We start from the raw sequence: 280,697 nt of genomic DNA on the forward strand, positions 1-280,697 counted from the left end.
CAATGTTCTCGTGAGAAACTGGTTTGCCTGGGGCCAAGGAAACAACGTGTCTGCCCCCAAGGTTAATCCATGAGCTACTAACTAGATGGTCATTAAAAGGTCAGGGCTTTGCAGATCAGCAGCTTTTCAAGGAAAGAGGTCCGAGACAGTGTCAAGATAAGCTCTCTCAGTTAAGGGAAAATGCATTATTATGTAAAGGCACTGGCATCCTCAGAAATTATTAGTTGTGATCCTTCTTTCAACTCTGACTGATTCAATTAAATTGTAAGACTCTCCGTTAAAGTATTTGGCCTTCAGTGAGTTTTTAAAAACGAAATCAAACATTAGACGCTTTACAATGAAAAATGCACTGAGATTGTAACCAAGCGATGTCTTAGGAATGTTGGAAAACGGCAAACACTTTATTAGAAAGCAGCATCTTTGTAACGAATTAAAATAGCTTATTATGGATGGGATGAACATTAACCACTTGAGATGTGTAGGTGACGCCAACATTAGTGGCAGGAAATGGTGAAGACTTGAAACAACTATCAATGGAGGTTAAGGCAAAAAGGCCAAAGCTGGATTATAGCTGAACGTCAAGGAGACAAAAGTAACGTCTGCAGAGAAATTGCACAATTTTAAGACTGATGACACTAATCGAACGCTATGGCTGTCTGGAGTACCCAGGTCGGACCTACGTCGAACTAAGGTCGAATCCTACAGTGCGGAGGGGCCCTTGCTTGTGTCTTAACTCATATGAAATGTGACAGTTCAGACACAAAATAGCAGGGCTAGATGAAAGGCCTGGGGTGCAAAACTGAGCCCCAGCTCTCTAACTTTTATTTAAAAGTGAGCCAGAGTGGTTTAATAGTCAGAGTGTCAGACTAGAATCTGGGAGATTCAGGTTTGACTCCCTGATCTGCCATGGAAGTTTGATGGGTGACCCTAAAGGAGTCACACATGCTCAACCTGACTACCTCATAGGGTGGTTATGGGGATAAAATGGAGAACAAGAGAAAGAAGCTGCCAGTCACTTTGGGACCCCAATGTGGGCAAAAGCAGGGTATAAGTACCAAAATAAATTTTATTTTATTTAAAAACACCAATGACCTTTGGACGGGAGTGGTGGCCGTACCTGTATGCAGTAGGGTATAATTTACAAATGCAGAAACAAGAAATACAGAAAGTCCATCTCATTATAAATGGGAAGTACTAGCAGGAGTCCAAGACTTCATTGAGGGATTATGTTAAATGCTAGCAAAAACAGCAAGGCAACATTTCCCACCAGTAACATATAGCAATGCTCTTTTGAAATAACAAATGAATCACCATTTAAAAGGTCATGCTATGTGTGGAGTGTCTCCCAGTAACTGGTCTTCTTCAAACTTGGTTGGCTTCCTTTTAATCAGAATGAATTAGATAACAGGCCCTGTCAGACAGGGACTAATCCCATTCAGAGTAGGGACATGCTAATAATAGGTTAATACAGATCAAGACACTGTTGCCGCAACATCAGCCACCAGAGTCCAGTTCACAAAAGAGAGGTGGCTCTCTGGTATTGCTAAAGCCCTGCCGCTCTTCCCTGCATCCCACTCCTAGTATTTCTGAATGCTCTTATCAGTTAAAACTGGCAGGTGTCTCCCAAGCAGTGAGAAGAAACACTCCTACATTTTTGACATTCATATTGTGTGACTTCTCTTGAGTCACAACAGAGAAGGTTGGTGCAAAGTAAATGAATAAATGCGCCAACCCTCTCTGTTTCATCCTGTCAAGTTTGTAATCACCCAACGGCTCCAGTAGTGAAGAGCTACTCTGCTTCTACACCAGTAGTATAAGAAGCCGCCTACAACTGACCATTTGACAAGCGACTACTATGTGTTTCCAACAAAGGGTGTTTTGACTCTTAAAAGCTCATACCCCCCAAAAAATTCTTGGCCTACAAGGCTTCTAAAGTCCTACTGAACTCAAATCTAGCATGTCCATCCCACTAGTCCTGTTCCCAAGTTATAGTGAATGTGTGTTTAATACATGAAGAGAGTGCACTTGCTTTTTCTCTATGTGTGTTGAGTAATTTTCATATTATGTTCAATGCATGCAAAGCCAAAGGTATCATTCAAACCCACATTTACCCAGGTAGTAGTCATTGGTAAAGTGAGCATGTGTTGTCTCTTTTTTTTTTACAATGTATGCACATACGTTATCTATTATCATTTATTTCATTTATACTTCGTCTTTTTTCCCAAAGGGGGCCCAAAGCGCCTTATATTATTGTTCTCCTCTCCTCCATTTTATCTTCACACTCACCCTGTGAGGTAGGTTAGGCTGAGATCACACCCAGCAAGCTTCCATGGCAGAGTGGAGATTTGAACATGGGTCTCCCACATCCTAGTCTGACACCTTTAGAGACCAAAGCACTGCAAAGATTATGGCATCTCCCCCACCCACCCATACACTGTATATGTAATAAAATAAAAACAATAGAAAACTGTAAAATTTACTATGAATAAATATCATTATTTGCACAAAACAAAACACCATTTTTAGCCTGAAACATTGCAAACAGTCCAGTTATTCACCAAGTCAGCAGTGTTAAAAACAAGTAGGGCAGAGGTGGGATCCAGCAGGTTCTCACAGGTTCCCGAGAGTAGGTTACTAATTATTTGTGTGTGCCGAGAGGGGGTTACTAATTGGTGATTTTGCCACGTGATTTTTGCCTTAGTTATGCTCCTCCTCTCAGCAGTAGCACACAGAACTTGAAGCAGTCTAGTAGGAGGTGCACCTACGTGGCAGCTTGCACCAACGTGCATTCGTTTCCCGCCCAAGGACCGGTGCAGTGGCTGCGTCCTTGCCACAGCCCCGCCCAGGAATACCCTGCCCCCGGAATGCCCGGCCACGCCCCCAGAATGCCCCGCCCAGCCCCATTGGCGCTATGCCACAGTTTGAATCCCACCACCATGGGAACCTGTTACTAAAATTTTTGGATCCCACCACTGAAGTAGGGCATGAAAAGTTTATTGCAGCTATGGTATAGGAGACAGATACTTCCTTAATGTGACATGAAAGATATAGAATGCATAGTAATAAAAGAACATTGGTCAATTCAGTCCATTAAAACTGATCTATAGGATTGTGATAAATAAAGAAATATTGCTTTTTCAATATATATCATTGGGAATGAAATATGGGTTTATATGTATCCCTATAACCTAGTGTGTTAGAGGTAAATTGTATTTTACTTTCTTGCTTGCCTTATAGAAGAAGCTAAATAGACTAATGTTGAGAGGTCAAACGGGCAAAGAGTGGGTTGTGCAGTAGGAAACGCCAAACCGCATAGCCAGCTTATCTAGAAGGTATATTGGAAAAATGAACAAAGAAGTCGCAAGACATATTAACCACAAAAGTATAGAAAAACAAGTCTTAGACTAGTAGAGGCAGAAGCTGTGCGCTGGGGAAGGGGTGTGAAAGGGAGTTTTTTTGAGTGGGTGCTAGAAAAGAACAAAGGTGACCTTTCCAACAGGCAGATAGAAGAGGTAATAAGTGGAAAGTTGAGAACAATTCTTGGAAGTGGAAGGCCAAATCTGGTATCAGGAGGGGACAGAGACAGTAATGTCTTAAACAAAAGGGAATGTAGTGGACCATGCCTTAGTCTGTAAACCCTTGGCCCTCCCAGTGAGAGTCAAGGGGAGGGAGAACGCCCACTCATCTGAAGGGAATATATGCATGATGTTTGTGACTGTTAGGTGCGCCTCTCTCTGTTGACAGACGCCCGTTGCTTGCAAGAAACGTATCTTAAATAAACTTTGCTGATTCTTCACCAAGCTTTGCCCAAATTCTTTAAAGGTCTTAGACAAATTCTTTAAAGTGTAAGACATGTGTTTCTGTCAGGACATTCATTAAAAGCTAGCTGATATCCACCAGAATGCTGTTTCTTAGGAGAAACAATTAAATGGGGGCAAAATTTGAGCAACCTTTGTCTGTAACACACGTAAAAGCTCCCAAAAGGTGAAACAGTGTCAGGTGAAACAGTGTCAGGCCTGGCTTCTGCCTTGCTTGGCATTGGCTGGCCAGGTCACACCTGAACTTGCTGTTATCTGTCTATGTTAATTTGCCTTTTCTATTCTAATCACTGTGGTTAGTAACACAGTGAATCAGGCTTCCTCACCCCTGCCCCCATCCGGGCCTGGAGTGAAGTCTATGGCATGTCCTTGAGATTCTCCAGTCCCATAACAAAGCTGTTCCCACCTCGTTATTCTGTTGTTCTGTTAAACAGATGGGTGGGGAGGGGGGGGGGGTAGGGCAAGCGGGAAAATATTTGAGATAAATGAGGCTGCAGAAACCAGGTTCTGTAGCTCTGGCTTTCTGCAGCGATGGTAACTGACATGGTTCAATAAAAGCTACTGAATTATTCCAGAGTCTCAAATATTGACTGTTGTCAAGACAAGAACCTTACAAACAGTCCCTAAACACCATGAAAGGTTAGCAACTCTGGACTGGTGATTTCCTTCTGAAGAGAAACCAGAGTAAATTTTTGAACGTCTTCCTCTCCCAAAGGAAAGGGCAACTTGACAAAACTAGGGTATTAGTTCTTTTGGCTGCAAAAGAATTGGTTGCCAAGTTCCGAAATCATGCTATGAGGCTTCATCAAGCTAGCCTTGGGGTGAGCTGACTTAGATGCTAAGTCCTTACAGGAGCCAGACTAAAGTAAGCCAGCTGCAAGAGGGAATTACACTAGTGAAAGGGAGGCTGGATTAAACAGAGAGGTTGCAGCTGAGCTAGCTTGTGGCAGCAACATTGTGGTTCAGAGTAGCCACCTGCTGCTTTAAATCTAAAAATATACGGTTAGTTTCAACAGGCAAGCAGGTACAGAATAAAGGCACCTATCTAACTTTTGCCCAGGATCTTGCAAATAGAGTGTTTCTTGCAAAAAGCACAGGACATCTCAGGTTGCCTCTTGTCTGTCCCGCAACAAAGTTCCTGCAGTTAGTGTGAATTATGTCCTCAGGAAGATCATCATATTTACCTTTCCACCTGAGCATACTCATTGCCACAGGTACAGTAGCTTCTTTAGATTGCAATCACTGTGCTATGGCGCCACCTAACGGCATACAGTAAGAAGTGAAATCATGCCCCAGGGCACACATGAGGACAAAGTTTTGTTTTGTTTTTTTAAAAAACCTTTTAAAAATTATTTTACCAACCAAAAAAATACAGAAGAAGAAAAGGATTAAAAAGCAAAACAAACATAACAATCGTAACAGTCTTCACAGATGTAAGATAATTATCAACACATAATCTTATATAGGTCAAACTATATCAAAATAATCTATGTTATTAATAAGTATAAATGGATCTGCATTCAAGATCTTATGAATAAAAGAATAAGCTAACATTAACTGGTATACTGAATAAAAGTTGCCTTAACGGTCAGTCGAACTAATTCTATCTGTAATTTTGTTTGTTTTTTTAAAAAATAATAACAAATGCATATAGTTACACATACAAAAAATTGCAATAATCCAAACAGTCTGTATTCTAGTTTGGTTCTTAGAGTGGTACATATACTTGAATTACAATTGGTATACATACATGAAAACTGTGGACGATCTCCCATCTTATGTGCTAACCTGCCCCTCATATGCAGAACCCAAGAATAAATATACTGAACAGATTGTAATGACTTCCAGCTAAATGCAGCTAATTTAACTTTAATAAATATCCTCTTTACTTCAGGCCTTCAGTGTATGACCTCCATGGTCTCAGCATCAATACCACATCTGGCCATGCTAGAGAACTCTTACATTTTATCTTCCCAATTCTCCTTGTCAGGAAATTTTTCCATTTTCCAACTGGTTGCAACTGAAAATCTGGCTGAGGTTAATGAGTACAAAAAAAGTTCTTGTAATTTTGTCAGCAACTTTTTGGAGAATGTCATTGAGGCTGTGTTTGTGTGTAAATCTGAGTGTCAGCGTGGAAAAAATGCAGGGATAAAACATTTTTAAGTTGACTATCCACTAACCTATGCTAACCTGAGCAAGGCTGTAATTGATAGGTTGTTTTGGAGGACATGATTCATAAGACCACCATGAGTCAGAAGTAACTTGATGGCTGCCTTTAAAGTTACAGGAACAATGCTAGGACAACAAAAGTAACCAGCCAAGCCTGTGGAAATTGAGATGTTGAGACTTCATTTTTAGAACCTCCTACAATTCATTCACAAGAAGAGAGCCCTGTAAAGCAGACCCTACACACTCTTCACTGACTTGTAATGGTCTTTTCACGGGGAAAAATCCCATAATTAGACACTTTTTGAGGGTTGGAGTTGGTCCATATTTGAATTTGACTGGGTAACTTGAAGGTAACCGCTTTAAAAACCTGGCTGGAAGATTACAAGGGAAATACCTAACGTTCCGAGTTGGGCCAATCCTCACACAGTTTACGATTTGAATAAAGGACCAGGAGTGAGTAAAAGAAATGGCTTGGTGGTGTCCATGGCTTTAATAGTTTTCTTCTAGTCTGCCATTTTGTGCCTTTCTCTGGTGCTTCTCTCACACTTTCAGTGAGTACTTGAATTACCTCATTTCTCTATTCTAAGCCACTCCTTAAACTGACTTATGTTTTGTTCAAGCATCTTACTTATCTAGATATCTATGACCCACTTTTCATACAAATGAGGACCTGGGAAGTGGCTTACAACGTAATTCTCCCCTCTTCCATTTGATCCCAGCAATAATTCTGTGAAGCAGGTTACACGGACTGACTGGGTCAAGTTTCCATGGAAGAGTGGCAATTTGGAGTCTCCCAAATCAGCTACTGCAGGGTTACTGCTACTGCAATTGGCCATGCTGGCAAGGGCTGATGGGAATTGTAGTCCATGAACATCTGGAGAGCCACAGGTTGCAGACCCCTGAGCTACTGCCACCAAGCTGGGTCTTCTGCTTGCATGTTGATTTCCTGCAGTCTCTCATTCTTTTTACCGTTTCCTTTTGTTTCTTCTTTGGTCTGCTACCAACTGTCCTCTGCCTTCTCCTCCTGCCTTTCATCCACCTCCCTTCCCTGTTGCTTAGAACAACTTCTATATCACTCGCTTCATCCTGTGTAAATCTCTAAAGATTTATACTCCTGGCTCAAGCTTTCTGCATGCAGTTTGCTTCCTGAATCCCGTCCACTTCTCAGCTTTATTCATTGTCCACCATGTCTCCTCTTTGACAGTAAGCATCTGGACAGAGACCAATTATACGTGTCGAAGCCACACACCAATTTTCTAGCTAAACAACTGTGACCTGGGATGGTAAGACTCAGGTCAGGTAATCCACCAACTTCTGTTTTGCTGCTCAAGTCTGACACGATTTCTTGGCAGGTCTGTGTGTAATATGGATACTAGCAATTTGAGAAGTGTACAGGATATGGTGCTTTATCCATGGAAATGCGAGAAGCATGAAATGCAAGCAATCCTGGTAGGCTTGGGAAAACTTTTGTTTATTTAGCATTTCTGACTTTCAGCAACAGCTCTCTTTGCATCTGTAGGAACAGCGCTCAATCCAATTTTCTGTCTATCACCCACCATTTCAAGGGACCGCATTTAACAACCTATTCCCCTTCTTTCAAAGACTGGGAGCAGAACCAGAGAATTGTATATAACTTTATTGTAAAAGTGGATTAAAGTAACATTTTATTACATTTCATCTAATTATGAATGCTTAAGCAGAGCAGCTTTTGGCTAGCGCTACTACCATTGACCCCTTGTTCCCACTCCAAGTGCTACAGGGTATTTTTTTTAGTTTTTATGAATAAATACAAGGCAAGACTAACTTCATTTTTCTAAATGGTGGTCTTATTTGGCTGGCAGTCTTATGGGGCATACATGTAAATTTGCACTTTACACAAGAAATCTGAAAGGTCTAGTTCACAAAGAGTTTATTGAAACAAATGGTTTGGTGAAGACCACAGATTATCTTCTTCAGAAGTTCCAGACAAAGTTGAAATGGATGATCAAGTTAGATTTATTTCAGTATTGTATCTTCATTAGCTGAAAAGGAAAGAAAGGGACAACTGAGTTCACCATCCAGTGATTCACTCTGGATACACTGAAATGGCTTTAAAAAGCCCATTTAACCAAGGTTGTACCAAGCATATTGCTGAAAGCCATTTCCACAGTTTACTAACTGATAGTACCGAGTACATCAGAACTCCTTTCCCCCATCAAAGACACCCACATCCTGTGTTTTAGTAATATATGGCTCACGGAGATGTCAGTCTCCAGCCAGCAAGCCATTCTGTTTCATCAGGAGTGACTAGGGCATTTGATCACTCCCGGTGCACATTTATGTATGTTTCAATTTATATCCACTGCCCCCCACTACAATGAGGTTCGCAGCAGGTAATATTTGAAACCAAGATGCAGCAGAATTAACCAGAATGACTGTTAGGAATGAGAGCTAGAGGAGATCATGCAGCTATATAGCAGGCAGTCTTCTATTTGGATGGAAGTTGGGTCTCTCAGGGATTTTAATTTATTTCTTAAAGTATATGAGTGGTTCTTTCATGACACAGAGTTCAAAAACTGCTTCCACAACAGTATTATCATCTAATTCGAAGTTCAAAGAATGCCTCTGGAATTCTGAGGCTACCGATCGTCAGGACAGTTCCAACCATTTAACAATTACTTAATTTAAGACATCAATATGCCCACCTTTCTCTTCAGCATCTTAAGACCCAAAATGGGTCAAAATGTACATCGCTACAAGGAGACTCAACTTACCTACATACTGATGCAAAATAGACTCTTTCTTGGAGTAAGCCCCATTGAATAATATGAGATGTACTTCTAAATATACTTGCTTAGGATTGCTTCCTGAGAAATCCTGGAATGTGCGTTGAGGGATACTGTGCTTTGAGGAAAAAATGAACTGCGTTTTCAAAATAAGAATGAGTACATAAGAAAAATACCTTCTGCCAGTGCTTTTGCGATGCGCTCCAATTCTTCACGCTTTTTCTTCTCTTGCTCTTCTATTCTTCTTTCCTCTGCAGCAATAGGTTTCAAGTAATCTGCCATTAAAGCAATTCACAAATGTTTGGTCAATAGAAGGTTTCCTTGCTAAAGCAGGATGTGGGTGTCTTTGATGCAGAGTTATCTCAGCCAAGGACTGGAGTAATTATACAATGGATTCTTCTGCCAGTCTTGAAGAAGCTGCATCACACACTAGTCAACTACAGAATCCTTCACTTCCAACTCATTAAAGACTAAAACGTCTTACAGAACATACAGAGATACATCAGATGGAGTCTTGGAAGAGCAGCAGCTATTTAGACAGGCTCATAGTTTACAACCAGAGTTTTTGAGCTACATTTTAGAATACTTGGCAGTTATGCTAGAGCCCAGTTAAAGTTACAAGAAGAATATCAAATCACTAGGTTCCAGCATGGTGTAGTCATTAGGAGCAGTGGACTCTAATCTGGAGAACCAGGTTTGTTTCCACACTCCTCCACATGAGCGGCAGACTCATATCTCGTAGACCAGATTTGTTTCCCTGCTCCTGCACATGAAGCACGCTGGGTGACCTTGGGCTAGTCACAGTTCTTTAGAACTCTCCCAGCTCCACCTAACTCACAAAGTGTGTGCTGTGGAGAGAAAAAGGGAAATTAGTTTGTAAGATGCCTTGAGTCTCCTTACAGGAGAGAAAGGTGGGGTATAAATTAAAACCCCTCTTCCAGGGGCTGAGATACCACAAGCCCTCAGAACGCATAACCAAGCAAAAGATACATTGAAATGAACACTGCCAAAACTTATTTATATACATACTGCAATGTAAAGTAATGTTGTCAGAACTGCATTTTATTTTGCTTGTGCAAAAACTCATTAGAGATGCACACCATAGAGACACATACCATCATGAAAAATTCAAATTCATATGCTTACGCGTATTTCAAATCAGAAAACAAGCTAATAGACATCCAGCAGCCAAGAACTTTTGGCAGTGACTTGTGCCAAAAAATGAATGGGCTAATTGTCACCCAATGCAGTATTTCCTTCCCCCCAAAAGTGGTCATGAACACTTCACATCAGATTCTTCACAAGCCAAACCTGGATGTGAATACCTGCTGCAAGGTGACAAGAGGGAAAATGTGGCTGTATCTGCATGTCTGGAGATTCAGAAATTCCAACACATTACAGCTATTACATGAAAGACAACTATACAGTTGAAAGACAGTTAAGGCAAAGGCTAAGGATCTGAAGATGAGCAAAAGCTCACTCAGAAGATGTTTACATAAGACTTGTCTTTAGTCACTTACCATATCTTGCCTTTCCATAGATCATTCCAAGTAGCAATGCCGAGTACCTGGTGAACTGAAAAATAGAGTGCAGGCATATTAAACTCCTATATAGCCAAGTCCACAAAGTATTCTGTTTTCTAGTACACAGAATTTAGAGAGGGCCCTGTACCTCCAAAAAAAAATATTCAGATTTAAGTTTTTAAAATTGAAAATCAAACTTTGAAGTCTAGGAACGATCCACAACTGAAGACCAAGTAGAAGTATCATTCCATATGAGTTTAGAATCTGCACCCTAGAATGCAGAGTCCCTATTAGGAAAGCCACTTAGGAACAAGAAGTTATCTTACACATAATTCTCAGGCAGCAGCCATGGAACGAAGACCTGTAGTTTAGCAGGGTCCACACTCAGGCCGTTTCCGCACGGCCCAAATATGACGCCTTAGGGACGGGCAAAAATGCCATCCCTAAGGCGCCGTTCGCACAGGCGGAGCTGCTGAAATGCAGCAGCGCTGACCTGGGTTCCCTCCACCTCCCCCAGGGTGGCGTCAGGCCGCCCCAAAAAACCTCCCTCCTGGAGGGAGGTTTTTGAAAAACAGCGTGTTCCTGCTGGCGCGGTGCGAACGGCACACGCTGTTTTCCCCGTCGTCCCCACCTCACCTCGTTGTCCTGCGTCGCTCTGCCGGACTCCTGAGACCCTCCCTCGCTGTCCTCCAACCCCTGGAGGTCAGAGGGCAGCGTGGGCGGGTTTTAGCAGTCCAGCAGGGCGTAAGGGCTGGCTGAAACAGTGAAAGAGGGGGGGGGGACAGGGAAAGAGGCAACTCAATAATGGAGCAACCTCTCCCAGCGCCGGTAACCTCACGGAGGGCTTCGCGGCGCTCCTGTGCGAAGCGGCCCCCACCCCTGCCAGATTCCTGCGGTTTTAGAGCCGCGCTTTCCGCTGGTGGCGGAAGAGACCTCAGATCTGCACTTGTAGCTGACAGCGCTGCAGGAATAACAACACAATGTAGGCCTCTCATACCCTTGTCACAAGGGGGAATGTTCCACTGGCTTGGTTTCATAAGAAAAAGAACTGGGGAACATGCTGCTCATGCACCTATTTTATGCGGCTTACACTTGCTTAGCTTCAAAGATTCCAGCTAAGCCAGAAGCATTAAAGGAATACACACACAGAGCTGATTACTGTTTTTAAATCACAGAAAAATCTAACAGGACCAGCATAATCAAATCAAACCTTTCTGGCATCTGATCTTACATTTAAAACCTCTGCCTAGTCAAAGGATACCTGTACTGGAGGATGGTCCAAATATCACCGATGGTTGACACTCTACAGTACATTTATTGTAAGATAGGAAGCAAATTTAAACAATTGAAATTACCAACCATTTAACAAGCTCATTATCTAGTCCAGATTTACATTTTCACAAATTATAACCTGTGCTGATATTTTTAATATAGCTTAGTGACAGTCCTGTGTACAGACAATTCAACAGGGGAAAGCATACATTCCTGGTAACTCTTATCCAGTTTTACCAAGGTATGGAAAACATTTAAATTGACATGTGGATGGTAAAAAAAACCCTTATCATTTAAATATTTACATTCCTAGTTATCCACCCTTAACTTGAACAATAAAATATGCAAAAATAAACTGAATTTGCCACACATTTCTTGCAGCATGAGTCTCCACAAGCCCACTTCATAAGCTATATTCAGCAGCTACAGAGGGATTTAGACCCACAGCTGCAACCAGCAAGCTAAAATAACGAAAACAGTTCGAAAGAAAATCCACAAGGCCCAATTCCACAGGACAAGGTCAGTTCCTAGCTCTATTGCGTTGGTTAACAGGTCTCTCATCCTACTGGTTGCATTCATGCCCAGTGTGCAATCCGCCTTCAGTCTCAGGCCTCTTCCACAAGTGCAGAATGATGCACTTTCAATTCACTTTCAATGCACTTTGAAGCTGGATTGTACTGCGCAGAATAGCAAAATCCACTTGCAAACAATTGTGGATGGAAAGTGCATTATTCTGCATGTGCGGAAGGGCCCTCAGTAACAGGTTATTCATTACATGAATAAAAATTACACATCAGAGCACACGTGGAAACAAGATGCAGTGAAAAAGCAGAGATGTCACCATCCCCCGACCTCCACCCATTTGGACAAAGAGACTAGCCAGCTGCAATGTAACCAAAGGATGCATTAGGTGGGTCGGACACTGGGAGCAGCAGCAGCCCTGCAGAACGAGCCTCTCCAAGCCCTGAAAGGCACCGACGGAGCCAGCCAGCCAGGCCGCCGCTTCCGCTTGACCTCCTCCGCGGTCACCTTGCGGGAATGGAGCAGAGTCCCGGGCCCGCCTCGGTGGCGTTTCTCCAGGAGGCGGGAAAAAAACCCCCACGAAGTCCCAACGAGATCACGCGGGGGATCCCCTCACCTTGATCAACGGGGAGACCTCCACCGGGGGAATCATCCTGCCTCTCTCGGTGCTTTTCCGGCGCACGGATGTGACGCAAAACAAGAGGAAGGCGGAATTACAAGCGAAGACCTGCGGGGCTCGGTGGAAGCTCTGTGACGTTTTGCTTTAGAGGACGAGTCTTTCTGCGCATGCGCGGAAAAGGGATTACCCGTAGGACTGGCTTAAAGGTGATAGGGGCAAGACTGGTGCCATGGGGCATGTCGCTCCCAGGTGTGCTGTTCCAAAACTAAGATTTTTTTTTTTGCTGATGAATTTTAAAAAGCAGAGAACACAATTCAGACAATTGCTTTTATTAGGACTGGCGCATTAAAGTGTGCAAACTTCTGAATTCCGCAGCATCCTTCTTCATAGATGGAGGGTGGGGAAGAAGGTTCTTCAGGTCATCATGAATCGCAGACTCTCCTCTCATTCTAGGATGTCGTGGGATTTCTGTGAGGCGAAGGAGGTTCAGGTTTTAGGTGCTGCTGACCTGGGAGCACAAAAGGAAGAGGGTGTAAAATAAACTCAGCCTGGAGTAACTTTGCATTTGAGTGCACCGTGTCTGCTGGTCGTAACTGCAAAGCATACATATCTATAGCTACGGGGCTGTCAAGATGTCTTCAAACCTCTTTCTTGGTTCTTGAAAAGGAAAAAAGACACACACATACACCGGAGACCTCTGTGAGAAATCTTTTGATTGCTTTTATTTCAGGTTTGTAATTGTGTACTCTTTCCCATGGTCAGTTTTGATATTCAGTCTTTACATCCTTAATCTTGCACCTACGCTCTAGTACAGTGATGGCAAACCTATGGCACGGGTGCCAGAGGTGGCACTCAGAGCCCTCTCTGGGGGCACGCACAGAGTTCATCATGTGGGGGGGGGGGGGAATTGCCCCACACACACACACACACACACACACATCTAGGCTGGCCTGGGCCGCTGGGCTCGATTATTAGCATTAAATCTAAGACCTAGTTTTGGGGAAGCTGCATAGGTAACCCTGTTAAACACTGATTTTCATGCAAAGAACTAAAGCGCGATCCTTTACCTGGGAGTAAGCTCAGTTGCTGGCAATGTGGCTTGCTTCTGAGTAAACCCTCCTAGGGTCATGAGTCCCCCATTCGAAGAGTTGCCTGGTTGCTTCAATGCAAAGCCACCGACTACCACCAAGCTTACTCCCGAGTAACGCACGCCTCAGAGCCAACCATTTTTCCTAAACTAAAACCTCAGTATTCAGGTTACATTGCCGTGTTGGCACTTTGCGATAAATATGTTGGTTTTGGGTTGCAGTTTGGGCACTCGGTCTCAAAAAGGTTCGCCATCGCCGCTCTAGTAGTTCCTGCCTTTCAAGTGATTTAGAACCATGGTGAAACAATACAGTCAGTCAATAACTTAATGGCTTCAGCACAGCCATCGCAAATAACACGAGAAGGAAAACACAATAAATTACAGTATCAGCGTCAGCAGAAACTGTCATATAATTTGACCAAAAATACGAATTATCATACCCCCCCAGTAGATCTAAATTCATAAAATCCATAAACTCATATGAAATATAATTACTCATATCAAAGATCTTATTAGATTAATTCAGTTAACTTAACTGCTTCAGGCAGCCCAGTCCACAGGGTGGGGAGCTTCACAGTAGTCTGGGATGGCCTAGCTGTGCTGCCTCCAAAGAGGAATGGAAGGCACAGAGAAGACGGGAAAAGCCAGAAATTCAGCAAAAGTCCCCAACTCACCACTGTTTTTAACTGGGCTACACACAGGCTGATTCCGCATGGGCCAAAAACAGCGGTGTGAAAACAGTGTGAAAACAGTATAAACCCTTTTACACCGTTTTAAACCTTTTTACACCATTTTCACACTGCTGTTTTTGGCCCATGTGGAATCAGCCATAGTCTTTTGCTGGCATAAGTTGACTGCAGCTGAAGGGCCATTCCCAGGCTGAAAGCCCTCAGGAAGCTGCTTAAAGTTGGCTTTGCCCTGGGGATGCCCTCAGAACACGATCAGAACTGGCTCCTGCAGTGGAAAAGCACCAGTGCAGCAGCAGCTTCCATGTTCAGGCATTGCAAAGCGGTGGTGCTCCCCTGCCAGCATTAGTATGCCTCTCAGTGGTGTAGGTGCCACTTACACTGTTGGACTGGCAACAACGGCAGTATCAGGGTCACGCCAGCTCTATATCCCTTTTGCTTCCCCCCACCCCCATGTGGATTGCACCATTTATGACTGATGCTACAAACGTTACCATTTTGCAGTGTTGTCCATATGTCATTATCTGCCAATAACACAACTAATTTTGGTCTGATCTCCCTGGTAAATTGTAAAATATTGCTAAGAAATTTCTCTCGAAAAGTTACAAATCTTGGGTAATGAAATATAACATGAGCCAAGTCTTCAATAGATTTGTGATCACAACAACGTACTCGATCTTCAAATGAGATCTTATTGTAATGACTCTTCACTATTGCTAATTGTAGATTAACCATCCTAGCTCTAGCATATTTACTAGGTGATATAGTAAAATAATGTGTGTGTTTTTCTGTCTGCACATGCATATTATTATTTTTCTTAACCGATAGTGTTTATTTTGAGAACCCCAGGCCAATATTAGTAGAATACTACTGACTCAACTGTTCCCCAAAAATTTGGATAATAAGAGTGCATTCAATATACAATTCATCCTTTGTATTTATTATAAATGTGTGACTGTCATTCATTATGGGCATTATGTTTGGAACTGTTACCCGAATTAGTCTGGTCTGTTACCTTTTAGTTTGGAGAATTAGTGGGGAACAGACCTTGCAATGCAAGGAGTCAGGCAGGGATCTTACACCAATTCATTCAGAATCCAGATCCTTTTAGAAATCCACATAAAAACCAGAATTAAGGAGAAGGTTTACAATTTTATTAAAGAAACAAAAACTAATAAAACTACAAACACAGTTTCATTAAACATACACACACAGAGTTTCAAGGAGCCTTGGATGTAGAGAGAGGTGAAAGATAAATGGGAATAGAAGAGGGCATTGAAGGGAGGATGATATGGTATTTACTATTCCAGAAGTAAAAAGGAGAATGAGAGACAGCGGTCAGCACATTCACGACATCCAAGTACACAGCGCCAAGGATTTTTTTTTGTTGTGGGAGGGTCTGCTTATAGGAAAAATGTAAGTCTCTGGCTGTCATAAGAGGGGCTACTTTCCAGAAGCAAAGCAAAGTTTCATTCCCAGGCAGGAACAATGCTATGGAAAAAAGCTTTATTGGGTTGAAATCTGAAATCTGATTTGATCTGAGCTGCACTGGTGATATTGGAACCAGAGGCATTCTAAGTCAGAATGAGCCTGGAAGGCTAAACACAGATACTTTGGAAGGCTGATGATTCTTTGATAGTTGGACAGGAGGTTTAAGATTAAATTAATGCTTGGGGAGGAGGGTCCAGGATATGCTAGCTGGAATCAGGGTGTGGTGCATTTGCATGTCCTTTCTGAAGTCAAGGACAGGTGTGCCTACTGACGGCTGAGCAGTTGTTATTCAACTCCTGGCTGCTGAGCCTTCTTGGAGGGCACGGTGTACTGCTATGTTTGTGAAGGAGAAAGTGTATTCAGACAAACCCTTCTTAATATCAAAAATTAAGATGGCATCCGTCAAAGTTAGGCTGACCAGACGTCCCGCTTTTGGCGGGACAGTCCCGCCTTAAAACAATTTGTCCCGCATCCCACGGGTTTTTTCAAGTGTCCCAATTTTTGGAAGGCTGCCGCACTGCCTTCTGGGACGCAAGGCAGTGCGGCAGCCTCCCATGCGCGCGGCCGCAGGAGTGCACGGCCTTCTGGGGCGCTCTCGTTTCCCGCCCTGTGACAGGGCGGGAAACGGGAGCGCCCCAGAAGGCAGTGCGCTCCTGCGGCTGCGCGTGCATGCGCACGCATGTGCATGCAGCCACCCGTCTACTCGCCCGTCCCTGTTTACAAAGGTGACCATCTGGTCACCTTAGTCAAAGTCTGAATTGTCTGTGACATTTTAGGAAATGCTCTCCCTGTCTTGCTGTGGGCTGGCATGCCAACAGAAGAAATCAGTATATGCATATCCTTCTGATACACGCAATGGCAATTTTGTCTGAAATGGGCATCATGAATATGTTCTAACATCAGAACATGATCCAGATTTTCTAGTATATGTGTACTAAGGCTGAAAATTTGCACATTGTCCATTTCGGACAAAACGGTGATTGATCATACCACGAAGATGTTCTCTCTACGTGTGATCAAACATAACCCCAGTGGTGGGATCCAAAAATTTTAATAACAGGTTCCGATGGTGGTGGGATTCAAACAGTGGCACCGCCGCACATACACACCTCTAGTCCCTATTGGGCAGAAGGGTGCTTTAGTAACCCCTTTTTGGCACTCAGAAAAAATTAGTAACCACTTCTAGAGAAGTGAAGAGAACTGGTTGGATCCCACCTCTGCATAACCCCCTACCAGATTTTTAACTTCATAAACTACATCCCCAGAGAAAATAAAGACATTTTCTGAAGGGTTACTGAGTTACTGCTTGCAAGTTTTGCTGTAGATCATGGTACACTGTGGCCCTAATTCAGTGAAATGTACAGTGCAATCCAATGCAGAATTAATGGGATGAGAACTGGAGCAGTTTTGTATGGCTACACTGTTAGTCATTCTGAGGGCCAGTGTGGTATAGCGGTTAAGAGCAGGTGCACTCTAATCTGGAGAACCGGGTTTGATTCCCCACTCTGCCACTTGAGCTGTGGAGGATTAGCTGGTGAACCAGATTAGCTTGAGCACTCCAACACATGTGCCAGCTGGGTGACCTTGGGCTAGTCACAGTTCTTCGGAGCTCTCTCAGTCCCACCCACCTCACAGGGTGTTTGTTGTGGGAGCGGGGGGGGGGGGAGAGAAAGGAGATTGTCAGCCCCTTTGAGTCTCCTTACAGGAGAGAAAGGGGGAATATAAATCCAAACTCTTTTTCTTCTTCTTACGCCCTCTTGAGCGTTAATAGCCAGTGTGTGGTCATTATTATGGTTTTGGACTGAGCTCCTTGAGGGAAAGATGAGATTAAAAATGTAAGAATAAATAATGTTAAAAATAGCTTATAAAACCTACAGTAAACTAATACAGGTGCTTCAAATTGTAGGTGGAATCCTGAAGAGGTATAGACAGGATGATTTGCAATGAATTCTTATAGCCACTGGATCCTCTGCAGTGAAGTCTGGAAAGCTTATTGCTATGACAACTCATTGAGGAGCAAACCGGATTGAGGCAGTACTATCAGAATAATTTATCTGTAGTTTGAAAGGCTTTCTGAGAACTGTGTAATACACATTTCTAGTTGAATGGAACCTCTTTGCTAAACTGGATCCCAAAGCGCCACAGCATAGCAGATGCTAAAGATATACACCCTGCCTAGCAAAAGCCCAGAGAGAATATTAAAATACAGAATAATGAGTGAATATTACGAGCAGGAACAGCTGCAGGCAAAAGATATAAATAACAAGAAGCAACTGCCCAGGAATGTGTGAAGGGTGCTAACGAACATGTCTGAGAGTGCATAATTATTTGACCCAGGGTGCCGCTGTGTTCCCTTCAGAATAAATGAGTCCTGGAAATGAACATTGACAGTTTGGTTTGGTACCTAACGAAAACAGATCTACTCAGAAGTCAGGCAGTATGGTTTTGTGGTGTACATTTGTCTGCAACCGCCCTGAGAATAGATAATAGTTCCCGTCTTTTTGAATTGCAAGATGTTCCATACGCGTATTAAAACGAGGGGTTGTCTCCTGCAACCCCCTTCTGCTAAGCAAGAGGATTTCCTTCCACCAGATCATGGTGTGTTACCTAATGGAACCAAATCCAACACAACAATTCTACGTCAGGGAAAAATAAGAGCAACCTCAGATCAAACATTTTAAAACACGCCGTGTGATGTTATTATGCTAGTACGAGGAAAAATATCCCCATGTTCACTCATACATGTCGGTTTTAAGCTCAGTCAACAGTTTTAAGCGTAAGCAACTGTTGTTTAGCCCCTGGGGAACAGAAGGTATCTTGCAGTGCTGACCATGTAAGGAGGAGATCTTGTGAGTTCAGAGTTCTCAAGAAGTTTGAGATCTCCTTTGAGACATGCCAGCTGTAAAGACAAGACCCTCCCCTTTGTATAAGAGGCTCTTCATAAGGACAGAGTTCCACAGAGACAGAGAGGCAAGGTAGCATTTTCCAGGAAAGATGGTGAGTTCAACCCATACGGAAAGACAATCTAGGTGATTTTCATCATCACATTCTGGTCTGGGGGGGTTTCGATTTGATCAATTTCCTTCAAACAATCACTGTGTGCCTTGAAGACTCCTCAAAAGAGGAGCAATGGACCCTCCATGAAATGCCATATGTATTACCTAAACTCAGAATATCATCGACTGAGCTAGTTGTTGTGGGTATAGGAGACTTGCCTGATAGTTCACATTGTCTTCATTTCAGGCCAGCAGAAAAACCAAGAAGAAGGAAGGCGGAGCTAAACGTGCCGCAAGAGCCTCCTCCAACGTTTTCTCCAACTTTGAACAGACGCAGATCCAAGAATTTAAGGAAGTAAGAAAATATCTCCTTTTCCAAAAAATATAGGTTGGAAATTTTAGATTAGGAGCTGTTTCAGGTGGGTAACCGTATTAGTCTGTAGTGGAAGAAGAAAATTCGAATCCAATAGCCCCTGAAAGACCAACAAAATGTTCCAGGGTATTAGTTTTTGTCACTCAAAAGTGCCTTTTGTTAGATACAGATCTGTTTCAGATAAAAACTTGATTGTGTATGCATAGCTGAAGAAAGGCAGGAGCTTATAATGGTCTGTAAATGTTTTGTTGCAGAACTGAAGACTGTTCAATGATAGATGGCCTTTGACAACTTCTATAAAATAGACAGACCCCCTTTCCCCACTTACCCTTTTCCGAGGGTTGCTGCGCGCAATTCCCAGCGCGTGGCATTCCTGGCGCGCGCCCGGGTGTCCCCACAACCCCGCGCTCTGCGCGGGGTCATCAAAAGGCGCCCTTTGAAAGAGCGGCAGGAATGCCTCGCGCTGAGGGGCGCGACAGCAGCAGCGTTGGGGCGGCTGCGCTGTCGCCGCCCCTCTCAGTGGGGAGTGCCGAGGGACCCCGCGCTACTCTCCTCGAGTAGCGCGGGTCTTAAGGTAAGTGGGGAAAGGGCCTAAATCTCAGAGTTGTCCAGAGATACTTGTTTTGTACATTTATTTGAAACTAGAACTTCAAAATGGTTAACTTTGCCTGGAGTGTGCTATTGCCCTGGCATATTTGTACTGCAGCTTAGAGAATCACGAGAGAAGCATAAACTACACTGAAGTCAAATTGATTATATAAAATGTGCAGCAATGTGCTAGTAGCCCATTACTCAGTGGGGCTTATTCCCAGGAAAGCGTCCTTAAAATTGCAGTCAAAACTTTATAAGTTTGAAGTCCTACACATTTTTATTTAGAAGTGCCATTAAAATTAAGTGAATGAGGTCAGCGGAGGGATACAAATATTGTTGTAATCAGTGGTGTTTTTTTAATGTTAAGATTTTTATATAAACTTTTCTTTAGGCTTTCACACTGATTGACCAGAACAGAGATGGCTTCATTGACAAAGAAGACTTAAAAGATACCTATGCTTCTCTAGGTGAGTATTGTGAAATAATCATCTTTAAACACATTTGTTATTTCTCTGCATTATTCTTGTGCCTTTTTCATTATGAATCATTTAAATTCTGGTTCTGGTGGGTTTTCCGGGCTGTGTGGCCGTGGTCTGGTGGATTTTGTTCCTAATGTTTCGCCTGCATCTGTGGCTGGCATCTTCAGAGGTGTATCACAGAGAAAAGTCTGTTTCACACTGTGTCTAGGTGAGAAGGGAAATATACCACACTATATACCACAATATACCACACTAAACTTTCCCTTCTCACCTAGACACAGTGTGATACAGACTTCCCTCTGTGATACACCTCTGAAGATGCCAGCCACAGATGCAGGCAAAACGTTAGGAACAAAATCCACCAGACCATGGCCACACAGCCCGGAAAACCCACCAGAGCCTGTTGAATCCGGCCGTGAAAGCCTTCGACAATACATTTAAATTCTGTTTGTTATAAAACATCAATTATGCCTATCCCTGGTGTTTGTATCCCATTAATTCACACAGCAAGACGGAATTGAGTCTGAAGTTTAATTTCACATTATACTATTGTTAATTCAGATAGTTTAATCTCCTTATAATTTTGGCAAATAAGATGCCATTGCAAAGGAAATAAGAAAGCATAGGAAACATTTATATGCTACGCTGTTAAATTTTGCTTCTGTTTAAGGAATAAGTTTTGGAGAATGTACCTACTTAGCAAATACAGATACAAATGTTAATTTTATATACATATTAGATATAACAGATAATTTATTTTTGCTCTTAGGTAAAACAAATGTCAAAGATGATGAGTTAGAATCCATGCTTAAAGAAGCCACTGGGCCAATTAATTTTACAATGTTTTTGAACCTATTTGGGGAAAAGTTAAGTGGTAAGTCAACCTATATCTTTTCATTTGTATCTTCGCAATGAAACATGTTAGAGTCTTCCTTTTCTTTAAAAAAATTGAAGGTTGAGAATTTAGAACCAGTAGATTATGGCTGTCAATTGTAGTAAAGTTATTTTACCACAGCAAAATAGCAATTACTGACTTTTTCTTTGAACATTCTCAAAAAGGCCACTAACGATTAGAGAGAAAATAGTGACTTTTCTACACCTCCACTACTGGCTCTTGTTAGTTTAATGGCCACCAGTCTAGCGCAGTATCATAGACAATGCTGAAGTGTTCTGGACTCTGGAACTAGTGTTTTCTCTCTCTCTTTTTTCACACACACATATTTTTATGTTGCCATCTATACAAGCCTGTGGCTTCTTCATGCTTTTCAATGTCAGTTTGGGGATGTAGTTTTGTTGTAGCCTATAACAATGTTGACACACACTATTTTGCTGTGGTTTCACTGCGCTCCTTGCATGGAAATATGGCAGGATATATTTAAAATAAAATATATAGCTGAGTAGTGACCTGTTTGCTTACCCCAGCGTTCATCCCAAGTCCACATGATGCAGTGATGAAAAGTGGTGGACTTTAATCCGGAGAACCTTGGTTCCCTACTCCTTCACATAAGCAGCTGATTCTAATCTGGAGAACCAGGCTTGATTCCCCACTCCTTCACATAAGCAGTGGACTCTTACCTGGTGAACTGGATTTGTTTCCCTGCTGCTTCACATGAAGCCTGCTGGGTGACCTTGGACTAGTCACAGTTCTCTCAGAACTCTTCCAGCCCCACATACCCGAAAACCTTATTAACTTTAACATTCCAGGTGTCACGTTAAACATTAAATAACAATAACAGGGATGAATAATCAAGGGATAAGAAGAGAAAGGGCTAGGAAGGTACAGAAACAGAAAACGGTACCAAAGGAATGAGGGCAGGGACAGGGAGGCCAGCTAAGATGAAAATTGTCGCTGTCCTCAACTACCTCAGTCTTAGAGGCCATGCAGAATTGGGTCAGATCCTCCAAACCCCAAGTCTCACTCGATAAAGAGTTCCACCAGGTTGGGGCCAGAGCTGAGAAGGCCTTTTTGGAAAGGCCTTGCTTCTAAGATATGTAATCCTGCTAGGTAGCTCAGTCTACAGAAGCCCTCGAAGGGAACAGCAATTATTAAAAACAAATGATGCATCTTCCCGCAGATAAATGGGAGGTTTGCACAGAGAGCAGCATTACTGATCCAACATCACTTCTCCCCCGTTTTTTTCCACAGGTACGGATGGTGAAGAAACCATATTAAATGCATTTAAAATGTTTGACCCAGACGCTAAAGGAAATCTTAACAAGGATTAGTAAGTATGAACTACCCAAGCACAATCTCAAATTTGGCTCGCCAGCTTGTACTCACTAAGCTGTCTTGACCTGGAAAGACTTAGGCTGGCTTGATCTTCTCAAACCTCAGAAGCTAAGCAGGGTTGGCCAAGGAACACCAGGCTGTGCAAAGGAGGGCAATGGAAAAACACCTCCAAATGTCTTTTACCTTGAAAACCTCACCAGGGGTTGCCCTTAGTTCTGCAGCGGATTGGCTAGAAGTGGTGAACTCCCCATCTCCATCAGTCTTCAGGCTACAGCTGGACGAGTAGTTGTCAGAGATCTTCTGGACTTATCCTGCACTGAGCAGGGGGTTGAACTAGATAGCCTGTATGGCCCCTTCTTACGGCCCCTTCCAACTCTTCAGGCAGCAAAAAAACCCTCCCTGCTGCTGAGAAACCCCCATGGGGCTTCATAGACTTATGCCACCTGTCTGACTTCCTGGTCGCTGGCATAAGACAGCTAATGGCCGGGAGGAAGCTAACATTGGCTCTTCCCCTGGCCATGCCCCCATTATGCTGGCGGTGGTAGCAGTGGTGCTGGGATGCAAGTGCCCCGGGGAGGGGACATCTGCTGGGGCAGTGTTCACTGCTCCCACAGGTAGATTCGCCCCCTCCCCTTTGGATGGGGATCTTAATCTTCCAAGTCAGCTGTGACTTGGTGACAATAATAATAATAATAATAATTGGCTTCTGAGAAACCTGAGAGTTAAAAACCTGTGACCTTAAATGTGCATGTGTGCCAAACATACCCATGGTAGATAAGGAAAGGGGTGCAATTGATGTCATATTTAAAGGTAGCCGGGACTCAGATTAATTCCTCAACTGATGAGAATATATGCCTGATTTCTCTTCTCCAGTTCTGTCTGATTGATACTCATGAGGCAGAAGAGACTCAAATACATTTTTTCATCATGTTGCATTCAAAACTAAGCCTCAGGGCACTTTTACACAAGCAGAATAATGCACTTTTAGTCCACTTTGCAGCTGGATTTTACTGTGCAAAATAGCAAAATCCACTTTCAAACAATTGTGAAAGTGCATTATTCTTAAGGTATTTCAGATGGTCTGCTGATGCTGACCGGGACAGGGTGTAGGTGGCGGCAGCGCACCTGCGGCGCAGCCACAAGAGCTTACTGCCTGTGACAGAGGCGGGGAAGCGGCGAAGCGTGAAGGCCATGCTCCTGAGGCGGCAGCGCGTACTTGAAAGCAAGCCCCAGAAGGCCATGCGCTCCTGCGCGCGCGGCCGCAGGAGCACACGGCCTTCTGGGGCGCTGCCGTTTCCCGCCCTGTCACAGGGCAGGAAACGGCAAGCCCCAGAAAGCCGTGCTCTTGCGGCCGCGTGCGTGGGATGCTGCCCCAGAAGGCAGTGCGGCAGCCTCCCAAAAATTGGGACAACTTAAATAACCCGCGGGACGCGGGACAAGTTGTTTGAAGGTGGGACTGTCCCGCCAAAAGTGGGACGTCTGGTCAGCCTGATTATTCTGCATGTGCGAAAGTGCCCTTAGGGTCATAGGCCCAATGTATAGGTTACTAGTTGCAATATGGGAGCAGATACCAAGTCTCTGGTGCATGATCAGTACTTTCATCAAAATGGCCAATGATAAAAGCAGCACTCACACTGGCTTTCCACTCCGCAGTCTTATGCTCTTCCCTGCTGGCTTCCCATGTGATCCCCCAAATCCCTGAGAATGCCATTTATATAAACTGCACACTTGCTTTTTTAATGTTATGTTATAACCTGTTGTTTTGATGTTATGTTATAACCTGTTGCTTTCCTGTCCTTACATTACAGGATTTAGCACTCAAATCAGGTCACAGAGTCTAATGACGATGTGGGAATTTGACTCACATAAAAGGGGGGCAGAAATTGCTCTGCCCTGAATTGGGACTGCTTTTCATATGCCTTTTTAAAATAGCTCTTGTTCTAGTCATTAATCATCCCTTTCTCTCTGTTCCTCAAACAGTATCAAACGCTTAATGATGTCACAAGGTGACAAGTTTACTGCTGAAGAGGTTGGTATCCTCACTACCATGGTTTAGGAGTGTATTTCTTTTAAGATGAGCGTGGACCAAAACAATCCAAAGCTTTCTTTAAGTCGTCACAAGGGTTACGTTGCTCCGAAAATGCCTGCAACTTCTGGTGGTGGTAGAGGGAAGGGTGTACATTCGTGTTGCAGTTAATGGTTCTCCTCCAATTCGAACTCTGTGATTAAACTAGAGAAAACCTTTTTTTTCCCAATTGTAGATAAACAGACTTGCATTTCTTTTCAAGCCAACCCCTTTATGCCCAAAGAATCCTTTCCCCACAATATCCCAGGTGTGAGACATACGCATAGGAAACTGCCTTGTACCAAGTAAAATGCCAGCTGTTTAGCAGATGGAAATGAGGGACTGAACTTTAGATCTACCTGGCAAAGCACGTGCTCTGCCACGGAATTATAGTCCCTCCCTGTTCAAGGGGCCAGGAGCATCCACAGTTTAACCTGAAGACCAGTGTGCTGTATTTAGATATTGAAATCTGTAGAAAGTGCTAGTGTCTTGCCGGATAATTATTTACAGGCTGACCTTTACCCAGTCGACTGTTTAAACACTAAATTATTGGCACATGAAGGAACAGAGCCCCGTTCCTCACAGACGGTTACTTCTGTTAAACCGGATTTCTGTCCTTTAGGGGTAAACGATTTACGTCAGAACACTGGACACATGAAGGTGCCTTCTATTGAGGCAGACCACTGGTCTATCCACGTTCAGCACTCAGACTGGCAGCTGCCGTCCTCTGTCTCAGGTCCAGGACTTTCACACCACCTATTTAGATATTACCTGATCCTTTAATTGCTGATGGCAGTGGTTGAATGTGGCGCCTTTGACAGGCAAAGCGATTGTTGTGCCCGAGGCAGCACCCTTTCCAAGTGATCTTTATGAGGCGCCTCCGAGAAATAAACTATCAAATAACTTTTTTAAAAATGTCTCTTTTGGAGCTGCTAGGGGTTCTGCAGCTGATTATATTGCTGTCTCAGACTGATGACATTGGCTTTTTATTTGACAAGCTACAAACTCATTTCCAGCCTTCAGAAACCTTTTGCCGTTGTCTTTTGGCCCTTTCCCCACTCACCTTTGCCCGAGGGTTGCTGCGGGCAATTCCTGGCGCGCGCCCCGGCTTCCCCACAATGAAAGGCGAAAGGCGCCATTTGAAAAGGCGCCAGAAATTCCGCTCGTCGAGGGGGCGCGAGAGAAGCAGCGTCGGGGCGGCTGCGTTCTCGCTGCCCCTGAAGTGGGGAGGGCAGCTGAATCCCGCGCTACTTTAGGAGAGTAGCGCGGGGCTTAAGGAAAGTGGGGAAAGGGCCAGCGTCATCTTCTGAAGCCCAGCTGTTAAACCTTTCCCTTCTCTATGTTTTTTTATATACAGATGGAACAGATGTTCCAAAGCTCTCCTATCGATGCAGCCGGGAACCTGGATTACAAAGCTCTCTGCTATACCATCACACACGGAGAGGAAAAAGAATAAATGTGACAGGCTGTTGCATCAACATCTCTCTGTCCACGCATAAGGAACCAAAATAAAACAGGAGTTCATTTTTCTGCCTTTTCAAGAGGCGCGAGCATCATGCGTCTTATTGTGATCACACACGGAAAGAGGAAATATTGAGGTTAAAGTTAAGAGCGCTGGCAATCGACTGCACTTATAAAATAGGTTGTTACCGCTTCCTTCGTGTCTAGTTGAAAAATTACAAACATAAAACAGTGATGTCGAAAGAAACATCTCACTTAAATTGAAGGGGCACTGTACTTCCGTTCTGCAGCTGCTTCCCAATAATCTTTTGGGAGGCGAAAATGAAGCACTTTTGTTTTGTTGACTGGCTGTGGAATTAGTTTCCTCCACTGATGAGAATTCAGGTGGATGAGTGTGATCAGTGTGGCCAACCTATATAAAGCTTGTGGTAACAGATACTTGGTTTTTTCTTCCTGAGGATGGGTTTGTGTGACATTTCTGCATTTTTCCTGCCTACTCCTCCCCCGTGGCCATTTCCATTGGCCCAGAGGGCTTAAAAATCAGCAGTTTACATTTTATTATAGCAGCCTATCTACAATGTTCTCTGAATTCCTATGGATCTTTTTTCAACATCTTTAGCCCTTTCCATGTGAAAGTCTAAGGAGAAAATTTGGGCCCTTCCGCACATGCAGAAATAATGCACTTCTAATCCACTTTCAATGCGCTTTGCAGCTGGATTTTACTGTGAGAATTAGCAAAATCCACTTGAATGTGCATTATTCTGCATGTGCGGAAGGGGCCTCTGTGCAGCAAAAGGGGACAGCGTCTTATTTTTCAACCGAAAGGTGCGAATTCAGAGAACATCACAGATAGATTGTTATAATGTTATATTGATATGCCTATTTGCTGATTTTAAGAAGCTCCCTGGGAGCAGGTAGAGAAATGGCTATGGCAGAGGATTGGGTCAGGGAAAATGGCACTGAGATGGGCAAGACTGGGAACACCTGGACTTCTCTGTCCATATGGAAGCTAGCTTGGTTTTGCTGCAGTAGTCTTTCCCTAAACGTCACCACAACACAGATTTGGGAAAGGCCGCAGAAAATATGGAGAAAACGTGGGAAGTGAACTGAAGCGCCATGATGATGCAAGGAAGCTGGAGGAAAAAACCTTCCCAATAGCATGCAGGATGGGCCAAACAACTTGTGCAGGGATCTTTAACCTGCAGCTCTCCAGATGTTCATGGGCTACAATTCCCACCAGCCCCTGCCACCATGGCCAATTGGCCATGGTGGCAGAGGCTGATGGGAATTGTAGTCCATGAACATCTGGAGAGCCGCAGGTTGCTTGTGTATAAATGACCCTGGACTCTACAGGAGCTTTTCTGTGAGCCCCTTTTCCCTCTGTGTTCCATGTTCAACTATATTAAGCCAAAGTGAACAGACACCTGGCCATGAATATGTGAAAGAATTAGGCTGAGAACATACCATCAATTGCCACTGAGGTCTAAGTGGAGGCGTACTGCCCACAGGGACATGTGGTGTCACATGTCCCCAGGCACACGCCATCTAATTGTGGGGGGGGGGGCACTGGGTGCTGGCCAGGTCCTTGTGCCTGGCCTCTCTTGTGGTGTGGTGCCCAGCGGCTCCCTCTGTGCCCGGGCTGCACTTGCTGGCTTCAGGCGGTAGACCTGTGTGCCATTGCTGGCTTCAGGCAGTAGACCTGGGTGCCTCACAGGGTTTCGGGCGGTATACTTGGATGCCAGCTTTTGGTTGGTAGACCTGGGCGCTGTTGCCAACCTGGCGCTCCGTGAGATTGGCAGACAGAACAATCCCCCCGCTCCCCCCCGTATCTAGGGAAAATGGAGCCGGGAGGGGGCGTGGAACACTCAGATTTTGTCCCATGCTTTATTTCCCCTAGATACGCCTCTGGGACTGAAAACTATTTTTTCCATTCAAGAGACTCAAATAAAAATAAATCTATTACTCCACCTTCCAAGGGAGTGCTTTGAAGCTGCTGGGTCTACTCTTTTGATTCCTTTGTAGGTAGTGTCCTGGCTCCCTCTCAAGTCTTTTATCAGCTTTGTCTCTCTTTGCTCACATTCATTTTCCACATTTCGTACAAACCAATTTCCTCAGTCTCTTTGTTCAGCAACGATGCCCATTTCCCAGGTTTCCATTTCCATTCACAGAAACAGTTTCTAAAATTGTACAGCCTCTGTATATATTCATTAAAGAAGTGAAATCAGCTAGTTCTGGAGAGAGGATTGAAAGAAACGAAAACCAAAGTCTTGACAGTACAACCCACCCACAACTTAATTTTTAAAAAGTTTAATCAAAAAGTACTCAGTTCATTTTAAACAAGCAAAGATCATTAAAGAAACACCTATTGGATTTGAGGGTGAATTTTAATATGCAACACAATGATTTCCACACCTGAAAAATTATTCCATATAACAACACGGGTAGCATCGTAAGTCACTCAAAACACAAACATCATTTTACGTCCATAATAAAGTGCAGTGAACAGGAAAGCAGAGAAACTTTGTAAACTAGCTCATGTAGGGCTTTTCAAGGGGAATCTCTGCACCATTTTTTTAAAGATACAGAATCTGAACTTTTCCTGGGGAAGTGGTGTCAAACTTTTAGGCCCCGCTCTTGCTTCAAGCTAATGAAAATATCCATAAAAAAGAGGCAGCTTTACAGCTTAAGCAAGGCCTGGATGACTGCACCTCCCAACTGGACAGAAAAACTTTGGGAGAAAAAACACTATAACGATAAGAGGGAAAACGAGCAAATTATTAGACAGTTGACTAACACGCCTACTGGAATGCACTTCCTTTCTTTTATCTGGGCTGACCTACGTTTACTATCCAGCTGGGTCTTGTATGGGTCTTGTATGAAGCCCTGCTTGGAAAACACTGAACATCCCAATGGCGCCAGCTTCAATTCTGGATTGAAGCCAGCATGAGATCTGGATGAGGCTGATTTAAATCTTAAAATTTCTAGGCACCTGGGAAACCCAAGTATTTTCAGTTTTTCTAGTCGTGAATGAACTGTTTTCTTGGCAGCACCGGCTTCACAATCCAATAGTCACTTTTTTAGTCTCAGTTCAAGCGCCAGACAGCCCCTTACCGTACAGGTCGACTTCTTGTGGCAGGTGTACATCTATCAGCACTGATGCATCCTATAGTACATGCTCACTTTATTTTCTAATACCTGTCATCCTGGTCACAGTGAGCCAATGAATTTCTGCCTATCAGCACATGGCTTTTATAGAGGATAACTAGTACCTGACTTTATTTGAACCCCTCACAAACAAAGAGATAAAGCCACAATATTCTCTCAAACCTCCTGCTCTTCCTCCACAACTATTCCCAGCAAGAAGACCGAGACTGTCAAATAGAGAAGATCCTGTTAACCTCACCCACCAATCCACATGCTAATCTGTACGTAATGCATGGGGACAGGGGCTTGGGTAGGTATCCATTTAAAACAGGACAAGCTTAACTTGTTCCCAGAAATATGTGATCCAAGTTGAGTTAAAAAAAACCCACAGAATTAAAATTAGAACTTGCAGCAAATGTCAGCTACTTTGCCATCTAAACATTCCACACGGCTGCCTTGCTGTGAGGCCTTGAATGCCCTTCTAAAAAATTCAGCCTCTTCAGAAAACATGAAGGCCTTCCTGCCTGTTCAGGAGGTTGCTCCAAAAAACAGAGGCAACCAAAAATGCCACTGAGCCATGACTGATCATGCCCAGCTACAAGAGGGACAGACAGAAAGCAGCAGTGTGATGATGTTCAGTTTCTGGGAGTTTGCATCAGTGATCTGGTTATACTGCAAGCATTTGTGTTGCTTGAACACAGGGACCGAAGTTATAAGTTGAATATACCCAGCTGACGAAGTCAGATGAGTTCGAGGCATAGCAATCCCACCGTTACCATGGTAAAAGTACAGCAAAGTTCCTACGACAACGTTTCGGGAGGAGACAAACACGCTTCCTCTTCTTCCGAGACATTCTCCCGTGGCCTGGACAGGGACATGATGTGCTTGATTGCCATCAGAGCTATTCTGACAAAGATACGCAGCACGAGGAAGGCAAATGGGACAATTATCTGCATGAGATGAAAGATGGTGGCGCTCAGTTCACCGAGGATACAAGTCAGGAAGAAGGCAAACAGGCTGACGCAGGGGTAAAGAGCAAGCTTGGCAAACATAAAGGCATGTTCTTTGCCGCCGTACCTAGCATAAGGATGCAACGTTTCCCTTTCGTAGAACAGAGCGGCGGTCCATATGGCGAACTGGAAGATGCTACCGAAAAAAATAGTCACGCAGCTGACCTGGATGGTTTCTATTTCGTTGTGAGACTTCTTTGCAAACTTACTGGTCAGCTGGTAAGCGAGAGGGAGCCCTCCAATGAAAGCCAAGGAGAGGGTGTTCAGGAGGCCCATCAGTCGAGTTGCTTTCGTCACATGAAGGAAGAGTGAATGGTGGACAAACCAGAGAAGGCCAACGGTTACGAATGAGCCGAAGTAGGCAAGGAAATTTGGACCGTACTCGCTCAGAGCGTTGATGAGATGTCCTTGGTATTTCTCTCGCACTTCTTTAGCATCAGGAACATTATCTTCACTGTGGGGGGTGGGGGAGGGGGATAGCGTTAGGCTCTATACACAGGCATCAAGCCAAATCTTACAATGACACTTTCAATTTCTACATTACGTTTTTAATGTTTATAAATATTTGCTCAGCAATTTTGAATTCTGTATCCAGTACAATCCAATATACAGTGCCGTCCTAAACAGTCACACGCGTCTAAGCCTCTTGATATCAATGGGCTAAGAAGGGTGTGACTCTTGCAAATTATATTTATGTAAAAACAACATTTAAAAGCAAAAGACAGGGAATCTCATTCTTTTAGAACCAACCAAAATATCAGAAAACAATGAGAAAGCTTTTGAGCTCTACAGAACTCTTCATCAGGATGCTTTAAAAAAAGTGGAGATAGAGGAAAAATGGCATTTCATATCATAATATTATGGCCTCTGGTCTTCCTCTTGTGCAGAATGTGTTGTAGGCTAAGTGTGATCCTAGGCAAAATTACACCCTTTCAATGCCATTGAAGGATATAATTGCTTAGGACTGCTCAGTATATTAAGTTGTGTAGGACCGAAAATTTAAAATTGCTTTGCAGGCAGTATCAATGGGCCTGGCTATGAACTACAAATGCAAAGCAAAGTGGAAATTGTTTTTGAGTGCATTAGGCAGAGAGATCTTCCTCCTGTGCAGGCTAGTACAACTGTCATCTATGTTCAAGACAGCAGAAATGGATTTTTAGACAGTCACATACAGAAGCGCTATTTTCCCATGTAAAGTAACAGTTAAGTGCAACAGTGGATGTACATTTCATACGGCTGATGAAAACTTACCATATATCCAGAATCAATAAGGTTGCTACAATAGCATAAACTCCATCAGTGAAGGCTTCCACTCTTTCCTTGCTCAGAGGTTCGTTGAGATAAAAAGTAAATGACTCTAAAGGCAGCTCCTGTTCCCGCCCTGCAAACCACAAGTAAGAACATAAAAAAGAGCCTGCTGGATCAGACCAGTGTCCATCTAGTCCAGCACTCTGCTACTCTCAGTGGCCCACCAGAACCCTTTGGGAGCTCACGTGCAGGATGTGAAAGCAATGGCCTTCTGCGGCTGCTGCTGCTCCCGAGAACCTGGTCTGTTAAGGCATTTGCAATCTCAGATCAAGGAGGATCAAGATTGGTAGCCATAGATCGACTTCTCCTCCATAAATCTGTCCAAGCCCCTTTTAAAGCTATCCAGGTTAGTAGCCATCACCACCTTCTGTGGCAGCATATTCCAAACATTAATCATACGTTTCGTGAAGAAATGTTTCCTTTTATTAGTCCTAATTCTTCCCCCCAGCATTTTCAATGGATGCCCCCTGGTTCTAGTATTGTGAGAAAGAGAGAAAAAATTCTCTCTGTCGACATTTTCTACTCCACGCATAATTTTATAGACTTCAATCATATTCCCCCTCAGACATCTCCTCTCCAAACTAAAGAGTCCCAAACGCTGCAGCCTCTCCTCATAAGGAAGGTGCTCCAATCCCTCAATCATCCTCGTTGCCCTTCTCTGCACTTTTTCTATCTCTTCGATATCCTTTTTGAGATGTGGCAACCAGAACTGAACTCGGTACTCCAAGTGCATTCGCACCACTGCTTTATATAAGGGCATGACAATCTTTGCAGTTTTATTATCAATTCCTTTCCTAATTATCCCCAGCATAGAGTTTGCCTTTTTCACAGCTGCCATGCATTGAGTTGACATTCCCATGGAACTATCAACTGCTGAAGCATGCTGAAATGAACCTGCACAGGCAATTATACTGCTCTGGAGGAAAACATTGTTTTAATTTATTTACAGTTCTTTGGGTTTGTATACACTGGATCTCCACTACAACAGTTTTGCTCACCAGAGCAAAGCCCTCTAAAGGTGCCAAGCTGTGTATTCATAAAATCGGCAACTGTTTGTTCACGGACATTATGGAACCGTCTGACTGAGGCCAGTGTGAAGGCCTCCACGCGTCTATGATTTCACAGAATGTGCAAAACAGAGTTGCTAAGAAGGGCAATTTTGTGGAGACAGGAGAACTGTGACACAACGTCCTTTTCTCCCAATTCTTCAATCGCAGCCCTTCTGCATTATGTTTTACCTTGGTGGTTACAATTAAACATTACATTTTATAAATCACTTGCTTACTGACTGATTAGCTTTATTACAAATTTTATCAGATTTTGTAATTAGCTTCCTAACTGTCTTGAGCAGTTCCGCTGTAATTTGCCTTGACTCCTGTGAGAACGGCAGACTATATGTGAAAATAAGAATTAAAAAAAAAAGATATGTAGCTCTATCCTAACTGGAACAAAGCTCGAGAATGACCCCTTGTACATTTAGCCATCTATAGAATGAACACTGTGTTGTAAACAAAAAGACTGACAAAAAACCTAATAAAGAACGGAATAACGATGGGTTATTCCATCCACTAATAGGTTTTTGTCAACATTTTTGGTAACCTGTTGTTTCTGGGTTGAGGTTTTTTCCTCCCCTCCCTGAGTGTTTTGCACTCCGTAGATAGAACATCTGTCCCTTTTCCATCACCATAGCAAGAATGTGTCTGAATATCTGGAAAGAACTGGATATAGCACGCCCTTCCCATTTGGATGTTCATTCTATTACTGAAGTAATTTAAAGTGCAGGATGCACATAACCAGACTCTTTTCTCTAGAACAACAACATGACTTGTAAAATTTAGAGGGGAGCGAATCATGGACTGCAGTCAAATGTTGCCAATATTCCAGGAACCCAGAGGCGTAGCAAGGGGGGAAAACGCCCGGTGCACCAATGCGTCCTCTGCCCCCGTCCTGTCTGTAACGCCCTCGCCACACCCCCACAGGGGTCTGCACCCGGTGCGCCACGCACCCCCCCTGCCCCCTTGGAGCTACTCCTCTGCAGGAACCACTGGTGAGTGACACCCAGGGAACAGAATTTCAGGTTACTTTGGGAATGGGTACATTGCACTTCATGGATGAAAATCCTTGTACTATAACTGTGCCACTCATAAAGGATAGGGTGTTGGGTTTTGTCCGCAGCCTTGATTTGCAACTTGAGTGATCATAAGACTGTTGTTTTTTTCTCAGAGTTTCAGTCCTCAGCACAAAACTATTGTCTCCCATGTACCATCCTCTTACTCACCATCTATCCGGCTCGTAAACCAGTTGGTCAGGTGACGGATATGCGGGAAGAATATAATAAGTCCCAGGAACACGTAAGACTGCAAGGAAAGAGCACATTAATCCTTTAAGGCTTGGAATTGTTCTGTTTGTAGTATGAAACAGGATTAATATTTTCCTATATTAACAATATACCTTGGGTGGCATAAAGCTAAGAAGTGCCAATGTCTAATTCAACAAGAGCAGCTGTCAGATGAACAACCGCACTGCAGAGGTGAAATTTTCCAGTTGGTGCTCTATAATGATAGAGATGCAAAAATGGAAGTTAATGGGTGACCTGACTGGTACTGAAAAATCTATGTACCGGTAATACGGTAGGAACATCTAGGAAGGGCTATTCATTACACAAGCTGTGTGTATGTGTGTGAAGTGCTGCCAAGTTACTTCTGACTTATGGTGATCCTATGAATTATTGACTTCCAAAACGCCCTATTGTTAACAGTCTTGGCTTCCTTAATTGAGTCAAGCCATCTCATGTTGGGTCATCCTCTTTTCCTGCTGCCTTCAATTTTCCTTCCATTATTGTCTTTTTCAGTGGCTCTGGCCCTCTCAAAATGTGACTGTAGCCTCCATGTAGTCACTTTAGCTTCCAGAAATAGTTCAGGTTTGATTTGATCTAGAACGCACATATTTGCCTTTTGGCGGTCCATTGTATCTGTACCACTCTCCTCCAACACCACATTCAAAGGAATCCATTTTCTTCCTGCCAGCTTTCTTCGGACCTAAGATTTCTTGTCTCAATGGGTTTTCTCTTGTCTCACCTGTGGAAAGCTAGAGCTGGGGAAGGGCAGGGCAGAACCGGCCGTGGGTAATTGGCTTCAGTTTGTCTCTTTCCAGGAAGGATGGAAATAGGCAGTGATGTTGCAGCCAATGGATTTTTAAAAAAATTCATCCAAGCTACCAAAACAAACTTTTTTACTTGCGAAAGTAATGAAAAAACATCATTGATATGTTTTTTGTTCAGTGATTCAGAACCTGGTGAGTGTTCTGTAAAGAATTCCCCAACATTGTTGCTTTCCTAAGTCAGTGCAGTAATTCAGTGTTAGTTGGTGCAGTTCTAAAGAGAATTACTCCAATCTAAGCCCAATGAATGGCTTAGACTGGAGTAACTCTCCTTAGCCCTTTCCCCACTTACCTTAAGACCCGCGCTACTCGAGGAGAGTAGCGCGGGGTCCCTCGGCACTCCCCACTGAGAGGGACAGCGACAGCGCAGCCGCCCCGACGCTGCTTCTGTCGCGCCCCTCAGCGCGAGGCATTCCTGGCGCTCTTTCAAAGGGCGCCTTTTGATGACCCCGCGCAGAGCACGGGGTTGTGGGGACGCCCGGGTGCACGCCAGGGATGCCGGGCGCTGGGAATTGCGCGCAGCAACCCTCGGAAAAGGGTAAGTGGGGAAAGGGCCCTTGATTGCACTGTGCATACCATAACGGTTGAGCCCTAATGATGCTTTGGACGGGGGCTTCTACTCTCAAGAATGCCCGTCTTTAACCAGCCATGCACAATACTTACTGACTCCATCCATCCACCTTTATCCTTTCCTCCAAAAGGAAGGACTGCTTCCAGGGGAGAATATTTCATTATCTTTATTTTTCTTTCTTTCTCAGTGTAGAATCTACCCTGAAGCTACAGAACTCAGAACAGGGCTGTGAACTCATTACACAAAGACACCTGCTCAACCACCACCATCACTGTCAGTCTTGTCAGGCATTTTAGGAGATTATAAAAATTATGTGTTTGATATAGTCAGGTACAAACTGCAGGTATATGACCCACAAACAGAATTCACATTAGCAACTTAAGTCAACCGTACTATGTACTGTTAAATTACTGTTCACGGTTTGTGCAGCAATGTCACATGAAATGAAAGGGAGTCCAATTTATTTGGTTGCTGGGCAACAGTGATATTCCTGGAATTCCTGGGATTCCCTCCCCCAACCCCCATCAGGTAAATCCCATGACTGTCTAGACACTCCAGTATCACAAGCGGCATCTTCATGCACAGAAGAATTCTTATAAACAAACACAAAATCCTGCACTCTGGAATCACTTTTCAGAAAATGTTGCTGCTTACATACCAGGAGAAAGAAAGAAAGAAAGAAAGAAAGAAAGAAAGAAAGAAAGAAAGAAAGAAAGAAAGAAAGACAGACAGACAGACAGACAGACAGACAGACAGACAGACAGACAGACAGACAGACCAGTAAAGTACAGGACTTTGTCCTCTTCAACCACTTTCTCTTCTTCTTCAACTCCCCTGTCCCTCCCACCCCCCGAAGCAGTATTCATAGGGAAAGAGCTCCAGGAGCAATATCAGTGAGAAACTGGGAATCTGCTGTATGAAGGCGAATTTCCCCTTCCTTTGCACATGTGGATCTTTTAGGTGGGATCCACAGAACGGTTGTTGTATTTAGCAGACTGGCTTAATGGTTCAAGGCACAGGCCGGCACCTTTAGTGGCAAACAGTTTGGGAAGCCCCACTTAACTTACCATTGGAATGAAGAAGAATGAAAAGATGGCAGCAAAAAAGCTAAGGGTTGGTCCTCGCAGGATAATCTTCAAGATGTGGTACTTGTAAAATGCTTGGTTTTCAGACACTTGAATTTGATGATTAAGCAGATACGGGTGGTGGAATGCGTACATGACAATGACTGCCTGCAGAATGAAGAAAACTTTATATCAGTACAACACCTTACAGGTTATTTATTTATTTATTTTATTTATAATTGATTTTATATACCGCCCCTCCCCCGAAGGGCTCTGGGCGGTGAACAACATAATAAAGCAACAATCACATTAAAACCCCATTAAACAGCATTAAAACCCCATTAAAACAGCAAATTAACAAAATTACATTAACAAAATTACATTGGTGTCCAGTATAAAACTTCATAAACCCACCCTGGAAGGAAACAAAATCAGAGAGCGGAGGGCCCCCATCAATATTAAAGGCCCAGAGTGTAAAGGGGGGCAGAAAGGGGGGGAAAGGGGTGCTCATCAGTGGCCGGCCCCCCCAAAAGCCCGGTGGAACAATTCGGTCTTACAGGCTAGCTGTAACAGTCTAGCTGGCCTGCCCTACCATCCAAGAGGCAATGATTAAACGTAGACAAGCTGAGGCCTGTTCCGCACATGCAGAATAATGCGCTTTCAATCCACTTTCAATGCACTTTGCAGCTGGATTTTGCTCTGCGGAATAGCAAAATCCACTTGCAAACAATCGTGAAAGTGGACTGAAAGTGCATTATTCTGCATGTGCGGAAGGGGCCTGAAGCCTGCTGCAAGGGCAAGAGGGAGACAGATCTGTGAAGCATGCATGTGGCTTCAATCCGCAACAGTTTCCATTGCAATTTTTCCATGTGAATGCAGGGATTGTTAAGTTGCATTTGAGTCTATGCAGATATAAGATTTGAGACTTGGGCAGCCCCATCCAAAGCCCAAGGTGATGGTATAGGGCACCACTATTGCACCTCCCTGCCACCTCCGGAGGGCTTTCAGCTGGCATGGGGAGGTGGGAACAACAACAAACTTCCCCAGCTGGTCAACAGCCCTCCATGGGACTGAATGGACTTAACGTCAGCTTTCTGGATGACCTTGAACCAGTCACACAATTTCAGTCTAACCTACCTCACAGGGTTGCTGTGAGGATAAAATAGAATGGTGCACAGCATTTTGGTTCCCCCCACTGGGAGAAAGGTGCGGTGTAAATGTATTTATTTATTATCAGATTTATATTCTGCCCCATCTTGACCAACGTTGGACTCAATGAGATAACTAATTAAATACTGAGGTGAGCGACAACTGTACCTGGACAAAGCCAATTACAACAGCACAGCTACTGAACAGGAAAATGCCAAATGGAACTTCTGGAAAAGAGGCCATTAAGGAAAACTGCAAGGAAAAATGTGAGACCAGACACGTTATTCATAAGTAATTCATTTGCACACTGCTTTTTAAAAGTTATACTCCCACCCACCCTTTCATCTTTAGTTGTACCAAGAATATAATCTTCTAAACTTTGCATGTAAAGTCTGAAACAGATGATGAAGTACTCTGAAATCTGACATATATTGAAGAGAATGGAATTTTGTTAAAAAAAGAGCTGAATTTCCTATGATTCTTTACATAAGCAAATGCCTGTGTACAGCATTCTGCCAGAAACCAAATGGATCAGTAGCTTGATTCATGAAACAGCCTTTTTATACGGGAAAACTATTACAAGTCATTAGCACAAGACCATTTGAAAACTGATGAAAATTTCCTTAAATTATCTGGCAGAACACCATTTGAGCCTGAGCAGGAAGAGGCGGATGGCTCTGTGGTGTGGAAAAGCAAGAAAAAAACCTTACTTCCCAACAACTCTGAACCTGGGGCAGCCAAACTCTGTGGAAAGGGCCTTCCTTGAGTACAGACATAGCATGGTCCTGGGTGGCCCATTCCTTTTAGCAATATTAGCTTGACTGAGAGGAACAGGTTCAAGAGAGCTGGCAAGGACACACAAGCCAACAGTGTCCTGGATGCTAGCTTGGGGGTTGCTGGGACTGGTCTGCAGAATGCTCTGACTTGGAACAGAAAACTCTGGAGTTTGCTCTAATGCTATCTATACTTTCTAGCTTCCACATATACAAGTAGCATGGCAGGGTCCTAGGAGAGGTGAACTAGCACAGCATATTGGCGTGGGATGGGATAATGAATTAGAAATCCTGCACCATGTCTCTGCTGCATAATTTATTTTAGAGCATTGTTGAAGGCTTTCACGGCCGGAATCACTGGGGTGCTGTGTGGTTTCCGGGCTGTATGGCTGTGTTCTAGCAGCATTCTCTCTTGACATTTCGCCTGCATCTGTGGTTGGCATCTTCATCTTCTGAAGATCCTTTGAAGATGCCAGCCACAGATGCAGGCGAAACGTCAGGAGAGAATGCTGCTAGAACACGGCCATACGGCCCAGAAACCACACAGCACCCCACAAATTTAGAGCATGTTTAATATTACAGAACAAAGAGGTCATAAACATTTCAAGGAAACAATAACTTCATCTTAGCAACTGTAGCTTTCACATGGATTGAAATGTGGCTGGTTTTCTGTTTTCAGTTTGTGAAGCGTGAGCGATATTGAGTAATATTTGCAGCTGATGTGCACAGTCCATGAATATGTAGGGTAATTATGAGTAGATTATTGCATATATATTAAACTAGGTTTATACCTTTTATACCTTGTATTTGTTTCAAACCAGTTGGCTATTTTTTTGTCTTTATATCTTTTTATTACAATTCATCATGACTTCTATTTATTTATATGTTAGTTTTGATATACCACCCCATCCCCTAAGGGGTCTACCAGTGGTGGGATTCAAATAATTTAACAACTGGTTGTTTACAAGCACCATTTTAACAACCAGTTCTGCCGAACTGGTGCGAACCGGCTGAATCTCACCACTGGCTCTACCCTTTGTATACTTCTGTCTTTACAATGTTCTACAGTATCCCCTCCCCACTAGGTGCTAATAATCAAACAAAGCAGTAATAACAAATGTTAAAAAACACAGTAGTTGCTTACCGTGTATGGCAAAAAAGTAATCAGCATCATACAGGCCTAGGAGGAGGAAAGTGGGATTTAACATATGAAGTCACTTGTGAGGAATATTAATACAACGTATTTATTGATTGATTTGATTTATCCCCTGATTTCCCCCCCCCAATGGGTATATATTATTCTTCACCCAAGATGGTGCCCACCCCTTCCTCCCAGAGCAAGTGGGTCTATCCCTTCTGCTGTGGTGTGCTTGCCGCTTGCCAAGGCCAAGGGACATGGGACCAGGGGCAGGGGCGTACACCCGCACTTCCTCAGCCTCATTTTATCCTCACTGAAACCATGTGATGTAGGTTAGGCTAAGAATGTGTGACTGGCCCAGTGTCAACCAGTAAGCTTCCATGGCAGAACTCGGGGTTGACCAACTTCTTTGAGCCTGCAGCCACCTTTGGAATTTTTAGAGCGGGAGGTGAACACAACTCCAAAATGGCTGCCCCAGGTGATGGAACCAAAAATCAAAATATATGGGAGACGGAGCAAAATGCAATACATTCCTCCTTGTTTTGCAGTTGTGGAAAACCCTTTTATTTGAATGAGGACAACCAGTAAAAAAAACCTGACACCAAACACTAATATAATTTGATGGGCACCAAGGGAAGTACTGGCAGACACCATGGTCCTCATGGGTACTATGTTAGTTAACCTGTGCTGGCTGAACTGTCTAACATCTACATTGCACTGGCTCTCAAAAAGGGCCTCTTCACATTACTGTCTTGGCAATGCTGATACTCATTTCTGCACTGCAAAGCCCTAGGACTCGCTGAAGAAGCCTGTGCTGCAGTTTCTCTCCACATCAATATTGCCACAATTTTGGGAAGGAACATATGAGGCATATGAGAAAGCCACAGTATATTCTGGGCTTGCAGACCTTGTCTTTGTGGTGCGACAATGATTACCACTGGGCATGGCAACGTAAAAAGGAATCTCAAATAAATTATACTGTGTCGAATGATGAAGACTCTTGCTCCTGGGTTCTTCCCAAACCTAATCAGCACAGTCATGAAGTACACTGACAGTATGAAGAAACACTATCTCAGACATTCACAATCCTACATAGGAATCATTCCTAAAAGCTATTTAAGTCAATCGATTTTCCAGTTAGTCATGTAACAGGCTTTGTTCGGGGGTGGGTGGTTTAAAAATTAGATAGATAGATAGATAGATAGATAGATAGAGAGAGAGAGAGAGAGAGAGAGAGAGAGAGAGAGAGAGAGAAAGAGAGAGAGAGAGAGAGAGAGAGAGAGAGAGAGTATGAACTGCGCTGCATTATTAAAAGTAAGCTGTTTGAGCAAGAGCACCAGAACTTGAGTTTCTGGGGTGAGGAAATTTTGCTCTCCAATTTCTCGAGGCATTCCAGTAAGAACTTTCAGCATAGCCAAATGTTTATATCTAATACCTGAGCCTAAACTATGCCGTGCTCTTACACTTGCAAGATGCAACATCCTTCCTTCTTCTTTGAGGCAGGGGAGGGAACTGAAACTCCCTCACCATGAAAGACTGTGCATCTGCAAGATGAAAAGTCAAGAAACAGTTGATCCTCATTGCCCTCTGTACAGCATTGCCTGGTCTAGGTTGCTAGAACCTCTATTACTGGGCAGCAATGAACTTACTGAGCAAGAAAAGACTGTATTTCTTCTAAATGAGTAAGTTACAGATGTTCTTGAACAGACAGCTAAATTTCTTTGCTTTTATAATTTTTAATTACAATTGTAATTTAATTACAATTATTAATTACAATTGTAATTATAGGTTCTTAACTATATAACATTAGCACTGTGGTTATTTTAATGTTGATAGTTTTATATCTGTTGTGCTTACATTTTTTAAAGAATAACCTTGCTTAAATTTATATGCCATAAAGGTTCCATACCAACTGAAGTAGTCATGTGTTATCCTCAGACCACTTTCCTATTTCTTGCATTAGACCACACAGCTAATCCCATGAAAAGTTCTCTTACGCTAGCCTCACTAAAATGAATGCCTGTTTTGCAAGAGCAGAGTTCTTCAGCAACTCCCGTTCAATTCATTATACTGAAAAGGAGAGCTTCCTGCGAGGCTGTGCTTTAGCGTGCACTGTGCTCTGGAACACAGAATCATAAAGTTGGAAGAGACCCCCAAGGGCCATCAAGTCCAACCCCCTACAATGCAGGAACCCACAATCAAAGCACTCCTGATAGATGGCCATTCAGCCCCTCTTTAAAAACCTCCAAAGAAGGAGACTCCACCACACTCTAAGGTGGTGCATTCCGCTGTCAAACAGCCCTCACTGTCAGGAAGTTTACAACTTTCAATTTCGTAATACTTTTTTGCAATGTTTAATTCAAATACTTTTGTTGCACTGACTCAAAGTCACAGCAAACCACAAACTGTTTAATGATTGGGGACCAGAACACCTGAAGGACCATCTCCTCCTGGATTTATCCAGTGCACCAGTTAAGATCTGCCCCTCAAAGCCTGCTCTCCGTGCCCCTACTTTCAGAGGTAGTAACTAGATGCAGGGCTTTTTCTGTGGTGGTTCCTTGCCTTTGAAATGTTCACCTCCTTGAGGTTCGCCTGGTGGGTTATCGCTTAGGAACCAGGTCAGAATTTATCCTTTTCCCCAGGCTTTTAATTAGGGGCTTTATATTTCCAGGTTTTTTTTAATGGTTTGCTTCTGGTCTGAGGCTTGTTTGATGGATAATTTCATGCTATTTATGCCTCTCCGTTTGTTTTAATGGTGTTTTTTGATTGATGCTTTATTATTTCAGGTGTAACCTGCCTCATGCAGGAGTCTGAAGCGGTGATATAGAAATATCCTATACAAATAAATGAACTTTCTTTTAATAATTGTTGCAGATTAAGACTCACCAAGTTTAGAAGTGCAAGAACATCATCTATGAGTTCAATCACTTGAAAAAGTCTGCAAAGAGAGACAGAGAGAGGAAGCCATTGATGATCCTCTGTGATGAAAGAAACATAGGCTCAACCCACACACGCAGAATAATGCACTTTCAAACTGCTTTCAGTGCTCTTTGAAGCTGTGCGGAATAGCAAAATCCACTTGCAAACAGTTGTGAAAGTGGTTTAAAAACGCATTATTTTGCGTGTGTGGAAGGGGCCATAGAAACACTGACAGGCATATTTTCAAAAAGTACAGGCTTTAAGATCCATAACTGTCAAATGGATATTCAGGACTTTTACACAAATGTGGTCTTTTTCTCATTCAGTATACACTCCCTTTGGGTGTGATTCTTGGATATGTACATGATTTCCCTTCTTCGGCAGTCACCCTTTGCCCTTAGATCAGAAAATTGCTGCAGTTCCCAAAATCTGTTTAAGTGTGACTTTTTCCTCTTCCTTTGCAGGGAAAGTGAAGGAGATCCGTCTGTTAGCTTTCTTTGGGTTTTCTCGCTCCTCCCCACCCATACCACAGTAGTTCTTCCTACTATTTGGGTCACCATTTCAAAATGATCAGAAGGGCTCTTTAAAAAATATTAATGCTGTGAAATTGACATGGTTTAGTGATGCAATGCTAGACCAAGAATCACACCTGGAAGACTCAGACTTAAACCTCTTCTTGACCATGAAACTCAATATGTCACTCCGGACCAGTTGTTCTTTCTCAGCCTAACCAACCTCACAGGGTCGGTATGAGGATAGAAAGGGAGGTGGGAGAACCATATATACTATCCTGAGCATGTACAAGATAGACAGAGGCAAACAGAGGGAAGTATTTCTGCATCCAGTAGTAACCATCTTCTGGAATACACTGCCACAAGATGATGTCATGGTCACTGCTTCAGAGAGCTTTCAGAGCAGATTAGACACAGAGAATAGGTCTATCCTCCACTTTTAGCTAGGAGGTCTAGACAGTGCTTTCAGGCTGAAAGATGATACAGCACTGAGTAACACTTCCCTGATCATTAACAGTAACGTTACTTTGATGCCCTGCCTGTAAACCCCGCCGCCGCCACCGTGCACTGCCACCCACCCCCAGCAATCTTACTGGCCCTAGTGGCAAACAGAATATTTTTTGAAGGACATTTGGTCTAATTCAGCAAACCAACTTCAATTCTCATGATCATTTGCACTTAACTCGTAAACCATTTTATAGGATTGGGGGAGGAAGGCAGCTAGGAAGGAGAGAAAGAAACAAAAAGAGGTGGGGATATGGGGTCTGCCAGGAACGAGGGAAAATAGAAATAGTGTGATAGTGTGGGGAAATGGATTCAGTGGAAAATAAGGTGCCCTCTGCAGGTACTTGCAGGTTCCCCACTGTGCAACTGGGCTCATGTACCATGCAACTAGGACATAGTTCTCCTAGGTAGAGGCTGCCAGAGGGAAGGAGGGAGGGAAAACTGAAAAGATAAAAGGCAAAGGTAAATCTGCTAGTAAACAAGAAAGAGAGAAGGAAGCAGGAAAAAGACAGAGCCATGGGGGCCTTTAGAGAAGGGAAAGAAGAAATTGTGGGAAAGGGGAAATGCTCCCTGAAAGTCTTGCTTGTGCACTCCTAATTCCATACCTGACATGAGCTGCCCAAGCCACTGTTACTATTAAAAATGTCATCAGATAAACAGCAATTCTGGTGGCCAGCAGCTGCTGAACACTTTCATTGAGTTCCTGAAACAAAGAACAACATTTGTCAAATAGACACATCATTTATCAAAGAAATGACTGAGACATCACCTTGTGCATTTGCTTCTGAGAACAAAGAAAATATGCACTACGAGACAATTTCCATAAACGGGAGACTTTTCTACTGAAATAAACCTTCTATCAATACATTCTCTATTCATCTTTTCCCAGGCATCTCAACCAAGCTGGCACACAAAGCCCCCATGAAAGTTATGCAACAGTAAACCTGGGAGTCTTCAAAATGCTCTAGGTCTCCTCTGTGTTTTCAACCACAGTCTTTTTCTGAACCACAGTCTTCATCTTCAGGGTGACAGGTAAAACAGTGGAAGAACCTCAACCCAAGATTTAATGTTTTGCTTAATCCTGACTCTTTACTGAGCATCACAAAATGTACCCCTTCACACTGTACATCTTATGGGGAACTGTTATCAAATATACATTCCATTTCCTAACTCAAATGCCTTCTATGCCACAGATCTGACGCAGGGTACTTTCTAAGCTCAGTTTTCTCTCTGCTAAGAAACTGCTCCGGGGGTATTACGCAATAGCTTGGAAGTCATTCCGCAGTGAGCGGGAGCAAAGATGCGAGGCTATCTGTTATTTCCGACTGGATCTTTTATATGCCGGGCACAACAGTGGTGAACATTGAGCAGGAAAAAAAAATATGACCAGGGAACTGATGTGACTTTGGATCATTGGTAAACAATAAGTTGATCCTAAGCTTGAACTAAGCAGGATGGTACCCCGGCCAAGCCTGATCTTGTCAGAGCTTGGAAGCGAGCAGGGATGGCCAAGGTTAGTACTTGAATGGGAGATCATGAAGGGAGACGGGGGTTGCTGTGCAGAGGAAGGCAATAGTAAACCCCCTTTGCTCCTCTGTCACCCTCAAACCCCACACTCCTGAGGTTCCCATGAGTCAGTCGCAATTGATGGCAAACACTTGAATTTGACATAATTAGTGCTACTACATGCCATTTACCCTGATACTGGAACAACTGTCTATCTGCCATATACAAGTTATTAAACTGAGTATATTATCAATAGGAAATGCACAGTACCTGATCAGGATGTATTTTTGTATGAGCCACAGGTAAAATCTGCAACAGAAAAGTCACATAAACTAAAATTATATATACAGTTTCTCTTCTTTAGGAGAGTTAAGGGTTTTTTTGGAAAACAGCTGGGTGTCTACATGTGAGGTGCTAGAAAAAAAGTTCAAAGAGCAGGGTACTTCAGAATGAGAACCTGAAAATATTTTGATTAAATCTACTGGATTTTTAAAACTAGCACAAAAGTTAACCTGAGATTACACATAATTCTGGCTTAAGAAAACGTTAGAAAGGCAGATCTTCAACTTTTATCTCTTCTAAATTACCATCCTAGAGATTTGAGGTTCTGATAAGGAATGCATTAAAATTTTACTGGCAAATGCACTCCGTCATGTTACTTTTCAAATGACTATTGTTAAGTTTTTGTCTATTAAAATTATGAAAAAGTTCATATCCTCCACTTAATAGGAGGCATTTAAACCATAGCTTTAAAAGCTGTGTTGAGTACTGGGCATATTTTAATTAGTGATTGGATGGGATTTATAGTTTATATTTGTATTTTGATACATTTTAATATTATTTATTTATGGAATGTGTGTGTGTGTGTGTGTGTGTGTGTGTCTATATCTGACGTTTACATTATGTTACGGCCTATGGTTAAAACATTAAAAATTTCATTTATTCAATCAACCTAGAGATCTTCATCCAAAACTCTAAATGTAATTAAGCAAACCCCAATAGCGTAGAGAGGATTCTGACCCATCAGTAAAATTATAAGTGTATTACCCTAAAACAACATAAGGAAAAGAATGTTTGAGGCAAGTGAAAGCCATCTGAAAGGTTTTTAGGGATGTTTGAACAGATTCATAATGCTGTTTTCACATGCTTTAGCCACCCTGCCCTAACTTATAACAAGAGCAGTTAAAGGGTGGCAGCAAATTGTTTTCAAAATGGGGTGCTGTGTGGTTTCCAGGCTGTATGGCCGTGTTCTAGCAGCATTCTCTCCTGACGTTTCGCATGCATCTGCGGCTGGCATCTTCAGAGGATTCTGGATTCTGTCTATCTGTCTATCTGTCTGTCTGTCTACCTGTCTACCTACCTACCTACCTACCTACCTACCTACCTACCTACCTACCTACCTACCTACCTACCTACCTACCTACCTACCCCACCCTATCCCCAAGGGGCTCCGGGCAGAAACTCTTCATGGCCTCTCTATTTTTTCACATTGCAAGCCTCCCCTCACCTCTGGGAAGCCTCTATGGGAATGGCTGGCCAGCACCGCATTGGTGCCTTAGCCCACAGCCTCCGGCCTGCTAAGTTCTACTAATGACAACCTAACTATTCTGATGGCAAAAAGAAGCACAATTGAGAGACAGGTTTTGAACCATGAGCTAAGAACATTCACTTTAATAATGAAGAAAGCCTCAGCAACCATTTAGGATAATTGTTTAAAAATGTCACAGATACAGGCGAAAAGTCAGTAGAGAATGCTGCTAGAACATGGCCATACAGCCCGGAAACCACACAGCACCCCAGTGATTCCGGCCGTGAAAGCCTTCGACAATACATGTTTTCAAAGTGTTCAATGGCTTTAGTATTAATAATTGGCCCCATCAACAGAGTAGGCATGTTATATTGTGAATAAAATCCTAAACTTGGACCAATGAGGTCCAATTCGAGTATCAATGCATCATAATTCTCAAAGGATGATCTCAAAGCAGTTGCGCTCTTGTAGCCTAATCTACTTTACAGGACTGTTGTGCATATGCAACGTCACTCTGCAAGGCCAGGATACAAAACCAACTGAAAAAGCAGTATTTTGGCAGCACATTGTATGCAAAAGTATAATGTCTACGCCCCAAGGAGGTTAAAATCAAAGATATGTCCACAGATTGTGTACACTGCGATACCAAAAGGAGTAAAAGGAAATCATGTTTCTAGATGAAGTAGGGATCCTAATTGGCTTTAGGGAGTGTAAATACAGCACCAAGATTAATGAATGTTGACTTGAACAAACGTGATCATGTGCAAAGCTGCGGCTGGTACAAAGCAAGGGAACTAGTGAGTAATATCCTTATTCTACAATAATGTTTAATTTCTTCAGAAGAGAGGGTCTGGGACCGCATCTTTTTATTTAAGTCTTCAAGTTTAATGGTGGTGCCACAGGATGAGATTACTGGTGTAAACTTTGTTGTGTTCAAAACAAGCAGGAATCCAGCAGCTCAGTATCAACATGTTCTTCCAGTTCATGCTTTCATGTTTGAAGAGGAGAGTCCTAGGACACAAAAGCTTCCACTGGAATAAAACGTTTTTAGTCTTTAAGGCGCCACCAGGCTGTTGTTTATTTTTATGCAGCAATTTTAATACAATCTGAAGTAGGAGGCTCCAGCCCGCAATCTTTGTTGTGTTAAAAACAAGCAGGAATCCAGCAGCACTTCAAAGAGTATCAACATGTTCTTCCAGTTCATGTTTTCCTATTTGAAGAGGAGAGTCCTAGGACACCAAAGCTTGCACTGGAATAAAAAGTTGTTAGTCTTTCAGGTGCAACCAGGCTGCCATTTATTTTTATTCAGCAGTCTAAATTAAATCTGAAGTAGGAGATTTCAGCCCACTCGAGTATGAACTGGAATAAAACATTGTTAGTCTTTCAGGTGCCACCAGGCTGCTGTTTATTTTTATTCAGCAGTCTAAATTAAATCTGAAGTAGGAGATTTCAGCCCACTCGAGTATGAACTGGAATAAAACATTGTTAGTCTTTCAGGTGCCACCAGGCTGCTGTTTATTTTTATTCAGCAATTTTAATGCAATCTGAAGCAGGAGGCTTCAGCCCAGTGGTGGGATCCAAAAATTTTAGTAACAGGTTCCCATGGGGGTGGGATTCAAACAGTGGCGTAGCGCCAATGGGGCTGGGTGGGGCATGATGGGGGCGTGGCCAGGCATTCTGGGGCGGGGCATTGCTGGGCGGGGCTGTGGCAAGGACGCAGCTGATGCTCTGGTCCTTGGGCAGGAAACGAATGGACGTGGCGCGGAAGGGCTACCGCGCATTGCACCTCCTGCTAGACTGCTTCAAGTTCACAATGTGCAGCTGCCTGCCAGCAGGGGAGGAGAGTAGCTTCAAAGGCAAAAATCACGTGGCAAAATCACCAATTAGTAACCCCCTCTCGGCACACACAAACAATTAGTAACCTACTCTCGGGAACCTGTGAGAACCTGCTGGATCCCACCTCTGCTTCAGCCGGCTCAAGGAGGAACTGGAATAAAACACTGTCACCTTTCAAGGCTCTACAGGTCTCCCACGTTGCTGCCACCACGGCCACTCAGTGGCAAACAAAAGCACTCTGCATATGCTCAGAAAAGCAGCAACACGTTTCTGTCATTTTTAAGAGCTCTGGACAGTGGACAACCAGCTGGGTAGCTGCCTGACAGAAAATGCCAAGCAGTTTAGATCCCCTCACGCCTGCTGCATTTGGCCGGGGAGAGGGCGGGATCCCAACTGCCCTACATGCGAATGTGGTGACTTTGGCTTTTGAGTGTTAAAACCCCAGCTGTGCCAGCAGCTTCCCGGTTCCGCCGCTGTTTGGACGGACTGAGCGCCGCCCCTCAAGCCGGGAAGGCAGCCCCCAGCCCGGCTCCGGCGCGGCCCACTCACCATGACGGTGGCGATGATGGAGAGCAGCGCGTCGCTGTAGGCCAGGAGCCGTTGCGACGAGGCCTGAGTGCCGCCGCCCAGCTCGCCCACGGGCCTGCCGCGGCCCAGGAGTAGCGGCGGCGGCGGGGCCGGGCCGGCCACGGGATCGCCGGCTTCAGCCATCTTCTGGCAGGCATGTGGCGAAAGACAGCCGACTGCGCCTCCCCGGCAAGGAGGAGGAGGAGGAGGAGGAGGAGGGCGAGCTCCGCCTTCGCCCCATCGAGGCCGCCTTTCTTTGGGCCTCGGGGCTGGTCGGAGCTTATTCTGAGCGCTCTTGGGCGGTTGAGGGAAAGAAACGGGGGGTGCCAAGCGAAAGAGGGGCAGGACCAGCTGAGGTGAGAGAGAAGAAGCCATCGGGATGGTCCAAAGAACGGAAGACGATGCCTTATGACCTTCATTAAAATGTGCGTGTGGTGCATAAAGTGCCGTCGAGTCGCTTGCAGCTCATGGCGAGCCTGTGAATCAGTGTCCTCCAAAACATCCTGTGGCTCATTCCGCACAGCATATTTATAACGAGTTGCAATCGTCATAAAAGAACTTGTTTTCCCTTTTCATTTATGGGAAACAAATTCATTTATAACGATATAAACTCGTTGGGTTGACCTGCCCTCCATGAACCAACTTCCTGACATTGACATCATATCTCCCATAGAGAAGCATTGGGTACACCTGCGCTCCATGGACCAACTTCCTGACATTGACAGCATATCTCCCATAGAGAAGCACTGGGTACACCTGCGCTCCATGGACCAACTTCCTGACATTGACAGCATATCTCCCATAGAGAAGCACTGGGTACACCTGCGCTCCATGGACCAACTTCCTGACATTGACAGCATATTTCCCATAGAGAAGCACTGGGTACACCTGCGCTCCATGGACCAACTTCCTGACATTGACAGCATATCTCCCATAGAGAAGCACTGGGTACGCCTACGCTCCATGGACCAACTTCCTGACATTGACAGCATATCTCCCATAGAGAAGCACTGGGTACACCTGCGCTCCATGGACCAACTTCCTGACATTGACAGCATATCTCCCATAGAGAAGCACTGGGTACACCTGCGCTCCATGGACCAACTTCCTGACATTGACAGCATATCTCCCATAGAGAAGCACTGGGTACACCTGCGCTCCATGGACCAACTTCCTGACATTGACAGCATATTTCCCATAGAGAAGCACTGGGTACACCTGCGCTCCATGGACCAACTTCCTGACATTGACAGCATATCTCCCATAGAGAAGCACTGGGTACACCTACGCTCCATGGACCAACTTCCTGACATTGACAGCATATCTCCCATAGAGAAGCACTGGGTACACCTGCGCTCCATGGACCAACTTCCTGACATTGACAGCATATCTCCCATAGAGAAGCACTGGGTACACCTGCGCTCCATGGACCAACTTCCTGACATTGACAGCATATCTCCCATAGAGAAGCATTGGGTACACCTGCGCTCCATGGACCAACTTCCTGACATTGACAGCATATCTCCCATAGAGAAGCACTGGGTACACCTACGCTCCATGGACCAACTTCCTGACATTGACAGCATATCTCCCATAGAGAAGCACTGGGTACACCTGCGCTCCATGGACCAACTTCCTGACATTGACAGCATATCTCCCATAGAGAAGCACTGGGTACACCTGCGCTCCATGGACCAACTTCCTGACATTGACAGCATATCTCCCATAGAGAAGCACTGGGTACACCTACGCTCCATGGACCAACTTCCTGACATTGACAGCATATCTCCCATAGAGAAGCACTGGGTACACCTGCGCTCCATGGACCAACTTCGGCTTCCCGGATCAGTGCCTGTGCCTGTGATCCGGCTTCCCGGATCAGTGCCTGTGAAGCAAACGTCCTGGGACAACCTTCAGCAAATGGCAGCAGGGAGAATCCCTTCAGCTGCACACAAAATGTTGGGCACAAGCTGAGGGTGAAACTGACTAGGGGGCAAAATGGTTGGGTGGGAAACGTAAGATGTCTCCTGAGCTCTGCATTCTGCACAGCCAGGCAGGAGATGTGTTGCAGGCACCTTAGGGGGGAAAGTGCTCTTTGAGTTGTTCTCCAAAAAAGATACCTTGAGCTAAAATTAGGCATCCTGAGGATGTCTTGGGAAGGAAGCTGTGTGGAATCCCTTCCCATTACATTTTATTTAGATTGTGTGGAACAAACCAGTTACAGTTCTAATTTCTGGATGGGTTTGCTGACCCTGTGAAAATGATCCAGCCCAAGGGGTCAAAAATGCAGCATAAACACAAATTCTTCCCTTTTCTGTAAAAGATTGTTAGCTTGAAGCCTTCCCATTAACAGCAGAGTACAGAAGGCATCAGTGATAGCGCCATAACTTTCCCAAATAGCTTGGCTTCTGTGACTTTTGCATGTATCTCCCACCTAGTGTCTGACAAATATTTAGGCAATTTTGATTGAAGTTGCAAAAATAACTTTAGATAACTTTTGAACTGCCCATTTATTAGAAAGGAAAACATGAAGGGGCATTCTTACAAAATGGGGTCCACTTCAGTGAAGTCCTGGAAGGACAAAATCAACACAGAAATCAGTGGTAGTGTTGAGTTATTGGTTTAAGAAAGTATTATTCTGAAATGGAGTGCAAGGGAAATTACTGAAGGGTTGTTTAGAGACTACAGTGTGTTATGACAGCATGTGTAAGGAAGGCCTATGACACTATCAAAAATATTATACACCTTGGCTGGAGGCCTCCTAGATTTTGAGGCCATAGGCTTCAACCTTCCAAGTCTATAAGTAAATCCAGCACGGGACCAGAGCTCGAAGCAGCTGAGCTCAAGAGAGAAGGGGTTACCTTGGTCCAAATCAACTTCCTCACTACCACCCAACAAAAGCCACGAAAGCAATATTCTTTATTAAGGCTATTCAAACATGCTTTCACATACCCTAGAACTCCTGTTCAGGTTGTTAAAAAATAAAAATGGAACAGATATTTTATTTATTTATAAAATGTAAATCCCACCTTGCCGCCCTTACAAGGGCTGCCCAGGCAGCTAACAATTTAAGACATTATAAAACCATTAAAACAAACCCTGCTCCAAACATCCCTTATTAAAACAACTTTAAAAAGAATTCTAAAACACAGTTAAACATACAAAACATAAAATATTGGTTAGGAAGGAGGGATTGGTGAGTGAGTGCCGAATGGAACAAAAAAAAATCTTCACCTGGTGGTAGAAGGTGAAGATACAAATCTCACAATAAAAAGAACTATCTGTCTTATATGCCATTAAAGGTTAAAATGAAATGAAATTAAATGAACAATCTGTCTAATCAACATCTGCATAACTGGTGCAAAAAAGGAAGGAAAAATATAAATAGTGCTAGCTGCGGAATAATACTGGCTACTTTCGGCATGTCCTTTATCAGTTTCCACCTTGTTCAAATCCACATCAGTTTATGAGAATTAATTCCTCTTATCAATATCTCCAGGAAAAAAAACAGTAAAAAGGCCCAATCTTGACAACACATAGGCAAATACTCATAATACATTGCATACTAAGCAACAGGATGTATTGCACACTGATTTTGGATATTAAGCAAAGGCCAATCCAAATTTGCTATGGAGCCTCCCAAATTCTACTTGTCTTCCTATTTCAGTGATAGCTAACCTTTTCGAGACCGAGTGCCCAAACTGCAACCCAAAACCCACTTATTTATTGCAAAGTGCCAACATAGCAATTTAACCTGAATACTGAGGTTTTAGTTTAGAAAAAATGGTTGGCTCCGCTCTGCACCTCTCTAGTATCTCAACCTCCTCTGCTCTGCCCCCACTTTGGGTAGCAGCCACCCAGAGCACAGGTACCAGGTCCGCCAGTCGAGTCCTCCCTGCTCACTGCCGTGCGCGCACTTTGTGCCCAGAGGCCCAGACAAGCCTAGATGTGTGTGTGTGGCAGGGGCTGATTTTCTGCCCCCCACATGATGAACTCTGTGCATGCATGCCCACAGAGAGCGCTCTGAGCGCCACCTCTGGCACACGTGCCTTAGGTTTGCCACCACTGTCCTATTTGTTTGCTCTATCTGTTGTCGTCTTGTCTGGCTTCACAATTCATTTTGGGTTCTGACTCAGAGCTTGAGAACTCCTGGGTTTCTGTAATCTGGACAGCTGTGAGACCTGATTCTACTGGAAACCATTGTGCTTGAGGGAAGGAGAAGAGGGATACTGTCTGTGACACTGGATCTGCCATGGCCCATTCACACATGCATCACTTGGAGTAATCAAATCTCTCCACTTTTATACAAGGGCCAACCATCTGGAGCTCAAAAACATATCCTGAAACATATTCTTTCAACAATCCTCTGTTAATAACTGTGTAACAGTTCTCTTAGAACTCTCTCAGTCCATGTAGAGTCAGGCAATGGCAAACCACCTCCAAATGTATCTTGCTTTGAAAACCCTAGGGTTGGCATAAGTCAACTGTGACTTACCGGTTCTTTCCACTGCCAATATAGTATTGCTGTCCTTTTTGGTTGGATCCGGTGATGGGTCACCAGAGGGCGCTGAGTGAGGCAGGACTTTCCCATTGAGCTCTCTCTAGCAGCCTGTCACTCTCTTTCTGGGAATGCTGATTCCAAGAGTCAGTGTGGGAATTAGGCAAAATTGAACTTCCTGCCTCATTGGACAGAGCGTGTGTTAACAAAAGAGAGTAGGGAATGCTTTTTTTCTTCTCTCTCCTTATTGCAGTCTGCTAGCCCATATGACTGTAACTTAGTAGGACATTTTCCTCAACCCCCACAGTGCTTCACAGGTTGGAAAATGGGCAAAACTTGGGAGGGGTGGTGTTGGTATCATGTCAGTGCATAACCACAACATTATTTCCAAGTGCCAAACCAAAAGGGACAACATAATTGCCTAGAACTGAAGGGAGGCATGGCATTTTTTCTTGCAAGTATATAACTTTTTTTTCCAGCTATATACGGCAGCAGATGCTGATTACAAAGCTTGTCTTGGATAGATGCCAAAGAGGCATGGAGCACCGAGAATGTCGAGAGGGGTGATATTCAGAGCAGTTTTAAATCTTAGACTTTGACCCTGAAAGAGTTAAGTCAGCAGTTCACATAGCGGAGCCAAACATTGTTTCCCTGACATATTTCTTTTCATTTCCCCGCATGCGTTCTGAATCTACTTGCTGAAAATCTTTCCTTACATCAGTTCTCTTTCTAGGAAGATTTTCTTCGTGTTGTTCTTGTTATCGAGGAACATGTCGTCCAGCACAACAAAGAAAGAGAAGAGATTTCTATTCACATCTGAATCTGTTGCTGAAGGACATTCTGGTGAGTAGCCCTCGGCAGCACATTTCCTCTTTGATATACAACATGTAACTTAATCAGAGGCATAGCTCGGGAAAATGGAGTCCAGTGCAAAATCTGAGTTTTGCTGCCTCCCTATGTGTTTTTTGTATTTTTTAGTGTTCTTTCAGTTTTCAGGTGCAGTTTTTAGGATAGCAGCACCAAAATTTCAAGGTATCTTTAGGAGGCTCTCCTGATGATACCAGCCAGGTTTGGTGAAGTTTGGTTCAGGGGGTCCAATGTTACGGACTCTCAAAGGTATAGCCCCCATCTCCTATTAGCTCCTATTGGAAACAATGGGGAACGAGGCACCCCCTTTGGGAGTCCATAACTTTGGACCCCCTGAACCAAAACTTACCTAACTTGGGTGGTATCATCTGGACGGTCCCCCAAAAACTCCCTGAAATTTTGGTGCTGCTAGCCTAAAAACTGCGCCCCCTGCAGGCCAAAAACTGAGAAACACTAAAAATACAAAAAACAAACCTAAAATTTTTGTTGCCCTCCCCAGACGCGTGCCCGGTGCAATGCGCATTCCCCGGCCCCCTTGTATCTATGCCTTTCACAGGCTCCAGTTTCTGACAGACTGAAAAGCATTCCAACCATTAAGATGTTTGTCTCTCTTCCTCTCTAATAATTCAGATAGCTTTGGTTATTTTTAATATCAGTGTTGCAGTTCGTAGGGTGGGGATCAGTCCTGCTGCCCCTGATCTGTCTGCTCAGATGTGAATCTCTGAATGAAGTAGAGATGCCAGCATCTAGGCAGGACTTGGCAATCTCCCAAAATTGCAGCTCATCCACACACTACACGGATCAATCGGCCATGCTGACAGGGGCTGATGGGAATTGTAGTCCATGAACATCTGGAGAGCCGCAAGTTGCAGACCTCTGCGGCCTGGAGAAAACAGGTGCTTTGGAGAGTGGACTCTGTGGGATTATACCCCACTGAGGTCCCTGTCCTCCCCAAATCTCCATGAGTTTCCCAACCTGGAGCTAGCAAACCTACCCCCACCCTACACCCGTGCCAGTAACCAGAGGAGACCTGGCAACTCTAGCAGAAGGCTGATTTTCCACCCTGTGTTCTTATCAGCCCAGTAAATCAAACATCTGTAGGGGTAGGATTTTATGGTATGATTTCAGACGGGCAAGTTGAAACATGTCTACACTGAAAAAGGGCAACCTGACTCATGCTAGAATACAGTTGGTTAAAAATTTCAGACCTTGCCACTTAATGTCTCGTATCTGTGCTGCAACACTGGGAAAAGAGATGCTACTTGGAATGGTCAGTGGTAAATGGAAACGGGGTAGGCCAATGACTCGTTGATTGGAAACCATTAAGAGGGGTATGGGCATGAACATCAACCAATTGAAAGAAGTTGTGGCAAACAGGGAAGCATGGAGGGGACTGGTTTGCAGAGTATCCAAGAGTCGGACAGGTCTAAATGGATAAAGAAGAAGAAGTGTTGCAACAAATATAGCTAACCTTTGGTAATTATGTCAGAGTTCACTATGTCATCTGGTCCTTTATAATGCTTTCTGTGACCATTGTTCTGTGGATAATACTTCCAGATTGGTTTTGAAACTAGGACAAGAAGGGAAAGTTGTGTATACACATTTGCAGTTGTGATTTGAAAAACAACAACATTAGTTCCATGGAGCTGAATTTTCCTTTTAGTAGGGAATAGGCTATATGTGAACTCAGCCAATTCCTTTCTGAGAGGGTGTTATATGGACAATAAATAGAACTAAAGTCCTTTACAAAGGAAAACATTTGTACATAATAAGAGGGAAATTCAAATCTGTCTGCTTCAGAACATGTTACCACCCAAGAAAATGGCCAAAATATTTTCTTGAGTCAAGTTACATGACTACACCAGCTCCATGTCAGGGCCTTGAGAGACCTGTGTGGTTCAGAAGCCTCCATAAGGCTTGCAAAGGACGTAAACATGTGATTGTGCTAATGTTATATGGTTTCCTTCTTGCCTTTGTCCCTTTTAAGATGTAATGTAAGCCCCTCAGTGTTTGGTTTGTGTTTTACTTAAAAAAAATGTTTAAAAAAAAAAAAAGGATTACTTATACTTTTAGAAAATAGGAGTTCTCCAGGGTTGGGTTTAAAGGTTTTGTTACACGACTGTTAATTTAGGGATGCTCTTGCTTATATGTTTCTATGGGCTTGTCCTGTATTGGAGGTTCTTTACGATCTCCTCTGATGTTTAAGTTTACAAATGTTATTTTAGATATCTGGCGAATCATTTCGGAAAAAAAAGCAGTTTGCAAAAGCTGATGTGAAAGGCTCAAGGAAGTTAGTCCTGGAATTCAGTTTGGACCAGCACCCAAGTGTCCGTATTTGTAGCAACAAAAGGGCCTTTTGACTAACAAAGGATGGACTCAGGGTGTGGACTGACTGTTGGAAGATGTCACCCTGTTTTGCTATTGAACTGTTTGAAGTTTTACTCTCAGGATCCAGAAGCTCATTGGACTGTTCACATCCTTACTTTCAGGATCCAAGAATTCATTGGATCATTTAAACTGGTCTCTGTCTAACACTCGGGAGCCTTTTCGGGTGAAGTTGCAACCTTTTCCTCTGGGATCTGATCCCATCAGCATGTGCAAAAGGATTGTTTTCTCCCTTTGGCGTTCTATGATATTTTCTCTGTATTAGATGGAAGGAGACCGCCCCCTTCCTGGTTTTTGCACTATGTGGGTGGGACTGCCCTATACCCCCTTACTGGGTTACTGGGGAAATGTATAAAAGGGGCTGATGCACAGCCATGTGGGGGTCCATTTTGCTGAGCTGTGCCAAGAAATCACTTGTCAATAAAGAACCTCCCTGCTTTTGAAGTAACTCTGGTCTCCTGCACCTTTCCTTCTTGCCTTGCTGTCACAAGCTGAAATCACTTGAAATCACTCCTAGAAATCACTTTATGTTACCAGGGCAGCGGTAACAAACAGATGTTAAAAGGGCCAATATAAAGAATAAAGCCTCATCTAAATATAGAAGATGAATTCATATTGGGAAGAAGATTTTTTAAAAGTAATTTCTACTAAAATAAATCTCAGTTTGTGCTAATCCGAAGGAGGTTAACTTTTTTGCATCAATAATATTGTACGTAAACACTAGCAAATAAAATCTATTGCTTTTCTAACTTTTTCTCCAGGGTACAGTGCAAATATGACTGTACTCAAACATGACAGACAACTCCGGCTTGTTGTGGGGTTCAAGCTCTTCTTTCCTTTAAATGGTGCCTGACTTGGGACACTTTTAGTCAGTTCAACCAACCATGGGATATTTGAACCAGTTGCCATGCAGTACACTCTTTGTGCATAGATACATTTTCATGTAATGCTGGTGAGTTGAATTCAGTGCAATGTTTCCTCAGGTAGAGGATTGAAATGCCTCTTGAAATTATGCTTTTGGGGGAAAGGGGTTTCTCCCAGAATAGGATTTCAGGAGGCATTTGTTGCTGCCACAGTGGGGGGGGGGGGGGGGCTGAGAAAGTTTCATGCTGAGGTGGAAGTCCTTCTGCCCATGAAAATACTGCACTGGATCCAATCCTTTGTTATCGTTATGGCAAAAGCAATAAAGTTTTGCATAAGCCTCCACAACTCAAGCGGCAGAGCTGGGAATCAAACCCGGTTGCTACAGATCAGAGTGCACCTGTTCTTAGCCACTGCTCTTAGCCACTACACCACTGCTGCTCCCTGAACTGTACTAAGGTTCAGTCCTGTAAATAAAAAGTAATAGATAATATTCAGTTTATTATTGGGTTACAGAAGCCCTTTGTTGCCTAAAGATTTGTTAGAAGGTCAAGTGAACCATGTGAAACATATGATGGTATGCTGTTATACCAACTAGAGTAATTTACTGTTGTCCCTAGGTAAGTGGACATTCTAAGCTAGTCTTTTATATGTGCTAAACAATTAGCCATTTGTAGATGCATGGCATCTGTTTTGTGGCATTTGGGAGTCACAGACTCTTTGGATTAGTCCAACCACCGGTGTAATGCGCATTCCCTGGTGTAAGTAGGAGCATTGAGAGATTATGCTGTTGTCATTAGCCATCCCAGGGCATTCTTTCAGACAGCTCAAGGAGAGCTAAGAGATCAGAGCCAGGACTTTCCTGTAAGTGTCAACTGCAATACTCCAGGATCTCCTGGGGAGAAGTAGCATCCGGCCATTTTGGTACTTCATTAGTGCTAGTTGTGTGCTACCAGACCTGGATCAGTTTCGTGGGTGAAAGTCTGCCACATTTGTGTACCCCTTTAGTCAAGTGACACAGGTGGAGGGAGATGCAGGACATCCTAAAAGGACGTCTACTCATTGGTATAACCTTAGCCTAACATACTGAACTTTAAATTTATCGTAGTGCACATTTTTCTGTGTGGAGGAGTGGGGAAACAAACCCAGTTCACCAGATTACAGTCCACCACTTGTGTGGAAGAGTGGGGATTCAAACCTGGTTCTCCAGATTAGCATCCACCGTTCTTAACTACTACACCATGTGACATCATAGTACTTGAACTGTGCCCTATTTTTTCTCAGTCTAGTGGGGTTGTTCTTGAATTTGTTGATCTACAAAACGCCTCACTCTTTGATGCTCTCCCTCCAGATAAAATGTGCGACCAGATCAGCGATGCTGTGCTTGATGCTCATCTAAAAATTGATCCAGATGCCAAGGTTGCTTGTGGTAAGTCTGAGTTGGGATCAGCATGTAGTAAGTGGAACAGGGAAGAGAAGATGGGTTGCTCCTTGGAAGGGAGACCGCCAAGGCAGGCTCTGCAGAGGAAGGCAATGGCAAACCACCACTGCTTCTCAACTGCCTCGAAAGCCCCTTGCTGGGGTCACCAGGGGTTGCCTGCAACTTGACAGCACATACATACATACAAGAACAGAATGGTATAGTGTTAGGGTTTCCAGCATCTGGTGGCTGTCATTCCCCCACAGAGGCTTTTGTTATTTCCCCATTGAGCTTTAGTTTCCCCATAGTTAGGATGGTTTTAGTTATCTGATAAGTCTTCTCTGGGTATTTTAGTTAGCCCCTGCCCCTTCAAGACATTTCCCAATAGGCAGTTTCCTTTCTTTACCCAACCATCCCCTGTTTTAGTTCTAGTGAATCTAGTCAGTCAGTCTGAAAGAGGTGTTAAGGGTAGTTGGAAACCGGAATATTCGTGACGTCCATATGTTTATATGGTGGTCCAAAGAGTACAAGTCAAGCTTAGCAGCAGTTAGAACTGGAAAAAGACTGGAAGAGCTGAAAGGAAGCAAGACACAGTGGACTTTCCTAAAGCAACCAAGAGAAGACACAGTCTACACTACAGCTTCAAACCTGCTCAAGACAAGCAAGTACTCTGACTTAGATAGACCCAAGGGAGGAGTTAGGGTCTTGCTTCTCTCCAGTAATAAATCCATTGTAAGAACTGTTGAACCTGGCTTGTGTCTCCCCCATTCTGTCCTAGCCAAGTACAGGCCACCTCTAACAGATTCACTTGGGGGGCAGAACAGTGGCTGTAGCCCTTAGGACACTTTCTGTGGAGTAGACCTCCTTGACCAACAAAGGACTTCCTTTAAATAGAGCTCTTGAGGATTTGCCCGCTCTGTTAGGATGCAGCATGAGCACAGTGATTGTGGGAGAGACTGCTATTTCCCCAAAATGAACTGCCATTTTTAATTACAGGAAAAACAATATTTAATCAGTCTCAGCTGTTTGGGAGAAAGACAGGTTTATAAATATTTGAAATGAGTACAATTTAAACTAAATAACAGCGCTCGAGCAAATATTGCTGTCATAAATTGGCCAATGACTGTGTTACAACCGGTTTCTTGATTCAGTTCTTCCGTCCGCCATCCAACTCCTGCACCAATCTGAAAACCTTTTTAAAGGTCTAAATGTATTTTCCAGGCTGCTTTAAAAGCTGCATATTGTTATGAGAGCTTCTGAAAAGCTCAGAAGAAGAAAAAACCCTTCAACTGATCATCTGCTATTATGTTATATTTCCCTTTTTCATCTTTAATTTTTGTCTGTGCTTTTTTCTGCATTGAAGCACACATTGATCCAGTTCAGCAGTTGTTAACCCCCCCCCCCCAGTGCATTGCTTCTCCATAGCTTCTGCAAGGAAGGTGATATTTAAAATCTTTGATCCCTACATGTAGTAAAAGACATCAGTGGGTCCAACAATCTTGAAGCTGGGGCCTCAATGCTGCTGGCAAATAAGACAGTGGCAACAGTTCACATGTACTGACAAACCCCATGCATTGTAGTATGGGAATGAGGGTGATCATTGAGACTGTGAGATCAGTTTCCCTCCCCTCCCCTCCTCCCCAATGCACAGCTTGAAAATGAATACTTTCAGCTTTGCAGTGAACTATGCTTGTTTATTCATGTTGTCTCCACCACAAACTGTATCTTGCGTGGTGTAGTGGTTAAGAGCAGGTGCACTCTAATGTGGAGAACCGGATTTGATTCCCCACTCTGATACTTGAGCTGTGGAGGCTGATCTGGTGAACTAGGTTAGCTTGTGCACTCCAAGACATGCCAGCTGGGTGACCTTGGGCTAGTCATAGTTCTTTGGAGCTCTCTCAGCCCCACCCACCTCACAGGGTGTTTATTGGGGAGGGGAAGGGAAAGGAGATTGTAAGCCCCTTTGAGTCTCTTTACAGGAGAGAAAGGGGGGATGCAAATCCAGACTACTACTCCTCTTTTTCTTCTTTTTCTTCTTTTTCTTCTTCTTCTTCTTTTTCTTCTTCTTCTTCTTCTTCTTCTAAATCAAGATCACAAATTCTGGTTAGTACTGGAATATTTTACCAGTGTCAGAGGTGGAGTTAAAAGCAGAAAGGCTATATATTCAAGTTAATCAACTAAAATGTAGTTGATTAGCTATGGAAATGTAGTTGATTAACTATGGAGTAATCAAATGTAGTTGATTAACAAAATGTAGTTGATTAACTATGGAACCTATTGAATTCTGCATTAATAACAGTAAACCATCCCACAGAATCCATCCCACAGAATCCTACTAAAGTCTTCGTGAATGATCCATACAGAATGTAACATGCGCCAATGAAAGGATCGAAGGAGGCTTACGCAGTCTTTGATATGTAACATTTTAGAGTTGACTCAGTCCCTCTATCTGTTTCCTGCAGAATGTGTGGCCAAAACGGGGATGATCTTGCTGTGTGGAGAAATTACATCTAAAGCGGTTGTGGACTACCAGCAAATTGTAAGGGAGACCTTAAAGAAGATTGGTTATGATGACTCTTCCAAAGGTGAGTGGTGTTCCGCTTGCCAACTCTCCTGCCCATACAACTTGTGGGAAGTGGAAGAGCATGAATAGAAGGCTCTGCAAGAGAGAAAAAGCTAAATAGTCTCAGCACTGACTGATACTTTGGGCCACTCCCCACTTACCTCTTTTGAGTGCAACCCCGCAGCGACCCCGTGTAGAAAAGCCTCCGCGGCTTTTGACCACGGAGACATTTGTTCCCCACTCATTTACCTTTCAGGAAATAGCACGGGGTTCTACAGCAAGACTCCCGTGGCAATCAAGCTTTCTGATTGAAGCAGCGCACGCGTGTGCGTCATGTATTCCGCGTGGAGGTTAGCGGCCGGCCGAGAGGCGGGCCTTCATTTTGGCTGGTCAACTGAGATGATAGAAGTTGGTTTTGATAAGGCTGGAGGCATTGTTTTTTTGAGGCGTCGGCACATGCTGGCGTCAGTGATTAAATCGCTTGGCGGGTGATTGTGTAGGAAAAGCGAAAGTTAAAATCAGTTTCGGTTTCCACCGCTGACAACCCCGTGCTCAGCAGCACTTTGCTGTGAATGGGCGCTGCCAAGCCGCGAAGCCGTGTAGCTCGAGCAAAAAAGAGCAATGTTGGCAAGTCTCGTTGTGCACACGTCTCAATTTCCACGAGCATGCAATGAAACGTAGAATGTAAGCCTCCGTGTCTACGTCATCGCGTAAGCGCACTTTCTGGCAATTACACCCTCCCTAAACAAAATGGCGATTCCTTTTTCCTTATTGGCCGGAAAGCTGTGTGTCACAGCGAATCAACCACGCTAAAACAGCCGAGGTTCCCCACCACCCCGCGGCACCCGCGAGGTTTTTGAAAAAGTTGCTCTTTGAAGAGGACCTAATTTGACGCGCGCCAAGGAGGTGAGAGAGCGGCAAATTCTGGGCAGCTGCGCAGTGGCCGCTGGTGATGTGGGGAACGTCCAGGATCCCCGTGTCTTATAAAGAGGTGACCCCACAGCTTATGGTGAGTGGGGAGCGGGCCTTTGTCTTCCTCTAAAATTGTTTGACCCAGATGGAATCTCTAAGGCTGCAATCCTAAGGGGACTTTGCTGGGAGAGAGCCCATTACTTCTGAGTAGACCTATCCAGGATTCCTTCCTATGATGTGCTCTGAAAGTACTGCCAGAAGAACTGCATCCCTGGACTGGTTGGAAAATGCACATTTTAACCCCTTTCCTTTTGTAGCCTGGTCAGACATCCATGAATGATGTCTAGGGGTGCCCGTGGGTGTGAAATATTGGGTATCATTTCAAAGAACAAAATGCCTTCCCTGTACTTACAGTGCAGTCCTAAGAACTCCTTCCAGGAAATAAGCCCCACTGGGTGGAACTGGGTCAACTTGCTTAGGATTATTCTGTTAGAAACATAGTAAAGACTGTTCAGAAGTTCCAGCTGGTAGGAAATGCAGCAGCAGCTTATTTACAGGGTTAAAGTACAGCGGAGGTATGTCACCAGTTCTAAAAGAGCACCACCGGCTATAGATTTCTACTGGGCATAGTGCAAACTGCCTTTTGGTCAGGAATCGGACACTTAAAGGATCATCTCCTCATCTGTGTACTTGCCCAGCAACTTAAGATCATTGGTGGGTAGGGTTGCCAGATCTCCCCTGACACCGACTGGGGCGGGAACAGAATATTGCCAGATCCAGGTTGGGAAATTCCTGGAGATTTGGGGATGGAGGAGGAAAGAGACCTCAGTGGGGTACAATGCCGTAGAGGTCACCCTTCAAAGCACCCCTTTTCTCCGGGAGAAGTGATCTCTGTAGTCTGGAGATCAGTTGTAATTCTGGATCCCCAGTTCCTACCAGGGCTTGTTTCCCTATTGGCAGAGGTCCCAGAGAGAGAGAGAGAGAGAGAGAGAGAGAGAGAGAGAGAGAGAGAGAGAGAGAGAGATTTATGCCCTGCTTTTCTCACCAGTGGAGACCCACAACCGCTTGCAGACTCATTCTCCTCCCCTCTGTTTTATCTTCTAACAATCCTGTGAGGTGGATTAAGCTAAGTGTGTGTGCCTAGTCCAAGGTCACCCACCAAGCTTTCTTAGAAGATTGAGTATTCAAGCCTGGATGTTCTGCATCATACTCTAACCCAGTGATTCCCAACCAGGGTTCCGTGGTACCCTGGGGTACCACGACAATGCTACCGCCTTCCCCCCCCCGGAATCAAATGGATTTTGAAGAGGGGGGGGCGTTGGAAGCCTCATGAGCTCCCTTTAAACAACATTGAAAAACAGCGTTGTTTTATTTGCCTAAATTCAGTATGGATGGGGGGGGTAGATTTAAAGGGAGCTCTCCTTTTAAATCCCCCCAATCCATGCTGAATTTAGGCAAACAAACAACGAGGCTGTCAACACTGCTTTCCCTCCCCTCCCCTCCCCCTGCTTGTCACTCCCCCCCACCTACAGGCCAAAAACGGGAAAAAACCCCTAAAAATGCAAAAAAAATCAAATGAACCTCAAGGGTATCCCGAGATATGAAGAGCAAGGCCAAGGGTACCGCGACGTCGAAAAGGTTGGGAAACACTCTCTTGGGAAGTTGGAAGCCAGCATGGTGTAGTGGTTAGAGTCTCATGGTGTAGTGGTTAGAGTCTAACCACTACACTACACCATGCTGGCTTCCAACTTCCCAAGAGAGGCAAATGAGTGCAAGGGATAGGCCAGGGCCTTCTGTTATGGTAGCTCAGTTACGGTTCCCTCCCCACATCAGTTGGCCCAATCTTTGCAGTTTTAGGCCCCAGCCAAAAACGTTTATCATTTCCCATGCTTTTAATGGATTATTACTGTGGGATTTTTTAGTTCTGAAACCCCCATTAAAGAGCTTCTATTGGTTGAATCCTACCAGCTTTTGGAACAAGATGGAGGAGGGGCACTGTAGATTTGTCCCATGTGGCTTTTTGTCCCCAAAATGGTCTTTTGGTGATAGCATTGCCAGCCTCCAGATGGTACCTGGAGATCTCCCAGTATTACTGATATTCAGACCACAGAGGTTACTTTCCCTGGAGAAAAGGCTAGTTGGGAAGGTGGCCTCTGTGGCATTAGAAACTGCTCAGGTCCCTCCCCTTTCCAAGCTCCAGCGTCCGCAAGCTCCACCCCAAAATCTTGAGGAATTTCCCAACTCGGAGCTGGCAAATCTATGGGGTCAGAAGGGATTCCCCTTCCCTCTTGTGCTATGAAAAAAGATGGTCGCATCCAACTTATTATCTTCACCAGGGAAAAAAATTGGCATTTTATTTTTGGTTCTAACTGAAAATGCTTTTGCCTTGAAACACAAGGACAAATGGGCAATCAATCAATCAATCAAACAAGCAAGCAAGCAAGCAAGCAAGCAAGCAAGCAAGCAAGCCTGTTGTGGTCTTCCTTAAAAAAACACTTTTTAAAAATTGTAGCATTGCTCGTACAATGTTATTATTAAATTATCTTAGGGTTTCCTTTGTTTTTTGCAGGCCTTGTAATTTGTCTTTTGTGCGTAAGTTTTACTGGCAATTATGTGCAATTTGCAGCTTTTGCGGGGTGTCGGTCTTTTTTAATGAATATTTAGCAAAGCCTCTGGAGAGAAAGAGGGTTGTCGAGACATGTCTGTACTTTCTGTGAATGCCGCTTTTTATTGTGCTTTATTACGAACATTTCATTTTGCTTGTTAGCTGCCTTGGGAGTCTTCCTTTCAGGCTAGAAAGCCGGATGTCTGAATGTTATAAATGTGTTCTGGAAGTTGCTGAAATACAAAGTCAAGGCTTGTCCTGACCCCAGCCACTTCAGACTGCTTGTTTCAGTGTTCCTCCCCACATAGAAACCTCTCTGAATGTAGGAAAATAGCACCAAGGAGGAAGCAAGATCTCTTACATAACCTGTCGTTTTCTAAGTGTGGAATGTCTTATTTGGGAGAACATTCAACCTTGGAATTCTCCCACCTGCAGTCTGACCTAGCCCAGTCCAATTGTGGTGCTTGATCTGCTGTGCTACATACTATTCAATATTTCTCCCAAGTGCTGTGTAATAATTCAGACTTAATCTGTCCATATGGGAGACTCCAGCTGCCAATGATTGCTTGGGTGCAATGGTTGGGCAATATCCAATGCTACACCGGTCACATTTAAGTGTTTTCGTTTCATGAATTTCAGTGGGATTTTGTTTCCAAATATGTCATACAAGCAAATGGTTTATTACAGTGGTGGCAAGCTTATGGCACAGGGTGCCAGAGGTGGCACTCAGAGCCCTCTGTGGGCACACGTGCACAGAGTTCGTCATGTGTGTGTGTGTGGGGGGGGGGGGGGGTTTTTCACATCTAGGCTGGCCTGGGCTGCAGGGCACGAGGTGTAAGTAACCCTGTTAAGTGCTGTTAAACCCCACTGATTTTAATGGGAAGAACTAAACCCTTTACCTGGGAGTAAACTCGGTTGCTGGCAAAGGGGGTAGCTTCTAAACCCTCCTAGGGTCGTGATTCACCCATTTGAAGCATTGCACGATTGCTTCAAAGCAAAGCCACCGACTACCCCCAAGCTTACTCCCAAGTAATGCGTGCCTTGGAGCCAACCATTTTTTCTAAACTAAAACCTCAGTATTCAGGTTAAATTGCCGTGTTGGCACTTTGCGATAAATAAGTGGGTTTTGGGTTGCAGTTTGGGCACTTGGTCTCGAAAAGGTTCACTGTCATTGGCTTATTAGGATGGTTTATTATTAATTTCACAGGACTGGATTACAAGACTTGTACTGTGCTGATAGCCCTGGAACAGCAATGTTATGAAATTAAAGAGGCCATCTCCTCCGGAAAGACAGATGAGGATATTGGAGCTGGAGATCAAGTAAAGCATGTCTTGTTTCCCCCTAAAGCATTTGAGGCCCCATTAAATCTCCTTCAGTTTCTCCCAAAGCAAACTGAGAGGTGATTTGGGGAGGGTGTTTGACCCGTGTCTGCCAGCCCCCTTGCTGGCCTTCAGAAGACAGGGCCCCAGTCTCAGAAAACTTGCTTGCTGGATCCACACTCTCCTCTGGTGATGTATCCCATTGTTTTCCCGATTTCCCTCTCAAAGATGAATCAGTCTGATTGCAGCAGGTGTCCATACTCCCTCCCACCATGGCACCCAGTAGGCATAGCCTGATAACACAGGATTTGTGTTCAATCATTTGCCCCCCGACCCCAGACCCGGGCTTAGAGTTGGGTTTGAGGATCCCTACTCAGTCTGGCTCTTTGTTGCAGAGCCCCAGAGACCCACTCAGCCAGCTGCCCCTTAGAGCCAAGGGCAGGGGCTCACCAAGCTCACCAGCATCATGGTGTCATCCTGTGGTCCCTTTGCTGACATCACTTCCACTCCCCTGGGATTCGCTTCCAGAGAAGGAAGAAGCCTCGGCCAGACTTAGATAGGATGGTGTCCTCAAGACCACCACAAAGATCACCCTGATGTCTCGGTGTCATTTTTACATGCTGTGAGGCCCCAATCCTGAACGACCTGCATTTTTGTTTCCCCCGTGTAGGCCTTTTCAAGTGCAGGAACAGGTGCTGTTTTGCTGCTGTTTTTGCACGTCATGAAATGTGGGAAGCGGAGCAAGAGAATCCCAGCCCACTGCTCTGTGGACTTGGTCAGGTCTGATCCTCACAGCTTTTTTAAAATGGTAGAACTGTGACATCCACAAAGATGCTGTCCTGTCTAGTTTGGTCCCAAAGTGGTTGTGTCAGGCTGTCGGTCACTGAGTCACAGCGTCCTGCAGTTAGAAGGAATTGATGCGGGGGACATGTTTGCCAAACAACATTTTTGCAATAGTTCTAATGCAGTGGAAATGCAAATTTGTCTAAAGAACTGAGGAACGTGGTCCTTTCTGTTTGCATCCTGATGCAGGGCTTGATGTTTGGTTATGCCACGGATGAAAGCGAGGAGTGCATGCCCTTAACTATCCTGTTAGCGCACAAACTGAATGCCAAGGTGAAATCTCTGGAGAGGGACGGCACTTTGCCCTGGCTTAGACCAGATGGGAAAACACAGGTTGGTAAATAGCATGAAGAATCAAATGAACAAGCATGGCAGCAGGCAGGACGAGATGCGTCCCCTGGGGAATAACGGACAGCTAGAAAGCCGGGAACCGTTGAAAGGCTACGACTCCCAAATGAGCACTATCCACACCGTGCAGATGCTGTCGCACTGTCAACAACTCCATGTGTACTTGAGTCTAGTCACAGGCCAGTTGAAGCAATTTGGCAGGTTATAGTGGTTACGTTTTCCTGGAACGCTGCCATTTCAAGTGGGCTTAGCTGTTTGAATGTTCAGCTGTTTAAAAATAAACTCCCTTTGCCTCAGGGAGATGGCTAGATCAGATGGAAGTTCATTTATTTACTTCATCCAAGCAGGTGACCAGACCTAAAGTGGCTAACATGGTTCTCCCTTCCCCCATTTTATTTTCACAACATCCCAGTGAGGTAGGTTAGGTTGAGAACGTGTGACTGACCCAAGGTCACCTGGCAGCCTTCTTTCATGGTACAGTAGGGATTCAAACCTGAATCTCCCAGATCCGGTCTCACATTCTAACCTCTACACCACACTGGCAGTCTTTGTCTACATGCAATTTTTTCCCCTCTGGACCTGCAAACACCCTCTTCTTGTGTGCACCCTAAATTGCTATAGTCTGTACTCTGTTCCATAGAAAAATGGTAGTATGGTCAGTTGATGTGCAGTTGAGAAAATTGTATGTTTCTGCATTAGAGTATAGTCCCAAAGAAATGTGAGAATTATCATTCATTTTTATGCACTGCCTTTGTGAAAACCATTATTTTGTGCATTACTGAACATGGTACTTTGATACAAAAGTATTTATAACTCATTGAACAACTTTCAAACAAATGGGGGGGGGGCAGGGCTAGGTAGGCACTAGGACCAAGGGAGAGTGTTGCACGACAAAGATGATCTGGTATGCTTTGTTCTGTGGCGAAGGAATATACAACCCTACTACCATCTTTCTGTGGAACAGAGAACAGTCGAGTGTCTAAATTGATGACTAGTGAAACTTCTGCTGCTTCCACAAAGGGGTGGGAAAGTCACCCCTGCTAAAGAAGAAGTGGTGAGTAGTGAAAACGGCATCCTCCCCTCCCTACCCTGCAAAATCCTTGTTCTTTAGATTTGAAATCCAGTTATGTTACATTGGTAGTTGCATGTTACATTCTTATTGCATTTTTTAAATTGTGTGATTTGTCTTGGGCTCCTCAAGAAAGGCGGGCTATGAAGGTAGTAAATACATCCGTGCACACATGTAAATAGTTCTGAAAAATCTGATCTGTGGCCAATTTCTCAGGTTACAATGGAATACAGAGAAGTTGGTGGTGCAGTAGAGCCGATCCGTGTGCACACCTTGGTCCTTTCGGTTCACCATGCTCCTGGGGTGCCGTTGAAGCAAATGCAGAAAGAGCTGATGGACAGAGTAGTGAAAGAAGTGATTCCATTAAAATACCTGGATGAAAGGACAGTCTACCATCTCTTGCCAAGTAAAGCGTTCCTGGAAGGTGGTCCTAAGGTAAATATCTGGTATTATTCCAACAGCCAGTAAGGAAACCAGGCTCAGAAAATAGGAAGAAGAGCTCAGCAGGATTGGCGAGAGACAAGATGTGGGTTTGTTGTGGGACGGAAACAGACCACCATGGAATTGAAAGCTGGCATCTGATTTAGAAAATGGACTCCATTTGCGTAATTATTAGGAGTTGGACTACATCAGTCATTTGCAATGGGGTCGGTTTAACCCTCAATAGGAAGATCCAGCTGCAAACAACTGGTGTAGTGCGACAGTAGGGCTGTATGCTACCACGTATGTATGCCCACTCATTGCCATTAAGCTAAAAAACAGCTATCATCATTAACAGAGCAATCCTGCATGTGATTACTAGAAGTACATACAAATATAATCGGTGGGACTTACTCCCAGCTTAGTGTGCTGAGGAGTACACTGTTTGTTACATTCCAGCGTGACCAAAAATAGATCTATGCAGGCTTGAAATTTTTTTTAGTGACTGGTGTCACCATGGGAGGGAGCAAGCTTAGCGCCTCCCCCTTTCCTGTATACTTTCACTGTCACCTACCTTTGGCGAAGACTAAAATACTACATAGTTTCAGGCAGGTATGTTGGTCTGCAGTAGAAGAGCAAAATTTGAGTGCAGTAGCGCCTTAAAAGATGTAGGGGGGGGGGCGTTGAGCTCCCTTCGTCAGACACATTATCTTGTTGTTGACCACCAGGTGGCAGCATCTCGTTACAAACACTGTTGTAAAAATACCGCCCCACAGTTGAGTCCCCGAGTTCATTGAAGCCATCAGGTTTAAAAGTGTGTCGTTCTGCTTAGGAATGCACTACTAATCTTTGTGTCCTCATGGTTCTTTGGGGAAAGGAAGAACTCACAGAGGGCTTTTTCACACGAAGCACAAGCTGAGCTTTTTAACTGCACTGGTTTTTCTCCTCCATTAAACACCGTATAGTTTGTCAGTAATTGCCCACCCAGTTTTTCCTGAGTTTTACCTTGAGACTCTTTAGCATTTCAAGACCTGTTATCAACTCCATCTGCAATAGAGAGCAGAGCTCCCATTCAGTTTTTTTTTTAAATGAGAGAGGATGAATTTCATATTGAGGGAACCTAAGCTCTGTGAGCACTGAGGACTACCTGGGAAGGATCATTTGTGAACCGTGCACAAAAATATCTGTATGATTCACCCATTATCCTTGATTGATTAATCCCTTTTGTAGAGGAAGATACTGGGCAAATCATGCATACAGTTGTACATGCAAGTGTCTTCCCTCACATTTGACACTATTTGATGCTTCTGGGTCTCTCCTAGGCCCCTTCTGCACATGTAGAATAATGCACTTTCAATCAATCTTCAGTGCACTTTGCGGCTGGTTTTTACTGTGCAAAATCAACTTGCAAACAATTGTGACAGTGGATTGAATGTGCATTATTCTACATGTGTGGAAGGGGCCCTAGTCTTGTGCCTCACTACACGAAGGGCTTTTATCTCTAGCCCCAATATGTGGCAGGTGAGTGTGGTAGTTCTCTCAGACTCTCTGTCTTTATTTTGTCTAACAGTTTATTGAGGCCCCTACTTTCTCTGTGTACCCTATGACACACTGATTAATTCTTTCAACACCGGGTCTTTTCACTCAGAAGCTCTAACACATTCTGCCTATGCTCACACAGAGCTTTAACTCTCTCTGATGAGAGTTTTGACACTCCCAATCCTTTCACTCTGGAATCCTGTCTCCTTCTGCCCTCTTTGGCTCTCTGACAGCTTTTGCTCATCCAGCAAAGCTCTCTCACATGCCCACTCTAGAATCAACCAATCATAACGTTTTCTCATCTCCCACACTCCCTTTCTCTCTCCAACTCAGCTCTTGCAAACACACACTAAAATTATTAGCACTCCCTTCTTGCTATCTATTTTTCCTGCTGACCCTCACCCTGCCTCATAAGTGGCTGCCAATGCCACCACCTGTTTTTATACACCAGTTTTCAAATAAGGTGTTCAGAAACTATCATTTTGCCCATTCACATACATCACTTTTAGCTTCCTGTCCTTTTCCTGACTCACAGTGTTGCTGCCGAGAGCCACCGATGCCCAGGACTAGTAACAGACCTCATGTTCGATCTGTGGGGAGCCCAGTTGGGGGGAGGCTGGTGGCAGGTCTTCCCCCCAATGGTCTGAGCAGTGGGGAACTAGTGGCAGGAGCTTTACTGAGGCAGCAGTGCCCTTCACGGCGGCGGATACGAGGAGCTGGCAGTAATAGCTTTATTAGTGAGTGGAATGGGAGGGGATCGGTGGCAGAAACCCCCCTGCAACGGCGAGAGTGAGCCCCACCGAAATGGTACAAGCAGGTGCAAGTTGGTGAGAGGTACATCTTGTCACATCAAGGAGTAAGGGGCCAATTAAAGGAGAACTGGTGGCAGAGGTTTTCCCATAGTGATGGATTTGGATTTCCCATGGTGGCAATGGTGGACGTTTTTTAACTTGCCTGTACTGTTTGTGGTTGGGAGGTTCTTTGGGGCACTATACTGACTGTGATTCCCAACAGCTTGCCAACAACAGATTAAACAACAGAGTTGGCGGCAGAAATACCAGAAGAACTGCTGGTCTCCCTGTACTGAACCTTTACATCACCACTTTCGCTGGCCCTGCCAAAGTGTAGTTTATTATTAGGTGTATAGGCTACCAGGAGTTGTTAGTCTGTATTTGTGACTTAGTTCTCTTGTATTTAGCTAGGGGTTGAAGTTTCTCTTATATGTTGTCAGGAGTAGAGTAGGAACTAGGTAGCGCTACTAGGTTATTCTTGCAGCAGTTATAGTGAAGGGTAGTTTTAGTTTATTGGTAATGTTTTATAGTGTATACTGTACTGTTATTATTTTGCCTTGTTGCTTAAATTAGTTTATTGGTTATGTATTGTCATGAAGTTTATATATTGATGCGTTGAAAACATTTGGTTGGAAATGTATCAATATATTTCTATTTGATTGTTGTGTATTGCTACTCTGATGTTGCTAATGTATTGATTTATATTGATGTATTAGATATTGTATGGATGTAGTTGATACCTGAATTGTCTGTTAATGCTGCTGTTTTTGTTCTTATAATTTGTATAGCCTGAAATGCTTAGTCGCCATCTGAAATTGGTTCTATTTAGTCTTATGTATTTTATTACTGTTACTGTTTGTTATTGCTGTATTGTTGAAATGTATTGTTTTTCATGTTGTTAGCCGCTCTGAGCCCTTCGGGGATAGGGCGGGGTACAAATATAATTGAAATGAAATGAAATGAAAAAAATTATGTTAAATTTTTCCACAAATCTGGAGGTGCCTCCGAGTTTGTAGCAGTACCTTGAATGAAAATAGGAGTCCTTTGCTATCAGATACTGTCATGCATGCCTGAATTTCATCTTCTTTTTGGATGTGTTAGGGATGTTTTTACAGTCCTGAGAGATGCAGGTAACATCACCTGTGACTGCAAACGAAGATACCTGGAATAATTATGGTTTTTTTCCCCTCCTTAGAGCGATGCTGGCCTGACTGGCAGAAAGATCATTGTTGACACCTATGGGGGCTGGGGGGCCCATGGCGGAGGTGCTTTCTCAGGGAAAGACCCCTCTAAAGTTGATCGCTCAGCAGCATACGCGGCTCGATGGGTGGCAAAGTCCTTGGTGAAAGCAGGCCTCTGTAGAAGAGCATTGGTCCAGGTAAGAGAATGAGCCGGCATTATTTGTCAGTTGGTATACTACAAAAACAGGAGCTGTAGCAACTGAGTTCAAAGTTTAGGGCATTATTAAGGAGGAGGAGGAGGATATCTCCCTTTTCTCTCCTGTAAGAAGACTCAAAGGGGCTTACAATCTCCTTTCCCTCCCTCCCCCACAGTAAACACCCTGTGAGGTGGGTGGGGCTGAGACAGCTCCAAAGAGCTGTTGTGTTGTGACTTTTGACAACACACGATTGCCATGTCTGTAGCCATTCCTGTGCCCGATCCTGTGCATGTTTGCTTACTGATTGAATTCATTGGGGCTTACTCACAAGTAAATGGGCATAGGATTGCAGCCTAGAAACAGTGAGTTTCTTTAATGCCTACTTGCTACCCTATAGACTTGGACTGATTATGAACAAGGTGGACTGATTATGAACAAGGTGACCGATGGGGTGTGTGTGTGAATGTCTGTTGTGGCAATGTCTCTTGTACATAGATATTTCGTTGAGACCTGCTTTCACTTTCCATTCTCTCTGCGGCAAGCAACACCATTTCTAGTGTGATTTTGAATTTGCTTTGGGACCAAAGTGGGCAGATTTGCCAGTGTACACAGTTTTGCCCCGGATGTCTTGCCCCACAGTCAGTCTACCTAGCTCCACCCTTCCCACTCCCTCACACTCTCATCCACTCCTTCCTCCTCATCTCCCTTCCATATTGCTGGCTCCTTCCTGCTACTCTAAATAGATATCGATATCTCGATATAGTAACAACAGAGTTGGTTTTTGCAAGGAACAGTACAAGCAGAGTCTCTTTTTGGCTCCAACCCACCTCTCCCACTCTACTTCGGCCCTCCCAGATGATTGAGAGGGCTTCTTAAAACTTTATTTCAAACAAACCTCTATGTTAAAACAAGCCTCTCTCTTCCCCTGAGGGAGCAGCAATGGCAGGACAAGAGAGAGAGTGTGTGAGAGATTCTCTGTGTGTGGAGAGAACGGAGGGAAGGGGGAGATAATACAAGCTCTAAGATATGGCCCCCTTCTTGAGAAGCATGTGGTCCAGGGAATTGTTTTGCCTCTTTCATCGGTGGGGGGATTAACTTTGGGAAGAAGTTCAATATTGATATAACTGCAATGATGGAAATATTGATATAACAGTAATCTTAAAGCTTTTACAAAGCCAGTAATCTTGTGTACTGGACAGAGCCTTCACGGCTCTGGCCCCGGCCTGGTGGAACACTCTTCCTCCAACTGTCCGGGCCCTGTGGGACCTTGGTGAGTTCAGCAGGGCCTGTAAGATGGAGCTGTTCCGCCGGGCCTTTGGAGGAACCGGCCGCTGATGGTGCCCCCTCCCCGCCTTTCATGGCCCCTTTCATGGCCCTCTACATCTGGGACCTGCCATTCCTCCCTCTTGGGGAGAGGATTTTGAATATGGTGCTGCTGGACGTCACTTATTGTATTTTATTGTATTGTATTTATAAGATTTAGCTTTTACTGTTTTATCGCTGCTTTTAAAGAGGTAACCATTTTATGTTATTTTATGTTTATTGTTGTACACCACCCGGAGCCCCTCGGGGATAGGGCGGTATAAAAATCTAATAAATAAATAAATAAAATAAATGTACTGGATGTGATGAGATCTGTGCCTTTAAGGCTCAGTCAATGGGTCGAGTTAAGGAAAAGCAGAGGCCCAGCAAAGTTCAGCAAAGTGCACAGTGAGGAGAGGGTGCCTCCTCGTGTGCAAATGGAGAAACATTAAAAGACCTCACTACAAGCCCACTGTGCAGTGTAGAGCCCCAAAGAAAAGTGTTCTATGCAAAATGGGCATAGAAGTCCGGAAGTAGATTAGGTTTGATTTTTGGGAAAAAAATTAAATACATTCCTTAGATCAGGCAAGAGTAGAGCTCCTGTTTTTCCAAGTATGTAAAGTATCATCCCTCTGAGTAAACTAGTTGTTTGCCCTTCACCACTTCACCTTTAACAGGAGGCTATGGCATAGTAGGAGGAAAGCGACAGACCTTATTGCATAGCGGCATAACCAAGTTATTGGCTAACAGCATGTCCTTCTCATAAATCACCCACAAGGGATACCAAGCTGTTCTGGGTCGCTATCGAGCTATATATTCTCATTGACAAAAAGGCTCTTCGTTTGCTGGGTACCTGAATTTGCTTTATCCTCACAGCTGTCATATGCCATTGGGCTGAGTCACCCTCTGGCCATCTCTGTTTTCCACTACGGCACATCAAACAGATCTGAGGAGGAGCTCCTCGAAATAATTCAGAAAAACTTTGACCTTCGCCTTGGCCCTATCATCAGGTGCGTCAGTCCTGAATGGATCTTGGGATCGCTAGCTTTTTGCTGTGCTCTGATGAAACGTTTTCAAGTGTTAAGTGGGGGTGGGGGGATAGGCAGGGGAAATCTCCCAAGTCACTTTGCTCTAGAGTTGCCAACTGGCCTGGAGAATGTCCTGTCCCTTTAATAATGGCTTAATGTATGGAAACAGGCAGTGGAAGCTTTCCAAGGCACAGAACTCAATAACAGGGGCCCATTCCGCACATGCAGAATAATGCACTTTCAAACTGCTTTCAGTGCTCTTTGAAGCTGTGCGGAATAGCAAAATCCACTTGCAAACAGTTGTGAAAGTGGTTTGAAAACGCATTATTTTGCGTGTGCAGAAGGGGCCAGAGAGCAGCAGTGGCGTAGTGGATAAGAGCAGGAGTACTCTAATCTGGACGAACCAGGTTTGATTCCCCGCTCTGCCACTTGAGCTGTGGAGGCTTATCTGGGGAATTCAGATTAGCCTGTGCCCTCCAAAACATGCCAGCTGAGTGACCTTGGGCTAGTTTAATTCCTATTAAACCTGAGTGACCTTGCCCCCCCCCCTCTCCCTCCTTTTCATCTTATAGGTAGGGTCCATTCCATCTGTAGGACCCACTCTTTTTCTTTCCCCCTCGGGAGGGTCTAAGAGGGACTTTGTGGGCATTGCTGTATCATGTATTAATTTGCTGCATTTTAAATATGTTATTTAGTGATTAACTTATATATTGATTTTATGCTCATTGTATTTGAATTTTATGTTGTCCACCGCCCAGAGCCCTTCGGGGGTTGGGCGGGATATAAGTTTGAAAAATAAATAAAAAATAAATAAATAGTCACAGTTTTTCTGAGTTCTCTCAGCCCCACCTACCTTACAGGGTGTTTGTTGTGAGGGGGGGGGGAAGGGAAATGAGTTTGTAAGCCCCTTTGAGTCTCCTTGCAGGAGAGAAAGGGGGGATATAAATTCCTCCTCCTCCTTCTAATAAGCAAATTCCTATTAAACCTGTGAAGAGTGTAATTCTGCTCAGGATTGCACTGTAAGGCAGGTTACACTTTAAAAAATGTTCCTTGCTGGCCATTCTGTTGCTTATTTTGGTAGGTGGAACTACAATGCCTATTGCATCATTTCAGATGTTGTACCCGATACTCCAAACCACACATTTCCTGCTGCTTGTCATCTTTTGGTTAAGGCTTTTCTATTCAGACTTCAATGGTGCTCTTGTACGCAATTGTTTGCAAATCTATTTAAATGAACTAGATGGGCATGCTGCCCATGTTTTCAAAAAGTCCATGCCTACTATTCTGGTATAATGGACTTGCAGTGGGAACTAGACAGAATCCTTCAGAATATTATGAGTTTTAATTTTTTATTTTGCTTGTTTTTAGTGTTTGGAGCATTCAGGTAAAAGTGCATGTGATGTATTATGCAAACAGTCACACAAATACTTCGATCTTCAGCGACAGCAATTATTTTGTCTTTGCTTATAGGGAGCTGGACTTGAAGAGGCCCATTTATCAACGGACTGCATGTTATGGACATTTTGGAAGAGAAGAATTTACATGGGAGCAACCTAAAAAGCTGGTGTATTAGAGCTGTTTTGGTAGTGGGGTTTCAAAAATGCCAAAATTGTCATAAGATCAAAACTGTCATAAGAAAGATGTTTTGTAAACAACAAAAAACGTTGCAGTGCCAAAACCTAATAAAGTAGCAATGGTGTAAAATATAATGAAATAGTTGTGGATATGTATTGTTGAAGGCTTTCACGGCTGGAATCACTGGGGTGCTGTGTGGTTTCCGGGCTGTATGGCCGTGTTCTAGCAGCATTCTCTCCTGACCTTTTGCCTGCATCTGTGGCTGGCATCTTCAGAGGATCTGAATAGATCCTCTATTCAGCTCCTCTGAAGATGCCAGCCACAGATGCAGGCAAAAGGTCAGGAGAGAATGCTGCTGGAACATGGCCATACAGCCTGGAAACCACACAGCACCCCAGTTGTGGATATGTCTGTATGCTGGTAAAAGCAGTGTGTGTGGTATGATAGTACATCAACCACCTGTAGTACATAGATCCCCTATGTCCATTCTACTGTGACCTCCAGACAAACCAATTCTATTATTTTCTGGTAAAGAGATTATACTTGGAGGAAACCTAATCCCCCCCCACCCCCCAAGGAGATCAGTTTCCCTAAATGAGTGCATAGCTGTTGAGGGTAGTTCAGGATGAGTTTCCAGTTTGGGGGGGTCCTGGGCAGGAGTGGGTGGGGGGCCTTTTGTACCCACAACCATATGCCTCCATTCACACCTCCCTTCCTGTCCACTTCTGCTTGTGAATTTCCTATCACTGGCACTCACAGCTACCTGTATGACCCACACTTATTTTCCTCTACAGGACCAAATGGTGCTTGCGGCTAGGGGTCCTTCACCTTGGCTGCTTGGCTGCCATGCTTCTGTGCATTACTGGGGCTGTCGGGCAGCATGGACAGCCAGGAATACAGGTGGTAGAGATCAAACTGAGCTTTTTTGTTTTTAAAAAAAATCATATTACATTTAGCAATATATCACCAGATTAGATATTTGGTCATTGACCGTAAATAAAGTATTCTAGTCACTGGATTAGAGGGCTCACTGTTCCAGAGATGTAACGATAGTCCACCACTTCCTTGTTTCAGCCTTGGGACGGGACTGTCTCCCCCACCTCCTTCATGTGCAACAACTCCTCCATAGCCAGAGAGAGAGAAGGAGAGGGAGGATGGAATCTGCAACACCTCCACCAAAGCACATCTCTCTCTCTCTCTCTCTCTCTCTCTCTCTCTCTGGCCAGCCTTCTGTCTACATTGAACAATATGCACGTGGGCTGTCATTCCCCAGCTGTTGAATGACTTTGTGAAACTTTCACAACGGCCCCTTATCTTGTAATTCTCCAGACAATCCTTTTCCAAAAAGTCTACAAAAAATCCTTAAGGTTCTTTTTTTTGCTTTGTCATATAAGAGCTGACTATTTGGTTTATGTTTCTTTGTGTAAATTATCACACAGTAATAAGCCTGCACAGATTTTGTTTATGTTACAAGGAATAAAAGCTTATTTATAATTGTTTTAATGCATGTATATTGAATATTACATTGGTACATTAATAGCATTAGCAATACAGGTGGTTGCTTGGACTGTTAGCCTTTGAGCAACCTACCCCACTTTCATTATGGTTGAGCCACCTGGAGGGTGGCATCCCTACTCTACTCTACTGGTTTTAAAAGGTACTAGAGAAATTGCTCGAAGAGCAGCCTTTGAGTACAATACCTGAAAAACACCTTCACATTCAGAGGCAGTCTACCTCTGAACTCCAAGTATTGGAGATTAACGGGTTAACTGTCCAATTTCTCCCCCGCTTATGAACTTTCAGGGGCTCCATCTAGCCACTGGTGGAAAAACAAAACGGGCGCTCCTTAGGTTGGCCTGCATGCCTAACTTGACTGCAAGGACCATTGAACTGAGGTCGGACTTGCTTTTGAGTAATGCAAGCTTTGCATTGGGCTTTGCCTAAGAAGCGGTCAACTTTTACACTGGATGGCAGTTAAAGGCACAGTCTGAACGTCAACTGCGTGTGTCATCAGTTATGATGTTCCCCAAAGGAATTTACACCTACAGACACATGTCTTGCATAGCACAGATCGCACGTTTCTTGCATCCGGCGGATACCCAAACCCTGAAGGTAGGCGTGGCTTGCATGCCAGAAGGCACTTGAACTCCTGGCGGAAAAGGTGGGGTGATCATTCTGGAGCACTGAAATCTTGTCAGCCTTCTGCACCAATTAAATAAAACTGTGATGTTTTGCAGACTAATAATAAACCTGTTAGTCTTCAAGGTGCCACAAGATTCCTTTTCTTTTCTGGGGCATGGAGTTTTCTTTATGCCTAGATATAATAGGAAATATGGGAGACCATTGTAGAAATGTCCTAAATCACAAACTACCCCCCCCCCTCCGCACTATAGAACATTGACAGTGAAATGAAATGGTGAAAATGAAATAAACACGAATAGGACTCTTGCGATATCTTAGAGGCTAAAAATATTTTATTCCAGCATGAGCCTTCCTGGACTAGAGTCTATTCTTCAGATGTCATGAATGGATCCCCACCATGCAGTTATTTTATGTACAAGATTAGGAAAAGAGATAAAGCAATAGCAGCATCAAGGAGGGAACGTGAAATGCAAAAAAGCGCAGGTTGAAATGTAATTTACACAGCCAGCGTAGTGCAGCACAGTGTCAGATTAGGATCTGGAAGATCCAGGTTTTAATCCCCCCCTTCTGTCAATGGAAACTTGCTGGGTGACCTTGGGTCAGTCACACACTCTCAGCCTGGTCCCAAGTAGGTAGTTGAAGGGTTGTGAAGTGGAACCAGGCAATGGCAAACAACCTCTGAACGTCTCTTGCCCTGAAAACCCTATGGGGTCCCCATAAGTCAGTTGTGACGATGGGAAAAACAACCAAGATGTACCCACCACCCTTCAGAGCTAATCAAGAAAAAATAGCTAGGTAAAGGCAGACAACGCCTGCAATAGCTGGGAAGTCTGAGGTTTAGTTAAAATAACTAAGAAGTCTCGAGTCTAAAAAACCGGGCTTCACTCTGGAGTAAAATCTCACCAATCTTCAAATTGCCACAAGGTTCCGGTTTCCTTCTGCTACAAAAGACCACTTCTGGAATGTTTACTTGGTCGTGTCAATAACCTCTCCCCGGCGTGCAATATGTTGCTAACCCTGGACTATCTTGCAAAGGTATTGTCAGCTGTTTGCAGGAGCAGCGCAATTTAAAACAAAAGCAAAGCCAGAATGAAAAGAAACAGGACTTGGACAGGGGTGTCCAACTCTGCCCCTTCAGATGTTCGTGGACTACAATTCCCAACAGCCTCTACCAATTGGACAGAGACGACACAAATTGGGAAAAGGCCGACTCTTCTTGGTGGGGGGAATCTCTAATCACAGAGAAAACAAATCCTAGATCTCCCCATCCGTTTCCGCCGGACGCCCTTTTGCGAAAGAATAATGACGTAAAAACAACCGGGAAAGGCCTCATTCACGCAGAGTGGGCGGAGCCCAAGGAGGCGTGGGCGGGGCGCCACCTCTCGGCTTTTGACGCACGACGTTGGCGGAAAGGGCTGCGGTGCGGCTCCGAAGGGAGGGGAGCGGAGGGTACGGTGGCCGGCGAGGGTCACAATTGGTGGGCTCGGCGGCAGGCGGAACCGGCCCGTGGGCTCCCGTCTCTCCGCCGCCGCCGCCGTCCACCCAGCCCCGGCCATGTCGCTGCTGCAGTCGGCGCTGGACTTCCTGGCCGGGCCGGGCTCCTTGGGGGCCGCCAGCCGGGACCAGAATGACTTCGTGGGACAGGTGGTGGAGATGGGCGAGGTGAAGCTGCGGATCAAGAAGGTCATCGCCGAAGGTGGGTGTCGTGGGTGTGGCGGCTGGGGAGAGGGGCAAGGAAGCGCTGTGGCCCGAGCCCCCCTCTCGAGATCCTGGCCCACCATCTTCCCCTTCCAGCCACTACACCTGCTGTGCCCTCCTTCCTCATACCTTGGCTCGCTGAGGTCTCCCAGTTTCGTACCTGAAACGTAGTAAGGAAATCTTAACCTGCTGGGGAAATTTGGGGCAGGAAAAAGGGATCTTCGCCTGCTGGACTTCCGAAGCTTCAGTTGAAATGACCAGCGCTGGGGCAGAAAGACAACTGAACCTTTATTTCGTGTGTCCTGTTATTATTCTGTTTTTCCTTGCGGGAGCTCAAGGTGGCATTCATGACTTTCCTCAATTCCCTTTTTTAAAATCCCAAAACCAACCCTGAATCTTTTCCCTTTCCCCGTTTTTCGACTCACAACAACCCTGTGAAGTAGGTTAGACTGAGAGGGAAAGAGTCCCTTGAGATGACCCAGGTTGTTTTATGGCAAGCGGGGAGTCGAACTCGGGTCTCTCTGGTCTAGTTAGTTTTTATCTTCCCTCGTCTGCTGAGGAGCTCAGAGAATGGAACAGATTAGTTTTTTCCTGTGTTGGAAGGACAATAGCCCTGTGAGGTGGAGAAGCCCATGGTTGCTCATCTGTCTTCAGGGCAAAGCAGGGGGTTGAAAGCAGGGCACCCAGATTCCAGTCCAAAGTGCTATCAGCGGACTGTTGTGCATGAAAGTTTTCCACTGGTGTGGGGGGCAGGGGGAGCTTCAATTTACAGGATTGTGTTTTTCCAGAGTTAGGTAGGGGTATCCAGTCCTTGGTTATGAGGTGGGGAGCTGCTTCCTGTTCCTTTCTTTATTAAAAGTATTTATTTAACAGCACGCAGAGCCTGTCATGAAGAGTCCCCGTTTTGGTCAGCCCCTTGGATCATCAGAGTGTTGACACCTTTAACAACAGGAAATGATTAAAATATAATCGCTTATTGTGAAAGATGGAGAAGGAAAACAATTAAAAGGGGAAAGTGGTTGTCCAAGGCAGTACTACTCAATGTACTTATCAGTATGGATGTCCAAGGCAGTAAGCATGAGATGTCAGTAGCACGATTTCATGCTGCTTTCTATGTGATCTGTTTGTAACATGGACATGAGAAGAAAGCATGAACTTTCTGCAGTCTGTTTCTGCAGTTTGTTTGCATGTTGAAAAACATTTCACAACTGATAGCGAGGAGCACAGGTGTGTGTCCCTACCTGCCTTTAGGGACACATGGTGTGCATGAAGTACCCCCTTGACATGCCTTTTTGTAATCCTACCAACCACAGAGAGCCACTGTGGTGTAGTGGTTAAGAGCAGGTGGATTGTAATCTGGAGAACTGGGCTTGATTCCTCACTCTTCCACCTGAGTGGCAGAGGCTTATCTGGTGAACCAGATGGGTTTCCGCACTCTCTCAGCCCCACCTACCTCACAAGGTGTGTGTTGTGGGGAGAGGAAGGGAAAGGAGCTTGTAAACCACCTTGAGTCTCCTTACAGGAAAGAAAAGTGGGGTATAAATCCAAACTCTTCTCTTCTTACAGTTTGTGGATAGTTACTGCCTGCCCTCTCTTCTCTGGTGGACTCCTTAATAGTTTGCTTGCTTTCTTGCTGCTGTTAACACTTATTACATTTGTTGGTGGTTCTGGGAGCTGTGATCGTCACTGAAGAGCATGTTAGTTCCAGGGATATTTTCTTATTTGCTCATATAGTACTAATATGTTGCTGGGAAAACGGGACTAATTTTCCTGTTGTCTGGCATGTCAGTTATGTTAATGAATATTCAGGGCTGCGTGTGTGTATCTTACTCAGCCTGTAACATCATCGGCACTGAGAGATGTAGCTTTTCTCTCCATCTCGTTCTCTGCAAGTTTTTAATGCATGTACTTTATTTTAAGTGCTTGACTTTCATTAACTAAATGCAGCACTACTTATTGTTTAAATAATAATAGGGAAATGTATCAATTAGACCAACTGAAGAAATTTGCAGTTTTACTAAGTTTAGTAAGGAGCAGAGTACTTCATCTTTTCTGTGCCAGCAGAGAAATCCTAAATGGTTACACTCATCTAAGCCTGTTTACTTCTGTTGGCTTAGGAGGGTGCTACTCTGTTCAGGATTTCACTGGTAATTGCAGATACTTCTGAGGGCTGCTTTAAAAAAACGAAGAAGAAGCTGCAAGTGGAATCTCATTATGCCTAAAAAAATATTGTGCTCGGTGGTTTCTTATTTTAAGCACTTAAAATATATCCTTCACTGTCAAGCAGCTCAATTCTCAAGACAGCTATTGCTTGTTTTACCAATGTATTTGGGACAGCTTTGCAAATGCTTCAGCGTAGTTGGAGCAAGTTAGGTCAGCTGACTGTAATGGTGCCATTCATTGCGGAGTTATTCCAGTCTGAGATCATGCATTTTGATGAAGTAGGGCTGGAGTGACTCTGTGTAGGATTGTACAGTAAGTCCCATGACTTAATTGTCTGCTTGAGTGTGAAGGCGTAAGTTGGCTAGATCTTGGAGACACTTCTGTGAAACCAGAAGAAGCACATGGTGAGTTTAAGCTTCCGCATAAAGCTAATGAAGGCTTCCTATTTGACCATTACAATCTATTGTGTATCTTGCAGTTTTTATCCTACCTTTCCCCTGAGGAGCTCAAGGAAGCAGTCATGATATTTTCTTTGTCCATTATATCTTCACAAGCAACCTCATGAGGTAGATTACACTGGAAGAGAGCAATTGTGCTAAGCAGTGAGCGTAACCATCGCAGATCTGAATCTGGCTCTCTGCAATAGTAGCTCCAATCACGATTGACTTCCACCACTTGGCAGATGATTAGAAAAGCCAGACTCTGTACCCCCCAACCCAGATGCATCCACACTCCAAATTGTCCCAGATTGAAGTCTAAATACGAGCTGCCAAGTGGTGTGTGGATTCACATTCACTTCAAGGGATTCATCCAGTCTGTTCAGCAGGAGTTGGATGAACGTTGGTGTGCAGATGCACATTCAGCAATTCATTTGAATCTACATAAGAACATAAGAACAAGCCTGCTGGATCAGACCAGAGTCCATCTAGTCCAGCACTCTGCTACTTGCAGTGGCCCACCAGGTGCCTTCGGGAGCTCACGTGCAGGATGTGAAAGCAGTGGCCTGCTGCTGCTCCTGAGCACCTGGTCTGCTAAGGCATTTTCAATCTGAGATCAAGGAGGATCAAGATTGGTAGCCATAGATCGACTTCTCCTCCATAAATCTGTCCAAGCCCTTTTTAAAGCTATCCAGGTTAGTGGCCATCACCACCTCCTGTGGCAGCATATTCCAAACACCAATCACACGTTGCATGAAAAAGTGTTTCCTTTTATTAGTTCTAAAACATGCTCAGAGGCTGTTTGCACACATAGACTTTTGGGTCTGCTAGATTAGCCTGGTCAATGACAATCTAGAGCAGTGGTTCTCAACCTGTAGGGTCGGGACCCCTTTGGGGGTCGAACGATCCTTTCACAGGGGTTGCCTAAGACTCTCTGCATCAGTGTTCTCCATCTGTAAAATGGATAAATGTTAGGGTTGAGTCACCACAACATGAGGAACTGTATTAAAGGGTCGCGGCATTAGGAAGATTGAAAACCACTGATCTAGAGTTTCAGCTATGCGTCCACTTTTCAATTATATGTTTGTTACTAGCCTGATACCTGACTAATTTAAAGCCAAAGAGAATAAATCTGTCTGGTATAGAATTGCATGTCCTGCCCTGTAGATTCTGGAATGGTCTTTTGGTTGTGTTTTTGACATTCAGATATGACTCACAACTTTTATTTCTAGCATCATGTTTTTGATGGACACCTTTAGAACAGATCAAAGAATCGTGAAGTGTTTAAATGTGCATAATGTTAGTTTGTATGAAAAGTGTACCCTGTCCCATAAGCGAACAGACTGCATGGACGAAAAGAAGTGGATATTAACCCACAAAACGAGCAAGAAACACTAGTGGCTGGTGGCTTTTACATGGAATGATTTATATTTATTCCATTTATATTTATGCACCCATTCATTTATAAACTTTTCCATGCATGCATCGAGCACTTGAGATTAAGAGCCCCTTCCAAAGGGGGAACGTGACTCTGCTGGTGGAAAGGGGAACATGACCACACCGACAGATTTGCCCTCCCTGGGGCACCCTGGTGGAGGGGTGATTTTGCTGACATGTGGCTGCTGTGCCCCTCACCCCAGTTCTGAGATATGGTGCTGGACGGGGCTCCAGTGTCCCAGTGCCCTTGCCACTGCAGGCATAGTGGGGGCGTGGCCAGGGAGGAGTTGGCTCCCTCCAGCCCATTTGTGGCATGATGCTGGTGGCCAGGAATTCAAACTTACACCCCAGAGCAGTGGTGGCTAACCTATGGCATGGGTGCCAGAGGTGGCACTCAGAGCCCTCTCTGTGGGCACGTGCAAACAGAATCCCCCCCACACATCTAGGCTGGCCTGGGCTGCTGGGCTCGATTATTAGCATTAAACCTAAGACCTAGTTTTGGGGAAGCAGTGGAGGAGGAGGAGGAGTTTGGATTTATATCCCCCCTTTCTCTCCTGCAGGAGACTCAAAGGGGCTTACAATCTCCTTGCCCTTCCCCCCTCACAACAAACACCCTGTGAGGTAGGTGGGGCTGAGAGAGCTCCGAGAAGCTGTGACTAGCCCAAGGTCACCAACTGGCGTGTGTGGGAGTGTACAGGCTAATCTGAATTCCCCAGATAAACCTCCACAGCTCAGGTGGCAGAGCTGGGAATCAAACCCGGTTCCTCCAGATTAGATACACGAGCTCTTAACCTCCTACGCCACTGCTGCTCCTACGCCTCTGCTGTAGGTAACCCTGTTAAATGCTGTTAAACCCCACTGATTTTCATGCAAAGAACTAAGGTGTGATCCTTTACCCGGGAGTAAGCTCAATTGCTGGCAATAAGCCTTGCTTCTGAGTAAACACTCCTAGGGTTGTGATTCACCCGTGGGAAGAATTGCACGGTTGATTCAAAGCAAAGCCACTGACTACCACCAAGCTTACTCCTGAGTAACGCATCACTGCCCCAGAGGCTTCTCGGCGGTGGGGAGGCTTTTTCACTTTTCGAGCCCCCCCATGCTGCCAGGAAGCCTCTTAGGAGGTGGTAACCGCAGCACCACAGCCGGGCATGCAGCTTTTGAATGGGGCTGTCCGTGCTTAAATATTTATGCTCTCAGGAAAATCTTTTGGGCTTGCGTAGGCATTTTGATTGCATGGTTCTGGCCTTTGGTGGACCTGCTGTCTGTTTTGGTTATCGTGAAAGGAGCCTGCTTCTGTTCAACTAGCATTTGGAGGTTAAAAGCCTTCCTCGTAATTTGCTGATGCATGTAAGGAATGCTTGTGGGTAATGTAGTTTTAAAAAAATAAACAAACCAAAAACCCGAGGCATAAAATGATACCGTCCAAAAGGCTACCACCTCATAAAGTGTCTGCGAGTCTCCAAGCGGTTTAAACAGTAATGAGTCGTTTCACCTCAAAGGTATAAATGTTGAGCTTGTTTCTCCTTGTTGTGCTGTGGGGTACCAGGTGACAGAACTTCATGACCAGAAGGAGATTTACCTGTGCGACCTGCCATTTCAGCTTCTCAGCAGTCACAGCCAGCGGAATCACACCTGTCTCTTGACAAATGGCTTATCTAAACATGTGGCGTAATATAATTCTATTAAAATTTGAGTGTGAAGGTTCTTGATCTGTAAGAAAATGTTTTTAAAAAAGCTCCACTTAACTGCTCCAGGGCAGGCAAAACTTAGTTGTGTTCTTGAAGCTACTGAGGCTTTATATTAGAACTAAGGTATTTGCAAATTTGATATGAGGCTGATGTTTTTAAAATCAGTGTAGGCCTGGTTCCAGATTTTGTGGGCTCTGGGCAGAGAGTTCCTGGCCCCCTTTCTCACCCACATGTCTTGCTACCTGCCTGTGCATCCTTTCCCTGTTCTGCTCACAACAAGAAGAAGAGTTTGGATTTATATCCCCCCTTTCTCTCCTGTAGGAGACTCAAAGGGGCTTACAATCTCCTTGCCCCTGGAGAGAGCTCCAAGAAGCTGTGACTAGCCCAAGGTCACCCAGCTGGCGTGTGTGGGAGTGTACAGGCTAATCTGAATCCCCCAGATAAGCCTCCACAGCTCAGGTGGCAGAGCAGGGAATCAAACCCGGTTCCTCCAGTTTAGATACACAAGCTCTTAACTTCCTACGCCACTGCTGCTCTCTGCTTCCTATGCTCACAGCCACCTTCGCTGCCTATGGCCCTTTCACTGTTAGCACTGGGCAAGAGGGGTGGTGATATGTACGGCCACAACTGAGCAGGCAGATTAATGGCTGGCAGCATTGGGCCCTGCCAGAAGCCCTGGGCCCCAGCAGCTGCCACACCTGAGGTGATGCTGATGCCAGTCCTGAGAGGACCTCAGAATGTTCATACCTCCCCTACTACAGTCGGCCTTTGGAAGATGTAGTTGTGCAGAACGGACCTGAAGTGAATGTTCAGAAGGGTTACTAGGTCAGAAGCAGGCTTCTTCCTCAGCACCCTAAATACACGTTTTGCCCATTCGTCTCAATAGTTTGGCCAAGAGGGAACCTGGTTCATCATGGTTTTGCATCTTACCTCAGCAGGTTCTGCAAGCCAGCTCCAAATACGTCATGTGGGAATGGGGGTTGATGTTAACCATGGTTAGAACACATGCCTTCCTTAACTATAATATCTATTGAGGGTGGAATTCATGAGTGGGAAGGGGTCTCGTGAGATCCTACTGCCTGCATTACATTTGCCGAGGGTGTGACATACTGTAAAGCATAATCGTTCCCCAGTTAAAAACATACTTGATGTGACGTTTGGAGTAGGATCAGGGAGAGCCAGGCTCAAATCCCCACTCAGCCGTGAGGTTTGCAAGGTGATCCTAGGCTGGTCATTTTCTCTTCCTTGTTTACCTTGCAGTGTTATTGTGATTATAAAATGGTGGGGAAAGGAAAAAGCATACCCCTCCCTGAGCTTTTTGGAGGAAGAACAGGATAAAAGTGTACTTCATCAAGAGTAGCTTGCTGAGCTTAACGTCATGCGGTGCTTGAGTTCTGTTTATTAACAATACACCTCCTGTGTTTGGGCTAGCTGTCATACTGATAACATCAGAAAGGAGCTCAGTCATTTTCTAGACCTCACTTTCCCCTCAGGATTGCACGGCACTAAAAATATCTTCCATTAAATTTGAGAGAGGGAGAGAAAACCCTAAAGGTAGACAGTTGGGGGGTGGATGGAAAATGTATTTTAAAAGTCCTATATTTGAGACGTTTACGAGCTTCAGATGCTACCGTTGCAAATATATTGTTCTCGGGTCCTCAAGGATGGTAGAATGCAGCTTTTAAGAGCACATTTGTATAAAATTTCTTCTTCCCAGTGAATTCTGGCAGTTTTATTGGGGGAGGCACGGAGTTGGGGAAGGATAGTACGCCTCTGCAAAATTCTCAGCCGCTCGCCAAGCTTGGTTAGTATAAAACTTTATTTTATTCCAATCCTCTTTCAGGGATCTCAACTACAGATCTCAGGGATCTGTAGTTTCTCCTTCCTCTTTTATTTATTTGTTATTTTTATTTATGTCACTTATAGTCTGCCTTGACCTCTTGGACTCCAGGCGGATTACACAGATTGAGTCAATACAATTAACACGATGGGGTATTTAATAAGCAATGTAATAAGATTATCATGTAAGGTAGGTTGAGAAATGACTAGCAGCTTATATACTCATTCACTCGCGTGTAAGTCTACTTTTTCAGCACATTTTTTTGTGCTGAAAAAAGCGCCTCTCGACTTATACGCGAGTGAACGACTGAGCTGGCAGACCTGCAAAAAAGACTTGCTTTGGAGCAGCGGCTGCCATCACCACGCAAGTATCTTCGCTGTGTCATGATAAGCTATCTGTGTTGAAGGAGAACCTGTAGGGACTTTTTAAAAGGGAGATCTTGTTGAGCATCTTCCCTATGAAACTCTGAAGAGATGCTGTCTGTGAGAGTTATATATTCCACTTCAGAACTTTTAAAGTTATTGTTGATATCATACTGTTTTTCTTTGAAATAAATATCCAAAAACATTTTTAATTGGTATCTATTTTTATTTTTGAAATTTACCAGTAGCTGCTGCATTTCCTAGTCTTATACCCAAGTCAATAAGTTTTCCCAGTTTTTTGTGGTAAAATTACCCTTACCTTAGTACAGCCTGGAAAAGCGGCCTATTCCCTTCAGACTGAAAACGACCTGGTGGGAACTACACTTCCCTTGGGGCTCGCAAGGTCTCCTGGGAAGTGTAGCTCCCACCAGGCCATTTTCAACCTGAACAGGCTGCTTCTGCAGCCTCCACTGTTTCAATAAGATAAGTGTGGCAGCAGGGGGGGAGTGGGGTGCCATGGGGGGGCAATTTTCCACCCCCCGGCATGTGCCCGGTGCAATGTGCACCCCTGTCCCCTGGTAGCTCCACCTCTGCCCCAGATGTTATTAGATTACGATTTCCACCAGCCCCTGCCAGCAGGGGATGATAGGAATCGTAGTCCATAAACATCTCAAGAGCCAGAATTGGCAACCCTACTGTGGGATGAGGCAGTCCTTCAAGTCCCCTGGACCCAAAGCTCTTTAGGGCCTTATCTTAAAGATAAGAACCAGCCTAGAAGCACACATAGTAAGAATTTGAGCTTGTGTCTCCCTGGTCCAGCAATCTAACCACTGGTGGCCATTGCTAGTAGGAAAAGCAGTGCATTGCTAGTAGGAAAAGCTCCCTCAGATACCACAACTTTATAGGGCAGCAAGTGTTACTCATCATATACACTAGTAGCCTGTGTGAGCATTGCCAATGGCATCTTTTGCAATTATGAGAAAGAAGAAACAGGAAGCTTGTTGGCTGTGATTTTTTATCACAGCTGAGGAAAAGGGACTTGATGCTTTTAGCAAACCTTGCAGCGGCTCATCCTGTAAAGGATGTGAACGACATCTAGTAGTGTCAGTCATAGTTGGGACCACTACATCAGTTAGCGCATGGATGCCTCATTTATAGATATTCAACCTGCCTGTGATGTTGAAGGCATCTGAAACCACAGTGGATGGTGTAGCAGAGTGGTTGGCAATAGCTTGGAATCTCGGAACTGAATCTAATATCTGAATGCTGCCATCACATGTAGCGTGCAAGCTTTATTTTTGGTCGATTGACACCAGAGCCCTTTCAGGTGAGCATCCTTCCCAAATGGCATGGGGATGCACTGCAGACCTAGGCACAGGGTTCCACAAAAGCATTCTCCTGGTCACTGGTGGGGAAGAATGTTGTCCTTCTGACAACTACCTCCTTAAGGCAATGGAATTTGGCGTGCTTTTAAGATAATTTCAGTTGGGTCAGTGTGTTAGTCTGTAGCAATAGCAGAATAAAGTAGGACCTTAATGACCAAGTCTATCCCAATCTAAGTGTTTTTGAGTCAGAACTTGCTTCATCAGAGTAACACATTTTGTAAGGAATAAATTTTGGTCGTCCACTTGAAGACTGCTGGGTGACCTTGGACCAGTCACAGTTCTCTCCAAACTCTCTCAGCCCCACCTGCCTCACAAGGTGCGTGTTGTGGGGAGAGGAGAGGATGGAGTTTGTAAACCACTTCTAAACTTCTTACAGTTGAGAAAAGCGGGGTATAAATCCAAACTCTCATTCTCTTCTTCTTAGCGTTTAGACTCTGGGCTCATGTTTTGTTCAGCCTAGTTTACATCTGCAGCCACTTAGACTTCCAGTCGTGTTTTGTGCTTCAGAGCAACTCCAGTGTTTTTTGGGCCCTTTTCTGCCCTGATACCTTCTCAGCCAGAAGGAAACTGGAGAGAGAGGAAGCCCAGGACTGTCAGAGATGCAGGGCAGAAGATTCGATTTCTAAAGACGAACTGTTTTTTAATCAAGCAACGGTGAATGGATGGCGATGCAGTGTTTAGGCAGGCAACATGAGATGGATTGACTCTATAAAGCAGGGGTGGCCAACCTATGGCACTCCAGATGTTCATGGACTACAATTCCCCTCTGCCCCTGCCAGCATAGCCAATGGCCATGCTGGCAGGGGCTGATGGGAATTGCAGTCCATGAACGTCTGGAGTGCCATAGGTTGGCCACCCCTGCTATAAAGGAAGCCTCAGCTCCCAGTTTGCAAGTTTGCAAGATCCCAGTTGATCCAGTCTGTTAATGAAAGGACATTTTGGAGGTCATTAATTCGTAGGTTGCCCTGAGTTGGAAGTGACTAAGTGGCCCTTAACACACACAGTTTCAAAATGGTTATGTTTGTAAGGGTTGTGCGAGGGGTAATTACGTTTTATGTACTTCTTAGACCAGTGGTTCTCAACCTGTGGGTTGCGACCCTTTTGGGGGCCGAATGACCCTTTCACAGGGGTCGCCTAAGACTCTCTGCATCAGTGTTTTCCCCCGTCCTCCACATGAAGCTGCTAGGCAACTTTCTAGTCCCGGTTCTCTCAGAACTCTCTCAACCCCACCTACCTCACAAGGTTTCTGTTGGGGGAGGGAGGCAGTTGTAAACCACTTTGAGACTCCTTAAAGGTACAGAAAAGCAGGGTATAAAAACTACTCTTATTTCCCTGTATATCTTGGCAACAAAAAGGGGCTAGATTCCTGTATAAAAATGAAAGCTGTCAAATCTGAAGACATGATAGATCAGTTGTTATAATATTCAGTGACTTATTTATTTAAAAAAAAACACTGGAAAAAGCCCCAGTGGCTACTGATGGAGAATTATGGCTACTGATGGAGAATTGGGGCAGTGTAATATGTGGGAACCCAATTACTGCAGCCCTATATGAGAAACTTTAGAAAAGCCACACCAGCCTATCCCTATGTGAGAAACACAGTATTTCTATTGAAATATTAGTCTTGGGGCAGAAAAGTACACGGAGTGCTCTTTAAAATGTGTTTACTAAATACAATTCAAAATAAACGCTAAATGGGTCAGAGCCCTTCGGGGGTTGGGCGGTATAGCAAAATTAATAAACAGTAATAATAAATCGTGCTCCATTCGGAGCTCGGGAAATGATTTCTGTTCAAAAAGATAGTACTGTGCAGCCGCCAAGAGCATTTGCCCCTTTTGCCCCTGCTGTCGAACAGGTGAGAAGAAAGCTATTGTTTTTTTTAAAAAAACACCAAACTATTTGTTAAGCATTTCTACAAAGCATTTCTGGAGTTGGTGGCCAGGGGATTTCAGTCTGATTACAGACAAGCTTACTCGAAAATAAGTCCCGCTGGGTTTATTGCGTGTGTTGCCAGGTAACTCTGCAGGGGATTGCGGACTTGAAGGTATGAAACTTCTTGTACTGAGTTGCACCTGTGAAGCTGCCTTATGCTGAATTAGATCATTGGTCCGTTAAGGTCAATATTGTCCAGTCAGCCTGTCAGGGGCTCTCCGAGGTTTCGGGCTGAGGGTCTGGCAAATCCCCTACCATCTGATTCTTTGCCAAGGTGCCTGACTCTTACAGAAAGCTCATAATATCTTTTACGTGATAGGGGTAACTCAGCCCCACGACTGTTACGTTTTGTTTTCCAAAATGAGAAATCGTTCAGGTCTCTTCATAGTTGAGACATTGTTAAGAAATATGCTGATTAATTGTGGCGATAGTTTTGTCAGGCTTTTTTTGTTCAGGATACATGTATTTTTTTTTCTTTACTTGATTTAGCACTGCTTCCTCCTGAACACGGCTTGCAATATTTCAGCTGCCCTGCATTCTCAGCATGTTTCCTTTTTAAAATTGGTATAATTCTGTACGTCCAACCAGCTGGTTCCTTGAAAGCCCCTGAAATAATCTTATCTAGTATGTTTTCCTGGAAGGAATTGAGTTCATATGGTTCTCCTCTCCTCACAACAACCCTGCAAGGTTGGTTAGGTGGCAAGTGAACAAGTGGCCCCATGACCAACTGATGAGGTTGTTGGTAGGGGAATAGAACCTGGATCTTTTGAATCCTAGCTGAGTATTTGAATCACTCCTCCACATTGGCTGTGGAAGATAAATCATTTATAAACCATTGTTGTTTATATTGTGTAAGTGTAATATACTGAAAAAGCGTCCTGTCTTAAGAATAATGGATTGATTTTATTTGTAGGATTTTTACCCCGCCTATCTGCCATCACGCGGCCACCAAAGTGACTAATTAAAACACACAAATTAAAATCTCATCTCATCTTCAAAGCCAACATACAAATACATCATTAAAACAAGTTAAAACTGGAGCTTAAATGAGTACAAAAGATAAAAACGATGTTAAAACCTTAGGGAGGAAGAAGGGAACACAGAGGGAAGTGCCAAGCCAAGCAAAAAAGGCTTTATGTGCAGCGGACAGGGAGAGACAAATCTCCCTGGGGAGAGAATTCCAAAATTTTGGTTCCGTGACTGAGAAGACCCTGAGAAGGCTTATCTCATAAGGTTGGGGCATCTGAAGCAAGCCCCTCTGAACATGACCACAGTGTTGGCTTGGTCCTTAAGGGAGCAGGCGGATAATTCGTTTGGAGAGCATTTTCTACTTTTTCGCTGAAAGCTATACTACAAATCCCCACATTCCCCAGTTTGAAGTCTCTTGGTTTAAAGGTGCTGAGTGTTCTGAAGTGCCTTTTGAGCCGCCGTTGAGGAACGGTTGCCGTTGGCATATTGAGTTGCTGGGTGAAGTTCCTGGAGTCGCCATCCTGTAAATATTTCATGGTTTCTCAGGTGGAGCTTTTTTCCTCTCTGAAGCTTGCTGCAATTGTCATCTTACAGGCCACTGCCAGGGCGTGGTTTCCTCACAGCTTCGGGTTCCCTCTGCAAGAGGAAACCCCCATAAGATGAGAAAGACAAGAGATTGAACAGTTGTGTGATTTTATGGTTGGGGTGTCATGAGCTTTTCATTCAAGGCCTGAGCAGTCAAGTGGACTTTTGGCAGGTGGAGAAATATGCCCAACCTCAGTTCTAGTTTTTAAAATATATATTGGTGCAGGCACGTGAATCTCTTTGTCTTCTAAACCAGGCCTTGCTGCCAGCATAAGAAAAAGGAATGTGAAAAGTGGCTACAGCATTGAGTGCTCTTTGGCATTTCATGCCTCAGAGTTTATACTTCAGTTTGATTTAGTTTTGAGGACATCGTTTGCAAATTTGGTTGCCAGTTTTAGTCACATCCTGAATTTCTAGACCACTGTTGACCTTCCCTCAGCTTTCTCACCCACATAAGTCTTTCTGGTTTTACTTTTCAGGGTGTGGTATTCTACCTGTGTAAACTGGATTGCAGTACAATACCTCTCAGACCTTGAACAATCAGAATTAAATTGCTGAATGTTGTGTTTGAATGACATTGCCATCTTTGAAGTTTGCGTGTCAGCCTGACCCCTACACCTGTGTGCTTTTTTTGGCTAAGCAACTGTATATTGTTATATAGTTTGCACCTTGAAGATTGAAATGACAGAGTGTGCCGGTGATGTTTCTCTGGAATTTCTAAGTCCTCTGTATCTATGGCACCTGGTTGGAGGAGGGGAGGAGGGAAATAAAAGAAAAGGGAGAGAGGAAGGAGCCATTTCTCCACACAGAGTAAAAGTTAGTGTGGACATTTCTGTTCTTCAGTCCAAATGCTGGCCTGACCTTTCCACCTGTTTTGCGAGTGCCAGGAATGATGTCATTTCAGCTATTTCCTTGAGTACGGAGAGACAGGAAAAAAACTTGGTATGGAGTTTCTGGCAATTCTCTACTTGGAAATTCATCTTGACCTCTGAACTCATTTTTAAAGTTGTGTGTAAAAAAAAAATCAAATGTGTAGTTGGTGTGTTTGGGAGCCAGTTTGGTTTTGTAGTTGGACTAAACTTGGGCAGAGCCAGGTTTAAATCCTGACTGCCCCTTGAAGCTCACTGGGTTTCCATGGACTAGCTATTTTTTCACAATCTAATCTAACTTTCAACTTTACAACAACCTTTATTAGGCATATGAAAGAGCGTTACCAGACATTTGTAAAGTTCAAATCAAGAATACCTTCAAAACACAGACATAGAAACTGTATCTAGCATTGGACCCATTTCTGGTAGAGGGCGGTGAGGTGCACATTTCTGAAGGTACGGTCACAAAACTTGCAGGGTATCTTCAGGAGAGTCTCTGGATGACACCATCCAGGTTTGGGGAACTTTCTTCAGGGGTTCAATTCTATGTGGGACCCAAAGAAGAATTAGGAGCCAGTGGTGGGATCCAAAAATTTTAATAACAGGTTCTGATGGTGGTGGGATTCAAACAGTGGCGCTGCCACACACACGCACCTCCATTCCCTATTGGGCAGGGAGGTTGCTTTAGTAACCCCTTCTCGGCACTCAGAAAAAATTAGTAACCACTTCTAGAGAAGTGGTGAGAACTGGTTGGATCCCACCTCTGGGTAGGGCCCATCTCCCACTGCCCCCTGAAGCAAAGGTCCCCAAACCTGGATTAGCCCTCCATCAGAAATTTCCCATTGACAGGAATGCAGCTAAGTCACTGCAGAACAAAGAATCTTGGGCAAATTTCTGGGGTGCCTGTAGGGGGTGCATTTTTAGACATATCAGCATGTATCAGCAGCAAAATTTCAGGATATCATCAGGAGACTGTCCTGATGATACCCCTAAGTTTGAAGTGCAGTTTATTCAGGGGGCTGTTATGGACCCTCAAAAGGGAATTTCAGCCCCCATCTCCCTTAGCTCCCATTGGAAAGAATGGGGGGATAAGGCACTACAGGGGTTCTATAACTTTGGCCCCCCTGAACCAAACTGCACCAATCTTGGGTGGTATCATCAGGACAGTCCTCCTGTGCTGGCGTAAAATGTGAGTATGGGAGGGAGAAGTACAGCAGGGTAATCCTGTGGGAGAGCAGTGCCTCTTCCAGCAGAAAGAGACCTCACCTGTAGAGGCACTTAGCTCCAAAGGGAGCTGGGGGGGCACTGCGAAGTGCACCCGGGCGCCTCCCCCTGTGGGGGTGTGGTGAGGGCAGGACGAGGCCGGAGGGTGCACCGGTGCACCAGGCACTTTCCCCCCTTGCTACACCTCTGCTCACCTGCAAGTGGAATCATAAGTTGCAGATATTCTATGTTATATGAGACGGATGACTGCAGAAATGCTACCTAAAGGACAGGGCTGACCCCAGACTTTGAGATTCATCTCTCCTCCCCCAGAGGCAATTGCAACTTAACTTTGCTTGCAAAGTAACAGAGAAATTTTTAGAGGCTGTATGAAAGATGGAATTTCCAACCTGGACATGAAGCATAACATGAGGCCAAAGGAATCTGGGATATGTTACACATTTAAAGGCTGAGTCGGGTGCTTTTAGGAGATGCACCTGAGCTGTACTATTGAGTTTTGTGTTTGTTTTAGCTCCCGGCTAGAAGATATCTGGTAAATATTTCATGCCATGTTGGATTATCTATTTTTTAATTAGAGATCTGGTCGCTGACCGTTTTCCTTCTTTCCCCTTTGTTTGGGGAGGAGCTAAGAGGAGGACCCTCAGTTCCATGGTGCCTTAACATGCAGAAGGTCCTGGGTTCAATTTCTGGTCTGAAAAGCGGTTCTCTGCCAGTCAGGATAGGTAGTTCTGGACTTGATGAGCTAGTACAGTGACGGCGAACCTTTTTGAGACCAAGTGCCCAAATTGCAACCCAGAGCCCACTTATTTATCGCAAAGTGCCAACACAGCAATTGAACCTGAATACTGAGGACTTAGTTTAGAAAAAACGGTTGGCTCAGAGGCATGCGTTACTCAGGAGTAAGCTTGGTGGTAGTCGGTGGCTTTGCTTTGAAGCAACACATGCAACTCTTCCAACAGGTGAATCATCATGACCCTAAGAGAGTTTTACTCTAGAAGCAAGCCCCCATTGCCAGCAACCAAAGCTTCTACTCCCAGGTAAAGGTGATCACACTTTTAGTCCTTTACATTGAAAATCAGTGGGGAGTTTAACAGCTTAACAGGGTTACCTACACTGGGCTTCCCCAAAACTAGGGCTTCTCCTAGGTTTAATGTTAATAATCCAAGCCCAGTGGCCCAGGCCAGCCCTAGGATGTGTGCTTGGGAGGGGGAGGGTGACTGTTTGCTACTCAGGCTCCACAGAGAGGCTTTCTTCCTGAAGGTGCGCCACCTCTGGCACCCATGCCATAGGTTCGCCATCCCTGAGCTAGTACATGACAGAAATTACTCTGTAGATATTGAAACCAACTGGTGGTTCAAGTTGAAAGTGCCACGCTGCGATCTGTAACTTGGTTGCTTTAATATGTGACTATTTCAGTGTATTGCAACTGGTGAGTCTGTGTGAATCCTCTTTCTCATCATCTGTACTAAAGCCTTACTTGCTGTTGATGGACGTGAGCTGTGGAGTTGTTCACCAGCGACATGGATGTGGTGAGCCATCAAAGCAGGCAGGAGGACTTCAATATCAAGGGTGACTCAAACGGGTAATGCTGTCTGTCCCCAGGCTTCAAGGAGCCCTGATTTCAAATGCGTTAAGTTGTCAGTTGCTGCAGCTTAGCCGTTGGGCTCTCTTAATGAAACTTATCAAAGCTCTCTGGCAAAGCTTCTCCCCAAGTTTTTAAATTATTCCTTAATAAGGCAGTGGAAGGAACAAAAAGATGGACTGTTTTAAAGAAATGATTTATTGCTGTGGCATGGCTGCTTCTCAGCTTTATTGCTAAGTTAGGGTCTCCTTAAAGAGTTCCCAGGGGCATTATAGGCTTCTACTGGGTAAATGTTCTTGTAGGAGTTTCTGTTCATGATCCTCTTGCCCTATTGGAAGTTGTCTTTAACAAATACAGGCATTTGTAAGAAAAAGGTGTGTGTATTGAAGCCTCTGCCAGGTGTAGGACTTGCATCCATTTTCCTGCCTTGATCTCTCTTGCCATCCTTTCTGATTCTTTTATTAAAAGTTCACCCTAACTTGACATTTGTCTTGACTATAGCAACTGGATTTTGCTGTGTGAATAAGACAGTTCAGTTGTGAATGATTGCTGCATTTCAAGGGTAGCACAATGTCCAGCAACATGTAGTTCTACTCTATTGGTATCATAGTGGCCCTTCAGGAGTCTGTGATACCTATTTCTTGGATATTTCCCTTCTGTTCCATACACTGAGACAAAGTTTGGGACTCTATCTTCAAAAATGTGCAGCCTGCTTAGAAATTCCCAATTGGGTACAATGGAGCCACTGCAGAACACAGAATTCAGCAAGTTCTATGGTGGGAAACATTAATTAACTTTTCCCACCATAGACTTCAGTGGGGCTTGCTGTTATGCCCAGCTGGCTCTGTGCTGGAGATTTGAGGAGGGCTCTGGGGGGGGGGGGCGTGTTCTGGGTAAGGGTGTCTAATTTCCTGCAGGGCTGCTGTTGTGAGTCTCCTGAAAGGAATCAGCCAACTTTGCTAAAATTTGCTTGGGAGGGGCAAATGCTGTGGGCACCCAGTTGAAGGTGAACCTGTTGCCCACAGAACCAGTGCCCAGCCATCCAAACTATAGCAAAGTTGGCTGGTTCCTTTCTGGAGACTCCCACCAGCAGCCCTGCAGGAAATTAGATGCCTATACCCAAAACACCTCCCCCAGAATGCTCCCCCCAAATCTCCCACACAGAGCCTGCTGGGCATAACAGCAGGCTGCACATTTTTAAAGATAGAGGCACCAGACTTTCAAGGTGGCTCCAGGAGGCCCTCCTGGTAATAGCACCCAGGCTTGGTGAACTTTGCTTCTGGGGGCAGTGTGGGGGCGGGTTCTGAGAGAACTCAGCCGGCAAGCTTCATGTGTAGGAGCAGGGAAACAAAATAAGCCTTTTTGGGACCCATAAAATTGAACCCCCAGAAGCAAGCTTGCATGCTATTACCAGAAGGGCCTCCTGGAGCCACCTTGAAAGTCTGGTGCCTCTATCTTAAAAAAAGCGCAGCCAGCACAGAAATTCCCCATTGGGTACAATGGTGCCAAGGCACTGCAGAGCAGAGAATCTTGGGCAATTTCTTGGGGCGCCTGCCAGGGGAGCATTTTTAAAGCTAGTGGCACTGAAATTTCAGGGTATTATCCAGAGACTGTCTTGATGATACCACCAGAGCTTGGCAAAGTTTGGTTCAGGGGGTCCAAAGTTATGGACTCTCAAAGGGATAGCCTGTATCCCCTGCTAGCTCCCATTGGAAACAATGGGGGATGGGGCACACACTTTGGGGGTCCATAACTTTGGACTGAGCCAAACTTCACCAAACTTGGTTGGTATCATCAGGAGAGTCTCTGGATGATACCCTGAAATTTTGATGCTGCCAGTTTTAAAATGCACCCCCTGTAGGCCAAAACGCACTCCCCATAAAATACAAAAAAAATCAGACTGACTCGAATTTTTCAGGTATACCCGAATATTCGGGTATATCCGAATATGTTATTTGTCTTATTCGGGCATATAGATAATTTTATGCCCAAATAAATACAAATCTGAATTTTACCGAATTTCTAGGGCAGGGGTAGGGAACCTGCGGCTCTCCAGATGTTCAGGAACTACAATTCCCATCAGCCTCTGTCAGCATGGCCAATTGGCCATGCTGGTAGGGGCTGATGGGAATTGTAGTTCCTGAACATCTGGAGAGCCGCAGGTTCCCTACCCCTGTTCTAGGGTATTGATGAAGCCTCATTCACCCTCAGAAGAGCTGTGAGACTTGGGGAGATTTTCTCTTACGGTTTTGGACCTCTAGGCGGTCAACAGGTTCAAAACATGGCAATTCTGGAAGCAGACTGTTGCTGCTTCTTATGACTTATGAGCCATTGCAATGTGGTGTTTCAGGAACAAGAGGCAATTTGCCGGTTCCACCTATGACTCACTCACAATGGGTTTCCTGTTAAGAGGAAACATATTTGTTCCTAGGGTACTGTCTGTTTTGCAACCAGCCATTAAACAGTCTGCAAGGTTGCTGCGGGTGTGCAGTCTTTGTACCAGCAATGACAAATTATACCTTGTCTGTGCACAGTTAAATCTCATCTTCCATTAATATGAGCGCGCGTCTAATTTTTATCTCAAATCACAGCTCCCCCGAGGATGTGCCAAACTGGCGGCATATCTTTCTCAAGCAACGGCGTCCTACCATTTTTTTGGCCAAATGTGCTACAAATAAAGGCCTGGCTGTATTGTTCTAGTGCTCACTGAAGTACATGTACAAGTAGGCTTGCCATCCTCTAGGTACGACCTGGAGATCTCACAGAAGTACAGCGGACCTTCAGACTACAGATACCAGATCTGGAGAAAATGGTTGCTTGGCGGGTGGGGGGGATCTATGGTATTATAACTCCCCAAATCCTGTCCTCCCCAGGCTTTACCCCAACTCTCCATGGATTTCCTAATCCTGAGGTGGTAATCCTATATGCAGGTCACTGTGTTCAGGAGTGCATGGCTTCTGTAAGGATCAAGTGGTAATGCAGCACAAGAGTTTCATGGATAATGGTGTTTGTTGGCACATCTATGGCTTTACTGCTAGGTCAGGGTGGTTAGTTGATTCATATATTGACTTGTTGAGTTGGGTTCTTGTTTTGCTCGCACTTAACTTGCCTGCATTGTTTCGATGTCTACTACACGGTTAACGGGAGCTGTTCTTAAGTTGCGTTTAGATTATTTTTGTGGTGGGTTTTGGTGGAGTCTTTCCTCTTACTGCTCCTTGGATTGTGAGCTTCCCTGAGAACCTTTGAGCTGAGGGTGGGGTATAGATTTTAAAATAAGGTTTTACAAGCAAGGTTTTACAAGCCCAGGACAAATTCCCTCTTCTCCCCACCCTTCCCGCCGCTTCTTGTCACTTTCAGCAGTGTTTCCTAGGGTTGCTAGACTTTCTGCAAATGGTGACAGAGATGTTTCAAATGCAAGAAGAAGAAGTTTGGATTTATATCCCCCCTTTCTCTCCTGCAGGAGACTCAAAGGGACTTACAATCTCCTTGCCCTTCCCCCCTCACACCCTGTGAGGTAGGTGGGGCTGAGAGAGCTCCGAGAAGCTGTGACTAGCTGTGACAGCTGGCTTCTGTGAGAGTGCACAGGCTAATCTGAATTCCCCAGATAAGCCTCCACAGCTCAGGCGGCAGAGCAGGGAATCAAACCCGGTTCCTCCAGATTAGATACACAAGCTCTTAACCTCCTACGCCACTGCTGCTCCCCCAAGGGAGGGGAGGGAAGGATGCCATGCAAAGGAAGGGGGAATGAGGAAAGGGAGGAAGTGAGGGTGGCATGCAAGGGAAGGAGATGGGGAGGGGAAGGAGTGAGGGGTGGCATGCCAGGGACGGGAGGGAGCGGGAGGGGACCCAGCATCTGGACATGGCCCACCCACCCTGGCGGAGGGGAGGGAGAGGGAGGGTGGCATGCAAGGGAAGGGGAGTGAGGGAGGGGAAGGAGTGAGGGGTGCCATGCAAGGGAGGGGTTGAGATCTTTTAAAAAAAATTAATGGGGTTGGTTTTTTTAAACACACCCACGTATACCTTTTTTCATTGTCTGATTATTCTGCCAATCCTGCTTGAACCCAGTTCAGGATTTTTCATCACACAGAGTTTGAATGGGGGTTGAGTTCAGAACTAGAAACGTAGGTGCTAAAACTGGGTCCAAGCCCTTCTACTTCCGTCCGGTGTTGCCTCATGCTCTTGTGGTTTGTGGCACCTGAGTCACAGGTTGGTCATCTGCACTTTTAAAGAATGTGGCCTTCTGATGCTTAGGCGCATCCTAGGCCTGTATCCTCCTTCAGTTTTGAACAGCCTGAGGGACTTTTACTGAATTTATTCATGATGGTTCTCCTTAACTCCCCACACATCTTGAAAAAAGTGACTGGATTAAATAACATTTGCTGTTTATCCGAGAAAGACCGTATTCATGGAACTAATACAAAGATACCACACAAGGGGTTTTTTGTTTTCTTCTTTTTGATGCTGCAGTGCAGGTAGTCTGAGAAGGTGAGTTCATGTGCTTACAGTGTTTCCACAGCAATAATACAGTAGTTAGGTGTTACTGTTCTGAACAAAGCAATCTGTACTTCTGTTTTTCACTCTTTAATACACTAGAAATTTCACAATAGAAAAACTAGTATTTGTGACCTCAAGCACCTTTTGTTGAAAGAACTGTGTTTTAATCGTGATTAAATCTGAGTTCTGCGGTGCACGCTTTTCTTTTGAGTCATTTTATTTTTGCAGCTAACTGGTTGCGTCGTGAGAAGAGTTTAGATTTCACTGTTGTCTTTCTCTTCAGGTGGTTTTGCTTTTGTATATGAAGCTCTGGATGTTGGCAGCAGCAAAGAATACGCTTTAAAGGTAAGCTCCCCCCCCCCCCCCCGGCCCCCATCCCCAGTCATTATTTGTATTGGAGCATCAGCAGAATCTTTTGTTGTTAAGTTGTGTTATGTAGTGAATACAAAAATGGCAGTAGGTTAATACCTCTGCATTTGGCTCAGCCAAAACATCACCATGCAGAGAGCAAGCTTTTGAGTCCATCAAAACTCTTATTCAAGCAGAATGCTGAGCCAAACCAGGAGGTGGGTAATAAATTGTTTATTATTTATTTTATTTTATTGAACCTATGCCTTGGCCTTCCCCAGCCATACCAGGCTCAGAGTGGCTTATAATAGTAATAGTAATAGTAATAGTAATAGTAATAGTAATAGTAATAGTAATAGTAATAGTAATAGTAATAGTAATAGTAATAGTACAATTTATTATTATTATTATTATTATTATTATTATTATTATTATTATTATTATTATTATTATTATTATTATTATTATTATTATTATTGCAGAGCTGGAGATATGAAGAAGGTGTACAGAGTCAATTTGAGTTCTATTGCCTAGGAGTTGGAAGGAAATATTCCCCATAAGTTGATCCATTACATTGGTAAAAGATTGTTCTGTTCCAGGTCTGAGATCCTGTTCCTGGATGGCTAAACTTGCTTTTCTTCAAAACCGGAAAGGCTGTTAGCTACGTTGCTCTCTTCAGCTCTGTTAACATAAGCACTGTTGTGTCTTTCTTCACTGCAAATGCCTGGGGGCTGTATTTTCCTTTCCCTTTTCCTCCTCCATTCTTCCTTGGATCAGAACTTGAAGCCAGAATTTTTTTCTTGTAATGACTTGGCTTCTGTATTTGGCTGTTTTCCTTTCAAAAGTTAACATGCCTGTGCCAACCGCAACATATTTAAAAGCTCACGAATTTGCCAGTCACTGATTGAACTGACTAGTGCAGAAATGCACAGAAGCTCATAGCCAACAACTTTGTATGAGCCCTGCCTGCCAGCATCTACATTAATTAATTCTGGCCTAAAATAAGCCAGGTTGCTCAGTTGCTGTCAGGGGGATTGTATCTAGGTGATTGAGATACATTCCTACCTCATTTTAACTGCTTAACTCTACAAACCAAATGCTGCTAAAAGATATATGTAATCAGCCTGCTATATGTTACCACTGCCATCTGGGGCATTTTTTCCTTGATCTTTACTTTATGGCTTCACACATTTTATAGATAACTATGCTTTCCCCTGACACCCTGGTCCCATGAGAAATGGAGTCGTATCCGTTATCTCGTGAGGCAGGAAGCCAGGTGGTTTTTCTCTGACTATCTGCCGGCGACCTTGGGGCGCCTCAGCTCTGGGGACCGTATTTCACAATTTCTTGGGAATTCAGGAGGGGGGACTTGCCGGGGATAAAGGGGGTGGCAAAAGCCAGGTTTGCCAGAACTGGCTTGGTGCTCTGACACTTCTCAATAAACGCTACTGATCAACCATACAGAGTCCGTTTATTGGCTTAATGTTCGAGACCTAACAGTTGCCTGGAGGAGACCTTTGGTCATCACAGGTGACCAGGCTGATTTCTCAACAAACCTGAGCTGTAATATCGATTCCATTATGACATAACAGTCAGCCTGGATGAAACAGCGACTATATCTTAAAGCTTTTGTCAATTCACTGTGCTCTGCCTGTCTTTTGAGTGTGCCCAGAAAGAACAAGCGCAATCTCAGATGCAGGCCTCTCCTGCTTATTTTTCTGGCCCTGGGACATTTTCCCTTGGTTCTGCGCTCATACTGCACCCATTGTGATCGTGCCATTTGATTCTGTATGGGGTTTTGTTTTTGGCAAACTGATCTGAAATGATAGATGAGTAGCGATTGAAAGAAATGGGGGAGGCCCCCAAACAGGCCTTCAGTATTATGGCTTTTGTGTTACAACAGTCCAGAACAGGTTTCAGTGTTGGCGGCTTCGTCAGAGGCATTGTGCAGATGGCTTTTGATGAACTGCAGGCGGGTGGTCCTTTAACCAGTGGGTTCTAGAGCTTTTAACAATCACGTGCTCAGAAATGTGTATTTGTGTGGCGATGGGAGTCACAGATCCTGCTGCTAGACAAACATCCTTTTGAAAAACAATGGCTAAAATAGTATCTTGGCAGCGTTCTCCTGAGGCTTCCGTGAGGTGTTCACAGAGAGGGGGTGACTTTAAGGTAATTGGGTCACAGTTACCAAAAAGAAGAGGAGTTTGGTTTTATACCCTGTCTTCCTCTCCTGTAAGGAGAGTCAGGGTGGCTTACAAATTCCTTTCCCTTCTTCTCCTTACAACAGACACCTTGTGAGGTAGGTGGGGCTGACAGAGTTCGAACTGTGACTAGTCCAAAGTCACCCAGCGGGCTTCATATCTAGGGGCAGGGTAACAAATCCAGTTCATTGGATAAGAGTCTGTGGAGGAGTGGGGAATCAAACCCTGTTCTCCAGATCATAGTGTACCTCTCTTAACCACTACACCACACTATTCACAAAACTTTGTGGAAAACATGTTAAATCTATATAAACCAAGAATCCAGTGGCACTTACAGCATCTATATCAATATAAGCGTTCCTTAATCCTGAAAATAGTCATGACTCAATAATGAAATAGTTGTTGAAGGCATCAGTGGACTATTTTGCTATGACAGACCAACATAGCTACTTCATTAAATGTAGGTGTCATTCTTCCTATGAGCTGTTTTGACCCTGTATTTAAAATATAGGCTATAAAAAAGGTCCTATGAAAGTGGTGCTTTGAACCAGTAATCTGCGGCTTTTGCTGAGCTGTGACATTGCTGTTAATTCCCAGACTGTAGTATAAGGCCCACTGAGCTGCAAGCATCTGACATCATGGTCACGTGACAGGAAGAGCCAGAGTTAAGATCTTGCCAATGCCATGGACAGCAGATCAAGAGAGCCTGGGACAGGAAATTCAAGCCACAGTAGTACTGCAAGGTGTAACACTGAGGAACAAACTAAAGGTCAAAACACTGGAAGAGTCATCATTACTGCTGAGTGACCTCCCCTCACAATTGTTCTGATTTTCCCAATATATGTGCAGAGAGAGAGAGTCGGTGGTGTGGCCCCCTCGTTCTCTATATGTGTGCGCTAGCAGCAGAGCCTTCCGAACGGAGCTAAAACAAAATGGCCGCTCCATGGAGGCTCAGATCCAAGCCCTACCTGATGGTCCTAACCAGAGGTTGGATCCAACCAGTTCTCACCACTTCTCTAGAAGTGGTTACTAATTTTTTCTGAGCGCCGAGAAGGGGTTACTAAAGCAACCTCCCTGCCCAATAGGGACTGGAGGCGCGTGTGTGCGGCGGCGCCACTGTTTGAATCCCACCACCATCGGAACCTGTTATTAAAATTTTTGGATCCCACCACTGGTCCTAACCCATACAGTTTGAAGACCACTTCTTTTGCAGGGTGGTTTAGTGCGAGGTTGGGAAGAATCAAGCTCTATTTCTGTTAATGAATTAATTTTATTCAATTTGTCCACTATCCTCCCCACAAGGGCTCAGAACAGTAGACATTTAAACAGACGTTTCTTGAGTTAACTTCTCATATTTGATTGCTGGACTAATGGGAATTGCATCTGTTTAGAGGGGAAAGTGTTTCCAGTCTTCATATTAGCTTTTGTGGGGTCCTCCTTAGCAGCCAAAGGCAATGGTGCCAGTCAAATATTGTGCAGAAAGGAAATGATTGCAAAGGCGAGTGGTGATCAGCCGTTTGCACTCCTACATCCCTGAGGTAGGAACGGCAGGAAATTAAGTATTCTGGAATGGCATGCTAGCAAATGAATACCTGCGAATGTCCAATTCTGTATCTGTGACTGCAACCTTAAGATGCTATTTTTGCTTTCATTTTTAAAAAGTGAAAATTGGGCATTTATGACATTTGACCAAACATTTGTTTAAAAATGCATTTGCTTGCCGGTGCCAAACACAATTCCTTTCATGTGGAATTGTACAAACTTTAAAGCTGGTTTTGATGCTATATTTAGTCAGATTTTTAAAATTGTGACAGTAGTTCTTGCACCTGGCCCCCGGGAGGGTGATAGGCAGAGGTGGGATCCAGCAGGTTCTCACAGGTTCCTGAGAGTAGGTTACTAATTGTTTGTGTGTGCCAAGAGGGGGTTACTAATTGGTGATTTTGCCATGTAATTTTTGCCTTAGTTACGCCCCTCCTCTCAGCAGTAGCACGCAGAACTTGAAGCAGTCTAGCAGGAGGTGCACCGGCGTGCATGGCAGCCTGCGCCTGCGTGCATTTGTTTCCTGCCCAAGGACTGGCGCAGCGGCTGCGTCCTTGTCACAGCCCCGCCCAGGAATGCCCTGCCCCCAGAATGCCCAACCACGCCCCCGTCGTGCCCCACCCAGCCCCATTGGCGCTACTCCACAGTTTGAATCCCACCACCATGGGAACCTGTTACTAAAATGTTTGGATCCCACCACTGGTGATAGGGTTGGTTAAATTGGTACCTAAGTCCTATTTGCATCAACATCTATTACCTCTGTTGCTCCAAATGGAAAGTTACAGAAGCTGCAGCAGCTAAGATCCCCCAAATTGTCAGGTGAAGAATGGTATTGCTGCATAGACCCAGACTAGGTCCTCCCATTTGCACACTAGTGTTTCAAGGTATGTGATAACCCCAGCTCTTTGGGGGGCAGTAATAGGCATCCCCAGCAAAAAAGTCACAATGTCAGTACTGTAAGATGCTCCCTGTATTTTAACCTTTTAGAGGCCTGTCCCAGCACTGTGCTCTTGTTGAAGTTTCCAGACAACTTTCAGAGCCAGCCCTGTGTAACAACCTCTGTGCCATTTGATTAAGAAAACTGCAAATACATAATATGAGATCATATACCCAAACTTCATTAGTTCTGGACCTTTAATGCATATTCCTGTTAGACTGAAACAAAACTCTTTTTTTCCTGCCATTTTGTTTTATAACAGAGATTACTGTCTAACGAAGAAGAAAAGAACAAAGCCATCATTCAGGAAGTTTGCTTCATGGTATCCTTTTTAAAGAAGGCAGTCACTTTTGGATAATTAAAGCAGTCTTTAAGGAATAATAAAATCTGGGATTGTTCTTCAGCATTTCATCCTGTCACTTTATAACACTGGTTTCTGAAGGACCAGGTTTGCTGTAGTTATAAGTAATTTTTAAAAATATTTTCTTGCAAATCTTGACTTTTGAGTAATTTCTATTTTTTTATGCTATGTTCTGTTCTGGAAATCAGATTTTTTTCTTTGGGCATGGCTTCATTTTCATGATTTTGTGGCAAGGTAGGATTTTTTGAACCCAGGCACAGTGAAACCAAGTATGCTGTGTGACTTTTTCAGTTACTTGATATTTGTCAAGGATAGTCGGTGCCCTTTTAGTGCGTTTAGGGTGCCAGTTAAACCATGGCTCAATTAATCATGGTGACTGTGATGTTCCGTATTCAGGCTGCAGTGCCAAGTATGAGCAGTTAGGTTCTGTGGAACCAGAATAAAAAATCATGGCTTGAAGATGGTTTTTAACTACAGTTTGTCTCAGCTATGATGTGTGAATACAGATATCCCAGGCTTGGTTCCTGGCAACACTTTTTCCAGCTATATTTACTTTATTAGATTTTTATCCCAACCTTTCCTGACTGTAGTCAAGCTCAGGGTAGTTAACATCAAGTTTATACAGTCAAATTGAAAATACATATTAAAATTAACTAACACCTTATTAACATTAAGATACCAGTTTGAAAATTCCATTTGGCGCCCTTAACAATTTAATACTGTGATGGGAATACTGGTCAGGGAGGGGAAGCAGAAAAAGGGAAGGGAAAGTAAAACCAAAACAAACAAATAAGCAGCTAAGAAAATAAAGACAAGGGAGACCAGCCACAATATAACTGTTGCCACATCTCAAAAAGGATATCGAAGAGATAGAAAAAGGGCAGAGAAGGGCAACGAGGATGCTTGAGGGATGGGAGCACCTTCCTTATGAGGAGAGGCTGCAGCGTTTGGGACTCTTTAGTTTGGAGAGGAGACGTCTGAGGGGGGATATGATTGAAGTCTATAAAATTATGCTTGGGGTAGAAAATGTTGACAGAGAGAAATTTCTCTCTCTCACAATACTAGAACCAGGGGGCATACATTGAAAATGCTGGGGGGAAGAATTAGGACTAATAAAAGGAAACATTTTCTCACGCAACATGTGATTGGTGTTTGGAATGTGCTGCCACAGGAGGTGGTGATGGCCACTAACCTGGATAGCTTTAAAAGGGGCTTGGACAGATTTATGGAGGAGGAGTTGATGTATGGCTACCAATCTTGATCCTCCTTGATCTGAGATTGCAAATGCCTTAGCAGACCAGGTGCTCGGGAGCAGCAGCAGAAGGCCATTGCTTTCACATCCTGCATGTGAACTCCCGAAGGCACCTGGTAGGCCACTGCGAGTAGCAGAGTGCTGGACTAGATGGACTCTGGTCTGATCCAGCAGGCTCTTTCTTATGTTCTTATGCTGCCTCAACCTTAGACCTGGTGAACATCTCAGTCTTACAAGATGAAATCAGCATTTGTTGAGGCAGCATCTGAGTGAAGTCCTGCTAGCCAAATCCTGGCTTCATTAACACAGTGAAGTTAAAATAAACTGTGGTTTCATGTTATGTCTGAACTGAGCTTTTGTCTTCGAAACGCTATAGAATGCTGTCACATACAGAGCTCTTGAAAGCTCGGCCTAGACATGACCAGTCTAAATCCAGTCATACCTTATTAAGAGGACTATAGTGCTTTTTGGATGGTGAACTGAACTTTGACTTCCTCTTCTTGAACCAAACCACCACACACTGTTGCTGGTCCATTTCCTGCTCCCCAAGCAAGTTGAGTTTTACTGGCCTTGCACATGTGACAGCTGAAGGAAACCAATCGCGTTTTGTTGTGTAACAAGGTTTCATAAATATGTTCTGAAAATAGAAAGCTTTGAAACTTTAACTAATGGAAAATTCTAGAAAAAGCTCTCTGGTCACCCAAATATTGTCCAGTTCTGCTCCGCTGCCTCGATAGGCAAAGAACAGTCTGATACCGGGCAAGGGGAGTTTCTTCTGCTGACAGAGCTATGTAGAGGTAAGATCCTGCTTGCATGCAATTGTAATGGTCACCTTTGCTAGAAGTTCAGCTGAACAGGTACTCTCTTGAGACACGACTATAATCCAGTCTGCAAAAACAGAATCTCTGATGGTCGGACAGCAATTAAAGGCTGCAGTGGCTATTTTCACAGGCTCTAACATAGAAGAAGAAGAAAAGTTTGGATTTATATCCCCCCTTTCTCTCCTGCAGGAGACTCAAAGGGGCTTACAATCTCCTTGCCCTTCCCCCCTCACAACAAACACCCGGTGAGGTAGGTGGGGCTGAGGGAGCTCAGAAGAGCTTTGACTAGCCCAAGGTCACCCAGCTGGCGTGTGTGGGAGTGCACAGGCTAATCTGAATTCCCCAGATAAGCCTCCACAGCTCAGGCGGCAGAGCGGGGATTCAAACCCGGTTCCTCCAGATTAGATACACGAGCTCTTAACCTCCTACGCCACTGCATGCTCCATAGCTGCATGCCCCAGGCCCCTTCCGCACATGCAGAATAATGCACTTTCAGTCCACTTTCACAATTGTTTGCAAGTGGATTTTACTATTCCACACAGCAGCAAAGTGGATTGAAAGTGGATTGAAAGGGCATTATTCCGCATGTGCAGAAGGAACCCCTGTTTTCTGTTTTGGTTATATTTCTGACACTGGTATTGGAAGCAGTGTAAAGGCATGATAAACATGACAAAGGAATGTCTGAGTGCAGTTTTCTTTCCCTTCTGATGGTTTCACATGTTTCTCAGGGGAAAATAAAAGGGTATTAATTAGAGCAGCAAGCTTTAATCACAGCTTTAATTGCAGATTGAAATTTGCCTTCTAATTAACCAGCGTGGCTGAGACTGAAGGGCATACTGCTGTGTGGGCCCTGCAGACATATCTTTCCCTTGTTCCAGTGCCAAATTGGAAGAGAAAGAACTTAAAAATGGGATTTTCCTTCTGTTTTGTCTTTAATACTAGCAGATACTTGACATTCAAAGATGCTGTCTGCACAGTACAGCTTCTGTTTTCTTCTATCAGTAAGGACCACAGTCAGCTTAAAATGCTGGAGTGGTGAGTAATCTTTTTCCAGTGGCCCCATCTCTACGGCCCCTTCTGCACATACAGAATAATACACTTTCAATCCGCTTTCAATGTTCTTCGAAGCTGTGCGGAATAGCAAAATCCACTTGCAAACCGTTGTGAAACTGGATTGAAAACACATTATTCTGCGTGTGCAGAAGAGGCCTCTATATTTTAATGCTTTAGAATATTTCTCAGTCATCCATCCACATAAAGTGCTCAAAGATGGTGTACAGGAGAAAATTGGATGAAGCAATTTGATGAAGAACCACCATAAAATCATTTAAAACAATCACAGGGGCCAATGATCTTGGCAATGGGTTGTTATGGGTTTTCTGGGCTATGTGACCGTGGTCTGTTAGATCTGGTTCCTAATGTTTCACCTGCATCTGTGGCTGGCATCTTCACAGAGAGAAGTGTGGTACTGGACCAGTAACACACTTCTCTCTGTGATACACCTCTGAAGATGCCAGCTGCAGATGCAGGCGAAACATTAGGAACAAGATCTACCAGACCACAGCCACACAGCCTGGAAAACCCACCACAACCAGTTGAGTCCGGCCATGAAAGCCTTCAGTAAGATCTCGGCAATCTTTCCTTATGGAAGAAGGTTTATCAGCAAGGTGAGCTATGAAGGGATAGGAGTCACTGGCATGTAAGCAGTGGAATCATGACTCGGGGATTTTTCACATTCCAGGCCAAACTGTGCATTATCCTTTGAATAACATGGGGAGAAGAACCCTGGGAAATTGGAGAGATGATATGGGGAGCATAAGGCTCCAATATTAGTAGGACTGCCACCTTTTTTCCATCCGAAACGTAACAAGTACAACTTTTCCCAAAATGGGTTCTGGCGGGAAAGCACCACTAGTTAGATTTCTGCTTTTCAGTTTAAGGTTGCCAGCCTCCAGGTGGGGGCTGGAAATCTCCCAGAATGACAGCTGCTTTCCAGATGGCATGCTTTGCCAGTGGTGGGATCCAAAAAATTTAGTAACAGGTTCCCATGGTGGTGGGATTTAAACTGTGGCGTAGCGCCAATGGGGCTGGGCGGGGCACGGCGGGGGCGTGGCCGGGCATTCTGGGGGCGGGGCATTCCTGGGCTGGGCTGTGGCAAGGACGCAGCCGCTGCACCGGTCCTTGGGCGGGAAACGAATGCACGCAGGTGCAGGCTGCCACGCATGCTGATGCACCTCCTGCTAGACTGCTTCAAGTTCTGCGCGCTGCTGCTGCTGAGAGGAGGGGCATAACTAAGGCAAAAATCACGTGGCAAAATCACCAATTAGTAACCCCCTCTCGGCACACACAAATAATGAGTAACCTACTCTCGGGAACCTGTGAGAACCTGCTGGATCCCACATCTGTACGTTGCCCATTTAATATTTATTTATTTGAAACATTTATTCCACTTCTCCTGGAGAAAATGGCAGCTTTGGAGGGTGGGCTGTATGTCATTATTTGCCACTGATGTCCCTCCCCTCACTAAGCACGATGCTCCCAGGCTCTTCCCTCAATGTTCAGGTCTTTCTGCATAGGGCTGCCAGTGTTGGCATCCCTACTTGTCATTTGGTGGCACAAAACATTAAAGCTCTCGATAGGGGAACTGGAGCTGCCTCCCACTTTATTTGTAGGAGGAGTCTCTTGCCTGCCTAAAAATGAGGGTTGATAGCATCCACACATCGATCTTCCTGAGTCAGACCTTTGTTCTGTTAATGCCCGTATTGCCCACTGTGACTGGCCGTCGCTTCCCATGGTTTCATTACTACTTTGCTTTTTTTTAAAAAAACCTGGAGATGTTGGAAATTGAACCTGGGACCTTGTGTGTGTAGAACAGATCCTTCACCATTGAGCCAAGGCCTCTCCCTGGGAGGTAAATGTTTAATATGTGCGGAAGTCACTAGGAATCAGAGGCGTAAGCTTCAAGGGGGTGGCGACGCACCATTTGTGCACCCCTGTGGGGGCGTGGCAGGGCCGTGGCATGGCGTTCTGGGGTGGTGCAGGGGTGGAGGATGCACCGATGCACCAGGCGCTTTCCCTCCTTGCTAGGCCTCTGCTAGGAATAAGATTGAAAGAACAACAAGGGTTGGATGTGTTATAATGAGAAGTCATAAGGCATCCCAGAGGGTCGATTGGGGCCAGCCATCAATCTGGGTGAATCTGGCATGGGAGTGGGACTTGAGCACCCTTTTGCATTACCCATGGGCCAAGAAAGGAAAGAGGAAAGCAGGAAGGAGGTGGCATTGTTTCTGTTTGTGTAGCGAACAGTCTGGGCCTCATCTGTCCTGGAATGTTCTGTGGTGCCCGGTGGGCGAGAGCGAGTCTCCGTGCTCTCTCTGTGAGAGCACCATCTATGGAATTTCCTCCCTTCCTTGGGCAGGGCCTGTTGTGAATGTTTAATGTAAGCTCTGCCTCTTTTAGCCCCGAGAGGCATGAACAACACATCGCAGACAAGCAGTTCTTGTTTAGATAAACCAATAGGAAGCCTGATGCTAGCGTTAAGAGTTTTGTACAGCTGGTATTGCCCGGAGCAAGAGTTTAACATCAGTTATGTTATGTCAACAGGGCAAGTGGTAGAATTTTTGAAGAGAGCTGAATCCAAAGGGCCCCTCTCGTGTGATACGATTCTGAAGATATTTTATCAGACGTGCCGGGCCGTGCAGCATATGCATAAACAGAAGCCTGCGATTATTCATAGAGATCTTAAGGTAAGATATGCTAAGCCTGGTTTGTGCAAAGGAAGTACGTTTCCAGCTTCATTGCAAAGCTGAAGTGAGAGCAATAGTTTGGGGCCTTTTTGCTTACATAGTAACTTGAGCGTATTGCATAGTCTCATGGAAGTTACTAAATAAGTCAGCTGAGAACCAAATGTGGACCTATCTTGGGAAGTGACACTGCGCAATGTTATAATTCGCTCTGTCTAGGACTGCCTTTGGAGACAACCTGGAAACAGCAGTGGGTTCAGAAATCACCCAAGCAGAGTATTCCAGTCATGCTGAAATAATCTTATACATGCTGTTTTCTGGAACGCGAGAGTTGCTTGAATTCTGCAGCAGAGGTGTCTATGATTTGGTGGTCTTGTTATAACCGTGTATATGATGTGCGCACTCAAATTCCTCCATTCTTTATTTCTTCAGATTGAAAACATGCTGATGAGTAACCAAGGAACAATTAAGCTGTGTGACTTTGGCAGCGCTACAACAATGGTACACTACCCAAACTATAGCTGGTCTGCACAGAAAAGAGCAATGGTGGAGGAAGAGGTGAGGAATCTAATTAGTTTCAGCAGTTGGCGGCTTGGCTTTTTTCCCTACCCCTTTGAGTATGTTGACCTAATTGCTAGCCCAGTGGGAGTGGTCAGTTGGTTTTCCTCAAGGATTACTTGCTTTCCCGGGTCATTTGTCTGGCATTCCCAAACTGACATCATAAGAACATAAGAATTAGCCTGCTGGATCAGACCAGAGTCCATCTAGTTGCAGTGGCCCACCAGGTGCCTTTGGGAGCTCACATGCAGGAAGTGAAAGCAATGGCCTGCTGCTGCTGCTCCTGAGCACCTGGTCTGCTAAGGCATTTGCAATCTCAGATCAAGGAGGATCAAGATTGATAGCCGTACATCGACTTCTCCTCCATAAATCTGTCCAAGCCCTTCTTAAAGCTATCCAGGTTAGTGGCGATCACCACCTCCTGTGGCAGCATATTCCAAACACCAATCACACTGGTGGGCCACTGCGAGTAGCAGAGAGCTGGACTAGATGGACTCTGGTCTGATCCAGCAGGCTAGTTCTTATGTTCTTATGATGTCAGCTTGGGAATGCCAGGTAAATGACCCGGGAAAGCAAGTAATCCTTGAGGAAAACTAATCACCAATCATAACCAAACAGATTATTGTACAGACCTTTGCTAAGCGAAGAGACTTTTGGCGTTCTGGCCCAAAATGTTCTGTCCCTGGTGTGCTTTCCAGCAGAGAGGGCTTCGTGTGCCCTGTGCTGCAAACAGCAAAGGTGTGTGCTGAGGGAAACCAAGCTGCGCAGTCACAATGCTTTCTTGGCGACAGGACCAAGTTATTTAGCCTGTTTAGTGTAATCCGAGAATAGCTTTTCCAAAGAACTTTGGGCATTTCTAGCAAGGAAGGTTCTTTCCTTAACTGTTAGAGAGGATCGTACTTGCCAGCAGTTGAAGTTTCTGAACCCTAAAAGGCATCTCCCCCCACACCTGTAAAGTAGCTTGCAGTGGTCAGTCCGTGTATATGGATGGTGCAGTCCTTGTACATAGATGGTACTGGCTAGTGAGAAGAAACACTGCCAGTGGCTACTCTGTTATGGACAGCAGGTAAAGACAAAATTGCCTTGGGTGGATGCCTCGGAGGAGGTTATGACTCCAGCCCATTTCCACAACCTCCCCCTCAGCTGTCTGTCACTGCCAGTGTTCCAAATCTTGTCCTACCCTTGCTCCGCCCCTACTAAACAGGGCATCCTGCTCCCAAAGAAGAAAGCTCTCAGTCTAGTAGCTGCATAGTTAGCATATGGAAGGTGAGGAAAGAGGAAATCTGAGCTTCTGAAAATGAAACTGCATACCCCTGTGCTGGGTCTTATAGGTCACGTGACAGAACGTTAGGACGGCATTTAACAGTGACCACGAGCTCTTAACTTGCTCTCATCAAACGTGGAAAGCTATATATAAAAGAGAAGAAGGGTGTGGATTTATACCCCACTTTTCTCAACCTTAAGGAATCTCAAAGCCGCTTACCAACTCCTTTCCCTTCCTCTCCCCACAGTAGGCACCTTGTGGGTTAGGTGGGGCTGAGAGAGTTCTGAGAGAACTGTGACTGGGCCAAGGTCACTTAGCAGGCTTCATGCGGAAGAACAGAGAAACAAATCCGGTTCACCCAATCAGTCCACCGTTCTTAACCTCAACCCCTCACTAGGGCTTAACTCTGTCTCTGTACGTGACTATCTGCTTGCTCCCAGTTTTCATCCTGCCAATTTCCCCTGCTTTGCTTCTCAACTTTAAAAAAAAATTAGTTACCCGTTAAACTGCCTTACACCGAATCAGACCTCTTAGATCCATCAAGACCAATATTGCCTACTCAGGCTGGCAGCTGCTCTCCAAGGACTCACGAGGAAGTCTTCCTTATTTTATTTATTTATTTATTCGATTTATATACCGCCCTCCCCCAAGGGGCTCAGGGCGGTTCACATCAATAAATACATTAAGACATCAACAGCTACCAACTACTCAAAACATCCCACCTGCACAAAAGTTAAAAACATATTTTCATGGATGGTGTCAGCATTATCTATATATATATATATAAAGCTAACAGTGTTTTTGTTGATGATAGTATAGCTCAGTAACTGCTGGGCCAATTCCTCTGAAAATTCCCAGCCACTATAGTCAGCCAGGCGAGAGTGTTCTTAGATGTTCACATACCTGAAATTTCACACCTGGCCCAGGTAAAACGCCTTTTTCCTGGTGCTCCATGGTGAAGGACATGCAGCTGCCTGTGTGTAACTGTCACCCTTAGAATGTTCGTGCTGCTTAGAATGTTGGCTCAGATGGCCAAATATGAGCAGTGGAAACAGTACATAGGCAGTAACTCCAGTGGAAGTGAAACACATACACACACATACACATGAGGGAGAGGGAAGGGAGGGAGAGGGAGGGGTGGCATGCAAGGGAAGAGAGGGAGGGAGAGCAAAGGGACAGAGTGGGAGGCATGCAAGGGAAGAGAAGTGAGAGAGGGGAGAGAGTGAGGGGTGGCATGCAAGGGAGGGGAGGCAGGGGGCCCAGCATCTTGATATGACCCACCCACCCTAGCGGAGGGAAAGGGAAGGGCACGCATTACTCAGGCATGCATTACTCAGGAGTAAGCTTGGTACAGCAACTGTGACATACTTTGAATGGCTGCGTCGCGCCCCTCAGAGGGTTTCCTCAGAAGCGACACCCATTGCCACCAACCAAACTTACTCCCAGGTAAAGGATCATGACCATCCAGCCTAGATGTGTGGGAGGGGTGCCTTTCCATTCCCCCCCCCCCCCAAGGAATGCAGGCACACACATCAATGAAATCGCACAGTATCAGGCTGCGTGTTTGCATGAGCACGTACTGCTGGCCTCTGCAATTGATTTGCTGCTACTGTTCCTTTCCCATTTCACCACAATAAGCCACAGCAACGCGTAGCCGGGCCCCGCTAGTCCTTTATAAGATACACAAACACGCGTGGCACATAGGCGCTGGCTCATCCAATTTATATTACCTATTAGTTACTTGTAAAGTATGCCAAATTGTTGGCTAATAGATTTATCAAACTATTATATATATATTATATATATAGATTTATCAAACTATTATATAAGATGATATAAGAATTGTGATGTACAGAATCACCTGTTGAGGGTTCCTTATCAAGTGCGTGAACACTTCCCTTGAAGAAGGAAGACGAAAACACGGTAATCAGCGCGAAGCGTTTGGGAAGTATAACGGAGTGGATTGAAATATATACAACTGAAAATGATGAAAAATTTGACTGCCCTTGAATTGGGACGGTATTTATAAGTAATTCAAGCCACCAAACTAGGATTTTCATTAATTGTTATGAACTTGTATCACAGTCACAGCGGGTGAGATTGACATAATAATATTTACAAGATTATGGACATTGTTGGTTTAACAAATACATGATTATGGACTTGAGAGAAGGCTGTCTTGTAATAAATTGTTGCATGAATTTGATTTAAAGTGGAGATATATATGTGTTATGGAGATATAATAGTTTGATAAATCGATTAGCCAACAATTTGGCAGACTTTTCAAGTAACTAATAGGTAACATAATTGCTTGAGCCAGCGCCTATGTGCCACGCGTGTTTGTGTATCTTATATTGTTTTGAACGTAGCACATTAATTTCATAGATTGTCATCATTATCCTTTACAATTTTTCCCTTCCCTCTCTTTCCTGTTCCCACGGGAGGCCAGATGTTATTTATAGCGATGAGCCGATGCGATGTTACCCCGGCTGGCCAAATGCCTGGCGGAACAGGTCCATTTTACAGGCCCTGCGGAAACTCTGTATGTCCCGCAGGGCCCAGATCACTTTTTTCAAATTATTTTTTTCAACTGGATTTGCCAGGGATTGAAACTGGGCGTGCCAACCAAGATGACCTGCTATTTGAACCATAGCCCCTGCTCATAGCTTGTTTTTCGTTGTTTATTGGCACTTTTTTATCTTGCTGTTTTTCCAAGGAGCTTTCTCCTTCTAGCAGCAACCCTGTGAGGTAGGCTAGGCAGCATCTCCCAGATCCCAGTATGAAGCTTTGCTTGTACGTGGATCTTGGGAGGGGATGGAAGATGTCAGCTGGTAGGTAAACTTGCTCCTTTTAAAATGTTTTGGGAGGCTGCAGGCTACTCCCAAAGAGAAGAATCAGCTGGCTAAGTGAATCAGAACAGAATGACAAAATGTGCCGGCTGCTCAACTTCACGATAGTTCATTAATCTGTTCGCTGCAGTAATTAAACTGGGTTCCTTTTTTCTTGCTTGCTGCACTGAACCTTTTATAGCGATTTCTAATGATGATCTCACCAATGTTTTATTTGCAGTGTCGCAAAATGTGTGTGTGTTGGTTAATGCTGCTATTGGGTTAAAGTGCTCGTTTATTCGTAAGGCAGTGCCGCTCAGCGGCTTTTAAGGAAATTTGCTGTGCTGGTCTGTTGCTGTTATATTTAGGGATGTTTTATTGCTTTATGAAAGCAGTTGGCTGTCTCAGTCAATAGACTGAGAGTGCAGGGTATAAATATTTGTGGGGGATTTAATGCAGTGCTTCAGGGAAGCAAAAACAGGCAAGTTACTACTTTAAAGAGAAAAGGATTTTTATATTGGTTCATTTCACGTTTTTTACTCTGCAGCTATACAAACATAACGGTGGGTTTCATATTGTCTCTGCAGATCACAAGGAACACAACCCCAATGTATAGGACTCCAGAAATAGTAGATCTGTACTCAAATTTCCCAATTGATGAAAAACAGGATATCTGGGTATGTATTTCGCCTCCTTTTGTAAGTGGATTGGACCTTGTGTTTGTAACTGCTGTGGACCCCTATTAGGGGGAGTTTGGTAACTTTTTAAAAATGTGCCTCTTCTGCTTATTGTGAACTTTAAGGCAAAAGATGTGGCTGTACAAGAAATGGGCGAAGGCTCACTTGACCACCAAATCGTGCTCGCCATGTCTTCCCAAGTGGCCATTTTATATTCTGAAGTCTCTCAAGTGCCTGCAAAAGATGCCAGTGGAAAGTTAAATGCGGAATCTGAACTTAAAAAACCCCCACCAAAATATAGCAAGTTGGTTGAAGATTAGTAGTGTGTCTTCAGACCACTGTTACTTTATGAACAACCATACTGATATATGTAATACTTTGGCCTGCGCATGCAAAATAATGCACATTCAATCCACTTTCACAATTGTTTGCAAGCGGATGTTGCTATTCCGCACAGCTTCCAAGTGGATTGAAAGTGCATTATTCTGCCTGTGCGGAAGGGGCCTTCGTGAGATGTCAGAACAGTAGATTTCTATAGACCATATTAATTCCCAAGCAGGCATTATGTTAGTCTGTAGCAGCAAAATGAAGTAGAAGTCCAGTGGCATCTTAAAGGCTAACAAAACATACTCCAGAATAAGCTTTCCAAAGTCGGATACTTGAAGTGTTCATCTGTTACAGGGATAGCTCTGAGTACAAATGTATCTGGCTTAACAGATTAGGGCTTCATGCATTCATTCCTCTGTGGAAGGGAGCACTGGCTTGCAAAAGCTTATGTGGAAATACATTTTGACACCCATTTTCACGACTTGGTTAGGGGAAGCGAATCAGCAAAAATTAAAAAGACACATATGGTTACAAGAAAATAGATTAGACCGAAAAGGGCTGAAGAGCACACACAGTGACTGGAAAAACAAGGTGACTAGGTGCAGAATAATACAGCAAATAAATCCAAATAAGTATAAAGTCCTCCAGAGATTTTTTAGAATCTTCAAAAACAGTAAGAAAAGCAACAACCAAAAACTGGTAAATCCCCCAAACACTGTGTAGAGTATTGTCGAAGGCTTTCACAGCCGGATTCAACTGGTTCTGGTGGCTTTTCCATGCTGTGTGGCTGTGGTCTGGTGGATCTTGTTCCTAACGTTTCGCCTGCATCTGTGGCTGGCATCTTCAGAGGTGTATCACAGAGGGAAGTCTGTTACACACTGTGTCCACTGGACCAACTGTGTAGAGTCTTCCAAACAGACAGAATTTTCTGGGTCTTCCCTGCTTGGCAGACTCCAAACTGCTTCATCAGCTGTCATATGTGCCAGCCTCTAGAATCTGGGATTCGGAACTAGCCCTCTAAATGTTTAGACTATATACTCCCATTTTGGGGAGGTGCTATATTTAATGCCAGCTGTTGAAGCAGTTTTGGATTCTGTGACCCAGAATGTCCTGTCGGTTTGGAAGACTCTACACAGTGTTTGGGGCATTTGCCAGTATTTACTTGTTGCATTACTTTCTGCTTTTGAGGATTCTACAAAATCTCTGGAAGACTTTAAATTTACTTGGTTTTGTCTGTTGTATTATTCCGTACCTTCTCGTCTTCTTTCTCCACTCACTGTGTGTTCTCTTCAGCTCTTCCCAGCTCATATTTGCTTTCTTTTTGTTGTTTCTGGTTGTTGCCTTCTTCTTGATCCATGTGTTTGATCTAATCTGTTTTCTTGTAGCCTTTTGTGTGGTAGGTCTTTTTATTTTTTTGCTGATTCCTCTGTTCCACCACATTTTGTATATATTTTGTTTACCACAGGTTAGGGCAGGGGTCTGCAACCTGTTGGCCATGGTGGCAGGGGCTGATGGGAATTGTAGTTCATGAACATCTGGAGAGCCACAGGTTGCAGAACCCTGGGGTAGGGTAAGGACAGCAAATCCTGTTATCACTAATCAGGGTTAAATGCTATATCTGCTTGGTTGTTGTGTGCTGTGACTTGCCTTGTTTCTTCGGCGGTGACAGGGTCTCCAGAGAAATGAAATACCCAAGAAATAATTTTAATTGAATATTAAGTAGCTTAACCAATTGAATCCGGCCGTGGAAGCCTTCTGTACATCTCCTCATTCTTTCACTGCAGGCATTGGGCTGCATCCTCTACTTGCTGTGTTTTAGACAGCACCCGTTTGAAGATGGAGCAAAGCTTCGGATAGTCAATGGGAAATATTCCATCCCCCAAAATGACACGAGATACACAGTGTTCCATGATCTTATTCGTAAGTTTAAGGCAAAGGGGGTTGGTGGGGAATTAATAATGTCTGTAAGAATACAGGGACATTTTTTACAAATCATTCATATATTTGTAATTAGTGCGAAATTAGTATACACTGCACTGCACTGAGAACCAACATGGTGCAGTGTCTAGAGTGTCTAACTAGGACCGTGGTGGCGAACCTATGGCACTCCAGATGTTCATGGACTACAATTCCCATCAGCCAATTGACCATGCTGGCAGGGGCTGGTGGGAATTGTAGTCCATGAGCATCTGGAGTGCCATAGGTTTGCCACCACAGAACTAGGGCCACTTTCACACAGGCAGAATAATGCACTTTCAATACACTTTCAATGCACTTTGCAGCTGGATTTTACTGTGCAGAATAGCAAAATACACTTGCGTTGTGAAAGTGGGTTGAAAGTGCATTATTCTGTATGTGCGGAAGGGGCCTAGGAGACTCCAGTTTGAATGCCCACTCTGCCATAAGAGCTCGCTGGTTGACTTTGGGCCCGTTGCTTTCCCTCAGGCTAACCTGGTTCACAGGATGGTTGTTAAAATAGAGAAAAGGATGTTGTAATCTGCTTTGGGTCTCCATTGGGAGAGGAAATCGCAGTGTACATATCTAAATGAATAACTATCCAAGTATCTAGAAAGAAGAACCATGGATGCAAGCCAGAAGTGGCTTAACTATTACCGTGTTTCCCCGAAAATAAGACAGTCTTATATTAATTTTTGCTCCCAAAGATGCGTTATGTCTTATTTTCAGGGGATGTCTTATTTTTCCGCTCCACAGCTGCATGCTCTGGTTGACGGGCATGCTTCCAAAAAAAACCTTTGCTATGTCTTACTTTCAGGGGATGCTTTATATTTAGCACTTTAGCAAAACCTCTACTATGTCTTATTTTCAGGGGATGTCTTTATTTTGGGGGAAACAAGGTAACTGGGGCTCTGTCTTTGTTGGTTGAGGGTGGACCATACTTTGCACTCTGTTATTTTAGGAACGTCTGTTTTTAAACATTCATGGCGTTCAGCTGTATCCAAAAGCACCATCTTATGTGCTCAATCCTAAATTCATGAAGTCTTTTTATCAGTTGTATTGAATTAGTTGACTTTGGCTGATGAGCAGGATCAGAACCGTAAGAAATGGGTGTCCTTCAGCAGGCCCGCAATTCCAACAGCCATCAATAATAGCACTTTATTTTATAACGCTGTTAGGGGCTACTTTGAAAGTGAACCCAGAAGAAAGGTTGTCCATTACAGAGCTAGTGAACCAACTGCAGGAGATTGCGGCTGCCAGGAACGTGAACCCAAAGTCCCCCATTACAGAGGTAACGAGTTTTGTTTTGTTTTGAACCACAAGTGTTGGGTTTTCTGCACCTATAGCATACCCCCTGAGTCGTCTATGAAAGATACAAACGAGGTTTGAACCGCAGAATGTCAGACTGAATGGACGGCCATGTCCATTCTGTATAGTTCTTCCCAAAGTCATAGTTTTCAAAGAAGTTGTGTCTGTCTTCTCCTCTGCTGCCTGTAGGATTAGAATATAAAGAGTAAGGAAAGTGACAAAGATGTATAGCAACACTGGAACGTTGATAGTCTTTAGCTTTTATGTGGCATGCTAGAAGACGTTCATCTCTTATTTCTCATGAACTTACGTTTGTTAATACTTTTTCTGCCGATCAGAATTCACAACAGTCCCTGCTCTCAAGGTTCCAACCTCCTAAACATGTTAAGTGCTTCAAACATAATGTTATACTAATCCTTGCAGTCATTCGTACATAGTTTGATGACATAAGAACATAAGAAAGAGCCTTGCTGGATCAGACCTGAGTCCATCTAGTCCAGCACTCTGCTACTCACGGTGGCCCACGAGGTGCCTTCGGGAGCTCACATGCAGGATGTGAAAGCAATGGCCTGCTGCTGCTGCTGCTGCTCCCGAGCACCTGGTCTGAAGATTGGTAGCCATACATCGACTTCTCCTCATAAATCTATCCAAGCCCCATTTAAAGCTATCCAGGTTAGTGGCCATCACCACCTCCTGTGGGAGCATATTCCAAACACGAATCACACGTTGCTTGAAGAAATGTTTCCTTCTGTTAGTCCTAATTCTTCCCCCCAGCATTTTCAATGTATGCCCCCTGGTTCTAGTATTGTGAGAAAGAGAGAAAAATTTCTCTCTGTCGACATTTTCTACCCCATAGCTAATTTTATAGACTTCAATCATATCCCCCTTCAGACGTCTCCTCTCCAAACTAAAGAGTCCCATACGCTGCAGCCTCTCCTCATAAGGAAGGTGCTCCAATCCCTCAATCATCCTCGTTGCCCTTCTCTGCACTTTTTCTATCTGTTTCTTTTTCTATGACCTTCTGGCTAGTATAGCTTTTCAAGCAGGGTTGAGAATAAAAATCCTAGCTTAAATTTGGAGACCACACTTAAGTGTAAAATATGTTAGAATGCCTTTATTTCTAATTATTTTGGTCTCGCTTTGATTTGTACTGTTCTGGCTTTTAAAAAAATCCTAAGCAAAGGAAAGAGAATGGTGGCGCTATTCTCCCCAGTAAGTTCCAACTTGGCATTTGAAGATCAAGGCACCTTACTGTATTATCCTCCATCCCCTTGAGGGTGTGTGTGTGTGTGTGTTTGATGCATGAATACTGACTCTGGCTCCTGTGTTTGCAGCTCCTTGAACAAAATGGAGGTTATGGAAATAACGCTCAGCCTAGGACGCCGTTAACAGTGGGCCCACCAAACTCAAAGCCTGCAGGACAGCTAAACAATATGTATAACGCAGGTACATTCCAAAATGCACGTCGCTTCAGACACCATGCAAGGCAGATCTTTGTAATGTTGTCACTTCAAAGCCTTGAGATGCCTTTTGAAGTCTCACGAGACCTAAAACGGCAGTCTTGATTTGAACGTCAAATCTGACCGTCTTTGCAGTTTAGCTGGTGTGTCTGTTCACAAAATCATCGAAATAGGAGTGTTTAACGTATAGCATTACATCAGGGTACGTTAGGACTATAACTGCTATTTATATTTACTATTTATGGATGCCATCACTGCTCATGGTATTGAGGTAGTAACATAAGCAAAGGGTCAGTTTCCTGCCCCAAAGAACTTAACAACATTTGTGTCTGCATTTAGATGTCATCATCATCATCAACCTTTTATTGGCATGAGTTTATAGTACAACAGAAGGGTTGAGGCGGATTAGGGTTAGGTTAGGATTAATAGATTCAAACATTATAGTTAATTAAAATTTGTTTAAAAGAATAGCAATCAATAAATACTAAGATCTAAGGCGAATCTGTTGCGCCAGCACCAAGAATTTAGCAACGTGTAAGGATCTCTGAGGGCATTGATCACAGAGCAGATAAAAAGTTTTAACTCTATCCGGTGAGAGGACATAATTCTCAGTATGAAGATCTAGATACTGTCTTGTAATTGAAGCATATAAGTCACATTCTAAAAGGACGTGCTGTTCATGACAAGGAGGAGCAGATAACTCTCATGTTGTAGAGGGCTGCGATGGAAGGTGGGAGTGGACAAGCAAGAGATATTGCGTGAATGGGGAATTTTCTGTACCTGAACTATATTAGAGCGATAACCTACCTGTGGCTGAGCAATGCCACTTCTCCTGATGCTGTTGTATCTGATGCACCATGCTGGTTTGTATCCTAGTCAATAACGTGTGATGTAGAGCAGCGTTCTGTTTTAGGCAGTCACAGTATTGCCCGGCTGCCATCTGAGAAAGAACTGATGGTTTGCCTAACTCAGGACAGAACGTTAATGTGTAGCTCAAGCTACATTAGAAGATACCCTTGGCGTATGCATGAAGTCTTGATTCGTGCTTATCTTTGAAGTGTTGTAAATAATTAATAACGTGATCAAGCTCTTTCCAGTGTAATGATATGAACCAAAGCAATGAGCAGTTCCCAACCGTGGAAGTGGTCTGAACCGAGTTAGCAGGTTGCTGTTGGTCAGAAAGAAGTGAAATAGATTTTTTGTGTTAGTAACCGAGCTGGTTGCTTGGAGCAGAGAAAGACGAGCGGTGACGAAGCACTCTTGCGTTTCAATTCTGTGTTTCTGGCCTTAGGTCTGACCGTCGCAGAATGCGACCAGACTTACAGCGGCTTCTTCGATATACTGAGAGGCGGAACAGAGAGATTTTTCACAAATATCAAAGACACGTCCTCGAAAGTTATCCAGTCTGTGGCCAAGTAAGTAAGAAGCAACAATACTGATAAAGGGAATGCGAATTCATACCTGTGTTTCAACTTTTCGGGGGGGTGGGAGGGGGGTGCTTATTTAATGCACTATTTTAAGTGGTCGCCCCCTTCAATCTTGGCAAAAAGATTGGGAATGCATTTTCCCTTGCGGCTTCTGTTAGACTCAGCAGTGGTGGCGAACCTTTGGCTGATGGGAATTGTAGTCCATAACATCTGGAGTGCCAAAGGTTCGCCACCACGGTGTTAGAGGATCCTTGCTTTGCATGTTCTCTTTTCCTTTAAGTTACATCTTGTCGGGGTTTCCTGGTGGGAGCACCGCCACTGTAAACAACCTTGCATATATGTCAGTACTTTAAAAGTGTCTGAATTGAAGTGGACCAGAACTGCTAAATGTTTGAGAAATTGCTGCTCTGCAAACGAAGCATCGCAGTTGTACAGCTATACAAGTTCCAGGCAGAGGTGACTCTTGTAAGCACACTGCTGCTGCTGAAATCAGCAGCCCCGTGTTCCCTTGAAATCTTTCCTCTCCTTCCAGTGTAACATGAATTTGATTTATCTGTGTTTCTCTGCTATCACTTCACCTCACTGGCTGTCCCTAATGGCGGTGGGGTGGGGGTAGGATGTCAGATGTTGGGTTCATGACCTAGATCGGTAAGAAGTACACAGGAGAAGAAGGGGAAGAGGAACAGCCCACCTCTCCTTCCAGTTTTTGGCTGGTTTTTCAACGCACAGTTTAAAAGCTGGAACTTGCCGTACGTTTGAATGAGGAAGGAATTCCTCCACCCAGAAAGGACTATAAAAGGATTTTAAAGTGTAGAAAAATCCAGAGCAGAAGCATCAAACATGCTTAAAAGAAGTATCGTATGTCTGTTTGGTGTAGTTTTGGGTCTGGTATGGAAATCACTGAAAAAACAGCTCCTCCTTATTGTTCCCTTCCCTTGTCATTGCTGAATGGGATGAGAGTAAACTTCAGTTGAATCAGTGCTGGGGTTTTCACTCCCTGTCTTCCTTCCAGAATCACAACAGGGTGGTTTTGGGGGGGCTTGTTTGGCTGGGCTGTCAACAGAGGTGTCCAACGGAATGCTGTGTCTATTTTACCTGAAACGCCCCTGCCTGTGTAAAATGTGTCCTGAGAACAGCATGACGATGCACTTGACTTATCACTCAATGAAACAATGTGAGAAAAATCCCTCTATCTTTCCTGTTTTAGTTTTAGAAGTGAAAGGCAGGAGGGAAGGCAATTATGCCTTGGCACATTTGTTCCCTCAGCCCCGTGAGGGAAGCAGTATTCCCACCCCACCCCCAGTAGAAGTCAGTGGCTTCATCTCAGTTCTTTGGGTGAAAAAAATCATTAATTTGGCTGTATTTGGAAGCACAGCAATGCTTGTGCCTGCATTTGCAAACTCATCTTTTGTCCTGGACACAGGGGCAGAGGTGGGATCCAGCAGGTTCTCACAGGTTCCCAAGAGTAGGTTACTAATTATTTGTGTGTGCCGAGAGATTGGTGATTTTGTCACATGATTTTTGCCTTAGTTACGCCCTCCTCTCAGCAGTAGCGCGCAAAACTTGAAGCAGTCTAGCAGGAGGTGCACCGGCGTGCATGGCAGCCTGCACCTGCGTGTATTCATTTCCCGCCCAAGGACCAGCACAGCGGCTGAGTCCTTGCCACAGCCCCGCCCAGGAATGTCCCGCCCCCGTCGTGCCCTGCCCAGCCCCATTGGCGGTACGCCACAGTTTGAAACCCACCACCATGGGAACCTGCTACTAAAATTTTTGGATCCCACCACTGCACAGGGGTGACCACTGTTGGGGCATGGAAGGGGTTTACTGGCTGGGTTTTTGTATTTCCCATTCACATGATTAGTAGCCATCTGGTTGCATAAGAGAAAGTGTTGCAGTTGCAAACGCCACCCGAATGATAGCTAGGATGGAACACTCACCTCTGATTTTAGAGGTGAAGATAACTGGATGTGCCAGTGTTGGCAGAAGATGCTCCACACCCTTGACATACCTCTGTCTAGTTTCTTGGAGGGAACACGAGGGCAGAAAAGTTATCGTCAGGGCAACAGCCATTGGGTTCGTAAGTAAATCAGCTGCTTTGAGGAGGGTTTCAGGCCCATTGCTCTGGAGTCACTATGACATCATGCAAAAGGTAACCAATTGTGAAGCAGCTTCCAGGCTGCACTTCTGTTAGTCGGCACTGAAGAGGCAAAGTCCACATTGGCCAAGCAAAGTTGGCCCAACATCTCCGTAAAAGTTCAGTGCTTGAATGCTAGCGGCTGTATTCTGTCAAAGGGAAAGTCCTCTGGGATGGACTGGCACCGTTTCTTTCAACCAGGGCGTCTCTTGGGCAAGGTGAACACTTCGGTGTGGTTTGATTTCCCTTCAGAAAAGGTCACTCAAGGCCGCATGGTTTTTTCGGCCCTCTGGATAGACTGGTACAGGGAAGATAGGATTTGAGTAGTGGTGGTGATGCGGAAGGCTCATCTGTGCCCAGCTTGAACAAGAACTTCATTCAGGTACCTTCATTCAGAACAGCAGTGACGCAGTGGTTAAGAGCAGGTACATTCTAATCTGGAGGCTTATCTGGGGAATTCACTCCCACACACGCCAGCTGGGTGACCTTGGGCTAGTCCCAGCTTTTCGGAGCTCTCTCAGCCCCACCCACCTCACAGGATGTTTGTTGTGAGGGGGGAAGGGCAAGAAGATTGTAAGCCCCTTTGAGTCTCCTACAGGAGAGAAAGAGGGGATATAAATCCAAACTCTTTTCTTCTTCTTCTTTGCTTTGGCCTTGACAAAACCTATTGATTGTAGCCTCATCCAGATCAGAATGGTGGGCAGGGACGATGAAGCTTCGGCACCGCCTCCCCTTCCAAAGGGCTTTCCTGCAGCTTGGGAAGCCCAAACAAGGTTTTTTTTGAAAGCCCTGAAAACCCCCACCCCCATACAGAATTTAGGACCACAGATAAGTTAACGACATATTTTTAAAAAGAGAATCTGGACCTTTATGAAAATATGTAGAATCCACTGATAGAGTATTTAATTAACTTAGATCGAATGAGATATTCTCTACTAATGGAAAGTTAATTGTAAATTAGTTGAATATGATCCATTTGAAAATAATGAATATCCCTCAAGAGAAGTTATGAAGATAATAACGGAATTGTTAGTGAGTTTTTGGTTGTATTTTCTTTCCCAATACTGTAATGTATTATAGAAGACGGATCGTTTGCTTTGTGACGAAGGAGAAGTTTTAATTTTGAATTACTTTTTAATTGTGATGATTCTAAGTGTTTTAACGTTAATGGAAAATAAAATAAAAATTTAATTAAAAAAAAAGAAAATCCCTCGTAGAGGATAATAGAGATACGCCACAAAAAGCATGGCGTATCTCTCCAGCACCTCCCTTAGTGCATGGGGGCTGGCTAAAGTTGGCGTGCCCTGCCCCTGGCCACGCAGGTGCAACATTTTGCACTGGTGGGCCTGAGCAGCAGCAGCGGCTTCTAGGTCAAGCATCACAGAGCTCCACGGTGCCCGGTTGCTGGGGTAAGTAACCTGGGGGGTGGGGGGGGGGGGGGGTGGGGGGGGGGGGGGGTGGGGGGGGGGGGGGGTGGGGGGGGGGGGGGGTGGGGGGGGGGGGGGGTGGGGGGGGGGGGGGGTGGGGGGGGGGGGGGGTGGGGGGGGGGGGGGGTGGGGGGGGGGGGGGGTGGGGGGGGGGGGGGGTGGGGGGGGGGGGGGGTGGGGGGGGGGGGGGGTGGGGGGGGGGGGGGGTGGGGGGGGGGGGGGGTGGGGGGGGGGGGGGGTGGGGGGGGGGGGGGGTGGGGGGGGGGGGGGGTGGGGGGGGGGGGGGGTGGGGGGGGGGGGGGGTGGGGGGGGGGGGGGGTGGGGGGGGGGGGGGGTGGGGGGGGGGGGGGGTGGGGGGGGGGGGGGGTGGGGGGGGGGGGGGGTGGGGGGGGGGGGGGGTGGGGGGGGGGGGGGGTGGGGGGGGGGGGGGGTGGGGGGGGGGGGGGGTGGGGGGGGGGGGGGGTGGGGGGGGGGGGGGGTGGGGGGGGGGGGGGGTGGGGGGGGGGGGGGGTGGGGGGGGGGGGGGGTGGGGGGGGGGGGGGGTGGGGGGGGGGGGGGGTGGGGGGGGGGGGGGGTGGGGGGGGGGGGGGGTGGGGGGGGGGGGGGGTGGGGGGGGGGGGGGGTGGGGGGGGGGGGGGGTGGGGGGGGGGGGGGGTGGGGGGGGGGGGGGGTGGGGGGGGGGGGGGGTGGGGGGGGGGGGGGGTGGGGGGGGGGGGGGGTGGGGGGGGGGGGGGGTGGGGGGGGGGGGGGGTGGGGGGGGGGGGGGGTGGGGGGGGGGGGGGGTGGGGGGGGGGGGGGGTGGGGGGGGGGGGGGGTGGGGGGGGGGGGGGGTGGGGGGGGGGGGGGGTGGGGGGGGGGGGGGGTGGGGGGGGGGGGGGGTGGGGGGGGGGGGGGGTGGGGGGGGGGGGGGGTGGGGGGGGGGGGGGGTGGGGGGGGGGGGGGGTGGGGGGGGGGGGGGGTGGGGGGGGGGGGGGGTGGGGGGGGGGGGGGGTGGGGGGGGGGGGGGGTGGGGGGGGGGGGGGGTGGGGGGGGGGGGGGGTGGGGGGGGGGGGGGGTGGGGGGGGGGGGGGGTGGGGGGGGGGGGGGGTGGGGGGGGGGGGGGGTGGGGGGGGGGGGGGGTGGGGGGGGGGGGGGGTGGGGGGGGGGGGGGGTGGGGGGGGGGGGGGGTGGGGGGGGGGGGGGGTGGGGGGGGGGGGGGGTGGGGGGGGGGGGGGGTGGGGGGGGGGGGGGGTGGGGGGGGGGGGGGGTGGGGGGGGGGGGGGGTGGGGGGGGGGGGGGGTGGGGGGGGGGGGGGGTGGGGGGGGGGGGGGGTGGGGGGGGGGGGGGGTGGGGGGGGGGGGGGGTGGGGGGGGGGGGGGGTGGGGGGGGGGGGGGGTGGGGGGGGGGGGGGGTGGGGGGGGGGGGGGGTGGGGGGGGGGGGGGGTGGGGGGGGGGGGGGGTGGGGGGGGGGGGGGGTGGGGGGGGGGGGGGGTGGGGGGGGGGGGGGGTGGGGGGGGGGGGGGGTGGGGGGGGGGGGGGGTGGGGGGGGGGGGGGGTGGGGGGGGGGGGGGGTGGGGGGGGGGGGGGGTGGGGGGGGGGGGGGGTGGGGGGGGGGGGGGGTGGGGGGGGGGGGGGGTGGGGGGGGGGGGGGGTGGGGGGGGGGGGGGGTGGGGGGGGGGGGGGGTGGGGGGGGGGGGGGGTGGGGGGGGGGGGGGGTGGGGGGGGGGGGGGGTGGGGGGGGGGGGGGGTGGGGGGGGGGGGGGGTGGGGGGGGGGGGGGGTGGGGGGGGGGGGGGGTGGGGGGGGGGGGGGGTGGGGGGGGGGGGGGGTGGGGGGGGGGGGGGGTGGGGGGGGGGGGGGGTGGGGGGGGGGGGGGGTGGGGGGGGGGGGGGGTGGGGGGGGGGGGGGGTGGGGGGGGGGGGGGGTGGGGGGGGGGGGGGGTGGGGGGGGGGGGGGGTGGGGGGGGGGGGGGGTGGGGGGGGGGGGGGGTGGGGGGGGGGGGGGGTGGGGGGGGGGGGGGGTGGGGGGGGGGGGGGGTGGGGGGGGGGGGGGGTGGGGGGGGGGGGGGGTGGGGGGGGGGGGGGGTGGGGGGGGGGGGGGGTGGGGGGGGGGGGGGGTGGGGGGGGGGGGGGGTGGGGGGGGGGGGGGGTGGGGGGGGGGGGGGGTGGGGGGGGGGGGGGGTGGGGGGGGGGGGGGGTGGGGGGGGGGGGGGGTGGGGGGGGGGGGGGGTGGGGGGGGGGGGGGGTGGGGGGGGGGGGGGGTGGGGGGGGGGGGGGGTGGGGGGGGGGGGGGGTGGGGGGGGGGGGGGGTGGGGGGGGGGGGGGGTGGGGGGGGGGGGGGGTGGGGGGGGGGGGGGGTGGGGGGGGGGGGGGGTGGGGGGGGGGGGGGGTGGGGGGGGGGGGGGGTGGGGGGGGGGGGGGGTGGGGGGGGGGGGGGGTGGGGGGGGGGGGGGGTGGGGGGGGGGGGGGGTGGGGGGGGGGGGGGGTGGGGGGGGGGGGGGGTGGGGGGGGGGGGGGGTGGGGGGGGGGGGGGGTGGGGGGGGGGGGGGGTGGGGGGGGGGGGGGGTGGGGGGGGGGGGGGGTGGGGGGGGGGGGGGGTGGGGGGGGGGGGGGGTGGGGGGGGGGGGGGGTGGGGGGGGGGGGGGGTGGGGGGGGGGGGGGGTGGGGGGGGGGGGGGGTGGGGGGGGGGGGGGGTGGGGGGGGGGGGGGGTGGGGGGGGGGGGGGGTGGGGGGGGGGGGGGGTGGGGGGGGGGGGGGGTGGGGGGGGGGGGGGGTGGGGGGGGGGGGGGGTGGGGGGGGGGGGGGGTGGGGGGGGGGGGGGGTGGGGGGGGGGGGGGGTGGGGGGGGGGGGGGGTGGGGGGGGGGGGGGGTGGGGGGGGGGGGGGGTGGGGGGGGGGGGGGGTGGGGGGGGGGGGGGGTGGGGGGGGGGGGGGGTGGGGGGGGGGGGGGGTGGGGGGGGGGGGGGGTGGGGGGGGGGGGGGGTGGGGGGGGGGGGGGGTGGGGGGGGGGGGGGGTGGGGGGGGGGGGGGGTGGGGGGGGGGGGGGGTGGGGGGGGGGGGGGGTGGGGGGGGGGGGGGGTGGGGGGGGGGGGGGGTGGGGGGGGGGGGGGGTGGGGGGGGGGGGGGGTGGGGGGGGGGGGGGGTGGGGGGGGGGGGGGGTGGGGGGGGGGGGGGGTGGGGGGGGGGGGGGGTGGGGGGGGGGGGGGGTGGGGGGGGGGGGGGGTGGGGGGGGGGGGGGGTGGGGGGGGGGGGGGGTGGGGGGGGGGGGGGGTGGGGGGGGGGGGGGGTGGGGGGGGGGGGGGGTGGGGGGGGGGGGGGGTGGGGGGGGGGGGGGGTGGGGGGGGGGGGGGGTGGGGGGGGGGGGGGGTGGGGGGGGGGGGGGGTGGGGGGGGGGGGGGGTGGGGGGGGGGGGGGGTGGGGGGGGGGGGGGGTGGGGGGGGGGGGGGGTGGGGGGGGGGGGGGGTGGGGGGGGGGGGGGGTGGGGGGGGGGGGGGGTGGGGGGGGGGGGGGGTGGGGGGGGGGGGGGGTGGGGGGGGGGGGGGGTGGGGGGGGGGGGGGGTGGGGGGGGGGGGGGGTGGGGGGGGGGGGGGGTGGGGGGGGGGGGGGGTGGGGGGGGGGGGGGGTGGGGGGGGGGGGGGGTGGGGGGGGGGGGGGGTGGGGGGGGGGGGGGGTGGGGGGGGGGGGGGGTGGGGGGGGGGGGGGGTGGGGGGGGGGGGGGGTGGGGGGGGGGGGGGGTGGGGGGGGGGGGGGGTGGGGGGGGGGGGGGGTGGGGGGGGGGGGGGGTGGGGGGGGGGGGGGGTGGGGGGGGGGGGGGGTGGGGGGGGGGGGGGGTGGGGGGGGGGGGGGGTGGGGGGGGGGGGGGGTGGGGGGGGGGGGGGGTGGGGGGGGGGGGGGGTGGGGGGGGGGGGGGGTGGGGGGGGGGGGGGGTGGGGGGGGGGGGGGGTGGGGGGGGGGGGGGGTGGGGGGGGGGGGGGGTGGGGGGGGGGGGGGGTGGGGGGGGGGGGGGGTGGGGGGGGGGGGGGGTGGGGGGGGGGGGGGGTGGGGGGGGGGGGGGGTGGGGGGGGGGGGGGGTGGGGGGGGGGGGGGGTGGGGGGGGGGGGGGGTGGGGGGGGGGGGGGGTGGGGGGGGGGGGGGGTGGGGGGGGGGGGGGGTGGGGGGGGGGGGGGGTGGGGGGGGGGGGGGGTGGGGGGGGGGGGGGGTGGGGGGGGGGGGGGGTGGGGGGGGGGGGGGGTGGGGGGGGGGGGGGGTGGGGGGGGGGGGGGGTGGGGGGGGGGGGGGGTGGGGGGGGGGGGGGGTGGGGGGGGGGGGGGGTGGGGGGGGGGGGGGGTGGGGGGGGGGGGGGGTGGGGGGGGGGGGGGGTGGGGGGGGGGGGGGGTGGGGGGGGGGGGGGGTGGGGGGGGGGGGGGGTGGGGGGGGGGGGGGGTGGGGGGGGGGGGGGGTGGGGGGGGGGGGGGGTGGGGGGGGGGGGGGGTGGGGGGGGGGGGGGGTGGGGGGGGGGGGGGGTGGGGGGGGGGGGGGGTGGGGGGGGGGGGGGGTGGGGGGGGGGGGGGGTGGGGGGGGGGGGGGGTGGGGGGGGGGGGGGGTGGGGGGGGGGGGGGGTGGGGGGGGGGGGGGGTGGGGGGGGGGGGGGGTGGGGGGGGGGGGGGGTGGGGGGGGGGGGGGGTGGGGGGGGGGGGGGGTGGGGGGGGGGGGGGGTGGGGGGGGGGGGGGGTGGGGGGGGGGGGGGGTGGGGGGGGGGGGGGGTGGGGGGGGGGGGGGGTGGGGGGGGGGGGGGGTGGGGGGGGGGGGGGGTGGGGGGGGGGGGGGGTGGGGGGGGGGGGGGGTGGGGGGGGGGGGGGGTGGGGGGGGGGGGGGGTGGGGGGGGGGGGGGGTGGGGGGGGGGGGGGGTGGGGGGGGGGGGGGGTGGGGGGGGGGGGGGGTGGGGGGGGGGGGGGGTGGGGGGGGGGGGGGGTGGGGGGGGGGGGGGGTGGGGGGGGGGGGGGGTGGGGGGGGGGGGGGGTGGGGGGGGGGGGGGGTGGGGGGGGGGGGGGGTGGGGGGGGGGGGGGGTGGGGGGGGGGGGGGGTGGGGGGGGGGGGGGGTGGGGGGGGGGGGGGGTGGGGGGGGGGGGGGGTGGGGGGGGGGGGGGGTGGGGGGGGGGGGGGGTGGGGGGGGGGGGGGGTGGGGGGGGGGGGGGGTGGGGGGGGGGGGGGGTGGGGGGGGGGGGGGGTGGGGGGGGGGGGGGGTGGGGGGGGGGGGGGGTGGGGGGGGGGGGGGGTGGGGGGGGGGGGGGGTGGGGGGGGGGGGGGGTGGGGGGGGGGGGGGGTGGGGGGGGGGGGGGGTGGGGGGGGGGGGGGGTGGGGGGGGGGGGGGGTGGGGGGGGGGGGGGGTGGGGGGGGGGGGGGGTGGGGGGGGGGGGGGGTGGGGGGGGGGGGGGGTGGGGGGGGGGGGGGGTGGGGGGGGGGGGGGGTGGGGGGGGGGGGGGGTGGGGGGGGGGGGGGGTGGGGGGGGGGGGGGGTGGGGGGGGGGGGGGGTGGGGGGGGGGGGGGGTGGGGGGGGGGGGGGGTGGGGGGGGGGGGGGGTGGGGGGGGGGGGGGGTGGGGGGGGGGGGGGGTGGGGGGGGGGGGGGGTGGGGGGGGGGGGGGGTGGGGGGGGGGGGGGGTGGGGGGGGGGGGGGGTGGGGGGGGGGGGGGGTGGGGGGGGGGGGGGGTGGGGGGGGGGGGGGGTGGGGGGGGGGGGGGGTGGGGGGGGGGGGGGGTGGGGGGGGGGGGGGGTGGGGGGGGGGGGGGGTGGGGGGGGGGGGGGGTGGGGGGGGGGGGGGGTGGGGGGGGGGGGGGGTGGGGGGGGGGGGGGGTGGGGGGGGGGGGGGGTGGGGGGGGGGGGGGGTGGGGGGGGGGGGGGGTGGGGGGGGGGGGGGGTGGGGGGGGGGGGGGGTGGGGGGGGGGGGGGGTGGGGGGGGGGGGGGGTGGGGGGGGGGGGGGGTGGGGGGGGGGGGGGGTGGGGGGGGGGGGGGGTGGGGGGGGGGGGGGGTGGGGGGGGGGGGGGGTGGGGGGGGGGGGGGGTGGGGGGGGGGGGGGGTGGGGGGGGGGGGGGGTGGGGGGGGGGGGGGGTGGGGGGGGGGGGGGGTGGGGGGGGGGGGGGGTGGGGGGGGGGGGGGGTGGGGGGGGGGGGGGGTGGGGGGGGGGGGGGGTGGGGGGGGGGGGGGGTGGGGGGGGGGGGGGGTGGGGGGGGGGGGGGGTGGGGGGGGGGGGGGGTGGGGGGGGGGGGGGGTGGGGGGGGGGGGGGGTGGGGGGGGGGGGGGGTGGGGGGGGGGGGGGGTGGGGGGGGGGGGGGGTGGGGGGGGGGGGGGGTGGGGGGGGGGGGGGGTGGGGGGGGGGGGGGGTGGGGGGGGGGGGGGGTGGGGGGGGGGGGGGGTGGGGGGGGGGGGGGGTGGGGGGGGGGGGGGGTGGGGGGGGGGGGGGGTGGGGGGGGGGGGGGGTGGGGGGGGGGGGGGGTGGGGGGGGGGGGGGGTGGGGGGGGGGGGGGGTGGGGGGGGGGGGGGGTGGGGGGGGGGGGGGGTGGGGGGGGGGGGGGGTGGGGGGGGGGGGGGGTGGGGGGGGGGGGGGGTGGGGGGGGGGGGGGGTGGGGGGGGGGGGGGGTGGGGGGGGGGGGGGGTGGGGGGGGGGGGGGGTGGGGGGGGGGGGGGGTGGGGGGGGGGGGGGGTGGGGGGGGGGGGGGGTGGGGGGGGGGGGGGGTGGGGGGGGGGGGGGGTGGGGGGGGGGGGGGGTGGGGGGGGGGGGGGGTGGGGGGGGGGGGGGGTGGGGGGGGGGGGGGGTGGGGGGGGGGGGGGGTGGGGGGGGGGGGGGGTGGGGGGGGGGGGGGGTGGGGGGGGGGGGGGGTGGGGGGGGGGGGGGGTGGGGGGGGGGGGGGGTGGGGGGGGGGGGGGGTGGGGGGGGGGGGGGGTGGGGGGGGGGGGGGGTGGGGGGGGGGGGGGGTGGGGGGGGGGGGGGGTGGGGGGGGGGGGGGGTGGGGGGGGGGGGGGGTGGGGGGGGGGGGGGGTGGGGGGGGGGGGGGGTGGGGGGGGGGGGGGGTGGGGGGGGGGGGGGGTGGGGGGGGGGGGGGGTGGGGGGGGGGGGGGGTGGGGGGGGGGGGGGGTGGGGGGGGGGGGGGGTGGGGGGGGGGGGGGGTGGGGGGGGGGGGGGGTGGGGGGGGGGGGGGGTGGGGGGGGGGGGGGGTGGGGGGGGGGGGGGGTGGGGGGGGGGGGGGGTGGGGGGGGGGGGGGGTGGGGGGGGGGGGGGGTGGGGGGGGGGGGGGGTGGGGGGGGGGGGGGGTGGGGGGGGGGGGGGGTGGGGGGGGGGGGGGGTGGGGGGGGGGGGGGGTGGGGGGGGGGGGGGGTGGGGGGGGGGGGGGGTGGGGGGGGGGGGGGGTGGGGGGGGGGGGGGGTGGGGGGGGGGGGGGGTGGGGGGGGGGGGGGGTGGGGGGGGGGGGGGGTGGGGGGGGGGGGGGGTGGGGGGGGGGGGGGGTGGGGGGGGGGGGGGGTGGGGGGGGGGGGGGGTGGGGGGGGGGGGGGGTGGGGGGGGGGGGGGGTGGGGGGGGGGGGGGGTGGGGGGGGGGGGGGGTGGGGGGGGGGGGGGGTGGGGGGGGGGGGGGGTGGGGGGGGGGGGGGGTGGGGGGGGGGGGGGGTGGGGGGGGGGGGGGGTGGGGGGGGGGGGGGGTGGGGGGGGGGGGGGGTGGGGGGGGGGGGGGGTGGGGGGGGGGGGGGGTGGGGGGGGGGGGGGGTGGGGGGGGGGGGGGGTGGGGGGGGGGGGGGGTGGGGGGGGGGGGGGGTGGGGGGGGGGGGGGGTGGGGGGGGGGGGGGGTGGGGGGGGGGGGGGGTGGGGGGGGGGGGGGGTGGGGGGGGGGGGGGGTGGGGGGGGGGGGGGGTGGGGGGGGGGGGGGGTGGGGGGGGGGGGGGGTGGGGGGGGGGGGGGGTGGGGGGGGGGGGGGGTGGGGGGGGGGGGGGGTGGGGGGGGGGGGGGGTGGGGGGGGGGGGGGGTGGGGGGGGGGGGGGGTGGGGGGGGGGGGGGGTGGGGGGGGGGGGGGGTGGGGGGGGGGGGGGGTGGGGGGGGGGGGGGGTGGGGGGGGGGGGGGGTGGGGGGGGGGGGGGGTGGGGGGGGGGGGGGGTGGGGGGGGGGGGGGGTGGGGGGGGGGGGGGGTGGGGGGGGGGGGGGGTGGGGGGGGGGGGGGGTGGGGGGGGGGGGGGGTGGGGGGGGGGGGGGGTGGGGGGGGGGGGGGGTGGGGGGGGGGGGGGGTGGGGGGGGGGGGGGGTGGGGGGGGGGGGGGGTGGGGGGGGGGGGGGGTGGGGGGGGGGGGGGGTGGGGGGGGGGGGGGGTGGGGGGGGGGGGGGGTGGGGGGGGGGGGGGGTGGGGGGGGGGGGGGGTGGGGGGGGGGGGGGGTGGGGGGGGGGGGGGGTGGGGGGGGGGGGGGGTGGGGGGGGGGGGGGGTGGGGGGGGGGGGGGGTGGGGGGGGGGGGGGGTGGGGGGGGGGGGGGGTGGGGGGGGGGGGGGGTGGGGGGGGGGGGGGGTGGGGGGGGGGGGGGGTGGGGGGGGGGGGGGGTGGGGGGGGGGGGGGGTGGGGGGGGGGGGGGGTGGGGGGGGGGGGGGGTGGGGGGGGGGGGGGGTGGGGGGGGGGGGGGGTGGGGGGGGGGGGGGGTGGGGGGGGGGGGGGGTGGGGGGGGGGGGGGGTGGGGGGGGGGGGGGGTGGGGGGGGGGGGGGGTGGGGGGGGGGGGGGGTGGGGGGGGGGGGGGGTGGGGGGGGGGGGGGGTGGGGGGGGGGGGGGGTGGGGGGGGGGGGGGGTGGGGGGGGGGGGGGGTGGGGGGGGGGGGGGGTGGGGGGGGGGGGGGGTGGGGGGGGGGGGGGGTGGGGGGGGGGGGGGGTGGGGGGGGGGGGGGGTGGGGGGGGGGGGGGGTGGGGGGGGGGGGGGGTGGGGGGGGGGGGGGGTGGGGGGGGGGGGGGGTGGGGGGGGGGGGGGGTGGGGGGGGGGGGGGGTGGGGGGGGGGGGGGGTGGGGGGGGGGGGGGGTGGGGGGGGGGGGGGGTGGGGGGGGGGGGGGGTGGGGGGGGGGGGGGGTGGGGGGGGGGGGGGGTGGGGGGGGGGGGGGGTGGGGGGGGGGGGGGGTGGGGGGGGGGGGGGGTGGGGGGGGGGGGGGGTGGGGGGGGGGGGGGGTGGGGGGGGGGGGGGGTGGGGGGGGGGGGGGGTGGGGGGGGGGGGGGGTGGGGGGGGGGGGGGGTGGGGGGGGGGGGGGGTGGGGGGGGGGGGGGGTGGGGGGGGGGGGGGGTGGGGGGGGGGGGGGGTGGGGGGGGGGGGGGGTGGGGGGGGGGGGGGGTGGGGGGGGGGGGGGGTGGGGGGGGGGGGGGGTGGGGGGGGGGGGGGGTGGGGGGGGGGGGGGGTGGGGGGGGGGGGGGGTGGGGGGGGGGGGGGGTGGGGGGGGGGGGGGGTGGGGGGGGGGGGGGGTGGGGGGGGGGGGGGGTGGGGGGGGGGGGGGGTGGGGGGGGGGGGGGGTGGGGGGGGGGGGGGGTGGGGGGGGGGGGGGGTGGGGGGGGGGGGGGGTGGGGGGGGGGGGGGGTGGGGGGGGGGGGGGGTGGGGGGGGGGGGGGGTGGGGGGGGGGGGGGGTGGGGGGGGGGGGGGGTGGGGGGGGGGGGGGGTGGGGGGGGGGGGGGGTGGGGGGGGGGGGGGGTGGGGGGGGGGGGGGGTGGGGGGGGGGGGGGGTGGGGGGGGGGGGGGGTGGGGGGGGGGGGGGGTGGGGGGGGGGGGGGGTGGGGGGGGGGGGGGGTGGGGGGGGGGGGGGGTGGGGGGGGGGGGGGGTGGGGGGGGGGGGGGGTGGGGGGGGGGGGGGGTGGGGGGGGGGGGGGGTGGGGGGGGGGGGGGGTGGGGGGGGGGGGGGGTGGGGGGGGGGGGGGGTGGGGGGGGGGGGGGGTGGGGGGGGGGGGGGGTGGGGGGGGGGGGGGGTGGGGGGGGGGGGGGGTGGGGGGGGGGGGGGGTGGGGGGGGGGGGGGGTGGGGGGGGGGGGGGGTGGGGGGGGGGGGGGGTGGGGGGGGGGGGGGGTGGGGGGGGGGGGGGGTGGGGGGGGGGGGGGGTGGGGGGGGGGGGGGGTGGGGGGGGGGGGGGGTGGGGGGGGGGGGGGGTGGGGGGGGGGGGGGGTGGGGGGGGGGGGGGGTGGGGGGGGGGGGGGGTGGGGGGGGGGGGGGGTGGGGGGGGGGGGGGGTGGGGGGGGGGGGGGGTGGGGGGGGGGGGGGGTGGGGGGGGGGGGGGGTGGGGGGGGGGGGGGGTGGGGGGGGGGGGGGGTGGGGGGGGGGGGGGGTGGGGGGGGGGGGGGGTGGGGGGGGGGGGGGGTGGGGGGGGGGGGGGGTGGGGGGGGGGGGGGGTGGGGGGGGGGGGGGGTGGGGGGGGGGGGGGGTGGGGGGGGGGGGGGGTGGGGGGGGGGGGGGGTGGGGGGGGGGGGGGGTGGGGGGGGGGGGGGGTGGGGGGGGGGGGGGGTGGGGGGGGGGGGGGGTGGGGGGGGGGGGGGGTGGGGGGGGGGGGGGGTGGGGGGGGGGGGGGGTGGGGGGGGGGGGGGGTGGGGGGGGGGGGGGGTGGGGGGGGGGGGGGGTGGGGGGGGGGGGGGGTGGGGGGGGGGGGGGGTGGGGGGGGGGGGGGGTGGGGGGGGGGGGGGGTGGGGGGGGGGGGGGGTGGGGGGGGGGGGGGGTGGGGGGGGGGGGGGGTGGGGGGGGGGGGGGGTGGGGGGGGGGGGGGGTGGGGGGGGGGGGGGGTGGGGGGGGGGGGGGGTGGGGGGGGGGGGGGGTGGGGGGGGGGGGGGGTGGGGGGGGGGGGGGGTGGGGGGGGGGGGGGGTGGGGGGGGGGGGGGGTGGGGGGGGGGGGGGGTGGGGGGGGGGGGGGGTGGGGGGGGGGGGGGGTGGGGGGGGGGGGGGGTGGGGGGGGGGGGGGGTGGGGGGGGGGGGGGGTGGGGGGGGGGGGGGGTGGGGGGGGGGGGGGGTGGGGGGGGGGGGGGGTGGGGGGGGGGGGGGGTGGGGGGGGGGGGGGGTGGGGGGGGGGGGGGGTGGGGGGGGGGGGGGGTGGGGGGGGGGGGGGGTGGGGGGGGGGGGGGGTGGGGGGGGGGGGGGGTGGGGGGGGGGGGGGGTGGGGGGGGGGGGGGGTGGGGGGGGGGGGGGGTGGGGGGGGGGGGGGGTGGGGGGGGGGGGGGGTGGGGGGGGGGGGGGGTGGGGGGGGGGGGGGGTGGGGGGGGGGGGGGGTGGGGGGGGGGGGGGGTGGGGGGGGGGGGGGGTGGGGGGGGGGGGGGGTGGGGGGGGGGGGGGGTGGGGGGGGGGGGGGGTGGGGGGGGGGGGGGGTGGGGGGGGGGGGGGGTGGGGGGGGGGGGGGGTGGGGGGGGGGGGGGGTGGGGGGGGGGGGGGGTGGGGGGGGGGGGGGGTGGGGGGGGGGGGGGGTGGGGGGGGGGGGGGGTGGGGGGGGGGGGGGGTGGGGGGGGGGGGGGGTGGGGGGGGGGGGGGGTGGGGGGGGGGGGGGGTGGGGGGGGGGGGGGGTGGGGGGGGGGGGGGGTGGGGGGGGGGGGGGGTGGGGGGGGGGGGGGGTGGGGGGGGGGGGGGGTGGGGGGGGGGGGGGGTGGGGGGGGGGGGGGGTGGGGGGGGGGGGGGGTGGGGGGGGGGGGGGGTGGGGGGGGGGGGGGGTGGGGGGGGGGGGGGGTGGGGGGGGGGGGGGGTGGGGGGGGGGGGGGGTGGGGGGGGGGGGGGGTGGGGGGGGGGGGGGGTGGGGGGGGGGGGGGGTGGGGGGGGGGGGGGGTGGGGGGGGGGGGGGGTGGGGGGGGGGGGGGGTGGGGGGGGGGGGGGGTGGGGGGGGGGGGGGGTGGGGGGGGGGGGGGGTGGGGGGGGGGGGGGGTGGGGGGGGGGGGGGGTGGGGGGGGGGGGGGGTGGGGGGGGGGGGGGGTGGGGGGGGGGGGGGGTGGGGGGGGGGGGGGGTGGGGGGGGGGGGGGGTGGGGGGGGGGGGGGGTGGGGGGGGGGGGGGGTGGGGGGGGGGGGGGGTGGGGGGGGGGGGGGGTGGGGGGGGGGGGGGGTGGGGGGGGGGGGGGGTGGGGGGGGGGGGGGGTGGGGGGGGGGGGGGGTGGGGGGGGGGGGGGGTGGGGGGGGGGGGGGGTGGGGGGGGGGGGGGGTGGGGGGGGGGGGGGGTGGGGGGGGGGGGGGGTGGGGGGGGGGGGGGGTGGGGGGGGGGGGGGGTGGGGGGGGGGGGGGGTGGGGGGGGGGGGGGGTGGGGGGGGGGGGGGGTGGGGGGGGGGGGGGGTGGGGGGGGGGGGGGGTGGGGGGGGGGGGGGGTGGGGGGGGGGGGGGGTGGGGGGGGGGGGGGGTGGGGGGGGGGGGGGGTGGGGGGGGGGGGGGGTGGGGGGGGGGGGGGGTGGGGGGGGGGGGGGGTGGGGGGGGGGGGGGGTGGGGGGGGGGGGGGGTGGGGGGGGGGGGGGGTGGGGGGGGGGGGGGGTGGGGGGGGGGGGGGGTGGGGGGGGGGGGGGGTGGGGGGGGGGGGGGGTGGGGGGGGGGGGGGGTGGGGGGGGGGGGGGGTGGGGGGGGGGGGGGGTGGGGGGGGGGGGGGGTGGGGGGGGGGGGGGGTGGGGGGGGGGGGGGGTGGGGGGGGGGGGGGGTGGGGGGGGGGGGGGGTGGGGGGGGGGGGGGGTGGGGGGGGGGGGGGGTGGGGGGGGGGGGGGGTGGGGGGGGGGGGGGGTGGGGGGGGGGGGGGGTGGGGGGGGGGGGGGGTGGGGGGGGGGGGGGGTGGGGGGGGGGGGGGGTGGGGGGGGGGGGGGGTGGGGGGGGGGGGGGGTGGGGGGGGGGGGGGGTGGGGGGGGGGGGGGGTGGGGGGGGGGGGGGGTGGGGGGGGGGGGGGGTGGGGGGGGGGGGGGGTGGGGGGGGGGGGGGGTGGGGGGGGGGGGGGGTGGGGGGGGGGGGGGGTGGGGGGGGGGGGGGGTGGGGGGGGGGGGGGGTGGGGGGGGGGGGGGGTGGGGGGGGGGGGGGGTGGGGGGGGGGGGGGGTGGGGGGGGGGGGGGGTGGGGGGGGGGGGGGGTGGGGGGGGGGGGGGGTGGGGGGGGGGGGGGGTGGGGGGGGGGGGGGGTGGGGGGGGGGGGGGGTGGGGGGGGGGGGGGGTGGGGGGGGGGGGGGGTGGGGGGGGGGGGGGGTGGGGGGGGGGGGGGGTGGGGGGGGGGGGGGGTGGGGGGGGGGGGGGGTGGGGGGGGGGGGGGGTGGGGGGGGGGGGGGGTGGGGGGGGGGGGGGGTGGGGGGGGGGGGGGGTGGGGGGGGGGGGGGGTGGGGGGGGGGGGGGGTGGGGGGGGGGGGGGGTGGGGGGGGGGGGGGGTGGGGGGGGGGGGGGGTGGGGGGGGGGGGGGGTGGGGGGGGGGGGGGGTGGGGGGGGGGGGGGGTGGGGGGGGGGGGGGGTGGGGGGGGGGGGGGGTGGGGGGGGGGGGGGGTGGGGGGGGGGGGGGGTGGGGGGGGGGGGGGGTGGGGGGGGGGGGGGGTGGGGGGGGGGGGGGGTGGGGGGGGGGGGGGGTGGGGGGGGGGGGGGGTGGGGGGGGGGGGGGGTGGGGGGGGGGGGGGGTGGGGGGGGGGGGGGGTGGGGGGGGGGGGGGGTGGGGGGGGGGGGGGGTGGGGGGGGGGGGGGGTGGGGGGGGGGGGGGGTGGGGGGGGGGGGGGGTGGGGGGGGGGGGGGGTGGGGGGGGGGGGGGGTGGGGGGGGGGGGGGGTGGGGGGGGGGGGGGGTGGGGGGGGGGGGGGGTGGGGGGGGGGGGGGGTGGGGGGGGGGGGGGGTGGGGGGGGGGGGGGGTGGGGGGGGGGGGGGGTGGGGGGGGGGGGGGGTGGGGGGGGGGGGGGGTGGGGGGGGGGGGGGGTGGGGGGGGGGGGGGGTGGGGGGGGGGGGGGGTGGGGGGGGGGGGGGGTGGGGGGGGGGGGGGGTGGGGGGGGGGGGGGGTGGGGGGGGGGGGGGGTGGGGGGGGGGGGGGGTGGGGGGGGGGGGGGGTGGGGGGGGGGGGGGGTGGGGGGGGGGGGGGGTGGGGGGGGGGGGGGGTGGGGGGGGGGGGGGGTGGGGGGGGGGGGGGGTGGGGGGGGGGGGGGGTGGGGGGGGGGGGGGGTGGGGGGGGGGGGGGGTGGGGGGGGGGGGGGGTGGGGGGGGGGGGGGGTGGGGGGGGGGGGGGGTGGGGGGGGGGGGGGGTGGGGGGGGGGGGGGGTGGGGGGGGGGGGGGGTGGGGGGGGGGGGGGGTGGGGGGGGGGGGGGGTGGGGGGGGGGGGGGGTGGGGGGGGGGGGGGGTGGGGGGGGGGGGGGGTGGGGGGGGGGGGGGGTGGGGGGGGGGGGGGGTGGGGGGGGGGGGGGGTGGGGGGGGGGGGGGGTGGGGGGGGGGGGGGGTGGGGGGGGGGGGGGGTGGGGGGGGGGGGGGGTGGGGGGGGGGGGGGGTGGGGGGGGGGGGGGGTGGGGGGGGGGGGGGGTGGGGGGGGGGGGGGGTGGGGGGGGGGGGGGGTGGGGGGGGGGGGGGGTGGGGGGGGGGGGGGGTGGGGGGGGGGGGGGGTGGGGGGGGGGGGGGGTGGGGGGGGGGGGGGGTGGGGGGGGGGGGGGGTGGGGGGGGGGGGGGGTGGGGGGGGGGGGGGGTGGGGGGGGGGGGGGGTGGGGGGGGGGGGGGGTGGGGGGGGGGGGGGGTGGGGGGGGGGGGGGGTGGGGGGGGGGGGGGGTGGGGGGGGGGGGGGGTGGGGGGGGGGGGGGGTGGGGGGGGGGGGGGGTGGGGGGGGGGGGGGGTGGGGGGGGGGGGGGGTGGGGGGGGGGGGGGGTGGGGGGGGGGGGGGGTGGGGGGGGGGGGGGGTGGGGGGGGGGGGGGGTGGGGGGGGGGGGGGGTGGGGGGGGGGGGGGGTGGGGGGGGGGGGGGGTGGGGGGGGGGGGGGGTGGGGGGGGGGGGGGGTGGGGGGGGGGGGGGGTGGGGGGGGGGGGGGGTGGGGGGGGGGGGGGGTGGGGGGGGGGGGGGGTGGGGGGGGGGGGGGGTGGGGGGGGGGGGGGGTGGGGGGGGGGGGGGGTGGGGGGGGGGGGGGGTGGGGGGGGGGGGGGGTGGGGGGGGGGGGGGGTGGGGGGGGGGGGGGGTGGGGGGGGGGGGGGGTGGGGGGGGGGGGGGGTGGGGGGGGGGGGGGGTGGGGGGGGGGGGGGGTGGGGGGGGGGGGGGGTGGGGGGGGGGGGGGGTGGGGGGGGGGGGGGGTGGGGGGGGGGGGGGGTGGGGGGGGGGGGGGGTGGGGGGGGGGGGGGGTGGGGGGGGGGGGGGGTGGGGGGGGGGGGGGGTGGGGGGGGGGGGGGGTGGGGGGGGGGGGGGGTGGGGGGGGGGGGGGGTGGGGGGGGGGGGGGGTGGGGGGGGGGGGGGGTGGGGGGGGGGGGGGGTGGGGGGGGGGGGGGGTGGGGGGGGGGGGGGGTGGGGGGGGGGGGGGGTGGGGGGGGGGGGGGGTGGGGGGGGGGGGGGGTGGGGGGGGGGGGGGGTGGGGGGGGGGGGGGGTGGGGGGGGGGGGGGGTGGGGGGGGGGGGGGGTGGGGGGGGGGGGGGGTGGGGGGGGGGGGGGGTGGGGGGGGGGGGGGGTGGGGGGGGGGGGGGGTGGGGGGGGGGGGGGGTGGGGGGGGGGGGGGGTGGGGGGGGGGGGGGGTGGGGGGGGGGGGGGGTGGGGGGGGGGGGGGGTGGGGGGGGGGGGGGGTGGGGGGGGGGGGGGGTGGGGGGGGGGGGGGGTGGGGGGGGGGGGGGGTGGGGGGGGGGGGGGGTGGGGGGGGGGGGGGGTGGGGGGGGGGGGGGGTGGGGGGGGGGGGGGGTGGGGGGGGGGGGGGGTGGGGGGGGGGGGGGGTGGGGGGGGGGGGGGGTGGGGGGGGGGGGGGGTGGGGGGGGGGGGGGGTGGGGGGGGGGGGGGGTGGGGGGGGGGGGGGGTGGGGGGGGGGGGGGGTGGGGGGGGGGGGGGGTGGGGGGGGGGGGGGGTGGGGGGGGGGGGGGGTGGGGGGGGGGGGGGGTGGGGGGGGGGGGGGGTGGGGGGGGGGGGGGGTGGGGGGGGGGGGGGGTGGGGGGGGGGGGGGGTGGGGGGGGGGGGGGGTGGGGGGGGGGGGGGGTGGGGGGGGGGGGGGGTGGGGGGGGGGGGGGGTGGGGGGGGGGGGGGGTGGGGGGGGGGGGGGGTGGGGGGGGGGGGGGGTGGGGGGGGGGGGGGGTGGGGGGGGGGGGGGGTGGGGGGGGGGGGGGGTGGGGGGGGGGGGGGGTGGGGGGGGGGGGGGGTGGGGGGGGGGGGGGGTGGGGGGGGGGGGGGGTGGGGGGGGGGGGGGGTGGGGGGGGGGGGGGGTGGGGGGGGGGGGGGGTGGGGGGGGGGGGGGGTGGGGGGGGGGGGGGGTGGGGGGGGGGGGGGGTGGGGGGGGGGGGGGGTGGGGGGGGGGGGGGGTGGGGGGGGGGGGGGGTGGGGGGGGGGGGGGGTGGGGGGGGGGGGGGGTGGGGGGGGGGGGGGGTGGGGGGGGGGGGGGGTGGGGGGGGGGGGGGGTGGGGGGGGGGGGGGGTGGGGGGGGGGGGGGGTGGGGGGGGGGGGGGGTGGGGGGGGGGGGGGGTGGGGGGGGGGGGGGGTGGGGGGGGGGGGGGGTGGGGGGGGGGGGGGGTGGGGGGGGGGGGGGGTGGGGGGGGGGGGGGGTGGGGGGGGGGGGGGGTGGGGGGGGGGGGGGGTGGGGGGGGGGGGGGGTGGGGGGGGGGGGGGGTGGGGGGGGGGGGGGGTGGGGGGGGGGGGGGGTGGGGGGGGGGGGGGGTGGGGGGGGGGGGGGGTGGGGGGGGGGGGGGGTGGGGGGGGGGGGGGGTGGGGGGGGGGGGGGGTGGGGGGGGGGGGGGGTGGGGGGGGGGGGGGGTGGGGGGGGGGGGGGGTGGGGGGGGGGGGGGGTGGGGGGGGGGGGGGGTGGGGGGGGGGGGGGGTGGGGGGGGGGGGGGGTGGGGGGGGGGGGGGGTGGGGGGGGGGGGGGGTGGGGGGGGGGGGGGGTGGGGGGGGGGGGGGGTGGGGGGGGGGGGGGGTGGGGGGGGGGGGGGGTGGGGGGGGGGGGGGGTGGGGGGGGGGGGGGGTGGGGGGGGGGGGGGGTGGGGGGGGGGGGGGGTGGGGGGGGGGGGGGGTGGGGGGGGGGGGGGGTGGGGGGGGGGGGGGGTGGGGGGGGGGGGGGGTGGGGGGGGGGGGGGGTGGGGGGGGGGGGGGGTGGGGGGGGGGGGGGGTGGGGGGGGGGGGGGGTGGGGGGGGGGGGGGGTGGGGGGGGGGGGGGGTGGGGGGGGGGGGGGGTGGGGGGGGGGGGGGGTGGGGGGGGGGGGGGGTGGGGGGGGGGGGGGGTGGGGGGGGGGGGGGGTGGGGGGGGGGGGGGGTGGGGGGGGGGGGGGGTGGGGGGGGGGGGGGGTGGGGGGGGGGGGGGGTGGGGGGGGGGGGGGGTGGGGGGGGGGGGGGGTGGGGGGGGGGGGGGGTGGGGGGGGGGGGGGGTGGGGGGGGGGGGGGGTGGGGGGGGGGGGGGGTGGGGGGGGGGGGGGGTGGGGGGGGGGGGGGGTGGGGGGGGGGGGGGGTGGGGGGGGGGGGGGGTGGGGGGGGGGGGGGGTGGGGGGGGGGGGGGGTGGGGGGGGGGGGGGGTGGGGGGGGGGGGGGGTGGGGGGGGGGGGGGGTGGGGGGGGGGGGGGGTGGGGGGGGGGGGGGGTGGGGGGGGGGGGGGGTGGGGGGGGGGGGGGGTGGGGGGGGGGGGGGGTGGGGGGGGGGGGGGGTGGGGGGGGGGGGGGGTGGGGGGGGGGGGGGGTGGGGGGGGGGGGGGGTGGGGGGGGGGGGGGGTGGGGGGGGGGGGGGGTGGGGGGGGGGGGGGGTGGGGGGGGGGGGGGGTGGGGGGGGGGGGGGGTGGGGGGGGGGGGGGGTGGGGGGGGGGGGGGGTGGGGGGGGGGGGGGGTGGGGGGGGGGGGGGGTGGGGGGGGGGGGGGGTGGGGGGGGGGGGGGGTGGGGGGGGGGGGGGGTGGGGGGGGGGGGGGGTGGGGGGGGGGGGGGGTGGGGGGGGGGGGGGGTGGGGGGGGGGGGGGGTGGGGGGGGGGGGGGGTGGGGGGGGGGGGGGGTGGGGGGGGGGGGGGGTGGGGGGGGGGGGGGGTGGGGGGGGGGGGGGGTGGGGGGGGGGGGGGGTGGGGGGGGGGGGGGGTGGGGGGGGGGGGGGGTGGGGGGGGGGGGGGGTGGGGGGGGGGGGGGGTGGGGGGGGGGGGGGGTGGGGGGGGGGGGGGGTGGGGGGGGGGGGGGGTGGGGGGGGGGGGGGGTGGGGGGGGGGGGGGGTGGGGGGGGGGGGGGGTGGGGGGGGGGGGGGGTGGGGGGGGGGGGGGGTGGGGGGGGGGGGGGGTGGGGGGGGGGGGGGGTGGGGGGGGGGGGGGGTGGGGGGGGGGGGGGGTGGGGGGGGGGGGGGGTGGGGGGGGGGGGGGGTGGGGGGGGGGGGGGGTGGGGGGGGGGGGGGGTGGGGGGGGGGGGGGGTGGGGGGGGGGGGGGGTGGGGGGGGGGGGGGGTGGGGGGGGGGGGGGGTGGGGGGGGGGGGGGGTGGGGGGGGGGGGGGGTGGGGGGGGGGGGGGGTGGGGGGGGGGGGGGGTGGGGGGGGGGGGGGGTGGGGGGGGGGGGGGGTGGGGGGGGGGGGGGGTGGGGGGGGGGGGGGGTGGGGGGGGGGGGGGGTGGGGGGGGGGGGGGGTGGGGGGGGGGGGGGGTGGGGGGGGGGGGGGGTGGGGGGGGGGGGGGGTGGGGGGGGGGGGGGGTGGGGGGGGGGGGGGGTGGGGGGGGGGGGGGGTGGGGGGGGGGGGGGGTGGGGGGGGGGGGGGGTGGGGGGGGGGGGGGGTGGGGGGGGGGGGGGGTGGGGGGGGGGGGGGGTGGGGGGGGGGGGGGGTGGGGGGGGGGGGGGGTGGGGGGGGGGGGGGGTGGGGGGGGGGGGGGGTGGGGGGGGGGGGGGGTGGGGGGGGGGGGGGGTGGGGGGGGGGGGGGGTGGGGGGGGGGGGGGGTGGGGGGGGGGGGGGGTGGGGGGGGGGGGGGGTGGGGGGGGGGGGGGGTGGGGGGGGGGGGGGGTGGGGGGGGGGGGGGGTGGGGGGGGGGGGGGGTGGGGGGGGGGGGGGGTGGGGGGGGGGGGGGGTGGGGGGGGGGGGGGGTGGGGGGGGGGGGGGGTGGGGGGGGGGGGGGGTGGGGGGGGGGGGGGGTGGGGGGGGGGGGGGGTGGGGGGGGGGGGGGGTGGGGGGGGGGGGGGGTGGGGGGGGGGGGGGGTGGGGGGGGGGGGGGGTGGGGGGGGGGGGGGGTGGGGGGGGGGGGGGGTGGGGGGGGGGGGGGGTGGGGGGGGGGGGGGGTGGGGGGGGGGGGGGGTGGGGGGGGGGGGGGGTGGGGGGGGGGGGGGGTGGGGGGGGGGGGGGGTGGGGGGGGGGGGGGGTGGGGGGGGGGGGGGGTGGGGGGGGGGGGGGGTGGGGGGGGGGGGGGGTGGGGGGGGGGGGGGGTGGGGGGGGGGGGGGGTGGGGGGGGGGGGGGGTGGGGGGGGGGGGGGGTGGGGGGGGGGGGGGGTGGGGGGGGGGGGGGGTGGGGGGGGGGGGGGGTGGGGGGGGGGGGGGGTGGGGGGGGGGGGGGGTGGGGGGGGGGGGGGGTGGGGGGGGGGGGGGGTGGGGGGGGGGGGGGGTGGGGGGGGGGGGGGGTGGGGGGGGGGGGGGGTGGGGGGGGGGGGGGGTGGGGGGGGGGGGGGGTGGGGGGGGGGGGGGGTGGGGGGGGGGGGGGGTGGGGGGGGGGGGGGGTGGGGGGGGGGGGGGGTGGGGGGGGGGGGGGGTGGGGGGGGGGGGGGGTGGGGGTTGGGGGGGGTGGGGGGGGGGGGGGGTGGGGGGGGGGGGGGGTGGTGGGGGGGGGGGGGTGGGGGGGGGGGGGGTGGGGTGGGGGTGGGGTGGGGGGGGGGGGGGGTGGGGGGGTGTGGTGGTGGGGGGGGGTGGGGGTGGGGTGGTGGGTGGGGTGGGGGGGGGGGGGGGGGGGGGGGGGGGTGGGGGTGGGTGGGGGGGGTGGGGGGCGTGGGGGGTGGGGGGGGGGCATGTTGACGCAATGCATGCTTTCTTTCCCCCTTAGGGATTTTAAAATTGAAGAGGGAAAAGCCGAAATCCCACTTGGCATAACAGTCCAAGGAGACGTTCTCATTGTCATCTATCACGCCAGGTCCACTTTAGGGGGCAGACTCCAAGCCAAGGTAATGCTATCGGCTGTGTCCTTTTGGATCTAAAGGACCGTGTGATTTTGTAGGAGCCAGTTCATTTGTAATAACACCTGTGCACTGACTCTAATATAACTAGGCAAGTTGCCCTTCATTTGGAAAACATAGCGGGAGCCCCCTGGGTCTAAATCTTACATTTGAAAGAAATCCGGTCTCACACATAAGGCACTTCATTAGTCAAATCTGGTTTTGACCAAACTAATTGTCAACGACAAAGCATTAGTTTGGTCATATGAAACTGACAGAGAGATGAAACTGACAGGTACTTCTCTGAAAGAGACATGGAACCGACAGCGAAGCTTTTCCATGCTATGCGGCCAGATACTACAACAAAAGCTGCTGTTTGGTGAAAAACTGTCATAGAGAGAGATTTTTCCCATTACCTTTGACCTGATTCTTTTAACTGGAGATGTCTGGAATTGAACCCGAGACCTTCTGAGTGCAAAGCAGACGCTCTGCCACATGAGCCACAGTGAAAGCAACTCACAGTATATCATGCCATGTATGTTTAACTAAAGATAGAGCGATGGAACTACAAATCTTTGAAAGTGGAAAGCCTTTGGTTTTCCTTTGAAACATGAGTGCATGTACTGGTGGCTGTCCATGTTTGGTCACGTGCAGCTACTGATCAGGCTACATATCCATTTATCAGTGTTCTCTCCAAGTGCCAATTGCTGAAATTTGAGGTGGCTCAGAAAAATGTAAATTTTCTTCCTGGTTATCACTTTATTCTTACAATACTGCGCTGAGACTTACGTTCTTTCAAGCTTTGTAGAAGTTTGGGTTCTGCAGCACTGAATGTAGCTTCAGCTATTGGCTGTAGCTCTGAACGGTCCATTTATCATTAGCAAACTACTTAGAGCCCTTGAGTTGTGTAAAACTGTCATAACGTGAACTCCTGAGCATGATAAGTCGCTGTGAGGAAACGCTTCCTTACCTGAAGTTGCTCGCTGTCACGCCAAAAGTCAGAGAATGATAGCAATGAAGTGTGCCATTTTTTTTGTCTGGAAAGGTTCATCTTTTCAGTGCTTCTCTTAGATTATATGTCCCGTTTTAATTTTTATGTCCCCTCACAAGATGGCCTCAATGAAGATGTTCCAGATCCAGTTCCATACAGGATTCGTACCTCGAAATGCTACTACTGTGAAATTTGCAAAGTACGTTCCCCCACCCCCCCATCTCTTGACCCATTTTAATGTTATGATTCCCACAGAAGCTTGTGGGGAGGGGGAGGCAATTTCCATCAATACGGTGTTTCTGCCGCAGATCTCTTATCTCGTGCTGTTCTTGGAGGACTCCTGACCTTCCTTCCCTGAACAGCATTTTTGGAGTATGGTTGTACAGTGGAATCTCGGTTTTCGTTGGTAATCCGTCCGAAAAGAATCTATGAAAACTGAAACTGATGAAAACCGAGGCAAACTTTTCCACAGGAATCAATGTAAATCCAATTAATCTGTTCTAGGCACTCCAAAAAACATACCAAAACCACATTTTTAGGTGAATAAACATAGTGTTTAATGGTGAAAACAGTAACAAACAGTAACACTAGGACCAGCTTCTGAGCCAGTGGACCAATATGGCCCCAGAAAGCTGTCCAAAGAGGTCTGTTTCTGACGCCTCTTTAAGATTTGTCTGAAATGGGGCAAGATATTATCATTAAACAAGTTGAAGACACGACCTGCAACAGATTTTTCTCCACAAACCCCTGCACCTTACTGCAAATCGATGAAAACCGAGGCAAATCGCTGAAAACCGAGACAAATTTTTCACTGAAAAAATCGATGAAAACCGAAGGCAATGAAAACCGAGGTTCCACTGTACTGGGAGGGAGGAGGCAAGGAAGTCTCATTCCACTGAGAGGAATCCTGTCCATCATTGGAGTCTTAACGCAGGAAGATTCGTAGCATTACAATAGACACGTCTGCTATAAATGGCCAACGTAACCCGTCATTATGCAAAACACCACTTTACGGCTTTTATCGAATGGAGTTTCTACAAAAATGAATACCGTCGGGCTGTTTTGATGAGTACATTTATGCTAAATCTTCTTCTTAAAGGCTGACAACAAAATAGCCTCATTATTTGGATGTGTCCATCGTAATGCTAGGAATGTTCAAATGGGCCAGCTAAATGTGTAATTTAGAGTGCCGTCTGCTTGAAATTCAAGGCTGGCTCAGCCTTCCATCCTTCCGAGGTTGGTAGAATGAATGCCCGGCTTGCTGGGGGTAATGTGTAGAAGATGGGGGAAGGCTATGGCAAACCACTGTGTAAACATAGTCTGCCTAGCAAATGTCATGATGTGACACCACTCCATGGGTCAATAATGGCCCAGTACTTGAACAGGGGACTGACTACCTGAACCTGCTTAGGAAGGGGTTGTGTTCTTGCTCCTTGGAAATGAATGTGAACCTGCTTCCACTCATTGGGGTTTGCACAGGGCGGCATTTTGGCTCATCTCTTTAAAATCAAAAACACTGACAAATCTAAGTGTGTAAATTGGTTGCAGATATGACCTGGATGCATGCGATATCCAGGAGAAATATCCCGACTTGTTTCAAGTGAATCTGGAAGTTGAAGTGGAGCCTCGGGATCGGCCCAGCGCTGAAAGAGCCCCGTGGGATAACTTGAACATCAAGGGTTTAAACCCCAAGATCCTTTTCTCCAGCCGGGAGGAACAGCAAGAGATCTTAACAAAATTCGGTAAAAAGAACAGAAATCCCTTTCGAGGGCTTCTGCTTCAGCGTGTGTGTCTGTGTGAAAGCATGAGTCTTGGGTGTCCCTCTTTAAAGTTTTGCTGCCTTGCGGAGGGATGAATGTTTGACGGAAGTGCCGTTACGAAGTTCCTTAGGTTTTCATTATTCATCCATTAGGTAAACCAGAACTGCCGAGGCAGCCAGGGTCCACAGCCCAGTACGAAGCGGAAACGTCCAAATCAGACCCGTCTTCTGACAGCGCACCCACAGAGCCGGACTCTCCGCAGAGTGGTGCCACTGAAGGAAATTTCTTCCACTCATTGGATTGGCAAGGTACAGGGAGACAGTCGTTTACCAGCAATGATTGCCTCTACTATCCTTTCTCTTGTACTGCCCGAAGTTTTGCTCTTCCTGGCCTACTAAAGATCTTCATAAAGTGTTGGTGAGCATGGTGGGCTGTGAATGGAGTAAATAAATATCTCTTTATGGCAAGCAACAGAACTCAGTGCAAAAGTCTGTGTGTGTTTGGTGCTGCAGAAATGTAAAAACCTCTGCAGCAGGCAATTCAAATTCTGAAAAGCTGCGTTTTGCAGCATTGTATCTTGAGTTGGCAGGGCTTTACATCAAGTAAGAGGGCTTCCACAGTCCCATGTAATCATGCCAGGGAATTTGGGGCATGGGGGGAGGCTTCCATTTATCTAATATTAATCATGCTCCTATATTTATTTATTTATTTATTTATTCATTCATTCCTTCCTTCCTTCCTTCCTTCCTTCCTTCCTTCCTTCCTTCCTTCCTTCCTTCCTTCCTTCCTTCCTTCCTTCCTTCCTTCCTTCCTTCCTTCCTTCCTTCCTTCCTTCCTTCCTTCCTTCCTTCCTTCCTTCCTTCCTTCCTTCCTTCCTTCCTTCCTTCTCTGGTAGCAAGCTGCACCCCTTTTTTTTGCTCCTAGTTGGATATGTCTCAACTCCCAACCCATCCTCCTCGATCATAGCCGCCATTCTGGGTGAATTTAGCCAGTCTGTGTTCATTCAGAACTGTGGAATATGCCCAGCCTTGCCATTTTCATCTTCACAATGACTGCTTAACAGTTCTACTGCAGAAGATCTGAAATTAACAGGGGCTCAGATCCTCCTCGCTTTCAGTGAAATGCTGACTTTGGATAGGCACTCATAACGGGCGGTAAAAGCGCTGCCTGCAAATAAACTACGCAAGTAAACAGATGGAAGCGGGCGGTGAGCAGAGGTTGCCAGTTCACAGCGCTGCACTTCCTCCGTGGGGGCTTCAGATGGAGCGAGGAGGAGGGAAAGTTTAAATACCCCTGGCCACCCAAATTTCCCCATATCTGCAGGGCTAGGGGCTGACTTCCCCAGGCTGGAACTCCAGTGGAAGCCAACTAACATCAGTTCCACTCCTGGAAATGCCCCGGCCTGCTCCTCTCGCACCACAAAGCTAAGGGGTAGCCGGCCATTAGTGCCCTAGCCATCTCCGTTGGCAGGGGTGCCCCTTGCGTCGACGGAGGCGGCAAATGCATCATCACAGCCCTCCACCACTTCTCGAGAGTGTTCAGCCCCCACCCCTGAAATCTGGATCGGGCTGTACATCAAATAGAATATCCCTGTGCTTCATTTGTTAGTCGCCTAATACCTGGGTTCCTGTAGGTTTTACCTGCAGTATGTATTTCTGGCCCCTTCTGCACATAAAGAATAATGCACTTTGAAACTGCTTTCAATGCTCTTTGAAGCTGTGCAGAATAGCAAAATCCACTTGCAAACAGTTGTGAAAGTGGATTGAAAACGCATTATTCTGTGTGTGCGGAAGGGGCCTCTGCTAGTTTGGGGTCTTCTGTTTAGTTGAGAAATGTTTTCTGGGCATGGATCTAAGTGCAAGAAGACTGCTGTGAAACTTAGTTGTAATTCCCTCCATGACCCAAAACGACCAGGTTTTCTTTAAATAGAGTAAGGGTTTGCAAGTGGAAAGTTCCTACAACGTATCTGAATAGCACAGCGCTGCTTTCTTCCTCTCCCATCTCCCCACCAAAAGAAAAATAGGAAGGGAATAGGGTAATGGTCGAAAAGACCCGACAGCCAGTCAGTAGGTCGATAAGGAGTTGGGAATTTTGCCTCCACCCTTTCCTCCATTATCAAAGTGGCTTTCCAAGAAAAATCGACTGGGGGGAATATAAAGCCACTGAAATGAGCTTTGTTGTGAGGATGGTTCAACAGCATTCTGTCTCCTGAACAGAGGGCAAGGCTTCTGAAGCCGCACTGGAGGATCATTTTTCAAAAGAGAGTCCCGGACTAATGGACGAAAGGGACGCCAGCGACCTTTCTGAGGAGGAGTTCACGGTGCTTCCCGGCAAGCCCCTTGAGGAGATGGAGAAACACACACTGGAGCAGGAAGACGGCGAGCCGCTCTTTGAAGCAGAAATTCCCACTCCACAGTCAGAGGAGACCCTGGTGGAAGACAGCGTTGACTTGCTTGGACTGGATTCAGAAGCTCCGTCAGAGCTGCTCCAGCCTCCTTCAGAAATGAAGAGTTCCTCCAGCAATGCGGACTTGTTGAATGACCTGTTTGTTGGTGGTGCTGCAGAGGATTCAGAGGACTCTACTGCGGACCTTCTGGGAGGAGGAGCCGATTTCTTTTTTGGAAGCCAGGCTCAGCCGGCGACAAGCTCCCAGAGAGTTTCTCCTCCGACCGTAGCTGCCTCTTCCACAGGTATGTAACGGAGGCTTTCCTTTCCTTTGGGATTTCAGTCTAAAGAAATGCAGGCCGAAAAGACCTCTCCTAGCTGTTCACAGGACCCTTTTTCTATTGCAGTCTGTCTACCCTTTTTAATGCCTTTAGGTCACGTAGGCCTGTCTATGTGGAGGCATAGCACCTGACACAACCTTTCTTCCTTTTTGTTCTGAAGAACAAGTTTCTCACTTCCCTGGAGACAACAAAATGGAAAACGGGTTGGCTGTTTCAGAGAATGCTGGCAGGGGAGAATGTCCAGTGTCTGACGGCATTCCGTCTTCTACTTGGCATTCCGCCTTCTACTTGGCATTCCGCCTCTACTTGGCATTCCGCCTCTACTTGGCACGTCCTGAGCTTCTGTTCTCCTGCCAGAAAGAGCTTTAAAAGCAAGATGGATTCCTTATTAGCGATAAAGGTGCATTCTAGAAGGATGTGATGACCAGCAGAAACGCTGTTTCAGATTCTGACTCGGGCTTATGGCAAAGGGAGCAATTTAACACACAACCAAGAAATGTATTGTCGAAGGCTTTCACAGCCAGAATCCCTAGAGGGGCTGTGGTTTTTCCAGGTTCCAGTAGCCTTTTCTCCTGACATTTTGCCTGTATCTGTGGCTGGCATCTGAAGATACAGATGAAATGTCAGGAGAAAATGCTACTGTACACGGCTATACAACCCAGAAAACCCACAACGGCCACACGGCTATACAACCCAGAAAACCCACAACACCCTAACCAAGAAATGTCAGCGTTTTTCCTGGAGCTGCTTTGACTGGCCTGATCAGACTTTTCTTTCAGACGTGTGAGGTGCGTGTAATGATCATGGGAGGGAGTCTTGGGTTTTCACCTGCCCTCTCCTCATCTGCTTTCCCCATGCAGGAAGAAGAGCGGTCAGACAGATCTGTCTAGAAATGTGTTCACCTTCTCATAGAACAGGGGTGTCAAACTCGTGGCCCTCCAGATGTTATGGACTACAGTTCCCATCATCCCCTGCCAGCATGATGTTGGCAGGGGGTGATGGGAACTGTAGTCCATAACATCTGGAGGGCCGCGAGTTTGACACCTGTGTCATAGAATCTGACTGACTCTGGGCACTTCCGCACATGCAGAATAATGCATTTTCAATCCACTTGCACAATGGTTTGGAAGTGGCGTTTGCTATTCTGCACAGTAAAATCCAGCTGCAAAAATGCATTGAAAGTGGATTGAAAGTGCATGTGCACAAGTGCCCTCTGTGTCACACCCCAAAATGGAAGGAGTAGTGGCAAGTTGCAGGGGTAGAGAAATCCATTTGCAGTCTACTTTGCCTTCCATTTTAGTATTTGATATGTGAAAAAGGTGCTTATGGTTTCCACAGTTGTCGTTTGAACTTCTCTCTTTTAGACTGATGTCTGACTAGGCCTTTTGTCAGTGCTGTAGCTGTGTTAGTTGTTGCTCGCTCCTGGTGTTGGACAGGTCCAGACTTCAGTGCATATCGAACATCATTCAAATTGAATGTCCTCCCGTCATCTGAACCTCATGGTATAGTGGTTAAGAGCAGGTGCACTCTAAGCTGGAGAACCGGGTTTGATTACCCGCGCTGCCACTTGAGCTGTGGAAGCTTATCTGGTAAACTAGATTAGTTTGTTCACTCCCACACGTGCCAGCTGGGTGACCTTGGGCTAGTCACAGTTCTTCAGAGCTCTCTCAGCCCCACCCACCTCACAGGGTGTTTGTTGTGGGGGTGGGTGAGGGAAAGGAGTTTGTCAGCCCCTTTGAGTCTCCTTGGAGGAGAGAAAGGGGGGATACAAATCCAACTCTTCTTCTTCTTTTGTGCATTTACTGGTTGTGACAAGTCTGTTTGCTTCTCGGTATGGTTTCCCACGATTTTCTGTTTGGAGCGCAGCTTCCCCAGCTGCGCTGATCCAATCTGCCATTTGGCCCGCCTGCTGCTTCCTTCTTGTTTCTGTGCAGTCTCCCTCTGAGGAGATTGCTAGCTGCCTGTTTGTTTGTTTGTTTGTTTGTGGTGCTGGGTTGAGTTTATCGATAATGCAATAGACCACGTCAATTTCATCAGTCTGTTGCTCCATTGATACACCTGAAGTGCGAAAATTTAAAAAACAGCCATTTCGGTCATAGTTGGAAGAGCCATTATGTGGGTAAGGGAAGGTGGGGAGGAGCTGGAAAACCTGAAGGAAGCATAACCCATCCCAATTCCCTTGGCCTTCCCTGTGAAGGGAAGGAAAAGTTAGACTTTGCCCTGTTTTGGAAACCATGGAGCTTCTCTGATCTGAGACTCTGTGACTTCCAAAGAAGCCAAAACGAGTGTGCAATCAAGAATCCAACCCAAAAGGGACAGGCACTTAATGCAAGGCAGTCCATAGGTGCATAAAAGACCTCTGTCTCTACTGGTTTAAACGATACCCTTTCCCACCTAAAGATGTAAGTGTGGTCAGTAGTGGTGTGGAGGAAGAGTATGCTTCCGCAGAAGAAAAACAGACACCTTGTGAGGGAGGTGGGGCTGAGTGAGTTCCGAAGAACTGTGACTAGCCCAAGGTCACCCAGCAGGAATGTAGGATTGCAGAAACACATCTGGTTAACCATATAAGCCTGCGCCATGCAAATAATAATAATAATAATAATAATAATAATAATAATAATAATAATAATAATAATAATAATACTCCCTTTGCATATAGCACAGATTATGTTCATCTTTGATCTGTGTTTTTAGTGTATTTTTCGTACACATACAGTTTGTACTAATGGTAACTGTGGAATATATGTATATTTGTTTTGTTGTACTGGTCATTGACTGTGATTGATTGATTGATTGATTGGCCTGCACCACTCAGGTGGAGGAGTGGGGAATCAAACCCGGTTCTCCAGATTAGAATCCACCTGCTCTTAACCCTACACCACACTGGCTCTAAATGATTCATCATAATGGTAGTAAGAACCTGGCTGAAGAAATGGCTGGAAATTGGGTGCTGGGAGATGGGCCAATTCAGCACAGGTTCAGAGCAATGTGACCTTCAGGTGCACTTTCCACAAGGTACATTCTGTTTGAGAGACCATGCACGTTTCTTAATCTCCGACAATATAATTTTAAAAATGGATTTATTTGTATATTATCAGATTTAATAATGACTTGTCTTTGTCTCCTTGTGTCTGGAAAGCTTAGTTGTTGGATTTTTCATTAAAACTTGATGGAGTTGGAGGTGTGGCTTGTGATACCATAATATGTCCCCTCCCCCTCCCCAGTCCCTAATGAGAACAAAAGGTGCATTGGAAGACATGTTGTCATGCTGCTTGCTGATAGATCTTGATGTCACATGAGTAACAGAGCTGTGATTGTTTTGAATGATGATAGGCACAAGGTTATGGCTGGAGTCTTGGCTGGTTCCGGGAAACTTGCTCGTTCGTTATTAGGTTCTCTCGGTGGTTGACCAAAATGGAGGGTGGGGGAGCGGTACCTGCTTCAAGATGCCACAAAGCTTGATGCATGTTTCTGAAAACGGGCCTTGTTCCTTCCTTCCGAGGTGCCTTTTCTAATTGAGGCTCTAAAATCTCGGCATCTGAGAGTGGCAGAATAGCCCCGATCCTTCAAGGATCGTGTTCCCCTTGAGTGCGGCAGAAGCAAGGTAACGTGTGAGCTGGACTTCCTGCTAGCCATCTCAGGCCGCTCCCTGCCGAGTATAAATAGTCTCCCTTGAGCCACTCCAATTAGCTACCGCTGGGCTGTGGTCAGCAAAGCAACTTCTGGCTGGACACCACCTTTCTGTATCCTTCGTCTTTCTGGGGGGGAGAAATCGGCTATGCCTTTTGTTCAGACTGGTATGGTAGGACTTTTGCATTTGTTAGTATGATTAGTGTAAATTGGCTACTTTTTGCAAGAAGACTGTGTAGTTCTATTCTGCTGACTGCTCCTCTCGTGATTTCCACATATAACTTGGTGCCCCCCCCCCCTTTGCAGAATGATGACGGGTCTGACATGAGTAGCAAATTTTAGAGCCTTATTTTCTGTATGGGGGAACAAGGGGGCTTAGCATGCTGAATGCATTAGTGTAGGAAGAATTATGTTGGAGAAGATCACCTTTTTTTCCTGTGGGTGACTGATGGCAATCCTTATGTTGTATAATAGTGACTAATCCCTACTGTGGGGAGGAGGGGATGGCAGAGAGCAGAGCTGGCTTAAAAAGAAAGATCATGGTATGCTCTATGTGATACCTTCTCATCCTGTTTATTTCCAGGAGGTTCAAAGGACTTCTTTGTTGATGCCTTTTTCCTCCGTGAAGAACCTCAAATAATACAGACGTGTGCTTGTGTTCCTTTTTCTCTTCTCTATTTTTAGCTGACCCGTTCGACCCTTTTACAATATCATCCAGTCCCGACAATCCAAGTCTTAACACTCCTGATCTTTTTGGTGACTTCCTAAATCCAAATGCACCACCAGCATCGGGTATGTTCCCCTCCACCCACAGTGCTCCGCCTCCTTCTTCTAGCACGGACTTCCTTAATTTAGGTAAGTGGGCGTTCGACATGATCTCCTTCCTCCCCCTTCGTCCCATGGTAGCTAGCTGAGTAGCAGGCTGCCGTCAGATTACTGAAGGGGGATTAGCATCTAGCAGGCCAAAGTTGATGTTGCTGTTTTCATAAGCTTTCCATTGCCAGATTGTTTAAAAAAATCCATTCAGAATAGTGGGGGGAAGGGGGGGCTGTGCAACACCTTAAACCCAGAGTAGTCAGAAAATGATCCGAGGGCCAGAAACTTTCCTTTGCAAAGAAACTGGCCATTTTGCAATTGGACACGCTCTAGAAGAAGTTAACCCCATTTCGCAGCAAGGAGCGTATTTATTTATGGAGCAGGTTTACTTAGGCATCGCTGGGGAATTCGAACAACATCCTGCTCCTTACAGATTGGAAACTGATGTTTTTCCCAAAATGCAACTCTGAGCCAAGTTGTATGGCACCTTAACTGAAATTTTGCAGAGCCACCAGTAGAAAAGAGGTGAAAGGGAAATACCCAGTGGTGGGATTCAGCCGGTTCGCACCACTTAGGCAGAACCGGTTGTTAAAATGGTGCTTTTAAACAACCAGTTGTTAAATTATTTGAATCCCACCACTGGAAATACCACACTTGCTTTGGGGGCTTCATCTGATCCATGGTTAGTCCTTGTCTGAAAGAGCAACTAATTGCAAGTAGCGCGAAGTTCGTAGTTAGCCGTACAAGTTCTTAACATTGTTCTCTAGGAAATTACGAACGTGAGCTGAAATCTGTGTCCAACACTGTTGACCCTCTGGTCAGTTTTGGCGTATTAGGCAAGGGTAGATGACACTGCTATGAAGTGGATACCCCAGAGTTGAGACCAGTCATAAAGTGTTGGTAGAATCCAAGCTAAGTGTGATACCATAAATGCAAGCATCTGCTTCTGAGCGGGTGGCCCCTGCAGATACATAAGGAGTGTTTGAGTAATTGTGAATCACTTCCTGCCCTGGGTGCAGGGGGAGCCTGGGATAGACTCTCTAATTTTGAGAAGGTAGACTTTTGGGTTTTTTATTCCAAAGAAAGCAGAGGGTTCGTTCCCAGAGGGTCCCTAGGGAGAGGTTTCCAAGACCAGAGCCATGAATGAATCTGTGGCTGAACAGAGGGCATGTAACTTTGATGCACCTGCCTGGACTGAGCTCAGCACTTTGCCGGTCAACCAGCCGGTAGGAAGGACCGGAAGCTCCCTGTTTCTCAGTTTCAATCGGTGCCTTGTGGGTTGCATTCCCAAAGACTCGAGAAGCAAATCGGTGCTTGCAAAAATGTTAGCAGGCACCATTTTTGAGGATGCTTCCTGGAGCCAGCGTGGTGTAGCGGTTAAGAGCAGGTGGGTTCTAATCTGGAGAACCGGGTTTGATTCCCTACTCCTCCACCTGAGTGGCAGAGACTTACCTGGTGAAAGATAGCCAACCACTTGTCCAAATTGAGCTGGCTGCCTTTCCGAACCCCCTTGGTCTCATGGGACAAGGTGGTGAAAGCTCCCTTCTGCGCCACCAAATGCTCTAGAGTGGCGTAGGTGGCGTTCCAGAGAGTGTTGACGTCACCGATCAGGCAGTGCTCCGGCATGGCAGTCAGTGCCTGCTTCATATGCGACTAATGAGTATCCTTCACACTACATGAGAAGAGACCCATGAGATGGCGGCATTTATGGAGGAGCTGCCGGAAGGCACGAGTTGCAGCAACCAGCCTGAAATTCTCTACAGTACCCAGGCCCAAGGCATGCTTAACTATGAGATAGAAAAGGTAGGCTGCACAGTAAATGCGCTTCAGTCCCAATTCCATTGCCACCAGCTGAAGGTTTGCTCCGCCAGCAGTCGCTGCACAGCCCATGGTGATGTCATTGTGTACCCAGACTGCTAGCTGTCCGTCATTGGCGGCAGAGATGTTGTCTGATGCGTGTGCCTCGTTGAGAATCTCAGTGTGGAGCAGAGCCCTCTGATAGGCAGCCTGTCAGCCCTGCCTAGTGCTGGTCTTCCCACCCCCACCCAGAACGTCGTCATCGTGCTGACACCAGTGCACCATCAATGAGAGGTACGCAGGTTTTCCCCGAGGGCAGGCTGAATGCGCAGATTTCCTGTGTATGCAGGAAAACAGTGCCTTCGTGTGGTTTCTGGCAGCCCTGGACAATGAGGACATCCCATTCCTGCTGCTCACCATGGTGCAAGAAAGAGACGTGTACCAGCGACAGGCATCTTTGAGCAGCCTGCAGAGCCCGGTGTCTTCTACTGTCCTGAAGGGGCACTCGTCAGCATCAGTCATCTTGCTGATAAGTGACCCTTCTCTCTGCCGCCTGCTTCTTGGCACCCTAGAGCCATGTATCTTGGCACCCTAGAGCCACCTCTTGGCACCCTGGAGCCACCCTCGCCATGTATCTCTGTCAGAGATGCTTGCTGTCCCTCCCTTGCTGGAGATGGTGCACTGCATGCAGCAGAGAGAACACAAGGGGTGGAAGAATCAATGCAAAAGAAAGATGTTCTGTGACTGGCCAAAGAGCAGTGTTGTCCCTAACCTGAAATCCTATTGGCCACTCTAACTTTCTGCCTTCAGTGTACTGCTGAAGGCTTTCACGGCCGGAATCACTGGGGTGCTGTGTGGTTTCCGGGCTGTATGGCCGTGTTCTAGCAGCATTCTCTCCTGACGTTTCGCCTGCATCTGTGGCTGGCATCTTCAGAGGATCTTCAGCCACAGATGCAGGCGAAACGTCAGAAGAGAATGCTGCTAGAACACGACCCTACAGCCCAGAAACCACAGAGCACCCCAGTTTCTGCCTTCACTTCGACCCTCCCCTCTCTATGAAGAAAAGCAGAGTAACAATTTTTTAAAATAAATAATAAAAACTCGAAAACCAATGATGCCACAGTTAATTACGTTCATTTTAGAAAGTCGCTCACAAGTTGGAGAATCCAAGGGAAATGGAGATGCATAACTGTATAGCTCTATGTTAAATCTCAGTTCTATGAGGCCAGACGTGCTTCAGTTGCATGCCCAAGAAGCTCATAGCATAAATAGTACAGTGTAAAAATAAATATGAAAAGGCAGATCCTCTGTTGACCGATGCTTGTCTCGTGGTCATCTTTTCGTTTCATTCTAAAGGAAGAATGTGTATTCCTGCATGGCAGGGGGTTGGACTTGATGGCCCTTGTGGTCTCTTCCAACTCTGTGATACTAAGAATAAGTGTTTACAAGTTGCACCAGTGTCTCTGGAGTTTTGGAAATCGGAGAGCAGCAACTGTGTCGTCCGCTGCCAATGCCACACTTTCTCCACGTCTGCTTGTGGGCTCCAGCAGGATGTGTAAAGTGGGAAGCTATTAGGTAGGCTTCCTAAATAACCTTGATCCTCTTGGCTCTGCTAGAGGGAGTGCAGAAGTGCACATAACACTTCCTGTTGGATTGCTCTCCTTGTTAATCCTATAAATAGCTACTTGTGGGCTCAGGAAAAGCTCCTCTTAAAAAAAAAAAGGCTTAATGGTACCTAAATAGCATCAGCTCTCCACCTTAAGTGAAAATGGAAGAGTCTTTCTAAAGTGACCACTTGAGGTCACCTGATGAAACTGCACGGCCTGCTGGTAAGAGAGGTGACGATGCCCTCAAGCCGAGTGTGTGATGGAGTAGATAGAACAAGAAATACTTTTTTAGGGCGACGGAACTCTCCGTTACCTTGTGACCCAGACTTCGGGCACTTTCGCACATGCAGAACAATGCAACGTCAGTCCACTTCCAATGCACTTTCACAATGGTTTGCAAGTGGATTTGCTATTTCGCATAGTGAAATCCAGCTTCAAAGTGCATTGGAAGTGGATTGGAAGCGCATTATTCTGTATGTTCGGAAGTGCCCTCTGTTACAGATTCTATTTAAAATAGGGACTGTTTAAAATACCTGTTACATTTGACCCTCCCCTCCCCGCCCCCCCAAGGAGATCAGGGTGACAAGCGTGAGTCAGTCCTCCAGATTATTCTCACAGCATCCTCTGAGATAAATTAGCTTGGCGAGTGACTGGCCCAGGGCCATTCAGAGAGCCTGGCGGCTCAGTTGAGATATATACGATGTGCCGTTTATTTCTTCCCTTAAATCACCGATGCGTTTTGGCTGTTGTTTTCTGGCACAGGAATATCCATCGTGCTAGATAGATGGGAACGTTACCTAGAGCCAGGGGTCCAGTATCTCAAATGGAGGAGATATCATATTTGTTTTCTCAATTAATCAGCCTTGTTGGTTGCCAGTGTGGTTCAGTGGCCTGAGTGTTCATCGAAGATGTGGGGGAACTAAAACCCAGATCCCTGCTCAGCCCTGAAACTCCGTTGGTGGTCTACTCTAGGGCAGTTCCCACGTGTGCTCTCCCTAGCCCTCTTGGCAGGCTGTTGGGTGGGATGCCGTTGGAAAGCTCTGAGATCTGGCGCTCTGAACTTCTCGGAGGACAGGCTGGTTGTTCAGCTAGGTGAGCGGCTGCAGCGGAAACCTCAAAGGACGTCATTGGCTGTATTTGTGGCTTTGTAGGAGAGCAGATTTCTTTTTCTTTCTTTCTTTTTGGTCTTTGTAATCGTTTGTATTAGTTTGGTCCTGTGTGGAGCCCTACGTGGGTTATGATTAGTAAGGGTAGTGAGTTTGGATTGGGTGGGTCTGAAGCATGAATAGCTGTTCAGTTGAAAACATTTACCGGTATGTGTTGGGATGAATGTGGGTTGAGTGGTGTTTTTTATTTATGTATTTATTTATATTTATATATCATATTTAATATACCGCCCACTCCCGAAGGGCCCCGGGCGGTGTACAAATCACAGTACAACATCAAAACGTAATAAAGGTTAAAAACAATTTAAACAGTTTTGCATATTAATCAGGCAGTGAAGAACTGTACCTACTCCACTGAGCTATAATTAATTATATCAGATTCCTCCTCCATTATTTTGCTCCAGGGGGTAGCAAAAGTGCTCCAATGTCTTAAGTGGAGAAATTTCATAACCCAAAGTAGGTTTGAGGTGCCTGTGCTAATTTGCATGTTCTCTCTCTCTCTCTCTCTCTCTCTCTCCCTCTCCCTCTCCCCTCCCCCCTCGCTCCCTCCCCTCACAAGACTAAGGAATTGCCTATGTCTGTAAAGCTCTCCTTGTCTATCTATCGTCTATCTATCTTCTTCTATCGTCTATCTTTCTATTATTCACTTTATATCCCACCCTCCCCCGTAGGGCTCAGGGCGGCAAACAACAGTCATAAAACAAAACATCAATAATTATATCCATCAGCAAAACATCAATGAAAAACATCACAAAATGGCCTAAATCATCAACAAACATCGCACAACAGCATCAAGTATAACAGTATAAATATCTGAATGTCTTGACAGTCTTACACTACTCCATCAAGCATCAGGGACCCCAAAAGTTCTGCAGGCATTCTTTTTTAAGTAACTTGAGTGTGACGATTTCCTCATCCCTTTTTATAGTTCTGCCTTTGGATCATTCCATCTTTAAAACTGTTCTTGAACATGCTGATCTGCTGCCGCCCTCTTTTGGTCACCTCCCACACCCACCTCTGAGCCTTCTGCCAGCCTGACGATGACACTTGGATCTGCCTCCCCTTCTTTATTCGCAAACTCCCTCCCTTCACTGAGACCAAGATTGTACAAACAAAAAATGTTCCCGTGGCACCTTAAAAGTCTTCCTTCCTTCCTTCCTTCCTTCCTTCCTTCCTTCCTTGCTTCCTTCCTTGCTTCCTTCCTTCCTTTTCCTTCCTTCCTTCCTTGCTTCCTTCCTTCCTTTTCCTTCCTTCCTTCCTTTTCCTTCCTTCCTTCCTTCCTTCCTTCCTTCCTTCCTTCCTTCCTTGTTTGTTTGTTTGTTTGTTTGTTTGTTTGTTTGTTTGTTTGTTTGTTTGTTTGTTTGTTTGTTTGTTTGTTTGTTTGCTGGCTTCTTTCCCACTCCCTCTACTAGTTTCCCTTACCCTCAATCTCCCCCTCTCTTGGTGACCATTAGCCGGCTCTTCTATTGGCCTGCCACTCTTGCCTGGTTCTGTGGCCTCCACAGGCAATTGGCCCTGACCGCTGGACCAGTCTGTGCTGCCTGCACTACTCTGCCTGACCGGCTGTCTGCTAACACTGCTCAGCTCTGGGGCTGACGATGGACCCTGTGTCATCAGCCTCATCAGGACTTGTCCTGCCTCACGCTTCAGTGCTCCTGGGGCCATCAGACTTACTGGCAAGGGGACCCTTCTCTGGCCGGTCATCAGCTGTCCAGGGAGTTGCTCCTCAGGAAGCCACTGTAGAGCAGCAAAAGAGCCACATGAGGCTCTGGAGCCACTGGTTGCCCACCTCCACTTTAGACCATCAATTACGTGGTCCTGCAGAGCAAGTAAAGGGGTCAGAAGATGTCAAACTTTGAATGGTTGTATTATGTTTTTTTCTTGGTAGTGCAGGTTGGATGTAGGCAAGCGGGTCAAACAGGCTGGAATCTGATGTTGCCCATCTTTTGATTCTCAGGAAATCCTAGTTGTCCATAATTTTCAAAAAATAAGAAGGTTGCTCAAGTGAAGGGCCGTGTGAAGGCTTTTTTAAAGGAAGTTTCATGGCCAAGTTGGAACTCTATAATAACTGTTGATAGACTCTCTAAAATATTTGAACTGTCTAAACTGAGGGCCGTTTCTGCTCCTTGCTTCGTGAAATCCAGATGTTTACGTTAAGGTACTTGCCTTGGGTGCTGTGGACCTGTTGCCAGTTTGTTTCATTGAGACACACCAAGTTCTTGTCATACAAAAGGGGAAGGAAACTGGTCTTCAGAAATCATATAAACCTGTATGTTCCTCACCAACCACCGTTCAGTCATCTTGTCTGTTAGATACATTTAGGACACAAAGGGCATACAGCCCCATTTATCTGATGTGGGGTTGTGAACGTGGTATTGAACCAGCATGTGTGCAGGGCACGGAAAAGGACACGGACATTTCTCCAGGAGATAGTGAAGTCATTCTTCGTACACTTTGTTTACAGCAGCCGTTTCCCAATGCTGAAAGGGCCTGGCTTTGAGTAGAGTGCTTCCTTGGCTCCTGTTCAGAAATGCATTGTCGGACTTGAGAGGATGGCAGCCGCCTTGATTTAGGTTTTTGTGAATCGTTGGCTGTTCTGTGGCTGCGATTAACATTTCTGAATTACTTTTCATCTTTGATCCCTCGCTGTTTGAGCTATATAGGTCAGTGAACGACTCTCTGCCGTTCATGGTGCACCATTTAGGGCTAATAGCGCGTGCCAGTTTGTTTGCTGGCAGATGGAAGAGAGGCATGTTGACCCGATTAGCAGCATCCTAAAAACAATATATTGACATTGAACAGGCACATAGACTGTTGGTCTTGACTTGGAAGGATGATCGAGGCTTAAGGGAGAGGGGTACCCAGAAGTTCACGAGGTGTGGTTAGATCCACCAAATCTTTTTCTTTTGGGTCTGGCTGACCATGTGGGTTGGAGAGGATGCCATGAGACAACTCTTGACATACCTGGAACTATGTGGAGGAAAAGGACAAGTGCAAATGTGAGAAGAATTGTGTTTGGCAAGAGTCTGATTTCTTGTATAGAGTGTTAGAGCACAGCTGTCAAACTTGCGCCCCTCCAGATGTTATGGGCTACAGTTGATGCTGGCAGGGGATGATGGGAACTGTAGTCCATAACATCTGGAGGGACGCGAGTTTGGCACCTATGTGTTAGAGCAGAGGTCTTCAAACTATGGCCCTCCAGATGTTCAGGAACTACAATTCCCATCAGCCCTGCTACTTGGCCATGCTGGCAGAGGCTGATGGGAATTGTAGTTCCTGAACATCTGGAGGGCCATAGTTTGAAGACCCCTGTGTTAGAGGATGGGTAAGCTTCCTTTTTCGGAACATGTTGATGCCGATCCATTTCTATGAAGAAGCTTCTTCAAATCTAAAGGACTATTAAAAAAAAACCTAACACCATAATGTTAAGCATGTTTATTGTCCTGAGTCTTCCACATTTTTAACTCTAATGCCGTGTACTCTGGTTTCTGCCCTTCTAGGGAATTTGTCATCAGACCCACCAAAAATAGTTTCCTCAGCAAGCCAGCCTGACCTCTTAGGTGGGTGGGATTCGTGGGCAGATACCGCACCGGTCAACAATCCAGCACCATCGCAGCCTAAGAAGTCCAGCTTTGAAGGTATTGTGCTATGTGGCTTTCATCCTTTTTCCCAATTACTCGGCCCACAACCTTAGTGGAGGAACTATGCGTAGGATTACACTGTGAGTTGGTAGTTTCAAGTGCACTTTCTCAGGAGAAAGCCCCCAGTGAAAGTAGGGGGGCTCACTTCTCAGCAGACAGGCACAGGATTGTGCAAGTGTGTTAAAGCTCTGAGGGATATGAGCTCCTATGAAGATGTTTTGACACTACTTCTAAATAGTCTAAATATAGGGAACAGTTTGCTATAGTAATAGGGACTTGTTCTGCACAACACCAATAAAACGTAGTGAGGATGTTGAAAGAAGTGATTTGTGGAGGAGTTCTGCACAGCTTTTTCCTCCAAATGTCTTCAGGACGTTTTATTCCAGTTCAACCTGTTTTATTTTGAAAACGCTCAACTGGTGATCTTTTCCCCCCAAGATGGGTTCAAGACGTCTCCTTGCTGCTGTACGGAGAGCAGGACACCGTTTATTTTTCCTGCCTCGGTTTAAAGCTTCCCCTTTTGTTTTCTCTGCAGCTCACACCCGCCATTGTTCGCCACTTTAGAGATTCTCCATGCCGATCACCTGAGTGTTTCCCACAGACGTTTCCTCAGCTGGCATCTTGGCCACCGACTATTTCAGTGTTTAAAGTGCATGAATAAGCTTAGTTTTGCCTGACGATAACGCGAACATTCTGCTTGTCCATTGAAAACAAAGGACAAATGACACATTTATGTAATGGCCAGGCAGAATTAAGTTTATTTGTGTACTTTAAACACTGAAAAAGTGGGCGGGCGTGATGCCGACTGAGGAAATGTCTATGGGAAGCCCTCAGCAAATGATGGGCGGCACGGAGACTCCCTGAAGCGGCAGAAAATGGTGCTGCAAATTTCCGCTGCAAATGCTTTATTTTTCTGCACTTAGATGGCAAAAAAGTGAAAACACTTCTTTTTTATAATGTTTGCAAGATGTTTTATTTGGGTTGTGCAGAAAGGGCCAATCTTGGATTTTGTGAAATTGTGGAAACAGCATATTTCTCTTGACTACAGTTGCAGTTTCAGACCTAAAAAGATCCTGAGTGAACTGACAGGTAGGTACAGAGGAGATTTAGGGTACAGCCTTTGGAATCTAGAAATTGGATCCAGAGCTCCAGTCTATCTTTTATGAATTTTCAGGCAGACTGAACTGAGAGTCCCTGCTTTAATAATCTTACTAGCACTTCTAGAGTGGTCAAAACATGGTTTACATAATTGCAGGGTTTTTAAAACAGCCTCATAAGGGAACTAGAAGAAGAAGAGTTTGGATTCATATCCCCCCTTTCTCTCCTGCAGGAGACTCAAAGGGGCTTACAATCTCCTTGCCCTTCCCCCCTCACAACAAACACCCTGTGAGGTGGGTGGGGCTGAGAGAGCTCCGAGAAGCTGTGACTAGCCCAAGGTCACCCAGCTGGCGTGTGTGGGAGTGTACAGGCTAATCTGAATTCCCCAGATAAGCCTCCACAGCTCAGGTGGCAGAGCGGGGAATCAAACCCGGTTCCTCCAGATTAGATACACGAGCTCTTAACCTCCTACACCACTGCTGCTCCAATGGACTAGTATTACTGCCCATATGTTGCGTGAGCGGGAAGGGATTTGTTTGGTTGGTTGTTAATGAATTAATTAGATTTTTAGACCACCCTCCCACAAAGGGCTCAGGGCAGTATACAGCAATAAGCAATAAAAACACAATCTAAAATACAATTTAAAATACTGTCTAACAATTATTAAAATAAACTGATCCAAATGGTGACAGTTCCCTCCCCTGTACCCATGGGAGGCCTAGATCGACCCGGCTGGCCAAACGCCTGGCGGAACAGGCCTGTTTTGCAGGCCCTGTGGAACCTTTCTAAGTCCCGCAGAGCCCTGGTCTCCTTAGGGAGCCTGTTCCCCCATGTAGGGTCAGGGCTGTAAAAGCCCTGGCCCTCGTCAAGGCCAGCCAGATAACTCTCAGGCCAGGAACCTCCAAGAGGCTCCCCTCCAAGGAGCAGAGGGGCCTAATGGGGCAGTACAGGGGAGATCCGGTCCCTCAGGTGTGAGATGGAGTGTCTACTTCTTCCTTCGTTAGCGACTATCTACTCCCAGTCTAGATGCTACCTGGTTGGTGGTGGAGAGTGCAGTCAACTTGCAGCTGACCTACGGGGATTCCATAGAGTTGTCAAGGCAAGAGACATTCAGGGGTGGTTTGCCACTGCCTCCTCTCCGTAGCAACCCTGGTATTCCTTGGTAGTCTCCCCTCCAGATACAAACCGAAGACGACCCTGTTGTGCCTCCAAGTTTCTGAGGAAATCAAGCTAGCCTGGAACATCCATGTTAGGGCTCTCTGCCGTTGCTGTGGTGAAACTGTTTTCGGCTTCTCGTACAATGTTTTCATAACGGTTTTCTGTCACATGGCGCAGGACAAGCTTTTACAACGGGGGGCCCGACGAGTGTCTCCTCTGGGCTTTCCTTCAGCCAAGCAAAATCACAGAACTTCGACCCTTTTGCTGATCTTGCGAACCTGCGAACTGGCCTTCCAAGTAAGCGTGGGAGGGGTTATTAACAAAGGGGGTGGGGAGGGTAGAGCTAGGGGGCATGCACATTTTGTGTGTTTTAGGTGGATTTTGAAATGTAGTCGTTAAAAAAACGAATCGGGGCACCACATTCAGTTAACTCCTGTTGCCTACCAAATGCCACCCCATAGAGAAACAGTCCACATCACTAGTGAGTGTACAGCCTCTCTGTTTTGAGATTCAGTGCAGAGGAATTGCTGTGTCTTGCTTCTTGCTTGTAAGAGAGGCGTTTGGTCAGCTACAGTGATCACCTTTATTTTAAAGTTTTGTTATTTATTTTCTACCTTTCCCTCAAATCAAGACCCAAAGGGAAGTATCACATCATTCTCTCCTCATCCTCTCTCTGTCCGCAAAAGAACCTTGTGAACCTACTCCAACAAACTTTCTATAGCAGAACAGAGTTAGAATCCGATTATCCCAGCTTCTAGTCCAACACTCTAGATACTAGCCCACACCAACTCCTTATTGAGATGGATTATGAGAAAGAAGATGGTCTCAGTGTTTACAACACACGCCAACTGGGTGACCTTGGGCTAGTCACAGTTCTTCAGAGCTCTCTCAGCCCCACCTACCTCACAGGATGTTTGTTGTAAGGGGGGAAAGGAAAGGAGTTTGTGAGCCCCTTTGAATCTCCTTACAGGAGAGAAAGGAGGGATATAAATCCAAACTCCTCCTCCCTCCCTCCTTCCCTTTTTTCCTTCCTTCCTTCCTTCCTTCCTTCCTTCCTTCCTTCCTTCCTTCCTTCCTTCCTTCCTTCCTTCCTTCCTTCCTTCCTTCCTTCCTTCCTTCCTTCCTTCCTTCCTTCCTTCCTTCCTTCCTTCCTTCCTTCCTTCCTTCCTTCCCTTCCTTCCTTCCTTCCTTCCTTCCTTTCCCTTCTTTTTATTTTTTCTTTCTTTCCTTTTCCTTCCTTCCTTCCTTCCTTCCTTCCTTCCTTCCTTCCTTCCTTCCTTCCTTCCTTCCTTCCTTCCTTCCTTCCTTCCTTCTTTCTTTCCTTCCTTTCTCTCTTTCTTTCTCTCCTCCTCCTCCTCCTCCTCTCCATGAATTTCCCTATATTAAAGCCATCTGCTCTTCTGGCCATCACTATGTCTGCACCAGGAACCCTCCCCCTTCTTTCTTACTGCTGAGCTTGTGATTCAGTCCATAAAGAAATGCTTGCACACTTTTGTCAGCTGTGTCACTTCAAGGTTGCAGCTTTTAAGTCATGGTGCCAGTGGACTCCAGAGTGTGCAAGGCAGTACTTGTGTCCTGTTGTTCAAAAGAAAATGGAGAATTCAACTTAAATTGCCCACATTGTTTCCCAGGTGCTTCCAGTGGAGGATTCTCAGCGAGTGGTTTTGCTGCAAAGTCTACTCAGTCCCAGAAAGCAGGGAGTCAGTGGCCAGCCGGGAAGCCACAAAGCGAAGCTGGCGTCATGGCAACCCAGTGGCATGCCCAAACCGCCATGAAACAAAAGAAAAAAACAAGTCCAAAAGCCCGAGGCAACCCAAACAAAACCGAACTACACTGTGAATTTCAGCGTCATTGGAAAGCGGGAAGAGAGGGGCATCAGAGCTCCAGGCTTTGGTAAGGTTTTTTTCCTCTCTTGGCAGGTGGGGCATGCTTCTTGAAGCTTTGATCCGGGTCTGGAACAGGTCAGAGGAGGGCGACCAGATGGTAAACGGTCTGGGTTCCATGTCCTATGAGGAGTGGCTTAGGGAGAGCTAGGTATGTTAGTATGGAGAAGAAAAGGCTAGCAGTGGTGGCGAACCTTTGGCACTCCAGATGTTATGGACTACAATTCCCATCAGCCCCTGCCAGCATGTGCCAAAGGTTCGCCACCACGGGGCTAAAGGGTGATATGATGGCCGTGCTTAAATATTTGAAGGAATGTCGTGTTGAAGATGGAGCAAGCTTGGTTTCTGCTGCTCCAGAAACAAAGACATGGAGTAACGGATTCAAAGTACAGGAAAAGAGATTCCACCTAAACATCAGGAGGAACTTCCTGACCGTCAGGGCTGTTTGACAGTAGACTACACTGCCTCAGAGTGTGGTGGAGTCTCTTTTCTTTGGATGGCCATCTGTCAAGAGTGCTTTGATTGCCTATTCCTGCATGGCAGGGGGTTGGCCTCGATGGCCCTTGTGGTCTCGTCCAGCTCCACCTACTTTCTGAAAATACTTGGCCAATCACCATGTAAGCTGGTGTGATAGGTTCCCATGGGCACCAGTTTGGAGACCCCTGCTGCAGTTTCCAACTGGAAACTGGATGTCCAGTTTCTTTTAACTATGATAAACGGGACAGTTCAGTTTCACTTCTGTGTCTCTTTCTGCTTTGTGAGGAAACGTCGTAATCCTGATCTCATTGAACAGGTCAAAAGCCCAAAGTTTCAGAGAGCGATTTTGAGGATCTGCTGTCCAATCAAGGGTTTTCAGCCAAATCAGACAAAAAAGGACCAAGGACCATTGCGGAGATGAGAAAGCAAGAAATGTCTAAAGATATGGATCCCCTAAAATTAAAGGTTTGTAGAAGTATTCCAGGGTGCTGTTACTCCGTGTGTGTTGGAAGCGAATTGGTTGTGTTATAAATGAGAGAGATTGAAGTGGAGATTAAAGCGGAGGAGGGGACAGCGTGTGATAAGCAGCTGGCGAGGATGGGTGTTAAAGGAAGGTTTGTAGGTAGTATGGGAAAGGTTAAGTGGTCGTGGAGGAGAAAAGGGGCCATAGGTTGGTGGCCAATCATGTCCTCTGCATGAAGAAGATCCCAGGTCCAGTCCTTGGCCCCTTTTTTGGTTGTTGTTCAGACTCCGGAAACAAGACTCAGGAAGGCCTTTATCCTAAGTCTGTGGTGGCGAACCTTTGGCACTCCAGATGTTATGGACTACAACTCCCATCACCCCCTGCCAGCATGCCATGCTGGCAGGGGGTGATGGGAATTGTAGTCCATAACATCTGGAGTGCCAAAGGTTCGCCACCACTTTCCTAAGTACTGCCAGTCAGTGGTAAAAGGTAAAGTTTCCCCTTCAGTCGTGTTTGACCCTGGGGTACCACTGCAAGCAGTGATTTTATAGGCAAGCCCTTTTTGTGGGGTAGTTTGCCATTGCTTTCCCCGGCTATTCTTTACCCCCTAGCTATGAGCTAGGTACTCATTTACTGACCAAGAAATGGATGGATGGCTGAGTTGACCATGAGCCAGCTGCCAGGATATCTGACCCACAGGAGGCTCGAACTCCTGTCTGTGTGAGTGGCAGTGCAAGCACTTAACCACTACGCCACGCGGCTCTGTTCCAGTCAGTGACTACTAGGCTAACGTTGCAATGCGGTTACCCTCTTTTAAGTCCACTGAATAGGCTTAGGAGAGTTGTACTATAAAATCAACCAATGGTTTGATTATTTAAAGCAGCTTTGAATGTTCAAGGGTTGAGGCAGCTGGGTTGAAATAGAGAAAAGTGCAAACTCTGTCTGCAGCATTTTTAGAGTGGGATCGTCTTTGCTTCTGAATATAGTCTACCCCAATCCACCAAGGGTTTGGGGGGCTTTTGTGCCTTATGGAACAGCAAAAAATGCTGAGGTTAACATTGCATATGAGCACAGAATGGAGAATGATCGCAGAAGGTTCAGTGTAATACCCTGTTTCCCCTAACATAAGACATCCCCGAAAAATAAGACATAGTAGAGGTTTTGCTGAAGTGCGAAATATAAGGCATCCCCCGAAAGTAGGACATAGCAAAGTTTTTGTTTGGAAGCATGCCCGACAAACAGAACACAGGAAAAATAAGACATCCACTGAAAATAAGACATAGCACATCTTTGGGAGCAAAAATTAATATAAGACACTGTCTTATATTTGGGGAAACACGGTAATAAAATACGTTTTCACGCCCTTCGTTGAATACATACAAATGGACCTTTCTCTCCCTTGAGATGTTTTCGTGCTAAAATTAAGGCAGCCATTACATTTGGAACTTTCAAAAGTATCAGTGTTAGTCTCATGTCCGTTTGTGGCATGAAAGGAGGAGAGCCAGACCTCATCCAATGGGCAGAAACGTCCTTTCTGATCCCCTTGAGACACCTGTTGCTTGTTAGAGGTTGACAGGCACATGGCCAGTTGTGAACATGTGAACACCCTTTGCTAATGTATTGTCGAAGGCTTTCACGGCCGGATTCAACTGGTCGTGGTGGGTTTTCCGGGCTGTGTGGCCGTTGTCTGGTGGATTAGGAACAAGATCCACCAGACCACGGCCACACAGCCCAGAAAACCCACCACAACCCTTTGCTGAGTTAGATTGTTTTCCTTTCAGCGGACCACACCTTCCAAAGATGGTAACTAGAATATTTTGGGAGGATCGGCTGCTAGATTCATTCATTATCTTGCTTATGTGGGCATTGCCTTTTTTCTTTCTCTAGATTCTAGATTGGATTGATGGGAAAGAGAGAAATATTAGAGCTTTATTATCCACGCTTCACACGGTGCTCTGGGAAGGTGAGACGAAATGGAAGCCAGTGGGCATGGCTGACCTCGTCACCCCAGACCAAGTCAAGAAGTACTATAGGAAGGCGGTCCTTGTCGTTCACCCAGATAAGGTGAGTCTCTGTGGCTTTTCCGCTGCAGCCTCTGCCAAGTTACTGATGAATAATAGCTAACGGGCAGACAAGAAGTATGTCTAGTTTGTGGACCACTAGATGTGAACGTTCGCTGACTAACGTATTGTCGAAGGCTTTCACGGTCAGAATCACTAGGATGTTGTGTGTTTTCCGGGTTGTATGGCTGTGTTCCAGTAGTATTTTCTCCTGAATTAGTATTTCCTCCTTTGCTGTCTACTCCATCCATTGGAAGGCACGTTCTGTCTCAGAAAGACTGAGCTCTCAGACCTGGGCTCGCAGGAGGCAGAGTCCATGTTCAAAGCCATGTACTTTAGAAAACATAATACAGTCTTATAGCTCAGGCTTCTGTTTTGAGCGGCAGAGGCGTATCTGCCCGGTGACATGGGGTACCCAATGTCCCTGGGTGCACACCAACTGGTCATGTGAGGGACACCAAATCAGCCCCCCACGTGACCAGTGAGTCATGAAGGCTCAGCACATGCACACAGACCAGCACCTCCAGCACCACCCACGCGCAAGAGAAGGTGAGGCCCCTACTTGTTTGCTCTCCAGCACATGCCAGCTGGGTGACCTTGGGCTAGTCACAGTTCTTCTGAGCTCTCTCAGCCCCACCTACCTCACAGGGTGTTTGTTGTGGGGTGGGGGAGGAAGGGAAAGGAGATTGTCAGCCCCTTTGAGTCTCCTTTAAGGGGGGATATAAATCCAACCTCCTCCTCCTCCTCCTCCTCCTTCTTCTTCTTCTTCTTCAGGGGGAGAGTTTGGTCACTCTCACTGACATGTTCAGCTTAGCCATATCTGAAGATATGGTCTCCAGATATGGCCAAGCTGAACAAGTATATCTGTGACACAGCTGTTTGGGATAATCTAGTTCTCTGCTAGTAAGGATCACATGGCAGTCCTTATTTTCTGTTTATAACCCTCTGAATTTTATCTCCCCTACACTTGAAGAAACAAGTAGGCCTCCGGAAACATATTATTGGGTGCCATTACTCCCCAGGTACTGCACTAAGATCACTGACTTGGTAGTTCCGGGATGGCTTCCTTCGGGGTTTTTTTCCCCTTTTTAGGATTAGCAGAATAATCATGTGTGATTGAAGCTGTGGCAGTTTTGACCATGCAAAACTGGGCCGTCAAATTCTAACTCCAGTTCCCTTTTGTTCCCAGGCCACAGGACAGTCTTACGAACAGTATGCCAAAATGATCTTCATGGAACTGAACGACGCGTGGTCAGAATTTGAAAACCAGGGATCCAAGTCACTTTTTTAACATGCTCCCTCTTGCAGGAGGGTAGATATCAAAATGTATTGGCAGCAAAACCGAATCTTTGAGTGCTGTTGGTTGTGGCCTCCTTAGGTTTGAGGAAGGGAGCGAGAAAAAGCCCTTCCCGGTTCCTGCACACTCTGAAACTATACACTCAGCAAGCCACTCTGTGTGTGTGTGTGTGTGTGTGTGTGTGTGTGTGTGTGTGTGTCTGTCTGTCTGTCTGTCTGTCTGTCTGTCACAGGACACTGAATGGGAAGCGTTAAGTAGATGAAATTCGGGGTGTGTGAACACCAGGAAGTTGGTACCCCGGGTGGGGGAAGTTCGGGGCCACGTCAGATGGGGGGCACACCGATAATATGAATGGTGGCTGCCGGTGATGCATAATCGCGATCTTTCATTTTGAATCCTGATTTCGGGGAGGGGGGTGGTGGTTCTTCTTTGAAGAACCATACAGTCTCAATTCTGTTCTTTCTCCCCCTCACCACTGTCTGTGTGATTTTTATAACTTTCTTTTTTTTTACTACTGCAATGTTTGCCTTATTCAAAGTGCTTTAGTTACCTTATCAGCTGTGAGTTTGCTCAGCATCTTTGTCTCGAGTCTGTGAGAGGTGTACATTTTTTTCTTCTGTATTTTATGTAATCATTCCGAGAAATCATTCTGTAAATAATTAAACTATTTTCTGATGACACCTGCGTTCCTTATATTGCATCGACAGTCGCTTAGCCAAAGTTCTCCCCGTTGGCAGAAAAGACTGGCTTGAGTGAACATTGTATTTATTTTTGTGAAACCCACATACTCCTAGACAGAGACCTTGGCTTTAAATTAAGGATTTGCATGGTCGTGTTCTGTTTATGAAGATGTTTCTGAGCGTCAACGTTATGTTCAATGTTTGTTCCAAAGCATTTGTTTGAAACCACGTGTATGGTTGTTTCATTACTTTCCTTCATTTCTTGTTATTTTCGTCAATGGTCTATGTGCCTTCTGTTAGGCATAACTGAACTGTATGGAAGTAAGCAGATACGCTGAGATCTCCAAAGTGTGGCTCAAATCTGTGCTACTTGCTTTTTTTGATTCTGCTTATAATGAATTTGGTAAAGGCTGCATCATCATTAGCTTTTTTCCCAGCTAAGGACAACTTTTGTATGCTTGAAAGCCTGTTGATTCTGGAATTTTGTACTTGTGGTTCAAAGACCGGAGTGTTCTGTACTGTAAGATACCTTCTACTTGATGTGTAGCCTTCTGTATGCAGGCTACTTCTTAGGCAGGGGAAATACATTATTCGATGCTGCTAGTTCCTGTGAACTGCAGAATGGAGTACCGTGTACACCAAGGCTAGTTCTGTGTATTCAGGTGTTCTCATTGGTGTTCTGGCTTGTTTATGGTGAAAACATCTTGTAGCAAATGGTGTGTTATTTTCTCCATTCAGACCGATTCAACTTGAATTTGCTTGCAAGTTGTGATGGGTTTATTCAGTCTAGCTTTGCAGCTTCTTTGAGAGGTTTGCGGAAACCATGGGGTGTTCACCTTTTTCAAGTAAATTCTGAACAAAACTTGACTTCCCCTGTCGTTCCTGCAATATAATATTCTGAGACGTGCTTAGTCCATGGGGCAGAAGTGGATTTCGTGATATGATGTATCTTTCTTTTGAGTGGTTGGGCTCTTTAATAAGCTCCCCGAGTAGCAGCCAGTCTTGGAAAGATATACAAAACTCCGAGATCTGTTCTGAAATGTGGGATGCATGTGCCTTGCTTTTTGAAATCAATCATTCTTTTCCCTCCTCCCTTGGGAATGAAACGACAACATTTTAATCGTATCTTTATCATATCTTGCTTAATACTTGATACTGCTGTTGAAGGAGATATGTGGTTTGCATACCATCTCTTGGTTATCCCTGATAGTTTTGTATGCAGTTCATGCTTACACACTTAATGATCCTGTTGTGTTGCTGTGTTTCCCCCCCCCAAGCAAGATAGAATATGCATAAAACAAACTAAATGGGGCATTGCTTGTGGACATCTGCTAAAATGTGGCATAGTGGTTGGAATACTGTGTCTCAAAAAAAGATGTTAGTAGAGTTGTCAGACCTTCCTTCTTGTAGAATGCTCCACTTGAGTCCTAGTGCCTGTCAGTTTGCACATGGCAAGTATTGGTGATTGTCTTTCAATGAACCATAAATGCTCTTGTATCAAAGTACCATGTTCAATTATGCACAAAATAATGGTTTTGACAAAGGCAGCACAGAAAAATGAATAATAATTCTCATATTTGTTTGGGACTATATTCTAATGCGGAAGCATACAATTTTCTTGACCGCTGCACCTCAACTAACTGTACTACCATGTTTATTTGAGACCCAGTATAGTGGTTCTCTGGCTCTTCATTAGTCAAATGCTCCATAATAGATTGCTTTCCTAATTGTGATAAACCTTTCTATGCGAAGAGGCTTTTGAGGTCATACTGTGCAGATTCAATCATGGTCAGTAGGGCTCCTAAATGTAGAACCTTTTAGATGTAATCCTGCTACAATGTAAGACTATGGTCAAAAGAACGTGGATGACTTGAGGAATTATTGAACAGAGTGGCTAAGAAACAGCTAGGAGAGGAGAGGAAATAGGACAATTGGTGCAGTATTCCTAAATGACTAAAGTCCTTGGAGATTCTGCTTCTGTGGGCTTTCAGCTTGCAAGGAGACTACAAATGACTAGATGTTATAAAGAGTTTTTTATTTTATAATTGTATTAAAGTTTTGAAAGATAAACAACAGTTAAACAGACAAAAACTCTACAATAAAATAAAAAGACCAGGCTTCCAATTTTTTTTCTGTGCCAAATATGAACACAATTAGAAATTTACCACTTGTTCTCTAGTTAACATAGAAATATAATTCAGTTAGTTCTTATTTATCCATTACTAATTAAATAAGAAACTTTCTTTTCTCTATTATATCTATTTTCATATTCTCCTAGTCCTCAAAATCCACAAATCATTAGGTCATTTTTTTCTGTTTTAAACAAAAAGTCCAACAAGGGTTTCCCTCTAACCTCTCTAATCAAGGAAGTAAGTTAGCCTTCTAAGCCAGTTCCAATATCTTGACAAACCATTCTTCTATTGTGGGTACAAATGAAGTTTCCCATTTTTGCATATAAAATACTTTTGCTGCCAATATCATATATGAAAACAAAGTTGTGTATCTTTTTTCAAACCATTTGTCCATAAGACCCAAAAGTAAGCCTCTGGTTTCATTCGTATATTAGTCTTTAAAATCTTCTGAATTATTGAACGTATTTCTACCCATTTTGTTCAGCTTTGTTACAAGTCTACCATAAATGGTAAAACAATCCCTCATGAGGTTCACATTTCCAGCACACATCTGGTATATAGATTTTTGCTAATTTTTCTAGTGAAAGAGAGGAGGAGGAGGAGGAGGAGGAGTTTGGATTTATATCCCCCTTTCTCTCCTGCAGGAGACTCAAAGGGGCTTACAATCTCCTTCCCCTTCCCCCCTCACAACAAACACCCTGTGAGGTAGGTGGGGCTGAGAGAGCTCCGAAAAGTTGTGACTAGCCCAAGGTCACCCAGCTGGCATGTGTGGGAGTGTACAGGCCAATCTGAAATCCCCAGATAAGCCTCCACAACTCAAGCAGCAGAGCTGGGAATCAAACCCGGTTCCTCCAGATCAGAGTGCACCTGCTCTTAGCCACTATGCCACTGCTGCTCCTTGATACCAAGGATACCAAGGATATGTCATTTTATAGAAATTCTCTTTGAGACTGGAACTTGCTGTAAATTTGAAGTCCTTCAACCGCATATTTTCCCATTGATCTGTAGTTTTAATCCCAAGTAATGAACTGCCACCCCTGCAAATATACCATCATCATTATTCAATACCAGTTAGAGCTCTAAATGTCATTTAATATACACACCACACCATTTTTGTTTTACTACTAACTGAAATAAAATCTTCATCCAAAGATTTGAGACAAATATTTAATATCCTTTTTTCCCCCCAGCGTGAGCCTCTTGTAGACAAATTTCGTCTCGTTCTGATTTTTTTCAAATGATGAGATCTTTTCGTCTTTTGCGAAGCATTAGCTCAATTGACATTCCCTGTTAAACATTCGTAATCCATAGGTAGGGTTCAGATTGTTAAATGACATCAGTGCAATATCTTCCCTTTCTTTTCCTTGTATGTGTTTTTGTTCTTGTAAGTCTTGCTCTGAATCTTCTAAAGCCTCCTTTTCCTGGGACTCATGTTTAGATCTTTCAGGGTATTCTCATGGCTTTCGTACCACAGACAGTTGGAATCTTTGTTGTTTAAAAGTGAAAGATAAACTCTCCAGTTTTTCCCAACAGAACATAATCTTTTTTTATTTTCATTTTTCAGTTAGGAAGGTGTATTCTTTTCTCTTGTGTAAGATTCTAATAGTGATTTCTTTCAGAATTATTTTGTCCCTCTTGCATATGTACAACCTTGAGTCGAAATGCTGCTGCAAGTTTGGGTTTCTCGTCTTCTTCCTTACAAAATAAACCACAGTGTCCCCCAGGACGTTTCACGTTACAGGAAATCTAGAATTTATTCTGTAAGCCTTGTCAACTTCCTTCTCCATGTCTTCCAACGTAACCTTCAAAAAGTCTGTATAATCCTTTGTCTAATATCTTCATCTGAGGTTTCAGGAATAGCTCTAAATCTCGAGTAATATTTTTTTCGCTCTCAGCGCCAGTAAAGCTAAATTGTCCGTTTCTCTTTCCATCTCTTTAGTTAAAGCTTCTGCTTTACTCTCCAAAACTTCCACTTTATCATTAGCTTATTTAATTTCTCCAGATATTTGCATTATAGTGCTTTCCATTTTGTTTATTTTGTCTGTTATGCGGTTTTCCATTTTTGAGAACGTTTGCTATAGTTTACCAAATCTCTCATCCATTTTCTTTGAAAATGCTTCCCACTTAACAGTCATCTGATCAAAGCACTTTTAAAACATGTCAGGCATAAGTTTTTTTCTGCAGTGATATCGAAAGATTTTTCTTCTGTTCAACACCATATTCAGCTTCCAAAGAATCAATGGTCTTTATAATCATAGAGCTCATCAGTCTCCTGTGGCTGGAAAAAAATGTTCAATGTTCAACAATGTTCAAAGTAACACCGCCTCAGTACAGTATCTTTATTTATGTATTTATTTATTATTCAAATTTAATATACTGCCCCATGCCAGTGGTGGGATTCAAATAATTTAACAACCGGTTCTGGAGGTGGGATTCAAATAATTTATCAATTAGTCGTTTTCAAGACCCATTTTAACAACCGGTTCTGCCGAAGTGGTGCGAACCTGCTGAATCCCACCACTGACCCCATCCCTGAAGGGCTCTGGGTGGTGTAGAATCATTAAAACACGGAGCAATAAAATATAATAATACTAACATTCCAATTAAAACATCAATGAACATGAGGTAATGACACCAGCTTTGACTCTAAAATCAGATAATGACACCCACAACAACACCAGGGTGGTTGGACTGTAGTGTGTGCTCCAGGAATAGAATATGAAGCGCAGGGGATGGCACCCTCAATGGCTGACTTCCCCAAAAGCCTGGTGAAACAACTCTGTCTTTTAGGCCCTGCAGAACTGCTCTAAGTCCCGCAGGGCCCAATGGTAGGGAGGAGAGTGTTCCACCAGGTTGCGGCCAGGGCACTGGGTAGAAACCAGCCATATCATGGAGGGGCCCGGGACCACCAGCAGATTGGCCTCTGCTGAGCACAGAGGCCGAGCGGGGACATATGGGGACAGACGGTCCCTGAGATATGAAGGCCCCAGGCCGCGGAGAGCCTTAAAGGTTAAAACTAACACCTTCAAGATGATCCAGAACTCCAGCGGGACCCAGTGCAGATGGCGCAGCATGGGTGAGATATGGTCCTATATCAAACTGCCCGTGAGGTGCCGGTTCGCCGCATTCTGGACCATCTTCAGCTTCCAGATCAACTGGGTCAGTAGTTCCCCAGAGAAAAGGAATATCTCACGACAAGGCTGTTTATCTTTGGCACTGAAGAAATCTCTCTTTATCTATAAGATTAATTATCCTTAAGCGTTTAAGAAATTATCAATGTTCTTAAGCTTCCAAGGCACAATTTTGGAATTTTCTTTAACAAGGAGTAGTTTCTTTAAATCGCAAATGGCCATTTTGGAAGCTGTATAAAGCCTAATACTGAAGGGTATGGTCTGTAGTTACATTTTTACCACTATTAATCAATGGGTTCCATAGCCATGACATTTATCACCATCCATCTGGGCATGCACAAGCATTATACAGAATATCCAGCAGCAACGTAACAAGTGTGAAGTCTCTCTTACATTCGCATGTTGGAAACCCATTTTCTTTTTCTTTAGTAGAAACATTGGCCAAGGCATGTACTACATTATCATTAAACTTTTGCAGTGATCTCTGGTGTAGACAGAGGAAAAACCAGCAGCAACATAATAATTCTCCTGTAATGCAGTACCAATTGCAACATCTCAGGTTGGGGAATAAATTGAAATGTTTCCCGAAAATTTTCCTCAGCTTAGATGCTGAGCAAAAGAAGACCAGAAAAGGGAAGAAGGAACAAGAAAACGCTGTTCATTAAAGAAAAGTCCTATCTGCAGATGAGAGTCTTCACATGAGTCAGGGAGCTGTACTGCAGACTTAAGCTGAGCTGTGCTAAGAAGAAGAAGAAGAAGAAGAAGAGTTTGGATTTATACCCCCCCTTTCTCTCCCGCAGGAGACTCAAAGGGGCTTACAAACTCCTTCCCCCCTCACAACAAACACCCTGTGAGGTAGGTGGGGCTGAGAGAGCTCCGAGAAGCTGTGACTAGCCCAAGGTCACCCAGCTGGTGTGTGTGGGAAACCGAGGTTCCACTGTACTTATTTTCAAGACGTTCGAGGCAAACATGAGGACTACTGACTTGTCCTCACTCTCAATAAAGATTTATCTTCTCAAAAATTCCTTAAGAATTTTGACAGAATTTAAGAAACCATTTTCTACACTCCATATTGAAAGGTTCAGGTAGTCTCCTGTTCAACATCGGGTCATTAGCAACCCATGGGGAGACATCACAACATTTGCTTGGCAGACTTGTTGATGGGGCGGTTTGCCATTGCTATTAGAGGGCAATAACAATCACCAACATTCTATTACGAATGGTATAAACATACAGATCAGTAAAATGACTGCACACGAAGGCATAGATTTGGAAGAAGTCTTAGAAGCCGTCTAGCCCGGGGGTAGGGAACCTGCGGCTCTCCAGATGTTCAGGAACTACAATTCCCATCAGCCCCTACTAGCATGGCCAATTGGCCATGCTGACAGAGGCTGATGGGAATTGTAGTTCCTGAACATCTGGAGAGCCGCAGGTTCCCTACCCCTGGTCTAGCCTAACCTCTTGCTCATTATAGGACATAAACTATTCTATTATGTCCTTCAGCAATAAATGGTTTCACTGTTTTGTGAGCCTAAGCTGATACATTGACTACAATAAGCAACAACACCTCATTTCAACCCCAAGGAAAACTCAGTGGTTCAGATTATCTTTGTAATATATAATATGCCCATTGTTTTGGACACCGCAGATTCAGCATATCCCTTAATTTGTTTTAACCATTGATCTAATGATTACAGAATCATTGCTCTGATATTATGGATCACTCTATCATTTTCTGTTGGTGTTCCATGCAACAAAGGATAAAAAAGAAAGCATTGAACATACTAATTTCTTCTAAACTAGTGAATGGCAGCTTTGGCTACATTCTAAATGATTTTGCTGTTCCATATACCAGTGGACACCTGTATGAAATCTGAGGGCATTGATTTCAAGGATGACTTGCAAAGAATCCTGGTAGCATGAAAGGGATATATGATTTGTTCCTATGTATAGCCAGCATGGGTTAGTGGTTAAGAGTGGTGGACTCTAATCTGGAGAACTGGGTTTGATTTCCCACTCCATATGAGCGGTGGACTCTTATCTGGTGAACTGGATTTGTTTTTCTGCTCCTATACATGAAGCCACCTGGGTGATCTTGGGCCAGTCACAGTTCTTCAGAACTCTCTCAGCCCTACTTACCTCACAAGGAGTCTGTTGTGGGGAGAGAAAGAGAAAGGAGTCTGTAATCCACCTTGAGTCTCCTTCCAAGAGAGAAAGATGGGGTATTAATCCAAACTCTTCCTTTTCCTCTTCTTTCTCTTCTACTTCGTTTAAAACTCTGTTGAACCAAAATTTGGAAAATTAAGATCTTCATCTGTGTTCATAGATGCTAGCGCTGTGCTCTTGGAAGTTAGCTTATATTGATTGTCATTAAGAGATGCCCATCTGAACTTCACTCATGTTGTGTTTTGACTGAAAACAAGTCAATGGTCTCTTGCCTGCCATGTTTTTTAGAAGTGGTTATTAAGTATTCCTGATTTTGCCCCCAAGAATATGGCTTGCCTTGTGACTTGCGTGGGGATGTGGAGACCGCAGTGTCCTTCATGCTTGTTGTATGTCATGATGGACACATCAGTGCCCTCCATGCTTGTTCGTATGGCCATAGCTAAAAGAACACAACTGGCCTAAAATAGCAAAGCAAGCTCAGATGTGCAAGAATTTTTCTAGTTGTTGGTTGTAAAGTTGAGAGCGCTGGGCAATCAGTACTTAGAGGGGCAGAGAAACAATATCAACTATTGAAAGAACTGGAAAACATATCCATGGTCAAACCGTTTTGTCAATGTTTGCATTTTCTTTCAATTTCAATGGTTGTATCACATCAAAGGTATCTTTATCATGGAGCCCATAATAAGAATGACCTTCTAATAGTTGCTTCCTAGCTTTATATCTGGTTATCGAAGTCCCCTTCTTGATAGTTGACTTGCTTTATGGAACGCTTCACTATTGGCTGGTGGTTTGAAAAGAAAATATTATTGTTCAGTGGATTAATTGACACAACAAAACTACTCTGAGATCCTTCCGTTGAAAAGTAATACTGCTGTCCTTATAGGTCAGTTGTTCCTCACATGGGGCACGCGTCCCTCTGGGGGTCAGCGCCAGAGGGTTTGGGAGCACGAGAAAAGGATGACATAATGGGTTTGCTAATATGAAGGGTACAATTTTAGGGAAATGGGCTATAGTGGGAACCACTGCTATAGATGGATTCCCAATTCATCCCATGGAGGGAACTCTGAAACGATTGGTGGGCATAGATTATGTTACTTAAGCCAGGATGCTGCTGCTCAGTTTACTTTCAATCATCTTCACTAGTTCTTTGGCTCAAAGTTTACTGACACAAATGTGTGCAAATGAACAATGGCCCAGGGTTGGACTGATGCCATAGATCAGTGGTGCCGAACCTATGGCAGAGGTGGCACTCAGAGCCCTCTTTGTGGGCACACGCACCATTCACCCCAGTTTGGGCACTTGGCAGTGGCATAGTGCCAAGGGGGCAAAGGGGGCGAGATGCATTGGATGCGTGCCCCTATGGGGGCATGGAGAGGGCATCCAGGGTCGTGGGGGTGTTTCAGGGCATTCTGGGGGTGTTCCAGGGACGCAGGGGCAAGGCAGGGATACAGGGCGCTTGTGTGCCCCAGATGCAGTTTCCTTTTGCTTCGCCCCTCGTACTTAGTCTCTAAAAGATTCACCATCACTGCCATAGATAGCCTGTCCTGGGAATTGGGTCTGGATCTCTGGTGATCTCTGTGGAGTTCTGAGTGCAGCATGCAAAATTCCTAGTATTTACAGTTAGCCTAGGCCCTTGCCAATCCCAGAGGCTGTCTACTGCCAGCCAGTCCCAGAAGGTAATGTTGCTGTTCCCTCCTGGACCTGACAAGGGCTCTAAGTACATCAGCCTGGGTAGCCTGGTAAACTAGACACCATTCTTGGACCACGAAGGTCAACTTCAAAGCAATGTCAAGAACCGGAACGTTGATAGTAACTTTTAACTCCATTATCAGCACAAATTTACTTCCTATGTGTATGGCTCTTATGTTTACAGCTGGCAAGTGCGTTCTTCACGACAGGGATACGATAGCCAGCATCTCACAGATTTCAGATTGAACAAGGAAAAGCATTTAAAAAAAATACTGAATGTATTAAAGCAATAAAAATTATTCTAAATTGGAGGGGGGGGTCTTCTTTCTGGATGACTGTGGCTGTCTTGTGGGTATATTTATTTCTATGTGGCTTTCACACGCAGCGTTTCAGAATAAAAATTTCAAAATTCTTATTGCCGTTCTTAGGAATGATGCATTTATTTAAGCTGTTGATGAAAAAAAATCGAGAAGGATTTAGAGGCATTGTGGACACTCAGAAATTTATGTCATTGGTGAATGTATTGTATCATACCTTCTGGACTTGAAGAATATCTCATGAGGATTTTATCACTCCATGATTTCACATGAACACGTCTGTATGTGTTTTATGGGGTTTCTGGCGACTGGATGGACAAAGGGAAAACCCAAATATTTTTTGTCTCCATTGGAAAAATTGCTTCTGTACTGAGTAATTTTGGTAATAGCCGAGCAAAAAAAAAATGTACAAACGTGTATGTATATAAGTTAATATTGTCTAAGGTTGCACCTTGTAAACCATTATGGATAATCCATTAGAATGTCTGGCACATGAACAATGAATCAAAGTATTTTGCTTTGAAATGATCATGATTCCATGATTAAACAAAATCCAAACATAGCTTCCCTTATTTGTTATTGCAAATAGATGATTCTTGGGTCCTTGGAGTCTGGCAACAACTGTTATATTTTTGCTGAGTGAACTTTTTGCCCTGTGATATTTCAGAACCCTGAAGGTCTCAGCTGCCTCTATCCATCCCCGCCCGGGAAGGCCCAGTGAAACCCAGGGTCAGGCTACACCACATAGCCGTGGATGGGAGAAGGACCCAAAGTCTTACCCAGCTTGTCCAAACTTGCGCGGCTCTGCTGAGGAAGGAGGGGCCAAGGGCTGGTCGAAGCCTTATAAGGCTCCTGCCCGCCCCTCCTGCATACGTCATAACACCACGCCGGTGTTATGATGTTGCTGCCCATAATGGGCATGGCTGCCAACTGCCTTCTGCCCTTTTAAGGGCAGGCATGGCTGGGGCCTCTTTGCAGTACCCTTTCCAGGCAGCAATGGCGGGCCCTGGTGATTCAGGGCCGCTCTTTGTTATACTCGGGTTGTTTTTTTCTAAAATCAGTTATGAAGTGTCTCCTAAGTGCATAATGTTGCCTTATTCTGAATCAGACTGTTGGTTCATCACAGTCAGTGTAGTCTACTCAGACTGGTGTAAGTTCTCCAACATCTCTGGTAGAGGTCTTTCACATCACTTAAAACCTGATCCTTTCTGGAGGAGACTGAACCAGGAACCTTCTGCGTGGTGAGCAGATACACTCTACCACTCAGCCGTGGCCCCTCCCTACAGGGCCAATTGAGGAACATCATTTTTGAGGAAACTCCTAACCTGGTAGATAAACCAAGAGTCCATCTAATTCTGTTTCCACAGTAGTCCCCCCCCCCCCCCGCCCCAACTCAAGATGTTTCTGGAACGTAACAAGCACGACATGAAGATAAACTTGATGAATACAAGGAATATCTAAAAGGAATTGCTGGCGTTATTGACCTCCATGGGCTGGGAAGTTGATCAATATTTCTTTTCATTTCGCCTGAAGGAAATAGCTCAAAGAGCCTCTGAGAGTCATCAGTTTCTGAGAGGCCTGACCAATGTTTATTGAATTGTGTGTTCTTCCATTCCACCAAGCAAAGTTTGACGGCATCCTCCAGCTGGCTTCTTAAACTGAATGCTTCTTAAACTGCAGGATGTTCCACTAGTCTCAGATGGGATACATGGCAATATTAACTTGTTGTGGGTTTTCTAGGCTGTGTGGCTGTGGTTTGGTAGGTCTTGTTCCTAACATTTTGCCTGCATCTGTGGCTGGCATCTTCAGAGGTGTATCACAGAGAGAGGTCTGTTACACACTGTGTGTAGTGAGAAGAGAATGTTTAGTGGCGTATATATTGTCCATGTCCCAGGGTGGGGAACCAATCAGTAAGTGTTTGGGTAGAACTTGCTATGCAAAGGTGTGGTTGAGTGCATTGTATTGCGGGTGCATTTACATTTGTAGTCACGTTTGCATTCCCTGCAACAGCAGCAGTATTGGTGAATGCAAATCAGGTGAAACGTTAGGAACAAGACCTACCAGACCACACAGTCTGGAAAACAGCCGCACAGTCTGGAAAACCTACAACAACCAGTTGAATCCGGCCGTGAAAGCCTTCGACAATATTAACTTGCTTCATTCCTCTTTATCCAACTCCTCTTGGTGGAAATTTTGTAGTTGGGTAGCCTTGATGACCCTTGAAGCATTTGGTTAGGAAACCTTCAAGAAATGCTCGAGTCATGTCATGGAGGCAAGCAATGGCAAACCACCTCTGCACGACTCTTGCCTTGGAAACTCTCCAGGATCACCCTAAGTCAGCTGTGTCTCAACCGCAAACAAAAACTACGATCAGTCAACCAAGTTAGCAAAGGGTTTTGTAGTTCCTGTGAAAAAATAATGCATTTATTGTGGCATAAGTGTTAACTGAGCCACAACCAACTTGGCCAGATGGAAGCCAATTCACCGTTGACCCATGATCTCAACTGCTTACTTACTGAGAAAAGGTAAACACAAACTGAAGGTATTTTAGGCGCCTGTTCTAAAGGATCTCTGTCCTTTTGTGGATACAGTTGATGGCCATGTGCGTAGGCAGTAATTATTCACTTAAAGAATGATTGGAAGCGGAAGTGGTGATGGCTATGTCGACTACAAAAGGGGGTTAAAAATTCATGTCAAATAGGTCCATCAGTAGCCGTAACGACTAAATTGAATCTCCATGTTAAGAGGCAATAAATACCCCACAGGTGGGAACCAATAACCAGAGGAAGATTTGGCTTCTGAGCTCTGTTTATAACCTTTCTGGGGGCATCAAAAGATAGGTTGCTGTATGAAACAAGATGCTGGACTAGACTGATCAGCCCAACCACTCAGATCCAGTACAATTACTCTTACACTTTGGGCACGTGGCTTTCATTTCCTGTATTCTTGCTAATTACATTGAGCATGCATCAGTGTGAAATGCAATATCCTGCCAAAATGTTGCATGTCCATTAGACTAATGACATTCAACGCCAGCATTTCCATTCTGCCTATTTTTTCCCCCTTTTCCCAGTTCATTTGTCCCTGGTTTAACGTGCTTCTAATACCCAGCCTAATTTCTAATCTTAATGCCATTAGTTGGATCCTGTCAAGTTCGCTGTGAATTTCTGCAACGCTAAGTGATGTTGGCATCCTTTCTGGTGGCAACTAAATGGAATATTTGACCTTGGCTATCTTGTCACTGAGTCCTGTTTCCATCTGCGAATCTCTGTTTCTCTTGAATGGTTGTGAGGGAGAATTTGTGGTTCTTGGCTTCAAAACTGACCTTAGCAACCAAAGGCAGAACAAGAAGTAAAAATATGAGAGAAGAGCCCATCTTCATCAGTCTAAAAATTCAGCATCTTCTTTCCAGAGAGACCAACTGGATGCATTTAGGTAACTCTTAAGCAGCAGCCCCTCCCCCCCCCACACACACACTTTTTTGTTCCCCTGATGTGCTGCCTGCCTACATGGAAGTTCCGCTCAATTCTTTGGACATTTATACTCTGCTTGTCTCCCAAATGTGGCTAAAGCAGCTTACAACATCATTCTCACCTTTTCACTTTTCATCCTCATAAGAGTGACCTGTGAGGTATGTTAGGCTTGGAGAAAGTGACTGTGCAAATATCAACTAGCTAGCTTGTGTGGCAGAAGGGGGATTTGAACCTAGATACCCCCAGATCTTTTGTCTGGCACTCTAACCATTATATCATGCTGTCTCTCATTTGTTGTTCCCAGTTAATAGGATTCATGCAAGTTAAGCCTTCCTTAAAGGGCATATTGGCCATCTATATTTGTGGTAGGGAGCTCCACAGCTTATAGATAAGTTAATTGTATGTTACCAGGAGATGCTTTATTTTGTGGGTTTGGGGTATGTATTTTGCCCCAGTTTCAGTGGAGAAGTGTGTTCAGATGTTCTGTGCTTTCCAGGTGCCCTGGCGCTTACTGTAGATCAGCCCCAGACTGTGTGAGGAGAGGCCAGGCACCTAGATCTGTGCCATTTTCCTGACATGATACTACCCCGAGGGTGGCACTGTTTGCCTGTCAGAACATGATGTGTAGTGGGTGTACTGCAAGTCCACTCGATCATTTCAGGTTAGGAAACTGGCATGAAGCAGAAGATCTGGAGCCTCATCTTCCTCTGCATCATCATCTTGACATGAATCGGGCTCGTGTGCACCTGGGAAGCACAGAAATTCAGACTGTGCCTCTTCGCCTGACCAGAAGTATGCCCCCCAGGACGATAGGAGATAATCTGTGAATGGGTGAAAGAAATTGCTATACCATTTCATAATTTGATAAGCATCACCTGCGTATCTCCGTGTGTGTGTGTGTCCCTGTTGTAGATTAAAACGCCCTCAAAGCTTCAGCTCTTCCTCCAGGGAATGTGAGCCCTCCAATTCTTTGATCTTTTTTGCCTGGCCGTATGCCTGGAGCTGGAGAAGATGCCAACCAGCCGTGACTCACTCGGGTATTGTTACAAGTGCCATGCTTTTTGCATTCTGTACGTTTGAAAGGCAACATTAAGTAGTGTTCCAAGTGGATTGGGAAAGTATATTCTGTTTGTAATATGTGCTTTATTTACACTCAGTGGCAAAGAGGAATTCCTTCACCAGGGTGCAGCTCGCTACTCCCAGCCTCTAGGATCCCAACTGGAAAACTCACACCTTTTCAACGTGTCAGCTTCTTTCTATTGAATCTCTGGAGGAGCAGCAGTGGCGTAGTAGGTTAAGAGCTCGTGTATCTAATCTGGAGGAACCGGGTTTGATTCCCAGCTCTGCCGCCTGAGCTGTGGAGGCTTATCTGGGGAATTCAGATTAGCCTGTACACTCCCACACACGCCAGCTGGGTGACCTTGGGCTAGTCACAGCTTCTCGGAGCTCCCTCAGCCCCACCTACCTCACAGGGTGTTTGTTGTGAGGGGGGGAAGGGCAAGGAGATTGTAAGCCCCTTTGAGTCTCCTGCAGGAGAGAAAGGGGGGATATAAATCCAAACTCTTCTTCTTCTTCTTCTGCTGTCCATTTTCAATTTCAGTGCTTCCCAGCTATCAGAAGATGGTCTCCTGGAATTAGCTTCATTTGATGAGTTATCAGACCAAACGATTATCAGAATGTGCACCCATGTGGAACTTAGTTCCTCTGCAAAAGTTGTCACATCTAGTGAATCTGTTTGTAACCTCACCTTTCTTAGGGCCTATCTGTGTGTGCTACATTATGCTTGCATCCTTCCTAGGTCCCCCTCGAGGACTTTTGATCCAACGTGGTTCATGAGTTCTGTGCTGATAATTCTGTTCCCAGGCCCAGTTTAGATCGTAAAGAATCTTTACAAGGTGCCCACAACTAACGGGACAGCAGGGTTTTTTTAATCTATCAAAAGGATTTTAATCGGCTGAAACATGAATGAAAGAGTGCAGGCCTTATCCCTAGTATAGCACCCTGGTTAGCAATGTTGTTGTGAGATGTTTGGTTTGGAAAACAAGAGTAGTGAGCCACTACTACTTTTGTTTGGAAAACAAGATGGTGAGCCACCATCTCAGCCTATAATCCCTCACCTTCCTGTCAGGAAGTTTTACAGCCATAAATACTATTGCCTGTACTTTTTACTTTGGTTTTGTGACTGGTGGGGAGGACGGCAGTGAACATCCTTCAGAGGCCTGGATTTGGCCCAGGTGCCTCTAGATCAGGGGTAGGGAACCTGCGGCTCTCCAGATGTTCAGGAACTACAATTCCCATCAGCCCCTTCCTGCATGGCCAATTGGCCATGCAGGAAGGGGCTGATGGGAATTGTAGTTCCTGAACATCTGGAGAGCCGCAGGTTCCCTACCCCTGCTCTAGATGTTCCCCTACAATAACATGTTGACAGTTTGCTATAGCTGGGCTTATATAATGCTTCAGAAAATACAGAGGCAATTAAGAAAAATATTCCTGATCGTATCCTCTTGGCGTTCAGCACTCTTGAGTTGTGTTGACGAAACACGAAATGAGGAAACAATGGGTTAACTTGTTTTTTTGATGTCCAACCTCATCTTGGCGTTTGAGGACTGAAGCTGATCTGAGCATCATTAAAATCTTGTGTACAGTAAACACAATTAGCTATGCTTTAGAAACTAATTCGGTTGGTGTCAAGTGTAATGTAAGTGCTCTGGTTGATAGATGATGAATGTAAGTACCTTAATTTCAGCGCAATGTAAACGCTATCTCTGGGAGTTCTCAAGGGTACACAACTTCCCAGCAGGTTGAAGAGTGTAGCTATCATCCATAATGGCCTTCGGTTGTGCTGCAAGAGCAATACTGTGTTGAAAGAAAATGCTGTCACTGGAGCACTTTATATAATGACTGTGCTACTTTGAGAAGGTAGAATCAGTCTGACGCTAAGGAAGCTGGTGATGGCCAAACAGCAAGAGCGATTGCTTGGAAGTGTTTTTTTTCCTCCTGTAACACTGGAGGTTCTAAACTGGAGATGTCGGTGACACAACTGCTAGCACCGTGAATTAGTTACAATCAGCATGCTCACCAATCTTGGTGGGTATGAAGCAGTGGTGGGATCCAGAAATTTTAGTAACAGGTTCCCATGGTGGTGGGATTCAAACTGTGGCGTAGCACCAATGGGGCTGGGCAGGGCACGACGGGGGCGTGGCCAGGCACGACGGGGGCAGGGCATTCCAGGGGGGCTGTGGCAAGGACGCAGCCGCTGCACCGGTCCTTAGGCAGGAAACGAACGTACGCAGGCTGCCACGCACGCCGGTGCACCTCCTGCTAGACTGCTTCAAGTTCTGCACGCTACTGCTGAGAGGAGGGGCGTAACTAAGGCAAAAATCACGTGGCAAAATCACCAATTAGTAACCCCCTCTCGGCACACACAAATAATTAGTAACCTAATCTCGGGAACCTGTGAGAACCTGCTGGATCCCACCTCTGGTATGAAGTTGGGATGATTGTAACCCATGCCATTTTAGTATTTGTGTTTTGGGTTGTCTCTTAGGGCCCAGGGGACAATGATCATGCGCAGTTGGTAAGCTCGCTTACATATTACCAACTGCAAGAGCCCCGTCCTCCTCAGTTGATCAGGCCTGCAACAGGAGAAGGAAGGCCCATAGTCAATTGAGGGAATTGCTTATTTTTTTACAGTTATGTGGTGGGCCCAATAGGAGAGAAAAATATATTAGAATTGCCTATTTTTTACAGGCCCAAGTTGAAGAAAGACCTTCAGCAGCTATACCCTATGCAGAAGAACAGATGGAATAAAGAAGCCTTGCATTATTGTTTGAACTTTCTTGCTTTTCTTTATTTACTAGGCACTGTTAGTAATTGCTACTGTTTGGAGTGCTTTTCTTGAAAGGGACTGAAGATTTTTTATAAGTGAGTCATGCTATATGTATATATACATATACATACACACACACACATATGTATGTATGTATTCACTATTATTTATCTCTGATAGAAAATTGTTTCATTTAAATTCAAGTTTTGCTAATTTGTTTTTTAAAAAATAGTTTATTTAAGTTTCAATGTAAAACAAGTAATAGAACAAAGCATACAAAAATATTAGACTTTGGGAACGTATAGAAAAAAAGTGTCATTATCTATGGCATTGAAATTTGTTAATTATAATTCATACTTCCTTATGAACATTTTATCTTCTAATCCTTAACAAAGTAATATTTTTGTTCCCTTGTTGGTCTATACCTTATTTGTTAGCATAACAATAAACAATAAAAAATAAAGTATTAAGTATTAGAGAGAGAGGAGATAGAAAAGAAGAGGAGAGGTTCTTATTTGAGCTTTACTTTTCTTTGACAATTTTGTCTTTAGTCTTGTACATAAGTATACTTTACTATAGTGACTATATAGAAAGCTTAGATGGTGAGAAAAAAACTTTTGTTAATTTGTTGAAGCAATTTCATATTTGTTTGACAAGCCACGGGGTGCTGTGTTTATTTTAAATGTTCCTAGGTGTCCCATTTTATTTTATTTCATTTCATTTAGATTTTTAGATCACCCTCCCCCAGAGGGAGGAGATTGATATAGCCCATCTATGGAGCTTGATGTAGCCAAGGATGAGTAGGTTACATAATGGTATCCTCTCAGCCTCACAGGATTTCTGTGGAGATAAAATGAGAAAGGAAGAACTGTGTATTTACCATGAGCTTCTTGTCAGAAAGTTAGTATAATGTATTAGACAGATAGAAGCATCATTATAGCAGCATCCCTCCCTGTATTTCCCTAAAATATTGCTGTGCAAATGAAATGCAGCCCAAAGGAGACTGGATTTCTTTTGTGCTGAGGAGGTAGAGAGATGCATTTGTAATGGAAAACTGCAGTGCAGTGAGTGAGAACAACAAAAAAGAATATTGAAGGAAGTTGGAGCTGTTCTGTTCAGTACAGAAACAAGCAAACAAAAAAAGGGATTGCAGGCAAGGGGAATCTGTGTCAGGTGGCCAGGTCATCCCTGGAGATCTGGGAGCGGAGCTAGGAAGGGCAACATTTGGGAAATACCTCAGCGAGGTATAATGCCATAGACGCCACCCTCTAAAACAGCCATTTTCTTGACTGGACAGGACTGTAATTCTGGATATGGTTGCCACTCTCCAGATAGGGGCTGGAGAGCTCCAGGACTTCCAACTGATTTCCAGACTACAGAGATCAGTTCCCCTAGAGCTGTGGTGGCGAACCTTTGGCACTCCAGATGTTATGGACTATTGGCCATGCTGGCAGGGGCTGATGGGAATTGTAGTCCATAACAACTGGAGTGCCAAAGGTTCGCCACCACTGCCCTAGAGGAAATGGCTACTTTGGAGGTTGGACTTGATGCCATTGTATCTTACTGAGGTCTCCCCACCCCCTCATTAAGCCCCTCCCTCCCCAAGTTCCATCCTCCAACATCTCCAGGAGTTCCCCAACCTGGAATGGGCATCTCATATTCCAGCCATCTTCCAGCCCAACTTGGAGGCTGACAACTCTGTGCATTGTACAGGCTTGGCGAGGACGAGCAGGGGTGGGGACAGTCGAAGGGTGATCTGCATGGGAACAGGGCATATGGATGGGTTTCTCTCCATCCCCACAGCCTTTGCTATGACTGACTGCCATCACTGGAAGGAGAGGTTGCAACCCAACTAGAAGCAGCCTGGGTAAGCCAGTCACTCTCCTGGACTGACCTACTTCACAGGATTGTTGTGATGATAAAATTCCTGATGAAGAACTATTTATGCTGCCTTGGACTCGGAGGAAGGGTAATATAAAAACAGATGGACAGACATACCCCAGGTCCCTTCTCTGAGTAGGGTCAACTTGTACAAGCTGTCTGCTCTTGCATTTTTGCAGGGGCGTACTGCCCAGGGGGACATATAGGGTCAAATGTCCCCGGACTGTGGCCATTTAGTCACATGGGGGGCATAAAATCGCTCCCACACCCCTCCTCTCCCCTGGGCTGAAACATTGACTTCAAGCCGCCCATACTGGGCAGGAAACTCAGATTTTACACCGGGCTAAATTTTCCCTAGATACTCCTCTGCATTCTTGGCAGAGTTCTTGGGAGCCCATTTCCCAACAATTAATCCACTTTAAACCAGTATGGATTGGTCATTCTGAGCAGTTACCAAAGTAACTTTCAGCAAGACAAAGAATTGTGGGAGAAATGGCTGCTGGCCTGTAAGATCCAGGCTAAGTGTTTTTCCCACTGTCCAACTGCAGGTATTAAAGTTGGGGCTTGTCTGGGGATGCTTTTGGCCCTTGCCTCTTAGCTATGACTTGGAGTTTACAGCCTGAATAGATTAAATTGGTTGACATCAGCCCAGGTTGTCTTGTACAACTTTTGGGTTTTGCTTTTTTAAAAAATGTATTAATCCTGTGTATTGCTCCTTTGAATTCATTTAAATTGGATTGATCTTTATTTCGAAGTCACTTTGGACCCCCACTGGGGAGAAATGCTGAATCGGAAATATGCTAAACAGAATGACTATCCAGCAGCCGCAGTCTCATTACGATTCCGTTGGGTTTGCAGTGTTAATTGGTTGCAACAAACACGAGAGTTGGGTGGCCCCTCAAAGGCTTCCGAAATGTTTTTCTAGCATAAACCTTCACCGACTCAAGTCTGCTTCATCAGTGTATGAGTGACGAGGAACAAAATAAACAGCAGGGTCAAAGGGCTGTGGAATACAGAAAATAAAAGATGAGATGTAATTATATAAAACTGAAATGTAATCAAGAGTAGTTTGAAAGCCATTCACTTTTGCAGTCTCTGGCAATTTCCCTAATTTGGCTAAACTAGTGGACACTTGTAATGACTAAGAAGTCCCAAGTTCTTTGGGTGGAAGGGTATAGATCAAGTGCCAATCAAACTCCTTCACCAGCACTTGTGATTTGAATGGCAGGATCAGCGCTTGTGATTTGAATGACAGGGGGAAACAAATTGGAACCCCATCTTTTCCTTTGCATGGACATGTGCAGCATGGCTAAGATTCAATTTGTTTGTCACTCCCTCTCTCCAGCCCAGAAAGGCTACTGTTTGAAACCTTAGGGTTGGATTTGCAAAGGAGCAAGGGCTTCTGTGTCGAATACGGCTTTCCTGGTCTCCCGGCTCCTGCGGCAGCCCACAATGCTATGCTAAATCCGATTCTAAATTACAAATCAATCTTACATGGCTGTTTTATAGCTTTAAAAAGGGCTTGGACAGATTTATGGAGGAGAAGTCGTTCTATGGCTACCAATCTTGATCCTCCTTGATCTCAGATTGCAAATGCCTTAGCAGACCAGGTGGTCGGGAGCAGCAGCAGCAGAAGGCCATTGCTTTCACATCCTACATGTGAGCTCCCAAAGGCACCTGGTGGGCCACTGCAAGTAGCAGAGTGCTGGACTAGATGGACTCTGGTCTGATCCAGCAGGCTCATTCATACGTTCTTATGTTTCCATTGAAAATTAGTCCGTTCCTCTAGAAGAGATGTGTCCTGTTGGTTTCCAAAATAGAGGGAGGGGGGGCTTTCTCAAGCCCAAGCAACATTTATACGTGTCTCCCCAGAGTTCGGTTCCCAATTTCCAGGTGGTAGCTGGAGATCTCCTGGGTCTACAATTGATCTCCAGGTGACTGAGAGCAACTGGAGAAAATGGTTGCTTTGGAAGGTGGAGTGTATGGCATTGCTGGCTTGGGAAATGCCTAGGATTTTGGGCAGGGTTGCCAAGCTTTTGCGAGGTGATGTCATTACACTGAGTGATACACTAGGTATATATCCCAATCTCTATGGAAATACTACAGAGATGGGGGCATTGCTAGAGCGTCACTGTCATAGTAATATTGTTTGTGCCACCCCCCCCCCCATTTCCCCACCACTGCTGAACTGAACAAGCATGAGGAACATGGACCATGGGCAGGAGTTTGTCTGCCAAAACCTTAGTGAGGGTGAGGAGAAACTCAGCCAGGAGGTGATGCCCATAAGAGTCCATTTTCTGAAGCTCTCATTTCCGCCCAGGGAAATGAACTTTATAGTCTGGTGATCAGCTATAATTCCAAGAGAATTCTGGGCCTCGGTTTAGCAACCTTTATTTCAAATATGTTCTCAACCCATTTGGGGAAACATTGAAGGAAGTTAGATATAATGTACAGCAGTCAGAATGCAAGCACATCTAGAATATTTTCTGTCTTGGTTTCAGTAGTTCAAAATGGTCTCAAAAATAAACCAGAATATCCATACCATGCATTTAGGCACATTGATTGCTATATATTGGTCTGTTATCCAAATTTCATTTGCCTGAGCCAGCTTTAATGAGCCCTACCTCTAGGGGTTTTTTTTGGGGGGGGGGGTTAAGCTGTGGAAAGCAAAAGCTTTTAGTATACAGCAGTCTATTTGGTGCATAATTAATTGGAATTGTTCTTCAGGTTTCCATTAAATTTTGGAAGATCCCAGCATTCCTCCTTGATCTTTCTGGTATCTGGTTTCTCCACTTTCATGCCTATCTGTTTTTAAATATACACTGCCTCAAAAAGGAGTCACATCTGTTGGCTAACCCAGTGGTGGGATCCAAAAATTTTAGTAACAGGTTCCCATGGTGGTGGAATTCAAACTGTGGTGTAGCGCCAATGGGGCTGGGTGGGGCATGACGGGGGCGTGGTCGGGCATTCTGGGGGCAGGGCATTCCTGGGTGGGGCTGTGGCAAGGATGCAGCCGCTGCGCCGGTCCTTGGGCGGGAAATGAATGCACGCAGGCGCAGGCTGCCACGCACGCCAGTGCACCTCCTGCTAGACTGCTTCAAGTTCTGCGCGCTACTGCTGAGAGGAGGGGCGTAACTAAGGCAAAAATCACGTGGCAAAATCACCAATTAGTAACCCCCTTTCAGCACACACAAATAATTAGTAACCTACTCTTGGGAACCTGTGAGAACCTGCTGGATCCCACCTCTGGGCTAATCTAACCAAGTTGCCAGCCTCCAGGTGGGCCCTGGAGATTTCCTGCTATTGCAATTGATCTCCAGACAACAGATATAAGTTTCCCTGAAGAGAACAGCTGCTTTGGAAGGAAGACACCACATTGTACCCTGCTGATCTCCCTCCCCATCCTAAATCCACCCTTCCCCAGGCTCCATCCCCACAATCTCCAGGTATTTCTTCATCCGGAGGCGGCAAACAAAGATCCTGCTTTGCTGTGTCAGCCAATGGAAGTCCTTCGAATACAATTTAAAGGGAAAAGTTTGTGCTGTTGTCACAATTCTGTATTCTCAGCCTGTGCCCCAGGAGATCTTGTACTCCCAAGGTAATTGCTGCATTTCCATTCCAGAAAGGGAATTATTGTTCTCTCACTGAGCGCTCCACGTGTCACAAAACGGTGTTTAAGTGAAAATGGCAAAATGACAGTACCCCGTGGCTTGCGATGCTGGCAGGCTGCTGACCTTGCTGGCTGTCCTGAACTGGAAAAGCACTGCCCGGAGCCGTTCATCGATGGGGAAAATGCCAAATGAAGCAGATGGTCAGTTGTTTCTTGCAACTGGCTGAATTATTTGTTCACTCTTATTCTGTCACCAGACTGTCTAACTCCATCTGTATATCCCCTCCAAACTCTGTGTTTGCAAATATAAAGTTTGACTTCACTAGACCAATAATTTGTCTGGAGATTTTTTTATTTTCCAACAATATTAGTTGGCGTTTATTATATATTTATTTATAAAGGAGAAAAAAGTGGACATTGCGTTTGTTAGCCACAGGTGGGATAGTCATTGCAGAAGGGTTTCCCTCCCTCATAGTAACCTTTGCAGAAAGGCCAAGTCAGCAGAACTTTACCTTCTTTGCATCCCTAGTGGCTACAGTCAGAACTTCAGAAGAAAAAAATTTCAGTGCGTTCCATGATTACATTAAGAGGCGGCCTTCAAGGACCCTCCAGCTGACAGCTACTGGGAATTTTGCTTCCCAGTTCAACCCACCCTGTGGTCCTGTTGATAGCGGAGCCAGGAGAGAATCCCGCTCCTGGACTATGTCTGAACTAAAACGATTGGAAGATTTATTCTGTTGTGTATTTATTAGGTAGAAACTGATTTGTATTAGGTAGAAGTAGGATTTGTAAGTTTCCTTGTATTTGCGATTGTATGGAACCTCCTTGGCCCAGGGCAGAGAGCCACCTCTGCCCCACCCGGACTTATCCCATTCACGTGTAAAGTCCCCTGATGCACGCGGACAAAGGGAAACCGCAGCCGAAGCGCCTTGCCCTGCCTAATCTCGTCAGCAGGCAGATAAGGGGACTCACGTCATCGCTCTTTGCTTCCTGACCCTGGACACCTGGAGAAAACCTTTGTGTGTCCCCCGTCAGTGGACACGTCATCGCCTCGCCCTGCTCTGGCGCGAAACTTGAGAAGAGGATGCCTATCGGACACTGATTGGTTCCTGCATGTTGCAAATGAATGATTGGTTGTTTTGAATGGTGGTGGGCTGTCTTTGATTCTCCCGGGCTCCCGACGGGAGAAAGTGTACTTAAGGGATTGTAAGGCTGCTAGGCAGCGCAGTGTTGGTGCGGAAGGGAGGTGCTGACACTTAGGTCAGCATCTCAATAAATCTCTTTTATTTATCCGAGCCTTGTCGGGTCTTGCTTGGGTTCCTGGGCGCTGCCGAGAGCGGGATACCTCTGGGACGGAAAGTGTTATCCTGAGCAGCGCGGTAACAGTTGGGGGCTCGTGCCGGGATTGTCTGAACCTACGGGGGAACCGGTATTGCTCTCGAGGAACCGACCCGACTGGCGGAGTGCAGTTCCGAAGAACGGCAGTGGTTGCAGTGATTCGGAGATCGGAGGTCTCGTTTGGTCGGAGGTTGTGGACGCCCTCTGCAGGACAGGTGAGACAGACCTGCGAAGGGAAAAGGGGACGGGAGATCCCAGAGAGAGAGAGAGAGAGAGAGAGAGAATTTTCCGTGGGAGCCATAAAGAAGGAACGGAGGGGACACCGGCGTTAAAGGGGTTAGTCCGGGAAGGACAAGAAAGAACCCAGGCCAGGTTTAAACCCAAGCGTGTCCCTTAGGCCCAGGAATTTGGCAAACGGGTTATTGGTCCGGGAAGGACGGGAACAGAAGCCCAGGTCAGAGATTAGCGAGCAGAGTTGGTTAGAAAATGGGAGCCTGTGGGTCTAAGGATGGAAGCCCCAAGTCTCTCCCGGAATCCACCCCCGTTGGCTTGCGTCCTGTATAACTGGGATAAGCTCAGCCGTGAAGCCCCGGTGTCTAAGAGAAAGTTGGAGTGTGGCAGGTGCAGGGGCGAATGGACCAATTACAATTTGTCCGCCGGCTCTTGGGCAGTAACGGGCTCGTTTAGCTGGCCAGTCCTCCAGAATTTGTATCAGGTCCTGAGGAGTACTGGGTTAAAGAAACAGGCTAAGACACTGGAGAGGACCTTTATGGAGGTTTACAGAAACCCCAAGAGTTATGCCTGTGTTCAGGGAACCAAGATTATGTTAGTGGTGGAGCCAGGCGTCCACCGGGAGTCAGTAGTTTTAGGGGCCGCCCACCTGGATATCCTGCCCGCTCCCCCAGATGATCTATTAGATTTCCCAGTAAGCAAGCATGGCCTCAACCCCCACCGAGTGTGGCTATAAGCGGAAGGCGTCCAGCATTTGGACAGCAGGCCGCCGTTTCCTCGAATGCGGCTGATAGCGCACCTCTGAGGGTGGTGCCCTCCGCCCCTCCTCAGATGGGGGATGGCCCCTCCTCTTTTGGCTCCACAGCTCACGCGACTCAACCTTCCCCCAGAGGGGAGTCTGGCCCCTCATCCCCAATTCAGAATTCAGGCTCCTCCGGGACTTCCTCCCACGGGACCCCCAGCACACCGCATTTGGCTCAGATGCTGGACGACGTGGCCTCCCAAGTTCATAGTATGCAGTCTGCCCTCAGGAGTTCCCCGGGTCTGGCTCCAGCCTGGTCTTCCCCACGGTCAGGTGCCTCCCTCTCCACTGAGATGGTCGAGACCCCGTGGCAACGGTTACCGGCAACCCTCAGCTCCGGTTTTCAGGCCCCAGTCTCCTTACTTCGAACCCTCGTTGCAGTCTCCCCCAAACCTCCGCTAGGACAGCCCAGGTCCCTTTTCCAGGCACGGGAACCCCCGTTTTGGAGTGGGTGTCCGGACCTGGAGACCGGAGCAACAGGCAGGCTCTGGGATCTTTGGGCTCGAACGAACTGCCGGCTCTCCCCCTTTTCGGGTTGAAAGAGCTCCCGCACGCCTTGAGCGTTCCCCTACTAGAGACCAGCAACGGGCGGCTCAAGCAGAGTCTTGCCGCCTCACGCAAATCTTTACCCAGCCCGGCGCTGGAGGTGATCGCCAGCCTGTCCCTGAAGTCCCTGTTCCGGCTCCTGGAGCCTCTGAGGTGGTCGTTGGGATCTCTCAGCCCTCACCAGTCGCGGAGGCCGCTCCGGCTTCTGACGCACCTCTCTCCCATCCGGGGTGTTCCCCGCCGTCCCTGGAATTAGCCCCCGTGTTTGGTGCCATTCCACAGGTTACCAGGCCCTCCTCCCGTGCCTCTGAACATGTGCAAGAATTCCTTCCTGAGCCTGTTTCTCCCCCTGTTCCCGCGGATGATTCATCCGCCCTGGTAGACCTGGCCGCAGACTCGATGCCTGTGTCGGAGGTGGTGCTAGACACCTCTGCGGCCCATTGGCCGGAGGGCGATTGCCTTGTGGCGCCCCTGATGACCTCGTTTCCCCTATCTCCCTCCGACCCGATTTTTCCTGTCTTGGTGGGGGGCCTCTCCATTCCCATGTTGGTTGACACGGGGGCCTCCTACTCTGTTCTGAATTCTACCGTCCCGTTCCCACGCACGGGGGAGGAGGTGCATGTCATGGGTGCTAGTGGCGAGCTGCGGCTTGTTCCCCGCCTCGCTCCAACCCCCGTCTCTGTCGGCCCGGTGGAGGTCGAGCATTCCTTCCTTAATATGGAGGATTGCCCGGTCTCGCTCTTGGGCCGCGACTTGCTCTCGAAATTGAACGCCTCCCTTTCATTCTCCCGCTCCGGCTGCTCGTTGATTTTTGGACCTGGATTGGAGGGGACGTCGACCCTCGTTGCCCCTGCTCTGATAGCCCCTATCACGGCATCAGTCCTTCGGACTTCAGACCCGGCTCCCAGTCCCGATGTGCCCCCTGCTTGCGTCTGTCCGAGTGCCTACTCAGCGCGGCACGGACTGTGTTCCTCGACTCAAACGGTGCGCGGGAGCTTGCGGCCTGACCTCGCTCGCCCTTTGAGTTCGGGAATGATATTACATCCCTCCCCTTCTTACGCCCCGCTCCGTCCGCTGCAAGGGGCGATAGTCGGCCACTGTGTGCTTACTGCGTGTAGGACGGTGGCGGCTGTGTGTGTGTGGGATCCCTGGCCCATTTTGACCGCAGCCCTGTCCCTCCCGCTACCTTGGGCTGGCCCGGTCTCCCCTGTTACCACTGGCCCCCTCTCTGCCTTCACATCTGGGGCCGCCGAGCCTCCCTGCTCTGCCCTGTGTTCCCGAGCCCCGTTTTCGTGTGAGCTGCGGACAGCTGAGGGGGTGGTTTTTAGTGTGGGAAACGCGGCCCCTGTTGCCCCGGTCCCTGCTGCCCTCGTTCTGGAAACGCACTCGAGCCCTGTTTTCCTGCCGGCCCGGCGACGGGTTTCCTTTTTCAAGCCCTCGCTGTTTGGGTCGGGTTGCCGCCCTCCCTGGTCTGGCGCATGCGGGTGGGTGGCCTGGCTCTCCGCTTCCTTTGTGCCTCCCTCGTGCCCCTTCGTCTCCCTACCTTTTTGGGGCCCCCTGGCTTTTTGGAATTTTTACACGTCTTGGTTCGGTGGGTCTGGGCTCTAGTGTTGTTTCTGAGACATTGCCTCCAAAGGGGGGGGGGGTGAGAGAATCCAGACCACGCTTAAAATGGATGCAATGTCTCAGATCCAACCAGTCAGTTTTCAACCAGCTAGTTTTTTCCTTTTTCGGCCTTTTAGAGACGCTACAGCCTCAGAGCACACGCAGAATTTCAGTTTTGAGACTCCAGCCAATTCTTTAGACAAGGGACTGGTGGCTGTGAGTCCCCCGCTGGGAGGCGACTTTAAGGCTGACTCGTGCCCGGACTCGTCAAACCCCGGCACCTCAGCTCTTTGCCATAGAGTGAAGCCTCCCTTCCCAAGCGCAGTTGGGCGCAACAGATCGGAACGGAGCTTTGCATGTCCACAAAGCGCTAGGAATATTGCCACAACTGCTGCCAAAAGCCGTATAAGGGGAAGGAGGGGCTGGTTTCAGGGTATCACTAGGATGAAAGGGGGGAGGGAGTTCACGGTTCTGCTGCTTCTTTCGCTTGGGTGTATCCTTCTGTTTGCAATGCTTAGAGCAATGCTTAGAACAGCTGTGCCAGCACTGGACCCATTTTGCCACATGGGCGCCCAGGGCTCTCCGTTCTGTTTCTGGCTACTCTGTTTTGGCTCAGTTCTACAAGCCCTGTCTTCAGGTTGGCCCCTTTCCACCATGACAGCATCATTCATGAAAAGGAAGGGGAACGCACTGGTGGGTTGGGTTGGCCCGTTTTCGGTTCAGACCAATGCCTGGTGGGGGAGTTTTTCTCTGGTTTTCATTCTGTCTTTTCACCACCAAAGGCGGGAGGACCTTAGCGGGGTCACTCCCTAAAACTATGTACAGTTGGCCTATTTACATATCAACATTTTTACAGTTAAAAACCAGTCCTACTGTGCAATGTGCTGTGCGAGGGCAGCACGCAGGACAATGACGGTTCCCAAGAAGTCTGCATATGGCTAGCTTGGGAACTCCGAGTCTTCGCCTCCTCCCACAAGCATATTCACAGACACGGGGGACACCATCACATCACAATTAGAAACCGGTCACGGTACTGCTATTGGACACCCACATGGCCCATGCCATTCTCCCGACGGGACATGGTCTGGGTACGGAGAAAACCTGGTTTGGATTCATCTTTTTGTCTGTAATTAGCTATGCATACCCATGATTCCTACAGCCCAGCCCTTGGTCAGTAGGCGGGCCCAGACACCGCGGAGCCTGCTTACGCTACGCTACGCTATTGACGCTGCCCGCCTACGCTAGGCTTGCTCTTTTGCCCTGAAGATTTTTTCTGCCCCGTTCTGACACCTCCCCCTCTTCTCGGCTTGCTTGCCGGCTTACCCTTATACTGTATGTATCTCATCGAATGTTTAAGTGTTTTCCCTATGCAAAGGTTGTTTAGCAAGTTACATGGGAGGTCTCCAGGCACTTTACACCCCTCACAAATTTTGGACTTTTTGGCGGCCTGGCGTACTGGGACTTGGTCTAAAATTTCAACAGCAACAGATCTGGACAAGCCGCGTTTTGCGTTCATGCCCCGCTGCGCTGGGATGTCTCCGAGAAGATCGCGACCTGGGATAGATGCCGCTCGCCTCTGGTGATGAGGAGCCTGGCGAAAGATGCCATTGACCTACTTCGTTGCCAAGATGTGAAGAGCGGTGCCATGCCAGTTGACAGCCACCCCGGCGTCAGAAGTATCGAAGTGGGGTGCAGCCTCCACTGACGTTTCCGTGTACGGTGACCCCGTACCCCCGCGTTGCCCCGGAGATGCCAAGGATTCTACAGAGCGCAAGCCGGATTCCCTGGACTGGAGCGTGTGTGGGTGTGCGTTTGGGCCTCGATGCTGAGCTACGATCACCAGCTGCCTCCTGTGCGAGATCCGGCTGTGTTCCGAAACGGACCCTTGTTTCTACTACTGATCCTCACATCAAGGTTTCCATCCTGGGGCCTGACGCCTCTGCCTTCCGCGTCGCCTCTACTCAGCTCTTTAGGTCTCTCCGATTTCCGGGAATAACTCCAAATGCCTCCGCCTGCTAATTTGGAACGTTTCGAAAAGTGCCTGGACTACCCCTTTGTCCCTTCTTTAATTGGTGTACGTGTATGATCTCCCTGGTTTATAGGTGTACTGTGATGCTCTGTTTTGTATGTGTATGATGTGTTCTTAGAAGGTCCCGATACTCCCCGCTGTCTGCGCAGGACCTCTTATGCTCCTCGCGTCTCTGGATTACCCGGTGCTTCCAGGGCCCCCTCCCCGAATTCTCCGGTTGTGCAATTGTCTGGGCATCCATGCCATGATGGCCATGGCATGAAAGCCCAGAAAGGGGGGAAATGATAGCGGAGCCAGGAGAGAATCCCGCTCCTGGACTATGTCTGAACTAAAACGATTGGAAGATTTATTCTGTTGTGTATTTATTAGGTAGAAACTGATTTGTATTAGGTAGAAGTAGGATTTGTAAGTTTCCTTGTATTTGCGATTGTATGGAACCTCCTTGGCCCAGGGCAGAGAGCCATCTCTGCCCCACCCGGACTTATCCCATTCACGTGTAAAGTCCCCTGATGCACGCGGACAAAGGGAAACCTCAGCCGAAGCGCCTTGCTCTGCCTAATCTCGTCAGCAGGCAGATAAGGGGACTCACGTCATCGCTCTTTGCTTCCTGACCCCGGACACCTGGAGAAAACCTTTGTGTGTCCCCCGTCAGTGGACACGTCATCGCCTCGCCCTGCTCTGGCGCGAAACTTGAGAAGAGGATGCCTATCGGACACTGATTGGTTCCTGCATGTTGCAAATGAATGATTGGTTGTTTTGAATGGTGGTGGCCTGTCTTTGATTCTCCCGGGCTCCCGACGGGAGAAAGTGTACTTAAGGGATTGTAAGGCTGCTAGGCAGCGCAGTGTTGGTGCGGAAGGGAGGTGCTGACACTTAGATCAGCATCTCAATAAATCTCTTTTATTTATCCGAGCCTTGTCGGGTCTTGCTTGGGTTCCTGGGCGCTGCCAAGAGCGGGATACCTCTGGGACGGAAAGTGTTATCCTGAGCAGCGCGGTAACACTGTCTAATAGGTCCTCTCCTCACCTCAAAGCCTTGACAAGACGCTCACGTTATTTAATGTCAGCACTTAGCCATGTGCTTCATAGAGATCTAATTGGACTGCCTTTCAGAATATTGATTGTAATTGCTTTACAGAGCCTGAACGTGTAACTTTAAAGCCATATTATATGTTGAAAACCGGCTCCTTTTGTGCAGAGATTTTCTTCAGCCTTCTGGAGAATGACTGGAGTTGAAAGCTTTTCCCTCACTTTTTTTTCCTGCAGCAGCAATAAACTTCCCTACAAAGCTTCACAGTTTGGTTCATGTCCCAAGCTCAGACTTCACAGAGAACAAATTTCCTCATATTCACCTTCTGAGTCAGCAGCTGGATTCTTTAAAAGAAACCGTAGGGAACCCAATAACTTTTCGGCACACAACTGAGAGCTTTCGCTGTGACTTTTGTGTAAGATAACTGAATATAATCTGAAGTGAGACTTTTGTAGAAATTAAAGCAACCTTTGAAGCTGAGGAGAGCTCAAAAGGATTGTCAATCTCCTCGCTTTGTAAATTAACTGAAGAAAGGTGTCGTGGCGCGAATCAAACTTTGAAGGAGCCTTTGGTAGCAAGGAAAGAGGGACTATTGTAAATGCTACCTTTTAACTTGGAGAAAGAATATAAACAGGCTTGTAGGTCAGAGCTGCAGTCAAAGTCATACAAGGTGAAAGAATGTAGCTGATAAATCATAAAACGATGACAGCACATTATGGGGATATGAATAGACCAGGGGTAGGGAACCTTTAACACTCAAAGAGCCATTTGGACCCGTTTTCCATGGGAAAAGAAAACACTTGGAGCCGCAAATAATTTTTGACATTTAAAATAAAGATAACACTGTATATATAGGGGTTTTTTTTACCTTTTACTCCGCTCATTCTGAGAAGCGCATGAATGCGCTCGCCCTGCTGCCTGCAGGGCGGGCAAGGATGAAGCCGGTGACTCGGCCTCACCAGCCGTCGGGAAAGCGCCCGCCCAGCTCCAACGGGGCAGGCGAGAGGGGAAGCCAGCGGCACGGCCCAGCCAACCGTGGGCAGTTAGTGCGCCCGCCCTGCTGCCTGCAGGGCGGGCAAGGATGGGGCCGGCGGCTCGGCTTGTTGAGCCACAGTGCAAGGGCAGAAGAGCCGCATGCGGCTCTCGAGCCGCAGGTTCCCTACCCCTGGAATAGACTGACCTGCATTTCCTCAGTGACATTTAGCTAAAGACTGGTGTGACCTGAGGTCATACTACTGTTTCTGTTGGAATTTCAGCCTTGTTTGCATGCAACAGCAGTACAAACAGCAGAAAATTCTGGGAAGCTGCAGGGACATTCTAAACAGTGGTGGGATCCAAAAAAATTAACAACCGGTTCCAGTGATGGAATTCAAATCATTTAACAACCGGTTGTTTACAAGCACCATTTTAACAACCGGTTCTGCCGAAGTGGTGCGAACCTACCGAATCTCACTGATTCTAAAAGTGAACAGTTAACATCCGTTAGTGGTGTTCTGTTGTTCACTGACTGACTGAAAAGAGAGGTTGCTCTGTGTACTGCTAACTAATGCTATGTAAAAAAGTGCTCTGACTAAAGATACTGTTTAAGCTTACTAGCACAACCAAAACTGTAACAGAGGATGAGCCGTGAATGTAACCATATGTATGTAATACGTTGTTGATATGTATATACTGTATATTTTTCTCTCTCAGTTAAAGTAAAGTTCTCTTCATGCTTGTGAACTTCTGAGGTAAAAACGGCTGGTCTTTTGAGAGATAACTATTCTAATTTAACGGGCTGCACAATCCACATTTCTGCTTGTTACTCTGCATGACAGGATTATATATTGTGAATATACCTGTTGCCCTTCAGTTTCCCTATCTCTTTTGTTGGTGGCTGCTAGCAGGGAGTGTTATGATTCACAAAAGGAGGCCACACAGTTTATTTTTTAACCTGTTTAGGGACTATTCAATGTATTTTGTCACCATAAACGAGGGACAACCATCTCCCCCTGGACCTATGCTGCCACTAGCTGAATGAAAGCATGCCAGCCACCTTTTTGCCATTGTTTGCTATAAGTCAGTTTAGAGATGAGCCATAACTTGGTGGAAGAGCATCTGCTTTGCATTTGGAAAGTCCCAGGTTCCATCCCTGGCATCTCCAGTTAAAAGGATCAGGTGATGATAATCATAAAGATCATCTTCAGTCTGAAACACCTAAGAGCCACTGCCTGTCAACGTACACTTTATTGACCTTGATAGATGAATAGTCTGACTCAGTAGAAAGCAGCCTCATGTTTGCTTTGCAATGATGCTTTTTTAATATAGTGCTGCCCCAAGTAGTCACTAAAGTAGTGCTGTGCCATGGCACCGGCCAACACCCTTCCTGGCGCACGCTATAGTGATATATTGCAGACGACAATTGTGCTATCAAGGAGATGGTGATGAGCCACAAACTACTTCTTCTGTGCTACAGATTGCTTTGTAGCAGCATCAGGTTGGAAGGGGTTGCTGATGCTGAACTTCTCTCTATTATATATATACATGTATAACCAAGTGGTGGGATTCAAATAATTTAACAACTGGTTGTTTACAAGCACCATTTTGACAACCGGTTCTGCCGAAGTGGTGTGAACCTGTTGAATCCCACCACTGTTATAACCTCTTGGCCTTGGAGAACTCCATCCCAAGGCTATGCGTTAGAATATCTCCCACACACATTAGTCTAAAAATTAAGGAGGGCTACTTCTTTTCTCTGGATCCTCAGCTCAGACCAAGCAGCAGAACGGTGCTGAGCACTTTGGCCAGCACCCAGGAGTCTACCTGCTGCGATGGTTGTGGTACCAGCAGCTGAAAGGAGCATGGATTAACTCTTGGTTATTCTCTGTTTATGTTGGTAGCTCATAAAGAATCTCCTTTCTTTTCTTCTATGATTGGCAAGCTCATTGCTTTTGAAATCTCTAGGGGGAAAAGAACCATTTGCCTCTTGGCAAGACACACACAGTGTGTTTAGGAAGTGCGGGTTTGCCCAGCAGAGTTTCTGATTGGGCATTGCGGATCTGATTAGCTGGGCAGATTTTTAAAAAGTTGCTTCCAGTGTGGATATTATCACAGCATGAATATCTTCACTGAGTCACTGAAGATGAGCTGTGTGTCAGCAGGAAAATGTCTTTAAACAATATGCTCATTTTAAAAGGTGTGCAACATTTCAGGCAAAAGCTCTGTTTAAAACTTACAGTTAGACCTATGTATAATCTTACTTCCTGATGTAGTTGGCACCACCTCCTGGGGCAGCTATTTTGTTGGGGACCTCTGCTCTAGAATGACTAGGCTAGAGAATCAGACATCAACCATTCTGGAAAATATGTGTCCTGGGACATTTGCAGGTATGCTCATGTTAACATCTTAGGTAGTTGTAGTTCCCAACCCAGAGTCTAAGGCTCATTCCGCACATGCAGAATAATGCACTTTCAAACTGCTTTCAGTGCTCTTTGAAGCTGTGCAGAATAGCAAAATCCACTTGCAAACAGTTGCGAAAGTGGTTTGAAAATGCATTATTTTGCGTGTGCGGAAGGGGCTTGACATTATAATACCATCATTCCAGCTACAAATTGCCCTGGTACAAATATTTCCAGGATGCCAGACGTCCCTGCCTTGCCCACTTTCCTGAAATATGGGGTAGGTGCCGCATTGGGGAACAATATTCAGAAGAGGCACAGATAGCATGTCAAAATACCACCTGAGTCATGGAGTGAGTTAGGGATTTTTCTCTTGCAAGGATAGAATGATGGCTACTGCAAGGTCCATTTCTTTTAGTGCCAGAATTCCAGCAACAAGGGAATTATTTGCTATTTTTTTACAGGTCAGAATTACAAAAACACCATCTGCAGAAGTGCAGTAGTCTTTTGGTTGATGCATCCTTGTGAACACCCAACAATACTGCCTGCTGTTTGTGAGCTTAAAAGAAACTTCCAGCAGTTACAAAACTTTCACGTTAATATGCTATTCCTTTAATGCAATCTTTGCTGAAAATTAGTTCATACGAACCATGTTCCGAAAAAAGTATATTCAGTATATGTCTGTGTCAGATTACGAGTTTTCCAAGGGAAAGCCGGGTGGTCATTACAAATCAAACCAAAAAAGATTTTTCCTCATGCCTCACACCGTAACTACCTCTGTAATGTATCACCCCTTTGAGATGTTAATTAATTCAACTGTACTATAACTTCATATAATATCTTTCTAGCTGACCTGAATTTTACACTTTTCCTGTATAAAAAGAGTTGGGAATGCATGATACGAATGGTGGATGAACTTATCAAATGGGAGAGGGTTGGATTGTGCTTTGAACAGGCTGTTCTTTTTAATTTCCCTCACCCGCATATATATATGGGTGTGTGTATCTTTGTAATTTCCCTTACCCCGCGTGTGTGGGTGTGTGTCTATCTATGGATTCTCACACTCCTATTGATCACCTGAAGTAACCTAGCTCAGAGGCTCCTTCTGCACATGCAGAATGCATTTTCAATGTACCTTGCAGCTGGATTTTACTGCGCAGAATAGCAAAATCCACTTGCAAACAATTGTGAAAGTGGATTGAAAGTGCATTATTCTGCATGTGCAGAAGGGACTTGACTCCTGAAAGCTTAAACTGGAACAAACTGCATTATTTCTTATGGTCTCTTGGCTTTTCATTGGCTTTTGGAACTGCAGCTTCCAAATGTATTTTCTCTGTATCATGGAATCAAATCTGCCTCAGAGGGCAGTTTTTCCCTGTCTCTGTTGTACTGGAGTTCCTCAACCCAGGCTCGCTTCCGAGGCAACAGCCCGTTCCAAACGACAGTCTTCCCTCCTGAAAAAAACAACAGAAGCGGGGTTCCGCAACTAGGAGAGTTTCTGCCGCAGAGGCTTTCTGGGAAATGTAGTTGTCACCATTTTGCTCTCATCTGATTGGCCGTTACATCTTTGAGGCCTCGCAGCCGTTTGTTCTGCCTCGTGTTGGTCCGTCGTCCAGCCAATCGCGTGCAATGCAGGCGCACGGGCCTCCATTAATTGGCTGACTTTGTCCGGGCTCCTCCCTTCCCGAGCGCTCGTCCGAGGGGACCAGGTGGGGCAGCGCAGGTGCGCCTACCTGTCGGTTCTTGTGGTCCACCTGCCCACGTTGGAGGGGGAGGATGCGGTTGCGCTCAGGGGTCTTCGCCTCCTGCTGCCTGCTTGTGCAGGCGTTGGGGGTCGGGCTTTTCCTGCGAGGCTTCTTCCCGTTGCCGGTGAGGACCTTACCTCGGAATGGAGCAATCTCTGAGCCGCCCCCCGAGCCGCCCCCGGCAGGTAAGTGGACCTACCACTTCCTTTACTCTTCCCGGTTGGATATAGGGCGTTTGGCCTGATTTGAGAGGGCTCTTTCTTCCTTGCACCGCAAAATTTGGCAGGTTTCAAAATAGTTCTGGAAACGAAACGAAATGGGGCTGGAGCCTAGCTCTGTGTATGTTTATTCGGGAAGTAACTCATTCTCTGAAAATTAGCAAAGCTTGGCTCCCAGTACTTAAAAAAACGGACTGATAACCCCACTTACAATACAATGCACTCAACCACACCTTTGCAAAGCAAGTTCCACCCAAACACTTACTGATTGGTTCCCCACCCTGGGACATGGACAATATACCACACTAAACTTTCCCTTCTCAGTAGACACAGTGTGAAACAGACTTCCCTCTGTGATACACCTCTGAAGATGCCAGCCACAAATGCAGGCGAAACATTAGGAACAAAATCCACCAGACCACGGCCATGCAGCCCGGAAAACCCATCAGAACCAGCTAACTCACACTTTGTTTAAAGGTGATGTGAAGTGTCAGTGAAATCGTACCTGGAGTGACTCCAGTCCAAACTCATGCGGATTAGATTGCTATGCCTTCCAGAGCTACTCCAATGTACATGTGGGTGTAGGGCTGCAATCTTTGTCTAGATTTGAGCATTGCAGTTTACTAGGTTATCTGCATGTGTGATGCCTTTTGCAGGAAGGCCCTATCATTCGTGCTGGATATTATGCCATTGAATGTTCCTGTGTGGACACGACAATCTTGTTGCAAAAAAACTGCTATGACCCAGCAGTGGTGGAACCACCGTGGTAGAGTGATCAGTGTGTTGGATTGAGATCTCGGAGACACAGGTTTGATCCCCAGTCTGCTGTGGGAGCTTGCTGGGGGGCACTTGGCCCAGTCACACTCAGCTGAACTCCTGTACACTCACTATTTTTTTGGTGTTGATTGGCTTATATTAAAGAGTGAGAAACTTTCCAGCAAATGTATATATGTTCTTAGAAATGTATGTGTGACATACATTTATTTATTACATTATGTGTCTGTGGAAGGGGTGTGGGCCGCACTGCCCCACCATGCACAAAGGAATTTTGGCTATCAGTTGCCTAAACTCTCCTTTTTAAAAAGAGGCATTTTCCTCTGAATGTTTCTGAATTGTTGATTTTATTGGTTTGCCAACAGTTGTTATCCATAAATGGCTGTTTGCTGCTTAAGGGCTTACAAAAGGTTGGTTATGGAACACAGTGGCAGTTGCTTCCACTAATGTGGGGAAATATGTTAAAAGTGCCTCTGAACTTGTGCGGAGTATCTTGCTTTCCACTGAAGAATTGCTGCCGGGCCTCTGCCATACGTAGTCCAAGAGAGACCATGTAGTTCACACAGAGGCCATAGTTCTTGGCAGCACCCCTCCATTTAGACACTGTCTCCTCTTTCCCATCAACATAATTGGTGAAGGTAGTTTTTCTCCCTCCAAAATCTAGCCCTGCTGGAATGAGCTCCTCATTAAAGAAAACAGCAACAATCTCAATTCCAACAAAACTCTGCCATTTCTTGTTCCTGGAGATTGCACCCCAGTTCTTGTTGTCAAAATTACACTTGGTGACTGTTAAGATTGTGTTTGGCCATATTAGCCTCACAATAATTTGGGAAGTTCCAGAGAACTGTGGCTGCTCCTGAAGTTAAAAGACAATGGTTTTCTCTTACATTTCCTGTACTTTTTAGGGCTGTCTTCCAACTGGACCAAGATTCCACCTCCTCTCTTCAAGAAAGCTGTCATCATGTTAATTGATGCCCTGAGGGATGACTTCGTGTTTGGTTTGAAAGGAAAACAGTTCATGCCCTACACAACACAACTGATAGAAAGAGGGACATCCCATAGTTTTATAGCCGAAGCCAAGCCGCCTACTGTCACCATGCCTCGGATTAAGGTAAGTAAGTTCAGGCATCTAGAAAGTTTCAGGTGCTGAAACTGTAATTGCATGGGAGCATAGTTCTCTGTTTACTCCTACAGAATAGTGCATGGAACCACATTACAATTGAAGGGCAAAATTGTCAAGAAATAGTAGCTCTGTGTGCTAGATGGAAAATTACCAGAAAGTTTGAATAGAGAACTGCCCTGTTTTTCTGGGTGGGTTTTTTGGGGGGAGGGGAAGAAATATACTGAACCCCCCCCCCCCCAATATTTCCCATACTTTCTCATCAAAGTGATGGTAATGTTACTGTTTCAACTGTATAAAAGTCATTATTTATTACTGAGTACACTTTTATATGGTAGTTTAGAACTATGGATGCCTGATACTGCAGTTCTAAGTAGAGTTAATGCCTTTCTAAATCCATGAAAGTATGCTTAGAGGGGTGTAACTTCACTCGAGATTGCTCATGATTTTGCTTAAAATCATGAACAAACCCAAAACTCAAGAAAGATGTCAACTGCGGCACCCTATGCTTCCGCGCTATATCTATATATCTAATTTCCAATTTAAATCTGCAGAGAGGCAACAGAAATGGATTCTGACTAGCATAATAAGTTGTATCTGCTAGTTTTGAATCCGGGTCCATTTTATTCTGGTTTCTCCCTTTGCATGGGTGCCTGTTTTCCGTGAAGGAATCAAGTTCAGGTCAGGGGAAATAATCCGTTTTCTTTCTGTCCCTTTGTATGACTATTTTTTTGTAACAATGCATATGTAGTGGCACAGGCGCTAACATCCCTGTTTTGCTGCACTCTGATTGACTGTTCCTGCTAAGGGAACACTTACGATTGTGGATCTACAGCAACCACGGAACCTCCCCCCTCCCCAATTTCTCCAGTGTGGAAAAAAAAGTCAGGACATTGGAACCAGGACATATGAAGCATGCCCTCCCAACATTGTGATGTAGAAAGTAATATCATTTGCCTAAAAAGGGAGCAAAGCAATATGTCCCATCCACGTCTAATGGTGTTCATCTGCTTAGGCACCCCAGAAATAAAAAGAATACGTTGTGAATCGGTCCTATACAAATTTGGGTGAAGTGGCTCTCACAGTTGCTGCCATGGGGAGAAAACGTGTTTGGGGAACAATTCGGAAATGGCAGGCTATCACACCCATTGGCAGCTCAGTAGAAATAAAACTGGCATGACGTAAGCTGGGACAGTGGGCGGCGGGTGGAAAAAATAAAGCAGTTGGGCACCCATGCTGCTTGCTTGGGAGCGGGTTCAACCCAGATTTTGCAAAAAGATCGCGAGCTGAGTGATTTTTGAAAAATCTGGGTTGAGGGAAATATAATGGGCCAATCCCACTTTGGGGAAGGGACCTGTGCGAAATACTTCCTCAAAATGGGACATTTCCCTTCACCAACCCGCTGTATTTCTACCATGCAGAATTCACCAGACTGACACTTACAGGTTCTTTTGCGGACTTGGAGAATCCTGTCGGTTTGCAGAAAAATCTGAAAATTTGAAAAAAATATCGGGGGGGGGGGTTTAAATCCCCACATTTTAAACAACAGCATTGTCTGTGTGTGCACGGAGAATGCACTTGCCATTCAGGTGAAGTGGATACTGGCAACCTCACTGGGCCCAGGTCTGCGGCGATGGTGATGAGGGAGGCGGGGGGAGATGAGATTCCTCCCCAAGCAGGAGGAAGATGGAGTTCCCTCTACCAGTTTACCAGTCCCCCACTGGTATATCTTAATTTTGCCTTCTGACATGTGTGAACAAATGCAGGTTTTAAATAGAAAATACGCATTATTATTATTATTATTATTATTATTATTATTATTATTATTATTATTATTATTATTATTATTATTAGTTCAACTTAATAAACCACTCTCCCCTATTGAATAAAAAGTGTATTCTTTGAACAGAAACAAATCTAACCCAGTCTCAGATTTTTTAATTGTTAAAAGAAATTTTTTAATTGTTAAAAGATTCCCCACTCCTCCACCTGAGTGGCATAGGCTTATCTGGTTAACCAGCTGTGTTTCCGCACTCATACATTCCTGCTGGATGACCTTGGACTAGTCATAGTTCTATCAGGACTCTCTCAGCCGCAACTATCTCACAAGGTGTCTGTTGTGGGGAGAGGAAGGGAAAGGAGCTTGTAAGCCACCTTGAGCAGGAGCAGCAGTGGCGTGGTGGTTAAGAGCAGGTGCATTCTAATCTGGAGGAACCGGGTTTGATTTCCCGCTCTGCCACTTGAGCTGTGGAGGCTTATTTGGGGAATTCAGATTAGCCTGTGCCCTCCCACACATGCCAGTTGGGTGACCTTGGGCTTGTCATAGCTTTTCGGAATTCTCTCAGCCCCACCCACCTCACAGTTTGTTGTGAGAGGGGAAGGGAAAGGAGTTTGTAAGCCCCTTTGAGTCTCCTTACAGGAGAGAAAGGGGGGATATGAATCCAAACTCTTATTCTTCTTCTTCTTGTAATGGACCTGGCTATGTCAGCTGTTTTCAATTGTTAAAGTGGCAAGGAGTTTCTTAACAGAATGGTAGGTTGACAATAGAACTGGTGCAAGGAAATTTGTTGGTTAAACTTTCTGCATATGTGCCTGACTCTCTGTCACATATTCATATCCCCTCCTTTAAATCCTGTGAACGTCTAGTACTTGGAGACTGTATGTAGGACAGGCATTTGTAATCTGTGTGGAATTTAGTTAAATTGGATTTTTAAAAAAAATATAATTATTGGAGCTGCTGATTATTTTAAGTACAAGTTACAGCCTAGCCAGGTTTTTATCTGCATTTTCATAAGGGGAAGCTACACATAGACTTATTGGCTTACTCCTGAGTAAGTGTGCGCAGGAAGGCAGTTCCAATGCATCTGAAACTGAGTGTTACTTTGTGTCTTGGGAAAAAGATGAGTGGGCAGAAGAAAAATCAAAGCCATGCTAAGACTACTCAAAACTCCAAGCCAAGAAAAAGATTAATTCTGCGGTTTGTATGAATTCTACACATTAAGTATTCTTCATTTTTAATATCATTTTTAATTCTGGTTTGGTAGTGTTTTATATTTATTTATTTATTTATTACTTAGATTTTTATCCCTCTCTCCCTCACACAGCAGGCTCAGAGCAGTTTCCAACACTGTTTCAATAAAAAACCATGCACATTCTCATGCATGATGCCGTAACCCCCCCCCCAATGAGGGCTGTTTAAAGTAACCCCCATACCACACAATCAAACCAAAGGAAGAGAAGGGGAAGGGAGGCCACCCAAAACAGATGTAGATCCCGCTGCTGCCCTTAGCTGTAGGAGTGGCGGAACAGCTTCATCTTACAGGCCCTGAAGAATTGAGATGGATCCCGCAGGGCCCTGGTTTCATTAGACAGAGCTTTCTGTCAGGGTGGGGTCAGAGCTGAAAACGTTACCGCTGTATATTGTCGAAGGCTTTCACAGACAGAATCACTGGAGTGTTGTGAGGTTTCCAGATTGTATGATCGAGTTCCAGTAGCATTTTCTCCTGACGTTTCGCCTGCATCTGTGGCTAGCATCTCTGATCCTCTGAAGATGCCAGCCACAGATACAGGCGAAATGTCAGGAGAAAATGCTACTGGAACACGGCCATACAGCCTGGAAACCCCACAACACTCCAGTTATGGCTGTACTCGATGCCACCTGGACACTTTTTGGACCAGGGATCGCTAGTAAATTGTTGTTAGCAGAATGTAATACTCTTTGAGGCAAAGAAGCTAAAGTCTAGACCTTTGACCCTTGAAGATCTGATTAAACATCCTTCTGAGATAACACCAGTTAATTCCCTTCTCCTTACATGCATTTCTTTGCAGCCATGAGATCTGTAAACTAACTTTTTCTTAGATGAAGAAAGCTGGAGAATTTGGTGCTTAATGCTACGTTTCTGCAGTTTTTCAGAGTCCTCTTTGTGTCTGGTAATGTCATGTGCTGGTCCCCTTTATGAAGAGAGAAGTGTGAACCTTAGAGAAATTTCAAGGAGGGGAAATCTTGTTCTCTTTCCCTTCTGTTGACACTGCTGCCCCTTTCTCCAGCTCCCTCCCTCCTGTACACTACCATGATGCACCAACTTTGGATTAAAATGCATCTCAAGGTCACAATCAACTCATTCAATGCATAGCATGCGATTTTTCCCCCCAGCTAAAAACTGGAACATTTTATGGCATTCCAATTTTTTTTAAAAAAATCTTTTTAAATTTAAAATGTTTTTTTTAAGTACTTGCGCCAGTACTTAACAGTTTTTACATCACGAAATCTTCACAACACACAAAGAAAAATTCATCGTATTGCAAAAGGACTCCCAGTTTCTTCTGTGCTGAATATTAAAACGAAAAGTAATTTTTTTACCAGTTGGTCACTAACCAACTCGGTAAAATTGGCTCTCTGCCAGTTTTTCTGATGTCGTATACCAATGGTACATCATTTTTGAAAGCTTTCTTTCAAATTGGAGCTTAATGTACCCTGTTTCCCTGAAAATAAGACATGCCCTGAGAATAAGACGTAGTAGAGGTTTTGCTGAAGTGCTAAATATAAAGCATCCCCCAAAAGTAAGACATGGCAAAGTTTTTCTTTGGAAGAATGCCCGTTGAACAGAACACCAGAGCATGCAGCTGTGGAGCGGAAAAATAAGACATCCCTTGAAAATAAGACATAGCGCATCTTGGGGACCAAAAATTAATATAAGACACTGTCTTATTTTTGGGGAAACACGGTATATTAAAGCTCCTTTGACAGTGTGATCTCCCATTGTTCAAACTGGATGTTATACCCTGAAGTTGGTACATGATTTCATCGTACGTTCTTCCACCTGTTCTGCCTCCAATCTCAACATAAGTTTAGACATCAAAGCATAACGTGTTTGTCATTAGTACATCATTTGTACATAATTCGCTTTCAAATTCTGAAAATAACTCCCCGTGAAATAACTTCTTGAATGAATGCAGAGTGTTAAAAATAGGATAGAATGGAGGGGCTTGAAACTGTTTCTTACTTTAGGACTGTGCATATTGACATTTTGCTTGCACAAAACTAAGGCATTTATACTTTTACATTCTTCCAGCTGCACGATGGAAGAAACTGGCGAGGGAAACCCAAGAAAGAGATAGGTGGTATTTGGGAAGGAGAACGGAAGTAGGCTTCCTATTTATTTGTCCAATTCTTTTTGCCCTCTCTTCTTCCTTCAAGAAACCTAGCATGTTTTACAACATTTTCCCCTTTTCTATTTTATCACCACCACAACTCGGTGAGAGAGATTAGATTGAGTGACTGTGATTGGTCACAGCTGCTGCCTGCTTATCCAGCAATAAGCCTGTGTCCAAGACCACCCCAAGGCTACGGATCTGTTCCTTCAAGGGGAGTGCAACCCCATTTAGAATGGGTGACCCTTGAAATCCTGGGTCAAAACTTTCAACCATCAGAAGCATTTATATCTTGTTAGGATTCAGCTTCAGTTTAGTAGGCTGCCTCCACTTCAAAACTATCTCCAGGGACAAGTTCATAGTTTCTGCAGCCCCCCTGGGGTCAGTTGTGGAAGTGGAGAGACAGAGCCATGTCATCTGCATATTGGTGACAACCCCGCCCAAATTTCTGGGGCTTGTTGGCCTAGAACTCGTGCATGGGTGTATGAAAATTGTTTGATCATTCTCTAAGTGATCTGGCTCCTTAGAGATTTGGTACACAATTTGAGGCATCCTGAGTTTTTAAAATCTTTTAAAATGGACACTCTGACCTCTCCAAAATATTTGACTTCGGTGTACCCCCCAATAAGTAAGCTATGTTTGAAAATCCAATTTTGCATGCATCTCATTCATGAGGATCAGAAAAGTTTGAAGGGGGAATGATTCAAGCTTTTACACATCTCCCTAAAAAATAGGGGGTTCATTATGTATTCCAGGTGTTGAAGGTGCTTTCAGGCTTTGCCAAAAGATTCCAAGACAACCCCAATGAGATATTTGCCTGCTATCAAAACTTGCTGGGGGGAAGAATTAGGACTAATAAAAGGAAACACTTCTTCACGCAACGTGTGATTGGTGTTTGGAATATGCTGCCACAGGAGGTGGTGATGGCCACTAACCTGGATAGCTTTAAAAAGGGCTTGGACAGATTTATGGAGGAGAAGCCGATGTATGGCTACCAATCTTGATCCTCCTTGATCTGAGATTGCAAATGCCTTAGCAGACCAGGTGCTCAGGAGCAGCAGCAGCAGAAGGCCATTGCTTTCACCTCCTGCATGTGAGCTCCCAAAGGCACCTGGTGGGCCACTGCGAGTAGCAGAGTGCTGGACTAGATGGGCTCTGGTCTGATCCAGCAGGCTAGTTCTTATGTTCTTATATTCTTATGGTACATTAAATAAAAGTCAGCATGGAGCAAGCCATAGTGAATATGGGATGACATGTTGGGCTGGGGGGATTTAGTTGCCTTTTCAGGCTTATATGTGTCATGGGTCACAACCAGGAAAAGGCACCTGTTCTTGCAGAACGTAAACAGTGAACTGTCCCCAGGTTTGTCTGTGATAACACATGATGCACTGGAGTCCCTCCGATCACTTCTATCAGTGGATGGGATTTTTCTTACTTCCTCCTCCTGTAGCCCCCAAAATGTTATTCCAGGGTGTAACACAGGATCCCTCAGGGACATCATGGGGTTGAAAATCAGCCAAAATTTCCCCTCTTTCCAGCTGTCCATGAAAATTCTCTGTGGGACCCAACTCGTGATTTCATTACCACATGTGAACTGAACAATTGACAATTAGCATTAAATGGAAGGGGGGTTAAATAGGCGGCTGTTGTGGAGAATGTAGGGTGCCTTTACCTGATGGAGGCGTGTTCAAGAAGAATAACAAGATGTTTATCACCTGTTTCCTCTTCACAAACTCACAGGTGTCTTTTTGCCTTGATGTTTGCCTTATTGGGCAATCAACAGAAAATTGCATGTTTAAAACATGATCTGCTCTAAAAAAGAATCTTAGCCTGCCTTTTAGCAGTGCATGTGGAAGACAGCTGTTTTGCGTCTCGGGTCATTAATACTGAATATTAATTCTTTAGTATTAAGCGAGTTTCTAATTAAATTCCCTGACAACATTGAGAAGTGTCTCATTAGAACTTAATGAGCTGATGCGGTTAAATTTGTCCCGATGCCCTTAAAAGTTGCTGTGAAGTTCCCAAAATAAGCTCTTGCAGTCTACATCCTGAAATAGAAGTTTGCAAGCATGGGTTTCTTTCTGTTACAGGAACTGGTTAGCGTCTCGCAATCTGCCCTCTGTTGTTGCAACATATTGTCAGAAAGAGAAGCCAGGGTCGCTTTCGCACACATCTAGGCATGGTGCGATCCTCCATTGTGCTGGTAACGTTAGAAGATCTGGGCCGTGTGAGAAGAGCTTGATTTTGGACTCCTGCCACCATTGGTCATTGTTCTGCTTGTGGATGGAGCCACAGCAGGGACTGGACTCATGTGGTACCTATCTTCTGAAGTTACTGGAGTAGCACATAGGGAATAATTGCTGTAGTGCAGGGGTCTGCAACAGTGGTGGGATCCAAAAATTTTAGTAACAGGTTCCCATGGTGGTGGGATTTAAACTGTGGCGTAGCGCCAATGGGGCTGGGCAGGGCACGACGGGGGGCGTGGCTGGGCATTCCTGGGCGGGGCTGTGGCAAGGACGCAGCCGCTGCGCTGGTCCTTGGGTGGGAAATGAATGCACGCAGGCGCAGGCTGCCACGCACACCAGTGCACCTCCTGCTAGACTGCTTCAAGTTCTGCGCGCTACTGCTGAGAGGAGGGGCATAACTAAGGCAAAAATCATGTGGCAAAATCACCAATTAGTAACCCCCTCTCGGCACACACAAATAATTAGTAACCTACCGTATATACTGGCGTATAAGACTACTTTTGAACCCTGGGAAATCATCTGTAAAGTCTGGGGTCGTCTTATACGCTGGGTACGTAGTCTTATATGGCGAGTATAACCCAAACTCTATATTTTAACTGGGAAAGTGGGGGGTCGTCTTATACACCCAGTCGTCTTATACGCCGGTATATACGGGGTACTCTCGGGAACCTGCGAGAACCTGCTGGATCCCACCTCTGGTCTGCAACCTGCGGCTCTCCAGGTGTTCACAGACTACAATTCCCATCAGCCTCTGCCAGCATGACCAGTTGGCCATGCTGGCAGAGGCTTATGGGAATTGTAGTCCGTGAACATCTGGAGAGCTGCAGGTTGCAGACCCCTGCTGTAGTGGTTCCCACACATTTAAAAGTAATATCAGAAAGGGACCTTGGCCACAGGATAGAAGTCAGAAGAGTTCTGAAGAGAACAATAAAGTGGGGGGTGGATTTGCTGTCCCTGATTAGAAGATGCGTGCATGAGACATGGGCAAGGGCCTGCTGCCATTGTTGATGCAACATGATGTAGAGGTTCAAGTGTCGGAACTAGGATCTGAGAGACCCAGGTTCAAATTCCGTGACCTTGAGCCAATTGCACAATCTCAACCTAATCTCCCTTAACAGTGGGGCAATAGTGAGGATAAATTGAATGGTAAACTGCTTTGGCTTCTCATTGGGGTAATGAGAGGGGTATAAACATCTAAAGATAAACGAGGGCTGCCCTATCTGGCGAGGCTGGCTTGATAGAGTTTATTAGGCAATGTTTAACCCTCATCAAACAATAGGTGGGTAGTCGGCAGGTTTTGGTATGTCCATTAACCTGCATCTAACCGTGTTCTTGTTAATGGCTATTAGCTTGGGCTTTGGGGGTAGGCCAGGGAGAGGATTGATTTGGCAGTTGTGCATAGATGTGTTGCCGCTCTTGAAACTGCAAAAGGGGACACCCGATACAGAGCCAGCACAGAGAAGAAGAAACAGTGGTGCAGTGGGGAAAAGGTATTTGGTATATTTTGCTGAGGGAACTGTAAGTACCCCTTTCCCATTGCACCATCATTGTTCCTTCTTGCTTTGGCCTGAATTGAATGTTCATCGATTCAGGATATATGCTCGTGCACACCTGTGCTATCGCCACTGTCCCCCAGCGCCATTGTCATCTCTGTGTCGTACCCTTCTGGAACATATTTGGGGCACCTGTTCGCAGGCCTTGACAACCGGCAACATCCCAGGCTTCATTGATGTCGTCATGAACCTCAACTCTCCGGCCTTGCTCGAGGACAACCTGATCTGGCAGGCCAAAACGGCCGGGAAAAGGATGATCTTCTATGGTGACGACACCTGGGTTCGTCTCTTTCCGAAGCATTTTGCAGAGTATGACGGGACGACGTCTTTCTTTGTCTCAGATTACACGGAGGTACGAAGTTGGTAAGGAAGTCTGGTTCGATTGAAGTATAAGTCATTGCCGTGTTTGCTTTTCTGTGTTACCTTTTTTAAAAAAAACAAATCGGTGTATTTGCTGCTGGAAGATAACTGAATGGATCCGCAGTATTAAACAGTATCTTTATCGCTGCCTAGTTTTCGAAATAGCAATTATATCCTTGTTTTGCATGTCTCATTTGCTGCCCCCTCCCCAATTCCGTTGATATTTAAAGATAGTAAAATGAGCAATAGCCTCTGTCCGTCACCCCCTATCTCATCACCATGGCTAGCTTACAAATCAAGAGTTCTCAGCATAGCCGCTATGGGCTCTTTGGCTTCTGATGACACTTTTCCTGCCGCTCCCCAAATGAGTTTAGAAAGCAGGAAAGGCCGGGTGGAGCTTTTACTCAGCAAGGCTTCTGATTGGCCCTTGGAGATCTGTTCGAGGAGAGGAAGAGCATGTAAGCCATGTTGGATCCTCTTCTTGGGGATAACCTGGGTATAAATGGAATAAAAAGGACCGCAGTCTCATTGGCAACAGTGTCCAGCATAATGGAATTGGAGAACGGTTGATCCATCAAATCTCATGTCTGAAAACTTCAGAAAATATAGTTAAGCTCTTGCATAAGTAATGTGACTTAGCATCAGCAGAATCAGGTGTCACAGCTTTTTCCAAACTGTGATACTTTGAATTGCAGGTGAAAAGTGGAACGTCTGGAATACGTACTTGAATTTATGAAGCTGTCTTGCATTGACTCAGACCACCGTTCTGACGTCATCAGACTTGTCTGTGCAGACTGGCATATGCTCTCCAGGGCCAGGAGGCGGTCTTTCATATCACCTATTCCCTGGCCCTTTTAACTGGTAATGCCAGGGCTTGAACCGGGGCCCTTCTGCACGTGAAACAGGTGCTTGTCGGCTGAGCCGTGGTCTCTCCCTCATGCAGAGCAACTTCCTGCCCACAGAAAGTCAGCATCTAAGGCAGTGGTGGCGAACCTTTGGCACTCCAGATGTTATGGACTACAATTCCCATCAGCCCTGCCAGGGTGGCCAATTGGCCATGCTGGAAGGGGCTGATGGGAATTGTAGTCCATAACATCTGGAGTGCCAAAGGTTCGTCACCACGGATCTAAGGAGAAGGGCTGTGTTAGTAATCTTTTTTTCCTATGCGCAAGACATTTCCCCCCACTTAAAGGGAAGCATTCAACTTTCCCTCCTCCCCACAGCCCTGATTCAAAAGCAGCCCTACCCATTCTGTGTGCCGACGGGCCCTCTTTTTCCATTAGAGCTGAATGTGCTACCTCCAAGCATAGGAGGTGAAACGAGGCAGGGCTGATGGGTAATAATCACAAGCATTTGCCTTTTTCTCCCCTCCTCTAAGGTGGATAATAACGTCACCCGACATTTAGATCATGTCCTGAAGAGGGACGATTGGGATTTGCTCATTCTTCACTACTTGGGGCTGGATCACATTGGCCACCTGAGTGGACCCCACAGCCCTTTGGTAGGGCCGAAGCTTTCTGAGATGGATAACATCATCAAGAAGATCCACACTTCGCTCCTCTCCAAGGTACAATTCAGGTGCCTTTAAATGTTCAGAAGAAGGGTGGGCTGTTTTGTTTTTTGAGGTCCCAAAATGTTTGTTCTAACCTTTTCACCCTTTTAGTTGCCCCGGGAACAGGATCTATATAGTCTCTTCAAGTGTGAGGTGGTGGGGGCTGATTGGCAAGGTGTGTGGAAGCAGGTTTGATGATCCTTCTGCCATGCATGCTCTGGACAGGAACTGCCATCTTGTTGGGTAACTTATATGCTATTCAGTTGTTGCATTTGCCCATTACGTTCCTAGGTAGGAATGTCATGTATGAAGTTAATTTCATTTGCAAAATGGGACATGTCCACTGCTCCAAGAGGCCTTTAGTGTAAATGCTGATGATAGGTGGTGGAGAAGGGAAAGAGATAAAAGCAGAATGTGCTTAATGGACGTGTGTTTCTGAGCACCGAGCAAAGTAGCTTTTTGTGTGTAGGTTTTTAGCACTTTAGGCACTTAGCCATCAGGGCCAGTTTTTACCTTTTTGCCAGACCCCTTGAGAAACACTTGCATCGCTTTGCAGTCTCTAGTGCCATTTTATAGCTATTTTGGCCATCTTGTATTCTGCGGGGATTTTTTTTTCACCTGAGCTGGAGGCAAAGTCACTAGGAGATCTACCTGAGCAATCTCGACAAGATTTGGGGCCATTAGAGCTGCATCTGTGACAATAGTAGTGATGACTTTCTAAAAAGAGACTGAGTGGATACTATTGTCATCTTCCACTTAAGGAAACCAGAGGATGAAACTGCTCAGGTAGCTTAGCAGTACAGCTTTGAACAAAGATTGTTGAAAACTGCGACTGAAGGTGCTGATGGGCAAGAGTGCTGTTTTTATGGAGGCTACGTTGAGCCATCTGGAAGAGCTGCAGCGGCGGCGTGCTGAGGTTTAAGTCATTGAGGGTGCCGCACCCACTCGGACCCATTGTGGACCCTCTTATGAGGGCTGTAGGGTGGTCTGGGACGTTTAATTTTTTTAATTATTTAAAAAATAAAATTTGTAGTTACAATTGGTATAATATGTGAAGCTTGCTTACATCTTTTAATGTCTGGACTTCCAGGATCTTAAATCTCTATTAAAGTTTTCAATTCTAGATGAAATCTGAGATTCAGGTTCTATATTTTGTTCTTTTGTCTCTGGTTATCTAAGTCTCTGGTTTATATAGTTCTCCCCGGCAAAAAAAACATACGCATGCGCACGCACGCACGCACACACACACACCCTGTCCATCTTCTTATTTGGTAGACAGCTTGTTAGGCACCAAAAATGTTAGCTTTGCCATGGTTGAATATTCTATTAATTTATTCACCCATTCTATAGGATCAGGGTAGTGATCAGCTTTGGAAAATGTATTCAATGCTTAGTATTGCTGTAAAAGGATACATGGTGTTGGCAACGTGGCACAGAATGACTGATGAGGAAAGGCGGAAGAATTCCTTCCCCTAGCTAAAACTAGTAGAAACATACTGGTTGCTGGCAACCCAAACCAGAGCCCCCAACGGTGGGACACAGTGCCACTTCAGTGCTGCCCTGCCGCCTCCAAGAGTGTTCTCTTGCAGGCTCAGGGCATCTTGGTGGGTGATTCTCCACCCCATTTCAGGGAGGCAGAAAACAGAATTTCGTCACTTCCTGTCCAGGCTTGGCATCCATTTTAGCCAGTATTTTTCCTGCCTAGACAGGGAATGCACGGTGGGGGGAGGCAAAAAACAAAAGAAACCTCCCTGCCACTGAAAAGCCCTTCATTGGGCTCAGAGGCCCTGTGCCACCCAAAAGGGTGAGTGAGCCCAAGTTCCTGGTGCAGCTTTCTGGCAGGGAAGTGCTGAATGGAAGCAAACTAATGTTAACTCCATCCCTGGCCATGCCTCCAGAACGCCCCCCACTATGCCACCGGGGGTGCCAAAGTGCTAATGCAGGGCTGTGGAGGCTGCCTGTCAGCGGGTTTACCCCTTGGACGAGGTAAGTACCCCAGGGAGGGTAAATCTGCTGGCATAGCCCTGTGCTGCATAGGCGGATTCCCTGTGCTGCATAGGGGGATTCTAAACACAGACAGCTAAGACCTCTGATTCTTCCTCTTGTGCAGCAGGAGGGAGAGGTGACTTTGCCCCGCTTACTCGTCGTGTGCGGTGACCATGGGATGTCGGAAATGGGGAGTCATGGTGGGTCTTCAGAGGGTGAGGTGCACACTCCCCTGCTTTTCATCAGCTCTGCCTTCGACGGGAGAAACGGTAAGGCTGAAATTACTCTTGCCATACGATGAAGCCCCTGAATTAAACCCGGCGCAAGAGACTTGAGTTGATAAATGGTCCTGAAAAACAGCTGTTAAAAGCTCTCAACTACATTTTTAACCTTACTTTTCTATCCAATGGGGAAACAATGCTGCAGATAAAATGCACCCCGCCCACCCCGGAATTTCAGTAAGCAAACAAGGGAATAGCCAAACTGTGTCATTCTCCACATCATGAACTGGCTCATTCAGGGCTTCAGGCAAAGAAGTCAGCACTCAACATCTGTTGGTTCCTGCCCTTTGGCTCCTGTCTCTGGGCCAGGGGTCTGCAACCTGCGGCTCTCCAGATGTTCATGGACTACAATCCCCATCTGATGGGGATTGTAGTCCATGAACATCTGGAGAGTCGCCGGTTGCAGACCCATGCTCTGGGCTATCCCCAGGCTTTATTTGTGTTCCAGAGATTCCTCTCCCCTGCTACAATATTTTTGTCAATCTTCAAACTGACATGGCTGCCTTTTGTTCTTTCTATGTACAGTACCAGAAAGCCCCGCCTAGGTAATTTCTCCAAAGCTCATGTTACAGTTAGGTTGTGAGCTTCCGACAAAGGCTGTTGTCCACCATACAAGTAACGCTAGGCCTGACACAATAATTTTGTCTCCACCTTTGGCTAATCTGGTTAATTTAGAAAATGGCTGTATTCAACAAAATGTTACCAATATTGTGTCCCTAGGTCAGTGGTTCTCAACCTTCCTAATGCCGCACCCCTTTAATATAGTTCCTCATGTTGTGGTGACCCCCAACCCTAACATTTATCCATTTTACAGATGGAGAACTCTGATGCTGAGAGTCTTAGGCAACCCCTGTGAAAGGGTCGTTCGACCCCCAAAGGGGTCGCGACCCCCAGGTTGAGAACGGATGCCCTAGGTGATGATAACTGTCTAAGAAATTCCCCAGGTATTGAATTCCTCTCCTGGAATGTTGCTGGATGGAGCAGGAGGAGTATCAATCCCGCTTTTATTTTTTATTTGAGAAAATTTGACCTGATCCTACTTCAGGAAACATGGACATCTACTGACATAGCTCTTAGTGGTAGTTAGGTTGTGTGAAATACAGTGGACTTAGGGCTGTCAGCAAGCCTGAAGAAAAATGTCCGTAACAGAACTGCCACTGGTTCTTTCCCCCCTTCCTTTTCTCCACCCCTTGATACTTTGGCTCTTCGGCAGCTCCCCATGTGCAGTTCATGCTAACCAGATCTCCGTCAGTTCTTGGATGAAACCGTTCTTAACTTCCTAAAGGAAGAGTTGGATAATAGAAATACTGGTGGGGAGATAAAGAATTGTACAGCTCGGATAGTATGTGGGAAATGCTTTGTGTGGAATGTTACTTCAACGGCATCCCCCATTCAGCCCTGATGCCAAGGGGGAGTCGAAGAGAACAGCTTCTGGTTTCAAACGTTGGGTGCGGAATCATCTTTCAGAGGAAGAGTTAAAGGAGGGACACCCCCCAGGCCTTGCCCAAGTATATCTGCCCACTTAAAGGACCTTTATGTGCTCTTGTTATGATTAATACTTTCCATTGTGAACAGCTGTGATCTGTGCCTCCTTAAGCAGTTAGCATGTGTGAGGATTTCTAGTTGCTTTGAAATGCTGGAAGACTTGTCACTTGCAAGGTCCCTTATGAGCAGACCGTGTCTGGGGCGGTTTGATGGGTAGGCCTGACCACCCTTTCCCTTCTCTTAGGTCCTCACAAACCGACAGAGCGTGTTCAACAGACCGACTTAGCTGTTACCCTGGCAATAGGCCTGGGCTTGCCGATCTCCAGGAACAGCGTTGGGAAGCTCCTTCTGCCCGTGGTGCAGCAGAGAACGATGAGGGAACAGCTGCGGTACTTGCATTTGAATGGGTTCCAACTTAGCGCGCTGCTTCAAGAAAACACTCCGGCCTATGAAAAAGGCAAGTAAGTTGATTGGCCTGCTGTTGGCTGGCTCCTTATAATAACCGCGCTTGGCTTTCTGGAGCACTTCTGGAGCATTCCTGTGTGCCACCTTGGGATCAATATTGTTATCAGTAGCAATGTTGTTATCTGTATTGTCGAAGGCTTTCACGGCCGGAATCACTGGGGTGCTGTGTGGTTTCCGGGCTGTATGGCCGTGTTCTAGCAGCATTCTCTCTTGACGTTTCGCCTGCATCTGTGGCTGGCATCTTCAGAGGATCTGATAGTAGGAATGGAAAGCAAGTCTGATAGTAGGAATGGAAAGCAAGTCAGACTACGCAGAGAAGGCACTGAAATTCACAAGCACATGGGCAACTTCAACAGGAAGGAAGAAACCATGAAAATGAACAGAATTTGGTTGCCAGTGTTGAAAAACTCTAGAATCAAGACAGTGACTAATCAGCTCCACACAAACACAGGACAACTATAGACAATAGCAATCAAAGGAAACAAAGACCAGGATACTTCTATTCAGATGCATTCACCTATTGACCTTGCTATCTTCATTGTTACTCCCAGGCTACAGACTTCTTTGTGACTCACATACCAGGCTACTCTATTCAGAGGGCCTCACCTTTTGACCTCACAGTATATATGCTCCACTTGCTTTCCATTCCTACTATCAGATCCTCTGAAGATGCCAGCCACAGATGCAGGCGAAAAGTCAGGAGAGAATGCTGCTAGAACATGGCCACACAGCCCGGAAACCACACAGCACCCCAATATTGTTATCCTTCAATGGTGATGGAAAAAGAAGAGTTTGGATTTATACCCCACCTTTCTCTTCTGTAAGGAGACTCAAGGTGGCTTACAAGCTCCTTTCCCTCCCTCTCCCCACAACAGACACCTTCTGAGGTAGGTGGGGCTGAGAAAGTTCCAAAGAACTGTGACTTGCCCAAGGTCACCTAGCAGGAATGTTGGAGTGCGGAAACACATCTGGTTCACCAGATAAGCCTCTGCCATTCAGGTGGGGGATGGGGAATCAAACGTGGTTCTCCAGTAGATTGGGTAACACTGTGGGGTCTATGTCACTTTTGCAGGGCTTATAAAACCAAATTGTTCCCTTGGGCCTGTGACTGAGGGCTGTGATGTATCATTCTCGGCTGGCCTTCCCCCACTCCCCTCTGCTGGGTTTTATTATTGTCGATCTGTGGTGCTAGAAATGGAAATCGCACTTCACATTTTAGAATTTGTATATATTTGATTTGATTGTTGTATTGTTGCGCATTGAATGTTGTGAACTGCCCTGAGCCCTCCTTGATGGGAGAGGGCAGCCTGTAAATCCAACGATAATGATAATAATATTTTATTGGCGACAATAACAATTTTTATTGGCAGTGATGAGATTCAGACTGGGGTGATTTCCTGTTTTGTGGCCCGTTCTCTGTGCTCCTGTGGTACACCACCTCTGGAATGTTCTCACATGGTGTGTGTGTGTGTGTGTGATGAAAGCCATTAACATCCATTTAGAGGCAAAGGAAAAAAGTGTATATTTAACCTTTTTTCCCTGTTTTTGAGTGGCCTGTGGGCTGTAATAAAGATTAACTGACTATGTTGAAATATTTTTACCTGCCTTTTCTCTCACTCTGGGAACACGAAGCAGCTTACACCATGAAATGAAACAAAATGCAACTGAAATAAAGCCATGCAACCCTTCTGGATTCATAGGAAATACCAGGGATTGTTGTGCTCCTGGACTGTTTACTAACGAGACTTTGAGTTCAGACAATTTTCTTTATTGAAAACAGCATCAGGCTTAAGCATATGAACTTCCACTGACAGAACTAACCATTGAGCGTCAAAACGGCCTCCGTTATAGTCTCACTCCATGCCTCCCCCTTCCATGTTGCTTGATGCCTCCCTTCGGCACCAGTTCCTGAGGGGAAATGGACACTCCTCCATTGCCACGGGAAGGTGGAGGCAGAGCCACCCACACTCCCCAACACTTTGCGGTATAAAAGCAGATTAGCCCATGCCTGAAAGCAAAACTGAAAAGCAGGCAAGAGGTAACAATCCCAGACGGAGGATCCCACATCCCAGCCCTGAGAAATGACAGGATTGGACTGGGACAGGGCCAGACTTTGCTCTGGTGTGGATACACCGTTGGCTTCCTTTTGCAAATTGAGACTCCGTTTTTTGCTCTCTCTCTGGAAGAAATATCTCCTCCCTTTCCTTGTTTTCATTGACTGTCATTCAAAATTAACATCTGTGCAGGTGCCGATTATAGTTCCCTTGTGAACCAGAATTTGCAGTGGTGGTGGAAATGGGCTTGTAATATGCAAAAGATCTGTCAAAATACTTCATGTACGGGAAGGGCCATAGCTCAGTAGCAGAACATCTGCTTTGCTCACGGAAGATCCCAGTTTCGATCCCGTTAGAAGGTGATGAGAAAGATATTTGTTTATCTGAGACCCTGGAAAACTGCTGCTAATCACCATAGACCAGGGGTAGGGAACCTGCGGCTCTCCAGATGTTCAGGAACTACAATTCCCATCAGCCTCTGTCAGCATGGCCAATTGGCCATGCTGGTAGGGGCTGATGGGAATTGTATGGGGGGTGGGGGGGGGGGGGGGGGGGGGGGGGGGGGGGTGGTGGGGGGGGGGGGTGGGGGTGGGGGGGGGGGGGGTGGGGGGGGTGGTGGGGGGGGGGGTGGGGGTGGGGGGGGGGGGGGGGGGGGGTGGGGGTGGTGGGGGGGGGGGGGGGTGGGGGGGGGGGGGGGTGGGGGGGGGGGGGGGTGGGGGGGGGGGGGGGGGGGGGGGGGGGGGGGGGGGGGGGGGGGGGGGTGGGGGGGGGGGGGGGTGGGGGGGGGGGGGGGTGGGGGGGGGGGGGGGTGGGGGGGGGGGGGGGTGGGGGGGGGGGGGGGTGGGGGGGGGGGGGGGTGGGGGGGGGGGGGGGTGGGGGGGGGGGGGGGTGGGGGGGGGGGGGGGTGGGGGGGGGGGGGGGTGGGGGGGGGGGGGGGTGGGGGGGGGGGGGGGTGGGGGGGGGGGGGGGTGGGGGGGGGGGGGGGTGGGGGGGGGGGGGGGTGGGGGGGGGGGGGGGTGGGGGGGGGGGGGGGTGGGGGGGGGGGGGGGTGGGGGGGGGGGGGGGTGGGGGGGGGGGGGGGTGGGGGGGGGGGGGGGTGGGGGGGGGGGGGGGTGGGGGGGGGGGGGGGTGGGGGGGGGGGGGGGTGGGGGGGGGGGGGGGTGGGGGGGGGGGGGGGTGGGGGGGGGGGGGGGTGGGGGGGGGGGGGGGTGGGGGGGGGGGGGGGTGGGGGGGGGGGGGGGTGGGGGGGGGGGGGGGTGGGGGGGGGGGGGGGTGGGGGGGGGGGGGGGTGGGGGGGGGGGGGGGTGGGGGGGGGGGGGGGTGGGGGGGGGGGGGGGTGGGGGGGGGGGGGGGTGGGGGGGGGGGGGGGTGGGGGGGGGGGGGGGTGGGGGGGGGGGGGGGTGGGGGGGGGGGGGGGTGGGGGGGGGGGGGGGTGGGGGGGGGGGGGGGTGGGGGGGGGGGGGGGTGGGGGGGGGGGGGGGTGGGGGGGGGGGGGGGTGGGGGGGGGGGGGGGTGGGGGGGGGGGGGGGTGGGGGGGGGGGGGGGTGGGGGGGGGGGGGGGTGGGGGGGGGGGGGGGTGGGGGGGGGGGGGGGTGGGGGGGGGGGGGGGTGGGGGGGGGGGGGGGTGGGGGGGGGGGGGGGTGGGGGGGGGGGGGGGTGGGGGGGGGGGGGGGTGGGGGGGGGGGGGGGTGGGGGGGGGGGGGGGTGGGGGGGGGGGGGGGTGGGGGGGGGGGGGGGTGGGGGGGGGGGGGGGTGGGGGGGGGGGGGGGTGGGGGGGGGGGGGGGTGGGGGGGGGGGGGGGTGGGGGGGGGGGGGGGTGGGGGGGGGGGGGGGTGGGGGGGGGGGGGGGTGGGGGGGGGGGGGGGTGGGGGGGGGGGGGGGTGGGGGGGGGGGGGGGTGGGGGGGGGGGGGGGTGGGGGGGGGGGGGGGTGGGGGGGGGGGGGGGTGGGGGGGGGGGGGGGTGGGGGGGGGGGGGGGTGGGGGGGGGGGGGGGTGGGGGGGGGGGGGGGTGGGGGGGGGGGGGGGTGGGGGGGGGGGGGGGTGGGGGGGGGGGGGGGTGGGGGGGGGGGGGGGTGGGGGGGGGGGGGGGTGGGGGGGGGGGGGGGTGGGGGGGGGGGGGGGTGGGGGGGGGGGGGGGTGGGGGGGGGGGGGGGTGGGGGGGGGGGGGGGTGGGGGGGGGGGGGGGTGGGGGGGGGGGGGGGTGGGGGGGGGGGGGGGTGGGGGGGGGGGGGGGTGGGGGGGGGGGGGGGTGGGGGGGGGGGGGGGTGGGGGGGGGGGGGGGTGGGGGGGGGGGGGGGTGGGGGGGGGGGGGGGTGGGGGGGGGGGGGGGTGGGGGGGGGGGGGGGTGGGGGGGGGGGGGGGTGGGGGGGGGGGGGGGTGGGGGGGGGGGGGGGTGGGGGGGGGGGGGGGTGGGGGGGGGGGGGGGTGGGGGGGGGGGGGGGTGGGGGGGGGGGGGGGTGGGGGGGGGGGGGGGTGGGGGGGGGGGGGGGTGGGGGGGGGGGGGGGTGGGGGGGGGGGGGGGTGGGGGGGGGGGGGGGTGGGGGGGGGGGGGGGTGGGGGGGGGGGGGGGTGGGGGGGGGGGGGGGTGGGGGGGGGGGGGGGTGGGGGGGGGGGGGGGTGGGGGGGGGGGGGGGTGGGGGGGGGGGGGGGTGGGGGGGGGGGGGGGTGGGGGGGGGGGGGGGTGGGGGGGGGGGGGGGTGGGGGGGGGGGGGGGTGGGGGGGGGGGGGGGTGGGGGGGGGGGGGGGTGGGGGGGGGGGGGGGTGGGGGGGGGGGGGGGTGGGGGGGGGGGGGGGTGGGGGGGGGGGGGGGTGGGGGGGGGGGGGGGTGGGGGGGGGGGGGGGTGGGGGGGGGGGGGGGTGGGGGGGGGGGGGGGTGGGGGGGGGGGGGGGTGGGGGGGGGGGGGGGTGGGGGGGGGGGGGGGTGGGGGGGGGGGGGGGTGGGGGGGGGGGGGGGTGGGGGGGGGGGGGGGTGGGGGGGGGGGGGGGTGGGGGGGGGGGGGGGTGGGGGGGGGGGGGGGTGGGGGGGGGGGGGGGTGGGGGGGGGGGGGGGTGGGGGGGGGGGGGGGTGGGGGGGGGGGGGGGTGGGGGGGGGGGGGGGTGGGGGGGGGGGGGGGTGGGGGGGGGGGGGGGTGGGGGGGGGGGGGGGTGGGGGGGGGGGGGGGTGGGGGGGGGGGGGGGTGGGGGGGGGGGGGGGTGGGGGGGGGGGGGGGTGGGGGGGGGGGGGGGTGGGGGGGGGGGGGGGTGGGGGGGGGGGGGGGTGGGGGGGGGGGGGGGTGGGGGGGGGGGGGGGTGGGGGGGGGGGGGGGTGGGGGGGGGGGGGGGTGGGGGGGGGGGGGGGTGGGGGGGGGGGGGGGTGGGGGGGGGGGGGGGTGGGGGGGGGGGGGGGTGGGGGGGGGGGGGGGTGGGGGGGGGGGGGGGTGGGGGGGGGGGGGGGTGGGGGGGGGGGGGGGTGGGGGGGGGGGGGGGTGGGGGGGGGGGGGGGTGGGGGGGGGGGGGGGTGGGGGGGGGGGGGGGTGGGGGGGGGGGGGGGTGGGGGGGGGGGGGGGTGGGGGGGGGGGGGGGTGGGGGGGGGGGGGGGTGGGGGGGGGGGGGGGTGGGGGGGGGGGGGGGTGGGGGGGGGGGGGGGTGGGGGGGGGGGGGGGTGGGGGGGGGGGGGGGTGGGGGGGGGGGGGGGTGGGGGGGGGGGGGGGTGGGGGGGGGGGGGGGTGGGGGGGGGGGGGGGTGGGGGGGGGGGGGGGTGGGGGGGGGGGGGGGTGGGGGGGGGGGGGGGTGGGGGGGGGGGGGGGTGGGGGGGGGGGGGGGTGGGGGGGGGGGGGGGTGGGGGGGGGGGGGGGTGGGGGGGGGGGGGGGTGGGGGGGGGGGGGGGTGGGGGGGGGGGGGGGTGGGGGGGGGGGGGGGTGGGGGGGGGGGGGGGTGGGGGGGGGGGGGGGTGGGGGGGGGGGGGGGTGGGGGGGGGGGGGGGTGGGGGGGGGGGGGGGTGGGGGGGGGGGGGGGTGGGGGGGGGGGGGGGTGGGGGGGGGGGGGGGTGGGGGGGGGGGGGGGTGGGGGGGGGGGGGGGTGGGGGGGGGGGGGGGTGGGGGGGGGGGGGGGTGGGGGGGGGGGGGGGTGGGGGGGGGGGGGGGTGGGGGGGGGGGGGGGTGGGGGGGGGGGGGGGTGGGGGGGGGGGGGGGTGGGGGGGGGGGGGGGTGGGGGGGGGGGGGGGTGGGGGGGGGGGGGGGTGGGGGGGGGGGGGGGTGGGGGGGGGGGGGGGTGGGGGGGGGGGGGGGTGGGGGGGGGGGGGGGTGGGGGGGGGGGGGGGTGGGGGGGGGGGGGGGTGGGGGGGGGGGGGGGTGGGGGGGGGGGGGGGTGGGGGGGGGGGGGGGTGGGGGGGGGGGGGGGTGGGGGGGGGGGGGGGTGGGGGGGGGGGGGGGTGGGGGGGGGGGGGGGTGGGGGGGGGGGGGGGTGGGGGGGGGGGGGGGTGGGGGGGGGGGGGGGTGGGGGGGGGGGGGGGTGGGGGGGGGGGGGGGTGGGGGGGGGGGGGGGTGGGGGGGGGGGGGGGTGGGGGGGGGGGGGGGTGGGGGGGGGGGGGGGTGGGGGGGGGGGGGGGTGGGGGGGGGGGGGGGTGGGGGGGGGGGGGGGTGGGGGGGGGGGGGGGTGGGGGGGGGGGGGGGTGGGGGGGGGGGGGGGTGGGGGGGGGGGGGGGTGGGGGGGGGGGGGGGTGGGGGGGGGGGGGGGTGGGGGGGGGGGGGGGTGGGGGGGGGGGGGGGTGGGGGGGGGGGGGGGTGGGGGGGGGGGGGGGTGGGGGGGGGGGGGGGTGGGGGGGGGGGGGGGTGGGGGGGGGGGGGGGTGGGGGGGGGGGGGGGTGGGGGGGGGGGGGGGTGGGGGGGGGGGGGGGTGGGGGGGGGGGGGGGTGGGGGGGGGGGGGGGTGGGGGGGGGGGGGGGTGGGGGGGGGGGGGGGTGGGGGGGGGGGGGGGTGGGGGGGGGGGGGGGTGGGGGGGGGGGGGGGTGGGGGGGGGGGGGGGTGGGGGGGGGGGGGGGTGGGGGGGGGGGGGGGTGGGGGGGGGGGGGGGTGGGGGGGGGGGGGGGTGGGGGGGGGGGGGGGTGGGGGGGGGGGGGGGTGGGGGGGGGGGGGGGTGGGGGGGGGGGGGGGTGGGGGGGGGGGGGGGTGGGGGGGGGGGGGGGTGGGGGGGGGGGGGGGTGGGGGGGGGGGGGGGTGGGGGGGGGGGGGGGTGGGGGGGGGGGGGGGTGGGGGGGGGGGGGGGTGGGGGGGGGGGGGGGTGGGGGGGGGGGGGGGTGGGGGGGGGGGGGGGTGGGGGGGGGGGGGGGTGGGGGGGGGGGGGGGTGGGGGGGGGGGGGGGTGGGGGGGGGGGGGGGTGGGGGGGGGGGGGGGTGGGGGGGGGGGGGGGTGGGGGGGGGGGGGGGTGGGGGGGGGGGGGGGTGGGGGGGGGGGGGGGTGGGGGGGGGGGGGGGTGGGGGGGGGGGGGGGTGGGGGGGGGGGGGGGTGGGGGGGGGGGGGGGTGGGGGGGGGGGGGGGTGGGGGGGGGGGGGGGTGGGGGGGGGGGGGGGTGGGGGGGGGGGGGGGTGGGGGGGGGGGGGGGTGGGGGGGGGGGGGGGTGGGGGGGGGGGGGGGTGGGGGGGGGGGGGGGTGGGGGGGGGGGGGGGTGGGGGGGGGGGGGGGTGGGGGGGGGGGGGGGTGGGGGGGGGGGGGGGTGGGGGGGGGGGGGGGTGGGGGGGGGGGGGGGTGGGGGGGGGGGGGGGTGGGGGGGGGGGGGGGTGGGGGGGGGGGGGGGTGGGGGGGGGGGGGGGTGGGGGGGGGGGGGGGTGGGGGGGGGGGGGGGTGGGGGGGGGGGGGGGTGGGGGGGGGGGGGGGTGGGGGGGGGGGGGGGTGGGGGGGGGGGGGGGTGGGGGGGGGGGGGGGTGGGGGGGGGGGGGGGTGGGGGGGGGGGGGGGTGGGGGGGGGGGGGGGTGGGGGGGGGGGGGGGTGGGGGGGGGGGGGGGTGGGGGGGGGGGGGGGTGGGGGGGGGGGGGGGTGGGGGGGGGGGGGGGTGGGGGGGGGGGGGGGTGGGGGGGGGGGGGGGTGGGGGGGGGGGGGGGTGGGGGGGGGGGGGGGTGGGGGGGGGGGGGGGTGGGGGGGGGGGGGGGTGGGGGGGGGGGGGGGTGGGGGGGGGGGGGGGTGGGGGGGGGGGGGGGTGGGGGGGGGGGGGGGTGGGGGGGGGGGGGGGTGGGGGGGGGGGGGGGTGGGGGGGGGGGGGGGTGGGGGGGGGGGGGGGTGGGGGGGGGGGGGGGTGGGGGGGGGGGGGGGTGGGGGGGGGGGGGGGTGGGGGGGGGGGGGGGTGGGGGGGGGGGGGGGTGGGGGGGGGGGGGGGTGGGGGGGGGGGGGGGTGGGGGGGGGGGGGGGTGGGGGGGGGGGGGGGTGGGGGGGGGGGGGGGTGGGGGGGGGGGGGGGTGGGGGGGGGGGGGGGTGGGGGGGGGGGGGGGTGGGGGGGGGGGGGGGTGGGGGGGGGGGGGGGTGGGGGGGGGGGGGGGTGGGGGGGGGGGGGGGTGGGGGGGGGGGGGGGTGGGGGGGGGGGGGGGTGGGGGGGGGGGGGGGTGGGGGGGGGGGGGGGTGGGGGGGGGGGGGGGTGGGGGGGGGGGGGGGTGGGGGGGGGGGGGGGTGGGGGGGGGGGGGGGTGGGGGGGGGGGGGGGTGGGGGGGGGGGGGGGTGGGGGGGGGGGGGGGTGGGGGGGGGGGGGGGTGGGGGGGGGGGGGGGTGGGGGGGGGGGGGGGTGGGGGGGGGGGGGGGTGGGGGGGGGGGGGGGTGGGGGGGGGGGGGGGTGGGGGGGGGGGGGGGTGGGGGGGGGGGGGGGTGGGGGGGGGGGGGGGTGGGGGGGGGGGGGGGTGGGGGGGGGGGGGGGTGGGGGGGGGGGGGGGTGGGGGGGGGGGGGGGTGGGGGGGGGGGGGGGTGGGGGGGGGGGGGGGTGGGGGGGGGGGGGGGTGGGGGGGGGGGGGGGTGGGGGGGGGGGGGGGTGGGGGGGGGGGGGGGTGGGGGGGGGGGGGGGTGGGGGGGGGGGGGGGTGGGGGGGGGGGGGGGTGGGGGGGGGGGGGGGTGGGGGGGGGGGGGGGTGGGGGGGGGGGGGGGTGGGGGGGGGGGGGGGTGGGGGGGGGGGGGGGTGGGGGGGGGGGGGGGTGGGGGGGGGGGGGGGTGGGGGGGGGGGGGGGTGGGGGGGGGGGGGGGTGGGGGGGGGGGGGGGTGGGGGGGGGGGGGGGTGGGGGGGGGGGGGGGTGGGGGGGGGGGGGGGTGGGGGGGGGGGGGGGTGGGGGGGGGGGGGGGTGGGGGGGGGGGGGGGTGGGGGGGGGGGGGGGTGGGGGGGGGGGGGGGTGGGGGGGGGGGGGGGTGGGGGGGGGGGGGGGTGGGGGGGGGGGGGGGTGGGGGGGGGGGGGGGTGGGGGGGGGGGGGGGTGGGGGGGGGGGGGGGTGGGGGGGGGGGGGGGTGGGGGGGGGGGGGGGTGGGGGGGGGGGGGGGTGGGGGGGGGGGGGGGTGGGGGGGGGGGGGGGTGGGGGGGGGGGGGGGTGGGGGGGGGGGGGGGTGGGGGGGGGGGGGGGTGGGGGGGGGGGGGGGTGGGGGGGGGGGGGGGTGGGGGGGGGGGGGGGTGGGGGGGGGGGGGGGTGGGGGGGGGGGGGGGTGGGGGGGGGGGGGGGTGGGGGGGGGGGGGGGTGGGGGGGGGGGGGGGTGGGGGGGGGGGGGGGTGGGGGGGGGGGGGGGTGGGGGGGGGGGGGGGTGGGGGGGGGGGGGGGTGGGGGGGGGGGGGGGTGGGGGGGGGGGGGGGTGGGGGGGGGGGGGGGTGGGGGGGGGGGGGGGTGGGGGGGGGGGGGGGTGGGGGGGGGGGGGGGTGGGGGGGGGGGGGGGTGGGGGGGGGGGGGGGTGGGGGGGGGGGGGGGTGGGGGGGGGGGGGGGTGGGGGGGGGGGGGGGTGGGGGGGGGGGGGGGTGGGGGGGGGGGGGGGTGGGGGGGGGGGGGGGTGGGGGGGGGGGGGGGTGGGGGGGGGGGGGGGTGGGGGGGGGGGGGGGTGGGGGGGGGGGGGGGTGGGGGGGGGGGGGGGTGGGGGGGGGGGGGGGTGGGGGGGGGGGGGGGTGGGGGGGGGGGGGGGTGGGGGGGGGGGGGGGTGGGGGGGGGGGGGGGTGGGGGGGGGGGGGGGTGGGGGGGGGGGGGGGTGGGGGGGGGGGGGGGTGGGGGGGGGGGGGGGTGGGGGGGGGGGGGGGTGGGGGGGGGGGGGGGTGGGGGGGGGGGGGGGTGGGGGGGGGGGGGGGTGGGGGGGGGGGGGGGTGGGGGGGGGGGGGGGTGGGGGGGGGGGGGGGTGGGGGGGGGGGGGGGTGGGGGGGGGGGGGGGTGGGGGGGGGGGGGGGTGGGGGGGGGGGGGGGTGGGGGGGGGGGGGGGTGGGGGGGGGGGGGGGTGGGGGGGGGGGGGGGTGGGGGGGGGGGGGGGTGGGGGGGGGGGGGGGTGGGGGGGGGGGGGGGTGGGGGGGGGGGGGGGTGGGGGGGGGGGGGGGTGGGGGGGGGGGGGGGTGGGGGGGGGGGGGGGTGGGGGGGGGGGGGGGTGGGGGGGGGGGGGGGTGGGGGGGGGGGGGGGTGGGGGGGGGGGGGGGTGGGGGGGGGGGGGGGTGGGGGGGGGGGGGGGTGGGGGGGGGGGGGGGTGGGGGGGGGGGGGGGTGGGGGGGGGGGGGGGTGGGGGGGGGGGGGGGTGGGGGGGGGGGGGGGTGGGGGGGGGGGGGGGTGGGGGGGGGGGGGGGTGGGGGGGGGGGGGGGTGGGGGGGGGGGGGGGTGGGGGGGGGGGGGGGTGGGGGGGGGGGGGGGTGGGGGGGGGGGGGGGTGGGGGGGGGGGGGGGTGGGGGGGGGGGGGGGTGGGGGGGGGGGGGGGTGGGGGGGGGGGGGGGTGGGGGGGGGGGGGGGTGGGGGGGGGGGGGGGTGGGGGGGGGGGGGGGTGGGGGGGGGGGGGGGTGGGGGGGGGGGGGGGTGGGGGGGGGGGGGGGTGGGGGGGGGGGGGGGTGGGGGGGGGGGGGGGTGGGGGGGGGGGGGGGTGGGGGGGGGGGGGGGTGGGGGGGGGGGGGGGTGGGGGGGGGGGGGGGTGGGGGGGGGGGGGGGTGGGGGGGGGGGGGGGTGGGGGGGGGGGGGGGTGGGGGGGGGGGGGGGTGGGGGGGGGGGGGGGTGGGGGGGGGGGGGGGTGGGGGGGGGGGGGGGTGGGGGGGGGGGGGGGTGGGGGGGGGGGGGGGTGGGGGGGGGGGGGGGTGGGGGGGGGGGGGGGTGGGGGGGGGGGGGGGTGGGGGGGGGGGGGGGTGGGGGGGGGGGGGGGTGGGGGGGGGGGGGGGTGGGGGGGGGGGGGGGTGGGGGGGGGGGGGGGTGGGGGGGGGGGGGGGTGGGGGGGGGGGGGGGTGGGGGGGGGGGGGGGTGGGGGGGGGGGGGGGTGGGGGGGGGGGGGGGTGGGGGGGGGGGGGGGTGGGGGGGGGGGGGGGTGGGGGGGGGGGGGGGTGGGGGGGGGGGGGGGTGGGGGGGGGGGGGGGTGGGGGGGGGGGGGGGTGGGGGGGGGGGGGGGTGGGGGGGGGGGGGGGTGGGGGGGGGGGGGGGTGGGGGGGGGGGGGGGTGGGGGGGGGGGGGGGTGGGGGGGGGGGGGGGTGGGGGGGGGGGGGGGTGGGGGGGGGGGGGGGTGGGGGGGGGGGGGGGTGGGGGGGGGGGGGGGTGGGGGGGGGGGGGGGTGGGGGGGGGGGGGGGTGGGGGGGGGGGGGGGTGGGGGGGGGGGGGGGTGGGGGGGGGGGGGGGTGGGGGGGGGGGGGGGTGGGGGGGGGGGGGGGTGGGGGGGGGGGGGGGTGGGGGGGGGGGGGGGTGGGGGGGGGGGGGGGTGGGGGGGGGGGGGGGTGGGGGGGGGGGGGGGTGGGGGGGGGGGGGGGTGGGGGGGGGGGGGGGTGGGGGGGGGGGGGGGTGGGGGGGGGGGGGGGTGGGGGGGGGGGGGGGTGGGGGGGGGGGGGGGTGGGGGGGGGGGGGGGTGGGGGGGGGGGGGGGTGGGGGGGGGGGGGGGTGGGGGGGGGGGGGGGTGGGGGGGGGGGGGGGTGGGGGGGGGGGGGGGTGGGGGGGGGGGGGGGTGGGGGGGGGGGGGGGTGGGGGGGGGGGGGGGTGGGGGGGGGGGGGGGTGGGGGGGGGGGGGGGTGGGGGGGGGGGGGGGTGGGGGGGGGGGGGGGTGGGGGGGGGGGGGGGTGGGGGGGGGGGGGGGTGGGGGGGGGGGGGGGTGGGGGGGGGGGGGGGTGGGGGGGGGGGGGGGTGGGGGGGGGGGGGGGTGGGGGGGGGGGGGGGTGGGGGGGGGGGGGGGTGGGGGGGGGGGGGGGTGGGGGGGGGGGGGGGTGGGGGGGGGGGGGGGTGGGGGGGGGGGGGGGTGGGGGGGGGGGGGGGTGGGGGGGGGGGGGGGTGGGGGGGGGGGGGGGTGGGGGGGGGGGGGGGTGGGGGGGGGGGGGGGTGGGGGGGGGGGGGGGTGGGGGGGGGGGGGGGTGGGGGGGGGGGGGGGTGGGGGGGGGGGGGGGTGGGGGGGGGGGGGGGTGGGGGGGGGGGGGGGTGGGGGGGGGGGGGGGTGGGGGGGGGGGGGGGTGGGGGGGGGGGGGGGTGGGGGGGGGGGGGGGTGGGGGGGGGGGGGGGTGGGGGGGGGGGGGGGTGGGGGGGGGGGGGGGTGGGGGGGGGGGGGGGTGGGGGGGGGGGGGGGTGGGGGGGGGGGGGGGTGGGGGGGGGGGGGGGTGGGGGGGGGGGGGGGTGGGGGGGGGGGGGGGTGGGGGGGGGGGGGGGTGGGGGGGGGGGGGGGTGGGGGGGGGGGGGGGTGGGGGGGGGGGGGGGTGGGGGGGGGGGGGGGTGGGGGGGGGGGGGGGTGGGGGGGGGGGGGGGTGGGGGGGGGGGGGGGTGGGGGGGGGGGGGGGTGGGGGGGGGGGGGGGTGGGGGGGGGGGGGGGTGGGGGGGGGGGGGGGTGGGGGGGGGGGGGGGTGGGGGGGGGGGGGGGTGGGGGGGGGGGGGGGTGGGGGGGGGGGGGGGTGGGGGGGGGGGGGGGTGGGGGGGGGGGGGGGTGGGGGGGGGGGGGGGTGGGGGGGGGGGGGGGTGGGGGGGGGGGGGGGTGGGGGGGGGGGGGGGTGGGGGGGGGGGGGGGTGGGGGGGGGGGGGGGTGGGGGGGGGGGGGGGTGGGGGGGGGGGGGGGTGGGGGGGGGGGGGGGTGGGGGGGGGGGGGGGTGGGGGGGGGGGGGGGTGGGGGGGGGGGGGGGTGGGGGGGGGGGGGGGTGGGGGGGGGGGGGGGTGGGGGGGGGGGGGGGTGGGGGGGGGGGGGGGTGGGGGGGGGGGGGGGTGGGGGGGGGGGGGGGTGGGGGGGGGGGGGGGTGGGGGGGGGGGGGGGTGGGGGGGGGGGGGGGTGGGGGGGGGGGGGGGTGGGGGGGGGGGGGGGTGGGGGGGGGGGGGGGTGGGGGGGGGGGGGGGTGGGGGGGGGGGGGGGTGGGGGGGGGGGGGGGTGGGGGGGGGGGGGGGTGGGGGGGGGGGGGGGTGGGGGGGGGGGGGGGTGGGGGGGGGGGGGGGTGGGGGGGGGGGGGGGTGGGGGGGGGGGGGGGTGGGGGGGGGGGGGGGTGGGGGGGGGGGGGGGTGGGGGGGGGGGGGGGTGGGGGGGGGGGGGGGTGGGGGGGGGGGGGGGTGGGGGGGGGGGGGGGTGGGGGGGGGGGGGGGTGGGGGGGGGGGGGGGTGGGGGGGGGGGGGGGTGGGGGGGGGGGGGGGTGGGGGGGGGGGGGGGTGGGGGGGGGGGGGGGTGGGGGGGGGGGGGGGTGGGGGGGGGGGGGGGTGGGGGGGGGGGGGGGTGGGGGGGGGGGGGGGTGGGGGGGGGGGGGGGTGGGGGGGGGGGGGGGTGGGGGGGGGGGGGGGTGGGGGGGGGGGGGGGTGGGGGGGGGGGGGGGTGGGGGGGGGGGGGGGTGGGGGGGGGGGGGGGTGGGGGGGGGGGGGGGTGGGGGGGGGGGGGGGTGGGGGGGGGGGGGGGTGGGGGGGGGGGGGGGTGGGGGGGGGGGGGGGTGGGGGGGGGGGGGGGTGGGGGGGGGGGGGGGTGGGGGGGGGGGGGGGTGGGGGGGGGGGGGGGTGGGGGGGGGGGGGGGTGGGGGGGGGGGGGGGTGGGGGGGGGGGGGGGTGGGGGGGGGGGGGGGTGGGGGGGGGGGGGGGTGGGGGGGGGGGGGGGTGGGGGGGGGGGGGGGTGGGGGGGGGGGGGGGTGGGGGGGGGGGGGGGTGGGGGGGGGGGGGGGTGGGGGGGGGGGGGGGTGGGGGGGGGGGGGGGTGGGGGGGGGGGGGGGTGGGGGGGGGGGGGGGTGGGGGGGGGGGGGGGTGGGGGGGGGGGGGGGTGGGGGGGGGGGGGGGTGGGGGGGGGGGGGGGTGGGGGGGGGGGGGGGTGGGGGGGGGGGGGGGTGGGGGGGGGGGGGGGTGGGGGGGGGGGGGGGTGGGGGGGGGGGGGGGTGGGGGGGGGGGGGGGTGGGGGGGGGGGGGGGTGGGGGGGGGGGGGGGTGGGGGGGGGGGGGGGTGGGGGGGGGGGGGGGTGGGGGGGGGGGGGGGTGGGGGGGGGGGGGGGTGGGGGGGGGGGGGGGTGGGGGGGGGGGGGGGTGGGGGGGGGGGGGGGTGGGGGGGGGGGGGGGTGGGGGGGGGGGGGGGTGGGGGGGGGGGGGGGTGGGGGGGGGGGGGGGTGGGGGGGGGGGGGGGTGGGGGGGGGGGGGGGTGGGGGGGGGGGGGGGTGGGGGGGGGGGGGGGTGGGGGGGGGGGGGGGTGGGGGGGGGGGGGGGTGGGGGGGGGGGGGGGTGGGGGGGGGGGGGGGTGGGGGGGGGGGGGGGTGGGGGGGGGGGGGGGTGGGGGGGGGGGGGGGTGGGGGGGGGGGGGGGTGGGGGGGGGGGGGGGTGGGGGGGGGGGGGGGTGGGGGGGGGGGGGGGTGGGGGGGGGGGGGGGTGGGGGGGGGGGGGGGTGGGGGGGGGGGGGGGTGGGGGGGGGGGGGGGTGGGGGGGGGGGGGGGTGGGGGGGGGGGGGGGTGGGGGGGGGGGGGGGTGGGGGGGGGGGGGGGTGGGGGGGGGGGGGGGTGGGGGGGGGGGGGGGTGGGGGGGGGGGGGGGTGGGGGGGGGGGGGGGTGGGGGGGGGGGGGGGTGGGGGGGGGGGGGGGTGGGGGGGGGGGGGGGTGGGGGGGGGGGGGGGTGGGGGGGGGGGGGGGTGGGGGGGGGGGGGGGTGGGGGGGGGGGGGGGTGGGGGGGGGGGGGGGTGGGGGGGGGGGGGGGTGGGGGGGGGGGGGGGTGGGGGGGGGGGGGGGTGGGGGGGGGGGGGGGTGGGGGGGGGGGGGGGTGGGGGGGGGGGGGGGTGGGGGGGGGGGGGGGTGGGGGGGGGGGGGGGTGGGGGGGGGGGGGGGTGGGGGGGGGGGGGGGTGGGGGGGGGGGGGGGTGGGGGGGGGGGGGGGTGGGGGGGGGGGGGGGTGGGGGGGGGGGGGGGTGGGGGGGGGGGGGGGTGGGGGGGGGGGGGGGTGGGGGGGGGGGGGGGTGGGGGGGGGGGGGGGTGGGGGGGGGGGGGGGTGGGGGGGGGGGGGGGTGGGGGGGGGGGGGGGTGGGGGGGGGGGGGGGTGGGGGGGGGGGGGGGTGGGGGGGGGGGGGGGTGGGGGGGGGGGGGGGTGGGGGGGGGGGGGGGTGGGGGGGGGGGGGGGTGGGGGGGGGGGGGGGTGGGGGGGGGGGGGGGTGGGGGGGGGGGGGGGTGGGGGGGGGGGGGGGTGGGGGGGGGGGGGGGTGGGGGGGGGGGGGGGTGGGGGGGGGGGGGGGTGGGGGGGGGGGGGGGTGGGGGGGGGGGGGGGTGGGGGGGGGGGGGGGTGGGGGGGGGGGGGGGTGGGGGGGGGGGGGGGTGGGGGGGGGGGGGGGTGGGGGGGGGGGGGGGTGGGGGGGGGGGGGGGTGGGGGGGGGGGGGGGTGGGGGGGGGGGGGGGTGGGGGGGGGGGGGGGTGGGGGGGGGGGGGGGTGGGGGGGGGGGGGGGTGGGGGGGGGGGGGGGTGGGGGGGGGGGGGGGTGGGGGGGGGGGGGGGTGGGGGGGGGGGGGGGTGGGGGGGGGGGGGGGTGGGGGGGGGGGGGGGTGGGGGGGGGGGGGGGTGGGGGGGGGGGGGGGTGGGGGGGGGGGGGGGTGGGGGGGGGGGGGGGTGGGGGGGGGGGGGGGTGGGGGGGGGGGGGGGTGGGGGGGGGGGGGGGTGGGGGGGGGGGGGGGTGGGGGGGGGGGGGGGTGGGGGGGGGGGGGGGTGGGGGGGGGGGGGGGTGGGGGGGGGGGGGGGTGGGGGGGGGGGGGGGTGGGGGGGGGGGGGGGTGGGGGGGGGGGGGGGTGGGGGGGGGGGGGGGTGGGGGGGGGGGGGGGTGGGGGGGGGGGGGGGTGGGGGGGGGGGGGGGTGGGGGGGGGGGGGGGTGGGGGGGGGGGGGGGTGGGGGGGGGGGGGGGTGGGGGGGGGGGGGGGTGGGGGGGGGGGGGGGTGGGGGGGGGGGGGGGTGGGGGGGGGGGGGGGTGGGGGGGGGGGGGGGTGGGGGGGGGGGGGGGTGGGGGGGGGGGGGGGTGGGGGGGGGGGGGGGTGGGGGGGGGGGGGGGTGGGGGGGGGGGGGGGTGGGGGGGGGGGGGGGTGGGGGGGGGGGGGGGTGGGGGGGGGGGGGGGTGGGGGGGGGGGGGGGTGGGGGGGGGGGGGGGTGGGGGGGGGGGGGGGTGGGGGGGGGGGGGGGTGGGGGGGGGGGGGGGTGGGGGGGGGGGGGGGTGGGGGGGGGGGGGGGTGGGGGGGGGGGGGGGTGGGGGGGGGGGGGGGTGGGGGGGGGGGGGGGTGGGGGGGGGGGGGGGTGGGGGGGGGGGGGGGTGGGGGGGGGGGGGGGTGGGGGGGGGGGGGGGTGGGGGGGGGGGGGGGTGGGGGGGGGGGGGGGTGGGGGGGGGGGGGGGTGGGGGGGGGGGGGGGTGGGGGGGGGGGGGGGTGGGGGGGGGGGGGGGTGGGGGGGGGGGGGGGTGGGGGGGGGGGGGGGTGGGGGGGGGGGGGGGTGGGGGGGGGGGGGGGTGGGGGGGGGGGGGGGTGGGGGGGGGGGGGGGTGGGGGGGGGGGGGGGTGGGGGGGGGGGGGGGTGGGGGGGGGGGGGGGTGGGGGGGGGGGGGGGTGGGGGGGGGGGGGGGTGGGGGGGGGGGGGGGTGGGGGGGGGGGGGGGTGGGGGGGGGGGGGGGTGGGGGGGGGGGGGGGTGGGGGGGGGGGGGGGTGGGGGGGGGGGGGGGTGGGGGGGGGGGGGGGTGGGGGGGGGGGGGGGTGGGGGGGGGGGGGGGTGGGGGGGGGGGGGGGTGGGGGGGGGGGGGGGTGGGGGGGGGGGGGGGTGGGGGGGGGGGGGGGTGGGGGGGGGGGGGGGTGGGGGGGGGGGGGGGTGGGGGGGGGGGGGGGTGGGGGGGGGGGGGGGTGGGGGGGGGGGGGGGTGGGGGGGGGGGGGGGTGGGGGGGGGGGGGGGTGGGGGGGGGGGGGGGTGGGGGGGGGGGGGGGTGGGGGGGGGGGGGGGTGGGGGGGGGGGGGGGTGGGGGGGGGGGGGGGTGGGGGGGGGGGGGGGTGGGGGGGGGGGGGGGTGGGGGGGGGGGGGGGTGGGGGGGGGGGGGGGTGGGGGGGGGGGGGGGTGGGGGGGGGGGGGGGTGGGGGGGGGGGGGGGTGGGGGGGGGGGGGGGTGGGGGGGGGGGGGGGTGGGGGGGGGGGGGGGTGGGGGGGGGGGGGGGTGGGGGGGGGGGGGGGTGGGGGGGGGGGGGGGTGGGGGGGGGGGGGGGTGGGGGGGGGGGGGGGTGGGGGGGGGGGGGGGTGGGGGGGGGGGGGGGTGGGGGGGGGGGGGGGTGGGGGGGGGGGGGGGTGGGGGGGGGGGGGGGTGGGGGGGGGGGGGGGTGGGGGGGGGGGGGGGTGGGGGGGGGGGGGGGTGGGGGGGGGGGGGGGTGGGGGGGGGGGGGGGTGGGGGGGGGGGGGGGTGGGGGGGGGGGGGGGTGGGGGGGGGGGGGGGTGGGGGGGGGGGGGGGTGGGGGGGGGGGGGGGTGGGGGGGGGGGGGGGTGGGGGGGGGGGGGGGTGGGGGGGGGGGGGGGTGGGGGGGGGGGGGGGTGGGGGGGGGGGGGGGTGGGGGGGGGGGGGGGTGGGGGGGGGGGGGGGTGGGGGGGGGGGGGGGTGGGGGGGGGGGGGGGTGGGGGGGGGGGGGGGTGGGGGGGGGGGGGGGTGGGGGGGGGGGGGGGTGGGGGGGGGGGGGGGTGGGGGGGGGGGGGGGTGGGGGGGGGGGGGGGTGGGGGGGGGGGGGGGTGGGGGGGGGGGGGGGTGGGGGGGGGGGGGGGTGGGGGGGGGGGGGGGTGGGGGGGGGGGGGGGTGGGGGGGGGGGGGGGTGGGGGGGGGGGGGGGTGGGGGGGGGGGGGGGTGGGGGGGGGGGGGGGTGGGGGGGGGGGGGGGTGGGGGGGGGGGGGGGTGGGGGGGGGGGGGGGTGGGGGGGGGGGGGGGTGGGGGGGGGGGGGGGTGGGGGGGGGGGGGGGTGGGGGGGGGGGGGGGTGGGGGGGGGGGGGGGTGGGGGGGGGGGGGGGTGGGGGGGGGGGGGGGTGGGGGGGGGGGGGGGTGGGGGGGGGGGGGGGTGGGGGGGGGGGGGGGTGGGGGGGGGGGGGGGTGGGGGGGGGGGGGGGTGGGGGGGGGGGGGGGTGGGGGGGGGGGGGGGTGGGGGGGGGGGGGGGTGGGGGGGGGGGGGGGTGGGGGGGGGGGGGGGTGGGGGGGGGGGGGGGTGGGGGGGGGGGGGGGTGGGGGGGGGGGGGGGTGGGGGGGGGGGGGGGTGGGGGGGGGGGGGGGTGGGGGGGGGGGGGGGTGGGGGGGGGGGGGGGTGGGGGGGGGGGGGGGTGGGGGGGGGGGGGGGTGGGGGGGGGGGGGGGTGGGGGGGGGGGGGGGTGGGGGGGGGGGGGGGTGGGGGGGGGGGGGGGTGGGGGGGGGGGGGGGTGGGGGGGGGGGGGGGTGGGGGGGGGGGGGGGTGGGGGGGGGGGGGGGTGGGGGGGGGGGGGGGTGGGGGGGGGGGGGGGTGGGGGGGGGGGGGGGTGGGGGGGGGGGGGGGTGGGGGGGGGGGGGGGTGGGGGGGGGGGGGGGTGGGGGGGGGGGGGGGTGGGGGGGGGGGGGGGTGGGGGGGGGGGGGGGTGGGGGGGGGGGGGGGTGGGGGGGGGGGGGGGTGGGGGGGGGGGGGGGTGGGGGGGGGGGGGGGTGGGGGGGGGGGGGGGTGGGGGGGGGGGGGGGTGGGGGGGGGGGGGGGTGGGGGGGGGGGGGGGTGGGGGGGGGGGGGGGTGGGGGGGGGGGGGGGTGGGGGGGGGGGGGGGTGGGGGGGGGGGGGGGTGGGGGGGGGGGGGGGTGGGGGGGGGGGGGGGTGGGGGGGGGGGGGGGTGGGGGGGGGGGGGGGTGGGGGGGGGGGGGGGTGGGGGGGGGGGGGGGTGGGGGGGGGGGGGGGTGGGGGGGGGGGGGGGTGGGGGGGGGGGGGGGTGGGGGGGGGGGGGGGTGGGGGGGGGGGGGGGTGGGGGGGGGGGGGGGTGGGGGGGGGGGGGGGTGGGGGGGGGGGGGGGTGGGGGGGGGGGGGGGTGGGGGGGGGGGGGGGTGGGGGGGGGGGGGGGTGGGGGGGGGGGGGGGTGGGGGGGGGGGGGGGTGGGGGGGGGGGGGGGTGGGGGGGGGGGGGGGTGGGGGGGGGGGGGGGTGGGGGGGGGGGGGGGTGGGGGGGGGGGGGGGTGGGGGGGGGGGGGGGTGGGGGGGGGGGGGGGTGGGGGGGGGGGGGGGTGGGGGGGGGGGGGGGTGGGGGGGGGGGGGGGTGGGGGGGGGGGGGGGTGGGGGGGGGGGGGGGTGGGGGGGGGGGGGGGTGGGGGGGGGGGGGGGTGGGGGGGGGGGGGGGTGGGGGGGGGGGGGGGTGGGGGGGGGGGGGGGTGGGGGGGGGGGGGGGTGGGGGGGGGGGGGGGTGGGGGGGGGGGGGGGTGGGGGGGGGGGGGGGTGGGGGGGGGGGGGGGTGGGGGGGGGGGGGGGTGGGGGGGGGGGGGGGTGGGGGGGGGGGGGGGTGGGGGGGGGGGGGGGTGGGGGGGGGGGGGGGTGGGGGGGGGGGGGGGTGGGGGGGGGGGGGGGTGGGGGGGGGGGGGGGTGGGGGGGGGGGGGGGTGGGGGGGGGGGGGGGTGGGGGGGGGGGGGGGTGGGGGGGGGGGGGGGTGGGGGGGGGGGGGGGTGGGGGGGGGGGGGGGTGGGGGGGGGGGGGGGTGGGGGGGGGGGGGGGTGGGGGGGGGGGGGGGTGGGGGGGGGGGGGGGTGGGGGGGGGGGGGGGTGGGGGGGGGGGGGGGTGGGGGGGGGGGGGGGTGGGGGGGGGGGGGGGTGGGGGGGGGGGGGGGTGGGGGGGGGGGGGGGTGGGGGGGGGGGGGGGTGGGGGGGGGGGGGGGTGGGGGGGGGGGGGGGTGGGGGGGGGGGGGGGTGGGGGGGGGGGGGGGTGGGGGGGGGGGGGGGTGGGGGGGGGGGGGGGTGGGGGGGGGGGGGGGTGGGGGGGGGGGGGGGTGGGGGGGGGGGGGGGTGGGGGGGGGGGGGGGTGGGGGGGGGGGGGGGTGGGGGGGGGGGGGGGTGGGGGGGGGGGGGGGTGGGGGGGGGGGGGGGTGGGGGGGGGGGGGGGTGGGGGGGGGGGGGGGTGGGGGGGGGGGGGGGTGGGGGGGGGGGGGGGTGGGGGGGGGGGGGGGTGGGGGGGGGGGGGGGTGGGGGGGGGGGGGGGTGGGGGGGGGGGGGGGTGGGGGGGGGGGGGGGTGGGGGGGGGGGGGGGTGGGGGGGGGGGGGGGTGGGGGGGGGGGGGGGTGGGGGGGGGGGGGGGTGGGGGGGGGGGGGGGTGGGGGGGGGGGGGGGTGGGGGGGGGGGGGGGTGGGGGGGGGGGGGGGTGGGGGGGGGGGGGGGTGGGGGGGGGGGGGGGTGGGGGGGGGGGGGGGTGGGGGGGGGGGGGGGTGGGGGGGGGGGGGGGTGGGGGGGGGGGGGGGTGGGGGGGGGGGGGGGTGGGGGGGGGGGGGGGTGGGGGGGGGGGGGGGTGGGGGGGGGGGGGGGTGGGGGGGGGGGGGGGTGGGGGGGGGGGGGGGTGGGGGGGGGGGGGGGTGGGGGGGGGGGGGGGTGGGGGGGGGGGGGGGTGGGGGGGGGGGGGGGTGGGGGGGGGGGGGGGTGGGGGGGGGGGGGGGTGGGGGGGGGGGGGGGTGGGGGGGGGGGGGGGTGGGGGGGGGGGGGGGTGGGGGGGGGGGGGGGTGGGGGGGGGGGGGGGTGGGGGGGGGGGGGGGTGGGGGGGGGGGGGGGTGGGGGGGGGGGGGGGTGGGGGGGGGGGGGGGTGGGGGGGGGGGGGGGTGGGGGGGGGGGGGGGTGGGGGGGGGGGGGGGTGGGGGGGGGGGGGGGTGGGGGGGGGGGGGGGTGGGGGGGGGGGGGGGTGGGGGGGGGGGGGGGTGGGGGGGGGGGGGGGTGGGGGGGGGGGGGGGTGGGGGGGGGGGGGGGTGGGGGGGGGGGGGGGTGGGGGGGGGGGGGGGTGGGGGGGGGGGGGGGTGGGGGGGGGGGGGGGTGGGGGGGGGGGGGGGTGGGGGGGGGGGGGGGTGGGGGGGGGGGGGGGTGGGGGGGGGGGGGGGTGGGGGGGGGGGGGGGTGGGGGGGGGGGGGGGTGGGGGGGGGGGGGGGTGGGGGGGGGGGGGGGTGGGGGGGGGGGGGGGTGGGGGGGGGGGGGGGTGGGGGGGGGGGGGGGTGGGGGGGGGGGGGGGTGGGGGGGGGGGGGGGTGGGGGGGGGGGGGGGTGGGGGGGGGGGGGGGTGGGGGGGGGGGGGGGTGGGGGGGGGGGGGGGTGGGGGGGGGGGGGGGTGGGGGGGGGGGGGGGTGGGGGGGGGGGGGGGTGGGGGGGGGGGGGGGTGGGGGGGGGGGGGGGTGGGGGGGGGGGGGGGTGGGGGGGGGGGGGGGTGGGGGGGGGGGGGGGTGGGGGGGGGGGGGGGTGGGGGGGGGGGGGGGTGGGGGGGGGGGGGGGTGGGGGGGGGGGGGGGTGGGGGGGGGGGGGGGTGGGGGGGGGGGGGGGTGGGGGGGGGGGGGGGTGGGGGGGGGGGGGGGTGGGGGGGGGGGGGGGTGGGGGGGGGGGGGGGTGGGGGGGGGGGGGGGTGGGGGGGGGGGGGGGTGGGGGGGGGGGGGGGTGGGGGGGGGGGGGGGTGGGGGGGGGGGGGGGTGGGGGGGGGGGGGGGTGGGGGGGGGGGGGGGTGGGGGGGGGGGGGGGTGGGGGGGGGGGGGGGTGGGGGGGGGGGGGGGTGGGGGGGGGGGGGGGTGGGGGGGGGGGGGGGTGGGGGGGGGGGGGGGTGGGGGGGGGGGGGGGTGGGGGGGGGGGGGGGTGGGGGGGGGGGGGGGTGGGGGGGGGGGGGGGTGGGGGGGGGGGGGGGTGGGGGGGGGGGGGGGTGGGGGGGGGGGGGGGTGGGGGGGGGGGGGGGTGGGGGGGGGGGGGGGTGGGGGGGGGGGGGGGTGGGGGGGGGGGGGGGTGGGGGGGGGGGGGGGTGGGGGGGGGGGGGGGTGGGGGGGGGGGGGGGTGGGGGGGGGGGGGGGTGGGGGGGGGGGGGGGTGGGGGGGGGGGGGGGTGGGGGGGGGGGGGGGTGGGGGGGGGGGGGGGTGGGGGGGGGGGGGGGTGGGGGGGGGGGGGGGTGGGGGGGGGGGGGGGTGGGGGGGGGGGGGGGTGGGGGGGGGGGGGGGTGGGGGGGGGGGGGGGTGGGGGGGGGGGGGGGTGGGGGGGGGGGGGGGTGGGGGGGGGGGGGGGTGGGGGGGGGGGGGGGTGGGGGGGGGGGGGGGTGGGGGGGGGGGGGGGTGGGGGGGGGGGGGGGTGGGGGGGGGGGGGGGTGGGGGGGGGGGGGGGTGGGGGGGGGGGGGGGTGGGGGGGGGGGGGGGTGGGGGGGGGGGGGGGTGGGGGGGGGGGGGGGTGGGGGGGGGGGGGGGTGGGGGGGGGGGGGGGTGGGGGGGGGGGGGGGTGGGGGGGGGGGGGGGTGGGGGGGGGGGGGGGTGGGGGGGGGGGGGGGTGGGGGGGGGGGGGGGTGGGGGGGGGGGGGGGTGGGGGGGGGGGGGGGTGGGGGGGGGGGGGGGTGGGGGGGGGGGGGGGTGGGGGGGGGGGGGGGTGGGGGGGGGGGGGGGTGGGGGGGGGGGGGGGTGGGGGGGGGGGGGGGTGGGGGGGGGGGGGGGTGGGGGGGGGGGGGGGTGGGGGGGGGGGGGGGTGGGGGGGGGGGGGGGTGGGGGGGGGGGGGGGTGGGGGGGGGGGGGGGTGGGGGGGGGGGGGGGTGGGGGGGGGGGGGGGTGGGGGGGGGGGGGGGTGGGGGGGGGGGGGGGTGGGGGGGGGGGGGGGTGGGGGGGGGGGGGGGTGGGGGGGGGGGGGGGTGGGGGGGGGGGGGGGTGGGGGGGGGGGGGGGTGGGGGGGGGGGGGGGTGGGGGGGGGGGGGGGTGGGGGGGGGGGGGGGTGGGGGGGGGGGGGGGTGGGGGGGGGGGGGGGTGGGGGGGGGGGGGGGTGGGGGGGGGGGGGGGTGGGGGGGGGGGGGGGTGGGGGGGGGGGGGGGTGGGGGGGGGGGGGGGTGGGGGGGGGGGGGGGTGGGGGGGGGGGGGGGTGGGGGGGGGGGGGGGTGGGGGGGGGGGGGGGTGGGGGGGGGGGGGGGTGGGGGGGGGGGGGGGTGGGGGGGGGGGGGGGTGGGGGGGGGGGGGGGTGGGGGGGGGGGGGGGTGGGGGGGGGGGGGGGTGGGGGGGGGGGGGGGTGGGGGGGGGGGGGGGTGGGGGGGGGGGGGGGTGGGGGGGGGGGGGGGTGGGGGGGGGGGGGGGTGGGGGGGGGGGGGGGTGGGGGGGGGGGGGGGTGGGGGGGGGGGGGGGTGGGGGGGGGGGGGGGTGGGGGGGGGGGGGGGTGGGGGGGGGGGGGGGTGGGGGGGGGGGGGGGTGGGGGGGGGGGGGGGTGGGGGGGGGGGGGGGTGGGGGGGGGGGGGGGTGGGGGGGGGGGGGGGTGGGGGGGGGGGGGGGTGGGGGGGGGGGGGGGTGGGGGGGGGGGGGGGTGGGGGGGGGGGGGGGTGGGGGGGGGGGGGGGTGGGGGGGGGGGGGGGTGGGGGGGGGGGGGGGTGGGGGGGGGGGGGGGTGGGGGGGGGGGGGGGTGGGGGGGGGGGGGGGTGGGGGGGGGGGGGGGTGGGGGGGGGGGGGGGTGGGGGGGGGGGGGGGTGGGGGGGGGGGGGGGTGGGGGGGGGGGGGGGTGGGGGGGGGGGGGGGTGGGGGGGGGGGGGGGTGGGGGGGGGGGGGGGTGGGGGGGGGGGGGGGTGGGGGGGGGGGGGGGTGGGGGGGGGGGGGGGTGGGGGGGGGGGGGGGTGGGGGGGGGGGGGGGTGGGGGGGGGGGGGGGTGGGGGGGGGGGGGGGTGGGGGGGGGGGGGGGTGGGGGGGGGGGGGGGTGGGGGGGGGGGGGGGTGGGGGGGGGGGGGGGTGGGGGGGGGGGGGGGTGGGGGGGGGGGGGGGTGGGGGGGGGGGGGGGTGGGGGGGGGGGGGGGTGGGGGGGGGGGGGGGTGGGGGGGGGGGGGGGTGGGGGGGGGGGGGGGTGGGGGGGGGGGGGGGTGGGGGGGGGGGGGGGTGGGGGGGGGGGGGGGTGGGGGGGGGGGGGGGTGGGGGGGGGGGGGGGTGGGGGGGGGGGGGGGTGGGGGGGGGGGGGGGTGGGGGGGGGGGGGGGTGGGGGGGGGGGGGGGTGGGGGGGGGGGGGGGTGGGGGGGGGGGGGGGTGGGGGGGGGGGGGGGTGGGGGGGGGGGGGGGTGGGGGGGGGGGGGGGTGGGGGGGGGGGGGGGTGGGGGGGGGGGGGGGTGGGGGGGGGGGGGGGTGGGGGGGGGGGGGGGTGGGGGGGGGGGGGGGTGGGGGGGGGGGGGGGTGGGGGGGGGGGGGGGTGGGGGGGGGGGGGGGTGGGGGGGGGGGGGGGTGGGGGGGGGGGGGGGTGGGGGGGGGGGGGGGTGGGGGGGGGGGGGGGTGGGGGGGGGGGGGGGTGGGGGGGGGGGGGGGTGGGGGGGGGGGGGGGTGGGGGGGGGGGGGGGTGGGGGGGGGGGGGGGTGGGGGGGGGGGGGGGTGGGGGGGGGGGGGGGTGGGGGGGGGGGGGGGTGGGGGGGGGGGGGGGTGGGGGGGGGGGGGGGTGGGGGGGGGGGGGGGTGGGGGGGGGGGGGGGTGGGGGGGGGGGGGGGTGGGGGGGGGGGGGGGTGGGGGGGGGGGGGGGTGGGGGGGGGGGGGGGTGGGGGGGGGGGGGGGTGGGGGGGGGGGGGGGTGGGGGGGGGGGGGGGTGGGGGGGGGGGGGGGTGGGGGGGGGGGGGGGTGGGGGGGGGGGGGGGTGGGGGGGGGGGGGGGTGGGGGGGGGGGGGGGTGGGGGGGGGGGGGGGTGGGGGGGGGGGGGGGTGGGGGGGGGGGGGGGTGGGGGGGGGGGGGGGTGGGGGGGGGGGGGGGTGGGGGGGGGGGGGGGTGGGGGGGGGGGGGGGTGGGGGGGGGGGGGGGTGGGGGGGGGGGGGGGTGGGGGGGGGGGGGGGTGGGGGGGGGGGGGGGTGGGGGGGGGGGGGGGTGGGGGGGGGGGGGGGTGGGGGGGGGGGGGGGTGGGGGGGGGGGGGGGTGGGGGGGGGGGGGGGTGGGGGGGGGGGGGGGTGGGGGGGGGGGGGGGTGGGGGGGGGGGGGGGTGGGGGGGGGGGGGGGTGGGGGGGGGGGGGGGTGGGGGGGGGGGGGGGTGGGGGGGGGGGGGGGTGGGGGGGGGGGGGGGTGGGGGGGGGGGGGGGTGGGGGGGGGGGGGGGTGGGGGGGGGGGGGGGTGGGGGGGGGGGGGGGTGGGGGGGGGGGGGGGTGGGGGGGGGGGGGGGTGGGGGGGGGGGGGGGTGGGGGGGGGGGGGGGTGGGGGGGGGGGGGGGTGGGGGGGGGGGGGGGTGGGGGGGGGGGGGGGTGGGGGGGGGGGGGGGTGGGGGGGGGGGGGGGTGGGGGGGGGGGGGGGTGGGGGGGGGGGGGGGTGGGGGGGGGGGGGGGTGGGGGGGGGGGGGGGTGGGGGGGGGGGGGGGTGGGGGGGGGGGGGGGTGGGGGGGGGGGGGGGTGGGGGGGGGGGGGGGTGGGGGGGGGGGGGGGTGGGGGGGGGGGGGGGTGGGGGGGGGGGGGGGTGGGGGGGGGGGGGGGTGGGGGGGGGGGGGGGTGGGGGGGGGGGGGGGTGGGGGGGGGGGGGGGTGGGGGGGGGGGGGGGTGGGGGGGGGGGGGGGTGGGGGGGGGGGGGGGTGGGGGGGGGGGGGGGTGGGGGGGGGGGGGGGTGGGGGGGGGGGGGGGTGGGGGGGGGGGGGGGTGGGGGGGGGGGGGGGTGGGGGGGGGGGGGGGTGGGGGGGGGGGGGGGTGGGGGGGGGGGGGGGTGGGGGGGGGGGGGGGTGGGGGGGGGGGGGGGTGGGGGGGGGGGGGGGTGGGGGGGGGGGGGGGTGGGGGGGGGGGGGGGTGGGGGGGGGGGGGGGTGGGGGGGGGGGGGGGTGGGGGGGGGGGGGGGTGGGGGGGGGGGGGGGTGGGGGGGGGGGGGGGTGGGGGGGGGGGGGGGTGGGGGGGGGGGGGGGTGGGGGGGGGGGGGGGTGGGGGGGGGGGGGGGTGGGGGGGGGGGGGGGTGGGGGGGGGGGGGGGTGGGGGGGGGGGGGGGTGGGGGGGGGGGGGGGTGGGGGGGGGGGGGGGTGGGGGGGGGGGGGGGTGGGGGGGGGGGGGGGTGGGGGGGGGGGGGGGTGGGGGGGGGGGGGGGTGGGGGGGGGGGGGGGTGGGGGGGGGGGGGGGTGGGGGGGGGGGGGGGTGGGGGGGGGGGGGGGTGGGGGGGGGGGGGGGTGGGGGGGGGGGGGGGTGGGGGGGGGGGGGGGTGGGGGGGGGGGGGGGTGGGGGGGGGGGGGGGTGGGGGGGGGGGGGGGTGGGGGGGGGGGGGGGTGGGGGGGGGGGGGGGTGGGGGGGGGGGGGGGTGGGGGGGGGGGGGGGTGGGGGGGGGGGGGGGTGGGGGGGGGGGGGGGTGGGGGGGGGGGGGGGTGGGGGGGGGGGGGGGTGGGGGGGGGGGGGGGTGGGGGGGGGGGGGGGTGGGGGGGGGGGGGGGTGGGGGGGGGGGGGGGTGGGGGGGGGGGGGGGTGGGGGGGGGGGGGGGTGGGGGGGGGGGGGGGTGGGGGGGGGGGGGGGTGGGGGGGGGGGGGGGTGGGGGGGGGGGGGGGTGGGGGGGGGGGGGGGTGGGGGGGGGGGGGGGTGGGGGGGGGGGGGGGTGGGGGGGGGGGGGGGTGGGGGGGGGGGGGGGTGGGGGGGGGGGGGGGTGGGGGGGGGGGGGGGTGGGGGGGGGGGGGGGTGGGGGGGGGGGGGGGTGGGGGGGGGGGGGGGTGGGGGGGGGGGGGGGTGGGGGGGGGGGGGGGTGGGGGGGGGGGGGGGTGGGGGGGGGGGGGGGTGGGGGGGGGGGGGGGTGGGGGGGGGGGGGGGTGGGGGGGGGGGGGGGTGGGGGGGGGGGGGGGTGGGGGGGGGGGGGGGTGGGGGGGGGGGGGGGTGGGGGGGGGGGGGGGTGGGGGGGGGGGGGGGTGGGGGGGGGGGGGGGTGGGGGGGGGGGGGGGTGGGGGGGGGGGGGGGTGGGGGGGGGGGGGGGTGGGGGGGGGGGGGGGTGGGGGGGGGGGGGGGTGGGGGGGGGGGGGGGTGGGGGGGGGGGGGGGTGGGGGGGGGGGGGGGTGGGGGGGGGGGGGGGTGGGGGGGGGGGGGGGTGGGGGGGGGGGGGGGTGGGGGGGGGGGGGGGTGGGGGGGGGGGGGGGTGGGGGGGGGGGGGGGTGGGGGGGGGGGGGGGTGGGGGGGGGGGGGGGTGGGGGGGGGGGGGGGTGGGGGGGGGGGGGGGTGGGGGGGGGGGGGGGTGGGGGGGGGGGGGGGTGGGGGGGGGGGGGGGTGGGGGGGGGGGGGGGTGGGGGGGGGGGGGGGTGGGGGGGGGGGGGGGTGGGGGGGGGGGGGGGTGGGGGGGGGGGGGGGTGGGGGGGGGGGGGGGTGGGGGGGGGGGGGGGTGGGGGGGGGGGGGGGTGGGGGGGGGGGGGGGTGGGGGGGGGGGGGGGTGGGGGGGGGGGGGGGTGGGGGGGGGGGGGGGTGGGGGGGGGGGGGGGTGGGGGGGGGGGGGGGTGGGGGGGGGGGGGGGTGGGGGGGGGGGGGGGTGGGGGGGGGGGGGGGTGGGGGGGGGGGGGGGTGGGGGGGGGGGGGGGTGGGGGGGGGGGGGGGTGGGGGGGGGGGGGGGTGGGGGGGGGGGGGGGTGGGGGGGGGGGGGGGTGGGGGGGGGGGGGGGTGGGGGGGGGGGGGGGTGGGGGGGGGGGGGGGTGGGGGGGGGGGGGGGTGGGGGGGGGGGGGGGTGGGGGGGGGGGGGGGTGGGGGGGGGGGGGGGTGGGGGGGGGGGGGGGTGGGGGGGGGGGGGGGTGGGGGGGGGGGGGGGTGGGGGGGGGGGGGGGTGGGGGGGGGGGGGGGTGGGGGGGGGGGGGGGTGGGGGGGGGGGGGGGTGGGGGGGGGGGGGGGTGGGGGGGGGGGGGGGTGGGGGGGGGGGGGGGTGGGGGGGGGGGGGGGTGGGGGGGGGGGGGGGTGGGGGGGGGGGGGGGTGGGGGGGGGGGGGGGTGGGGGGGGGGGGGGGTGGGGGGGGGGGGGGGTGGGGGGGGGGGGGGGTGGGGGGGGGGGGGGGTGGGGGGGGGGGGGGGTGGGGGGGGGGGGGGGTGGGGGGGGGGGGGGGTGGGGGGGGGGGGGGGTGGGGGGGGGGGGGGGTGGGGGGGGGGGGGGGTGGGGGGGGGGGGGGGTGGGGGGGGGGGGGGGTGGGGGGGGGGGGGGGTGGGGGGGGGGGGGGGTGGGGGGGGGGGGGGGTGGGGGGGGGGGGGGGTGGGGGGGGGGGGGGGTGGGGGGGGGGGGGGGTGGGGGGGGGGGGGGGTGGGGGGGGGGGGGGGTGGGGGGGGGGGGGGGTGGGGGGGGGGGGGGGTGGGGGGGGGGGGGGGTGGGGGGGGGGGGGGGTGGGGGGGGGGGGGGGTGGGGGGGGGGGGGGGTGGGGGGGGGGGGGGGTGGGGGGGGGGGGGGGTGGGGGGGGGGGGGGGTGGGGGGGGGGGGGGGTGGGGGGGGGGGGGGGTGGGGGGGGGGGGGGGTGGGGGGGGGGGGGGGTGGGGGGGGGGGGGGGTGGGGGGGGGGGGGGGTGGGGGGGGGGGGGGGTGGGGGGGGGGGGGGGTGGGGGGGGGGGGGGGTGGGGGGGGGGGGGGGTGGGGGGGGGGGGGGGTGGGGGGGGGGGGGGGTGGGGGGGGGGGGGGGTGGGGGGGGGGGGGGGTGGGGGGGGGGGGGGGTGGGGGGGGGGGGGGGTGGGGGGGGGGGGGGGTGGGGGGGGGGGGGGGTGGGGGGGGGGGGGGGTGGGGGGGGGGGGGGGTGGGGGGGGGGGGGGGTGGGGGGGGGGGGGGGTGGGGGGGGGGGGGGGTGGGGGGGGGGGGGGGTGGGGGGGGGGGGGGGTGGGGGGGGGGGGGGGTGGGGGGGGGGGGGGGTGGGGGGGGGGGGGGGTGGGGGGGGGGGGGGGTGGGGGGGGGGGGGGGTGGGGGGGGGGGGGGGTGGGGGGGGGGGGGGGTGGGGGGGGGGGGGGGTGGGGGGGGGGGGGGGTGGGGGGGGGGGGGGGTGGGGGGGGGGGGGGGTGGGGGGGGGGGGGGGTGGGGGGGGGGGGGGGTGGGGGGGGGGGGGGGTGGGGGGGGGGGGGGGTGGGGGGGGGGGGGGGTGGGGGGGGGGGGGGGTGGGGGGGGGGGGGGGTGGGGGGGGGGGGGGGTGGGGGGGGGGGGGGGTGGGGGGGGGGGGGGGTGGGGGGGGGGGGGGGTGGGGGGGGGGGGGGGTGGGGGGGGGGGGGGGTGGGGGGGGGGGGGGGTGGGGGGGGGGGGGGGTGGGGGGGGGGGGGGGTGGGGGGGGGGGGGGGTGGGGGGGGGGGGGGGTGGGGGGGGGGGGGGGTGGGGGGGGGGGGGGGTGGGGGGGGGGGGGGGTGGGGGGGGGGGGGGGTGGGGGGGGGGGGGGGTGGGGGGGGGGGGGGGTGGGGGGGGGGGGGGGTGGGGGGGGGGGGGGGTGGGGGGGGGGGGGGGTGGGGGGGGGGGGGGGTGGGGGGGGGGGGGGGTGGGGGGGGGGGGGGGTGGGGGGGGGGGGGGGTGGGGGGGGGGGGGGGTGGGGGGGGGGGGGGGTGGGGGGGGGGGGGGGTGGGGGGGGGGGGGGGTGGGGGGGGGGGGGGGTGGGGGGGGGGGGGGGTGGGGGGGGGGGGGGGTGGGGGGGGGGGGGGGTGGGGGGGGGGGGGGGTGGGGGGGGGGGGGGGTGGGGGGGGGGGGGGGTGGGGGGGGGGGGGGGTGGGGGGGGGGGGGGGTGGGGGGGGGGGGGGGTGGGGGGGGGGGGGGGTGGGGGGGGGGGGGGGTGGGGGGGGGGGGGGGTGGGGGGGGGGGGGGGTGGGGGGGGGGGGGGGTGGGGGGGGGGGGGGGTGGGGGGGGGGGGGGGTGGGGGGGGGGGGGGGTGGGGGGGGGGGGGGGTGGGGGGGGGGGGGGGTGGGGGGGGGGGGGGGTGGGGGGGGGGGGGGGTGGGGGGGGGGGGGGGTGGGGGGGGGGGGGGGTGGGGGGGGGGGGGGGTGGGGGGGGGGGGGGGTGGGGGGGGGGGGGGGTGGGGGGGGGGGGGGGTGGGGGGGGGGGGGGGTGGGGGGGGGGGGGGGTGGGGGGGGGGGGGGGTGGGGGGGGGGGGGGGTGGGGGGGGGGGGGGGTGGGGGGGGGGGGGGGTGGGGGGGGGGGGGGGTGGGGGGGGGGGGGGGTGGGGGGGGGGGGGGGTGGGGGGGGGGGGGGGTGGGGGGGGGGGGGGGTGGGGGGGGGGGGGGGTGGGGGGGGGGGGGGGTGGGGGGGGGGGGGGGTGGGGGGGGGGGGGGGTGGGGGGGGGGGGGGGTGGGGGGGGGGGGGGGTGGGGGGGGGGGGGGGTGGGGGGGGGGGGGGGTGGGGGGGGGGGGGGGTGGGGGGGGGGGGGGGTGGGGGGGGGGGGGGGTGGGGGGGGGGGGGGGTGGGGGGGGGGGGGGGTGGGGGGGGGGGGGGGTGGGGGGGGGGGGGGGTGGGGGGGGGGGGGGGTGGGGGGGGGGGGGGGTGGGGGGGGGGGGGGGTGGGGGGGGGGGGGGGTGGGGGGGGGGGGGGGTGGGGGGGGGGGGGGGTGGGGGGGGGGGGGGGTGGGGGGGGGGGGGGGTGGGGGGGGGGGGGGGTGGGGGGGGGGGGGGGTGGGGGGGGGGGGGGGTGGGGGGGGGGGGGGGTGGGGGGGGGGGGGGGTGGGGGGGGGGGGGGGTGGGGGGGGGGGGGGGTGGGGGGGGGGGGGGGTGGGGGGGGGGGGGGGTGGGGGGGGGGGGGGGTGGGGGGGGGGGGGGGTGGGGGGGGGGGGGGGTGGGGGGGGGGGGGGGTGGGGGGGGGGGGGGGTGGGGGGGGGGGGGGGTGGGGGGGGGGGGGGGTGGGGGGGGGGGGGGGTGGGGGGGGGGGGGGGTGGGGGGGGGGGGGGGTGGGGGGGGGGGGGGGTGGGGGGGGGGGGGGGTGGGGGGGGGGGGGGGTGGGGGGGGGGGGGGGTGGGGGGGGGGGGGGGTGGGGGGGGGGGGGGGTGGGGGGGGGGGGGGGTGGGGGGGGGGGGGGGTGGGGGGGGGGGGGGGTGGGGGGGGGGGGGGGTGGGGGGGGGGGGGGGTGGGGGGGGGGGGGGGTGGGGGGGGGGGGGGGTGGGGGGGGGGGGGGGTGGGGGGGGGGGGGGGTGGGGGGGGGGGGGGGTGGGGGGGGGGGGGGGTGGGGGGGGGGGGGGGTGGGGGGGGGGGGGGGTGGGGGGGGGGGGGGGTGGGGGGGGGGGGGGGTGGGGGGGGGGGGGGGTGGGGGGGGGGGGGGGTGGGGGGGGGGGGGGGTGGGGGGGGGGGGGGGTGGGGGGGGGGGGGGGTGGGGGGGGGGGGGGGTGGGGGGGGGGGGGGGTGGGGGGGGGGGGGGGTGGGGGGGGGGGGGGGTGGGGGGGGGGGGGGGTGGGGGGGGGGGGGGGTGGGGGGGGGGGGGGGTGGGGGGGGGGGGGGGTGGGGGGGGGGGGGGGTGGGGGGGGGGGGGGGTGGGGGGGGGGGGGGGTGGGGGGGGGGGGGGGTGGGGGGGGGGGGGGGTGGGGGGGGGGGGGGGTGGGGGGGGGGGGGGGTGGGGGGGGGGGGGGGTGGGGGGGGGGGGGGGTGGGGGGGGGGGGGGGTGGGGGGGGGGGGGGGTGGGGGGGGGGGGGGGTGGGGGGGGGGGGGGGTGGGGGGGGGGGGGGGTGGGGGGGGGGGGGGGTGGGGGGGGGGGGGGGTGGGGGGGGGGGGGGGTGGGGGGGGGGGGGGGTGGGGGGGGGGGGGGGTGGGGGGGGGGGGGGGTGGGGGGGGGGGGGGGTGGGGGGGGGGGGGGGTGGGGGGGGGGGGGGGTGGGGGGGGGGGGGGGTGGGGGGGGGGGGGGGTGGGGGGGGGGGGGGGTGGGGGGGGGGGGGGGTGGGGGGGGGGGGGGGTGGGGGGGGGGGGGGGTGGGGGGGGGGGGGGGTGGGGGGGGGGGGGGGTGGGGGGGGGGGGGGGTGGGGGGGGGGGGGGGTGGGGGGGGGGGGGGGTGGGGGGGGGGGGGGGTGGGGGGGGGGGGGGGTGGGGGGGGGGGGGGGTGGGGGGGGGGGGGGGTGGGGGGGGGGGGGGGTGGGGGGGGGGGGGGGTGGGGGGGGGGGGGGGTGGGGGGGGGGGGGGGTGGGGGGGGGGGGGGGTGGGGGGGGGGGGGGGTGGGGGGGGGGGGGGGTGGGGGGGGGGGGGGGTGGGGGGGGGGGGGGGTGGGGGGGGGGGGGGGTGGGGGGGGGGGGGGGTGGGGGGGGGGGGGGGTGGGGGGGGGGGGGGGTGGGGGGGGGGGGGGGTGGGGGGGGGGGGGGGTGGGGGGGGGGGGGGGTGGGGGGGGGGGGGGGTGGGGGGGGGGGGGGGTGGGGGGGGGGGGGGGTGGGGGGGGGGGGGGGTGGGGGGGGGGGGGGGTGGGGGGGGGGGGGGGTGGGGGGGGGGGGGGGTGGGGGGGGGGGGGGGTGGGGGGGGGGGGGGGTGGGGGGGGGGGGGGGTGGGGGGGGGGGGGGGTGGGGGGGGGGGGGGGTGGGGGGGGGGGGGGGTGGGGGGGGGGGGGGGTGGGGGGGGGGGGGGGTGGGGGGGGGGGGGGGTGGGGGGGGGGGGGGGTGGGGGGGGGGGGGGGTGGGGGGGGGGGGGGGTGGGGGGGGGGGGGGGTGGGGGGGGGGGGGGGTGGGGGGGGGGGGGGGTGGGGGGGGGGGGGGGTGGGGGGGGGGGGGGGTGGGGGGGGGGGGGGGTGGGGGGGGGGGGGGGTGGGGGGGGGGGGGGGTGGGGGGGGGGGGGGGTGGGGGGGGGGGGGGGTGGGGGGGGGGGGGGGTGGGGGGGGGGGGGGGTGGGGGGGGGGGGGGGTGGGGGGGGGGGGGGGTGGGGGGGGGGGGGGGTGGGGGGGGGGGGGGGTGGGGGGGGGGGGGGGTGGGGGGGGGGGGGGGTGGGGGGGGGGGGGGGTGGGGGGGGGGGGGGGTGGGGGGGGGGGGGGGTGGGGGGGGGGGGGGGTGGGGGGGGGGGGGGGTGGGGGGGGGGGGGGGTGGGGGGGGGGGGGGGTGGGGGGGGGGGGGGGTGGGGGGGGGGGGGGGTGGGGGGGGGGGGGGGTGGGGGGGGGGGGGGGTGGGGGGGGGGGGGGGTGGGGGGGGGGGGGGGTGGGGGGGGGGGGGGGTGGGGGGGGGGGGGGGTGGGGGGGGGGGGGGGTGGGGGGGGGGGGGGGTGGGGGGGGGGGGGGGTGGGGGGGGGGGGGGGTGGGGGGGGGGGGGGGTGGGGGGGGGGGGGGGTGGGGGGGGGGGGGGGTGGGGGGGGGGGGGGGTGGGGGGGGGGGGGGGTGGGGGGGGGGGGGGGTGGGGGGGGGGGGGGGTGGGGGGGGGGGGGGGTGGGGGGGGGGGGGGGTGGGGGGGGGGGGGGGTGGGGGGGGGGGGGGGTGGGGGGGGGGGGGGGTGGGGGGGGGGGGGGGTGGGGGGGGGGGGGGGTGGGGGGGGGGGGGGGTGGGGGGGGGGGGGGGTGGGGGGGGGGGGGGGTGGGGGGGGGGGGGGGTGGGGGGGGGGGGGGGTGGGGGGGGGGGGGGGTGGGGGGGGGGGGGGGTGGGGGGGGGGGGGGGTGGGGGGGGGGGGGGGTGGGGGGGGGGGGGGGTGGGGGGGGGGGGGGGTGGGGGGGGGGGGGGGTGGGGGGGGGGGGGGGTGGGGGGGGGGGGGGGTGGGGGGGGGGGGGGGTGGGGGGGGGGGGGGGTGGGGGGGGGGGGGGGTGGGGGGGGGGGGGGGTGGGGGGGGGGGGGGGTGGGGGGGGGGGGGGGTGGGGGGGGGGGGGGGTGGGGGGGGGGGGGGGTGGGGGGGGGGGGGGGTGGGGGGGGGGGGGGGTGGGGGGGGGGGGGGGTGGGGGGGGGGGGGGGTGGGGGGGGGGGGGGGTGGGGGGGGGGGGGGGTGGGGGGGGGGGGGGGTGGGGGGGGGGGGGGGTGGGGGGGGGGGGGGGTGGGGGGGGGGGGGGGTGGGGGGGGGGGGGGGTGGGGGGGGGGGGGGGTGGGGGGGGGGGGGGGTGGGGGGGGGGGGGGGTGGGGGGGGGGGGGGGTGGGGGGGGGGGGGGGTGGGGGGGGGGGGGGGTGGGGGGGGGGGGGGGTGGGGGGGGGGGGGGGTGGGGGGGGGGGGGGGTGGGGGGGGGGGGGGGTGGGGGGGGGGGGGGGTGGGGGGGGGGGGGGGTGGGGGGGGGGGGGGGTGGGGGGGGGGGGGGGTGGGGGGGGGGGGGGGTGGGGGGGGGGGGGGGTGGGGGGGGGGGGGGGTGGGGGGGGGGGGGGGTGGGGGGGGGGGGGGGTGGGGGGGGGGGGGGGTGGGGGGGGGGGGGGGTGGGGGGGGGGGGGGGTGGGGGGGGGGGGGGGTGGGGGGGGGGGGGGGTGGGGGGGGGGGGGGGTGGGGGGGGGGGGGGGTGGGGGGGGGGGGGGGTGGGGGGGGGGGGGGGTGGGGGGGGGGGGGGGTGGGGGGGGGGGGGGGTGGGGGGGGGGGGGGGTGGGGGGGGGGGGGGGTGGGGGGGGGGGGGGGTGGGGGGGGGGGGGGGTGGGGGGGGGGGGGGGTGGGGGGGGGGGGGGGTGGGGGGGGGGGGGGGTGGGGGGGGGGGGGGGTGGGGGGGGGGGGGGGTGGGGGGGGGGGGGGGTGGGGGGGGGGGGGGGTGGGGGGGGGGGGGGGTGGGGGGGGGGGGGGGTGGGGGGGGGGGGGGGTGGGGGGGGGGGGGGGTGGGGGGGGGGGGGGGTGGGGGGGGGGGGGGGTGGGGGGGGGGGGGGGTGGGGGGGGGGGGGGGTGGGGGGGGGGGGGGGTGGGGGGGGGGGGGGGTGGGGGGGGGGGGGGGTGGGGGGGGGGGGGGGTGGGGGGGGGGGGGGGTGGGGGGGGGGGGGGGTGGGGGGGGGGGGGGGTGGGGGGGGGGGGGGGTGGGGGGGGGGGGGGGTGGGGGGGGGGGGGGGTGGGGGGGGGGGGGGGTGGGGGGGGGGGGGGGTGGGGGGGGGGGGGGGTGGGGGGGGGGGGGGGTGGGGGGGGGGGGGGGTGGGGGGGGGGGGGGGTGGGGGGGGGGGGGGGTGGGGGGGGGGGGGGGTGGGGGGGGGGGGGGGTGGGGGGGGGGGGGGGTGGGGGGGGGGGGGGGTGGGGGGGGGGGGGGGTGGGGGGGGGGGGGGGTGGGGGGGGGGGGGGGTGGGGGGGGGGGGGGGTGGGGGGGGGGGGGGGTGGGGGGGGGGGGGGGTGGGGGGGGGGGGGGGTGGGGGGGGGGGGGGGTGGGGGGGGGGGGGGGTGGGGGGGGGGGGGGGTGGGGGGGGGGGGGGGTGGGGGGGGGGGGGGGTGGGGGGGGGGGGGGGTGGGGGGGGGGGGGGGTGGGGGGGGGGGGGGGTGGGGGGGGGGGGGGGTGGGGGGGGGGGGGGGTGGGGGGGGGGGGGGGTGGGGGGGGGGGGGGGTGGGGGGGGGGGGGGGTGGGGGGGGGGGGGGGTGGGGGGGGGGGGGGGTGGGGGGGGGGGGGGGTGGGGGGGGGGGGGGGTGGGGGGGGGGGGGGGTGGGGGGGGGGGGGGGTGGGGGGGGGGGGGGGTGGGGGGGGGGGGGGGTGGGGGGGGGGGGGGGTGGGGGGGGGGGGGGGTGGGGGGGGGGGGGGGTGGGGGGGGGGGGGGGTGGGGGGGGGGGGGGGTGGGGGGGGGGGGGGGTGGGGGGGGGGGGGGGTGGGGGGGGGGGGGGGTGGGGGGGGGGGGGGGTGGGGGGGGGGGGGGGTGGGGGGGGGGGGGGGTGGGGGGGGGGGGGGGTGGGGGGGGGGGGGGGTGGGGGGGGGGGGGGGTGGGGGGGGGGGGGGGTGGGGGGGGGGGGGGGTGGGGGGGGGGGGGGGTGGGGGGGGGGGGGGGTGGGGGGGGGGGGGGGTGGGGGGGGGGGGGGGTGGGGGGGGGGGGGGGTGGGGGGGGGGGGGGGTGGGGGGGGGGGGGGGTGGGGGGGGGGGGGGGTGGGGGGGGGGGGGGGTGGGGGGGGGGGGGGGTGGGGGGGGGGGGGGGTGGGGGGGGGGGGGGGTGGGGGGGGGGGGGGGTGGGGGGGGGGGGGGGTGGGGGGGGGGGGGGGTGGGGGGGGGGGGGGGTGGGGGGGGGGGGGGGTGGGGGGGGGGGGGGGTGGGGGGGGGGGGGGGTGGGGGGGGGGGGGGGTGGGGGGGGGGGGGGGTGGGGGGGGGGGGGGGTGGGGGGGGGGGGGGGTGGGGGGGGGGGGGGGTGGGGGGGGGGGGGGGTGGGGGGGGGGGGGGGTGGGGGGGGGGGGGGGTGGGGGGGGGGGGGGGTGGGGGGGGGGGGGGGTGGGGGGGGGGGGGGGTGGGGGGGGGGGGGGGTGGGGGGGGGGGGGGGTGGGGGGGGGGGGGGGTGGGGGGGGGGGGGGGTGGGGGGGGGGGGGGGTGGGGGGGGGGGGGGGTGGGGGGGGGGGGGGGTGGGGGGGGGGGGGGGTGGGGGGGGGGGGGGGTGGGGGGGGGGGGGGGTGGGGGGGGGGGGGGGTGGGGGGGGGGGGGGGTGGGGGGGGGGGGGGGTGGGGGGGGGGGGGGGTGGGGGGGGGGGGGGGTGGGGGGGGGGGGGGGTGGGGGGGGGGGGGGGTGGGGGGGGGGGGGGGTGGGGGGGGGGGGGGGTGGGGGGGGGGGGGGGTGGGGGGGGGGGGGGGTGGGGGGGGGGGGGGGTGGGGGGGGGGGGGGGTGGGGGGGGGGGGGGGTGGGGGGGGGGGGGGGTGGGGGGGGGGGGGGGTGGGGGGGGGGGGGGGTGGGGGGGGGGGGGGGTGGGGGGGGGGGGGGGTGGGGGGGGGGGGGGGTGGGGGGGGGGGGGGGTGGGGGGGGGGGTTGGTGGGGTGGGGGTGGGGGTGGGGGGGGGGTGGTGGGGGGGGGGGGGGGTGGGGGGGGGGGGGGGTGGGGGGGTGGGGGGGGGGGGGGGGGGTGGTGGGTGTGGGGGGGTGGGGGGGGTGGGGGTGTGGGGGGGGGGGGGGGTGGGGGGGGGGGGGGGTGGGGGGGGGGGGGGGTGAACTACATTTCCCAGGAGACCCTGGGAAATGTAGTTCACACCAGGTTGTTTGCAGCCTGGAAGAGAACACAGGCAGGCCTCCTCTCCAGCCTGCTCCATTTGTTAAAGTAAGTGTGTGTGTGGGGGCGTCCCGGGGGGAGGGGGTGAGCTGAGCAGTTGGTCAACAAGGGGGAGGGGTTGGGGGGATTTTCTGCCCCCCATGTGACCCAAAGCCGTGCGCCCGGTGCGTGGCGCATCCCTGCCCCCTGGTAGCCCCACGACTGCAGTGATGAGAAGCAAGACCTTCTCAGTTGTGGCACCCTCCTTGTGGAATTCTGTCCCTCCCAAAGATCCATGTCTCCCTTAGTCGGGTAAGACCCTCCTTTGTTTTGCAAAAGGCAAGCGGCTTGGCTGAGTGAAGAAACAAAGCCAGTGTCCTTAAACCTTGCTTAATGTTCTCATGCTGGATTGTTCCGTATTCATGTTTTGTGTGCTACTTACATTTGTACTGAATTTAAATTGTGTCTGGATTGGAGTTTTGTATGCTGGTGGTGGAGACATTTCAGGGTCGAAAGGCCGATGAAAAATTATCACTGTTTTTAGAAAGAAAATAATTGTGTGTGCTGTCAGGAGCCTGTTTTTTTTGGTTTGTTGGTTTGTTTTCCCCCTCAACAAGCTCTTCTTAAACCATGAGGGAAAGTGTTACATCCAGATATCTGAAAAACACTGACTGAATTGCATCAGTTAATTTACTGGAGAAAAATTCCACCCCGACGCCGTTTCAGATGCTGATTGTAATGTTGCTAAAATACAACTTCAGGCGTCAGGGGGGAAAAGGGTAGGAGGCCTTTGCATGTGAAGAAGTGTAATGTTGTTTTAGATATTGCAAGTCCCCAAATGCTGAAAAATCCCCTTTCTGGCACAGAACTTGCTGATGCCTGTTGTGTCTGCAGCAAGGAAGCTAGCTAATTTCTAGCACAGTGATGGCGAACCTTTTAGAGACTGAGTGCCAGGGGCGGAGCAAGGGGAAGGTGCGTCCAGGACATGCGTGCGCTCTGTGCCCCTGCCATGCCACCGTCTGCTCCTGCCCTGGAGTGCCCCAGGAACGCCTCCGGAGTGCCCTTGCCACAGCCCACAAGGGTGTGCGCCCAGTGCATTGCGCACTCCTCGTCCCCTTGGTGCTACGCCACTGCCGTGTGCCCAAACTGGGACAACAGTGTGCATGCCCACAAAGAGGGCCCTGAGTTCCACCTCTGGCACTCGTGCCATAGGTTCGCCACCACTGTTCTAGCGTGTAAGTTCTGTACGTGAAGTCGAATTTCTGAAAAACTTTTTATCAAGCTGCTTGGAGCAGCTTACAGTAAAATAAGTAGTGTGGACCAATCTGGGAAAACTTCTTACAGAATGTGCAACTCTTATCAAGGGGAAGCAATCGGTTGAGGTGTGGCAGACAGCACTTGTTTCAGGAAAACTGTCTCTAGTTCCCAGGAATGTGTTTTAGGTTATGCTCTTTCTTTTTGATGCCACTTGAAGGGAGAGGCTGTGGCTCAGTGGTGGAGCAGGTGCTTTTCGTTTAGAAGGTTCTGGGTTCAGCACTGGGCCCCTTCCGCACATGCAGAACAATGCACTTTCAATCCGCTTTCAATGCACTTTGCAGCTGGATTTTACTGTGCGGAATAACGACATCCCAATGTTTTCAACCTTTAAGAAGTCTCAGACTGGCTTACAATTGCCTTCCCCTCCCCACAGCAGACACTTTGTGAGGTAGGTGGGGCTGAGAAAGTTTTGAGAGAACTATGACTGGCTAAAGGTCACCCAGCAGGCTTCCTGTGGAGGAGCAAGCAAGCAAACCCAGTTCACCAGATTAGAGTCCACTGCTCATGTGGAGGAGTGGGAAATCAAACCCAGTTTTCCAGATTAGAGTCCACTGCTCATAACTACTGTACCACCCTGCAAACTCTTGGGGAAATACTCAAAATTGTTTTGTCTGATATTGAAGGTGGGGCTTGAAAGGTACAAAAGGCATTTGTTCTTCGAGTTTACTGGATCTGTAGAAGAGATCTGAAACTGTTGCAAAACTTTTTAGAACAAGAATTCTGTTTACAATTGTTAAATTTACCTCCCCGTGGCAGTTTCTCCTACTAGCTGTCTTGTGAGTGCAAGTTTATCCTAGTCCAGCATCTGCTAGCTTCTTGCTAAGGTAGTAGGCACACTCTGCATGTTGGGATGACTAGGTTGCCTTAGTCTGTCGTGATCATGCTATTATTTTGAACAGATGGACTATGCACAGAGGTGTATCAGGGGGAAATGACTCCTGGAGACAACTTCTACAGGCACCCCCTCACCCCCCATGCTTGGGGCGAGGCCATGCCACCAAGCTCTGCCCCCAGCCTTCATGCAGGCTGGCTTTTGCCCAAAAGCTGGCCTGCACGCTGGGCAGGGCTCAGCAGCAGCTGGTGGCCCAGGCAGGCGCCACGGCTGCCTGCTGCCAAGCCTGCCCCCCACCTCCCTGCAGACCTTCTCCTGAGCCGGCCTGCAAGGAGGCGGGAAGGGGGCGGGACTTGGTGGCATGCGCCCAGGGACATGTGTGACCCCATGTCCCTGTAGGCCGTATGCCTCTGCCTACACAAAGCTGATAGATTTTGGGGGGAGGGGTTCTTGACTCCTGTGACAGAATTGGGGTTCTTCTTATATCCTACCTAGCCTGTTGCTCAGCAGTTTCCCTGCTTAAGTGGCTGTTACTGTTTTGGTAGTTCAGTTCTTCAAACTGTTGATTGTGGGAGACTTGAACATTCGCACAGTGACCTTGCTGGTTGAAGCATGTCAGGATTTTATGGCTGGGCTTGTCTTGGTCTTAAAGCTCTGCAGGTTAATGGCTACTCCACAACAGAAGTCAGAAGAGCTTTAAGACCAAGAGAAACCCAGAGGACTGAGGGAAAACAGCCCCCCACAGGAAACAAATTTCTACCATACCTCAAGGGAATCACAGATCAAATAGGGAAACTGATGAAAAAGCATAACCTACAAACCATCTTCAAACCTACCAGAAAAATACAGCAGATGCTATGCTCAGCAAGGGACAAGAGACACTCTCTCACTTCTGCAGGAGACTATCGCATATCCTGCAGCTTTGGAAAGGTCTACATTGGAACTACAAAACGGATCATTCAGACTCATATTAAGGAGCACGAAAGACACTGTCGGCTTTACCATCCTGAAAAATCTGCAGTAGCTGAACATGCTCTAAACAAAACTGGACATAACATTCTATTTGAAAACACTGAAATTCTGGACAACTCGGAAGGTTACAATGTCAGACTGCACAGGGAGGCCATTGAAATCCATAAACACCAAGAAAAACTTCAACAAGAAGGAAGAGACTCTGAGAATTAACAAAACTTGGCTACCAGTAATTAAAAACACCAGGATCAAAGCCAAAGGGCATGGTAGGTTCATGGACAATGGACTCCACCCAGAGACAGGGTTTGCATTCACTAAGACTATTGCTGCTGCAAGGAATGCAAATGTGAATCTCTCCCTGGACTGAAAAAACCCACCCGCAATATAATACCATCAACCACATCTTTGCATAGCAAATTCTACCCAAACACTTGCTGATTGGTTCCCCACCCTGGGTCATGGACAATATATACCCCACTAAAACATTCCCTTCTCACTGGACTTCCCTCTGTGATACACCTCTGAAGATACCAGCCACAGATGCAGGCGAAACGTTAGGAACAAGATCTACCAGACCACGGCCACACAGCCCGGAAAACCCACAATAACCAATTTACTGAATGTATTGATAGGGGAGGGGCAGGATGCACCCCACTGTAACTTATTTACAAGTCTTTTACCCCCCCCCCCCCGAAGAAAGGGTGAGTGAATCTTGACAGCTGGTCCTGACGATGCACCTGATGTCATGCAGTAGATGCTGTGTGTGTCTGCAAACCATAAGATTTCCCTTATGCTTCACCACATGTAGCCTATACTCCCTATGTACCCTATACTTACGAACACATACTCAGAGTGGCTGTACGGAGATGTCTAGTAGGGTGATCACTCAGCGTTTCACTCAGCTCTTCTTTTCAGCCCTCCTCTGTGTACCTTCCTGATACAGAACCTCATCAAATTAGTGTTCTCTCCACTCTGTTCCTAATGCATGTTCAAAAATTTATTATGAGCAAAAGAGAGCATTTGTCTGGGCAGATAGGCTTGCTGTCGCGGCCGATGGATATTGCACAGCTGCCGCTTTGGTACAGTGCCTTCCGTTCCGAGGGCCTGTCTCCTCTGAAGAGAAGGTTCTTTTTTCTTTCCTTTCTTTTTTTGCATACGCTAAATTTATAAAGCAGTGGCATTGCATAGCTCTTGTGTGGCACCGCTTTAAATATTTAAAATGTAATGTCTGCATGGGTACGCTTCACCTCCCAGGTACTCTGTATTCTAAATAGGAGGACGAAACGAGCTTTAAAAAGCAGCGGAGTCTCTTCAATCTCCCTGTAAAGGAGCATGAGGAAAGCTGTACAAAAGAGCGCTGGGATTTGTTTCTTATTAACTTGTGGGCATGCCTTTCTAAATAAAAGGGGGGGTCTTGATACTGTCTTCCAGAATGGCCGGCCCACGGTCACTCAGTAAGTCTTTAGTGGAGAGTAGGGATTTGAATCTAGGTCTCTGCAGTGCTTGTCCAGCGTTTTAACCGTGGAACTGCATTGCTTGCATACGTGAACCAAGATGTACAAGAAGAAGAAGAAGAGTTTGGATTTATATCCCACCTTTCTCACTCCTGTAAGGAGACTCAAAGTGGCTTACAAGCTCCATTCCCCTCTTCTCCCCACAACAGGCACCTTGTGAGGTAGGCGGGGCTGAGACAGTCCCGAAGAACTGTGACTAGCCCAACTGTGACCAGCAAGAAAGCAGGAGAGCGGAAACTGATCTGGTTCGCCACGTAAGCTTCTGCCGCTCAGGTGGAGGAGTGGGGAATCAAACCCGGTTCTCCAGATTAGAATCCACCTGCTCTTAACCACTATACCAGTGGTGGCGAACCTATGGCACGGGTGCCAGAGGTGGCACTCAGAGCCCTCTCTGTGGTCACTCGTGCACAGAGTTCATCATGTGGGAGGGGGGTAGAAAATCACACACCCCCCACAGACACATGCATATCTAGGCTGGCCTGGGCATGATACTTTACCTGGGAGTAAGCTCAGTTGCTGGCAATGGGGCTTGCTTCTGAGTAAATCCTCCTAGGATTATGATTCACCCATTTGAAGCATTGCACGGTTGCTTCACTAAGCTTACTCCTGAGTAACGCGTGCCTCGGAGCCAACCATTTTTTCTAAACTAAAACCTCAGTATTCAGGTTAAATTGCCATGTTGGCACTTTGCGATAAATAAGTGGGTTTTGGGTTGCAATTTGGGCACTCGGTCTCGAAAACGTTCGCCATCACTGCACTATACTATGCTGGCTCTCAAATGACAAATGAGAGTGAGAGCAAAGCCACTCTTGCTGCCTGCACTGGAGACTGGTAGCGTTAAAGATCCCTGTCCCTGCTTTCCAGATTAGGGGACAGTGGCTAAAGTGTATGATGAAGGGTGTCTGTGTGCATTTAGCCCTTTTCAAATCCAGCACCTGAGCGTGCACGCCTTCTCATACACCTGATTGTAGGGCTGCTAACTGCCAGGGGGTACCTAAAGATCTCCCAGAATTACACTTGATCTCCAGTCTACAGAGATCAGTGCCTCTCGAGAAAATGGCTGATGTGGGGTGTGTGTGTGTGTGTGTGGACTCGGTGGCATCATATCCTGCTGAGTTCCCTCCCCGGGGCTCTACATCCAGATCTCCAGGAACTGTCCGCCCTGGAGTTGGCAACCCTACACGGCCCCCATGGAGTCTGAACAGGGTTTCTATGCTTGTTTTGCCTGCCTGTACAGATTTGCATCATGTGAGCTGACCTCTGGAATTTCCCACGGTTTTGATTGGCATCTGTGAAGCATGCCAGGTTCCCCTATTAAGACAACCTGGCAGCGGCTTGTATTGAGAGGAGCATACTTGCGATATGTGTTGTTTGCGTCGACATGATATGTGAAAAGGACTTGCGCGTCTTCCGGATTAGAGACCGGATTAAATCTTCAGGTTGCGAAACGCCTGTCCAGCTAGCCTCAACCAGGGCCAGTGTGTTTTTAGCCTTGGTCCCCGCCTAGTGGGACTCTCTGCTTTCTGAGACCGGGGCCCCACGGGATGTGGAACGGTTGCGCAGGTCCTGCAAGACACAGATGTTCCGCCAGGCCTATGGTTGAGACAGCTGCAGTGTTGCCATCTTGACTGGCCTCCCCTCCCCCCCCTCTTCTTTACCTCCCCCGCTTTTACTGACTAGATTAGGGTCTTGAATTTCTAGTTTATTTTATTTGCCCTTGTTATCTCCCCCCGTGGGAGACCTTAGTGGCGCCAAAGCTTTTAAACTGCATTTAAAGTGTCATTTAAAGTGTGGGTTTTAAACTGCATTGAGCTGAATTTAACTGTGTTGTGCACCGTTGGCATGTAAGCTGCCCGGCCTTTTGCAGGGGTAGGACGGGATATAAGCCCAAGATAAAGTTATGTAAAAGCAAGTATATTACATCGGATGCCCTGTTTTGCATGCTGCTTGAGCATTCCAATGTGCAGTTTGCATCCCGTTGTTCAGGATTTCCATTTTCTTCCAGGGCAATTCAAACGGCATTGCCTCCGTGGATGTTGCAGCCGGTTTCGTGGGACTGGACAACTATGTGGAAATTCCAGCTGTTTTCCTTACTGGTTTTGCAACATACTCTGGACCTGTGCTGTGGGCCATTCACTTGCTGTGCTATCTGAGCTCTGAAGTTAACAGGTAATCAATTCCTTACTGTGGTTGTTCCTTGCAAATAGAGGTTCTCAATACTGGGGAGCCTGTGGGTGCTTCTGGAATGTTCCGATCGGTCGTGGTTGCCTGGTTTGGGCGGGTGGGGGGAGTAGCTCAGTATTTTTGTTCTTCTACTTTTACTTGAGTTTATTTTGGGGGGTGAGAATTTAGATTCGTACAGTGGAGTAGCGCCAAGGGGATGGGGGCGCGTAATACACCAGGTGCACACTGGTGCGGGGGCGCAGGACGCACACGTGCCCCGGGCGCAATTCCCCCTCACTCTGGCCTGGATTCGTCCACTACCCCTCCTCCTCAAGTAATTTGAAGAAAATAAAGTTTCAGCTAAATCTGCAAGATTTGTGGGGCAGGGGAATCTGTAGGAAACTATTACTGTGTATTCCCTAAACTTGTATAGGATCAATTTTATCTGGGCGTGTTTGGAGGGGTACGTTTCCATAGTTCAGACTGGGGATTGTATATCCTCTATATTCCTCTTTTCCTTTTCCGTTCCTGGCTTTCCCTATATTTATTTTTTACTTCTCATAATACTGACCTTTTTCACTTCTGCTATTGATAAAGATGTAGTTAATGGTGAAGTCAGTGCAGGCTAACATAGACCAACCCACTCCCCATGAAGGCAAGAACCCAAGCCACAAGCTCAGGCCCCCATTACTTTTGAGATGCAGCTACTGCTACTGACTCGGCAAAAGGTCGATGATAACATAGACAGAATCAAAGGGGGGTATCATGAGGGGCGGCAAATCCACGGCCAGCCTCCCCAAAAGCCCGGTGGAACAACTCGGTCTTACAGGCTCTGCAGAACTCCTCAAGGTCCTGCAGAGCCCCAACAGATGGAGGAAGAGTGTTCCACCAGGCAGGGGCCAGGGCCGTAAAAGCCCTGGCCTGGGTAAGGGCTAGCCCAGGGGTAGGGAACCTGCGGCTCTCCAGATGTTCAGGAACTACAATTCCCATCAGCCTCTGTCAGCATGGCCAATTCCCTGCCCCTGGGCTAGCCGTATCATTGAGGGGCAGGGAACTACCAGAAAATTCACCTCCGCAGAATGCAGAGGCCTACTTGGGACATATGGGGTCAGACAGTCCTGAAGTTATGAGGGTCCCAGGCCGTGAAGGGCCTTAAAAGTCAACACCAACATCTTAAAGATGATCTGGAATTCTACCAGGAGCCAGTGCAGTAGGCTGATTTTTTGCAACGCATGAGTGGGAGATCACGATCTCTGGAGTGGAACCAATACCATAGCAAAGAGGCTTGGGAACCAACGCATGCTACGTGGATCAGTTTCAATTTCTGGGTCAGCCACAAGGGAAGGCCTGCGTAGAGTGAGTTACAATAGTCTAGCCTGGAGGTGACTGTTGCATGGTCAGCCTGGGAGAGGTAGGGAGTCAACCACTGGGCTTGACGAAGATGGAAAAAAGCAACCCGGGTGACATGGGCCACCTGGTTCTCCATAGAAAGAGATGTGTCCAGATGGACCCCCAGACTGCGGGCTGAAGAGGTTGGTGCCAGAGGGACCCCTTCTAACACGGGTGGCTGGAAATTCCCAATCCCCTATGAAAGAGGCCATAGAAAAGAAGGGTCTTGAAAAAAGAGAAGGAAACGGGAACAGGAAATGCATCAACAGGCAAGGAAGCAGGTGCAAAGGAACACACTGTTGCGTGTCTTGGTTGCTATCAGCACCGCAGTAGGGATTACCACACTAGACCTGAGTAGCTCCTGAGTTAGAGAATCCTCGCACAGAATAACTTGCCACCCGTTTCCATGGGTAAAGGGAGGAGATAGAGCTTGCAAATAATGCAGATCACCGGCGTTCTTTTTCCGCTTCAGCCTGGTTAGGCTGAAAACTAGAGATGGGTTGTGTATGAAAATCTATTTTTAGATCTCCGGGATCATTTCCTCCGCCTGTCACCTTTCCCATTAAATTCAATCTTTGCTCTGTTCAGCAGAGCAGCATTTAGTTTACCAGGCGGGTTGGCATTGCATCCAGAGACCTCGTCGGCACCCGCTGTGTCGGGGAGAGACAGCCTGTGCGTGGTGTTCTGTTTTGCATTACAAGAACCCTGCAGCACCTCCCCCCCTCCCATTTCTTTTATTAAACTTATGAAGCAGTTTTTTTCTGTAGCGCGCTATCCCAGCTTTGGCTGCAAAAGCCTACATAAACGCCTCCTCCCGGGATGCCGAAGCTGTGTTGTCGGCATCCCAGAGCGGCAGCCGGAGAACGGCGGAATCTTATTCATTGCTGCATTAATGCTCCTCGCACAGACTGGCGCACGGATGGCTTTCAACTGCTTCTGGCTCATCAGCAGGCTAGCAACGACAAGGAGAAAATAACGCATGAAGCACAATCCCTCACTCCAGTTATTAGAGAGCTGTTTTGTATCCCCCCCCCAAAAAAAGTTAACATAGACACTCACAAGGAATATTGCCTGCTTTCCATTCATCTCTTTAAGTGTAAACACAGAGTTGTGTTCTGGTTTTAATTCACTTACTCTTAGGACCACTGGTTCAGTGGGTTTTCTAATCCTTTTGCTTGAGATCCTTTTACTGGAGTTGCCAGGGACCGAACATGTTACCTTCTGCGTGCAAAGCAGATGCCACTGAGCCATAGATCCTCCCCACTGAATTGCTTCAGTGCTCTTTGATGCTCTTCTTCTGTTGTGCACCCTTGTTTATCTTGAGCAGTTCCTAATACCCATAAGCAGATGTCCTAACTAAGAATATGACATCATAAGAAGATCTCTGCTGGATGAGATCAGCCGTCCATCTAGTCCAGTGTCCTGTTTTAGGCCTTGGAGAGCCAGCAAACAGGGTGCAGAGCCTTCCCCTGGTGCTGCCTCCTAGCACTGGTGTTCAGAAGATTTAGTGCCTTCGAATGTGGAGGTTCCTTTTTGTTGGTGAGGCTAATAGACATCGATGGACCTATCCCCGCCAAATCGATGTTATTTCCTTTTCAGGCCATCTGTCTTAGTGGCCATGCCCTCCAGAGGAGGGCAACCGAAATGGTAAAAGGTCTGGAATCCATGCCCTACAAGGAGAGACTTAGGGAGCTGGGGATGTTTAGTTTGGTGAACAGAAGGTTAAGAGGGGACATGATAGCCATGTTTAGATATTTGAAGGGATGTCATGATGGTGAGGGAGCAAGCTTGTTTTCTGCAGCTCCAGACAGTAGGACTAGGAATAATGGATTCAAGGTGAAGGAAAAGAGATTCCACCTAAACATCAGGAAAAAAAACTTCCTGCAATAAGGGCTGTTCGACAGGGGAATGCACTACCTCGGAGTGTGGTGGAGCCTCCTTCTTTGGAGGTTTTAAAACAGAAGCTGGATGGCCATCTGTCAGGAGTGCTGTGATTGTGTGTTCCTGCATGGCAGGGGGTTGGACTTGATGGCCCTTTTTTGTCTCTTCCAACTCTATGATTCTACGATTCTAAGGTGCCTGTTGTGAGGAGAGGAAGGGAAGGAGTTTGTAAACCACTTTGAGACTTCATATGGTTGAGAAAAGCAGGATATTAATCCAAACTTTTCTTCTCTAAGCTACCAAATCGAACAGAAGCCAGTGGGTCCCACTGTTGTGTTTGGGAGGCTGGGGACGAGTTCTCGACTCGGCGACATGTTCCCTGGGCAGTCGGGAGCACTGTGCATTTTATGGATCACCGCAACATGGAAATCCTTATTGTGTGACACGCTGCCAATATGATCAGTTTGCCTGTTGAGGAACCTCCTGCCCATTCTTTTTGCATCTCGGCATAAGCTATAGGGCTGCTGAGAAAATAATGAACGTTTGCCCCAGGTTCCTTGCAGGAAAAGTCCGGAAGAAACGTGATAAATTATCTGCTTTCCTTCAGTGGACGTTTCAGTCACTGAACGCTGTTTTGGCTCTGTGCTTCTCAGCGAAATTGTAATTCAGGATAACAGAGGGAATTGATAGTTTACATCCAGAACTCATTTCCCCAGATCAAGCAGTAACTTAACAGCTGGGATGTCTTTATTTTCCCCCTCTGTGATTCCTTTTACCCTAACAGAATAGATGACGGAGGATGCTGCTGCTTGCTTAGTGATGTGTGGCTTGAAGAACCACTTCTGTGAATGACCAGCTGCTAAGTAAAACTGCCTGCCTTGTATTTGGAATCCATACAACCCTGTGTGCCGCCCAGGCCACAAAGGAGACAGCAATCTTGGGCATGGACGTGCCACTTAACATCATCACCTTGTCTGCTATGGAGCACACACTGGTTTCGGGGCATGTTCTTGGCTCACGCAGAACGCTTACAGAGTCCGGTGGGACACACCATTCTGTGTGAACTCGGAGCCTGCCCAGCAACCCACTGCCAAGGAGTACCGCCAGTGCCAGACAAGTCTTTTTTCAATGAAGCTTGCCTGCCATCGTCATCGTCATCATCATCATCAATCAATCATTATTTATTAGCCACAGGCCTTTCAAATTACATGACAGATCAACAAATTAAAACAGAAACCATATTAAAACCAAATTATATGCACAAATGGTGGTAACATGACCTTAAGAATTTACAATTTTTCAGAGCTTACATCATTTCTTACCGAGTTTCAGATCTTCCATCTTATAACTTATTCTTTAAGCTACAACCTTTCTGCGTTCTAAGTTTAGTAGAAAGGAACATAAATGAAGCAACCCTATGTGTAACTTCCCCAAAAACATCAGCCAACGAGAAACACATTTTATTCTCCTCTGTACCAGATATGTTGTCAAGAATATTTTTAAGATATAAGTTCCTAATGTGATCAAACATAGGGCAATGCAAAATATAATGTTTTGCATCTTCTATCTGGCTTGTGCCACAATCACAAATAGCTTGCCTGCCAATACTCAACTTCTCGTTTGAGGTGTCCCCGGTATGCTTTCAAGTAAGTCCAGCTCCGGAGCATTATTGCTACTTGGTATCCATTCCCGTTGGACCCAATTACTCTTTTAACAAGAACCGTCTGGATTTCTGGTTGTCATTCCTTTGATTTCCTAACTCATCCTGTCCCAGTGATGAAGCCGTCTCTTTTATGACGGAGGATTTTCTGAAGGGTTTTGCATTTCCATGGCAGTCGATCTGCTTTGGCAGTAGCGTTTTCAGGGGGGAGGGGTTGCCTGGCGCACCTTCTGTGAGTGTCGTGCAGCGTCTGGCAAGTGGTTTCTCAAATGGTTAAGTAGACATCTGGATTCCTGTCTGACACTTGGATGGTTCCCATCACGTTGTCAGTTTAGCAGCAAGTAGCACGCACACCCACTAGAAGCCTGTCTGAAGCAAAATGCTCTTAGAAGCGCCAAGCCCCTTCATACACTGTGGGAAATGAGGACAGACATATTTTCCTCAGTGAGGGGTCACCACCTTTACTGAACCTGTGGGCACTTCTGGAATTTTCGCTTTGATCAAGCCTCTCAAGAGTTCCCAAACTGCACCTTGCTAGTAGGGGCTATTTTGCCTGCTGTAGAGCAAGTTTTTTTCCCTCAGTTCTCGCCTCCCTAGATATTGAGGGCCTTAAATTTGACAGGCGGATGAGCAGGGCCTGGACTTTAGACCAGTAGATCTGGAAAAAATCTAGGATCAGCAGTGTGAGTGAGCTGTGGTGCTCTTACAAACAGCCTCCCCCACTGTTTCCTTTCCTTGTTAGTCTCTCTTTTCTTTCTTATCTCTTCCTCTGTTATCTCTAACAAGTGGGATTTTGTGAGGGGACAGTGGGCACAACCACTGCAATCGGGGGCAGTTAAAAAGGCATTCCCCTGTGATGAGGGCAGCTGGGAGGGGCCGTGGCTCAGTGGAAGAGCTTCTGCTTTGCATGCAGAAGGTACCAGTTTCAATCCCTGGCTTTGTCAGTCAAAAGAACCGGGCAGTGGGGTGTGTGAAAGACCTCTGCCCGAGACCCTGGAGAGCTGCTGCCCATCTGAGGGCAGCTTCATGTGTGTTCCAAAAGGGTTCTTTCTGCACACGCAAAGATGATTGATTCCTCTTGGGGGCCGGTTCTCGTGAAACACTTCCTGCTCCAATGAAGTGGCGGGAAGTCAAGGCTGACGTTGATGAAGAGAAGTGATGCTTTGTAGAAGTGGCATCATGGTTGCCACAGAGACTTGGAGGCATGAGGAGCGAGATTATTTCTTTCAGGAGATTTCTGGAAAGGATTGTTTGAGCCACATGAAGGTGGGAAAACAGAAGGTACAAAGGCTGAGGGGTCCACTGTAGCGGGTCCTAAAGGCGCTTGCCCATACTGTAGCAATTAGGCTAGTTTAATCACTGATTTCCCTAATCTGGATAGCCCAGGCTAGTCTGATCTTGGAAGCTAAGCAGGGTCAGACATGGCTGGTATTTGGATGGGGGACCGCCAAGGAATACCAGGGTAGTGACGTGAAGGCAAGCAACGGCAAACCACCTCTGAATGACTCTTGCCTTGAAAACTCCACCAGGGGTCGCCATAAGTCAGCTGTGATTGGACAGCACTTTCCACCGTCAACCACTAACCTGCGCTAAACTTGCCCTTGTAGAACCTTACCGGTCTACTCTAACCAACTCTTTTTTAAAAAATATCAATGCAAATAATTCTACGCAAGTGAAGACTGGACAAGGCACATTTAAATGATATCGTCTTTTAAAATTCGGCTTTGTATCCACAGGAATCCTGCAGCAATGGGCCATGGCTGTTTCTGTTATGCGCTGCTCCGTTCTATCCCAGTGGCGGCGTACATTATCTTGGTGACCAGTCTGCGGTACCACCTCTTCATCTGGAGCGTCTTCTCGCCCAAGTTGCTCTACGAGGGCGTGCATGTCATCATCACTGTCGCTGTGTGCATGTTCTTCATGGCCATGGATCAGAACCGCTCACGCCAAGGCCCAGTTTGAAGGCAACTGTTATGCAGAATATAGATAAAATTCTAGGCACTGGCTGAAGTTCTTGTGACGAAACATGGATTCTTGCCTTTAGATAACCTAGTGAACTTCAAAGATGGATCTATTTTTAGCAAATGTATTTTTTTATATATCAGAATACATTGCAAAGGTGTAGGTGGAGTGGGAGGGAATCTCTAAATCACAGTTGAAAGACTAAAAGCAGATTGTGGGAATTGGGGGCACCTCTTTGCACTAATTTATATGACCTTCCATAAGCCACAGTTGAATGTTGCATTGGCCTGGCCATTGACTGCAGTGAAGTCTAACTGGGATTTTTACCCTAGTTTCCAACCGATGTGTGAACTGTGGTTTGATGAGACTGCGGGTAACCTTCACGAGGCTTGCCACCTTCAAGTTGGGAAATTCCAGGCAGTTTGGGGTGGGGGGCAGAGGTTTGGGGAGGGGAAGGACCACAGCAGGGTATAATAGGGTCCACCCTCCACAGTAGTCTTTTTCTCCTGATGAACTGTTTTCTGTTATCTTGAGGTCTGTTGTAATTGGGGGGAATCTCCAGGCCCCACCTGGAGGTTGACAACTCCAGCCTTCACTGCTGATGTAATGCTTAAACCATGACTTAAGGTTGGCAATGGCAGTTTATGGTGGAGAGGGAGGGTGAAGGTGTCCCGTGTTCTCCCAATTTCAGGGGCATCTGAGTGAACCCCCCTGCTGCTTCTATTAAAAATAAGGGTTAATTTTGAAGGTCTTAAAACAAATAGGCTTAAGGAGTTCTTATTAGCTTTCATTCCTTTATGTTGGAGTGGTTGTTCCATAAGTAGAGAAAACTCTATGAAGCTTTATTATATTTGCAGGGGAAAGATAGATTGACTTTTATTTCTGTCTATCAGCAGGGGGGTTTTTTATACTTTTTTTTTCCGTTCCTGCTCGTTTCTCTGTTCCTAAATGTTAATCATCTCTTTTTATTAAGTTAAAATCTTTTTATGTTCTCGTCAAACCCCCTAGTAAGCTGACCGTGAGATGTTGCTCAGCCTAGTAAAACCGTGATATCACTTTGCTCAGACAACCACGGTTGCTCTTTGCTTGGGGCGGCGTGTGAGGGAAGGTTAGTCAAAGACGAAACATGACCATTAGCTTAATGGACCTGAAAAGAATTGGCAAGTTCACAAAAGAGCGCTAAGTAAGTCTTCCACGCTTGAGAAAGGGCAGTCATTCTATATAATGCTTGAAACTATCCATTCACCTGTTTGTGTGCTAATAAAAGGCCAGTGACATTTGGTGGGGAGGGGGTGATGGCTGTGTCTTGTCTGCTTTAGTGTCTCGATCCGATCCCCCCCCCCCGGGGTTCTCCTCAAGGCCAAGGTGTGATGCCTCCCCTTAGTCCAGTTTCAACCTTTGGGTAAGATGTATTTCATGATTCACCCTGAGATTCAGAAGCTACGTTCAGAATGGGAGCTGAGGCACTCTACCTTCCTCCTCTCTGTCCCAAAGCCCGATCCTGACTGGAGGAGAACAACTGCACAATGCATCCCTTCCCCTTCCAACCACAGGGGCAGGCCCCAAGATTGGGAGAGGCAACACAGTTTTTGCCTCCCCCCCCAAACTCATTGCCCACCTTCAGTTGCTTTCAGAGGCGTAGCTGGGCCAAACTGCACCTGGTGTGCAGAGTGTTTTTCCCGCCCCTCTGCAGAAGGCTGCCAAGCATCGCATCTACACACACACACACACACACACACACACACACACATTGGACACACACACACACACACACACCTTCTCCACACTTACCTACGTTCCTTTTAGCCTACGTTTTGTAGTACTTTTTTTGGGAGGCTGAATTCAGGCCCAGGTTTTAAGTTAAAGTTCAAGGAGAAAGCTGCCTGACGAACTATACTTCCCAGGAGACCTTATGAGCCCCAAGGTCTCCTGGGAACTGTAGTT

At 54.7% G+C, this 280,697-nt stretch overlaps 6 protein-coding genes across 7 annotated transcripts; 4 read left to right on the plus strand and 2 right to left on the minus strand.

Annotated features, from left to right (window-relative positions):
* Window positions 1-7,608: 7,608 nt before the first annotated feature.
* Window positions 7,609-12,837, minus strand: ATP5ME (ATP synthase membrane subunit e). The gene is made up of 4 exons (XM_048503709.1): window positions 12,686-12,837; window positions 10,273-10,327; window positions 8,929-9,027; window positions 7,609-8,008 (listed from the first exon to the last, which is right to left on the minus strand). The coding sequence occupies exons 1-4, from the start codon at window positions 12,719-12,721 to the stop codon at window positions 7,983-7,985; spliced, it is 216 nt and encodes a 71-aa protein (XP_048359666.1). The 5' UTR covers window positions 12,722-12,837; the 3' UTR covers window positions 7,609-7,982.
* A 5,977-nt stretch (window positions 12,838-18,814) lies between these two features.
* MYL5 (myosin light chain 5) lies at window positions 18,815-26,227 on the plus strand. The gene is made up of 7 exons (XM_048503708.1): window positions 18,815-18,949; window positions 19,196-19,303; window positions 20,304-20,379; window positions 21,161-21,265; window positions 22,538-22,616; window positions 24,602-24,650; window positions 26,044-26,227. The coding sequence occupies exons 1-7, from the start codon at window positions 18,947-18,949 to the stop codon at window positions 26,140-26,142; spliced, it is 519 nt and encodes a 172-aa protein (XP_048359665.1). The 5' UTR covers window positions 18,815-18,946; the 3' UTR covers window positions 26,143-26,227.
* Window positions 26,228-28,438: 2,211 nt separating this feature from the next.
* TMEM175 (transmembrane protein 175) lies at window positions 28,439-49,106 on the minus strand. The gene is made up of 10 exons (XM_048503704.1): window positions 48,818-49,106; window positions 45,175-45,213; window positions 44,004-44,101; window positions 42,350-42,401; window positions 39,470-39,505; window positions 37,721-37,804; window positions 36,407-36,571; window positions 33,888-33,966; window positions 31,553-31,682; window positions 28,439-30,755 (listed from the first exon to the last, which is right to left on the minus strand). Exons 1-10 carry the CDS (start codon window positions 48,977-48,979, stop codon window positions 30,092-30,094), a joined length of 1,509 nt encoding a protein of 502 aa, XP_048359661.1. The 5' UTR covers window positions 48,980-49,106; the 3' UTR covers window positions 28,439-30,091.
* Window positions 49,076-76,723, plus strand: LOC125436570. 2 transcript variants are annotated; one of them, XM_048503701.1, is made up of 10 exons: window positions 49,077-50,793; window positions 54,067-54,176; window positions 58,798-58,875; window positions 61,329-61,451; window positions 66,154-66,266; window positions 67,299-67,442; window positions 68,743-68,961; window positions 72,472-72,654; window positions 74,833-74,966; window positions 76,455-76,722. In XM_048503701.1, exons 1-10 carry the CDS (start codon window positions 49,469-49,471, stop codon window positions 76,555-76,557), a joined length of 2,532 nt encoding a protein of 843 aa, XP_048359658.1. In that variant the 5' UTR covers window positions 49,077-49,468; the 3' UTR covers window positions 76,558-76,722. The 2 variants fall into 2 exon arrangements, with proteins under 2 accessions (XP_048359659.1, XP_048359658.1); XM_048503702.1 differs by lacking the exon at window positions 58,798-58,875 and having other exon boundaries at window positions 49,076-50,793; window positions 76,455-76,723.
* A 3,383-nt stretch (window positions 76,724-80,106) lies between these two features.
* Window positions 80,107-174,818, plus strand: GAK (cyclin G associated kinase). Its single transcript, XM_048504419.1, has 25 exons — window positions 80,107-80,397; window positions 101,650-101,711; window positions 106,654-106,713; window positions 108,687-108,801; window positions 112,429-112,571; window positions 113,001-113,126; window positions 117,806-117,895; window positions 120,007-120,142; window positions 121,357-121,469; window positions 122,821-122,932; window positions 124,238-124,363; window positions 126,709-126,808; window positions 147,965-148,082; window positions 149,184-149,263; window positions 150,613-150,806; window positions 150,977-151,132; window positions 153,041-153,514; window positions 157,865-158,035; window positions 166,067-166,204; window positions 168,641-168,760; window positions 170,095-170,231; window positions 170,266-170,356; window positions 171,140-171,288; window positions 173,174-173,350; window positions 174,536-174,818. Exons 1-25 carry the CDS (start codon window positions 80,256-80,258, stop codon window positions 174,635-174,637), a joined length of 3,432 nt encoding a protein of 1,143 aa, XP_048360376.1. The 5' UTR covers window positions 80,107-80,255; the 3' UTR covers window positions 174,638-174,818.
* Window positions 174,819-210,215: 35,397 nt separating this feature from the next.
* On the plus strand, window positions 210,216-227,444 carry PIGG (phosphatidylinositol glycan anchor biosynthesis class G). The gene is made up of 6 exons (XM_048504420.1): window positions 210,216-210,438; window positions 212,151-212,356; window positions 221,458-221,667; window positions 223,054-223,242; window positions 225,341-225,482; window positions 227,224-227,444. Exons 1-6 carry the CDS (start codon window positions 210,285-210,287, stop codon window positions 227,442-227,444), a joined length of 1,122 nt encoding a protein of 373 aa, XP_048360377.1. The 5' UTR covers window positions 210,216-210,284.
* Window positions 227,445-280,697: the final 53,253 nt, after the last annotated feature.

Source organism: Sphaerodactylus townsendi, linkage group LG07, assembly GCF_021028975.2.
Source record: "Sphaerodactylus townsendi isolate TG3544 linkage group LG07, MPM_Stown_v2.3, whole genome shotgun sequence".
NCBI lineage: Eukaryota > Metazoa > Chordata > Lepidosauria > Squamata > Sphaerodactylidae > Sphaerodactylus > Sphaerodactylus townsendi.

Excerpts from the sequence above, each read along its gene's own strand:
- ATP5ME (XM_048503709.1), bottom strand. The coding sequence starts at position 12,721 with ATGATTCCCCCGGTGGAGGTCTCCCCGTTGATCAAG. Across the intron at positions 10,328-12,685 it reads AGGTCTCCCCGTTGATCAAG|TTCACCAGGTACTCGGCATT; the intron begins GTGAGGGGATCC and ends TCTATTTTTCAG. Across the intron at positions 9,028-10,272 it reads CTATGGAAAGGCAAGATATG|ATTACTTGAAACCTATTGCT; the intron begins GTAAGTGACTAA and ends CTTTAATGGCAG.
- MYL5 (XM_048503708.1), top strand. Across the intron at positions 21,266-22,537 it reads ATTTGGGGAAAAGTTAAGTG|GTACGGATGGTGAAGAAACC; the intron begins GTAAGTCAACCT and ends TTTTTTCCACAG. Across the intron at positions 22,617-24,601 it reads GGAAATCTTAACAAGGATTA|TATCAAACGCTTAATGATGT; the intron begins GTAAGTATGAAC and ends TTCCTCAAACAG.
- TMEM175 (XM_048503704.1), bottom strand. The coding sequence starts at position 48,979 with ATGGCTGAAGCCGGCGATCCCGTGGCCGGCCCGGCCCCGCCGCCGCCG. Across the intron at positions 42,402-44,003 it reads GCTTGGGCAGCTCATGTCAG|ACTTTTTCAAGTGATTGAAC; the intron begins GTATGGAATTAG and ends CTCTCTTTGCAG. Across the intron at positions 30,756-31,552 it reads TTATTGATTCTGGATATATG|TGAAGATAATGTTCCTGATG; the intron begins GTAAGTTTTCAT and ends CACCCCCCACAG.
- LOC125436570 (XM_048503701.1), top strand. The coding sequence starts at position 49,469 with ATGAACCAACTTCCTGACATTGACATCATATCTCCCATAGAGAAGCAT. Across the intron at positions 50,794-54,066 it reads CCTTCAGCTGCACACAAAAT|GAAGATTTTCTTCGTGTTGT; the intron begins GTTGGGCACAAG and ends TTCTCTTTCTAG. Across the intron at positions 67,443-68,742 it reads GACCAGATGGGAAAACACAG|GTTACAATGGAATACAGAGA; the intron begins GTTGGTAAATAG and ends CCAATTTCTCAG.
- GAK (XM_048504419.1), top strand. The coding sequence starts at position 80,256 with ATGTCGCTGCTGCAGTCGGCGCTGGACTTCCTGGCCGGGCCGGGCTCC. Across the intron at positions 122,933-124,237 it reads AAACAATATGTATAACGCAG|GTCTGACCGTCGCAGAATGC; the intron begins GTACATTCCAAA and ends TTCTGGCCTTAG. Across the intron at positions 124,364-126,708 it reads TATCCAGTCTGTGGCCAAGT|GGCGTCTCTTGGGCAAGGTG; the intron begins AAGTAAGAAGCA and ends TCTTTCAACCAG.
- PIGG (XM_048504420.1), top strand. The coding sequence starts at position 210,285 with ATGCGGTTGCGCTCAGGGGTCTTCGCCTCCTGCTGCCTGCTTGTGCAG. Across the intron at positions 221,668-223,053 it reads TTGTCTCAGATTACACGGAG|GTGGATAATAACGTCACCCG; the intron begins GTACGAAGTTGG and ends CCCTCCTCTAAG. Across the intron at positions 225,483-227,223 it reads TGCCTTCGACGGGAGAAACG|GTCCTCACAAACCGACAGAG; the intron begins GTAAGGCTGAAA and ends CCCTTCTCTTAG.